Source organism: Petromyzon marinus, chromosome 31 (genome assembly GCF_048934315.1).
Source record: "Petromyzon marinus isolate PM22_M1 ecotype Great Lakes invasive population chromosome 31, UKy_Petmar_22M1.pri1.0, whole genome shotgun sequence".
Lineage (NCBI taxonomy): Eukaryota > Metazoa > Chordata > Hyperoartia > Petromyzontiformes > Petromyzontidae > Petromyzon > Petromyzon marinus.
In genome coordinates, this window is record NC_133697.1 from 10,267,257 (window position 1) to 10,514,933 (window position 247,677).

Below are 247,677 nucleotides of genomic sequence, written 5' to 3' on the forward strand. Positions count from 1 at the left end.
TAAATCGGTTCACAGTTGCCTATCTTTGACTGTTGTCATTCAGTCACATTCTTCAGCAACCGCTGATGGCGTTTGCATCACGAACAACGGCTGTGTGTTTTTTTCTCTCCAAGTAGTTTAAAAAACAATACATATATTACGGGGCCGTCCATAAATGACGTCACGCACCGAGGGGGGGGGGTCAGGCATTTGTGACGATGTGTGACGAGGGGGGGGGGGGGTTGAGAAATGTGACGTCACATCAAAATGCGCAACTTTAAATAAATATTAATTAAATAGAATTGTTATATTCTACCAGGGATTTTCATTCTGTGGAATGAATGTTTCATGTATTTTTTATAGTTATAATTGTTTTAAATTTTCTAATTATAAGATAATTTCAATATAATATTCTGAACATCTGCAGTTTTAGTTAGACGTTGAATTATTTCAAGTGAATTTTATGCTAAATTTCAGCGCCTCCTTTTTAATAAATGTTTTCTCCTACAACATCAGAGTGCAGCGCCACATTAAATACGCACTACAATGACAATGGTTTAAAGTGATTTGAAGCGTGTTTTATTTTCAAAATGGAAATATGTTTTTTTTGGGGGGGGGGGGTGGTGGTGGGCAGAGCTTTGTGACGTCATATTTGAGGGGGTTTGACTTTTTGTGACGCCGTGTGACGCCGTGTGACGAGGGAGGGAGGGGGGTCAAAAATCGGCTAAAATCGCGTGACGTCATTTATGGACGGCCCCTACTGGAGCTTATGTTTGTTTGCATGTTCACCACAGGTATGTGTGGTTAATGCAGACAGGAGTCCTTAAAACAAGGTTTCTGTTTGGTGTTTTCACATCTTAACGCAACTGATGTATTACCAGAAAGGGTAAAACCTATTCTTATTTGTTTATGTTTATCTCCTTCAGTTCCTTTTTAGTCGGCCGTGGCATTTCGAGCAGAATACAAATGTTTTCTTTTTTGGAGAAGTTCGTTCGACCACGTCCCACTTTTACGGATGTTGGCAACACCGATGGGAGTCGTCATTTATTAAACACGCTCTTGCCAACACACACACACACGCATCTGAAGGTTTCTATGTCCCCCAGATCTGGCAACGCTCGAGCGAGGCACGCTGATGAGGAAGTCAGTGGGAGCGGGGAAGGCGAGGGGGTGGACGGAGGGGGGGGGGATTTTCTCCTAGGAAAGGGCGGGTTCCTGCGGTGACGCAAGCCACGTCGTATTGCAGCAGTAGACCTCCACTCTGCAGTGAGAGCAGCATCAGTGGCTACATCAGCAGCAGCATCAGTGGCTACATCACACAGCAGCATCATCAGTGGCTACATCATACAGCAGCATCAGTGGCTACATCATACAGCAGCAGCATCAGTGGCTACATGACACATCAGCATCAGTGGCTACATCACACAGCAGCAGCATCAGTGGCTACATGACACAGCAGCATCAGTGGCTACATCACACAGCAGCAGCATCAGTGGCTACATCACACAGCAGCAGCAGCATCAGTGGCTACATGACACATCAGCATCAGTGGCTACATCACACAGCAGCAGCATCAGTGGCTACATCACAGCAGATTATCTCCTGCTGTTTCGCAGCAGCATCAGAATCTGGCAGCAGTAGAAACAGCAGCAGCAGCAACGAACGACTTTAAACGTCCCTACCAAGTTGACCGAGCAGTTTTTGGGGGGCAAAGAACAGCGGTTATAAAACATAATTAAAACAGCAGCAGCACAACAACAAAAACGACGAGGACAAGCCAGCAAACATCGGCTGCAGCTGCTGCTGTTTGTTTTCGAAGCAGACCCTGCTGCTACTTACATCACGCGCGTCTCTTCCGAGCTGCTGCTGCTTCTTCACTCTTGACAAGTCGCGGAGTCGACAGACGGCGGAGAGAGACAGAGTAGAGAGCTAGAGACGCATCAGTTGTTGAAAGGATCACCGAGAGTCTGAAACTGTGAGTAAAAAAACAAAACGAAGTCGAACGTGTGTTGTTGACACGTGTTTACGATTAGTGAATACAATGCAGCGTGTCATTTTTTTTTAGTCGTACATTCCATTGTGTTATTTTTTTAAGCGTTACAATTCATGGCAAGGTCTCGCATAGTGAGTGGCTTCACTCGTTAAAAGGAAACACTTTTTACAGAAGTACGGAGGATGGAGACCATTGTGACAAATGTCTGCGTGTAAATACCCGTTTCTAAATGTTCTTATGTACGTACCAGGATGGCTACACACACGTGTGTGTGTGTGTGCAAAACCCAAAACACACGCTTCGCTGCCCTGGTTCGTGTTATTCCGTGACCCGTTATGTAATCACTATTAATCCACTGCTGGATGATGATGAAGAACCTCCCCCATGTCGTTATTGGTCGTGAGATTTTGCTGCTAAAAATGTCCACGTGATAAGCCACTTTGTTGAGCGATCATTTGTGGCCAGATCGCTTCTAAAATAGACGCTAATAGTTCGGTGAGCTTTACCTGGTAAGATAACAAAATATAGTTTTTTAGTTGTATTTCTGTATATATTTTACAGTAATTTGTTTACCTTTCCAATAGCGTCTACTCCTATCGTGTTTCTGTATTGTTGTAACGTTCTGAATCCCACCTACTGGACGTCTGTGAAAAAGAGCTTTATAGCTCATCGGATTTCTTCGGTATAAATACATATTCTGATTCAGTGAGAGTTGGTTCAGGGCCGTGGGGCGGGGTTATGTAACAGATAACGCTTTAGAGGCCACGTTATGCCACTTAAATGTCAACCCGTGGACGGGAATCAAACCCAGATTGCTGATTGATCTTCGAAAAATGCGCTAACCACCACACCACCGCTCCTCCACTCCAATTGCTACCCGTTTTTTTTTATAAGACAACATCTTCTGCCAACACGGATCCATCCATGGTCGTATTAAAACACTGCGAGATATAAAGAGGGACAAACGTATGGATTAGAGAACTTACGTTCATGACTTCATTCAAACTGAATATTAAAGTGATTGGGCTTGGGGCAGGGCATGCACGTCGCTGGAAAGTGATGGCGGACGATGGATGCAGGTCAAGAATAACTACGGAATGTCATCCGAAGAATGGAATGCGTCGGATTATAAGTCCACCGAGGAGGCAGAAGCGACGAAATAAACCGGTGGCGTGCCGTTGCAAGGTATAAAACGTCATTTGCATTTCAGGATGACGAGGGACAGCGGCGGCTTCGATCCGGCGCCGGATTGAGCACGGCCCTCCGATGGTAACGACCGTGACGAATGCCTTCGGTCAATTTCAGAGGCAACGCACGGGGAGACACCATGGTGTACGGCATCACAGCGCGGCTGCAGAGGCAGCTGAACAAGTCGGAAGGCGTGGGCGCCACGAGCGAGAGGTGCAGCAAACACCTGGGACAGGACTTCGAGAAGATCCGGGGCTGGTGCCTGCAGAATGGCACCCTCTTCGAGGACGACCGCTTCCCCGCCACGGCCGCCTCTCTCGGCTTCAAGGAGCTGGGACCCGGCTCGTCCAAGACACGTGGAGTGCAGTGGCGTAGGCCTACGGTGCGTGGTGGTGGCGATGTTGGTGGATGGTTGTGATTGTTATGGTGGCCTTATTGATAGCGATGTGGTTAGTTAGCGGAGGCATAGATGATGATTGATGATGATAACAGTGTTGGTCGTGGTGTTATGGTTGATGGATGTTGTAGGACTGTTAGTTCTGGTATTGATGTTGGTATTGCTGCTGCTGATGGTCTCGGTGGTTATTTGTGATTTTAATGGTGTTGTTATTGATGGATTTGTTGTTTGTGCTGGTCGTGTGGTTAATCACGGTGGTATTGATGATGATGGAGTTGGGCATGAAGAAGATGATGGATGTTTGCTAGTTATTGTAATCGTGTTTGTTGATGGTGTTGGTAGGGGTGGTGGTGGTAATCATTGTGTTGATGTTCATGGTAGTGATGAGAGTTCAAATTAGAAAGTGATGACAGTTGTGATGTGTTCATATTCATGGCTGCGGTGGTGACCTTGTGATGATTGTGAGCGTGATGTTGATAGTATTAATGGTTGTGGTGTTGATAGTATTATGGTTATTGGGTATAGTGATTATTGTGTGTGTTTGACAGATGCCATGGCAATAGTAGTGGTCGCGACGATTATAGCATCGATGGTGGTAATTTAATTTCTGATGGTAACGCTGAGCTGCATTGGCTTTCGATTGCTGAACATACGAATTAAAAGGTCGCACTCATTACACACACAAAGCGCTTACCACAAATAAACCTGCAAATACCTCGCTGATCTTGTCAAGGAGCAGAGGCCATCACGCAAACACCGCTCATCCTCGCAGCGGCTTTTGGCTGGCCATCGAACAAAGACGGTCACTGCATCGCACGCTTTCAGATGCGCTTCTGCGTCCGTCTGGAACACTCTTCCTTCCGATATTAGGAAGCCACTGGAGCTATGCACTTTGAAACCTAGATTGAACACTCATTTCTTTAGAACTGCGTTTTTGTGTTTAGTTTATTATACTTCCCCCGCACCTCCGGTTAGCACGGTTGGCTACGTATGGTGTGAAAGAAGTTCAACACACATACATACATACATATTACGAAGTTTGGTGATTTAATCGTCGACATAGGTTAAAATATCGACCCTGTATTCATCCTCATGCATTGATTTACAACATGATTTGAATTCTAGGCAATGTCCACATTCCCACCTCAAGGGCCTCTTCTCTTGCAAATGTGCACGTTGTTTAGCATGGCATTCACTAAAATATCCATTCTTGGGCGTTGTCCTTTTAGTGTGTACAGTGTTGCACAACTACCAGGCATGGTATAACTCCTAACACTGTATTATGACCGTGTAACTTCGTGTCCGTGTGAATGTGCACGTGTGTTTTACATGCATTCATGACTAGAATTGAAACACGCCTTTACCTTGTGTGTGTTTGCATGCTTTTGTGGGGAGCCACAGTGCGGCGGTTAGCACGCTGCACTACAAACCCGGCAACCCGAGTTCAATTCCCGCTCACGGCAAACACCAGTTATCTGAACCGGCCCTGGACCTCCCCTATGTCGACTCCGCCTCAAATGACTACACAGAGTGGCGTGTAAACATCTCCACTGGGGAGACAAAGGCGGCCGGGTCGTGGTACTGGCCTCCCACCTCCTCATGTGCTGTACCGGCCTACATCGGTGCTAATGGCTAACAGCACTTTCCCCAAAAGTCTGTTAAGGCTTTTGTACGTGTGGGTGTGTGTGTATAATCTGACCACCCCCACCCCCCCTTTTTTAATTCTGTTACCTGCTGTGCTGCCCCCTTTACCGCTTCCCTCACTAACAGGAGATATGCTCAAACCCGCAATTCATTGTGGGAGGAGCCACACGCACGGACATCTGCCAAGGCAGCTTGGGTGAGTTCCAGCGAGCCGCAATCCCATTTGCCATTCCTTTGCCCGCGGCGAGCCTTGCCTTGTCGCGCGAGATATGCGCTGAAAAGACAAGCGGGATGCGCTAAGGTGCCTGGTGTAGTTTCTGCCCGGTGCTCGAGACCACGATGGTTGCGCTGAATGCAATGATTACTGCTCAGCTCCCGCGGTGTGTTCTCAAGTTGTGCCGCGTGTCGTCACGTCACGTTGATCCTGGAAGACATTGCGCCACCAATGAGCATCTTGGGCCCCTGAAGACCGTCGTTCTTTGTCTCCAGTAGAAATGTAGGTCCACTGCTCGTACAGTTCATGACAAGGCTTGCAAGCTCCACCTTCCGAATTTTCGGGTTGCTTTGCGTAGTGCCAAACTTTCTTTGCAGTCCTCGCTTATTCAGATAAAGAAACGCAGCCCCACGTGTTTTTTTTTTCAATTGAAGCAATTGGCGGGACCCCGGGGTCCCATCACTGCCCTGGGGTGGGAAAAACCGCGTAGCGACACGAGTCTTGCCTTACCGACAACAAAACTAATTTCGATTTAAAGCTTCCGTGACTGCAGGGATTAATCTTCTTGGTTCTTTCGGTAAAGTCACGTAGAATGGAAATAAAATAATAAAAATAAAACATAATAAAATGAAATTCTCACGACGTTTCGGCCACAACACAAGTAGCCTTCTTCAGGTGAAGGAACAGAACTGTCGGGACGACAGTGCTTCAATGATTGTGTTTTAATTCCATTCTACGTGACTTTACCGAAAGAACCAAGAAGAACAAAACTAGTGTCAATCGATTGGCCTCGTCGAGAGCTACTCGGGGCACTAAGTTTCGTAAAAAGTTGAAAAATTACATGAACACGTTAAATTCACTGCCTGGGGGGCGGGCTCGCCTAGCCAAAGAAGCTGAGGATCGACGGCTAACCGGAGGGCGTTCTCGCCGCGCGCGACTGCGGCGGACGCCCCCCGGGGCTTGCGTTTGGCCGGTGGGGTGGCGCCCATCGTGTTGATCGCCGCCTGCTGCTGGCGCTTGTTGGCGCGAGTCTGGGCGGGCGGCGCGTTGCTGTCGGGATCACGAGTGGGTGGACTGAAAAATAATAATTATTGACCTGATTTTTGCGGGACTCCGGGGTCTCGCCAAATGATTCAATTGTCGAGCGCCTTCTTAAACCTGCCGTGCAGTCGCCCCCTGTGACCGACTACTGAGCTCTGCAACACCTTCCTCCGTTTCATCGAAGGTTGAAAATATCCGATCCAATGTTTCCTGCACATTGACTGAATCTGGTCTGGCCGAGTCTCCAGGAACTTTTGTGGGTTTCCCATTGGCTCATTTTTCAGGTGTCTCATCAACGGAAATTGCTAGCTTGAAGCCAATCACTTGTTTGTTCGATCCAAATCCCACGGCCCTTCTTGCGCAGCTACAACACAACCAAACCTAGTCCCCCAGCGTAATTAACAAACTTTCAACCAATCTCGAATCTTCTCTTTCTGCTTTAAGATTCAGAAGTGTGCGGTTGCAACACACTTGCAAGACGACTGGACATTAAATGGGCTTTTAGAGCCCCTTCAATCGGGTTTCCGGGTTGCACATTGTACGGAGACTGCCGTGGTCAAGGTCACAAATGATTTTCTCATGGCTGCTGACTCTGGCGCATCGTCCACACTCGTTCTACCAGATCTGAGTGCAGCACTTTCAATTCTGTCGATCGTGTTGTCCTTTTGCATGGCCTTGAGGCTACTGTTGGGGTGACCGGCATGGCACGTCTGTGGCTTCGGTCGTATTCGACAGGCCAGAGACACTTTGTGGCCCTCGGCCCATCCTTTTTCTGATACTGGCCATGTCACGTTGGTGCCCCTCAGGGCTCGGAGCGTGGTCCGGTTTTGTTTGGCATCTACGTGCCACCACTCGGTCGGATCGTTCAGCGGTATAGTATTAAATACCATTGCTTTAGAGATGACACGTTAAAATGTATCAAAGTTGGATATCGCCCTGGCCCTTTCGTCTTCGATGTCATGCTGACCGATATTCAAGATTTGGTTTCAGTCTGATTTTCTGCAGTTAAGCAGTTGCGAAAATAGAGATACTGCTGATTGTGGACGCTCAGCATCTACAATTTTACTTTCCCACTTCCAGTTGTTAAAATCTCCGTGTTATTTTCCACTCGGCCCTATAATTTAAGGCTCGTAAAAAAACATCACCATTGCAGCTTTTTTTCATCTTAGAAAGATCACTCGTCTGAGTAACCTTGTTTGTCCACTTCTCATGCGGAGAGGCCGACGCATGCCTTTGTGTTTGCAAGGCTCAGTTATTGCAATGAGTTATGTTTGGTGCCCCTGCCAAAGTCCTGGATAAATTGAAATTCGTCCAAAACTCGGCTGCCGGAATCTTTTCAAGAGTCCCGACGTTTGAACACGTTAGTCCGGTCCTAGCCTATCTTCACTGGCTTGCTATAAAGCTCAGAGTGAAGTTAAAGATTCTCCTTTTGACTTTGGAAGGCTCTCAAAAGCGGACAACCAAGTTAGCTCGCATATTTACTGACCCCATATGCGTGGCCAATCCCGCAGGCTTCGCGCTTCGATAGCTGGTGCCCTGTGCTTTCCCCGCATTTGGCTGCACACAATGGGTGCTCCTGTTGTGTTGCTTCTTGGTGGCTCTGCAATGCCTTGCCCCAGTGTTGTTTATGACCCTGAAGTGGAATTATTTTCTCTTTTCTTCAGTTCTATAAATTAGCTTCCATTTGTCTCCTTAGTTTTTCCTCCCATTTCTTCGTGATGTCTACAGTGCCTTGAGTACCTAGTAGAAAGGTGCTTTAGAAATGTAAGTTATTTTTTATATTACCTTGCTTCTTCGTGAAGAAGCTCCCGGCATGCAGAGCTAAAACGTCCAGCGTCATGCCGAGCAGCACACGGCACAACCCCAACACGCATCGGAGTGCTGCATAGCACAGCCAGGCAAAACCTACGCGGTAGTGACGTCCTGTACTATTAGAGGGACTGCAACTCTGACCAGTAATTTCTGTCGAAGCCCCCACTCAACCTTCACTCCGTGGGAGGTCGCTTCTTCTCTTCTGCTGCCCCCCAAGATTTACAAACTCCCCCCCCCCCAGCTATTTGTGCTGTTCATTTCCCTTCCTCTGTTCCATGAGCAGACTCGAAGATAATTTTCTCCTCTAGTCAATGACTGGCCGCCTCTGAAATAAACACGCCTACTGTTTCTGCGCAGTGTCTTGAGTTGCATTTAAAGGCCATGTAAATCCGAATTGTATTGCACTGTGTGTAGCCATGCTGCAGCACTGGGTTATAAGACAAACAACAACAACAAACTTGCCAATAACTCTTGCTAACTTTCCGCTCATAAAATTAAAGCATTCTCGACAGGCCTCACTTTCTTTGGCCAGTCAGCCTTAACAGGTAGGTAAGTAATGATGGAACGATCCATTCGTACATGCATTGAATCATTAAACTCAATTATATGCTATGTATATAATTGTTTTCCGGCCAGGTGGCTTAGCAGTGGAGCAAGTGGCTTGCGCTCAGAAGGTTGTGAGTTCAAATCCTAGTTGAGGGTTTAACTCAGCCTATAATTGCTCTGGGGGTCGATACAATGAATTCCACTTTGTGGGGAAGTCAACCATGGTTGTCCAATGGATAGACTCGCCCCCGCTGTAGGAATGTGGAATTTCCACCACCGACTCAGGGCTTTGGACAATAGATGAGGTCCGCCTCAATGCTGCTCGTTGAGCGGCAAATCACTTTGACTTTGGCTATAAATATACAAATGGTGCATTTAGGTCAATGGAACAAGCAACATTTGGCAAAAGAGATATGAAAATCCTAAATAAATACAAACTTTAGATTACAAATCAGACCAGAAATGATAGTTTTTTTTCATTGAATCGTCACTTCAAAATTAATTGCATCGACTCAATTGAGAGACCGATTCAGCAAACGATCAACACATTGCCCCTCTAATAAAAAATATAAAACAATAAAATTCTCAGTCGAAACGTCGTGAGAATTTTATTGTTTTATATTTTTATTATTTTATTGTTTCCCTTCTACGTGACTTTACCGAAAGAACCAAGAATATGAATCCCTGCAGTCACGAAAGCTTTAAACCAAAACATTACCCCTCGTCAGTTTGGGCCGAACAAAGTACTCGACTGTCACGGTCCTGTTGACGCGATTCGCCAGACTACTTCGGGGAAGTTATTCTTTTAATTCCTTCCCGTCACTCATCTCAGCCCACCCCCTCACTGTGACCTGGTACCATCTGACTTGCCCCCGGCTGTCGCCATTTGCCAGGTGGCGCTTTTGAAATCCAATGACTCCCAGCGATGGGATTGAGTACACTCACTTTTGGGCGCCTCCCCGCTGCACCCCCGTGCATACACTGGGATAGCAACTGGAAGAATGCCGGGTGAACATCGAGGCGCTGCTGGCAAGGGGTGAACTGCGACGGTGGACTGTGACTGTGGAATTGTGAGCCGGAGATGGCACCAGAAGATGAAATCCCGACACTACAAACAGAGCTTCGATTTACTGAGCGTCTTAGTCTAAATGCATCCCAAGCTACCGTACAAAAACAGTGTGACGATTATTTAAGATGGTTATAAGCATGACCCTACGAATATGCACAGGTCTCCTATAAGCAATACGTCTTTGCACATTGCACAGGAGGGTGTAAGTGTGAAACTTCTGATACAAGCACACACCAGATATAAGCACATTTAGGATATAAGGGGTGTGCTCATAGCCTTTTTCAACAGGATATATATCCTGTATGTTCTGGAGAAGAGATGGTAAGAGGCAGAAGCGAAGAGGAAGGTCTGGAGCATGTTTGTGAACAGGGGCAGGGTTGTACATGACCCCGGTTCCTGCCGACAGGCACTGATGGAAGCCCTTGGCAGGGCAGTGAAAGGATACACAAGTGTTGCCTTTGCGTAGGCCCAATTGTGTTCACCCGTTTCATTTGTAAAGCTCAGGTTTTACTTATTCATACTTTGTATATTTGTATGCAAACAGTTGAATAGAGTCGCCGAGTGATTGCATTCGGACGTGAGTGTGCCTATCGCTTCGATGTGGTCGGTCAGAGGAAACTGCGTTTTCATAATGTCGGACCGTTTTTTTAAAACGGATGCCTATTGAACGGACGGTCACTCGGCTGCACGCTTTGAGTTACGGTGGAGAAAAAATACCTGCGGAGAAGGAAGTCGCGGGCGCAAGCGTATGTGTCGATGCTTTGGGAAAAAACGGCGCAAGCAGCTTTGGCCGTGTTTGGCCGAGGTATCGTGCTTTCGGCATCAAGCGCGTTGATTCTTCCGGCTATGAAACCGACTCGGCAGCACGAATACAAATGAGCCTCTGTCTTCATCTGCCGAGGCCATTAAAAAAGCACTTTCATCGGAGGAGTCCCGCTGGTGCCTGTCACGGACCGGGGGTTGTTGTCTTTGGTTCGGGCCCGGTTGCGATGCGGGGCTGGAGGGGCACGGTGGTGGGAAAAAGTCACTGGGCAAGGAATACAACCATTATAATGGCAGCATTTTATCCGGGCCTTTCACAGAGTTACCCGGAATGCCGCCCGGATACCATCGGAAGCAGAGGAGTTGAGCAGGGTTGCGACTGGATAGTGCCTCTGTGGGTGACCACCATGCACAACAAAGATGCCATCGGGCTGAGGCGGCGACTATGTAGGCAGCAGAGGGCAACGCAGCAAAGTCCATTGTACTGTACTTGTATGCCCCCCACATCTGTGCTCGCCGCCTGCACCCCCTGCACTGACCGGCGTGGTGAATCGTGGGACCTCCCTCGCCATCTTATCACAACTGTTTTATTGCCAGAAAGGGTAACACCTATTCTTATATTTTGATACTGGCAAGGGAGGTCCCATGATGTAGCTGCTCACACCGAGCTCTCAATGTCCTGATAGTGGCATTGTCTTTGTGTTGTTCGCCTTTTGGCATCCTCTGGTCTAATACTGTGTGAGACTAGGCTCTAAAAAAAGCTGTCTCTGGTGTGGACCAATCAGTTTCAAAGACAATGCATATGCTATCAGGGCGTGTTTGTTTGTTTGCATGTTCACCACAAGCATGTGTGGTTAATGCAGACACGATTCCTTGCAAAAGGTTTATGTTTGGTATTTTAACATCTTAACACATAATAATAGGGGTTTTGCCCTTTTTTCTGGCAACAAAACTGAAACCTTCTTACAAGGAATCATATGTGCATTAACCACAATACCTGTGGTCAAAATGCAAGCAAACACGCTCTGATAATATATGCATTGTCCTTGAATCTGATTGGTCCACACCAGAGACGGCTTTCTTTTTAGCCTCGTCTCAATTGGCGCTAGACCAGAGGACGCCAAAAGGCGTACAGCTCAAAGACAATGCACTATCAAAGTAATGAGGGCTCGGGTTAAGCATCTACATCATTAGACCTCCTTTGCCAGTACCAAAATATAATAATAGGGTTTTTCCCATTTTTTTCTGGCAACAAAACTGAAACCTTTTTTACAAGGAATCATGTCAGTCTAATGATCTTAACACATGTTTTATTGCCAGGAAGTGTAAAACATTCTTATGCGGCGCGGTGGGGAAAGCTCAAACAACCCCCCAACTTACCTGCACGGCGTGTGGGAGGTGCCTTCGGCCGTCGTTTCATTGACGAAAAGGGCCTCGCGAGTTTTTATTCCAGGAGAGGCTGTGGATGGACGTTTGTCGAGACATGTTTTTGTTAGGTCGATCCTGCAAGTGGTGGGGCTGGGGGGGGGAATGCTTTGGCAACTTCCTTAACGAGAGTTGTACTTTTATGGGCCAGGAACCCTGGAGTGGGCTGGAAATCGGCACAGCAAGCACAGATGGCACAAAAGGTTTACGGTCATTCGAAATACCTTTTTGGAAGTGCAAAGTAAAAATAAACACGAAATCGTGCGGACAGCCATTATCGATGACCACATAAGTTACTGAAATGGGTAAGCAAACGAGAGTTTGAACAAGCAAACGCAGAGTGGTTAGTGGTGCCGCGTTAAACGCTTTTGAGTCATTGGCACGTGACCAGAGTTCCAGGCGATTTGTTTCAAGGTGGAGAAAACCGGTCTGGCTGGCAAGAATAAACATTCCCCAAGATGATTATTGTTGTTGCTGTGCCTACTCGAGTGGAGTTGAGCGCTGCGCTACGAACCCGAGCACCCGAGTTCGATTCGTCACACCCAGTGACGATAATCATCTGAACCGATCCTGGGCCGTCCCTAGGTCGACTCGGCCACCGGGGAGACGAAGGCGGTCGTGCGTGGTGCTGGCCACCCACCCCCTCGTGTGCCACAGTGTCGGCCTTCATAGGTGCTGCTCGCTAACAGCACTTGACCCGACAGTTTGTTCCAGGCTACACGGGGGGTTTGTTTGGAGTTGAGCTCACCTCCAGCCGTCGCGTGCCCCAGGCAGTGGGCCACATTTTGGCACCATAAGTTGTAGTTGGGGGCGTTTTCTTGAACCATTATTTAATTACTGTAAATGTTGGTTTATTATCCAACACACCTGTGTGTGCTGTACTAGTAACGAAATAGCACGTCATATCTTATATTTTTAATGACTCACATTTTACATATTACACATATTGTCACTTGTGATTACTATCACAATCTTTTATTGCACACGGTTTACATGATTTCTCATGGAACGGTGAATCCCAACTTTTATTTCGTAGACATGTAGCAAGTGGGCATATAGTGTTTTATGTGGTGATTCAATGACACATCAATGCACATCGATATTTAACATTCACGTAACTGCGTATCGAAAACAAACATTTAAAAATTGTAAATGTTGTGGGTTTACTCTTCAACACACCGGTGTGCTCGCATAGTAACTAATTGGTACGTTTTGTTTACATGACAAACCTTACTAATGGACTGTGTCAGGTGGCGGCGGATTTAACGACACATTTATATTTACCCGATCTAACCCCACAAAAAACCTCTTATGGATAATGTGGGTTGCGAAAGCCTACGTGTGAAACATGATTTAATAATTTGATTGCAACACCTTGGTGGATTCTAAATGGCAGCCTACTCAGGTGACATTTCATGTGTTTGTGTTGAGAGATTGTGAAATGTCTTTTTTATTTACATTCTTTGAAGGTTTTTTTTTATTTTTGCGAAGTAAGAAGTCGAGTTTTATTTATGAGACGAAGTGCCATGTCCAGTCGTGGTTAGGCATACCATTGTGACATTTGTGTGTGGTAATATTATTTTTCATGATGACTCTTACCTGTTTTATGATGAATGACTTTCAAATGTTGTTCGTGCACCATTTCCACCACGTGGCCCTGAAGCCATTTGGTTCAAATATTCCTTGCCTTTTGGTCTGGATTGGGGAATGGCTCTTCAGCGCTTGTGGGGTTTTCTTTTGGTAACTATCACCATAACAACGATTGCTTTTGATGCACCTGCTGCCTTTGCCATCAACCCAGTCTTCTCCCCCGAATTAATCTGGGGTACGCGTCACGAGCCCCAGAATATATTCGCAGTTAGAGCGTGGTCCCACAGAAGCGGATATCACAGAACTATTTATGAGATCCCTTCGAGTGACCTTTGATCCACGCACTAACAGGCAACACTTTTCCCACCTGTCCTACCGCAGAGAGTAATGTTCATCACATGACAGTCTCACCAATATTTTGAATTCTCATATGGAATGTTGCCAAATGAGGTGCAGAACCAAATTTATTTTTATGGGTTTTTGTTTATGTTGTTGTTTGAAATGGGCTGAGACCATCAATACTTTAAACTTAAGAGCCTGGTTTTATTCCCCGGTGGCTGCCAAGATTCGAACACAGAATTTCAACAGTGCCACAGATCAACGCCCTGACCTCTGTCCCGCCGGTATATTTAACAACCGCTGATTGATTTTCGTACCGGGGATATCCCTAACGTCATTAAATTGGGATTATAAACAGGAGCGCAATTGTCTTCTGGAATTGTTTGGGGGGCATATATGTTTTTACTGTCATCATTGCCAATCAGGTTTTATATTACATGTAAAATTCAGTTTATAATCAATATCAGCTCCCAAAGTTTAAAACTATCTTCCTCCTTTGGCTTTGTATTTGTGTGCGTTAGGTTTTAATTATTATATGTTTATTACTGGCTTATTTATTTTAGGTATATTCACATGATGAAATGAGATAGGCCGTGTTACTTGTGTCTTCGCATGCACACAAAATCACATCGCTGTATGAAAATGGGCACGCGTGCAGCAGCTATTTAGCAGGGCGTTACATCACAAGTCCGCGAGAGATGGCGATGGATAGATCGTTACCGACCCGTGTGCATCAATGTTGCGGAGTTCACATTCGACGTTACATTTTAACAACGTTTTTAGACACAAGCGGGCTTTGCAATTCACCACAACAGTTGTGTACGACTTTACACATTTAGCTTCACCCACATAGAGAGAAAAAAAACACAAAGATCTCCCGTGTAGCCTTTTTGGGGCAAGTGCTGTTAGCGAGTAAGCGTCACCCTGTGAAGTCCGGCTGGGTGGTCACAACCACACCAGACTGCCTTTATCTCTCCAGTGGCGATCTTTACACACCACACCAGCCACTCATTCGAGACCGAGTCGACACAAACACACACACACACGTTTGGCTTGTTTCCTGTTTGGAGAAGTTGCGATAGGTGTTCTCCTTCTCTAATTGAAACAAGCCCTTCACGGATGCCCGTTCCGTTCGCCACTTCCCTTCGCTCTCGGCCGCCTCGCTACTGCGCGCCCCCGGTGCACGCCCCCCCCCCCCCCCTCAATGCAGCCAACGCCCCCCCCCTCGCTAGGGCCTTCTACTGTACAGAACGCTGGCTTTATTTAGAAACTCGCGGGGGGGTGCTGCGGCTGCTGCTGCCAAGGGTACAGCAGCAGCTGGTCGTGCTGGGGGGGGGGGGGGGGGAGTGGTGGCGCAGCGGTTAGCGCTACGCTGTCACCACGAACCCGGCCAGTCCGAGTTCGATTTCCGCTGACGGCCAAACACCGGTGACGATTAACTGAGCCGGTCCTGGGTCTCTCCCCCGTAGGTCGACTCAGCCTCAAATGAGTACCCGATGCGGTGTGTAGTCAACATCGCTTCTAGGGAGACAAAGGCGGCCGGGCGTTGCGCTGGCCACCCACCCACCCCCTCGTGTGCCACAGTGCCGGCCTTCATAGGTGCTGCTCGCTGACAGCACTTGCCCCAACAGTTTGTTCAGGCTACACGGCGGGGGGGAGGAGTTTCTTTGTCTTTGGTGGTAAGGAGATGGTCAAAGTTTAAAAATAAACGATGGGGCGGAGTGATGATGATGTTGTGACCTGGGAGATCACGTTGCCATTTGTTGGGGCGGGTGGGTGGTGGCTTGCAGAAGGCAGGAATGCAGTTTTTACAGCACCACCACCACCACCGCCACCACTGCCACACCTGAGCCGTTCTCAGCCGTTCAGGTTTACGCGGTGACCTGCGGTCAGGATGGAGAGCGGCCAGCGGCTTGGGGGCCGTCCATAAATGACGTCACGAGATTTTTGGCGTCACAAAAAGTTAGACCCCCCCCTCAAATATGACGTCACAAAGCTCTGCCCCCCCTCCCCCAAATAAAAATAAAACATGCTTCAAATCGCTTTAAACTATTGTCATTGTAGTGCATATTTAATGTGGCGCTGCACGCTGATGTTGTAGGAGAAAACATTTATTAAAAAGTCAATTTAATTAAATAGAACGTGTTTATATTTATTTAAAGTTGCGCATTTTGATGTGACGTCACATTTCTCAACCCCCCCCTCCCCCCATCGTCACACATCGTCACAAATGTCTGACCCCCCCCCCAGGTGCGTGACGTCATTTATGGACGGCCCCTTACGCAATTCTAGCAGTTGCGTGACCCCACTGGGCTTGCGCAAAGAACAACCTCGCGTAAATGCCGTGCGAACGTTTCGCAGATACACGAATCACAAATACACAAAACGACAAAGATCCCCTGTATATAGCCTGTAACAGACTGTTGGGGCAAGTGCTGTTAGGGGCCGTCCATAAATGGCGTCACGCACCTGGGGGAGGGGGTGGTCAGGCATTTGTGACGATGTGTGACGAGGGGCGGAGGGGGGGGGTGAGAAATGTGACGTCACATCAAAATGCGCAACTTTAAATAAATATAGACAACACGTTCTACTTAATTAAATAGACTTTGTAATAAATGTTTTCGCCTACAGCATCAGAGTGCAGCGCCACATTAAATACGCACTACAATGACAATAGTTTAAAGCGATTTGAAGCATGTTTTATATATTTTTTGGGGGGGGGGGCAGAGCTTTGTGACGTCATATTTGAGGGGGGGGGGGGTCTGACTTTTTGTGACGCCGCGTGACGAGGGGAAGTGGGTCGCAGTTCCGAAGTTCAAATCGTGGCTCAAGCGCTTGCGGCAGATTCGAATTCCTACAAAACATAAAATCCAGCAGGCAAGGACTCGGAATTGTTACTTAAAAAAGAATGCAGTCAAATAATAAAGTATTAAAGCTTTCGTGACTGCATAAAATTACTCGTTGTTTTTTTAACTCATTTTTTTTGTTTTTTTATATAATTTTATTGTATTTCTACATACGTGACTTTACCGAAAAAAACAATGATTAAGAATGCAGTCAGTTGTTGAAAGCAATATATTTTTTTCATTTAAAAAATCAATACGTTCGTCAACAACAACTGTGACCTTACAAAGAAAAAAGTACGGCAATAGGCGACGTTTCAGACAATGGCCCTTCTCCATAGCACGTTAAAAAAATAAAGGGAATGCGTTGAGTCTCGTTATTACAGTATTTGTGCTTTTGCGCGCTCCTGCCAACGCAGCAACTTCACCAAACAATTAGTTTCATGTTGAAAACTCCGCATGTTTGTGTGAAACCGATATACATGGGGGCTGTTTGCCAGTTAAGAAAGATAACAGGTGTAGCTTGGTTCGCAAAGCAGCAAGCACGCCGGTTCCCATGGGCACATATTACACCTCATATGGCCTTGGGCTGCAGGTTCCCCACCCTTGACGTATAGAAGAAGATTTCCGTAATATCATGATCGCAAAAATGATAACACAGCCACGTGGAAAGCACCGCCGATTGTAAACGAACCATTTAGTTTATACCAGCATGTAGGATTCGCTTATGATGTCTTTTGTTACATTGAGTTTACATAAGTGATATTTATCGACAAGCGTGTAAGCATCTTTTTCCCGCACCTCCGATTAGCTTGGTTGGCTATGTACGATGCGAAAGAAGTTCAACAAGTTCAACTTACATTTTCAAGGTTCTGTTTACAAAAATATTACATCCGATCTTCACAACCTGCTGCAGTCCATGTTTACATTTTTTTTGTCTGTTCTGTAGTTTCAAATAAGACCGGCCCAAACTAAATCAAAAAGATGGTATCTTATTCTTAGCTCTTTCGGTAAAGTCACGTTGTTTTATATATATTATTATTTTATTGTTTCCCTTCAACGTGACTTTAACCAAAAGAGCTAAGAATATGAATTACTGCAGTCACGAAAGCTTTAAATCAAAAGATGGTATCTTGTACATGCGCACCTAGGCTGAGTGTCCCGTGCTGTCCAACAAACACATCGTTGATACATTCTTGATTAAATAAAAAATACTTAAAAGTCATGGGCAGGAGCGTCTTAATGGCACTTTAGTGATGTCACAGTCACGTCGCTATGGTATGTGTTAATGCAAAGTCAAAGCAACGACAATACTTACCATGATTTTAAAGTTTTTTTTGTGTTGTTTTCGTTATTTAAGCTGTAACCTTTTGTTGAATGGTCAGGGGTGGATTTGGCCAGCTACTTGGCAAGTCACAGTTCAGCCACCCAACCTTGGGTTCATGATCCATATCGATAATCGGTCCCCATCCTGAACTCGTTTGTTCTGTCTTGATTGTATTGTACGTCTCGCTTGTTCCATTCTGTTATTCTCATAGTAAATTTATAAGCATTAAAGTACATATGTGGATAATTTGGACACTTTGAGCACACTGGTGCGTTGAAGAGTAAACCCACAACATTTACAATTTTTAAATGTTTGTTTCTTATACGCAATTACATGAATGTTAAGTATCGATATGAATTGATGAGTAATTGAATCACTACCTGCTACATCTCTGCAAAAGAAAAGTTGTTGGGATTCTTTGTTCCTTGAGAAAACATGCAAACCGTGTGTAATAAAAGATTATGACATTAATGACAACAGTGACAATGTGTGTAATGTGTAAAATGTGAGTCATTAAAAAAATATATTATAACAGTGCTGTTGACAGTGAAGTTGATGATGATTTCTTACGGATGTGTTGATGAGTAGATGGATGGGTTGATGATATTTGATGTTTGTGTTGAGGATTTTTTGTTATTAATCTGTTGATTTTTTTTAATTGATGTGTTGATGACGATTGTTTTTGACGGATGCGTTGATCATGAATTTTTTTTACGAATATGTTGATGATAGCGGCGCATGGGTTAATGGTGACTTTTTCAACGGGTGTGTCGATTTATGATTTTGACGGCTGCATTGATGATTTTTTGGGGTTTTCAGGGATGCGCTCGCGATTTATGCATGCACGTAGAACTTCTTTCGCACCGTACGTAGCCAATCGTGCTCATCGGAGGTGCGGAGGTGGGGGGGTAAGGACAACAGACTTAACACACGTTTTGGCGGGTGTGCTGTCATTCCAGGCGACTGCTGGCTGCTGGCGGCTATCGCCTCTCTGACGCTGAACGAGAAGCTGCTGACACGAGTTGTGCCCACGGGCCAAGAGTTCACCGGTGGCTACGCCGGTATCTTCCATTTCCAGGTGCTACAACTTCACAATCAGATTCTTATATTTATTTTGTGGCAGGAATCCAATGAGCTCTTTATCACCGATGTCCAGTGTCAAAACGTTACAACAACGACCAATACAAAAAAAAACAACCGATAGGAGTGCAAAGTGCAACAAAGGTGAACAAATCACCCAAAAACATACAAATAAAACTGAACCATCCCCACCCCACCAGGCAAAGACCACTGAGGGATTAACTAATTTATCATTAGCAAACTGGCCACAAATGATAGCTCAAAAAAGTGGCTTATCATTTGGACATTTGTAGCAGCTAAAAAAAAAAATCTAAATAATCAAAATGCGTGTTTCTAAAATGTAGATAGATACATGTTTCTAATTCTGGATCCAGGCGAACGCGACCTGTGTTTACGTTTGTGCACGCGAAGATCCACGCTGTAGCTCGTACGGACTTGTTGGGGTGAACGCCGTCAACGAGCAACGGTGAAGGCGGACGCTGCGCGCGATGGTCGGGGTGGGGGGCAACGTCACGCCTCCAGCCGCCTTTGCCTCCTCTGGCCGCCGATGTTTACACACCACACATTGTGTTCATTTGAAGGGGGAGTTGACAAATAGGGGAGGCCCAGATATTCATCAGCTGATGTTGGCCTTGCCCAGGAATTGAACTCGGGTCCGCGAGGTTTGCAGTGGCAATGCGCTAACCACTACACTATCTCTCCCCTTGACCCACCCCGGTGTTAGCACGCACACGCCACAATTGTACAAACACAAGTAACATGACAGCTGCAAACAGAATGGTGTTAGCCGAAGTGAAATATCAATTGATAAATTCCCCTTTGCACAATAGGACACTGTTACAATCCCTGCATTGATATGTGAGATGGGCTGTACTGAGCAAACAAAAGTCACGGGGGCCTGCTGTGCCCCAGCTGTGAACCTGAGCTCTGTGGCGATGTCCCGGACAACCGCGCTCAGCAAACACCAGTGGGCAGTGGCGGCGGGCGATTGCATTCACGTCACCGCTTGGCGAAATTGGCAATTGCCGGCACCCAACGATTTCTCAACTGGGCCCGGCGCCGCGGAAAGCCACGGGGAGGCGTTCCGCCGCGAGTTTGCCCGAGGAACTGCACGCGACGTTTTTGTTTTCGTCGCCCGTCGTTGTGTCTTCGTGCGCCGAGTCACCCTGTCCCACGCTGCACGACCCCACCCGAGACCCGGTTTTTTTCGAGCTCCCCGTGCGTGCATCACGCAGTCCGCGGTCGTTGCGCGATGCCCACCTAAACCCAGGCTCTTCATCCTTGGTCGGCTGAGCCATACATTAAACACCCATGGACCCGCTGCTGTCTTCAGCGACCCGTGAATTCGTTTGTAATGTAGAGCAGCACAAATTTTGGTGGAAAAAAAAATCTCTTAACGTCTGTATGTACGTCTGCATGTATGTATGTTGAACTTCTTTTGCACCGCATGTAGCCAACCGTGCTTATCGGAGGTGCAAACGTGCTGTGGTGTGCTCAACATCAGCAATGTTGAGATAAAGGTCGCCCAGGTGGCAGGGTGGTCACACAGAAGTAGCCACAGCACCACAGTACCCTCCTGTGCAGCGCCAGCCATAATCGGTGCTTGATAACAGCGCGATCCACAATAGCGAATCTACAGTCTCCAAGTCGAATTTTTCACTTGCAAATGAATGGGCATCATGCCGCCTTTGCTTAAATAAGTATGTCTCCGTCTGTCTTGATTTAACCAATCACCCTCAGCGATTTCATTAAATGTTCACAGTGCTGCATTTTGCAACTTGATTAAATCATTGATTATTGGTTTAACGCTGATGTGAATATAGCAGCTTCTAATGGTTGGAAGGGCCAAATAAAACTTGTATACAGCATATACGAAAATGAAAAACATCGCTTCTTATGCAGGCAAGTCGATGTGTGCCATGAGCTTAAAGAATCAATATTAATCGATAGATTACTTGTTTAAGCCCTAATATCTCTCTCTATGCCAATCTGTCAGTTTATGAGTTCATTCATATATCTACGGTCGACTCTTGCTTATCGTGGGGAATGAGAGGCATGACTTGGATAAAACACACACACACAGACACACGTATACCGTTCACATTGGAGTGCGTAACGGCGCTTGCGGATGGTGTTTGCCGGTGGCGTGCGTCTCGCCGGGGCCAGTTCTGGCAGTTTGGCGAGTGGGTGGACGTGGTGATCGACGACCGCCTGCCCGTGAAGTCCGGGGAGCTCGTGTTCGTCCACTCGGCCGAGGGGAACGAGTTCTGGAGCGCGCTGCTCGAGAAGGCCTATGCCAAGTGAGTGCGCTCGCGCGTGCTCGCGTCGCCCCCCCCCCCCACGTGAACCTCTGGGCGCGTTGAGCAAGCGCCCCTCGGTCCGTCTGCCCGTGTGTGAGAGCGGTGGCGCAGCGGTTAGCGCGCTGCGCTACGAACCCAGCGACCCGAGGTCGATTCCCGGTCAAGACCAACGCCGGTGACGATTATCTGAACCCTCTTTTACGTCCACTCAGCCTCAGATGAGTACCTGGTGTGGTGTGTAAAACATCGCCACTTGGGAGACAAAGGCGGCCGGGTGTTGTGCTGGCCACCCATGCCCTCGTGTGCCACAATGCCGGCCTTCATAGGTGCTACCCACTAAGAGCACTTGTCCCAACAGTCTGTTCAGGCTAGACGGAGGATCTTTGTCTTTGCTGCTAACGAAGTAGGTTTGTGTGAAGGTGAGTCATTTTGTCAGCTGACGCATGGGTTCGTGGGTACAGTTGCTTATGTATTTACAGATTTGTATGTTGAACTTCTTTTTTGCACCATAGGTATGTAGCCAACCGTACTAATCTGAGGTGCGGCATGTATGTGCATGTGATGTGATTCATGTGCATTTGAAGATTAGCTTGAAGGTGTGTGTGTGTAAGTAGACTCTAGAAGATATCCTTTATCTCTATTCAGTTACAATAAATCTGGGGACGAAAGATGATTAAAAAAAATGTAAAAAGCTATTTGGCATTCTGTCGATAACTCGGGAGCCAGTGGCACAGCAGTTAGCGTGCTACGCGATGAACCCGGCGACCCGGGTTTGCATTCTGGCTCCGGCTAATGTCGGTGGTGAGTGGCTTAAAATAATGGGTTAATAACGTCGACATTGACAAGGAACGTTGCACATTTGACCTCGTCATACGAAAGAAGAATTTGTGGCAAGTGATATCTGAACCGGTCCCGGGCACTCCCCTAGGTTGGTTGACCCTTAAATTAGTACCTGGTGCAAGTCTGTAAGCACTGGGGAAACAAAGGCATCTGGGTGTGGTGCTGTCCACACCTTAATTGGTGCTCACTAATAGGATTTGTTCCCAACAGTCTATTTAAGGCTGTTACGGGAGATATTTGTCCGTACAAGAAAGTGGGCCCGCTCGTCCTTTAAGCTGCTTGCTGTGTATAAATAGATGTGTCTTGTAAATAAACCACTCAGTCAGCACTGTACCGCATAGCTGACCATCCCTGTACGAGCTTTAAAAATCCGAAATCAAATGTGGTTCCTTGGCAGCACCGTGCTAAGATGTTAACTACCTCGCTTGGTAGACAGGAGGTCGTGGGTTTGATCCCGACCCTCAGGACTGTATATTTGGAGTTTGCGTGTCTCTCTCCCCGTGGTGGCATGGATTTTTCTCGGGGTCCCCTCCGGATTTTCCCTCCACATTTAGAAACGTGCATTTCGAGTATTTGGCTGCTATAAATTTCCACGTGATAAGCCACTTTGTTGAGCTATCATTATGTGGCCAGGTAGCTTCTGAAAAAGAGTTATATCGCTCCGTGGCCCTTACCAGAAGATATAAAAATGAATTGTTTTGTTTAGTATCGTTTTAGAAAGGCATGATACTTGAATGCATTCGTTCTTATGTTTTATCTCAAGCTGACGCTACAAGCATCGCATTTAAATTAATGAACGCTGTCTGAGATGGGTTCGCGCGATCGCCCCCTTCTGCTCCCTGGCAGCCGCGAGCGGCCCCTACTCCCACCGCGCGACGTGATAACGACGATAATTAATCGATTATTGAGTCAAATCGTGACCATGAATCGCCAACCATTCCAGCGAAACATTTCGCCCTCTATTAAAAACCAACGTAAACTTTCGTGAAGGACTTTCAACATAGCAAGCCAGAAGAACCATATTGGCTACGTGGAAGAATCACGAATCCCCCCACCCCTTCCATAGTCAATGGTAGTGTATTCATCAGGCCCAATCTCAGCACTGGAGCATCTGAGCTATAAGCTCAGAGACAAGGAAAAAAATACAGCACACGCATGGGGTCATTTTCTAAACCTTAGGCAAGTCATAAATACCTGAGCCGGAATGGCCATGTCCTGGGCCCCCCCCCCTTCCGCCTGCTCTGATGAGTCCGGTGTTGCCTGATACCGTCGATGCAACTGGTAATGCCGTCCAGAATGTCAGGATGTTGCGGTGTAACGATGCGAGGGAGGATGTGGAATGAAAGATATTTTATTTAAAAAAAACGTTAACAACAGTGATCCACGTGGTGTTATTCGGAGACGAGAAGACCCTTGTGCGCGTTTCGGCAGATCTGCTGAGCAGAAAAACGAAACCAACACAAATGAATTAACTAATTAAAACCACAGCGGCGTCGCCCCCTGCTGGCAGACTATACGCGTCTGTGAAACCCGGCGCCTTCCTCCGCGATCACCTCGCGCTATGAGAATGGCGCAAACGACAGATGTTCTAAAATTATTATTCTAGTTCAGCTCAGTTTATTTTGAAGTACCCTGTGAGCCATGGAGCTCTTAAATCGTGTTTCATCAACAAAAACAACACCGCCGCCACTTTTCCGACAAACGCAACAAGTCACAGTAGAATAAATAAATAACAATAACAGATAAGATAAATGAAAAAATAGCTTGCAAATCATAAGTGCAATATATTTAAAAAATGTAAAAAAAAATTTTTATATGGTTATAATTCACGGTGCAGCGCTTAGCACCAAACATTCCTCACAGTCCCTCGTGCAGGATGTGCTTCTGAGCTAAAGGCAGCGGCAGAAACACACAGATGGATTTGACCACCCCCCCTCTCCGGCACAAGCGATGCATTTCGCATGCACGGAGGAGCCCCCTTGTTTTGTTCGTAGCCAATTGAGCTTCGTGAGCCCTTTGCTCAGAGCCTGCGTTTGTTGCGTTCAAAAATGTAATTTCTCTGTTCGCATTGAGCGTGCCCCCCCCCCCCCCCCCCCCAGCCACCCCCCTCCCCCCCTGCCACCCCCCGCTCCCCCGCCTGCTGGGTGAGCTAGTTGTGCGTGCATCAACTTCACTGTATTTCTTAAAATATTAGCCGAGCCAATAAAATCGGGCGCGTTAAAACATCGGTGTTTTTTTGTCCGAATACGATGCGCGCTGAATGTGAAACGCGGCTGCTTGATGCGGCGGGTAGGACGAGGATGGCCACAGCTGTTGAGAGCTGTGGTGGTGGTGGTGGTGGTGGCGGTGGCGGAGATGACGATTGAAAAGCCCTGACGCAAGTGTGACAACGAGAGGTCGGTGAAAGAGCTAGGTTGCATCCCGTAATAAAAATACAAACCCAAGTATATTGGAACGCTTAGCCACAGGTGTGGCGTGCATGCATTTAAGGTAACACCGTTGAAGGAGGGGGAAAAATGGAATGGATGTAGATGGAGACGAAGTTGGACAGGTTGCGTTGTAAATGTAACCGGGATGGGAGTACAGTACGGTGCTGTATACCAATGTCACGGCAAGGCCCAACGTTGCAGAGTTGGGTAGCTTCATCGTTGAGGTCACAAATACTCAGTGATAAGTAGAACGATATGCTATATACGCTGCACCTAACAAATGGAATGCACCGTCTTTTTAGCCATCATTTCCCTAAACTCTTGTACTTAAGCTTTAGCTCAACCTCGTTTATATTTTACCAGTCGGATGAGCAACGGCTTAGTTTGCATTGGAATAATAAAAATAAAAGGACTGTGGTTAGGGCGTGGGGACTGGACTTTGAGAATCTCAAGGTTAACAGTCCACTGCCAGCGGTGAATATATTCAAACCTTGTTTGACAAACAAGGTTTGAATATATTCAAACCTTTGATAATTCACCGACTCTCCGTGTGGCCCATACATCTTAATTGGAAACAGACGTCCACTGTGCGACCTTTGGTCGTGCCTGGTGAGGATTAGGCAAACCTGGTCCAGCTCACTCTCCAAAACCAAACCGGTTTTCAGCTTGGGTCACATTCCAAAATTAAGGAAGAAAAGCAAAACCTGCATCTTTTAAAGTTACCGCTTCAAACAGGTTTTTGGAAGAAGAAACAGCAGCGTTGCGCTTAAGCGTATTTCGCCATGAACCCAGCGACTTCAGTTCAAATCCCAGCCATGGCTCACATCAGTGGCGAGCGACATCTGAACCGGTCCTGGGCAGCCTTGGCATCAACTCGTCCTGACCGGCCGTGGTGAAATATTGTCAAAAAACACTCCCCTTCACCAAAACGCGTGGGGAGGGCCTTCATCCAAACCGTTATTAAAAACACCCAATAACTTTTACTCCGTTTAATACGTAGGCTTTCACGACCAATATTATCCATAATAGCGGTTTTATGAGATCTAACACAAAAAAAAAGCTCTTATGGATAACTTTTACTCCTTTCGCAGCCTCCCCGGCTTTGTGTAGGCTGCCGAAGGATGTTTGTGGGCCTCGTGTGAATTTGTGGGCCTCGTGCCCAGTAATCCGGGTACCCTGGGTCCGGCCTCGCACGTTGCTGGTGAGAGAGAGGGTGGCGGGTCCCTCGCTGCCGTAGCCATAACCCCACATTCACTGTCCGGAGAGAAGCAGCGCTCTCGGTTTGCTTGTGTTGTCGCTCTGGAGGTCGGGAGATGTTCGGTCGCCACGTCGATGGCATTCGTCGTGATTTCTCAATCAGCAGAGTGGCGCGCGCGTGAAGGCTGCCATCATCATCTGGTTTCGAGCCACTTGGCTGCGCTCATTGTTCTCGTGCTGCAGCTGTGTTTTTGTTTTTGTACATTCACGTATGCTTCATTGCTAATAATAACAAGAATGACAATGTCTTCGAGCGATGTGACGTGGCACTACAAGGGTGTTGCCACTGTCTTAGTTTGCATTGCCAGTGAAATGCACGCCTTATGATGGTTCGAGAGTCAATGTGCGTCTCTCTCAGTCATTGGTAGCAGCATCGTCGCCATCATTATCAATGTGCAGCATCGCCTCGTAAGGTCAACCTCGTCATAGGAATGTTGAGCTCTCGCAATAAATCTTGTGACCAGCTCACGTAAACGTTGCATTTGCCCACGGTTCATTTGAAGATGGGGAGCCACTTGTGACGTTCATACGATTCGGTGTATGTCGTGAGATTTTTCGAAAACGTTTTAATTAATCTTTGAAAGCTGCAGCGGTAATAGTATAACCCGTAATGCTTCAGTACTTAATGTGCTGTGTCGGTCACAACATGTGCCCACGTTTAGCCACCACACCCACACTGTGAGCAAAAACGTTCTCGCCCGTTGTTGCATCATGCATAAATTAACGAGCTCTGGAAATGTAATATCGCCGTGCGTGGCGCTTGGATGACCATTACGGCAACGTTAAATGAACCCCCGCCTCCATGGCTTGCAACAAACACACACACACGAGATAATAAAAAATAATGTTGACAACATCCACACGTGAGGAGGTGCAGATGTGGTGCAGATCTAACCGCAGCTTATAAGCAGCAATTAATTTCTCTAACATTTGCCCTCTGCACCCCCCCCCCTCCCCCCCCACGTGCAGGATGAACGGCTCGTACGAGGCCCTGACCGGGGGCAGCACGAGCGAGGGCTTTGAGGACTTCACGGGCGGTGTCACCGAGACGTTCACCCTCTCCAAGGCGCCCCAAAACCTCTGGAAACTCCTCAACCAGGGCGTGCAGAGAGGCTCGCTCATGGGCTGCTCCATCGACGTACGCAAGCCCGCTCCTCCACTTGCTCGCTTGTCCACCTCCTCAGCCAGTCGCTTATTTATTGTACTCGCTCATCCCGGCCATTCACCCGCCCGCCGACTCGCCTGTTCGCTCACACGCACGCACGCTCGCTCGCGCGTTCGTTCGCTCACTCGCTTATTGACTCGTCTGCTTCCGCAACCTGTAGCTAATTCACCTGCTCGCTCGCTCACTCATCCGCTCGCCTACTTGCCCGCTTGCTCGCCCTCTCGCGCCACAGCAAGCATCCGCACTCACAAAGGCGCCCTTGTTGGACACTTGGCATGAGTACGAGTGTCTTGTTATTTGGCACAAAGAAACCAGCAGGGATGGAGCGATTCGGTGATAATAATAATAATTATTAATAAAATCCTATCTGCGCGAAGGTCACCCTTCAGTCAGTGTAATTAATGTTGTTGGGGGTTTTACTGCGCGTGAGGGTTTCTCACTGGCATTCTATAGCGGGCGTCTAGAAAACCATGCTCACACTTGGGAGTTTCTTCGAGACTGCTAACAGAACGGCAGCCAAAGGTGGGAGCTTGATCGAGAGTTCCACCGCGGCAGAGGTGGGACTGATGAGATCAGCTCCGTGAGATGGATTGTGGCATCACGGGACCGTGTAGGGTGACAGCGAAGGCGTGGACAGGCCTTGATGACCTAGCAGTGGATAAACAATGGCTGACTATAATGTCGATTATGATGATGGTGGTGGGGAGGCTATTATCCAGAAGTGAATACACATTTGACCGATTTATTTGTTGTGATAACTTTTTAGCTGTTTGTGCTTTTCATTTTGGTGCTATTTGTGAATTTCGTTTTACATTTTGCTTGGTCGTAGGGTTTTTATTTGCTTGGTAGTGGCTGCACATGGGATTTGGTCCACATATATCATTAACGTACAGCGTTATGGGATGCTATTAGCATGAATGACGTTATATATAATGAAAGCATTATTATTATTATTTTGGCATCATCAAAAATATAATTAAAAAACGATCATTATCGGTTTTCCGTCCAGCCGGCGAGCGAGCGGTTGTCCGTTGGGATGTACCACAGCGCGACTCATGAGCCTTGCCGCTGGGCTCTCGAGGGTTGTGATGCCTGCCGCTAACCAATCGTGTTGGATTGTGCCGCGAGGCTTGAAACGTTCGCCAACCGGTTTAAGCGTGACTTGACATTATAATCGGTTCGTTCGTGACTTGAAAAAAAACGCCATGCCATTTTCGTGACATGCGAAATCAATCATTGATTCTGAAAACGATAATCGCACATATCACGACCGTAGTTGCTATTGAACAAGTGATTTGGCCCTCCCCTAGGTCGAGTCAGCCTTAAAAAAACGCACCAACCCCAGCTTGTGCCGTGTTGGCCTTTCATAGGTGCTCGCTAACAGCACTTGCCCCAACAGCCTGTTAAACGCTACTGCATGTGGTTGATCTTTGGTGCCTTTCAGTTTTAATCGATTCTGTCTGTTTCTGTTATTCCCGTGAACAGATAACGAGCGCGGCCGACACGGAGGCCATCACGACGTGGAAGCTGGTGAAGGGCCACGCCTACTCTGTCACGGGTGTGGACCAGGTGCGAGCTTCTCGGTGGCTAGGAGATGTTAGCTCCCTCGCCTGGTATACAGGAGGTCGTGGGTTCGATCCCAACCCCGACCCCTTGTATGTTTGGAGTTTGCGTGTCTCTCTCTCCCCGTGGTCGTGTTACATTTTTCTCCGGGTCCTCCGGGTTTTTCCCTCCACATTTAGAATCAACATGCATTTTAGGGTATTTGCCTATACATTTCCACATGATAATGTTTTGCTATACACTTCCACATGATAAGCCACTCCGTGGAGCTAGCATTTGTGGTCAGAACGTGTCTGAAAAAGAGCTATATAGCTTAGTGAGCTTTGCCCGGTAAAATAAAAAAAATGTTTATAGTTTTTTTAGTTTTATAAAAAAAAATAGTTTCTCGCCACACCCATGGCCGTGATTAATCGCCTTCTGGCTGGCGTCCCTCGTGAACGCCACCTCGACACCGAACGCAAAATGCACTGAGTTGCTGTGTCGGGCAGCGTGGACCAGAGAACGGACGCAGCGCGGTGACGTTGTCGTGCTGACTGTTAAGAGAGCATGCGCTCAAGGGGGAGCCGATGGAGAACGCGTCGGTTCTGCAATTCATAGTTTCATAGTTTCATTTATTTTGGTATAGCCCTGTGAGCCATTGGGCTCTTGAATCGGGTGCAACCGCAACAAACAAAAAAAACATCTTAAAGTGGCTTTGTGCATGTGCAAACAGAAAATCCAGGAAAAAAACATCAAAATATTCCTGAAAAAGCACCGTACACCAACGCTGTGTGCAAAAAATCCCAGTGGGATGCAAGTCAAAATAACAACAACAACCACAAGACAACTAAGATTAAGGACATCAGTCTAACTCCGTATACAATAAACAAAACATGGCCAAAACAAAAAAACTTTTCGAAATCACCAAAATAAAAGTCATAAATGCAATGTAACAGTGATCATAGGGACTGTGACCAAATTTTTTACAATCAACTACATAAATAAATTATAACACCAAAATCTAGAGCTAGATTTTAGGCCACTGAATAGCAGTGGCAGCTAGGGGTGTACAACTCCTCTAGATAAAAGCCTAACGCAACGGAAATAATAGCGCAGGCTGGAATAGCACAAGTTTCAAACGACACGCAAACACGTGTAAAGAGCACACTAACTGCCTTAGTACATAATGGGAAAAACAATCCGCAGTGCCTGAAGAAGCACAGGTTTCTCCCTCGCTTTATGCGGCAGATGGCGCACAAAGCAAAGCCGCACGAGATAGCTGCCTGCCGATTAGCGCACGGTACACACGCAATGCTGTCCCACATCCGACCGCGCGGCCGCACGTGAGCGAATTCAAAACGCACCATCGAGCGAATATTGGGTCGAATAGGTTAGCCACTTACACAGTACGAAATCACACTCTCTAGTCTTAGGTCACCTTCAGAATACATTTGCACAAAATTCTGACCGGCGTGTGTGCGGGCAGGTGTACCACAAAGGAGGCTTGGTGAAGCTCGTCCGTATCCGAAACCCCTGGGGCCAAGTCGAGTGGATCGGCCCATGGAGTGACAGGTATTACTCGTCTGCTCACTTGCTCGCTCACTCTGCGGCTCGTCGACCATCTCCCCCCCCCCCCCTTTCCCACGACCTCACTTGGCTCCGTCACCAGCTGACAAAACCTGCTTGGCCGTCCACCCCTTGCTCACCCCGCACAGTGATTCGCTCACTCGCACGCCTGCTGCTGCCCGCCGGACCGCCGACCGGCGCGCTTTCCTGCTCGCCCAGTCGCTCGCCGACTCCCCTTATTGGCCCGGCCACCAATTTGGTTTGTGCCCACTCACCCACCCGCCCAACCTGCTCGTGCGCCCTGCCTCTGTTGCTCGCTCACCCCCCGTGCACATTGCGGGCGATGGTGTGTTCGCGCGATATTCCTAAATGTTGGCCCGGTTGGATGGCAACGTTTACGCCTTACATGTCTGGGATCATTAGGCCAGTGATGACGTGATGGGCAGGCCTAATTCTGGGGATGAGAGAACAAATGTTAACATGCTCTGAGGTGTAAATCTCTGAGGAAGCCCAAGGCGTCAGCTGTTTGCCTGCAGTTTATGAGGAGGACTTCAAAAATCAAAACCACAGATGTAAAAATTTAGACAGATATTTGCTCATCCGATGTGTGTGTAATTAACATTAAAAAATGCTAGATTGGCACGATTAAACATTGAATCGTAAGAGGGGTTGTTTCCCTCTTGCTCAGAGGTGAGACTTCTTGGCAGGCACCACAGAGATCCTGAGTTTCACATCCAGTTTTCAGCAGCCCATGATTGTATACGTAAATAATCAGCGACGTTTTGGGAAATAATCCTTCATAGCATTGTAATATATATTTTATTTTTAAGGCAGTGGTATTGACAAATGTACTCAATAGTTTTATTATTCGTGCACCCAAAGCCAACGCAGCATCACTCTATTAAAATCACTAGGGTTTAAGTGGAAATGTAATTTTACAACAATTGTTATTATCACGTTTTTTTATGTTTTTGTGGAATGCTTGGATGTCTGCCAGTCGAGTCGCTCTTGAAAAGGAGATTTTTAACTCTACAGGCTACATTTCTCATTATGATTCTGAACTATACTGGGTTCTCAAGTGGCATGAGTTGATGGTCTAAGCCCAGTCGCCAATGAGTGCACAGAAGAAGGAAAAAAAACCCCACAATATTAAATTGTGCTTGATTTTCACTTAAATTTGCTTAAATTCCAGCTCTGAAAATGCGGTATCGGTTTGGACTGTCACATGATGAGTATTGCTTGGCACAGCAGGGCAGATGGTGACGTTCTGACCCCGTGGTGTGGATAAGAGGCCACTTGAAAATATTTAGGAAGTGCTTCTATGGTATCTCCTTACATGGAGCATTCTGTAACACGTTGTGGCGACGCACTGGCTCTGCAAGAATTCTGTGAATGGATTTTTTTGTATTAGCCCCTTGATAGTCGACAATGAAAGCACAGTCAGGATATCATTGCGGAGAAGGAAACAAAGCTCCTGTCGCCTTTCCGATGTAACCCACAGCCTGTGTACCAATCGCCTTTGTTCGGTGCTTAAAGGGAGCATGAACAACAACCGATTGAAAGGCTCAGATCACTTTCCACATTAGGAGCAAGGCCCCCCGCGGTGTATTTAATGCATGTTTAATGACGTTTCCTTTGTACATAGTGTCCTCCGCAATTGTGGCACTATAGGTGCACAGCCCATCTTGTTACGAGCAGTCGGGACCTGTCCCCGGGCACGTTGGCCACGGGCCAACTTTGAGTGGGCGTACGGGTTACAGAGCAGCCCCGATCGGTCTGCGGCCTGGGAATGTGCATGATGTGGGTGTTGAACTACAGTGTGGATCCATTTTTAACATTTCACTGCGGTGGCGAGAAGTTAATTATCTCGCCTGATATGCAGGCGGTCGTGGGTTCAATTTTGACCCCGATGCCTGCTGTATATTTTCCATTTGCATGTCTTTCTCCCTGTGGTCGTGTGGATTTTTCTCTGGATCGTCCGGTTTTCCCCTCCACATTTAGAATCAACATGCATTTAGAGTATTTGGCTGCTATACATTTCCACAGCTGCCACTCTGTTGAGCTATCATTTGTGGCCAGGTCGCTTCTGAAAAACAGCTATACAGCTTAGTGGGCTATGCCTGGTAAAATAAAAATAGTAAAAATTAGTAGTTATGTCGTGTTAAGCTACAGCTTGATCCACTTATAGATATCCAGCTAACATGATAGAGAGAACACTATTGAATAAACGACATTTTATTTCAAAGCCTTTACACATCACCCACAAATCCCAATACACATGTTAAATAATTTTCACGCTGTCCTCTGAGATATGAAGCCATCGCTTTCACGATATCCAATTACCTGTAGAGAAGTTCGTAAGAGGATCACTCGAAAGCAGTGGGATATCTGTAAATGGTTCACGATGTAGATAAGTGGGTGTGTGTGTGTGATGATCACCGCAGCACCATGGCCGGGCGCGGTTCTGGCCACCCACCTCCTCGTGTGCCGCAGTGGCGAGCTTCACAGGCGCTACTCGCTAACGGCACTTGCCCCAACAGTCTGTGAAGGCTACACGGGGGGGGGGGTCTTTGTGTTTGTATGTCTGGCTTACGTGTGGCCCGTCCCTCAGCTCGCGGCAATGGAACGAGGTGTCGGACGGCGATCGGGATCGGCTCATGGTCAAGAGCGAAGATGGCGAGTTCTGGTGAGTGCTCTCTTCCTGTCCATGTCTCCACCTCTTTGGACTCTTTGGTGTCTGGCAAATTCGTGTATATCGTTCGATACTCCTCCGATATGCATTAAATCGTATCATGGGAATTGATTATGTCAGATTTGGTTATTTCAGATCCCTGCAGCCACCGGCCAACTTGAATTGCTATTCCTCCTCCGTTGAAGGAGTGCAGACTAGTGTGGTTTATTGTATGGTCCATAGTTTCGGTTGCATGGCCACAGTCGAACTTTGGCTTGTCTTTAATTGGCGACAGGTGATTAGCAATGCAGGACAATGTTGATAAAAGTGCAAGTGGTTTAACGTGCGTTCCCGCCGCCCCCCCCACCCCCGACCTCCCCTCCCGCAGGATGTCGTACGACGACTTCTTGCGCCAGTTCTCACGCCTGGAGATCTGCAGCCTGACGGCGGACGCGCTCTCGGACGATAATCTCCACTTCTGGAGCTCCGTGGTGCACGAGGGCAGCTGGGTGCGCGGCTGCAGCGCCGGCGGCTGCCGAAACTTCCCGGGTGAGGGTCGCTCTCTCTGCCTCTCGCTCGCTCGGCAGCCCGCTTTTTCACGCACTGGTTCACTCAGTCGGTCACCTTTGCTGCACTCGCACTCGCTTGCTGTCTCTACCTCCGCATGCTCGCTCACTCGCTCGCTGTCGCGCTCGCCAATTCTTTTGAAGTCGCTCGCTCTCTCGTGTGCCATGCATGTGCACGCGCGGACTCACTCGCTGTCCTCATGTGCTCATTCACTCGCTGGCCCTTTCATTCGCAGTTTCCACTCGCATAGTTGGTCCCGCTCTCTCGGACGCTTGCTTGCAACGCTGTCTCTCCCTGTCTCTCGCTCGTGCGCACTCTCACTCATTTGGCCTTGCTGCACGCTGGGTTTTTACGCTCGCTCACACACCCGCTCCTTCCCTCGCGCGCTCGTGCCCGTGGGTCCCCGAATCTCATTCTTCGTTTTCTTTCTTTACCCGCGTGCCCACAGACACTTTCTGGAGCAACCCGCAGTTCCGGCTGAACCTGCTGGAGGAGGACGACGACCCCGAGGACAACGAGGAGGGCTGCACCGTCATGGTGGCGCTCATGCAGAAGGACCGACGCAAGCAGCGCCGGCAGGGCCGCGACCTCCTCACCATGGGCTTCGCCATCTACGAGGTGCTGCGGCCGCCCCTCGCCCGAGTCCCCCTGCCACCGCTCTGCCGACTCCGCACCTCTCGACGGCGCCGCAGCATCCTCCCTGCAGCTCCTCCCGCGGCCGTCATCACCGATCGCTCGAGGAAACGCCGATGCTGCTGAATTAATCCATTCGTTCATTTATGCATCTGTCCAGTCATTCGTGTGTTGATTTCATCACGTATTTCAACAGATTTTCAAATGGCACCATTTAGCGACAATAAAACGATAGGTAAATTGCAGTGTTGATTGTAAATAATACTTGCCCTATTATAAAATAATATTTTCTCTGGAATTGGCTGAAAGCGAGCGTGCCAACGCGTCACATTTTTTAAAATTATTTTTCACAATGGCTGTTTGTGCTAGAAATGTTTTGTTTTTTCACATGGCCACCATCTGACAAAAAAACAGTTTCACTCTGGATCAGCAAATTCAGCCTCTGGGAGAGAACTCGGGCTGCCAAAATCAACGTCCCTTGTACGTACGTGTGTACGTTGAATCTCATTCACACCGTACGTAGCCAACCGTGCTAATCGGAGGTGCGGGGAAAGGATGACAAAATCGGAGGTACAGGGAAGGACATTAGCAACCTCGGATTCATTTCAGCCGAGTTTACACGCAGGTGCCGCCAATCGCGCGTGCACACCCCGCCGAGTCTAACGCTTCATTTCTATTTTTCTCGTTTGTTTTTGTTGTTTCTCTGCAGGTCCCGCAGTCGGTACGTTCTGCACTGGTGTGTCCACACAGATGTGCCCCTCGACAAGACGTGGTCGGCTACGCGAGACGGCCGTCGGGATAACGCCACGCCGTCAAAAGCACCGCAATTGAACATTCACGTTCGGCAGACTGCCCAAGTCCCCGTCCCCGCCCCCCCCCCCCAGTTCAAACCCACCCCACGGTTTCGTGTTCACGCATTCAAATGCTGAGAGCGGTGGTCGGGGCGGGATTGGTGGCATAGCGTTTGGCGCTCCTCACCACAAACCGGGCTGTCCAAATTAGATTTTTGGCCACGGCGAGCATCGGTGACGAGTGGTCGCTGAAACGGTCCTTGGGGCGCGCTCCCATCACACACTGACCATCGTGGTGCAGTATGGTCCAACAACTCCCTTGTTTGACGCTGTATGTTGAACTTCTTTCGCACCGCACGTAGCCAACTCTGTTAATTGGAGGTGCGATTGTATGGGGGAAGCCTTTATCCAGCAGCGAATTGACCACGGGCTGTAAGAATATTATTATTGAGTGTTGTTTTGAACTACCGTCATGCCGAGGCAGCATCTAGGATTGTAATCGGTCCGCCAAAGATGCAGGAAGCGGTGAAACCCCGCGGGTTGCTTGTTTTTTAAATGGCTCTTGAACCGGAGCTGACGAACTAAAATGAAAAGGCCACCCAGCGAGCCATGGCTATGGCTTCTAGGACTTAGCGGGGCTTGCTTGGCTGGACATGGGGTAACGGGGAGTCGGATCGCATCAGCGCGAGTGTCCCATTAGTCACATGAACAATGTCTCATTGAATTCTCAGAGCTTTTAGTGAGCCGGACAGAATTTCACTGGTATGGAAAACGGATCGCCATGTAAAAAAATATAAGAAAAATTATAGTCAAGTGATTCACTATTTCATCAATGTAAATTGACGATTACACTCACGCTGCATGCCACTGGATTGATTGGGTAAGAATAGGTTATTTGTAGAGGTGTAAACGGATGCATGGATTCATTGATTTATGTTGATTGCTAAGCTCACGATAAGTGCGTCGAATCACGCATGTAAAAATGTGCGTTTATTGTGTGTGATGGGTTCACGTGACGCAGCAGCCACAAGTGGTCACCACATTCACAGCAATTAAAAAAATTAAAGTGTTAAAATCCTTCAATTTTATTGTGACTTTGAGTCACGTCAACGTTATCTTGGTTCTTTCAGTAAAGTCACGTAGAAGGGAAACAATGAAATAATAAAAATATAAAACAATAGTGAGAGTTTTATTGTTTTGTATTTTTATTATTTTATATTATTTTATTATTTCCCTTCTACGTGACTTTACCGAAAGAACCAAGAATATGAATCCCTGCAGTCACGAAAGCTTTAAATCACGTCAACGTGTACGAATGTACGAAGGGGTGTGAATCGTTACACCTCCGATAATTTACAATTGGAAAACCAATTATATATAAATGTCACATGTAGGTTCATGGAAATAATTGAGACAGGACCGATGAGACACAATACAAACAAGACGGTAAAAAACGAGAACACAATTGATCCCAGTAAATGAAAGCTTTACAAACGACAGGCGGAACGCGTCTTTGATTTCCGTGTACCCGACCGCCGCCTGCTGTAATGTCCTGACCCCGTGCCCCTATTGGACATCTGTGAAAAAGAGCTTCATAGCTCATCGGATTTCTCCCGGATGAACAAAGATTCTGATTCTGCGCAGCACGTGGGGCAGCCGCAGCTGAAGCTGAAGAAGGACTTCTTCCAATTCCACGCATCCAAGGCGCGCTCCGAGGTGTTCATCAACACTCGCGAGGTGTCCCAGCGCTTCCTGCTGCCCCCGGGCGAGTACATCATCATGCCCTCCTCCTTCGAGCCCAACCAGGAGGCCGACTTCATCCTGCGCGTCTTCTCGGAGAAGCAGCAAGCGGTGGAGTGAGTGCTGCCACCGCCGCTAACACCACCACCAGCACTTTCGTTACCACCACTACGAACACCACCAGCACCAGCACTGTCTTTACCACCACAATGAACACCACTACCACCACCGCTGTCACCAGTACTCTCGTTACTACCACGACCACCAACCCAAGACTACTAATAAACATCACCACTTCCAACACAACCAACACGACCAACACAACCAACACCACCACTACCACCGTGACCACCTACATAGCACTACCAACAACACCTCCACCAACGCCGCCACCAACAACACTAGCACCACCACCAACCCCAACACTACCAGCTCCAACACTAACCAACACCACTAGTACCAACATCACCATCACCACTACCACTATCACCAGCACCACCACTGCCACCATAACGAATACTGCCACGACCACAACTTGCACCTCCTACTACGATCACCACTATCACACCTCCCACTTCAACACCTAATATCTTTACAAACGTATTGTATGCTGATGGCTCTACATATTAATGTGTTTAAACAGACCTTGGTCTGTTTTATTAACACCTTAATAATCCTCTTTGAATCAATGAATTCCATCTGAGATTAACAATGACCTCTTTGCAACCATTAACATAGAGGTGTTTTTATTTATATTTTTAATTTCATTATATTTACATTACTGAAAGAACCAAGAATAAGTCTACATTATAGACTGCCAGTACACTCACTCCGATTAAGAACCAGGCTACAGTCTACATTATAGACTGCCAATACGCTCACCAAACTTAATAACCAGGCTACAGTCTATATTATAGACTGCCAGTACACTCACTCCGATTAAGAACCAGGCTACAGTCTACATTATAGACTGCCAGTACACTCACCCAGCTTAATAACCATTGCTACAGTCAACATTATAGACTGCCAGTACACTCACTCCGATTAAGAACCAGGTTACAGTCTACATTATAGACTGCCAGTACACCCACCGAGGTTAAGAACCAGGCTACAGTCTACATTATAGGCTGCCAGTACACTCACCCAGCTTAATAACCATTGCTACAGTCAACATTATAGACTGCCAGTACACTCACTCCGATTAAGAACCAGGTTACAGTCTACATTATAGACTGCCAGTACACCCACCGAGGTTAAGAACCAGGCTACAGTCTACATTATAGACTGCCAGTACACTCACCCAGCTTAATAACCATTGCTACAGTCTACATTATAGACTGCCAGTACACTCACCCAGCTTAATAACCATTCCTACAGTCAACATTATAGACTGCCAGTACACTCACTCCGATTAAGAACCAGGCTACAGTCTACATTAGTGGTTTTTTGTTGTTTATTATTTTATTATTATTCACTTTCTTTTGTATTTTTTTTTCTATCTCCGTGACTTTACCGAAAGAACCAAAAAAATCCATTAACATGGGTCTTTAATGTCCTCTTTGGCAATGTCCTACTCAATTCGATTGGTCCGGCGAGGTTCCAGTGTATGTATGTTGAACTTCTTTTGCGCACTGTACGTAGCCAACTGTGCTAATCGGAGGTGCGGGTGAAGGACGACAAACTAAGCACAAAATTCAGTTCTAAAGAAATTCGTTTTCAATCTAGATTTTTAAATGCATAGCTCCAGTGCCTTCCTAATGTCAGAAGAGGATTCCAGACGGCCGCAGAAACTTATTTGAAAGCGCCCGATGCAGTGACCGTCTTTGTTCGATGGATAGCCAAAAGCCGCTGCGAGGATGCCTGGAGCTCGCGTGATGGTTTATGGTGTAGTGTCTCGGTAGAGAGCCATGCCAACCACAAGGTCACCCAGGCCTCCCCGCGGAGTGCACGTGAAGTCATTCCTCCTCGGGCCCACCCTCTCTTAATATCAAAGCCACTGCTCCCTGGTGGAAGGGTGGAGCAGGTGGAATTGGTATGCCTCTAAATAGACCAACCCAGATCACAGCTTTCAACACGGAGGGGACTCTTTAAAATTAATTGGCAAGCGGGGGCTCATCCACGCCCCTCTCTAGTGCTCAAACGTGAAGCTGTTATGTGCGTGATGCCAGCGTTTCTTCTCCTGTTCTGTTCCAGAAAAATGGACGATGACGTCGACATTGTAATGCCCGAGGTGAGATCACCATTCTTTTCCTGAAACGCCCTCGTTTTTTCCCACTCTTGAAATGATACAAGTACTTTATATTTTAATGCCAGCACCGTTTATTTGCGAGCAGATGTAAGTCGGTCACAATTGTCGAAGAGGAAGGCGATAATGGCTGGACTTGGGAGTGAGGTTCTATGGAGGATCTTGTTTGTAATGTGCGTGTTTGTTTTGTTGTTCCTTGTTTTGTTTTGTGCTGCTGCGTGCCGCACATGTAATAGTTGGACTTGGAGGTGCCAGTGGACCCGGCCTTCATCAATGTGTTTGCCAAGCTCGCCGGAGCGGTACGTCGTGTCAGCTGTCCAGCGCAACACCTGTCACCTTGGCGTGTTTTCACCACCATCGAGTCAATCGTCAGACGGAAAAACACACATATCGACCGATCGGCTGAGAGTGCATTTAAAATTAATTTGTAAAACCGCGCTTCGCTTCTGTTGCCACCCACGCTGACTTCCCACTTTGGTCGGTCGCTGCAGGATAACGAGATCAGCCCCTCGGAGCTGCGGGACATCCTCAACCGCGTTGTGGGAAAACGTGAGCGGCGCGTGTGAGCGACGCGCGAGTCTCGTACTACACACTGGCGATTGCCACGTGACGCTCCGTGGGGTGGTGGCGGCGGTTCCTCACCGTGTGACGAGTCTGCCGCAGTGGTTGAGCGTTTGTCATATGACGAGCCTCCTATTGATTGATGTCGGAGTGGTTGTCACATAGCACGCGTACTGTTCACGTCTGATTTCCACACAATGATTGTCCTCTTGACATCGCATCGGTTGTCGCGTAACACGTTCCATTGGAGTCTGTCAAACGACGACTGTCCTGTCGATATACAATTGTCTTTCACATGAACTGTGGCCCTGTTGACATTTAGTTGGTTGTCATGTAACACCTGGGGTGTCAGTGACATGTCCTGTTGAAGTTTATTTGGCAGTAATGCGATGCGCGTTGTGGTGATCCGATTGGGTGCCTTGCGACGTGCGTACGCCTATCAGATGCCGACCTCAAGACGGACGGCTTCAGCCTGGACGCCTGCCGCAACATGGTGTCCCTCATGGACGTATCCTTTCGCAGAATCTCGCACGCTCGCAGGATTAGCGCAGAGAACACCGAACAGCAAAGGGAGCGCGGCTCCTTTCCGCCCCTCACCTGGAGGTACGGCTACCTCCATAAGCGAGGGCTTGAGGGGTTCTCCCCTCATCGTAACTGCGGTGAGGTCCCAGTCCTATCGTCGCCCGGTACTCGCTGCAAATGGAATCCGTCTGGTGGCCCCAGACGCCGTCGAGCGGCTTCACGCGCCCAAGAAAGACGGCGCGTTAACGCGTCCGTTGCTTTTTCGAAAGCCCCTTGACGTTGCGCCACCTTTCCCCAGCGGGACGGCAGCGGCAAGCTGGGCATCAAGGAGTTCAACTTCCTGTGGCAACGCATCAAGTCGTGGCAGGTGTGGCCGGGGAAACGAGACTCGGGTTTTGTCCATTTGAACCAGAGCCCACCCCCACCCCCGTGGCAGCAACGGGGTTCCCCATTGTGTCACAGACACTTGGCTTGTGGAGCTCGTGGTGGTGGTGGCGGCGGCGGCGGCGGTGGGAGCGATGGGGGGAGGTGACATGAGCACGAGGGGGGAGCAAAGGGACCGGCGGTGGTCGCGTGTGGTTTCGTTTTTTGCCACACAACTCCGGGGGGCTGTGGGTAGGGTGGTAACGTTATCGTCGCTCCACACGTGTTGAGCGTCCGGGCCGTGACAGGCGGAGCCCGATTTGTCACCGTGGCATTACGTTTTAAATCTATTTCACAACGAAAGTCTAATCGCAAGAAGGGAGGTTATTTTTTGTTTTAATTAAACGCTAAACGACCCGACATGGTTTTATTTAAAACTTACTGTCATCAGCATTTTAAGCATTTTCAACCTTCAGAATTGTGGTGATTGTGCAGGTATATTTAGACATAATATGTATATTTTGGTGTGTACTCACACTTTACAAACAGACACGCGATACAGTTTGTATTTGCCACGTAATTAATAGTTGTGAAGATCCACCTCTCGCCCGATGATTTGATACGTTTCCATGATTCGCGATCGGAATTCGAATCGGGAATCTCATTCTCTGTGATTAACCGAGTGGAGAATATCGTGTTCTTCAGGGGTTTACGTGAAGCCCACACGGAGAGCCATAACTGAATACTGTCCAGTATACGAATCGGCATAAATTGAACCTCGCTCGTACGATTCGATGCATGAATCGCGATCTAATTAATACCGATGGAATAATTGAACCATCAACACGCTTATGAGTCTTCATCATAATGTTGCATTTTAAACAACGGGCATGTTACAATTTATCGACTCGCTGTTTGAAATGGCTTATGACGCTCGCGATACACGTGCATCGAAGTAGATTGAGAATGAACATTTTTTGTATCAAAGCGTGTTCGCAAATAATTTGCTTATTACCTTGAGGCCAATGGACCTGAGCGGAGGACGATTTTCGAGGCAAGACCACGAACGGGAAACCATTCGAATTGGCGAGACGACAGAGACAAAAAAGACAACAACAAAAAGCAGCATCGATTTCGGGATCGGATTGTGACCGTGGATAGGCGACGAATCATCCGAGCGCAGGCAGCGAGAGCGAATCTTTGCGTGGGTGATGAGCAGCGCCGACGATAAATAATAAAATGGGATCTTCTCGTTGCGTCCGTTATCGTTTTTCCGCAGCAAATCTTCCGACAGTTCGACATGGACCACTCGGGAAACATGAACGGGTACGAGTTCCGCCTCGCTCTGGCTGAAGCAGGTGGGTTCCGCCATCTTGGGCGCACACCATAACAAAGGTCCCCACCCCCCGCCCCCCGAATCACTCCGCTGAACGTTTATTTTTAAACTTTGATCATTTTCCTCACCAACAAAAGACGAAGATCCCCCGTGCAGCCTTAAGAGGCCGTTGGGGGCCAAGTGCTGTTAGCGAGCCACCGATGACGGTCGCACACGGCACACAAGGGGGTGGGTGGCCAGCACCACGCCCGGCCGAATTTGTCTCTCCAGTGGCGATGTTTACTACACGCCGTAACCGGGTACTCATTTAATGCCGAGTCCACTGAGGCAAGGCCCAGGACTGGCTGAGATATTCTTCACCGATTGAGCATGAGTGGGAATTTTAACTCGGTTCGCCGGGTTTGTAGCGAAGTGCGCTCACCACTGCGCCACCGCTCCCCGTAAAACACTGAATACACACACGCGTGATATTACACACATAAGGAAATTTGAGAATTGATGCACGTATGTTGTATGCGATCGGTTCATACAAACGTATACACAAAGGGCAAAGAAAAATAATTCGTGCATCGAATATTATTTGTATCAATGTTCTTCAATGTTTAATGCAGGTTCCCCTTTGACCCTAAAGCAGGGGTGGGCAATTTTTTTGACTCGCGGGCCACAATGGGTTCTAAAATTTGACAGAGGGGCCGGGCCAGGAACAGATGGATGGAGTGTTTGTGTGAACTAATATAAATGACATGTAAAAATCATTACATGAAAGGATTTGGCCTTTAACAGGTAGCAAAGCATTTATTTGCAAGGCAATTTAACAAATTGCATGAACATGAACAATACAAAAACATGTCGTAACTCCCGGTCAAAGTGCGCCATCTAATGGGGAAATGGGGGCATTACAGGAGAAAGGTAAAATTAAATGTAATAATAATATTTGGACAAGTTTGGTGGGCCGGATTAAAAAGCCCAACGGGCCGTATACGGCCCGGGGGCCGTACTTTGCCCATGTCTGCCCTAAAGCCACGAGAGGCCACTCCATTAACTGCATCATGAAAAACTAAACGGTTCCGGGATTGAGTCGTCTCCTTGTATTGCGACAAGTCGTGGGATCATCGTGTCCCTGTTAATCTCATCGACGTAATTTTATCGTTTTGCTCGCGTGTTTGAGAATCGCCCCATGACTACTTTCAGATTCCTCCTATACTGTATCGCATCACACTAATGCTTTACTTTTTTTTAACACGCATTACTCACCATACGTATGTTCATTATCTTAGAATGCGTAATCTATAATACGTAGTTATACATGTAAGTCCCCTTGTTGAGATGCTCTCGCAATCCCTTCGACAGGCTTCCGTCTGAACGACCAGCTGACGCAGACCATCACCATGCGCTACATGGAGGAGAACGGAGTCATCGACTTTGACAACTACCTGTGCTGCCTCGTGCGGCTCGAGACCATGTTCCGTGAGTTGGGGGGGGGGGGCGGGGTGTGGGGGGGGAAGTGGAGGGGGGTGGAGGGTGCCATCACAGGTCACAAGGAGACGGCGACCGTCGGAAATCGTCGGCCATGATCAACTTCCAGACTTTGTAGATTACATTGACACCTCCATCTTCTCAACAATCAAATAAACGGCTGAAAACAGAACGTCCTACATTCGCCATAATGGGGGGAAAACGTCGAATTGATTCTTCATTCACGATATATAGCTAGGGTTAGGCAATTCACTTGGCTAGGGCTAGGGGATCCACGTGGCAGGTATGTTTGGCAAGGGTTAACTGTGACACCAAACCTCGTTGCGTTTTTGTATCTTGCAGGGATATTCCAGGCCCTCAACAAGGATGGTGATGGAACCATTAAGCTCAAACTGCCCGAGGTGAGTTGGCTGCTTATTTACGTACAGTATGTTGAACTTCTTTTACACTGTATGTAGCCGACCGTGCCAATCGGAGGTGCGGGGGAAGAACAAGAAAGTAAGCACAGAAAGCAGTTCTAAAGATGAGTTTTCAATCCAGATGATAAAAAAGTGCATAGCTCCAGTGGCTTCTAATATCGGAAGGGAGAGCGTTCCAGACGGCCGCAGACGTGCGTCTGGAAGCGCCGCGCGATGATGCGCTGACCAATTTTTGTGGGCCCTCACTTGCCCTCGTCGGTGGTATACGACGCTACGCATCGTCAAACTTAGCTCGTAAACGTTCTGCTGCCCGTTCAGAGCATCGCTCACCAGCTCGCTCACCGCCATGCCCAGCAACTTACCATCGCAACACTCAAACGCCAACCCTCTTGCCCCGTAGCTCCTTATCTGCCTGTTCACCTACTCGGTCGCTCACTCTCCCACTCATTTATTCGTCCAATCATTTGCTCGTTACGTAATGGCCTCCTCTTCCATGTGCTATCTCACTCAGTTATTTCTCTGTCAATTGTTTGTGCTTGGTTTGTTCTTCGCCCGCACCTCAGATTAGCATGGTCGGCTACGTACGGCGTGAAAGAAGTTCAACATAATGCATACATTTATTTACCCAGCCGCTCACGCTCTCGCTCACCCTCCCACTTGCTTTCTCACTTGTCCTCTCGCCCATTCACCTCCTCACCCACGCCTCTCGAGTTGTCGCTCGTCCGCTCACCTGGTGCCGTGCAGGAAGCCGATTCCTGAGCCTTGCTCCACGGGACAATGTTCTCTCAGGACGAGCATCGGCCACGTGTGAAAGTCGCTCTCCTTGGGTCGATGATGACGCCCCTCGTCTCGTTTCCTTGCCCTCCCCCCCCCCCCCCCCGCAGTTCCTGAACCTCACTATGTTCGGTTGAGGAGGGAGATGAGGCGCGGGGGAAGCGAGCAGCGGGACGCAGCAGCGACGGCGACAGAGATCGGATGTCAGCTGGCGCATGAGCTCCAGCGCTTGCACGCTCCTACACGTGTGTGTCTTTGTTCGCGTGCATGTGTGAGAGCGTCGGCGTGTTGCCTACCCGAGTGTGCTCGTGCGAGTGAATGCGTGGGGTAGAGCTGTCGGAAAGCTACAGTGAAGTGGTGAGCGTGCTGCGCTGCAAACCCAGCAAACCAAGTTCGATGCCCGGCCACAGTTAACGTCTGTGACTTAAATGTGAATTGGTCCTAGGCCTCCCCTAGGTCGGCTCGTACATAAATGATTACCTGGTACGGTGTGTAAACATAAGCGCAAGTTGACGCAAAGGCGGCAGCTGGAAGCGATGCTGGCCACAACACCCACTTGTCCGCATTGCCTGTGTATGTTGAACTTCTTTCGCACCATACATAGGTGCTCGCTAACAGCACTTGCCTTAATAGTCTGTATAGCCATAAGGGGGGGTATCTGTTTGTGAGTGAGTCGGTTTCTATCCGTATCAAGCTGCAGAGTGCGAACGCGTGCGTGCGTTGGGTGAATGGCCGATGGCGGGCACCCTCCTCGCCAAAACCCACACACCGTCACGGCGCAGCGCCAGCCTTAGTAGGTGCTCGCTAATCCAGCAACTCGTGCCTCACCGGGCCAAATGGAGGCCAGACAAGAGGGGGGGGGGGCAGCATGTCTATGCTTGTATGCTCTGACACACTTCTCATACATGTGTGTATGAGAAGTCAAGCGAGTGTATGGTCACACCAAAAGTATTTCGGGACGCCGACCGTCATTGCATGTGCACAGTCCCTCACAGGCGCTTTACGTCGCCTCGAATCGCCGGCGTGCGTGTCTTGTACGTACGTTGAACTTCTTTCGGACCGTGGGTGGCCAGCCGTGCTAATCGGAGGGTTGCGAGGAGGAGGAGGAGGAGGGAAGGACAACAAACTAAAAACGAACGAGCAGTTCTCGATCAGTGGTGGGCAACCGTGCGGGGCCTCGTGCCCTCCCGTGGAGCCCCTCGTGATGGCCCGCCGGTCTCGGTGTCTCGAGGTCGATGGCGTGGGGTGGGGGTGGGGGGGGGCGGGGGGGCGGTCACGCTCGGTGCCCGACCGCGACGACGTCAAAGCTTTCCGGCCCACCGGGGGTGCAGGAGGGGGGCCGCTCGCGAGGCCCGCCGACCGTGGTCCACGTTGCCCACCCACCGTGGTTTGCCTGCTGCTGGTCTCGACTGTGGAAATTCGAATCAAAAGGTGGCGGAAAAACCCTCGGCGCGAGCCCATCGGGGGGCGGGGGTTCTCTCCGCTGCAGTGCCACACACAAAAAATGGGTTGGGGGGGGCGCACGATGCGTTTTGAAAACCTGACGGAGGTCGTTTAAATGCAGTTTATATGCACGCACACACAATGTGCGCACGCGTCTACATAGCTACGCAGTGTTTTCATGCACGCGTATATAACGGATAATGGGGGTTTCTTTTCATTTACTGCTTACGTTTGGGGTTTTTGTCGTTTTCTACAAAGCACCACAACGGTGCCGATTGCACGTTCAGATTTTTTTTATTTTAGTTTGGTGGGGTTGGTGGGACGTTCATGTGAGCGTGTGTATCATTTTTTTTTTAAAATTCTCAAAACATCTCAAGCTTTCATTGTCCTTATACGTGTATCATTTTTTGTTCGTTTGCCATTATTTAAGCTCGGGTCTGTGTTTTCCCTCTCACCGTGAGAGTCATCCCATCGCAACCCGATTTGTTGAGTGTGTCCCAGTGACATTGCTGAAGCGAGGCTCTGTAGCTCAGGGGGAGTCTCCAGCTCTGCGGCGGAGGCGTCAAGGTTTCGTGAGAGAGAGAGAGAGGACATTTGTCGTGCGTGCGGCGACTTTTGGAACTCGTGGGCAGCCCCGCCATTTCCCCGTAGGAAACTGTTCAGCTGCCTTATCACGCCCTACCTCGAGTGAGGGGGGAGTGTGTGGTGTGTTTGTGTGTGCGCCTGGAGCACAGGTGATGCATTTGCAAGTCATCTCAGTCAACCCGTGGCACCTGGGTCTGTCCCGTGACTTCTTGTCAGCGAACCTTTAAAACTAGCCTGGCACAAGCACCGCGGTGACGTCACCGCCACTTGTATGGTAGTGTAGTGGTTAGTGCACTGCGATACAAACGCGGTGACTCTAGTTAGATTCCCAATTGTGGTCGACACCAATGACGATAATCTGAACCGGTCCTGGACCTCCCCTAGGTCGACTCGGCCTCAAATGAGTACTTGGCGTGGTGTGTAAACATCGCCACTGGGGTGACAAAGGCGGCCGGGCGTGGTGTTGGCCACTCATCCCCATCATGTGCTGTGCCGGCCTTCATAGGTGCTGCTCACTGTCTTTGCGTGGCAGAGACCTGCCGTGACTCCAAAGTCGGGCACGAAGCGAGTTTCACCCCAGGCTTCCCAGCCAGGAATTCCACGCAGCCTTGTGGGAGGACATATGTGGTGATAGCCCAGCGCCTACTGGTGCAGTTAAATATCGTTGGATTATTTCAGGGGTAAGGACACATTTCCTTCCTGAGTGCCGAATCATCATTGGGGTTTTATTTCAATATAGTTGCAGCCAATTTTATGAGTGATTATACAACTGGGAAGAAACCGGAGCACTCGGGAGGAAACGGACACGCGCGAGGGGGCAACATTCGATCCCTGTACAGGTGGAAACAGATGGCGATTAGTCCATTTGCTGTACCGCCTTCTCTTGGCGAGCCAGGGTACAGCACCTCGACGCCAACGGGAAGGGAGCTCCACAACATCTGTGCGGTGATCCACCAACGCTCGCTGCTGCCTCCACAGAGGCAGGCACGTGCATAGCCACCATTGTTACAAACCTGTGCGCACTGTGAGCGAAGCAGTTGGGCTACCTATAGGTGGTGCCTGTTCGTTTGCAAAGGTACAATTGCATTTTCTAGTGAGTATATTCTTAATCCTACACTCTATGGTTCTTTCGGTAAAGTCACGTACGTTACCGAAATAACCAAAGAGTATGGATTCCTGCAGTCACGAAAGCTTCAAATCTAGATTATATTCCTACAATTAAAACTATTAAATTCATTTAAAAAAATAACCCCAATAGCAGGACCCGTGTCTGCTTGGGGCCTGGTGAATGCCCTCTTCTGGCCGGTGCTTATATTTCACGTGGCCGAATGTAGCTTTTATTTGAGGGCTGCTGCCATCTAGTGGTACAATATGGAGAGAAAATATTAAAAGGACCCGGGGGGGGGGGGGGGGGCATGATGCCACGCACGCTGACAATATTCACCAAGCTTCGAACTGACCAAGCTTACAGAATAATATTTTTTGAAGAGTCGGCTCGCTGGAAAATGACGTCCGAAAGAAAGGGGTTAAAAGGGATTATCTGCCACCCAATAAATGCGTGTAGGAAACTGTTTTAACACTAATTGATGGATACGTGTCAACTCGTACATGCATCAATACACTACACACGCGATAATTGAGTACGGATTCGTTTACAAAAAAAATGTGCAAATATGCGGTTATATTTCAGGCGAACCGAGAGACAACTCTGCAAACTAAGCAGATAAAACCCCAATTAAAAAAATACAAGAAACAGAACTAATATTGTGAGAATGCATATACATCGATTCGAGGTGATGGCACGTGAGTGACATCGGTGAGAGGGAGGTGTACAATTGCAATAATGATTTCTCAAGTGGCGGTAGAGGCCCCCTGGTATTGATGAAGGGCGTGCGTGCCCCTGCCGATTGGGCCACGGCCGTCCAGACGGTTTGCACGTGTGCACGTTGAACTCCTTTCGCGCCGCACGTAGCCAACCGTTGCAAATCGGAGGTGCGGTTTCGGCCTGTCGTAGTGGCGGGGATGGTCACCACAGCGCACGTGTGCCAGGCTCGATGCACCTTGAGGCCACGTGAAGTTGTCGAAGGCTCCATCCAGGCCCTCCCTGACCCCGCGCCCGTGTGACATGACAGAATCGGCAGCAGGAGCAGCGGCAGCGGCAACATCATTATGACTCTGCGTAATCTCTCCCTTTTTATGACCACATCCTCGTTTTCACATCATCATCATCATCTCCAACCTCGTTACATCCCCTGCATTTCAGTGCTACAATTAAGTCACAAGACTACCACGTACTGCGTGTGCTCCCCGAACCTTCAAGCCGCACTTTATCCAGCGTGTGGAAGTATTATGGTCACTCTAGATTTGAAGTTTTCGTGACTGCAGAGATCCATACTCTTTGGTTCTTTCGGTAAAGTCACGTAGGTGTAAAATACATTAAATCACGACGTTTCGGGCGCAACACAAGCGTCCGTCATCAGGTGGGACAACCACAGCAAGAAACAATTGCTGAAGTGGGCAAAAGGGCTGCTGCAACAAGAGGCTATATAGGTAAGAGAGGGGGAGGAGCCAGGGAGGAGAGATAGAGAGGGGGGTGTGGGGTAGGGGGAGTGGAGTGCTGCAAACTCGAGGGATTACAGAGCGAGCAAGGCACGAGCACGACAAAATGCCGGGGGGGGGGGGGGGGGGGGGAGAAGTGAGCGGGGCTGGGAGTGGGAGGCTGAAGAAACTGGAGATGCGGATATGAAGGCAACACCATAAACCAGTTAAGGTTTTACCTGGTTAATAACATCCTTCCAATGATTGCTCAATTTGTATCCATCTTCTCGGTTGAAGTTATGTCTGTTTATATATCTGGATGGCTTCATGAACAAACCTTTGATAGTAGCCCGAAGGTTTGCAGAGTACCTTGGTCTCGGAAAAAAAAACAATATCATGCGAGCCCACAGCGTTATAACAATGGTCAGCCACGGCAGAGGTATTGGTTCTGCCGTGTTTCAGATCTTACTTGTGGTCGCGAACACGATCCGAGATATGTCGTTTCGTTTCCCCAATGTAACACCCACCACATGTGCAACTTAGTTTGTAGACTCCAGGATATTGCATGTCAGGAATGACATCCTTCACAGATCCAGGTCCGATTCAGTACAGTACACAAAATCCGTGATCTAATCCCATCTGTGAAGGATGTCATTCCTTCTATATAGCCAGATGATACGACAAATCGCAAACCTTAAACACCCAGTCGTTCATAAAAGTTTAAGGCGGTATAGTACTATAGTAATAGAGCAAGTGCAGAATCACTGAACCGGAATTGATAGCTTGAAAGCATTTAGCACGGGGCCTTTGAAAGTGCGGCGCCCGTAGCTACTACATATGTAGCTACTAGGATAATCTGGCACTGGTTATGAGTCGGGATTTCATCTCTACAGTTGGATCACGTTGAGTGGTGCTGAGAGACCCTCAATGTAATGCCTCAACTCTTATTGTGGATTACGTCTCATCACACATGCACAGGTCATCGCTACCGTCACGACTGCTACAATTATTGACTTGGTTAAGACTATGGACTAAAGCATGGTTTCATTTAACAATTTATCTCCGTTACAAAGACACCATGTAGCCGTTGCACGCTGCGCACGGCGAATGCCGATTCAAATTGGGGATACGGGGACATAGGCTCGCAAAGTGATTAAAAAATAAATTCAATTTTAAAAAAATACAATGTATGTAGCGGCATCTAACGGCTAGATGGGTCACACGTAAAGCCATCTCACACGTACATACAAACATACGATTCGAAACAACAGCGTTTCTGACACGAGTTATTCCTATGCATGCATCATAGACCGGGATGGATCGATGGATGCGTCTCCACGGGGTTGGAAGTTCACTCACGTTGAACGTTTGACTGCGGTGTCGCAACGCCACCTGCTGCCTCGACAACTTCATCACATGCACTCTTGCTTCACGTGCCTCAGGCTCTTCATTGTTTTTAACACGTGGTGGTGGCTATCGACAATTAAAGTGCACCTAGCATGAAAGCAAGTTCTGCAGTGACGTCACCGCCACTTAGTAGTGGTGAACAGCGGTTGTTGTTGGTTGACAATGACCTCCAACTCTGTTTACATTACACACGGGTATGAGGTTGCTTTGACACCGGAGCAACTCATCCCAGTCATCTTGGCCATCAGGTTGTCTGTATTCGCAAGTGTGTTTCAGATTTCTCCCGACTAACGCATATTATTTTTTTTCATCATTTATTTTGATACTGGAAAAAAGGGTCCCATACCCGTTGGTTCTTTCGGTAAAGTCACGTAGGTAGAAAAAGAATAGATCACGAAGTTTCGATCCCAACACAAGCAATCGCCATTAGGTGGGACAACCACAGCAAGAAAAAACTGCTAAAGTAGGCCAGATATCTGCCGTGGCACGAGGCTATATAGGTCTCGGCAGTAGGGGGGGAGAGAGAAGTGGGTCCCATTCACATAGCGGCTCAACACGAGCTATTAATGCTTTGACACGTGCATTGCCTCTGTACTGGCCACCTTTTGGCGTTCTCTCGTCGAAAACTGGCGAGACAAGGCCATAACGAAGGCTGTCTCAGATGTAGACCAATCGGTTTCAAAGGCAATGCATGTGTACTCAAAGCATGCTCGCATGTTTTGCCACGAGTATGTGTGGCTAATGCAGACTCGATGCCTTGCAATATGTATCTATTTGGTGTTTGAACATCGTAATACCTCCTGTATTATTGCCAGAAAGGGTTTAGGCCTATACTTTTTTTGTACTCCCGACTATCCACGAGTATCATCACCGGTATCATTACACTCGCAATAATGTTGGATCGCGATCATCAACCCCCAACAATCCTGGTCATCGACACCACCCTCACTATCCACACCACGAAAATAATCGCCACCGCCCGCTAGATTCGCCATCACCATTGTTATTATTAACAAGTGTAATGTGAAATTAACAACACATCTATTTTTTTGGAGTTATATGCTTGGAACCAGTGATTATGTGATAAAAAGCAATACTTTTGAATGTGGGTAATGCAGTACAGTAGTTAAAGCTTAATACAAGATAAATATATTTACGATAAAATATCATCTGAAATAACACGAATATCTAACTGACTGCACTGCAGTGTATTGAGATGAGTGTGTATGTACTATTGTTTGCGGTAAACATCAGCACTGGGGAGACAAAGGCGGCCGGGCGTGGTGCTGGCTACCGACCCCCTCGTGTACCGTGTCGGCCTTAATAGGTGCTCGCTAACAGCACTTGCCCCAAGCCTGTTCAAGGCTAAATGGGGATCGTTGTCTTTGTAGCAATGTTACTTGGCGTAATGACACTGCCTTAGACTTTCTCGCGTTCGCTTAGTGCCAGACCTGAAAAAAAATCAAATGTATCCAAGAAAGCGTCGTCCGTGAGTCTCCAAGACTCTCTCGGGAGTGTGCTGCATTGGGGGAGGGGAGGTTTGGCCAATCCAAATCATTGAGGCGCTAATTTAAACCGGAGTATCCGGAGAAAACCCACCACGCACACGACGGGGAGTAATATGGAACGCTCCGCAAAGATAGATTCAGGAATCCATTGCTGTAGCGCCATCTTCTGACCACCTCGTGGCCCAAGCCCTACCGCACCTGCTATTGTCAGGTGGTCTCCCATCCAGTGCCAATCGGGGTCAACCCCGCTTAGCTTCCGAGATCAAATGAAATCGAGTGCCTTTAAGTCGTTGGCAGATGATCATAAAAAAACCCGCACGATAATTTGGCTCGCCCGGAGCCCCGTGATGTTCGAGGGGGTCTGTTCCTCGCGTGCTACGGAGCTACGTTCATTGAGAGCTGCCTGTCCCGGGTGCGTTCCTCTTGGATGACGCCCTTGACTCGTAGAGCGGAACGGTATCTGTCCACATTAAATATTCCGTATCTCACTGGTCTTATTTTTGGGCCGCCTATTAATCAATTCGCCGCCCTTGACTTGTCAAGGTGACCGCACAATGAGACCCGTGATCTGTACGTCTTTGCAAAAGGGCGACCCGCATGAGAAATTGTAATCGGGGGCTTTGTAACTTTCAAATCTGGGGGGTGGGAGGTATATTAGCCATGACACCATGGCAAATAAACCTGGGGCGGCGCTACGGTGGCGAGATGTTAACTATCTCGCCTGGAATACAGGAGGTCGTGGGTTCAATTTCGACCTGAAGCCTGTATATTTGGGGTCTGCATGTCTCTCTCCCCAATGGTCGTGTGGATTTTTCTCCGGGGGTCCTCCGGGTTTCTCCCTCTACATTTAGAATCCGTGTACGTCTCTAGTATTTGGCTGCTATAATTTTCCACGTGATCAGCAACTTCGTTGAGCTATCATATGCGGCCAGGTCGCTTCCGAAAAAGAGCTCAGTGGGCCTTACCTGGTAAAACCAAAATAAAAAAACTTTATATTTTGATTTAAAGCTTTCGTGACTGCAGGGATTCATATTCTTGGTTCTGTCGGTAAAGTCACGTAGAAGGGAAACAATAAAATAATAAAAATATAAAAAATACAATTCTCACGACGTTTCGACTGCAACACAAGCAATCATCAGCAAGAAAATTTGAAAAAGTGGCGGGTTTTTTTTGCAGTCGAAACGTCGTGAGAATTGTATTGTTTTATATTTTTATTATTTTATTGTTTCCCTTCTACGTGACTTTACCGAAATTTACCAAGAATATAAAAAAAACTTTATAGTTTCGTAAAATATGCTTCAATTGCAAGAGACGTTTCCTCGGAGGGCTCTCACCTGCTGAACATTAAAGGGGTTAATTGACGGTGGCCTACTCTTGAGAATAGTTTTTTTGTATATCTGCAAGTAGAAAGTGAATGCACCTCGCTCACAACGTTCCTATATCCCTTACGTTTCCCCTGGATCCCTGTAATCGCCTCTTGCTTGTGTGGGTTCAAATCTCGCCCGCGGCTAACGCCAGTGGCACGGCATGAGAACGGGCTGTGCGCCTTCCTCCGGCTTAGGTGGATGCTGCCTTCAACGAGCAAGTACCTGGTGCTGTGTGTAAATATCCGCACTGGGGAGAAAGACAAAGGCGGCCAGGCGCGCTACTGGCTACACAGCTCTCTCGCGTCGTGTCGGCGGCCTTAATGCGTGCTCGCAGCGTCTCCACCACACAGTGGGAGCGTCTGTGAATGTAATGTGGACTGGTCTCTATGGACAGTGTAAGTGGACGGTTATCACATTAAAATGTTTTATTGGGTAGGAATGATATGAATCCTTTGTCACGACTCAACCCAAGCGTTGATTATCTTTGCTTGCATCGCCTCGTTTGTGCTACCTCGTTTATACTCAGGCGATGACCATGGACCAGCTGTAGCGCGTTGAGTCGCGCGTTGCCTTGCAGAGGTTCAAGGTTAGAATCCAGCGGACGCTCACTTTATTACCGCGGGTGTATGTTAACCAGAAAAAAATAGGCGAAGTCTGTATTAGAATGAACGTTAAAGATCCCGTCACGTCATTACCAATAGTCGGCCATTGTGTGCCTGCGCCTTGGTCCAAATTTGGAAGGAAAAAATGTGCACCGCAAAATATTCAGTTGAAATATGCAGTGCATCGCAGTCATCACCTTCTACGACTGCGAGACTTGACAGGATTCTCCTGAAAAAGAGGTATTGAGACCCAGTGATGCTTCCCTGGGTAAGCAAGCGGAATAATCATGTACGGTCTGTCGTCGGAGGTCTGTTCTGTCTCGCATGGACAATATCGTAAATCGCAAATAGTAAACTGAGGCCTCTCGTGACTAGCTGACCTCGACTTTTATATTTGACGCTCGTGCGTATTGTCATCAGCACGAGTAGAACCGTCTCGCTTGTGCAATCTATGGTGTCCGTGCTCGTTTGTCCGTTCATCCGTACCACCTGACATCCATCGTCCCCTTTGTACCGATTCGTCGTGCCCCCAGTTCGTTTAACCCATTCGCAAACAAAAAAAGTCGACGTTGCCTGCATCTAAGGTTAGCGAGTATGTTTCCCACTATTCGATGCACGGACGGATCGTGGAGCGAAATAATCGATGGGAATTACATTCTTCGTTCGAAGGAATTTTTTGTTCCTGGTTCGTGCTTGCCACTTAGCGCCCCCTCGTGGCATTAATTGAGGGGTGGGGGCTTGGAGGTGTGACGTCAGCGACCTGCATTCAGCACCACGGACAGCGGCGCTGTTGCCACAGCTAGGACTGAACGATTTGGGGAAATATCTAATTGCGATTTTTCTGACAGATATTGTGATTTGATTTGCGATTACATTTTTTGAACTCAAGCTTCAGTTCAATATTCACTGTGTAATAGATTTACAACACGTGATGGAGCATTACCACATGATACCATCAAAATATGAACTGCTCTATATATTCTAATGCAATGATGAGAACTTAAAGTATATGAATTGCTTCCAACATGTATTTATTAAAATGTTTTAATTGAAATAGAACAATCAAACATATAACAATTGTTAAGTTAAATAAATAAAGTTATAATAATAAACCAATTCCAATAAGATAGTAAGAGGACTTTTCAAATCGCAAAAAATCGCAGCCTTTGCGATTTTCTAATCGCATTGTTTCAAATTGCGATTTCAATTCGAAATCGATGAATCGGTCAGCCCTAGCCACAGCCCGTATGACAAGCACGCCTCGGCTGCTTCATTCACCCTGCCCGTGGAAATCATTCAACCTGGTCAACGCCTCTGAAGAATTATTCATCCCCAGTCGAAAGCCGTGGTGGGGAGGGGGGGGGGGGCGATGATTTGTGAAAAAATAAATTTGTTGATGTGGAGAGACAGATGTATGGATGAGACGTATTGTCGACTTCATACATCTGTTTTTTATAGCAATTTAACATTGCACATATTATCCCGACGCTCGCGATAGCTTCATCGAAAGCCGTGGTGTAGATAATCGATTGTTTACAGTGTGCGCGCAGTATGTGATGTCGCTACATTTACACGAATGGAGCAAATCATGTTAAAATGTTCAAACGCGATAGCATAAGAATCAATACAAAAATCGACAAAGAAAAATAACCGATTCAGAAAATAAATCGTGACCTCAAAGAGAGACAATGGAATTTCTGGTGAGAGGATGCATCATTGCATACTTACAATGTAAAGCAATCGTTTGCAGAAGTTCAATTACTGCTTAAACAAGTCAGACAATGTCCTACTGAAGATAATATCACAGAGCTATCTCTGAGATCAATTCAAGTGAGCTGGTCCACACAGGAGAGGGCAGCATTTTTCCTACCCGTCCTGTCGCATGAGAGTAACGTACGATATTTAAGGGCAGCACCACATTTATTCCTATGGGGGGTTTTTGTGCAGTCATTTGGTGACGGGGCCGAGACCAATCATCTCCCAACAATTGGGAACCCCGCATTCGAATCCAGGTTCCCAGCGGTCACATCTCAGCGCTCTTCCCTCGGAGACAATCCAGCCACCTCAGCGCCGCACACCATTAAAAAAAAAACTTTATCCAAACTGCGAGAGGGCTGGCTCGCCGCAAACCACCCGTGGCCAAACCAGTCAATCCAGGATCCAGGCCAATGAATTAACCAAATGTCCCTGAACGCTACGTACGCTCCGCCATCAGATACGGTTTTTAAAAAAAAATCATTTACAATATTAGTCGATGCAGTCCTACAATGTCACGTGTATTGGTCAAAAGTCGCAGTGACTGCCAGCTCATGTAAGTATTGAGCGTTGCTGAGCCAGTGCTATAAAGTCCACGTTCATGTGCCGGGGATAGTCTTGACAAACGACTGCCACTGCTGACCTCCTTACCAATCGATGCACCCTTACCACCCGTTTAATGACCCCGATAGGATGATGATGATGATGTGACAGAACAAACACTGGTTGGGATTTGAACTCAGTTACTCACTACTGTGAGTCCTGGTGCTTTAGCAAATGAGCCACAATCGAACGGATGCTACGGAACGCTTAGTTAAATTACCAAATGTAGCATCCATTTTCTATCCACTGCTGTATACGGGCTTTACTATGTTTCCATCACCACCCCCCACCCCCCCATACAGATTATTTTGTATATGCATATACAATATACACAACGCTGTGTGATTAAAATTAAGAAAAATGCCGTGTCCAACACGTATGCATCATTGTGACTGTATTGTTTGCCTCATCATGAAACATGTGCCTTTAGTTTAATTTGAGTGACAGAGGGGAGCGTTATCCAAAAGAATACTGCTCAGTGTGTGGTTCTGTGTGCCAGGATAAGTGAGTATGATTGTGTGGCTGTGCGAATTGATACAATTTTGTGTGGCTGTGTATGGCTATATATGTATATACAGTATATGTTATATGCCTTGGTGTATGGCTGTGTGGCTCGGTATTTGTATACTTCCGTGCATGGCTGTTTGTGTGTCTCATCGACCTCATGTGTCTCTGTACGCCTATAGGTTAAGGATAAGCTCTATATGTAAATGTGTGTCTTTCGCAGGCTGTATATGCGAGTGTCGATAGGTTGTCTATGGCTACTGCGGGGAGCGTTCGTGTGTGGCGTTAAATGCGCTGCGATTCGACCCGGGCGACCCGAGTTCGATTCCCGCTCACGGCCAACATAGGTGACGACTATCTGAACCAGTGCTGGGCCTCCCCTAGATCGACTCAGCCTCAAATGAATACCTGGAACGGCGTGTAAACATCAGCATTTGGGAGAAAAAGGCGGCCAGGCGTGGTGCTGGTCACCCACCGCCTCGTGTGCCGTGCCGGCCTTCATAAATGCTCGCTAACAACACTTGCTCAAACAGTCTGTTAAAGGTTATACGGGAGATATTTGTCTTGGAGAGCTGTGCTTTTTTGTCTTGTATAGCTATATAAGGAACGAAACAGGTGGACTTCTCCACAAATCTGGCTGTGGCCTGATGAAGCTGGTTGTAATTCCTGGCGAAACGTCGCACTCAGATTGTAAATGTTGTGGCTGCGCTCTCCAACACACCGGTGTGCTGTACTAGTGACGATTTGGCCATGTTGTTTACGTGACAACCCTTACTAGTTGGCTGTGTCGGGTGGTGGCGGGGTTTAACGACACATTTATATATTTACGCGATCTTACCCAAAAAGCCTCTAATGGATGATATCGGTCGCGAAAGCCTACGTGTTAAATAGCAATGTGTATTTAAGATCAAATAGCTCGCTGTGTTATGGAACTCTGCGCGCGCGTGTGCGCGTGTGTGCAACTCATGTGTGTCGGCGTGCGCACGGCTATCGTTCGAAAATTAATGAACAGCTCTCTCTCCACGCGAACTTTTTCATCCCGATCGACGCCAGGAGGAGCCCCGAATCATCCGCATTAAACGCCGGTGCATTGTGGGTGCATTTGGAAGGAATAGCTCGACAGAGAGGGCGGAGGGAGCCCGCGGGGTGAGCAGCAACCACAGCAGCAGCAGCAGCAATAGCATCATCAGTAACAGCATCATCAGTAACAGCAGCGGCCGCCGCCGCCACTGCATCACCACCATTAGCAGCAGCAGCATTATAGCCATCACTGTAATCAATAGCAGCACCGTTACTGTTAGCGGCAGACATTCACCACCACAGTCATCGGAAGCGACAGTACCATCACGATCACTGTCATCATCGTCTGTAGCAGCAGCAGCAGCATCTGTATCGCCGTGATCAGCAGCAGCAAGGACGAACGGGGAGAGTGAAGCACCTTCATGGAGAGGTAGAGGGAGACACGACTCTGGGGGGAGACGGGAGGAGCTAGGAACAGAGAGGAGGAGGAGGAGGGAGACACGGAGAGGTGGCAGTGATTCTGTGTGCCGTGGAGGGTGAAGCGTTTTGCGGCGAGCGTAATCAACCCTGAGCTCGGCCTCGCGTGCATAGCGCAAGGTGAGCCCGTGTACCCGTGTGCGTGTGCTGATGTGATTGCGTGTGTGTGTGCGTGTATGTCATTGTGTATGTGTCATTATGTGTGTGTCATTGTGTGTGTGTCATTATGTGTGTGTGTGTCATTGTGTGTGTGTGTATTCGTGTGGGGAGCGGTGGTGTAACGGTTTGCGCGCTGCTCTGCGAGCCCGGCGACACGAGTTCCATTCCCGCTAACGGCCGATGCCAGTGACGATTATCTTAACCGGTCCTGGGTCGACTCAGCCTCAAATGTGTACCTGGTGCGGTGTGTGTAAGCATCGCCACCTGAGAGACAAAGGCGGTCGGGCGTGGTGCTGGCCACCCACCAGCTCGTGTGCCGTACTGGCCTTCAGAGGTGCTCGCAAACAGCACTTGCCCCAACAGTATGTTAAGGCTATAAGGGGCGTCTTTGTCATTGTATTCGTGTGTGTGAGAGATGTGTCATTGCATGTGTCATTGCATGTGTGTACGTGTGACATTGTGTACGTGTCTACGTATTTCATTGTGTATACGTGTGTATACACGTGCGTGTATGTGAGACGGTGTGTCATTTTATGATGGTGTGGCTAATTACATGTACGAGTATGATTGTGTATAGCTATGGATGAATGTGAATGTGTATTTATCCATGTATGATTGTGATTTAGTGTGTACGGTTGTATATAATTATTTGTGCTTGCGTGAGATTGTGTATAGGCGTGTGATCATATATGTGTGTGTGTGTGTGGTTGCGTATCGTTGTGTATACGTATGCGATTGCCCTATGTGCAATTGTCCGTGTGACTGTGTAAATGCGTGTGTACCGTTGTGTATGTGTGGTCGCGCGTGTGTGTGGTGCATGCATTGTCCAAGGGCGAAACTATGGCTTCCGTGGTCATCACAATGCGCTATGAATGGAGTTACATTCCCGGTCAGGGTCAACATCGGTGGGATATCTGAAACGCTCCTGAGCCTCCTTTAGATCGACTCAGCCTTAAAGAATTACCCAATACGGTATGCAGTTGAGTACAACAAAAGATTAGCTCAGGGAGGGAGAGTGACAAAGACGTTCGGGCCATACCATCGTTTCGTGCACCGTGCAGCCCTTAATAGGTGTTCGCTAACAGCGCCTGCAACGACAGCACAGGCTGGTGATGATGATGATGGTTGCGATGGTGATGCTGCACGGATGATCTCTGTCTTCTCCGTACAGTGCCAGACCATTGCGCGATGTCGCATGCACCACTGTATGCGCAATAGGAAACACGGTGATGGAGGAGGCGTTGCGATGGTGATGATGGTTGCGATGATGATGATGGTTGTGTTCGTGGTGATGGCGATTATGGTCGTGGCAGTGATTATGGTTGTGGATGGTGATTATGATGGTCGTGTGATGGTAATGATGGTGATTATGATGGTTGCGATGGTGATTGGGATGATGGTGGTGGTAGTGATGGTAACGATGGCGATGACGAGGCTTTGCACCGATGCACTGGATGTCACAGCAACGGCGCCGAGAGACGCGACGGGAATGGGGAGAGAGAGAGAGACACACACACACAGAGATACACACACACACAGGGAGAGAGAGAGACACACACAAAGACGCACACACAGAGAGAGACACACACACAGAGAGAGACACACACAGAGAGACACACACAGATACACACACAGGGAGACACACACACAGACAGAGACAGAGAGAGAGACACAGAGAGAGACACACACACAGAGACGCACACACAGAGAGAGACACAGAGAGAGAGATAGACGCAGAGAGACACAGAGAGAGACACACGCACAGAGACAGAGAGAGAGAGAGACACAGAGAGACACACACAGAGAGAGACACACACGGGAGAGTTGCCGCCGTTATATGGGGAGATGGATGGGTTTGGTCGACTGCAGCTCACGCGGACGGATACCCTGATGTAAGGGACCTCATGCAGGGGTGGGGGAGGAGGAGCGGGGTAAGGCGGGACCGGTGTTCAGTGTTCGGGGAGCCGTGGGTCCGTGTCGGGGACCGCTCCGAATGGGACCCGGACCAGACCCCGACGTTATCAGACGTGCACCGCGAGTGTGTGCCGCCTGGTGATGTGTGGAGGCGTGCTGTGTGTGACAGTGTGTGTGCTGTGTGTGACTGTGTGCGTGACAGTGTGTGTGCAGTGTGTGACAGTGTGTGTGAGCGGTGTGTGACAGTGTGTGTGACTGTGTGTGTCAGTGTGTGCAGTGTGTGTTGTGTGTGACAGTGTGTGGAGTGTGTGTGCTGTGTGTGACTGTGTGTGACAGTGTGTGTGCAGTGTGACTGTGTGTGTGCAGTGTGACTGTGTGCAGTGTGTGACAGTGTGTGTGACAGTGTGTGTGCAGTGGGTGCAGGGTGTGTGCAGTGTGTGTCAGTGTGTGCAGTGTGTGACTGTGTGCAGTGTGTGTGCAGTGTGTGTGCAGGGTGTGTGCAGGGTGTGTCAGTGTGTGCAGTGTGTGACTGTGTGTGCGGTGTGTGACTGTGTGTGACTGTGTGTGCAGGGTGTGTGCAGTGTGTGTCAGTGTGTGCAGTGTGTGACTGTGTGTGCAGTGTGTGACTGTGGGTGCAGTGTGTGTGCAGTGTGTGACTGTGTGTGTGTGCAGTGTGTGACTGTGTGCAGTGTGTGACTGTGTGTGTGCAGTGTGTGACTGTGTGTGTGCAGTGTGTGACTGTGTGTGCAGTGTGTGTGCAGTGTGTGTGTGTGCAGTGTGTGACTGTGTGCAGTGTGTGACTGTGTGTGTGCAGTGTGTGACTGTGTGTGTGCAGTGTGTGACTGTGTGTGTGCAGTGTGTGACTGTGTGCAGTGTGTGACTGTGTGTGTGCAGTGTGTGTGCAGTGTGTGACTGTGTGCAGTGTGTGACAGTGTGTGTGCAGTGTGTGACTGTGTGCAGTGCGTGCTGTGTGTGACAGTGTGTGTGCAGTGTGTGACTGTGTGAAGTGCGTGCTGTGTGTGACAGTGTGTGACTTAGTGTGTGTCGTGTGTGACAGTGTGTGTGCTGTGTGTTGCAGTGTGTGCTGTGCGTGGCGGTGTGTGCAGTGTGTGACTGTGCGTGGCGGTGTGTGCTGTGTGTGCTGTGTGTTGCAGTGTGTGACAGTGTGTGCTATATGACTGTGTGTGCAGTGTGTGACTGTGTGTGACTGACAGTGTGTGCGGTGTGTGACTGTGTGTGCAGTGTGTGACTGTGTGTGCTATGTGACTGTGTGTGCTATGTGACTGTGTGTGCTATGTGACTGTGTGTGCTATGTGACTGTGTGTGCAGTTTGTGCTGTGTGTGACTGACAGTGTGTGCGGTGTGTGCTATGTGACTGTGTGTGACTGTGTGTGACTGTGTGTGCTATGTGACTGTGTGTGCTATGTGACTGTGTGTGCAGTTTGTGCTGTGTGTGCTATGTGACTGTGTGTGCTGTGTGTGACTGACAGTGTGTGCGGTGTGTGTGCAGTGTGATTGGGTGCGGAGCTGTGTCTGTGTTTTAAGTGCAGTATTTGGCTGTGTGATAGTGTGTGGCTATGTGGCTGTGGGTGTGGTTATTATATATCTGTGGCTGTGTGTGTAAGATTGTGTGTGACTGGGTGTGTCTGTTTACGTGATTGTATAACTGGCTGTGTGTGTGTGTGACACTGTGGGTGATACTACGGTTCGCGCGCTGCGCTACGAACCCGGCGACCCGAGTTCGATTCCCACTTACGGCCAACACCCGTGGCGAATATCTGAACCGGTCCTGTGCCTCCCCTCGGTCGATTGAGTACTTGGTGCGGTGTGTAAACATCGCTACGAGGGAGACAAAGGCGGCCGGGCGTGGCGTTGGCCACCCACCCCCTGGTGTGCAGTACCGGTCCCAACAGCCTCTTAAGGATCTTTATCTTTGTGTTTATTTATATACAGTAATGTATGTGGCTATGAATATGTGTATGTACGTATGCGCTTGTGTATGCACAGCATGTACATGTGTGATTTTGTGGATGCGTGTGTTTGCCGAGTGTGACAGTTTTGTGTACCTGTTTGTGATTGTAGCTGAATGTTGTGTCATTTTGTGTACGTTGCCTGTGATTATGTGGCTGTATGTGTATGAATGTGTACGTATATCAGATTGTGTGTGGATGTATATGGATACATGGTGTGCTTGCCTTTTGTATATATGCGTGTGGTCTTGAGTGGTGGCAGATTTGGTTAGCGCACCTGGAGAACTGAGCTCCCGTTCCCGGCCACTCATAACATAAGTAAGCGAATATCTGAAATGGTCCTGGACTTCCCCTAGATCTACTCAGCCTAAAACAATTGCAGTTCAGAGTACTTGGTGAAGTGCCTGATCGAGGTCAGCAGTGGGGGAAGACAAAATCGGGCGTGGTGCTGCTGTTCCACATCGCCCTCTTGTGTGTGTCCTGCCAGCCTTAATAGGTGCTCGCTAACAACACTTGCCTCTAACGTCGCTTCGCTAAGTCGTAGAGCTCCCTTTGAAAAGCGAAAGCCACTAGGCCCAGCAAAAGCGACCCACGTGGCTCAGCTGAATATTACTTAGATAATTTATCTGCGATACATTTCCACACGATAAGCCACTTCATTGAGCTGTCATTTGTGGCCAGGTCGCTTCTTAAAAGTAAGATAATAGCTCATTGGGCTAGTAAGAAGAAAAGATAGTTCAGTTTTATTTGTATATATTTGTTAAGTGATTTGTTTACCTTTCCTATACAATGCGCTCCAATCATGGGTGTGTGTTTGTTTGTTGTTGTAACGTTGTGACCCGGCTTTAATTGGACATCTGTCGACTGATGAGGCTGGTTATAATTATTGTGCTGGAAAAATGTCGTACTCGAATTGTAAATGTTGTGGGTTTACTCTCCAACGTACCGGTGTGCTGTACTAGCAACTAATTGGCACATTTTGTTTACGTGACAATCCTTACTAATTGGCTGTGTCAGGTGGTGGCGGGTTTAACGACACATTTATATTTACGCTATCTATCCGAAAAAAAACCCTCTATTATGCATAATATTAGTCGCGAAAGCCATACTCCGTGTCAAAATGTGACGAAGAGCTTTCTACAAATAAATATTCTGATCAGTCTTCCGTGAGTGCCAATCACAAACCAGGCTGTCTGGCTTCTAGGTGGTCATGGGAACGCCGTATTCAAAGTGAACACTTTGCTCGTTTGCCTTTGTGTACACACACGATTGTTAACGTGTCTGTACAGATTTAAAACCACCGACCAGGGAATTAAGAAAGCTTCATTTTACACTTTTATATATTAAAAAGTGCCCTTTTAAGGGTCAATTTGCGAAACCAGTGACATGACTTCTATAGCCAATCACGGCTAAGGTCGGCGGCAAGTGGCTCAACCTTGGGCACGTAGCGTCACTCCCCTAGGGCGACTCGGCCTCGAATGAGCACGCGCGAATAAAATCAACCGCGCGAGCACCCGCGTCAAATTGTTATGTACCGAGAAGCTTATTAAGAGCAAAATAACGCATTACTGATTTCATGCTCCAATCATTAACGAGGCACTTACGCCTGTATAGCGGTGCAGAGTTTTGTTATGTATATGTTTGCACCAAGTGACAGCAGAATATCCAATCTCACGTTGCGTGAACATTCAATTGTTGCGAGAGAACCTTGCGAATTGACACATTATTTTTTGTTGAAGGCCAGCAGTGGCCTCCTCCCACACTTAATGCATTCGACCTGCTCTTCTACGCTGTCCAGACATATTGAAAGAGGTGGAAGTACCCACACTTGACCCCACCACAGGCGACCCCGCTGCTAATCGACCACCGTGGCTTACCCACTTCATACTGCCGGGCCTACGGAGGCGAGGCGGGGCCGAGGATTTCAGAAATGTGCCCCATTGCTTCCACTGCCGCGACGGGAGATCGACCAACGGCTGGGTTATTGAAACTAGCCTGCATGGTTTCACACACGCCACCACTTTTCAGCCCATGTTTTTTTGGCAGTCTTTCTCCGCTTCAAGCACTAAAAACAATGGGCACACGCCCCGCGCCGCGCGCTTGATGATTGGTGAACACGTCGTGGGTGTGGCCAACATCGCATAGGGACGCCCGGTCGCATTTGCCGCAAAACTCGGCGCTGATGTTAATGGGTGCACGGTTTGGACTTTAGGCTGAGTCGAGAATTCAACTCAAGATCATAGCGGCGTGCGAACAGCAACTTCTGCATCACCGTAAAAAAACAAAGACCTCCCATAGTATGCATGTAGGATGACATGCTGTCTGCGAGCACTCACTGGGCACACATGCCGCACATGAGATTGGCAACACACCGGCACCCACACACACACACACCGATCAGTACATACACACGCACGCGGTGCATGCACACAGGCAGAGTCAACCTAGGAGAGGCCCAGGACACTTGGACTGAGATCATCCGTTGGCTTGGAATCGAACTCGGGTTACCGGTATAGTAGTCGACCAGCGCGCTAATCACTGCACCATAGCCACCAACACGTATACATAGCCAGTCGCACACACACACATTTAAATATTCTCCTCTTTAGCCGTACAGGCCTTTAGGGGAAAGTGATGTCAGTGAGCGCCCCAATCGTGGGTGTGGTTCTAACCACACCACGCCCGGTCGCCTTTGTATTCCCGGTGCTGATGTTGCAACATAACGCCGGAATCGACTTGGACGGACTGGTTCAGACAATTGTCACTGATGTGAGCCGCGGCCGGGAATCAAACCCGGGTCACTGAGTTTGTAGCGCAGTGCGCTAACTACTGCGCCCCCCCCCACCCCACATATGCAGGATACACGCGCACACACATGCACTCACTCACACACCCGCGGGATACGAAACCCCCACGCGCACGCGGAGTCTCCGCGGACCCAGGTGCGAGCATTGATTTGCGTGGATTGTGCCATTGTGTTTTTAGGGGGGGGTTGGTGGAAGAGAGGGTTTCAAATTAACCAGGCGCCCAGGCTGCTTAGCCGATCGATGTCCCGGAGCGAGATGGTATCTCCCGGGATAAAATTCACGTAAGTGGAAGACCAATGATCAAGTTACCCGGCACAGTGTGCGTTCTCGGAAGCCAAGCAGGTTACAGCCTGGATGGTGCTTTGATGGGCGGTGGTTGTCATCATCGTGCTCGTGGAGCAGGCGATGGGCAGCAGAGGGCAGTGTAACAAATACCATTGTTGTCCTGTCGTTGTGCTAATACGTTTGCTCCAGAGTCTTAACGCTCGCCGGATTCACAAACCTGCACCGCTCAGCGTGGTGAAGTTTTGGTCAAATAACCCCCCCCTCCCTCCCCCACGGCATGGCGCGTGCTCTTTATGCAGAGCTGCTAAGCGCAGGCCCGTTACGTCAATCGGCCAGCAACAAACCGCACGATCGAAGTTTGCATTTGGCAAGCGGAAAGAAGCAGCAAATGAAGTGTTTGATCTGCAGCAGTACGGTATTCGAACTGTGCGGATGAGACAAAACAGTCTGGTTTTATGAATTAATTTGTTGAATAATTTAACATCGATGTCAAGGATCTTTCCCAAATGTTTCCTCTGTCTCCCCGTTCCACAGGCCCACTGCGTGCAGACTGGATTCGGAAATCTGATCGAGTCGGGTCCGGTCTGCTCTGCACATAACGCCGGGTAGACCGAGATATGGACGGGTTAGATCACACTGGGTGAAATCTAGTCGGGTCAGATTCGTATCGTGCAAAATGTATGTTGAACTTCCTTCGCATCGTACATAGCGAACCGTGCTAATCAGAGTTGCGATTCGAGTCGGGTTGGGCAGACTCTGAGTTGTCTCTAATAAGATAGGGTCGAATCGGGCCAGATCGGGCGAGGTCAAACTGGGTCGGATCGGGTGAGATTACATCGGGTCAGATCTGGTTGTCTCTAATAAGATCGGGTCGGATCGGACAAGGTCAAACCGGATCGGATTGGGTAAGGTCAAACCGGGTCAGATCGGGTTGTCTTTAATTAGATCGGATCTGATCGGGTGAGGTCACACTGGGTCAGATAGGGTTGTTTCTAATTAGATCTGATCAGGTGAGGTCAAACCGGGTAAGATCGGGTTGTCTTTAATAGATCGGGTCTGATCGGGTGAGGTCAAAGCGGGTCAGATCGGGTTCTCTTTATAAGATCGGGTCTGATCGGGTGAGGTCACACTGGGTCAGATCGGGTTGTCTTTATAAGATCGGGTCTGATCGGGTGAGGTCACACTGGGTCAGATCGGGTTGTCTCGAATAAGATCGGCGTTGGGGTTGGGTCTTGGGTTGGGTCAGACCTCGAGACGCTGCAACAGCAGCAGCTGCCTCGCCTTCTCTCGCGCAAGACTCTGCGACGGCAGGGGTCATGACTGACACGTCACACACGCCCTCGGCCAGGTCTCCACTCCCCGAAGGTGAGCGTGCAGATAGAGACATCACAAGGCTCCGGGTTAATTTTGTTTCGCCAGAGGTGAGAACGAACTCGAGAGGCCAGGGGGGAGGCCGTTCTCATTTGAAAGAGTGAACTGGGTCACCAAATGGGGGCAAAAAAGGCAAACTAAATAAAAAGTGTAGCGAAGGAAGCAAATAGAAATCGATGCAAACACAACAGTGTCACCTGAGTGATAATATTGCACGGAAAAATATCGCACGGACATAAATCAATGTTACATTTCAAATGTATTGCGGGATGATCGTAGTATAATCACAATTACGTGACCGAAACGTTAAATGGATATCTTGGTTACTTTTGTACTAATATGTAAACGGATACAGATACATGTCAAATGCAATTTACAAGTGAGAAAATAGGTTTTCTCATTTTTTCTGGAAACAAAACAGGTGTTAAGATGTTAAAACAGCAAACTGAAACCTTTTACAAGGAATCATGTCTGCATTAACCACAATACTTGCATTGTCTTTGAAACTGGTCCACACCAGAGACAGCTTTCTTTTGAGCCTCGTCTCAAACGGTATTAGACCAGAGGACGCCAAAAGGTGAACAGCACAAAGACAATGCCACTATCAGAGTACTGAGAGCTCGGGGTGAGCAGCTACATCATGGGACCTCCTTTGCCAGTACCAAATATGATAATTTACAAGTGATCATTTATCCATTCGTCCAATTAAAAACAATTATCTTTCCCCATGATCCACGAATGGATTTGTACGCGTGGGGAATCGACACTTTTTGGTTCACCTGTTTACATTATTTTTAACGCTGATTGGTTTACGTGACCTCTGCAGCCACTAGAGGCCCTGCATCATTCACGGTGCTCACAAATACTGTAATCGAGTACCGTACTCGAACGACAATGGGGGGCGAATTGTTACGGCCCCAGTCACCAGTAATACTAACATTTCAACATTCATTGTAACTCTGTAAGAAGGCCACTGCATTGGCAATAAAAAATACATTTAAGTCCATCAGCCTGTCAGCTTTCTGGACCATTGTGTTCCAGCAATGTTTATATAAGCAGGCAAGCCCTGGACTGGTTTTGACATCTTTGAGTTTCACCAGCAGGGGTTTATGGCTTATTAAACGTGAACACATTTTCAAACGCTGCTGTTATAGGAACAAGCCCTCTAGGTTTTTTGTTAATACAATTATTTTGCAAATTTGTAAGCGCAGATAGCGATTTTGAGCAGGAATTGTTCAAATTATGATAAAAGCTTTAAACCTGCCATGGATATGATTGTCATTGGGTCATCTTGTATAGAAAGCAATGACAGCCACCTTCCAATATGGCTTCCATTTTCCAAGATGGTTGCCGATTATTTCCGTTAATGTCGATTTTCGATAGAAACTGTTACCTGATGACTTATCCGAGTGCCCTTGGCCATGCTAAAACGAATTATGCTATCTAGAAATGCTTCCAGTGTTCCATTCCTTTTAAAATAATTGCTGAATGTGCTGATGTAAAATAGGTGTTATTGCATGGTGTGAACAGTGTCATTTGCATGGGTCTCGTGGTCGAGGGCAGTACCCTTTTGCTTCAGCAGTCAGCCACGTCCTCAGCACGGATTGCTGGTAGGAGCGTAGCGCAGCATGAATGCCATGGAACCTGGTGCAATGAATAAAAATGGGGGCCTCCAAATGCCCCCCACGTCCCTCCTCTCCTTACATCTCCGCATGCTGATGGTGCATTTCACATGTGCGCGCCTCCAGCGATGTAGACCGTAACTTATAAGTCTCACGTGAGTGGTCCACATGCGTACCACTCCTCCATCAGTCACAGCCACCCGACTGCACAACTTCACATTGGTCCAATAATCTGCAATACCCCAGAGTGATTTCCTACGTTTGTACACATTGAAAGCCAGCAATGCCAGGTCGCCAGCTAACTGCCGGGCCCTTGCCGGCTTGTGGGTCAATCTAGTTCTGAAGTTTCCGTGACTGCAGGGATCCATAATCTTTGTTTCTTTCGGTAAAGTCACGTAGGTATAAAATAAAATAAATAAATCACGACGTTTCGGGCGCAACACAAGCGTCCGTCATCAGGTGGGACAACCACAGCAAGAAACACCTGATGACGGACGCTTGTGTTGCGCCCGAAACGTCGTGATTTAATTTATTTTATACCTACGTAGCTTGTGGGTCCTGGTGCGGTTGCACCGCCTGCACAATTAGTTAGCTACACCAGTGTCGGCACTGGATCTCGTAACTTGCGACCAACTCACGCCTCTTAGCTACAAGTGGTTGCTCGTGCCCAGCAATGGCAGCATCCCGATAAGCCGCCACGTTGGTATCGCGAGAGTAAAGTAGGTGAAGGCAGTGCGTGGCCATGATGGGGTGTATCCAGCTCAAATTTGAAATCCATGCTATCGTCTCTCTTCCTGCGAGATAGCGGCAAGACAGCGCTGCTCCACTTTCGCGCAAATAAAATATCTGGAGTAAGAACGACGCGGCTAATAGTGACGAAAGAAGATGGAGCACACGCCATCGAGCACCAAAATGATCCTGCCGAGACGATATGGCCCCGAGTACGTGTGAAGAGGCAGTGCAGTAGAGGTTTGGATATAAGCACACCTGATATGAGCAGTTTTGATATAAGCAACACATCCTTATATTATACGGGTTGGGGGGGGGGGCAAAGGGCAACTTCTAATACAAGCACGATTCCATCCACTCAATCTGCCCTCCTGCAACATGCAAAAGTGCATTGCCTATCAGACAGGATACACATTGATGGGGGCATGCAAACAGTCTGTGAGCCAGACACCCATACCTCTTTGCCACTGTGCAACTGAGTCCCAACTTGGCTGTCCTGAGCCAGCCCGTGGCTGAGGAGGCACCAGGTTGTTTGTTTGTTTTCCCACTGCAGAAACCGAACCGTGCTGCTGACATCACACGGTGATTAGACGTAGATAATGCGGTGCAGTTGTGTTCTTCACAGCATACCGAGCGACGTGACGCACAATGCATCGTTAGCCGCACCCATCGCCTTCATTTAGATATCTTATGAAACCAGCATATTAAAAGTAGGACAAATAGCCAGCAATTGAACTAAACTCAACTTTATTTCACCAGATAAGGCCCACCGAACTATAATGCTCTTTTTTTAGAAGCAACCTGGCCACGAATGATTGCTCATGGAAGTGGTTTATCATGTGGAAATTTATAGCAACCAAATACTGGAATCTAAATGCATCTTCTTTGGTTCTCTCGGTAAAGTCACGTAGAATGAGAATAAAATAATAAATTGATAAAATAAAATAATAATATTCTCACGACGTTTCAGCCACAACACAAGCGGCCTTCACCAGGTGAAGGGGACGAGACTGTCTGGAGGACAGCGCTGGAGTGAGAAAGCCACGCTGAGATCACGACCTTTAAGCTGTGTGAGAAGAAACAAAGCGCCTTGACAAAGGAATTAGCATATAATTTAGCATTGAAATGGCTGAGTGATTAGCTTGTGACTGGTCACAGAAAAGGCTATGTTAAAGTTAAAGCATACACATCCGCAAAGGCACCCCTTGACAAAGGAATTAGCATAGAATTTAGCATTGAAATAGCTAAGTTAAAGTATACACATCCGCAGAGGCACTCCTTGAGAAAGGAATTAGCATAGAATTTAGCATTTAAATAGCTGAGTGATTAGCTTGTAACTGGTCACAGAAATAGCTATGTTAAAGTCAGAGCATATACATTCACCGAAGCAACTAGTACAAATCAAACACAATGCTAAATTATATGCTAATTCCTTTGTCAAGGCGCTTTGTTTCTTCTCACACAGCTTAAAGGTCGTGATCTCAGTGTGGCTTTCTCACTCCAGCGCTGTCCTCCAGACAGTCTCGTCCCCTTCACCTGATGAAGGCCGCTTGTGTTGTGGCCGAAACGTCGTGAGAATATTATTGTGTTATTTTATTTTATCAATTTATTATTTTATTCTCATTCTACGTGACTTTACCGAAAGAACCAAAGAAGATGAATCCTTGCAGTCACGAAAGCTTTAAATCGAAATCTAAATGCATGTTCCTAAATGTGGAGGGAAAAATCCACACGACCACGGGGAGAACATGCAAACTCCAAATATACAGGTATCAGGGTCAGGGTCGAACCCACGCCCTCCTGCATAACAGGCAAGGGGGTAAACATCTCGCCACCATGGCACCCTGCGCTGGCTCAGCTCGGATGTGCCAGTGGAAAAGAGTGGGGTACCAAAGCCTTGCTCTCAGTGGGGATGGCAGATCTGTTTGCACACTTCCAGCTATTGTGACGACTTGCCAAAAACTGACCATGTGGCTGCAAGTGACGAAGTGTCATCGTTGGTGCAAGTGCTATCGCTGCAGTTTTGGTTACAAAGCGTTCTGAAACTATATGTGCCGAGCCTAGCATGGTAATCTAATGAACCTCATCTGCTGATATACAGATCCACAGTGGTGTAGATTACTTTAAAAATGTCAGATTTAATATGCCTGGCGAATGTTTTTTTTATATCTGTAACTGCTAAGCTCCTCTGTGTTTATGACCGATGTCAGGCTGATAGGACTCGCTGGCATAAAACACATCCTGATGATAAAAGAAAAACATCTAAGGTACATTCGGAGGCAATTGTTTATCGCGGAATTAGTTTCAGCGTCGTCAAAATCTTACATATAGACACAAATATTACTTAAATCAGACAGGTTTGTACATTTCCATGTCAAAAATGGGCATTCGCGGAGAAAATTGGTGGCCATCTTGAAAAATGGCACCCATCTTGTATTTGTCAGGGGGGTTCGTCGTTTAGTACTAACTGGCCGAATGAGCACGTAAACATTTTACATTTCCATATTTACATCATCATACTCAGCACTTGCTTGACAAAGGGCCGTACAGTATACGCACGCTATGTTTTGTGCAATCGTCTGTTGTCGGCTCCGCTAGAGCTGTCAAAAGGGCCTGCGAGGCTTTCTCAAGTATTCATTTGTGGTTTGCTCATCTGAGCCAGTTGTGCAGATTCCGCGTTTATTTGGCTGGAGGGGGGGGGGGGCTTGTCCATCCTTAACTCGATCACCTCGAATTTGAACCAAAAGTAGTCGTCCATCTGTGCTATTTAACCCTGCCTTGTAACAGCTACAATCATAACACAACATAATGTATGTGCAAACCTATACCATCCTCATGATGGCGGGTGAATGAAAATCATGAATAGCATTGCCAATCAAACCGCATTGCATAAGTGACCTTGTAACCTCGACAGGCGTTGTCCTTCATTCACCACCTTGTTTATACAACATGCGGCATCGAGCTCGGTCCACCAGGTGGCGCAACCTCCACAAACTGAACACAAAAAAATCAGTTCTAAACAAATTCGTTTTTAATCTGGCCTTCAAAATCCACAGCTCCAGTGGCTTCCTAATCTCGGAAGGAAGGGCATTCCACACGGCCGCAAAAGCGCGTCTGAAAGCGTGCAATGCAGTCAAGAAAAAGTTGGGGGGGGGGGGGTCAGAGTGGGGTCATGCTGGGGTCAGGGTGGTCACCGCGTCCTCCAGGACCCCGTCTGTGTTCGATGGCCAGCCATCGAATTGTGAAAGTGATGGCCACGGTTTTCTGCATCACCACCACCACCATCGTCATCGCTATTTCACGCCCCTCTGTGACCTTCCCCCTCCATTGCCCTTCAAGCCCGTACAGGTGATACAGCGCGCAGGTGAAAGGAGGGGAGGCCGAGGGGGAGAGGCCGAGGGGGGGAGGGCCCACCATGCAGTGCCTGGTGCCGGCCAAGGGGGAGGGGGAGCTGAGTGGGGAGGGGGAGCACGTGGACATCTTGACGATCGGCTTCCTCGTGAAGGACCGATGGAAAGTGGTGAGTCCATTCAGCAGCAGCAGTGGTGGAAGCAGCATATCGTTTTGAGGATCATCATCATCATCATCACCACGAGCTGTAGAATCTTTCATTTCCGCTTAATCATTCTTACGAGCATCAGCAGTATCATTGTCAGGGTCGTCATCATCATGATCATTATCATCATCGTCTTGTTAAGCTTTCGCATCAACGTAACATCATTACGAGCAGAGCCATGATCATCGTCGTTGGCAGCAGCAGTTGCATTGTCTTCATGATCATCGTGGCGACATTATTAGCCGTGTCGTTAGTAATTAGTGTCACCGACACCATCATCGATCGGTAGCATCTCCAGCACCGTCACTGTCCACGCCATCATCATCATGATCACACGAATGCTCTTCTTTCCACATAGTTTGAACATACTTCACCACTGCTAGTAACGGACAACCGCTGAAATGCAGCGTCTACTACGATACGAGAGGGCAAACCTTCATCAGAGAGGAGCAGAAAGACGGAGACAAGCAGGGACACCCCAAAGTGCTGCTGCCCAAAATATCGGTTCATCCGTCTCTCTCCATCTTTACCCATCTCTCTTTGTCTCTCTGTCTCTCTCCACCACTGTCTCTCTCCCCACCACTGTCTCTCCATTTCACTCTGTCGATCTCTGCCTCTTTCTCCATCCCCCTCTGTCTCTCACCCAACCCTCTTCCACCTCCTGGTCCCTTTCTCCACCAACCCTCGCCCGGGTCCCTTCCACAGTTTCGCAAGATCGGGGGCGGTGGGTTTGGCGAGATCTACGAGGCATTCGACATGCTGAGCCGCGAGAACGTCGCCCTGAAGGTGGAGTCGGCCCAGCAGCCCAAGCAGGTGCTCAAGATGGAGGTGGCCGTCCTCAAGAAACTGCAGGGTAATCCCCTCCCCCTCCCTCACCCTGCCTCTTCCCCTCCCTGCCTCACAACTCTCCTCACTTCTGTGCTCGGTCTCTCCTGCGTATTCCTTCACCTCTCTCCATGTGTCTCATCCCTGTTGTCCCCTCTCATCTCTGTCCCCACCGCTCTCGTCACCTCTCACTTGCACCTCCCCCCTCTTTGTTCTTACCGCCTCTCCTTGACTGCATCTTCAACTCTCTCTGTCTCTATTCTCATGCATCTTTGTATATTCTCTCCTCTCCCCCTTGTCTACCTCTTCGCCTCCCTCCCAATTTGCTGCAGCTGTCATCACCCCTCTCTCTCTGCTTTTCTCTTCATCTCTCTCTCCCTGCCTCCAAGCATCACCTAAATCTGCCGGCTTCTCCTATATCCTTGTCTCCCTTCCTGCCTGGCTCTTGCCTTGCCTACTTGCTGCCTGCTTCTGTGCCTTCCTGCCTACCTACCCATCTGACTAGATTGCTTGACTGTCTGACTGACTCCTTCTCTGCTTGTTATTGCTGGTTGTTGTTATTGTTGGCATTATTCGTGTTGCTGAGTGTGCCCTGCACATTATTGATCTGCGCGTTACTTATTGATGTTCCGCGATTATGTTCCCAATGGACTCGCAAAAACCGCATTCTGAACCCCCTCAACCACTCACGCCTCCACATCCCCCCTCGTCTCCCACAATCCCCTCGTCTCCCACAATCCCTCATCCCCTACCTCCCTAACACCGCCGCAGATCCTTCGACTACGCTGCCGCTCGCGCACCAGCCCTTGATTCCGGAATCAGGATTCAATTCGGGAATCAATTCCTTGTACCCTCGCGTATGTCCCGGCTGTATTGTCTCACATGCTCCATCTCCCTCATCGTACCCGTGTGCCTATATCTGTTCTCTCAGTTGCATTTCCTCTCCAATTTGTGCTGTTCCCAGCTAATTTGTCTCGTCTGTTCTGCGTCGCCATGTATTGTTTATTTTGATTCTGCTGTCTTATTTGTACTCTCTTCTGTCGATCTGGTCCGCACAATGGGTAATTTCTCTGTTCCGTGTGTCTATTTGACAGCGGCTTTTCTTGTTTGTACCGTCCGTTGCATCTGTCATGTCTGTTACTGCCTTCTTTGTCTTGACTTCCTCGTTTGTACTTGCTTGCCTCGCTTATTTATTGTCTTGATAGGTCCTCCCTGACAGCACTTGAGCCGACGGTCCATCAGGGGGCATGACGACAATTTAGAAGTTGGGGCGGGTGGCAGAAGTATCCACGAGGGTCCAAGTTTGGGCACCTCGGTGGCGAGATGTTATCTGCCTCGCCTGATATACGGGAGGTCGATCCCGATCTGATTGCCTTACCTGCAGTCATGATTGTGCGGTCAGTAACTGCCCATCCCATTTGTATTGTCCAGTTCTCTTCGACGCGTCACGTTCGTTTTGTACCAACTGTCTCGTTTGCCCTCTCCCATCTGTTCCGACCCTTAAGACCGAAGGAATAGTTTGCGTGTAATTTGCACGTATCTAAAAAAAAATCGTTGATTTAGTGAGTCTATTTCGTTTAACTGCGTGAGAACCCGAGGAGACCAGAATCGTGTGGTGTGTAAACAAAACCGACCTGGGGTCGTCGCCAAGATTACAAACGGGAAATAAAGCAAAACACGTTTCATAACTCGTTTCTTTTGGGTCGTCAGATTGTTGTGGAGGGTATAATGTAAATGTTTAACCCGTAAGCCTCCACCACGCGACAGAGCCAATCAAATCAAGTTTTCACGTCATGGGCAAATACGGCCTGTTCTCCTATAACACGTTAGTTGCGTTCCTGAAGAATACCGCGTTTTGGAAAAATCGCGTTATCATAAATAATATATAACACAGGGTAAAGCACAGTCCACGGTAACACGTGAGATGCGTACATAGGCTGAACAAAGACAGAGACGCGTGGGTAGCATCTGGAATCATCCAGCAGCATCCCGCCCCGCGTGATGCTACGCCGAGGCAGCCGTTACAACCGCTTATTCCTGCTCGTGCGACGTAGTTCTGGTCACTCGATCGCGTGATATCCAATTCGATTCCGCATTAGAAAAAAAGTGTGTCCGCTAAATACATTCGCCACGGTATATCAAATTCGCGTTATGAAATCACGTGGCGTTGTAGGAGAACAAGCTGTACGCAAATTGATTTGCTTTTCCAGCAAAAACTGGAGGAATGTCGGAAAGCGAACAAAACTTTGATAATTTTGAACACCTCGCTGGAAATTACATCCAACATTATCAGATGATGAACACGAAAGACGTTCAATATACATACGTAACACACACGAAAGCTCAGCTTTCGCAACGAAACACTTCCTCGAGGGTTATAGCTACAGATTGACATTATACCTACACGATCTAACCAAAAGGCAATAACTTGTGAATCGTAATATTGGTCGTGAAAGTCTACGAATAGAAATATGTTTATGTAAATAAAACGCTGCAAGTGGAATTAAACATGATGGGAGTAGAACAACCGCGTTAGAGCAGAAATAATCGATTCTCATGGCATGATTCGATTATAATCAATGTAAATTGATGACCCATTATGTCGTGACATTGGCCTCCTCTCCACCACCTCCTTGACTTTTTTTCCAACACCCCTCCCCCCCACCCAACGTCTCCCTATGCCCTCTCGCTCATCCTGTGCTCTGTTCACCGCTTTAATATTTAAAGGGATTGATGAAGTGGGGGGGGGGGTGGCGGAGGGCGGGTGTGGGTGGTTGTGGCAGGGCGCGGTGGGAGTTGAGGACATGGGATGGCATTCTCTGGACTGTGGTGGTGATGGAGGAGGGGGGGGTAATGGGGCTGACGTAACACTAGACACTAGTAACCGAAGACTGTCCAATTAGGCAGTGCGTTAGTCACTGTGCGTTCTGCGTGCGCTGCTCTGGCACGGCGTGGCTCTTTCTCTGGTTGCAGGGTTCCTGAAAGAGCTGGTCCCTGATTCAATACCACACGGGCTGTGATGATTTGTTTTATGATTATTGTTTGAAAATTTTATATATATGTAGTGGTCGACTTGACGCGGACAACTTTCTTGTCTTCTCCGACACCACTTTTATTACAACTCTTCACATTACGTCTGTGACTCCGTCTTTCCGCTTAGCCGAAGCTCGCTCGCCACGCTCCACCCGTCTCGCTCACTCCGCTTCCTCCCCTAACCCTCACTGTCCCTCTGCGTCGTCCCTTTCTCTCTCCGTCGCTCGCTGTCTCTGTCTTCCGCTGTATCTCCGTCTCTCTCCCGCTGTCTGTCTCCCGCTGTATCTCTGTCTCTCTCCCGCTGTCTCTCTCTCTGTCCCACGCTGTATCTCTGTCTCTGTCCCGTTGTCTCTGTCTTTCTCTGTCTCTGTCCCACGCTGTATCTCTGTCTCTGTCCCACGCTGTATCTCTGTCTCTCTCCCGCTGTCTCTGTCTCTGTCTCACGCTGTATCTCTGTCTCTCTCCCGCTGTCTCTTTCTCTGTCCCACGCTGTATCTCTGTCTCTCTCCCGTTGTCTCTGTCTCTCTCTGTCTCTGTCCCACGCTGTATCTCTGTCTCTCTCCCGCTGTCTCTGTCTCTCTCTGTCTCTGTCTCACGCTGTATCTCTGTCTCTCTCCCGCTGTCTCTGCTTGTCTCTACTTGTCTCTACTCTATTGCTAGCCTGTTCTGTCTCCTATGTCTTCGCTCCGGTTCTCCCCGACCTGCTTCGTTCCAGTCCCAGCGACAACTCAACTCGTTCTTCCCGTCTCCCGAATATATCCCTGTTCTCATTACCAACCAATTAATTAGTCCGCGTGCCCCCGACGCCCCGCGTCCCCCCACCCCGCACCTGTTACTTGCCCCCCTCTATTCCCAGACATTTCGGCGCCACTCCGCCCTTGACAACAACCCCAGTCAATCACAGCCGTGCATCGCTCCCCGGCTTAATTGGCCCGTCATTACCACACAGTTTCACCCCCGCCGCCACACCTGGCCGGCCCGACGTGACCCCACTGTCCATAACTCGCGCGTCTTTACCATCCCCCCCCCCCCCCTGTATGCGCGTGTTAATCCACTACGTATATAGAGAGATGGGGGTATACGATATTGCCGTTGTGCTATCGGCATTGTGTCGTGCGACAGAGGTACTGTGCAACGTCGCATGCCTGGACGTCGCATATCCACACCGATCAACTGACCGCTCGTAACCAGTGCGGTATTTTTGCACGGTGCAGTTGGAACCGTCGTTTTCCAACAGATGTTCACGTATCCGACATTTTCACGTGTGTGCCCGCCTCCAGCGATTCAGGCGTTGCTACATTGCACCGCGTTTCCATTAGCTCTGGCAGCGAGCATTGGCCCAACCACGCTGTGTTGGAGATTGAGCGTGGAAGATTGCCATCGTGGAAATAATGCTCAAGTAACTATGCTTAGAAGCCGCGTGTATCCCACACTTGGACCACACCGTTTGGATGCCCTGCAAAGACCGTTTGTCAGCATATCAATCAACGAATCAAGTGTTTTCATTATCAGAGTTGGACTTTTATTTAAATTACATGGAAAACCCATCGAGTATTTAACATGATGTTTTTTGTATTGTTATACAGCCATGAGTGACCAGGCTGGGCCCATAAACTTGCTGCACTTCAGAAGCTCAGTATATTTACGGGCGGCCGATAACTGGATCTGATTCCAGAATATCAGCGATAAAGGCTTCCCAACCCCTTCCCTCCACCCAGTTATCAAACAATGTTTATTTTAGCAGGTAAGGCCCCACTGAGCTATACAGCTCGTTTTCAGAAGCGACCTGGCTATCACAAATGATAGCTCAACGAAGTGGCTTATCACGTGGAAATGTATAACAGCCAAATACTCTAACACGCGTGTTGGTGATTCGAAATGTGGAGGGAAAAGCCAGAGGACCCGGAGAAAAATCCACGCGACCACGGAGAGAGAAACATGGAAACTCCAAATATACAGGCGTCAGGGTCGGGATTGAACCCACGACCTCCTGTATATCAGGCGAGGTAGTTAACATCTTGCTACCAAGGCGCCAAACTTTGACCCTCGTGGATACTTCTCCCCACCCGCCCCAACTTCTAAATTGTCATCATGCTCCCTGATGGACCGTCGGCTCAAGTGCTGTTAGGCTGAGCCCCCCGCCACATGTGAGAGAGTGGTGTGGGGGGCCAGCACCTCGCCCGGCCACCTGTGCTGTCCCGGTGCTCATGTTTCCACAGTGGACCTCGCACGTACATGCACTGTACACCACACACACGATACAAAGGTTCCCCCGTATAACCATACCAGTCTGTTGGGGCAAGTGCTGTTAGCGAGCACCTATGAAGGCCGGCACGGCACACCACACGAGGGGGTGGGTGGCCAACATCACGCCCGGCTGCCTTTGTCTCCCCAGAGGCGATGTTCACACACCACACCAGGTACTTATTTGAGGCTGAGTCGACCTAGGGGAGGCCCTTGACCGCTTCAGATAATCGTCACTGGTGTTGGCCGTGAGTGGGAATCAAACTCGGGTCGCCGAGTTTGTAGCGCAGCGCGCTAACCGCTACACCACCGCTCCCCCCACACAAGACACACACACACGCCATCGCACGTGGTCAACCATTATCCTTCCATCTGTCCCCCTCTCTTCCTCCTCCCTCGAATCCCTCACGCCAGGTAAAGATCACGTCTGCCGTTTCATCGGATGTGGGAGAAACGACAAGTTCAACTACGTGGTGATGCAATTACAGGTGAGTGGTCAGTAAACAACAACAGCAGCAGCAATAACAATGTCAATTTTTTTTATGTGGCCACAACGTTTATCACTAACGACTCGGTGGACTACCGTGCCCCCATCTTCACCCCACCACCACATACCCGAATCCTCAGACCTGCTCGACCACCACTCACCACCACTTTTGCACACAAAAAAATCGAATGAAGCTCAAAGGACGTAGTAAAAACACACGCACGTGGCATTGTTTTTGGAGGTAGGTAGACAGATGGGTGGCCACTTTTGATGATCAGCTGAGAGTCTGCTACCTTCTATTATTATGATCATTACGCGCATTTACCCAGGAAAGCCTCAACGAGTCTCAAGACCCTTTTGCGGGAGGATCCTGTCAAGTTTGTCGCAGCGATGTTGCTGTGTGTTCACCCAATTTAATTAATTGAATTTTGTGTTTGCATTGCGATGTTTGGCCAACGCCAGGAACATTGTATGTGTTTTAGCTATGGGAGAAAACAGCAGAACCCGGAATAACCCCATGCAGAGCAAGGGGAGAACAAACTTCCCACGCTTACTCACAAAGATCCCCCACATAGCCTTTAACAGAAGACCGTTGGGGGAAAGTACACACACGCACACCAACTTACTCTCACACACACATACACTCTCATTCACACTTTGGAAAACAGTGGAAACCCATACACACTCCACGCGCAAAGGTGCCCGAGCCGGGAGTCGAACCCCAGGCCCTTCTTGCCGCGAAGCACGAGTGTCGCCGCTGTGCCACGCTGCCGCCCGATGACCAAGTTTATCCCTCCCCAACCCCGATCCCCGTTCAGGGTCGGAACCTGGCTGACCTACGTCGCAGCCAGCCCCGCGGTACGTTCAGCCTTAGCACCACCCTGCGCCTCGGGCGCCAGATGCTGGAGGCGATCGAGAGCATTCACGCCGTGGGCTTCCTGCACCGAGACATCAAGCCCGTGAGACGCGGGGGGGGGGGGGGTTGCTGGGGGGCTGGATGGGAAGAGTGGTGGAGGGGTGCGGGATTTGGTGGGGGAGGAATGTCACGTTGCCAGGGCTTAATTTCAGCTGGTTCCAGATATTATTTCCATACACCCGGCACACCACATCCAGTACACCTCTCACTATGGCTGTGGCTACTACTAGTCACGTGCCACCTACTCAAGTCTACCGGCGACGCGGAAGTATATTGAGTGCGAGATTAAATCGTGATTGTGTGGATGCGTGAGAACACTCGGGTGTATCTCTCCGTGCATGTGACTATGACTGTGTGTGTGTGTCCGACTCATATGAGTACCTGGTGTGGTGTGTAAACATCACCACTGGGGAGACAAAGGCGGTCGGGCGTGGTGCCGGCCATCCACCCACCCGTGTACCGTTCTGGCCTTCATAGGTGCTACTCGCTAACAAGCACTTGCCTCAACAGTCTGTTAAGGTTACACTGGGGATCTTCGTGTTTTTGTTTGTTTGTGTGTGTGTGTGTGTGCTCTCGCACATCACCAGTCCAACTTCGCCATGGGTCGCCTGCCCAGCACCACGCACAAGTGCTTCATGCTGGACTACGGCCTGGCCCGCCAGTACACCAACTCGAGCGGGGAGGTGCGACCGGTGAGGAACGTGCCGGCCCGGCTATCTATCCACTGCCGCTCCAATGCACTCCATGGCAACGCCCACACGCTTAGAATATCGATCGGTTCAACTCAGGTCTGCGTCGGTCTCAACTGACCCGTTCGGTAAGAAGCAGATATTAATAAAAAATGATGTATAGTCAAGACACCAGGATGATGAGTCTTGTTTGCCAGAGTGACCCGGTCCACAAAAATGACAAAAGTAAGACATATAAAATAAAGTACAGCGGTGACACAAACAGAAATATCTGTAAAAACAACCGCATAATTTGAGAAATAGAAAATGCTGCAAAAACACAAATCAATGTTAAATGTATACGTTCCCTGTAGCGTCAGTTGACCTGGTCATCGCATGGTTCAGAGAGATAGGGATAGCTTAGGGAGGCCTTTCTCTAGCCGTGGATTGATCATGGCCGATGATGATGATTATACTTAATACATGTGCAATGTAGCACTCAGAGACACTGTCTTGTTCAAGCATGTATAGAAATGTATTGTCTATTACGGTCCGCCCGACTCGATGGCATGTAAACATGTAGACGCGAGTTGACTATGTACAGTGGGTGACTTTATGTAACTGCTACACGACGTTCACCTATATAGCTGGCTAACTATATAGAAGCCGATGGAGTAGCAAATACGGCGACGATATATAATCTCTCCTTGGTCTTCCAAGACGATAAGGCGACCCGCTCCCAGACGGTGAGGATGATCCACTCCAAGATAACGACAGCGACCGCGGTCCAACTTCGAATCCCCACAGCAGCCCTGAGCCCCACTCCGTGCTGCCTTTTATCTCCCCCTCCGGCTCAGCCACGCCCCTCGACTCAGCCACGCCCCTTTTCCCGAACTCTCTCTCTCGCCTCATTTGACCCTGCCTGTCCCTGTCGCTTACAAACTATTATTTAAGCCACTAGGCCCCGTATTGTCCTTACACATGCTTAAGTATTAATGAAGGGGTGGTGGTGCAGTAAAACCAGCGACCAGAGTTAAATTCCTTGCCGTGGGTAACACGAGTGGTGAGCGATATCTGAATCTGATCCTGGGTTCTCTCTTCACTTCCTATCACAAACCCACACTGACCAGCGTGGCGAAGTTATGACCAAACAACCACCACAACAAACGCGGTGGATTGACGGAAGGGCTTGTGTAAGTGTTTTAACTCACGGCTGGGAACGTGTTAATTTAAATTGGTTCTAGTTTGCGTCTGTTGTTAGCGTTGAAGAGTTTGTCGTGGTGAGCGTGGCGTTTCTCTTGCAAGTCGCCGTGAGTGTGTGCGTGTCAGTCACTGGGTTTCCAATTCACTATTTTCAATTCAAATAAGTGGCGATTAATAAAAAAAAATGTACAGGACAGGCAAGAATGTACAGGTAGTCCCCGACTTACGATGGTCCGACTTACGATATTTCGATCTTACGATAGCGATAGCGACAAAATTGTAAAATATTTTTAATTTCGCGCAGCAGGCAAACGCAGCAGCATACGAGGTACGATACTGTAACTATCATCGCCATCCTCCTCTTCCGACAACTAAGTTAATGTAGCCATCAACAACCTAACATCGTTCAAGTATGCAGACGACAGACAGAATCTTGGTGAGTACAGTAGCATATGATACGTTACGATACGTTCAATGCATGTATGGTACATAGCTTTAGCGATTTCATTTTAGGGTTAGCACGATACGATACATACGTTCAATGCATGTTAAAAGTTTTTATAGCAGATAGGATTGTTTCCTGAAAAAACTTTCTATGAAATTGCAGTTTATATAGGTAGGCTAAGAATTTACCTTGTTATTTACTTTAAATTTTACTGTGCAATACAGTATTGTAATTAATAAATACATACAGTATATAGTTTATACAGTACGGTACTGTACATTGCTCTGTTTTGCTAAATTATCACCATTCTTTAAGACTCCTGGGTAGGCTAGGCCATTTTCGACTTACGATTTTTTCGACTTACGATGGGGTCGTCGTAACGCATCTCCATCGTAAGTCGGGGACTACTTGTACTTCCCAAAAAAACGTTTCCTGCTCGCGAAGACATTTAAAAAAAAACCTACATGTCCTTCACACAGTCGAATTAATGCGCATAGGATGCGGCGAATGAGATTTAACGGGAAATCAGACATACGTGACAAGCTCCGTCCAATCGCAGTCACAGTGAGGACTCTGCTGACCAAACGATTTGTAAATCATGGGCAATATTGAGACCTTTTAGTGGCCACAATGGAGTAATAATCCTCTTTTGAAAAAACAACGTGAGACTCGATATACATACTGTATTTAGATTTTAATGAGCTCGGTTATTAACTCCGACTTCTTAACGAACACCAGCCACGTTGCGTTCGCGGATTCGTACACGCATTTAATCGTGTGAGAACTGATTGTTTACATTGTAAATACGGATGATTGTATCATGCTTCATTTAGGCTATGGGTGCTAAAACTGTATAAATAAGAAACAAAATAACCCAGATACACTGAGGTGAGACGATAAAAATGCGAGAAAAAATAATTAATGGCCATTAAAATCTTAACCCGAATTCATCAAATCGACGTGGATGGTGAATTGTTACAATCGTGAATGCCATGGGGTACTGACGGCAATCGCCAACCGATAAAGTCACGCAATATACGACGGTACATCCATTTTATTTTTATATATATAATTGTTGCCCAAAACTGGGCAAATCTGAAGCATGAAAACTACCAGATAAAACCACAGACGTGTGTTCAATATCGCTACACCGGCGGTCGCGTGCCGTGTAGATCAATCGCTCTGCGCTAAAAACGCACCTAATTTAGCGAGCCTTTCTTTGGATTAACTGCAGAGATCTCCGTCACTCTCGCGTCTCTGCCGTGCCAAGCTGCCGTCGTCGCTCAGACTAAATGCATTGCGGGCGACGAATGTCCCGTGGTTACCCGTTGTGCGTCGTGGTGTTTGTGGAAAACCCAGCGCGCACGGGGGGGGGTGGGAGGGCTTTGACAGCAGCAGTGGGCGCCCCAGGCTTGCGGCACTGCAGTGTCCTTGACTCAAAGCGCAGCAACAGACAAGCAGCCCCACCTCACTCACTGCACCGATCCAACCCCCACCCCGCCTACCACCCCCCCCCAACACACGCGTCACTCTCAGTACAAGCCTCTGGCAGCCAGCACTCACGTCACAGACACCACCCAAAGACAAAGATCACCCGTGTAGCCTTTTAACGGACTGTCGGGGGACAAGTGCTGCTAGCGAGCACCTTTTAAGGTCGGTACGGTACGCCACGGGGTGTGTGTGTGTGGGGGGGGGGTTGGCCAGCACCACCATTTAAGGCCGAGTCGACCTCGGGGAGGCCCAGAACCGGTTCAGATAAAGCATCAAAAGTGCTATTGGCCCGTGAGCGGGAATTGAATTCGGGACGCCAGACTTTGTTGCGCAGTGCGCTAATCACACTGCACTGCCACTCCCCAAAAGACACTCGTACATGCCTATGCATCGACATACACACAAACACATGCGTGTACGTGCACACATACAGACGCCTATAAATCCACACACATGTTTTTTCACTGACCTACACGCATACATACGTTTGTATGCCCACACAATGACTTACACGCACAAAAGCATATCATGCATTTGCACACACCCACACATCCACACACATGTACTTGCTGCATACACTTACATGTATGAGCTCACACAGTGATCTACACACTCGGGACTCATTGCTTAAAGAGAGGGTCCTTCCCGATTACGTCTGGCAGTGAACCAACATTGATTCCAAGAAGCCTGATCCTGCTGGCGAGACACCATATGTCGAAACCGGTCCACAGTGTTATTGTACTGAATCGATGAGGCTGAAATGATGCACTCCCAGAGGGCCGTTAGGCCGATGGGTTGTGGAGAGCACACTTTTACCTTTTTTCATATGGAGAGACATATCTACGAAGGAGTCGTATTATCCGCTTGTCCATTTTGTTACGCACACATGCATGCGTGAACACGTGTACATGCGATGACCTACACGCATGCGCGTGCGTACACACACACACCCTCCCTCCCTCACACACCATGTATGCACGAACATCGACCTCTCGCACAGACACACAAAACGCATCCACTATATCTCGCACAGACACACACAAAACGCATCCACTCTATCTCGCACGTACACACACACACATCCACTCTATCTCGCACGTACACACACACACGCATCCACTCTATCTCGCACAGACACACACAAAACGCATCCACTCTATCTCGCACGTACACACACACGCATCCAAACACCGCCCATGCACATCCACCCACCCTCACCCACCCACCTCTGCCACACAGAGGTTACAAATTGGCTGCTACTGCTGCTGCTGATTTAGCACTTTTTTTTTTACAGCTCAATGTCTCAGCCAATCCTGCCTCATGACAAATGAGCAAACGCTCTGGCACATGTCCTTATAATGCTGCAATGCTGTGTGCGGGTGCACGCGCGCGTGCTGTGTGTGTGCTGTGTTGTGTTGCCTATGTGGCCACGGATACTAGAACATCTACGCAATCTTGCTTATTGTGCATTGGTTCCATCACTGCCCTTTTCTGTAATCTCCATTAAACCTCACCATGTCGACGACGACGACCATGTGGGGTGCTGTCGGTATATGAATGATCTTTGATGATGAGAACGATTTAACTGTTATGGATGATGATGTTGAGGATGTGAGTGCTGTAACTAAAATAATAATCTTTGGGGTTGATGATGCTGATGTATGCTACTCTTGTTGTTGTGTAGCCCCGTGCTGTGGCTGGCTTCCGAGGCACCGTGCGCTACGCGTCCATCAACGCTCACAGAAACAAGGCAAGTTAGCCTCAGGGTTTGAGCTCGGGCTAGTTGAGACCGACCCGCGACTTCCTTTCACATGGCCCGCAACTTCATATCACACAGCCCGTGACCTACATGAGTACTACAGTACCCGAGTTGAGTTCCCGAACGCATAGCTAAAAACAGTGGCAATTATCTGAACCGGCCTTGGGCCTCCCCTAGGTCGACTCTGCCTTGGATGACATGAAACCATCAACACTTGAAGAGACAAGGCGGTCAGGCGTGAGGCTGGCAACACCATCCCTTTGTGGATTGTGCTGGCCTTGAAAATAGGCGCTCGCTTTTAAAGCATCTGCCCCGACAGTTTCTATTGTTACGTGAGAGATCGTTGTCTTTGCGTGTGTGTAAATGCACGGTGTTTCAATAGGAAATGGGACGCCACGATGACCTTTGGTCCCTGTTCTACATGCTGGTGGAGTTCACGGTCGGCCAGCTCCCATGGAGGAAAATCAAGGACAAGGTTTGTGTCCCAGCGTTCGAGGGTAATCGGGATAATTCCGTTCGTCCTGTCGGCCAGAGAGTTCATTGATGCCACCCAGGCCGATTGAAGCGACTTAGTAAGTAGTTATCCGACGTCATCTCCTAGGAACTCTTCCCCGACTCAGGATGTTTCACTGCTCCTTGCGACAAGTTCCGAAATAGGAATTTCCTTTGTCGCGTGGCATCGTGACAATTGGACGAATCAAATGCGATTCGAAGGGGGGGGGGGGAATAATACAATTGAGATGGTAAAATAGATACGTGTCGAAAGGGACCGCTGAAACGATACGCTTGGTTAAATCGTTTTCTGAAGTGGCCACCATTCAACGGGGACGATCTCAAAGGGGCGAGTTTTGTCCATCGGCCACTTGGTTCCTCCCCCCCCCCCCCAAAAAAAAAAGTGGTGCCACCTCATCCAAGTGCCTCGCATTCTACCGACCAAAGTGGAATGGTGATGATCGTAATAATAATACAGAGTGCTTAAAAAATGTTTTTTTAATATTTATGAGAATTTGCAACAATACCACGAGAAATGTGCCTCGGGGCTCTGGAGACCACCTCGACGAGAAGATTCCAGGCACGTGTTGACAATGATGGCACGTGTTGACAATGATGGCACGTGTTGACAATGATGGCGAACGATTGGAGACTCCTTGACTTTTTGAAGCTCTTTGTTATCATGTGACGGTGTATTATCCATTCTTTTTTCATTAAAAACGATAGTCCCATATAAGTGTTACAAAAATGTTGACGCACCCTGTAGTATTCCAATAATAACTACAGCAACGGTGACGACGATGACGATGGTGAACGGGGGAGATCTTTGTCTCTTGGCGTCTGTAGGAACAGGTCGGCCTCATCAAGGAGCGATACGATCACCGGCTGCTCCTGCGCCACATGCCCACCGACTTCCACATTTTCCTGGACCACGTATCCACCCTGGACTACTGCACCCGCCCCAATTACCAGGCAGGGCTATCCCCCCCCCCCCGCCTTCCCGCGAGACACGTGGATGGGGCAAAGGGGGGCAGTAGAGTTATGAACACAAAACGTTAGGCGGCCATATAACTTGGCCATGGCGAGGCAAATTGTTGCTTGGCAGAGCATTCATTCCTGTGAACCGTCAATTAGCATGATTGGCTATTTGCGGTGCGAAAGAAGTTCAACAAGATACATACATACAAACCAACCAGACCCAAGTATAAACGCTAACCATACTTACCAACCAGACCTCAGTATGAACGCTAGCCATACTATACAACGAGAGCTGAACACGAGCACTATTCACATTGGCCGTAGGCATATAATTCACCTTCCTTGTCTTATTTGTTCAACCTCATTCCGTTTTGTTTGTATTGTCTGTCTAGTCTGCACAGTCTAATGTGCATTGTCCGTCGAGTTCTTTCCATTCGACTAAATGCCACCGCTGGAATCGACTGCTCGATTTTGATCGGTGCCCCCTATCAGAAATCGTTTAATCTCCACTGCTTATTGGAAGTGGGGTGGGGGAGATACATTTTTACACCGAAAACACGTGCGGGACACTCACTCAGTGTTCGCTGGAGAGCGACTTGGGGCAGGTAACCGTGGCTCCATGTACCTGCTGTGGCCAGTGCCATCGACGAGCAACCTGTTAAGGCCGGTATGGCGCTCTGCCAGCACCGCCCGTATTTTAGGCCGCCTGCTGATCGTGGGACACCAGGTGCATTGCTTACAAGGCGAGACCACGACAGCCCACAGTACACCAAGTACGGGAAATGTTTATTTTTGATCTGCGGCAAGATCACGGTCAGATTCCATATCGGCGTCGTGGACAGGAATCAAACTTTTGAAATTTTGGAATCCGTGTGTGCACACAGATACACATACAGAGATCTCCCGCATAGCCTTTTTACAGACTGTTCGGGCAATAACTGTCAGCGAGCACCTATGAAGGCCAACACGGCACACGTGGGGAGTGGTTGGCCAGCACCACAGCCAGCCGTCTTTGTATCCCCAGTGGCATTGTTTACTCATTTAGTCAATCACAAATATATACACACACATGTCATAATTTTACATTATGCATTTTTTTCCTTCAAGCGTCTGCCCCCATTTAATACATTTCATTTGTCTGTCAGTCGCAGCAGCTGAGTAATTGACATCGTACAAATTTGAGCGTGGCTCATATTGACCACAAGGGTCCAGGGACCTATGGTATTGCTGATGAGCTATCCACGTTTAACTAAAATAATGGTTGAGAAAAAAAAACATCGCTTTTTATGTAAAAAAAAATGCGTGATGTAATTGTTGATATGAACATGTATGTATGTTGAACTTTTTTCGCATCATACGTCGCCAACCGTGCTAATCAGCGGTGTGTGTGGCTTTGCATATGTGTGTCTCTGTTTATCACCGCCGGTACGACCACCACCACCAATATTGCCACCGCCACAACCGCCACCGCCACAAACGCCACCGCCACAACCCCCACCGCTGGCTGTGCAGCTGCTGATGTCGGTGTTTGAGCACAGCATGCGCGAGCGCAGCATCACTGAGAACGAGCCGTACGACTGGGAGAAGGGAGGCCTGGAGGAGTCGCTGGCCAGCACCACCACCTCCACGCCACCGCACCACTTCACCCGTCAGACCGCCGCGATGTTCGGGTGAGGCCCCCCCGCGGTGACGGTCAGCAGCGGTGAGGCGAGGGCGGTCGGGCGGGCGATGTTGGTGTGAGGGGCGTGCGATTTCCTGCAACTCCCCCCCCCCCCCCCCAACTATTTATCGTGTCAGCCAATCATTGAAATGGGTAAATGGTAAATATTTTGGATACATATACAGGGTCTTCCTCTGTGCACTGCAGTCTCTAATAACGCAATTGAATCATCTCAGTTGCATTGTCTTTGTACTGTTCACCTTTTGGCGTTCTCTGATCTGACACTGGTAAGACGAGGCCATAAGGAAGGCTGTCTCTGGTGTAGGCCGATCAGTTTGAAAGACAATGGAATGTATGTTTGTTTGCACGTTCACCACAAGTACGTGCGGTGTATGCGGACTTGATCGCTTGCAAAAGGTGTCTATTTGGTGTTTGAACATCTTAACACCTCCTGTTTTATTGCCAGAAAGGGTAAAACCTCTTCTTATTTTTCATACGATGAATCATCTCAGTCTACATCTTCATTCACCCGTTCATGCCGCCTCGTCACAGTCGGGTGTGCATTGGGTTTGGGCATTCGTCGTAGTCGCCGTCACGCTCGAGGCTTCTCGTCCACCGAAATAAAAAATCAACGCTTCCTAGGCACATATTTTTCACTGCCGATTTCTGCAACAAAAACAACTGCTGGCCCCAGGAGTCTGTACGGCCGTCCAGGGCAAAACCTTTGCGTGGGTGTGCGCGTCGCAGCATTGCGGGGACACCCCAGCCCGGTGCGGACGTTCTGCGCGAGAACACGGACGAGGTCCTGCAGGACGAGCACCTGAGCGACCAGGACAACCTTGGGGGCGGTGGCGGCATCGTCGGGGGGGCGGCCCAGCCCGGCGGGCCCCCACCAAGGGGGGCCGAGGCCGGCGGGCCGCACCTGCCTCACATGGCCTTCAACTTGGAGGCCGAGACGTGGGATGAGACGGACTTCAACCGCAACCGCCTGCGCATCAACATCTGCAAGGTGAGCAGAAGCGTCATGCCTGCTCGCTCGCTCACTCACTCGTGTGCTCGCTCACATGCTCGCTCACATGCTCGCTTTTACTCGTGAGCTCACTCACCTTTTCGTTCAATCTTCCACTTGCTCACTCGCCAACCTACTCGCCCACTCACTCGCACATCCACTCATTTACGTGGTCATTCCGTCTGTCAGCTACTCATTCAATCATTTACTCACCCTACACCTCATCTTATTTTACATTTATAGAGAGCGCCTTTGTTTAAGGCGCTTAAGACATTTCGTTTAAACGTATAAATAAATGATTGGGATGGCAGGGGCATGCAAGGAATGAGGAATAGGTGGAGGGGAGGGAAGAAATAGAAGGGTAGGCGGAGGTAAGCAAGGGGAAGAGAATGGGCAATGGAGAAGAGGTGAGCATGTGAGCTTTAAGAGAGCAACGGAAAGGAGGTTGATGAGGAGGACTCCTTAACGCACTCAAGCACTCAACCGTCCACTCAACCCATTGAATAATTCACCTGCCCACTCATTCATTCACTCACTGCACCACTCACTCGCTCACCCGCCCCTGTGACCGTTTTTGACTGCAGACGCAGTGTGGCACAGAGGAGGAGCATAGCCCCGGCGGGGTGTGCGGCTCGCCGCTGGCGCGCGCTCAGCTCGAAGCCGTGCTGCGGGACCGGCTGCCGGGCGAGCGGCCGCTCAGCTGGAAGCTCGTCGGCCTCAATGGCCCCGACTCGGCCGAGCGCTACCTCCTCGCGTCACTGCAGGCGGCGCGCGCCGACTGTGCCGCCGAGGCGAGGTGAAACCCACGGCGGCGGTGGTCCTTGTCAACGAGCGCCCAGTCATCGCTGGGGGCCGCCACGCTCTTATCTGGAACAGAGCGGCAGTTCCTGTCATCTGCGCTTGCCTCTGAAAGTTACTCTTGTTGTCCATACGGTTAAATGCAAATGGTAGAATACATTTTCCCTGGTGCAGATCGGAGGGGGGGGGGGGTCTCCTTTACCAAGAAAGGGAACTGCAATCATTGTAGCAACCCTTCAGGGGTGCCTGCCAGAGTTATCCAACATCGCCTTGTGGAGCCCAATGTGATTTCTGCCTGGGACCATCTTGTACGGACAGCATATTCTCTCCCTGTCTGCTCCAGTAGAGGATGCCATACAGAGAGACAACCACACACACACAGAGGAGTAGGCCCAGCTGAAATCCTCAAGGACAACTTCCTTTCTCTCTCTCTCATGCCATTTTTCCTGCAGGGGTGCGACTGCGCAGGATGATCGGGGTGCAGCGCTCCACGGGTCCGGGTCAGCGTCGGCAGCAGGGGCGGGGTCGGGGTCCGGGGCATGCCCAGGCTCGGCGGGGCACGCAGAGCGGAGGGCTGGCGGGGGATCGTCGCGCGTGGCCTCGCTTGGCGACGCCGTCGCCCACGGACGCGGAAAGTCCAGCGTCGAAGCCACAGCGGCTGCGGTGCCACCCAAGAGTGAAGGTGACTACTGAATATATTTAGATTATTTTATGGCGGTGAACTTTGTCTCATTCATATTGATGTGGGTGTGGGTGAGTGGCGCTATTGCTGGAGACGATGCTGTGGTGTAGCTATTGAGGGTGCAACTGCACAGGGGTCCAGAAGGGAGCATGGGCCATGGCAACTACGCCACACCATTAAACCCATTGTTCATATTTATCCATGAACATAAATCATTATTATTCCATGTGCAGGCGAGGCCGTGTCAGGCCCCACCGGCGCGGGCGGCGCTGGCGCCGGTGGGGCCGCCTCCCCGGAGCAGGCGAACCCCAGCAGCGGCTTCGTGTCGGTGTGTGGCGGTGCCCCCAGCGATGACTGGGTGCTCGTCGACAAGGAGGGCGAACTCCGTGACTTCCTTCCGATCTCCGGCGCCGGCAGAGCGCAGCCCGCCGGCGCCGGCGCCGCTGCCCCCTCGCCATCCGGCCCCGCCGGGAGCGGCGCGGGCCCCGAGCGAGACGTCCTGCGGCCGCTCGTTTGTACGGAGCCGAGCGAGGACGAGGAGGAGCCGGAGGTGCTGCACGTCTCCGACGAAGACCGAGACTCGCCAGGCAACGGGGGGCGGCGGGAAGCCACGTCGGGGTCCGCCACGTCGGACAGGGGTTCCCGGGAGGGCCAGGGTTCAGGGGAGGAGAGAGGGGCCAGGGCGGCGGTGGCGGCTGCGGCTGCGGCCGGCGGGCTGGTGTGGCGGCTGAGCGCGTACCCGGAGCTCAAGACCACGCTGGAACGGAGTCGCACCACGCTCGGAGTTTTCTACTCGGCACGAGGGTTCGACCCGGCGGGGGCGGCCGACAGGACTGGGTGGAGGGCGATGGGAATGCCGCCGGGGCAGGTTGGTAGAGAGGGAACGGGGAGGAGAGGGCGCGAGAGGTGCTGTGTGAGAGAGGAGGAATAAAAGGAGGGACCCCAGAGAGAGAGAGGGTGAATGAGATAATTTGAGAGATGGAATGGGTGAGAGACTGAGATAGAGAGATACAATGAGGGGAGAATGAATCAGGCAATGAGTGAAAGAACAAAAGTGAATGTATGATAATCACGGGTGGCTACAAACCAGCTACAAACCAAAGCCAGGATCTCAGCACTTTAACACTCATGGCCACATGACCATCTCTCGGCTAAACCGTTTACAAAGCGTGCCCTGCTCTTCTCCTTGCTGCTTGTTTCCACCCCCCCCCACCAGGTGTCCGACATCCGCACACCGCTTGCCGCGATGCGCGCATCTTCCAGCCTGGAATTCGTATCCCACCCTGGCGGCAGTGGCACGGTCATGGAACGCCACCGCGGGCCGTGTGGCCTAGAAGCGGCGCTGGCGGCCGAGGTGCCCCGCTCACTGGCCTTGCTCTCCGACCACGGCGACAGCAGCCGCTCTGAGCGCCGCTCGTCCCGCGCCAGCGGTCGCAGCAACGGCGCCATCGACGCCGAGCGGCGGAACGGCGAATCGCTCGGGGCGAGGATCGCCAACGCCGCCACCGCCACCGCTACCTTCGTCACCGCCGCCGTAAACCTGCCCGCCGGTTCTGGAGGCCGAGCCGCTGTGGCGGCATCGTCGGGCCGCACGGCCGCCCCCGCGGAAGACGGCGAGCGCTTCCGCTCGTCCACCATCAAGGCGGATGCGGACGACGAGGAGGGCTCGCGCACGCTCGTCACGTTCTCGCCGGGCGACGCGCGGGGCGCCCGCTCGCTAGGCGCCGCCCTCGACTCGACAGCGCACGACCAGGAGGCCGGGGCCGGCGCCACCGCCGGGGCGCTCACGCCGCATGATAAACCGTGGCCACCGGGGCCGCTGGTGGCTGCCGTCGAGCTGGAGGTGCCCGGCAGAGACGAACAGAGGGGCGGTTCGCCGACACTGTCCCGGGCGGCGCTGCAGCCGGGAGGGCCCGCAGGCGCTGCCGAGAGGCTGCTGCGGCGGCGGGGCAGCGCGCAGGCGGCCGGGCGTGCCTTCAGCCCCGAGAGGGTGCAACCGTCACCCCCACACTCCCCGCAGCAGCAACGCAAGGACACGACGATGATGGCAATGGCTACGATGTCGTCGCAGGCGGAGCTGCGCCGCAGCTTCGAAGGCGAGTCCAAGAGGGAGACGCTCGTCGTGGTGCCGTCGTCGTTGGCGTTGAGGCCCAGCGTGAGACCGTGCCGCGACGGAGGGCCGTACTACGGCGCCAGCATTTCCTTGCGCGCCGGCCTCGTCGACTCGGTCACCACGGCGGCCATGACCACCGTCACGGCCGTGGCGGCGGCAGCGGCGGCCTCCAAGAAGAGCCACATCCCCGTGCCGGTGACGCACAAGGAGGACGGCGCCGCCCTGCAGCTGGCGTCGGCCAAGGACAAGCTGTTCCAGCGGCGCCTGCACCCCGTCGATCTGTCGCGCCTGCTCGCCGGCAAGAGGCAGGGCCCCTTCAGGGCCATCCTGCTGCCGTGCGGGCCCGCCGACAAGGCGGGGGCCGATGAGAAGGCCGGCGGGCAGGCGAGCCGCCGGGAGGAGGCAAAGGCCGGCGACGAGAGGGAGGAGAGTGGCAGCCCGCCGCGGTCGCCCACGTGGAGGAGCAAGATCCCGCGGCCCGTGTCGGTGATGGCTGGGAGCCTGCCTGGGTCGGGGCCGGCCACGCCGCAGCAGTCCCCCACGCGCACACCCACCAAATCGGCCTTTGAGGCCAGGTGAGCTGTTGAGTGAAAGTGTCGGGCGGATGTACGTACATTGATTACCCTACCGGTTATCGGTTACTCGGCCAACTGGATAACGCCAGAAGAGTTTGAGGGAAAACGTTTCACTTCCGTTCCAGTGTGTGCCGTGATCAAGATTATAATGGACTACTTTTGGCAAGGTAAAAAAACACAAAAGTAAAGCCCACTGAGCTATGTAGCTCAAATGATAGCCCAATAAATTGGCTTATCACGTGGAAATGTATCACAGCCAAATACTCTAAATGCATGTTTCTCATGTGGAGGGAAAAAACGGAGGACCCGGAGAAAAATCCGCACAACCATGGGTAGAACAGGCAAACTCAAAATATACAGGCGTCAGGGTCGGGATCCAACCCCCGCAACATCCTGTATACCAGGCGAGGTAGTTCTCGTTACCGTGATGATGGGGCAAGGCCTGGTAACATCATTGACATGGCTTGCAGGGGTGTTTCGTGCCTTCAGGAGGAAGGATGTGGATGACGAGTGCATTTTTTTAAAAAGGGACCCAAGTAGTCGGCTACTGTTAAAAAGTAGTCCATTAAAATCTTGATCACGTAATTGACGAGGTTAACGAATGTTCTGCAGAAAAAGCCCCATTATTTATTTCATTCCGGAGTGTCCGCCTGCAAACTCCTGGGACACATTGTGAGGTCACGAACCTGCCCATGGCCCTCCGAAACGCTATTTCACGCGTAGTTCATGCCCGACAATGACACACGCCTACCTCGTACATTCGCAACCCCTTCACTCTCTCCCTCCGCGTTGTCAGAACACATTCACTCTGGTGCTCACTCATTTATGTAGCTACCACTTGGCCCACAGATGGCATTGAAGTGGTGGACGTTGAGCTGTTAGTTGATGCCATTGAATTCGTTTTGCCTGCTCCGGTCAGGCCCACTTCCAGAACACGAAGCTGCATTTTGTAAAAAAAAAAGATAGCAGCATCTTGCTCATTTGTACTACTTTTAATTCTTTACTTATAAATGATGCCTTCAGTAAATCAATACTGTTATAAATACTGTTGTCTTTTATGGAATGGTGCTCTTTGAGCACAATCATTTACTGACTGTGCAAGAAAAGCTTGAGCCCACGGAATCTGACTATATTGGTTAACGTGAGCGCAGACGGTTGCCCGTTAATGAACCCGGCTTGTTGGAACGCAATTTCACATCGCAAACCCCGTTTTGCTGCGTATAAGCGGAGACTTTTTAACGCGTGTAAAAATGCGTGTCGAGTGATTATAGATCATCGCACTCTCGCCCCCCGAGTTTGATTCCCCGCCATGGCAAAAAACCGGCGGCGAGTAACAATGTATTTATATCCAGGCCCGGGCTTCGTTCTTGGTGCTTGAACTCCGTCTCCTCTCCAACCGTCCCCTCCCTTTGTGCTATCCCCTTTTATATTCCCCCGAGCCCCCTTTCTGGAAGCCACGCTCGCCCCACTCCCTTCAGCCAATCCTCGTCCTCCTCCTCCAACGGTTGTCAACCGTCGGCCCTACAGTCAACCCTCGTTTCCCGCCTTTTTACGTTTCATCTTTCCTCCAATCCCTTTGAATCTCATCTCCTGACCAATCGACTTTGAGGCCTCCCTGCACCAATCAGAGGCCTCGATTGACTTCTTCACTCTCCGTTCGCACGTACGCTTGTGTCAGGTATAAAGTGGTCTGTTGCCTCGCTCATGACACATGCTTTATTTATATTTATTTATAGTGACTTGCTTTCTTTATATTTATTCATAGTGACTTGCTGACCTTTTCTCTACTTTGCACTGTCGTACTTTGCATCGTTTGTTGCAACTTGCTGACCTGTTTGGACAAAAGAGCTTCAAAGCTCATCAGATTGCTCCTGTCTAAATACAAGGTGTTGAAAAACGATGGACCCTATTTGAAATCGCTATATCTCTGCAACCACGAACCTCCCATTAATAAAACTCTTACCACTTGAAAGGGCGGGGTAGAGAGTTTCAAATGATTACCGTGAGATGCCTCTCCCAGTGCAGAAATAGCCCCTAGCCTCAGTCATTAGCAAGACGGCGACCCCGCAACACAAGGGGCGTTTTGCGTTCTGCAGTTCAGCAAGACTGAATCCGTAATTGCAGTGCAGCGTGCGTTTCAACGGCGTTTTGGCATTGATCCGCCAATGTCAAAGAGCGTTCGTCGTTGGTACCGACAATTTAAGGAAGCGGGCTGCTGTTGATGTAAGGGGAAGAGCACAGGGTGACCACGCAGCTAAGAGGGAAACGTGAGAAGAGAGGCGTTTGGGACTAATTCAACTATCGTCTCGATGTTGTCCGTACAGCAGGTGGAGGGCACATAGAGCATTTATAGAATAGTTAGTAAAAGGTGATAACACATTAAACCGTTTGTAACTTTTTGTGTAATTGCAACATGTTGCCATCGTGAAATTTACTAGTTTGAAATTTGGGTCCATTTATTTGAAACACCCTGTAAAGATTCAGATTCTGACATCATAACCAACCTGCAGACGAGCAAGTATGGACAAATAGCCCCTATGATCGACACTGCCCCACACAGTCCTTCATCCAGCAGTGGATTAATAACACTATCAAATATAATTTTCGTTAGAATTCCTGTGTGTGCGTTTTCTGACCATCTAACCCCTCCTCCCAAGAGCTGTCACGATTCAGGGTCGTGATAGGATTCCAGACCGCTTTATTTCATAGTGTGGTGAATTGTCGCATCCCCAGTGACTCTAAGCGATGCATTGATACGTAACAAAATAGTCCTTGGCATCATTGTGCAGACTATCGGTGACGAAATGCATTGATGGATAGTTCCACCCCTGGTTTTTATTTTTTCCCCCTCTGGACAACGGAGAAACTGACCAAACGTCACAAAACAGGGCATGCCCGAAGGTGACGCCTGAGATTCAGATGCTGTCTCTGCTGCTTGTCAGCGATGATCGACTAAACTCCACCGTCACTGCCGTTAACCACCTGCACGGCCGCAGGTCCCCGCAGTCTCCCCGGAGCCCCCAGTCGTCCCCCAAGAGCCTGCGGGGTGGCCCTGGGGGCCTCTTCTCGCGCCGTTTGCACCGCTCCCCCCAGCGCAGCTCCTCGCTGCCCCCGTGCAGCCGCGCCGCCAAGCACCGCTCGCCGACGGGACGCGCCACCACCGCCGCCACTACCGCCGCCGCTACCGCCTTCCAACAGCAACAGCAGCACCACACAGTGACCACCGCCGCGTCGGGGCACGCGTCCTGCTGCGGGCCGCCGGTGACCACCGGGGGCCCGGCGGCGGCGATCGCCGGCCTTTCGTCGCCGCACCGCTACCGGCTGAGCGCGCTCGTGTCGCCGCGCCACGGCCGACAGCTGCAGGCGCATGTCGCGGGGCTGCTGTCGCCGCGACACGGTGCCTCGCTGGCGTTCCGGGATCGCGAGCGGGAAGCGACGGCTAGGTCTGTGTCCCCGTCTTCGCCCTGCCAGCAACAGCAGCAACAACAGCAGCAGCAGCAACAGCAGCAGCGGCAGCAGCAGCAGCGGCAGCAGCAGCGACAGCAGCAGCACAGCCTGCGCAGCTCGTTGCTCAGCACGCACAAGTTCAGCCGCGAGTTTGCTGCCGTTTCGGGACTGGTGTCGCCACGCCACCTGGTCAGCGGTGGGGTCGGAGGCTTCAGGGTGACCTCGCGCAGGGCTCCGATGGCCACCGCCGCCACCAGCACCACCACCGGCACCGCCAGCGCCAGCCAGCTGCTAATGCGTGCTCAGGAGTCGCCCACCCACAAGAGGGGCGACGCGGCGGGCGCAGACCCCACGGGGCTAAGCAGGTGACGCAGTGGCACAGCGCCGCCACGGGAAGAGGAGTTGCCCGTTCACCCGGGGTCGGTTCCGCTGTCGGGCAGAGCAAGCAAGCGAGCGCAAGCTTGAAGTGAAATTGAGAAGCGAATACATTGATAACGTCGAAGTGGCAGAGAGCTGATTGGTGGTGATGACAACCAGAGGAGCATGGCGAGCGTGAGGTGGCGTGAGCTCTCGGCACTGCCCGGGGGGCGATGGCTAGCACGGATCGGATGGGATGTGCGATGGAAATTGCGGTCGAAGTCGGCTGCGGTTTTCTAACCACGGCGTCTGACGGGAGGCGTGGGGATGGGAGAGGGACCGTGCGGCCCGGGGGCAGAGATGTGCGTCAGGTTTTTTTTCCGGGCCGGCGAGGATGCCTTGGGAAAGAGTCGGGTTAAAATGTGCAAACGGTGAGACGCAACCACAGCTCAAACACGAACAATCAGACCAAACAGCGTTGCACGAAGATGGGCAGCAGCGTACAAGGGGCACACCACATGCGTCTCGACAGACAGATCTACACAGAAACCATTGTACGCACATAAGAGATACATCCGCGCACACACACCAATATATGTACATGCACACACAAATGTGCGTGAACCCACTTGCATTTACACACAGGCACAACTACGCACACATTTAAACCTCGCTCGCACGCAGCTGAACAAAAAAAATGTATTCGACCCACGAAGGCGTCTGACAAAAGGTGGACGGAGAGCAGAATTCTCATCAATCGGGCTCCCCCTGCCACCCTTTAAGTAAATCATCAAGAACAAAGCAATAACTAAATAAGGAAATACCAAGGGAAGGCGAGGGGGTGGGGGGGTTGCCCTGCCCCATGTCCCCCATCCTCAGTCAAACTCCCACACGGATGTTAATGCTGTGTATCTGTAAACGCCATCATGCGGTACACACACGTATACAAACTCGTATATATATGATAATGATGGATAACGATTATATACATAGAGATGATACAGAACAATCCACTCTACGTAAAAATGCAGAGGTCCTGCAATGGCAATGTTATGCTTGCGAATTGTGATGCACTAGTATGACCCGATGAGGTTATTGTAATGGTTATTGTTAATATATGCAGCCTACGTGCGATTTTAACTGCTCCGCACAGCTACCGTATTCTCCAGATTATAAGACGCGCCAGAACGTAAGACGCAGCCCCAAAACCTGATTCCGGTGGATCAAGGTATACAAATATCAACACACACACACATAGCCGACTACCGGGTTATTAGATGCACCCCCAAATTTTAGCTTTGCAATGCAGGGAAAAAAAGTGCGTCATAATCAGGAGAATACGGTGTACGATTTTTGCGTATATAATGTACGTTACACACGTGTGTGTGTATGTACGAATGCGTGCGCGCGTGTGCGTGTGTATATATAGTAAGCAGGAAATGGCATATGTGTTATGCATTTGTGTTCTGGTATACACACATGTATTTGTGTGTATACACTTTATGGCATTTGTGTATATTGCGTACATTTGTGCATATGTATATGTACATGTTGGTTGCCATGTACATAAATATGTGTACATTCTATATTTTGCCGGGAGTGCTAAAACAATTCAGAAGAAAATGAATTGTTTTTTTTTTAAGTTGAACAAACCCACTGTTTGAGGCGTTTTTTATTATTATTATTTATTTAATATTTATTTTATTTTTGTATGTGTATTTTTTTATTTCGTTATAGCTTTGAATGAACAACAGTGTTGACGTTACAACCGTGTAATGAATCTTGACTTACAGCTTTCGTGACTGCAGTAATTCATAGTCTTTGGGTCTTTCGGTAAAGTCACGTAGATAGGTTCAAAGAAAATAACAAGAAACTACGACGTTTCGATCGCAACACAAGCGGCCGGCATCAGGAAAAGGGGTGACGACCGCTTGTGTTGCGATAGAAACGTCGTAGTTTTTTGTTAGTTTCTTTGAACCGATCTACGTGACTTTACCGAAAGACCCAAAGAATATAACAGCGTAATAATTTATCCCAATTTGAATGGCCAATTAATAACCAATTAATATCGGGCCAAGTAATAACCACAATCCATTCCCTTTCTGTTGAGCAATGGTGTCTTGTCCTCTCATTCAAAGCGTTTGACAGTTCACATCTCTGTTTGCGGGCTTCCACTAACGATGGAAATTCCGCATTCCTACACGGAAAGAACCAGTCATTCCATCGGAGATTCCCTGCTGACTTCCCCAACAAAGGTTGCCTCAATTTATCCACGCTGAAGAAATTATATTAAGTTGACGGCCGATTGGAATAAGTTTTAACTCGTAACCTAAATAGAGCAACGGCCGATAGACGTGGTGCACATTCAGCTTCTCTAGAAAATTCCCGTTATTTTGGTTAAAGTCGCCCCCAAAGCGTCCATTGTCACTAAAGTGTTATCTGTATTTTTCTTAATTTACGAAAATATTCACGATTATCAACTCAACTAATTATAGGAAGGGGGGAGAGAGTAAAAAAAACTGGTTAGCATGGTAAAAATTGTTGCTCATTTTTTTTGTTTACCAGGGTCATAGGTCACATGCTGTGGTACATAGCTAGTCATCAGTAGTTCAATACCATAGGACTCCTTATTCCTTTTGTTCATAATAAGCCCTTCCTCAACTCTATATGATAAAAAAAATACTCAAGAGCTGTCACTGACACACAAATTCCATTTCTTTAGGACTGAATATACAGTAAAGGTATTTCAAAGTCATATTTCGCCTGTTCCAAGACACGTGATTTTACATGGCCAGATTCACATGTTGGTCAATGTGACCAAAGTGCATCTTAACGCACTGCCCCTTCGTGATAGGATCCCCTTCCTTTGGCAGAAAGTGGGAACATTCACCAAAATGGGTAAAGTGGACCCCAAAATCTGCGGTGTATATGCAGATACCCAAAACGCTTCAAATAATGATAAGAAAAACAACACACAAGCCAGCTGGAAGAGCTGAATGGCATTCACTTTCCACAGTTATTCCGAAACCAATTAAAGACAGTCATGCATTTCCCTCCATAGATCAAATTGGTTGCCATGGAGATTGTAATGGCGGCTATGGTAATTAGCAACGTGACCTCATTATGCGGCATTGTTACTCTTGCAGCGTGCCGTGGTGAATATCATTATGATGCCTTTGTATTTTTAGTTGCGGTTTGGTAACTGATCTCTTCAACTCGTTTGCCAAAAAAACTATTTACGAAAGAAATTAATATTATTCTACTCATAGGGGTGTCGAAGAGTAGGCCAAAAATATCCTTCAGAGCTACTTCTGGAGGCTGTTCCACCAGCAATGGCATGGGCATGAAATTGCAGGGCTGCACCATTACCTTTTAATTATAGTACTTGAAACATCCCACACATGCATCCACGTATTTACGAAGCCACTGGGAGCTGCAAGAATACTTGTACAAATTACAAAATGATTATTTAACTCTGTATATAATGAATTTGGGGTGGTGGGTGGTGGTGCAGCGGTTAGCACACTGCACTATGAACCGGCAATCTGAGTGCGATTCCTGGCCGTGATGGATGGGGGTAACAATCAGCGGCGAGTGATATCTGAATTATTCCTGGACACCTGCTTCACCCAACCAGCCCGATCCAATTGGAAGTACGGTCCAACAACCTCTGTGATCGAGGGGGAGGCCTTAATCCAGCAGTGGATTGACAACTGTAAATTCTTATTCGTATTCATTATATTAACTCATGAACAAATTACCTCCATTAAAATGCTACTTAATTATATATATACACGCAAAAAGTATAACGTTGAAGGAAGTTTTAGGCATTGAGACATATACTTGTTTAACGAGCTTCTAGGTGCAATATAAGTTGGAACTTTCTCAAACTTGAGTTGTCTCAACCCGATGTTTCAAGGCGCAGCTCCTCCACTACGCAGTAGCAGTGTGTTTCCAATATTCAGATTACTTTAGTAAAAAAATAAACACATCTGAATAGAGCCAAGATACAAAGTTTTCGGATGATTCTGGAAGAAAAAAAATATTTTGGATAGATCCGAGAAGATGACGTCACTGTCATATTTTATCTCCATCGTGTGCCATCAAATGACATCAGTATTGTTAGCATGAACACATTTTAAGTTGGTACCATAATGTAGTAAGTGGATCCAAAAAAAGATCCAAAGTTATCTTTAAAAAATCTGCACATTTCACATTCAAAACGTATCCCCAGTATGCGAGGTTGCTGCCTAATAAAGGCATCAAATGCTGATCACGTTTTTGGCTGATTGCAAATTAGATGGCCGAGCAGATATGCCTGGGTCACCGTGTTCACATCCTCACTGTTGCAGCTGAAACATGTCGGGTTGGAACAACTGACGTCTGAGGCTGGCATTTCCCCCCCCCCCCCCCCAATTCTTAGATTGTTGAATAAATAATAAAACTTTTAAGAAAAAAATAATACACCCAACACTTGATTTTACATTGTGAATATTATACAATTCACTTTAAAGGAGCAAAAATACTCTCCTAGTATTGACTTGAATGCGATAAGACTAAATAATGTTGGGATTGAAGTAAGACTTTTGGCACGTGACACTGGCCCATCGTTGTTCGGAGTGACAAGGCCGAAGCCCTGGATATAAACGTAACCCCTTGCAGTCTGGATCCCACACCAGTCAACAGTGTGGACCCCGCAATCCCAATGCAGCTGTGTTTTTGTTTCAGTCAGTGCTGTTTAACTCTTGTTTATTTCAGTGCCACTTTGTGGCGATGTGAAATCCGGAAAAAATCTAAAGAAACGTTCCCAGAATAACACGTTCCATTGCCTCTACCGCCACTGACCATGTTTTCGGATTAAAAAAATTTGGTTCAAATAGGTATCATTATTTACTTAAAAGATTTAAATTTTGATTTAAAGCTTTCGTGACTGCAGTAATTCATATTCTTAGTTTTTTCGGTGAAGTATTTTATTATTTTGTTGTTTCTCTTCAACGTGACTTTACCGAAAAAACTAAGAATACTTAAAAGATGTTTGGAAAATCAATAGCATGGACACAATATTTTTACATCCTTTCAACAAGATAAAAATAAGAATGTATTTGTCCTTCATATTTTGTCAAATCGGCGAGTTTAAGATGCAGTGATTGTTAATGATTCCGTACAATCACAAACCGTTTTTGTCAGAAAAGCCACAACACGTGATGGATTCTACCCAATTGAGACAGTTATAATCAAGGTTGCTGCTATTAAAAGAAAACTTGTTCTGCACTGCAAATCGCAGCAAACAATACCAGTTGTGGTCGCTGCAGGGCAAAAGTTATGTTTTGAAAAAGAGTAAAAATGACTCCGCTTAGTCAAATGAAAATGACTAATTGCTTCAAATAAGCGGAGTTGTTTCTACTGCTGTACTTCAAAATGGAAAATCCGGCTGCTGTATCAAAAACCAATGGGTCACATCCATCCATTCACTCCCATCACAAACATCACTCTACCTGTATCGTTAAATATTCAGCTAAAAATGTGATCTTCGTGGAAGCGCAGGGCCTCTGTCTACATACCGACGGCCTTTCAGCAACGGCGCCCGCAGCTAAAGTCAAGCGACCGCATGGGCTGCACTCTGCTGACGAAGCCCAACAAAGGGCGAAACCCGTGTATGGGAAACATTGTCAGTTTTTGTCCAATTGCTACTCGCGCGCGAATAAAATGTTGGCTGCTGGTACAGCTTGTGAGGACTGACCAGGGATGTGTGTATGCATTGGTGTGTGCCTCTGCATTCTCCCATTATAAAAAGGCAAATATCCCCCGTAGAGCCTGTAACAGACTGTAGGGGCAAGTGCTAATAGCGTGCAGCACCTCTGAAGGCCGGAACGGTACACGAGGCGGTGGGTGGCCAGCACCACGCCCGACCGCCTTTGTCTCCCTAGTGACGACGTTTACACACCACACCAGGTACTCGTTTGAGGCTGAGTCGACCTAGGGGAGGAGGCCCAGGACCGGTTCAGGGAATCGTCACTGGTGTTGGCCGTGAGTGGGAATCGAACCCGGGTTACCGGGTTCGTAGCACAGCGCGCTAACCGCTCCACTAACCGCTGGACGCACACACATAGCTAGTGTGGTAAAAAAAAAGAATACGGATAAGTCACAAAGAAGTGGCACCAGTGTAGTGCTGAGTTTCCTTCAATCTAACCAGGAGCAACTCTGACCATGTGGGTCACTTGAATGTGTGTTTAACGATATTCTGCTCCCGAAACGTATTGAGCCACGATGTTGCACCTCCTTTTATTAAAAAAAAGGCAGAGGCGTCAGGATGTGGTGGTGGGTGGGGGGGGTGAATTTGCCTTAATCAGTTCAGCAGTGGATTGAGAATGGCTGCTAAGTGAGGTTGCCGTTCACACGAATGCCGCCGCCGGTCATGATACGTTCCTGGAAACGAAACGGAGCGCATTTGCGGCGGTTTGACTCGTGTGTCCTGGGGGAGTTCACAGATGTGTTTTGAAAGGGGGGAGAGAGGTTAAGAATAACGGAGCTTGATGGGAGACCAGTACAGAAAGTGCGTTACGACATTGCAGCAATGTCGTATGTTTGGCGTTTGATAAGATTACCCGTAATTCTAAGAGTTACGACATCGGGCGTTCGTATAAATTCGGAGAATTCTCACGAGTGAAGATGGGAAAGGTGTCGGAGTGGGAGTGACGGCGTTTTCCATATCGTAAAGCTCTTTGGTGAATGAGAGTTCGGATCTCACCATGACTCCCCATTTACTTTTTACTCATGATCCGTTTTCTCTTCTTGCGTATATGATCGTACTACGATCGTTGGCTGCCGGAATTATGAGATATCTAAAATAGCTTTTCCCGTACTCAGGCTCGAAGAATTCTAACATCGTCCTTTGTATGTGTGTGTGTGTGTCACTGACACCACGAATCTCCCCTTGCCACCTGTGCCAGGCAGAACGATTCTGCTCATCGTGCCGCTCCTCCGTTAATTGTAACAAATTATATAAGTAAATAAACAAGTAGATATGAGTTTGTTTCAAATCGCTCGCTTAAATGGAATACAAATGCATCATCGGCATGCGGGCCTAATGTTTCCCAGGATGACTCTGATGTGTGTTCAGGTTGTGCCACGTAGTTGTTCGGCAGGATGTCCCGACGCTTTGCTTCCATTAGCTCCTTCAGGAACTGGAGCAAAACGTCGGACATGCCGAACGTCACGCAGCGCGACTCAAAAACTCAACGGAAAGCTGTAGAGAAAAACAGCGAAAGCCTACGTGGTAATGTTTTGCCAGGAGCTTTTGCTTATGCAGTAAAACGAACCTGGAGAGGTCTCATCTGCAGGGTCTGGCCTCTTAAACTGGTGCCACTGGGTGCTCTGATTATGTTGGACAGGAGCCTTCTGCACAATGCGTGACCCAAAAACCGAGCTTCGGCAAAGCGTTGCAAAAGCTGATTTTATTATTATTATTGCAGGCTTCAGCAAATTGTTGCAAATTGTGAAAACGGATACGGATATGTGCTTACTTCCTGGTTTCTTTCACGACAAAACGCATGGAGATGGCCGAACGTGCGGATTGTAGGCGGGACGACCCTCCCGAAAACATCGAGACTCGTTTGCTCCCAGATTTATATTCGGGTTTGTACCGTGCACAACCAGAGGACACATTCGAGAGCCGTACAGCACAGCCGCAAAAGACCAACACCGGAGCATGATGAGACTCGGTGAGCAATTACTTGTTAAATAAAGGGCATTCTAATAATTATCGTTTGTTATGTTCAGTCTCCGTGATTTAAACAACCTTGCTTTAATTCGTTGTTGCTTTTATTATTATTTCAACTTCATCGAGTCTCATCGGCAAAGTGTGGCCTCTTAACACGCAACGTCACTTGGTGCAGCTGATGTCAGACCAGCCGTCAAGTTCTCGAACGTCTTCGGCAACCAACACACAAAAAGACCCGCGACCTCGTCACCTAGATCCGTTGGCAATCATTCGCTGAAGCAGGGGCCCCACCCGCAGCAAACTTATTTTGCATTTGTGTGTTTTTTTGTCAGCTTGGCTTTTTAAACAACAACAACAAAAACATTTGTGTTCTGTCGCCTTCGTGTCGCGGTCGCACGTGAACAACGACGGAAGTCTTGAACACGCCCCGGTCGACACGCTGCCACCACGGGTCACCCACGCCATCCAGGCCGGGGCACATGTCGCCACTCGAACCGCGGCGTTTAGCAGCCGACGTTCAGGCGAGTTAGTCCTCAGCGTCCCCGCCTAACCGTTATACACCACCAAGTGCATTTTGATTTGAAATTGCGATATATGTATACTATTTTATTTTGTAATATTCAATAAATTATATAAGCATGCTCAAGTCGGCCGTGTCTTGTGGTTCAATGCGAATGCATTACAGTTCATTATTCACAGCAGAGACCATATGGAATGGAATAAAGTTAGCCTGTACCCGAACCTGCACATGAAATTGACTTTTCCAAGACGAAGGTACTCTGCAAACCCACCGGCTATTATCAGAGATTTGTTCATGAAGCCATCCAGATATATAAACACAGACACAACTTCAACCGAGAAGATGGGTACAAACTGAGCAATCATTGGAAGGAGGTTATTAACCAGGTAAAGTCTTAACTGACTGTGATGGTTCCATCGTACCTGCCAATGTCAGCTGTTATTTCCGATTCCCTTGTGTCTCTTTCTCTCTGTGCCTCTCTCGGATCTCTCCGCCGGTGACTCGGGTGCTGCCGTGGGGTCTTTAAGCAGAGCTCTCTCCCAGTGCTGCTGCGGGGTCCCACTTTCTGCCCCCCCTCCCCCCAGTGACTCGGGTACTGCCGCGGGGTCCCACTTTCTGCCCCGCCTCCTCCCCCCACCTTCTCTCTCCCCCCTACTGCCGAGGCCTACTATATAACCTCGTGCCACGGCAGCTCTCTCCCCTACTTCAGCAGTTTTTTCTTGCTGTAGTTGTCTCACCTGATGACGGTTGCTTGTGTTGCGATCGAAACGTCGTGATCTACTATTTCTCTACCTACGTGGCTTTTCCGAAAGAATCAAAGAGTATGCATTGCTATGTTTGGGATAGTGGCAAGACTTGGGAAGGATTTGCCAGCTTCCGCAGAAATACATATCATTACGTCACATTCTTCATCATTTTCATTACACTGATCATAATGAACCTTATGGCGGGATCCTGGGGTCCCATAAGCCCCCGGCTCTCGCATAAACTGGGTATCGACGTCATTTTTTGTCTGTTGAAGGCAAACGACACGGCAATCTATTCCTCTCGACGAGCTCTACACGATGTGCTAATCAAAGTTGTGTTTCTTCTGCGCATTTGTCCTCGCTGCTGCGCTTGGACACAACATGACAACAGAATGATCCGCGCCAGGTGGGTCACGGCGTTTATGTGCGCGGTGGGACGGAGTCGCCAAAAATAAATTAATTACGATTTTGACTTCCGTTTATTCGGGACCCCGGGGTCCCACCATAAGGTTCAATTATCACCAAATGTGTCATCATCATCATCAATCACCAATGTCATTGTTGCCGCCACCATTTGCATCAAGTCATTCCGACACTCATCATCATCATGGTTATCAATTACAGCACCACATTCACCATAAATCACCGGCCATTATCATTACCATCGCATTCATCACCGTCTGCAGATTGCGCCTTCAAACATTGACCGCCGTCTCAAATAATTAACGAAATGAGAGTTAATTAACTTTCTGCCGCGGGGTGGGAGGGGGGGTGTTAGTGTGTGTCTTATGTAAAACTCATCCGTGTTACATGATCCCTGCCACGGGCCATGACATTTCGTAAGAGGGCAAGGCGTTATTTGGACATTCCCCAAAGCATCGTAATTCATATTCTTTGGGTCTTTCGGTAAAGTCACGTAGATAGGTTCAAAGAAAAGAACAAAAAAATAAGTTGTCACAACGCAAGCGGTCGTCATCAGGAGGCAAAAAAGAGGGGGAAAGCTGCTGAGGCAGACTGTTTTTCAAGGTTTAAAATGGGTGTAGCCCAAGGCGACCTCCACAACGAGCGAGCGGAGGTGGCTATGTTAATGTGAGAGATTAACATGTTAATGTCAGATCGGAGGGCGACCTCCACAACGAGCGAGCGGAGGGTGGCTATGTTAATGTGAGAGATTAAGATGTTAACGAACACGGTCCGAGACACGATGAACATAAGGCAGATCTGAAACACGGTAGGACCAATACCTCGGCCGTGGCTGATCATTGTTTCAATGCGGTGGGCTCACACGAAATGTATTTCTCTAAGACGAAGGTACTTTGCAAACCCACTGGCTATCAACTAAGATTCGTTCATGAAGCCATCCACATATACAGACACAGCTTCAATCGAGAAGATTGGTATAAACTGAGCAATCATTGGAAGGACGTTATCAAACAGTTTAAGTCATAACTGCCTGTGATGTTCCCATCCTACCACCTTCCGATGTTAGTTGTTATTTTCGGCTCTCTGACTTTACATTAACAGGTTTAAATGTCCCACACTAACACAGCCACCTCGCTCGCCGAGCTCGCCGTTGCTGCTCTGCGATCTCCCATTAACATGCTCATCTCTCACATTAACATGCTCATCTCTCACATTAACATGCTCATCTCTCACATTAACATACTCATCTCTCACATTAACATGCTCATCTCTCACATTAACATGCTCATCTCTCACATTAACATGCTCATCTCTCACATTAACATGCTCATCTCTCACATTAACATGCTCATCTCTCACATTAACATGCTCATCTCTCACATTAACATGCTCATCTCTCACATTAACATGCTCATCTCTCACATTAACATGCTCATCTCTCACATTAACATGCTCATCTCTCACATTAACATGCTCATCTCTCACATTAACATGCTCATCTCTCACATTAACATGCTCATCTCTCACATTAACATGCTCATCTCTCACATTAACATAGCCACCTCCGCACCCTCGTCGTGGACATCGCTCTGCGATCTCCCATTAACATGCTCATTCTAGATTTGAAGCTTTCGTGACTGCAAGGATTCATACTCTTTGGTTTTATTCGGTAAAGTCACGTAGGTAAAACAAATTTTTAATCAATTAAAATAAAATAAACAATTAAAACACGACGTTTCGGAGGCAACGCAAGCTTCCGTCTTCAGGTGGGACCAGTCACAGCACGCTTGTGTGTGTGTGTGTCAGTGTGTGTGTGTCAGTGTGTGTGTCAGTGTGTGTGTGTCAGTGTGTGTGTGTCAGTGTGTGTGTCAGTGTGTGTGTGTCAGTGTGTGTGTGTGTGTCAGTGTGTGTGTGTCAGTGTGTGTGTGTGTCAGTGTGTGTGTGTGTCAGTGTGTGTGTGTGTCAGTGTGTGTGTGTCAGTGTGTGTGTGTGTCAGTGTGTGTGTGTGTCAGTGTGTGTGTGTCAGTGTGTGTGTGTGTCAGTGTGTGTGTGTGTGTGTCAGTGTGTGTGTGTGTCAGTGTGTGTGTCAGTGTGTCAGTGTGTGTGTGTGTGTGTCAGTGTGTGTGTGTCAGTGTGTGTGTGAGGGGGGAGCGATAGTGTAGCGGTTAGCGCGCTGCGCTATGAACCTGGCGACTCGGGTTCGATTCCCGCTCACGGCCAACACCAGTGACGATTATCTGAACCGGTCCCGGGCCTCCCCTAGGTCAACTCAGCCTCAAATGAGTACCTGCTGCGGTGTGTAAACATCGCCACTAGGGAGTCAAAGGCGGTCGGGCGTGGTGCTGGCCACCCACGCCCTCGTGTACCGTGCCGGCCTTCGTAGGTGTTCGCTAACAGCACTTGCCCCAACGGTCTGTTGAAGCTATACGGTGGATTTTTGTCTGTAATGTGTGTTGAACTTCTTTCGCGCCGTACGTTTGCCATACTAATCGAAGGTGTGCGAGGGACGCTTGTTTTTGCCGAGCTCGGGTCAAATCAAACACGTCACACCGCCCAGCCGACGTTGTTTCACTCCCAGTGCTGGTGTGACATTGACCGCAAACTCCAAAGCAACGCAAGTTGCTTGGTTTGTGTTTCCTCACGGCGGAGGTGACCGTGGGCACGAATCCTGAGCCCTCACATCCCACAAGCAAAAGCTCCTTCACAAGGATGCGTGGCCTCACATCACGAGCACGGTTCCATTTTAAAAAAAACGGTGTCAATCATGTTACGGTTGATGATGATGCTGCTGCTGCGTCTGCTATTATTACCGGTGATGGATTAAAATTGCTGTTACTGATGATGAATGTGACGATGTTGCTGCTATTGATGATGTGATGCTGCTGCTGCAACTAATGATGAATGTGATGCTGCTGGTGGTGGTGCTGTTGCCGCTGCGTCTACTAATACTGCTGATGATCGAGGATTGACTTATGATTAATGTGAAGATTGTATTTCCATTACATCATCAGCTTTCAACAGAGTGGGTTTTCTTTTTTCGTGCATAACAAATTAAACATCTCCATCCCTTTTTAAACCCCTCTCGCTCACTATGTCTTCGTGGTTTCAAATATATATTTTCTTTTAACTTTTTAACCTTTCCCCAACCCCTTATCAATGCAAAACGCATCACCATGCTAGCCCCAGTCCTGTGAAGGGCCGTGTTTACGTCTTCAAGTGTGACATCTGGAACCTCTGGAACTGAAAAAAAACGATTTAATTCCTGGGATATATGGATGGTGGTTGGTGGTCGAGGTTAGGGACAGTGGCAGCCAAAAGAGGAAACGGCGCTTGAGAGCATTAGCCCACCGTGGAGATGGAACGAGGAAATCCGCTCGTGCGCAGGCACGAGATGGATTGGTTACAATGTTTCCTGTGGTGGTGGTGGTTGTCAGCGATTGTGGTGATATCAGTGGTAGCGATGGGGGTCATGTTTGGTACAGTGATAGTATAGTCGCAGTGATGGGTTAACAGCGCACGGTGGTGACTGGGTCAGGTTAACCACGATGATGTCCCAACCCTCTCTGTACCCAGCCAAGCGTGCCTAACGCTTACCTTTCGCAGCAAGGGGGGCAGAGGTGAGCGGACCTGAGCCACTGAGGCTTCGGTCAAGTTCCGTTAAACAGTGTTGGAAAGCCCTTAATCTTCTACCGGGTGTTGGCAATATAATCTACCCGTAGCAGCATCACGGTGCCCATACCCCCATGTGATGATTAACGACCGCGCCGTGTTCTTATAAAATAAGGTTCATCATCCATCAGCTGTCCATTGCGGTCAGCAAACTATGAAGTGCAACAACACTAGCCGTCGTTCGATAGCAAGTGGCGGTGACGTCACCGCAGCGCTTGTGCCAGGCTGAGTGCACTTTGGAGGCCACGTGAAGTGTCAAAGGAAACCTCATCCACGCACGCCTTAACGGGGCTCGAATCGACACGTGCGGACATCGGCCCGAAGGCCTGCGGGGACGGGAACGTGTAATTAGAAAAACTTTGTCAAAAAGTCGTTTTTTTGGGAAGAATTCAATCGGAGACAAGCACGTGCAGTCAGACAATTTAACGCACACAGACCAGGAGAGAAAACGAAAGTGTCTTGAATGAATGTATGGGGAAAGTAGTGGCCATTTTCTAAAATAAGTATGTCATTATTGTTATTCCTTTTTTAAAATTGATAGTTTTTAGAGTGTGGATTTAAGCGAGATTGAGAGAGGTGTTCAGAGTGATGTGCGAGGGAGAAAGGGAGATACGCAGTTGGACAGACAGATAGACACGCGTGCACATGTACAGGGCAAAAAGCGTGACCAAAGCTCGGTCTTCTTACAGCCTAGCTCCACAATAGGAAATCCACAGAGACACAAATACACAGAGTGTGGTCACCATATCCAAAAAGCCACAACAACATCACGGACTGATATAGAGACGATCGTGAGACCATAGCATTGCCCAAGATAAATATTGCATTCAACTGTTAAAGTGCTGAGCGAGCATATATGCTCAAAAAGTGACACCACCATAGGCCGGTGGAGCAATATTCGCGACGGAGAGACCTAGGGAATTGCATGATACAGAGCCAGGAAAGAGAGGAGAGAGACTGACTCGAAGATTGACACACGGATATACACGAGACGCGTAGGAGACACAGGGATAGAAAAGAGACAGGTCAACACCAATTCCACCACCGGCCACCACCATGACTTTCGCCCAAGTGCTCGACATCGTTGGCAGCGCCGGGCGCTTCCAGGTGATGCACGTGCTCATCGTCACCTTACCCATGCTCTTCCTCGCCGCCTGCAACATCTTCCAAAACTTCGGCGGCGCCACCCCGAGCCACCGATGCCGCGTCCCCTGGATCGACGGCCCCAATGCGACCCTGGCTCAGCAGGGGCTCCAACAACGAGGGGCCCAGCACGAGGGGGCCCAGCGAAGTTCCCCTTCGCTGCTGAGAGCGGCCGTGCCTCGGAACCCCCGAGGACAGGACAGCGCTTGCGAGGTGTACACGAAGCCACAGTGGCACCTGATGCGGTGCGCGGATGGCAACGGCACGGGCGGGGGCCACGGATGTGATGGTAGTGGCGATGGGGGTGCACGGGCAGGTGAGGATGTGCAGGTGGAGGGGTGCGCTCACGGATGGAAGTTCGATCGAAGCGAGTTCACCTCGACGATTGTGACCGAGGTACGGACGTGTGTGCGCGTTCGTGTGTCCGTCACTCACGCGTGTGTACGTCACTTGTGTCGTACCTGTTGTGTGTGCGCGCGCGTTTCATTTGTGTGTGCATATTCATCCGTCACACGTGGGAGTGTAACTGTGTCACAGTGTAACCGTGCCAAAGCATGCGATTGTGATGTGCGTGTCATATGGGCGTATACGAGCCAGTGGCACGTCTGTGTGTGAGTGTCACGTGTGTCCGTGTATGTATGTAGAATTTCGTGGGCATCGTACGTAGCCAACCGCGCTAATCGGAGGTGCAGGGGAACAACAAACTAAACCAAAAAAACTGTTTTTTCAATCTCGTGGAAGTGTCACATTGTGTTTCACCACGTGTGTCACATCAAGGGCGGTGACACGGCTCAGCGGTAGCGCATTCGCCGCCCGTTGCAGAGTTTCACGGTTCGACACGGGCGGCCACCCTGGTTAATGCTGCAGGTTAAATAAATGGCGTCAGGGTTAAAATTTGCCAAATTCTAAAATGACACCACACGTTACTCAATTTGGATCATACATAGCAATCATGGCCTCCTACTGGCAGACTAATGCCCCCACCTCCAATTGGCACGGTTGGCTACGTCCGGTGTGAAATAAGTTCAATATACAAAGGTCACTCACCATTGCAAATGAGTTTTCACCTAGTTCAACAAAGTAACTTTACTCAACCAGAACACCTCGTGTAGGGGATGGGGCACTCAGTGGCGAGTGAAACCTGAACCAGTTATAGCCCCTGCGGTGCCACGGCAGCGAGGCCGCTCCGTCGGAGCCGCGCCTGGGGCGGGGAGCTGCAGCAACGAAGCAGCCCGGCTTCCGTAGCGGCGCTTCCCCCACCACCCCCACATGAACACACACACACACATAGAGCCCCCACATGAACACACCCCCACATAGAGCCCCCACATGAACACCCCCCCCCCACATAGAGCCCCACATGAACACACACATAGAGCCCCCACATGAACACACACACCCACATAGAGCCCCCACATGAACACACACCCCCCCCCCCACATAGAGCCCCCACATGAACACACACACACCCACATAGAGCCCCACATGAACACACACACACCCATATAGAGCCCCCACATGAACACACACACCACATAGAGCCCCCACATGAACACACACATAGAGCCCCACATGAACACACACACACATAGAGCCCCCACATGAACACACACCCCCCACATAGAGCCCCCACATGAACACACACACTACATAGAGCCCCACGTGAACACACACCCCACATAGAGCCCCCACATGAACACACACACGCCCACATAGAGCCCCCACATGAACACACATACACACCACATAGAGCCCCCACATGAACACACACACGTAGAGCCCACACATGAACACCCCCCCCCCTCACATAGAGCCCCACATGAACACCCCCCCCCCCCACATAGAGCCCCACATGAACACACACACACCCCCACGTAGAGCCCCTACATGAACACACACCCCCCCCCCCACATAGAGCCCCACATGAACACACACACAGACACCCCCCCCCCCACGTAGAGCCCCCACATTAACACACACACACCCACATAGAGCCCCCACATGAACACCCCCCCCCCCCCACATAGAGCCCCTACATGAACACACACACACCCCACATAGAGCCCCCACATGAACACACACACACCCCACATAGAGCCCCCACATGAACACACACACATTTAAAGCTTTCGTGACTGCAAGGATTCATCTTCTTTGGTTCTTTCGGTAAAGTCACGTAGAATGAGAATAAAATAATAAATTGATAAAATAAAATAACACAATAATATTCTCACGACGTTTCGGCCACAACACCAGCGGCCTTCATCAGGTGAAGGGACGAGACTGCCTGGTAGGACAGTCTCTGTCTGGTAGGACAGTCTCGCCCCTTCACCTGATGAAGGCCGCTTGTGTTGTGGCCGAAACGTCGTGAGAATATTATTGTGTTATTTTATTTTATCAATTTATTATTTTATTCTCATTCTACGTGACTTTACGGAAAGAACCAAAGAAGATGAACACACACACCCACATAGAGCCCCCGCATGAACACACACACACACACACACCCCACATAGAGCCCCCAATTGAACACACAGACACACATAGAACCCCCACATAAACACACACACACATAAAGCCCCCACATGAATACACACACCCCCACGTAGAGCCCCCACATGAACACACACACACATAGAGCCCCCACATGAACACACACACTCACCCCCCACATAGAGCCCCCAGATGAACACCCCCCCCCCCACATGAACACCCCCCCCACATAGAGCCCCCACATGAACACACACACATAGAGCCCCCACATGAACACACACACATAGAGCCCCCACATGAACACCCCCCCCCCCACACACAGAGCCCCCACATGAACACACCCACACACCCACATAGAGCCCCCACATGAACACACACACACATAAAGCTCCCACATGAACACACACACCCCCACGTAGAACCCCCACATGAACACACACACACCCCACATAGAGCCCCCACATGAACACACACACACCCCCCACATAGAGCCCCCACATGAACACACACACCCACATAGAGCCCCCACATGAACACACACTCACCCCCCACATAGAGCCCCCACGTGAACACACACCCCACATAGAGCCCCCACATGAACACACACACACACACACATATAGCCCCCACATGAACACACACACACCCACATAGAGCCCCGAGGGGAAGTCACGTGGCCGACAGGTTTTCACCCAGAAGCCCTCTCATGGGACCAATCTTCACGGTTTCCTGCGACCAGGGAATTGGGCGACCTCCCCCGAGGCTAGCTTGCACCGCGGCGCCGTGACCTGGATGGAGGTTGCATGGTCACGACGGGGCTGCTCAGCCGCCGTGGATAGAGAGGCACACTCGACACGGGGCAGAAGGCAGGTAGAGGGTGGGGTGGAGTAACGAGCGACGGGGCGGCCCTCTGATTGGCAGGACGAATGCGCTTGTTTAAATAGTAAGCGGACGTCGGAGAGAGCACCGAACCGATTAAAGAGGAGCGGGAATCCGAGGCTCCTGATTGGACGAGAGGCCAGCGAATTAGCGGCAAGTTATCTTTGATGTAAGGACAATAAAAAGGGCAGGGAAGGTAGGGGGAGGCAGTCGTGTTCTTCTGGGGTCAAGGATCGGAGGAGTCATCGTGCCTGCCACTGGATCGTCCCTGAGACGAGTCGCAGTGTAGCCAGGCCCCGCTCCCAGCGAGGACTACGTACAGCCTCGCCTGTCCACGGCTTCCTACACCTCGGAGTCGAACCGTGAGTACGTAGGAAAGAGGTGAGATTAAGGGGAATATCCTTAGGGAGAGTGATTAGAGAGAGACGAGACAGATTGAGACCTAGACCACCGGGAGATAGGTTAGAACTGCCCTGCTGGCCCACACTGACACGGCTAGTTTAGCTTTGTTAATCGCGGAGAATAAATCGCCAGTAGTCAATAAACCTTGTCATGTCGTCCCTGCAAGTGCGGAGAGGAGTGCCCGGTGCTGTGAGCCTTCTCGTTGTGGTATCCTGTGTTCGCGCACGAGCGTGTATTTTACCCGCGTGCGTGCACTCGCCGCTGCGTGTAGCTCGTAGTTAACGTGTACGCGAGGTAGACGGGCATCGTGCACGCGAGATCACCTGTTCCGCCTTTGCTTAGCGTGTGCGCGAGGTAGACGGGCGGCGTGCACGCGAGGTTGTTCACACAGCCCTTTAAACCTGCTCCGGGGCACCTCCTCCAATCGGCTGCGCGCGTACGAGTGACGCCCCCTGCCCTCTGACCCCCGACCCCGGGTCCCGCGCGTGCGATTGGTGCGCGGCGCCGGGCAGGTAGCCGCGTCGAATTTTGGTGGCCACGCGCCAGCCCTTAGAATCATGCCCCTAGAGACCGCAGCGAAGGGGGGGGGGAGTCGGTGAGCAGTAACCCTCCCCAGGACACGGAAGAGGGGAGCAGTGGATCCCACGTGAGCGAGGGGACGGGGATCAGCCTCCCCGACACACCACCCCCTTCACTAACCAGCGTAACGAAGTATGGTCAAACAACTCTGCACGACTATCACGACGTGAGGAAGCCATCATTCAGCAGTGGATTGACAAAGGGCTGTAAACGATCAATTGAGATGGCTCAAAGCCGAGCCGGGGGGTTGACTCAGGCCCCATCGTCCTTCTGCGGTCAACACGATCAGTACGCCCCCCAGCCAACCCCCCCCCCCCCCCCCTTTGCTGGGAAGTCAGCAGCGGTTGTTCTCTGGAAAGACTCGCCCCCGCCATAGTAATGTGGTATTTCCACCACTGACAAATGCCGCTGCCGCAATGCCCAATTATATATCTGTTTATTTTTATTTTACCAGGTAAGCCCCACTGAGCTATATGGTCTTTTTCAGAAGTGACCTACCACCTCTGAGACTCTTTCACGAAGCCAGACTCCTCCGATTTCCGCTATATCCACCTTCCAGTAATTCCTGAACAACCGGCCAGTAGTGGTTCAAGGGTGTTTGTAATGTCATGATTGGGCAACCTCGTGCTGGAGTCGAACCAACACACGACCTGCGCTGTGTTCTCCAGTGGGACCTGGTATGCGGTCGCAGTGGGCTCAAGCAGATGGCGCAGACCGTTTACATGGGCGGACTGCTGATTGGGGCCGTGGTGTTCGGAGACCTGGGGGACAGGTAACATCCTCCACACACCTGTACGCGTGTTTGTGTGTTAGTGTGCACGTGCCTGGATGCAACAAACACGCACACGTGCTAGAGCAGTGTGCAGAGCGGTGGCGTCGTGGTTAGACGAGTGTTTGATTCCCACTCGCGGCTAACGTCAGTAACAAATATCTGAACTGGCCCTGGGCCTGCCCAAGGTCGGCTCAGCATTAAATGACTATCTGGTGTAGTGTTAACATCAGCGTTTGGGAGACAAAGGTGGCGCATCTATCACTTACTCCCCCACCAATACCTCTGTCATCGCCACCACCACTATCATCCAGTGCTAGATTATATCCTAGTAGCACGAGTAGCTACAAATGCTACGGGCCCCACACTTTCAAGGGCCCCGCACTAAATCATTTCAAGCTATCAATTCCGGTTCAGTGATTCTGCACTTGCTCTATAACTAGTGTACTATACTACCTTCAACTTTTATGAACGACTGGGTGTTTAAGGTTAGCGATTTGTCGTAGTATCTGGCTGTATAGCAAATTAAAAAATACAATTACTTTACTATACAAGTTAAAAATGTGTGTTTTAATATTTATGTGTGTTTTTTTATTTAGGGCCCCTTTATAACATATGCTACAGGCCCCGCACTAGCTTAATCCGGCACTGCTGCCATTACTCCCCTAATCACTTGCACCACCTTCCCTTGACCCACCAACACCAAACGCCCCCCCCCCAACCCCCTTTCACAGTGACATACCTCTTTGTTGGCATTCACGTTGGAGCAAGGAATGAAAAGGGGCCCCCGCTCTGTCCAAATCCCCTCAATTCTTAGCCCGGTAACCGTCCAATCCACGGGCTCGGACGCAGCTGCACTACCTGCACACCCCATTGCTCCCTCCCCTGTCCTGCAGGCTTGGCCGTGGTAGGGTGCTCTCCCTTTCGTACCTTCTGACAGCGCTGGCGAGCACGGCCACCGCTTTTGCACCCAACCTCGCCATCTACACCGCAGGGCGCTGCGTGGTGGGGCTGGGCGTCGCGGGGATCTCGCTCAACGCGTTCTCCCTGGGTAACCCGATGCGTGCGGGGCGCCTGGTGCGCAGGGCACCCACGTACGGATCGTTCTGACAATCGTATGCCTGCCTGCTCCTCACGCAGCTGTTACACCCGTCTTCCTTCGCATATGCCTGTCCCCATACTCCTGGACATCTCATACACCTCATTAGACCTCCTTTGCCAGTACCAAAATATAATAATAGGGTTTTTCTCCTTTTTTTCTGGCAACAAAACTGAAACCTTTTTACAAGGAATCATGTGTGCATTAACCACAATACTTGTGGTCAAAATGCAAACAAAAAACACACACACTGATAATATATGCATTGTCCTTGAAACTGATTGGTCCACACCAGAGATGGCTTTCTTTCATCTCAATTGGTGCTTGACCAGAGACGTAAGAAAGCTGTCTCTGTTGTGGACCAATCAGTTTCAAGGACAATGCATATATTATCAGAGTGTGTGTTTTTTATATTCTTAGTTTTTTCGGTAAAGTCACGTTGAAGAGAAACAACAAAATAATAAAATATATATAACAATAAAAAATTCTCACGACGTTTCGACCATAACTCAAACGGTCGTCTTCTGTGTGTTTTTGTTTGCATTTTGAACACAAGTATTGTGGTTAATGCACACATGATTCCTTGTAAAAAGGATTAAGTTTTGTTTCCAGAAAAAGGTGGAAAAACCCTATTATATTCTGGTACTGGCAAAGGAGATAAAGAATTCAAGCTTTCGTGACTGCATAAAATTACTCATTGTTTTTTTCGGTAAAGTCACGTATGTAGAAATACCATAAAATTATATTATAATAAATCAATCACGACGTTTCGACCGCAACACAAGCGATCTTCATCAGGTGTCAAGAACAAATCATGGAGGTAAATACAGCAAGAAGATGAGAGACGAGAATTCAACAAACCTAAGAAAAAATTCTGTGAAGCACAACCAGACAGGCCAACAACACAGTTAGACACTTACCTGGCAGACCACGAATTTCAGAAGAGTGTTAAATTTCGTGTTCATCCTCTGGATTGAACATACCAGCATAGACAGAGTGAACAAATACGAGGTACAAAGTCAGCAGAAATACATATACAGGCACACCAAGAGGCAAGGAGGGAGGAAAGACGGACAGAGAAGCAAGGAAAAAGAGAAAGGGGGGCCGGAGGGATGAACAGAAGCCTTAAATAGGAAATAAAGCTGGGGGGAGGGGACGGAGAGAGAGGGCGCGGCTGCCGAAAAAAGCACATCATGCACCGCAGCAGAGTGGCAAAGGAGGTCTAATGAGGTGTATGAGATGTCCAGGAATATGGGGACAGGCATAGGCGAAGGAAGACGGGTGTAACAGCTATCTATTCGTCATCCTAGAGATCGAGTACACCTATATTCGTTCTTATATACATGCGTCAACAGTATTGTATACTCGTCCACATTCCTTGTGTAATGATAGTAGAGTCAACCTACGGCGTGAGTGGACTAGTGGCCACGGGAGGTAATGACAGGGGAGTCAGCCTGCAGTACATATGGACTGGTGGCTACGGGAATGATCGAGAATAGGAGCGTGGCCAGGTGACGGAAGAGGACGGTGGAGTCTGCTGGTAGAGCAAACGGTCTAGAACCAGGGAGAAGGTTCGGGAATGGGGGCGTGGCCTCGGACCGTATATAAGGGAGATGCGCGGGAGACATGGGGCTGTTGCAGTGGGGGTCTCCGCCTGTCTGAGTGTGAGCACGTGGCTCCTTAATAAATAAACCATCTCAAGACAAGTGCGTCGAAGTCGTCATTACACTCGTAATTGGCCTTTTTCACATCCCCGCATCCCCTATTTCCCCAGTCTTGCTCGTTTCCGTCTTCTTTACAAGTTTTCCCCAAATCACACGTCCTCCCCCTCCAACACATGCATCTCCCACGGGCCACAGGTGTGGAATGGATCGCGATGAAGGACCGCACGCTCTACGGGATGCTGAGCGGCGTCGCCTACACCACGGGGCAGCTCGTGCTGGTGGCGCTCGCTTACTACATCCGCGACTGGAGGCACCTGCAGCACTCCATCTCTGCCGCGTTCTACGTCTTCTTCCTGTGCTCCTGGTGAGCTGCCGGTTTGATCGGGGGGGGTTCCGTGGCGCTAAGCAAGCGGTGCCACGGGAGACGGCGTCGCAAGAAGATGTGACCGCGGAAGACCACGCTCGGATCGGTCCGAGCCACGTTTTTTGGGCGCGTTGAGCGTGTCCTCTCACCCCCCCCACCACCCCCAGGTGCACCCCCGAGTCGGCGAGGTGGCTCGTGATGCGCGGCCACTACGAGCGAGCGCTGCATGGCCTCAAGCGTGTGGCCGTCATCAACGGACGAAAGCGCGAAGCCGCACAGCTCACTGTGAACGCGAGTTCCGCAACCGCTCACTCGTCTCGCCTCACCCCACCTTGCATTACACGAAGATATTTTTTTTATTTTACTAGGTAAAGCCCACTGGGCTATATGGCTCTTTTTCACAAGCGACCTGGCCACAAATGATAGCTCGAAGAAGTGGCTTATCATGTGGAAATGAATAGCAGCCAAATAATCTAAACGGATGTTTATAAATGGAGGGGAAAACCGGAGGACCCGGGGAAAAATTCACGCGACCACAGGGAGAACATTCAAACATGCAGGGTCTGCATCGAACCCATGGCCCCCTCCATACCAGGCGAGGGAGTTAACATCTCGCCACCGTGACGAGATGACTGATCCTGCATGACAATTGATCCAGTAATTAATTAAACACATCTGTGTTAGCCTGCATGTGTCCATGTGTGTGAATATGTCCGTCTGTTTGTACGTTCGTGTGTGTCTGTGTGTCCACGTGTAGTGTGGGGGCAGTGGCACAATGGTTAGTGCACTGCATTACAAATCTGACGACCCGAGTTAGATTCCCGCTCACGACCAATAACAGTGGCGAATATTTGAACCGGTCCTGGGCCTCCTCAAGGTCAACTCAGCCTCAAATCAGTACCTGGTGTGGTGTGTAAACATCACTACTGTGGAGACAAAGGCGGCTGGGCGTGGTGCTGACCACCTACCCCCTCGTGTGCCGTGCCGATCTTCATTGGCGCTCGCTAATTGCACTTGCCCCAACAGTGTGTTAAAGCTATACGGTGGATGTTTGTCTTTGTTGTCACCTCTGCAGTATCTCCGCAAAGAGCTGGAGGAGGATACGGGCCCCCGTCGCTTTTACACCATGTTCAACCTCCTCACCATCCCCGCTCTGCGCCGCAGAACCCTCGTCATGAGCCTCGTGTGGTGAGCACCGATCAGCGCGGTTGGCTACGTACGGTGCCAAAAAAGTTCAACATGCATAAAACATACCTAAAACATACATAAAACATATATACAGTGCATACGTATTACACTATACACTACATATTACACTACTATACACTACACCGCACCTCCAATTTGCACGGGTGGCTGCGTACGGTGCAAAAGAAGTTCAACATGCATACTTACACATATTCCGACCGATTGCTTTAGCCGCGGTAACCGTCACCGACTATCGGGGATTTATTTCAGGAGGCCCCTGCTGCACCGAAATGGTTGGCCAAATTCTCTTAACGAGCGTTTAGCTCTGAATGAGAGGAAGCGGAGAACCTGGAAATAAAATCCACCTCACACACCAAAGGGATAACAACAACAACAACTCGCAGATAGTTGCTATCACTTTGATCAATTCAAGAAACGTATAAAGTATTATCGAGTATACCTTCAATAGTGCTGTTTGTTGCTGGCCACTAGGCATCTCACACCTTTGCGCCTGTGCTCAGCCACTGATTTAATAAATATATAGAATCCGTTGTTGATATGATATTTCCTGGCCACCAGACAGGCCGAATCTACAAAATCTGGTATTACCCAGGTAGATTCTCCATATATGTACAAACCGGAAGCTCACAAATCCTGAACATATTTAGACATTTTCCCCAACAGTGAGCTTCTCTTGCAAATGAGGATGCATTGGTTGGGCCATGTAGCCGGCATGCCCAGCTGTTGCATACCCAAGGAGCTTCTATTTGGCCAGGTAGAGGGGGGATGAATTGGCAAGGCATAGACTGTAGGAGAGATGGTCTAATGTGGAAGACCTGGAGTGTATGAACTTGCCAAAGACTGGCACCAGCAATGTCAAGATCAGCCTCTGGAGGAGGTCCGCGAAGGAGGCAATGGGTGATTGGAGACAGCCGCTCCTCCAGCTACGAAGGGGTGCGAGGACAGATGCTCTTCATAAACGAGCGGTGCACCCAGGCCCTTATTATCCAATAGGGACTCTGTGCCGAGGGCCTACGAAAACTGAAGGGCCTCCAAAAAAATTGACGATGTTTTTTGTTGGTATGATAAAAAAAATGTAACCAAGATATCTTCTTGAATAAGTATATTTATAATTGAGCAACCATTGGAAAGATGTTATCAACCAAGTCAACCAAAGAGTAAATATTTATATAGCAACGAGAGCCACAGAGTATATACAGAGGTAGAGTCGTGTCAATGTCAATCTTTTTTTCCATAAGTTGAGAGAAATTAACACCGGAGATGAACTTTTCTAGGTTTCTTCATTGCAAAATTAGCAATAACATCTTTCGAATGGTGTTTTTTTTTGCACACAATCAAACGAGTGACAACTGCAGTAGTAGTGACATGGGGCAGCAGCAGAACCAGCTGTAGAAAGTTGTCAAAGGCCGACAAAACAGGAGTGCCTCGGGCCTACAAGAACTTTAATCCGGACCTGGGTGCACCGACAGATAAAACAGAAATATCAGGGGACCTTTTGCCAGTATCAAAGTATCAAAAATAAGGATAGGTTTTACCTTATCTGGCAAAAAACAGGTGTTAAGATGTTCAAACACCAAATAGATACCTTTTGCAAGGAATCAAGTCTGCATGAGCCACACACAGTACTTATGGTTAGCATGCAAACGAGCGTACTCTGATAATTATAATATATGCACAATGTGATCCCTGTGATCCCTGACATGCAATACCCTGGCGTCTACAAACTAAGCTGTGTCTGCGGCAGTAGTTACATTGGGGAAACTAAGCGACATGTCTCGGACCGTGTTCGTGAGCATAAGGCAGATCTGAAACACGGTATGACCAATACCTCGGCCGTGGCTGATCATTGTTTTAATGTGGTGGGCTCACACGAAATGTATTTCTCTAAGACGAAGGTAATTTGCAAACCCACTGGCTATCAACTAAGATTCGTTCATGAAGCCATCCATATATATAGACATAGCCACAATTTCAACCGAGAAGATGGGTACAAACTCAGCAATCACTGGAAGGACGTTGTCAGACAGTTTAAATCATAACTGGCTGGAATGTTCCATTTTAGACCTGGCAGCCCTTTATTGGTGGAAGCCCACAACCAGGACCATCACTGCCCACTAATACCATCACCACTAGCAGTAGACATTTATTGGTGGAAGCGCACAACCAGGACCATCACTGCCCACTACTACTATCACCACTAGCAGTAGCCCTGTATTGGTGGAAGCCCACAACCAGGACCATCACTGCCCACTACTACCATCACCACTAGCAGTAGCCCTTTATTGGTGGAAGCCCACCACCGGGACCATCACTGCCCACTACTACCATCACCACTAGCAGTAGCCCTTTATTGGTGGAAGCCCACCACCAGGACCATTACTGCCCACTACTACCATCACCACTAGCAGTTGCCCTTTATTGGTGGAAGCCCACCACCAATGCCGTCGTGGCCCTCTACGAGTACCATCATCTCTAGCAGCAACCTCCACCATCAACAGTGTGAGTGTGTAAAGCGAGGTGCAATGATTACTTGGCAGCCCTTTAATTCGTGGAAACCCACCACCAACGCCGTCATTGCCCTCTATGAGTACCATCACTGACATTAATATTAGCGTAGCCCATGCTGATTACACTTGGGCTACGCCCATTTCACACCTTTATAAACAGTTTGCCTTGAGAGGCTAACCCCCTTTTCCTGATTACGACCGCTTGTGTTGCGATCGAAACGTCGTAGTCTTTCGTTATTGTCTTTGAACCTATCTACGTGACTCTACCGAAAGACCCAAAGAATATGAATTCCTTGCAGTCACGAAAGCTTTAAGTCAATATATGCATCGTCTTTTAAACAGCAGGCAGCACAGGTGGTTCATCGGTCAGTCATCTCGGTTGGTGAACCTCTTTAATACTTGGGCCTGTCCCCGTGACCACTTGCCAACAAGCCTTCAACAACGTCACATTTCCTCAAGAGTGCGACCGACTTGGCCCGAGCACTTCCACTTAGTGGCGAATGGCTGGGGTGCAGGCTTCGTGGTCATTGTAACGCGCACGTGCGCACACACCTTTTTACTCCCCAGGTTTTCCACATCCTTCTCGTATTATGGATTTGCACTCAACATCCGGGGCTTTTCCGTCAACATCTTCCTCATGCAGGTGATCGAGATCGGAGTCACATAACTGCCTATAACCTTGCCGTGTGTAGATCCACAATAGAGGAATTGTTTGGGGGGGGGGGTTAGATCCCGTAAATGTAAATGCGTCGTTAAACCCGCCACCATCTGACACAGCCAGTTAGTCAGGTTTGTCAATTCGAGTACTCGAATTGTAGATGTTGTGGCTTTACGTCTCCAATTCGAGTACTCTAACTGCAGATTTTGTGGGTTTACTCTCTAACACACCGGTGTGCTGCACTAGTAACGAATTGGCACGTTTTGTTTACGTGACAAACCTTACGAATTTGCTGTGTTGGGTGGTGGCGGGTTTAACGACACATTTATATATTTACCCAATATAACCCCCCAAAAAACCTCTTATGGATAATATTGGTCGCGAAAGCCTGCTACGTGTTAAACCGTGTGCAGATGTTGTCAGCCATCATAAGGTTTGGTGGTGACGGTTCTAGACTTGCACTCCATAGCCATCATTGACTGTCCAACTACCATTATATGAGTACCGCTATAGAACAGTCTGTTGTAGAATGTAGAGTGCCGCTATGTTAACAGTTCGTTGTACTACGCGCGCTGGTTGTGCCCCTCGGCAGGTGATCTATGGTGCCATCGACTACCCGGCCAAGGTAGTGGGGTTGGTGGTGCTCAGCCTCCTGGGACGACGCGCCACGCAGGCCGGCTCCCTTGCGGTGGCCAGCATCGCCAGCTTCTGCCTGCTGGCCATTCCGGCTGGTGAATTCCATCCCTCCCCCCTCCCCTCCACCCATCATCCAGATATCCCAACATGGGTGGTGGCATAATTATTATTGCACAAGTGTTGGTGAGGGAGGGGGGGGGGGCTAAGAGACTCTGTGGTTGGCAAAGAGGGGAGGGTGGGGGAAATGCATGAATGGAGAGCAGAGCTGAGAGATCCGGTGCCGGGCTGAAGTGACACCGCTGATGTTTGCAGAAAGGAAAAGCGAGCACGTTCTCCATGGCAGAGCTGGAACTGAAGGGATAGGATCAGGCGGCTAAGGCTAAACCATTTGGTTTAAATCCTTGGCTCGGTTTGCAATGGGTGCCTCAGTGGCGAGATGTTAACTACATCGCTTGGTATGAAGGAGGTCGTGGGTTCGAACCCGACCCTGTACGCCTGTATATTTGGAGTTTGCGTGTCTCTCTCCCCGTGGTCGCGTGGATTTTTCTCCAGGTTCTTTGTTTTTTGCCTCCACATATAAACGCGCGTTTAGAGTATTTGGCTGCAATACATGTCCGCGTTATTTGTGGAAAGGTCGCTTCTGAAAAAGAGTTATGTAGCTCAGTGAGCCTTACTTGGTAGAAGCAAAAATATGTTTAGTTTAATATTTTTTAACTCGCTGCAAGATCACCAAACTCTGGTTGATTAGATCCTTAAAGTATGTTCGTCTCATCAGCAAAACTCGCATTTATCCCAACATATATTTTGTATTGTTGTAATCAAGTGAATGGCCTTATATGCACAATACAATTAAGATTCATACGGCGTTTGCATGCAACAGCAGCTCAATGCGCTGTAGATATTCAGTAGAGTACAATTGTGTTGTAGAGAGGCAGCCAGTAGTAGGTAGAGGGAAAAAGGAAGTGCTTGACCCTTCACCTGAACAGGGAGTCAACAGCACGGATGGCAGAAGAGAATGAGTGACCTCCCACCGAGTGATGGTTGACTGACGAGATTGATAGAAAGCCTCGGTTGCTGCAACGAGTGCGTGGTAAAGAGTCTTTAAATCCACCACTAGGTGGTAGTCTGAACACACACACCCCTTTGGACGTTCAATCCCTTGGCTCTCCAGTATAAGCCAAGTTTAACTTGAGCTGTTTCTCGGTTGTGTACGAGCGCAGATAGGTGGCAGGGTGGTGCAGTGGTCACACTTGTGTGTCACAGAATAAAAACAGGTTCCTGGGTTCGATTCCAAATAAAACCGCTTTTCTGTGTGTAGTGTGTATGTTTCTCCCCCTGTTATGCATGGATTTCCTCCAGTGTAACTCCAATTTCCTCCCATTAGGTGAAAAAAAAACATCCCAATGCTGAAAATGTATTTTAAAGTTATTCAGTTGGGATAACTATAGTACTAACATCACTCGTTACTGTGAAAGCCTTCTGGGAGTCCATCGCGTCCGAACAGATTCAAGCAATCTTAACTGCTGATACCAGACACTCTCAATACCAGTCCAGCGTTTGCTGTGCTGTGGACCCATTGTCGCTTGTATGCAATGGGAGGGCTTGCTGCACGTTTGCTGTGCGGAGCGAGGGGTTAAATGGGGACGAGGTGGATAATAAAGGGTGGAAGGGGTGAAGGGAAGATGTTTATAATAAATGAGTGTAACTGCGTATTGAAGATGTAAAGTAGTTCCTCGCCTGGTATACAGGAGGTCGTGGGTTCGATCCCTGTGTTTGCATGTTCTCCCCGTGGGCGCGTGGATTTTTCTTTGGGTCCTCCAGCTTTTCTGCCCACATTTATAATTAATCAACACGTGTTTAGGGGATTTGGCTGCTATACATTTCCACATGATAAGCCAATGCATTTTGAGCTATCATTTGTGGCCAAGTCACTTCTGAAAAAGAGCTGCACCGCTCAATGAGCCTTACATGGTAAAATAAAATAAAAATCTTTATAGATTGCGATTGGCTAAATGTAAATAAAGAGGTTGTTTGCTAGGGGGAGATCTATCTCTGTAAGAAACGGGTCCTATTTCAAGGGGCAAACTACGCGATGCGCAACACGAATCAATCATCAATCGTCATTGTGGAGAGGATATGAAGATTGTTCTGGTGGAGACCCGGCGGCGATGACATCCGGAGACGCTGCCCTCTGACTCGCGACGTGCGCCCCGTGTCCCCGCAGAGAGCGGCACGGCTCGCACGTGCCTGGCGGTGCTCGGCAAGGGCGCGCTCTCTTGCTCCTTCAACTGCGCCTACCTCTACACGGGAGAGATCTTCCCCACCGTCATCAGGTGACGGAGCCGCTGACATCATCAACGGATGAGCCATGAGGCAGCCGCCACCCTCGTCAGTTTTATCCGAATTGTAACCATCGCCGTTAAGTTGTACCCAGAGCGGCTGTGCAAGGGCTGCCCCTCTGCTCTGTCACTTGAAGGCTCCGATTACCGTGATTTATCCTTCTTGCAGACCGTTCTCTAATACTGCGATATGGGTTTTCTTTACGAGTTAAAATATTTTGCCAGATTGTCCAATTCCCAGTGAACACTTTACTTACAACGATAGCCCGACTGTAATACAATTGGAAATAAGACTAAACATGTCTGTTTAAATCCCTCTTGGGCTCTGTAAATAGGAACGCATACGATCTGTGATGCCACATGAAGGATTGGTTAGTTGACAAGGACCCCAAGGGTGACTTGACCCTTCAAAATGTTTTCCATACATGTGAAAGGGGCCATCGATAGTCCGATGTACAGCGATGGCTTTTCATGATGATGGTGACCATGGTGGTGACGCCGCCGACCCCGACAGACAGAGTGGCCTCGGCTTGTGCTCCACAATGGCACGGGTTGGTGGGATGCTGGCGCCGCTGGTGATCATGGCGGGCGAAAGTTTGCCGGCGCTGCCGCTCTCCATGTACGGGAGCGCGTCGCTGGTCGCGGGGTCCCTCGTCTACTTCCTGCCCGAGACGCTCAACCGCCCGCTCCCAGAGACCATCGAGGAGCTGTCAGCGGCGCATGCGAGAGACAGGTACACGTACAGGCGGACTGGGCTAGTGGGACCAGCGCAGGTGCGCAGGTGTGACAGTATGCGTGCTTGCCCGATACAGGTCCAGTCAAGTCTATTTGACTAACCAGGTGAGAAGTCATACCAGGATAGGCTCATTTGCATGTGATTTAAAGCCTCAAATAACCAAAGAGGCATTGCTCATCAAGCCATGTAGCCAGTGGTGGAGATTCCTCACATCTATTCCGGGGGGCAAATATATCCATAGGACAACCACTGTTGACTTCACCCACAAAGTGGTAGTAGTTTTTTCAAACACAGAGCGATGATGGGCTGTCAACCCTCAACCAGGATTTGAATTCGCGACCTTCTGATTGAGAGCTGCTCGCTCTAACGCCAAGTCACCAGGCCGGATGCAGGTGCACAGGTAAATTCTCAGCACAGGTGTACAAGTACTTGGCTTAGGTGTGCAGGGATGCGTGATTGGTAAAATTGTAGAGTTGCAGTATGGGTGCCCAATATAGGTACGCAGACATACACACTAGGCAAGGGTACACAGGTGTACGGGTTTGGCTTATCATTATGGGAACAGGTACACATAACACAGGTGCACATGTATGTGCACTTACCGCACGTACACATATACACAAGTATAAGATCATACAACTGATGTAGCAAGTTCATACCCACTGCTCCGCATGGGTCTCACCGTTTTAGGGATCATCAGCACTATAATTGCCTTGTAGAGATTAATCCCATTTGCGCACAATGTCAACGAGATCGTTTGGTGGCATTATAATTTCTGAAATGGCACTGTAAGCAGGTGGCTCTGGGAACAAGTAGTGTCAGGGGTGACTAGATGCGTCGGTGCTCAGAACACTTCAATCAACACTGTTGGGATGCTGGGTTTCATCTAAATCTTTTCCACCCATAATTAAACCGGGTTCTTTATTGTAGCTGGGTTGATGATGTCAGCATTGCATGCACACTAAATAATCCCATCGTGTTAAATTGGGTGATTCAATTGAGGGTTATAAAATGACAATATTTTAAATGCCATGCTTGGCAAACACGTCTTTGGCAAGGCATGTGAGAAAGTGCAACATCATTTAACTGGGATAATCCCTTGAGATGGAACATCTCCTTCCAAGAGTGTACAATTTAATCACGGGCAGCTGAACAGCAGATTTTTACTCAGGATCTCAACGGTGCCAGCTCATTGTCACCGACACAGCATCAGCCCCTGAGTCACTCGTCCACCGCAGTGTTGACCGTTTTGTGATGCCCCACTCCGTGCTTGCAGGGAAATACCCCTCATGGAGAAGAAGAAATATCACACGAATGGCGCCAATGTGGAGCCTCAGCCGTCATAACGTCGTCCCGCTCTCCTCCCGCCTGGCCAATGCCACCACTTCCAAACCCATCTACGAGCTGGCACCGCCGAGGTCATGCTTCGAGTCCAGGCGGCTGCCTGTGATTTAAACCTGCTGCTCAAGTGTCGTTAGTCCATGGTGTCAGCCCACTGACCAGGGGGCGGAGCCACAGGGGGGGTTGGGGGGGGGCTTAGCCCCCCCTTAAATTTTAGGAAAGTCGGTAATCGGGATAACCGGATATCCGGCTGCTGCAAAAATTCTGGCTGCCACCTTGCGCTGCCCTGCAGGCTGCTTGAGCGGCAGCCTTTTGAACTTATCGAATTTTTATTTTTTGATGTAAAGCTTTCGTGACTGCAGGGATTCATATTTTTGGTTCTTTCGGTAAAGTCACGCAGAAGGGAAACAATAAAATAATAAAAATATAAAACAATAAAATTCGCACGACGTTTTGACTGCAACACAAGCAATCATCACCAGGTGTAAAAACCACAGAAAGAAACATTTTCGAAACGTCGTGAGAATTTTATTGTTTTATATTTTTATTATTTTATTGTTTCCCTTCTACGTGACTTTACCGAAAGAACCAATCATACCTATCGAACTTATTAGCCACATCAGCGGCTCCAACCTATTAAGAAACTCCGCGTTCAAATCCAATAAAATTAGTTTTATACATTCGTGGCGCCCATTGGAAAACATACACTGGATATCTCAGAATATTGAAGTCAGCCCCCCCAAAGCCAAAATCCTTGCTCCGCCCCTGCCGCTGACCATTGAACTGCACACACATCCTCATTACCTTACATTGCACTGGCCTGTGGCTGCATCTGCCGCATTCATGTTTTGCTGCCTGCTCCACTTATTTGACTCGATGCTTTAATTGTCCTTCAATCGACAGGGAAGGTCACGGTTGAAGCACTCCTCGATATGTGGAATTGGATTTTTTTTAAGTCGCTATCATTTTGTGATGGTTATGGAATTTCCGTACATGTCTGTTGATTGTTGACGTATGAATATTTGCGTGTTAGTGCATGGAGAAAACCTACGCACACAAGCGGAGGCACTCAAACTCCTCGATAGATAGTCCAGGAAATCTCCTTGCTGTACTACATCCTGCACCACCTCATTGCCCAGTGGTCAGGTGATGTCTCATGCAACACCACATTTCCCCATCCCTGCATGATCCACCAACCCCAAACTCCACCAGCGAGTCAATGAATTGCCATGATTCAATTAAACTGAGTATATTTTTTTCATATTGTAGTGAATGTGGTGTCCATAAGTAACTACGAGTACCACGTGACCCCAATTATAGTCCAGCTCCGGTGCCGCATACGGCTCTTTAAGGACCGCTTCGTAACGTTATTTATTAAGTGACCCACCACCGTCTCATGCAACATCGCTTCTGGTCGCTTCTGAAAGAAACGATATAGTTCAGTGGGCCTTACCTGGTTAAAAAAAACTAAAAGTTAAAAGAGCAACATGACGTTTCCCGTCCCTGCATGGTCCATCAATCCCCGACTCCAGTTACGATCCACCAGGTATGGACACGCATTGTCAGCTCCGCAGCTGGCACCGTACACGAATGGACGAGTCTGCGAACTGGGCTTTTAAAGCCGAATGTCGCAACCTCCAACTTGCAAATCTGCTCTTGGCCTCAATACAGAATTTGCTGTGCTAGCGAGCAAACGATTTATATTAAGTCAATAACGTGGACCATGATTTAGATGTATCATGCCCTGTGGACCCAGAACGTGGCTTGTGGTTTAGATTCACTATGACCCACGGACCATGGCCCATGTCACTGGACAACATGTTGAATGTGTTGGTATTGCGGTGATTAAATTAATTGTCATGATTCATTTCGAGTCTTGTTTGTTTTTAACATTGTGGTGAAATGCAGTGGCCATCAATAGCAACGACAGCCACGTGAACCCATTACAACATATATCAATTGGCCCATACATCATTCGATGTATTGTGAGCTTAAGAAATTGCATGAATCGATGCATCATTACAAACAACTCAGAAGATGCTGGCTTGAACATGTCATCACGTGTGGATTCACTTTCATTGGTCATATAAGTTGGTTCCTCTAAAATGTCGCCACGTTTCATTATATCATGTTTGTGTATTTATGGTTGAACCTCTTTTGCACCGTACATAGCCAACCGCACTAATCCGAGGTGCTTTATGGTCTTTGCCGTCCCGAAATGAGCGTTCTCCATTTGCACGCGTGGGTTGTCGCCGGGCTCTCTGCTTTTCCCGTACCAGAATTAAGACGTTCAAGAAGAGGTCTGGTCAAACAAGCCAAGACAGCTACTTATTTTATTTTTATGTAATTGTGGGACTCGGCGAGGCGTTCATCTGTAAATAAGAGGACCGTCATTATCGGCTGAACTGGGGAGGTGGCTCTTCCAAACCAGTCCTCGTGACCCACCATGATGCGTGCACCGTCCCATGTCCACCATGTGTCTCCGTGCGAACGTCAATGAGGTCGTTGCTTGCTGAACGTGTCTGAAGAGTGAGAGCGCCGATTTAAATTTCAGATAGGAGTAGTCTTGTGTGCGCGCGCGCGTGTATGTGTGTGTGTGTGCACGCGTGTGGTTAAAATTAAGAGCGTTTGTGTGTGCGGATGTAAGATGCATTTAGCAATCGTCCGGCTTGTGCTTGTATCTGAATGGAAAAGATGGGTCGACGTGACAAGCTGGACTGTCATGGGTTACCAGCACTGTGACATGTGATGCTACTGCGGAGATGTTTCACCATTTTGCTGCATAGCACCCCGGTGTGTTTTCTGGTTGTCCCGTATGTTTTTCGGCACGGTGTCCGACTTTTCGCTTCACGTGCTCGGTACTGCTACATCAGGAACTGATGAACAATTATCTGAAAAAGTCCCCTGCACGTGGTGCGAAACGTCCGACACATTTCCCAAACAACATGCATTACAACCTGTACACGAAAGGGATCTAAATGGGGCGAACCATCACTTCCGTAATCATCCCACTTTCACCACGCAGTCACACAGCGGACAGAATAGAACACTGGGTGATGCTTGGGGTTGGTGGATCGGCAGGTGGCGAGATGTTAACTACCTCGCCCGGTATACAGGAGGTTGTGGGTTCGATTTTGCATGTCTCTCTCCCCGTTGTGGCGTGGATTTTTCTCCGGGTCCTCCGGGTTTTCCCTCCACATTTAGAATCACCAACACGCGTGTTAGAGTATTTGGCTGCGATACATTTCCACGTGATAAGCCACTTCGTTGAGCTATCATTTGTGATAGCCAGGTCGCTTCTGAAAAAGAGCTGTATAGCTCAGTGGGGCGTTACCTGATAAAAAATAAAATGGTTTAGTTTACTAGTTTGATAACTGGGTGGAGGGAAGGGGGTGGAGGGGAGAGCCTTTATCGCTGATATTCTGGAATCAGATCCAGTTATCAACCGCCCGTAAATATACTGAGTTTCTGAAGTGCAGCAAGTTTATGGGCCCAGCCTGGTCACTCATGGCTGTAAAACAATACAAAAAACGCCATCATGTAAAATACTGCATGGGTTTTTCACGTAATCTGAAAAAAAATTACAGCTGCTATAAATGTCCGCATGATAAGCCACTTCGTTAATCTACCATTTGTGAAAGCCAGGTCGCTTCTGGAAAATATCAACATAGCTCAGTGGGGCCTTACCTGGTAAAATGAAAAATATATATAGTTTATTTGAGTAGTTTCAGTTAGGTGATGAGTGGCCACTTCACACCGTGGTTGTGAGCAGAGGAAGGGGTGGTTGTTCATGGGAGGGGGTGGGGTCCGTCTCTTTCACTCTATTGCGATTGGGATGATGCGAATTAGGAGGAAGCGTTTATCGGCGTGGATTAATCGAGGGGGGTGGGGGGGCGGCGAGTTGGTTGGAGTCGGGGCGGGAGTGGTAGCGGTGATGGTGGGGGAAGTAATCGGCTCTGGTAAGGTGTAGGACAGAGGAGAAGCCACGCAGAGCTCGCCAGACCGACCGCCCGTCGCAAATTCGCCGACAGCGCAACAAACAAACACAAAAAATCCGCCACGACTTTCTTTTACCAGCGGGGGAACGACTTCGACCGTCCGCGAACTCGCGCGCGCTCCGTTTCGCCGTTTGCGCGACTCATTCTCGGCATCAACGTCGTCGTCTCAATCGGCGTCGTTCATTGACGAGGGAGCTGTGGTTGGCCTTCGTCTCCTTTCGGAGGAACTTGACGTGAAATCGAGAGAGAGAGGGACGTCGATTAATCGAAAGCGAGACGTGAGAGGGAATCGATAAGGCGGGCAGAGGTGCAGCGCGCTTGTCGATAGACGCGGCGGAGATTGGGAAAGGGAGGATTTTGTTGACGTACAGAGCGTGAAGGGGGGACTGGAGGTTATCGAGTAATAAACACAGAGAGAAGTCGACGGCAAAGCCTACAGGCACAGAAGTGACATAGTGAGGATTTTACACTCAGTCAGCTCGACAGGGAGACAGACAGCTGTGACACAGACACACGCGTGAGACATTTGTAGACATCAAGAAGCACAGTGCGACAGAAAGTGTCAGACAGCGAAGCACACCGACCGTGTTGTGACACACGGGCACCGTGATGCACAGAGAGATAGTGACACAGTGACACACACAGTGACACACACACAGTGACACAGCGAGACAGTGACACACACACACAGTGACACACACACAGTGACACAGCGAGACAGTGACACACAGTGACACAGCGAGACAGTGACACACACAGTTACACAGCGAGGCAGTGACACAGTAACACACACACAGTGACAGTGACACACACACAGTGACACAGCGAGGCAGTGACACAGTGACACACACAGTGACACAACAAGGCAGTGACACACACAGTGACACAGCGAGACAGTGACACACACACAGTAATACACACACAGTGACACAGCAAGGCAGTGACACAGTGACACACACAGTGACACACACAGTTGACACTCTTTTACACACACAAAGCAAAGGCAAATATCCCCCATAGAGCCTTAGCGGACGTTTATGGGCCAAGTGCTGTTAGCGAACACAAAAACAAAGATCCCCCGCATAGCGCTAACAGACTTTCGGGGCAAGTGCTGTTAGCAAACACGCCCACGCGCACGCGCGCACACACACACACAAGAGTGACACCACAGTGACACACGGGGTGACACGCACACGGGCGGATGGCGATTCTCCGCCTAAAGTTCACGCGGCAGACGAGAGACAAGCTAGCGCAGGCTCTCTGGGCTCTCAACTGGGTGTCCGTGGTGGCCGGCATCTCGCTCTTCGCCCTGGGGCTGTCGTTCAAGATTGAGCTGAAGAAGAGGGCCGAGGTGATGGAGCACAGAAACAGCGTCCAGTCGCTACCCAACTTCCTGCTCGTAGTGGGAATCGTGGCATGCGCCATCAACTTCTTGGGCGGCAAGATCTGCCACGACTGTGCCGACGCGACCCGCTTCAACCGCTGGCGGATCTACCTCCTGCCCTACATCGTGGGCACCTTCTTCTTCACGTTCGTCATTCTCCTGGGCGCCCTCATGTGCCTCATGGTCCGCTCGGACCTCGAGGAGGCCTTCCACCACGGGCTGCGCAACGGCATGAGGTTCTACAAGGACACGGACACGCCGGGCAGGTGCTTCCTCAAGCGGACCATCGACCTCCTCCAGATGGACTTCCGCTGCTGCGGCAACAACGGCTTCAGAGACTGGTTCGAGATGCAGTGGATGAGCGCACGATACCTGGACCCCAACTCCAAGGACGTCATGGAGTGAGTGATGGAGAGATACATTATTTGGTGATGCTGTGCTGGCAGTAGCACACAGCTAACGAAAGAGCTCAACACATTTGTCAAGAACACTGTGGCCTTAAAAGGGAAAAAGTATAAAAAGGTGACGTTTTAGGCAATGGCCCTGATTCCGAGTGCATTCAATAAAATGAGATGTGCTTATGAAGAAGGGCCATGGCCCAAAACGTTGGATTATATATACTTTTCCTTTTAGAGCAGTACTTATTGACAAATGATACATCTGCGTAGTGTCTGCTGTGTCCGTGTGTGTCTTGCTAACAGCTCATCCAATAAGGAACATGTGACCAAATGTCAAATGTTATCAAGCCAGTTGCTTTCTTGCTCAAATGGGCATGGAAGCGATGCTCACCGCTTGTTTACAGCCCTGAGACAGAGGTCGGAAATTCCACACTCCTATGGCAGCGGCGAGTCCTCTCTATTGGACACCCACTGTTTGTCTTGGATTATTTATTAAAACTCCCGCGCCGGGAGGTCGAACTGACGGCCCCTGCAAGTCCAGTGTGCTCACCATCACGCCACGACAGCGCCCTCAGTTTGAATTGGAATGCATGTACTGTACATTGAGCTCCTTGCCGTACGGTACGTAGCCAACCTTGCTAATCGGAGGTTGCGAATGTGTTTAATGCCAGGACGTAAATGATGGTGGCTCACCCCATCGTGGGATTCCCAAAGAGAGGGGTCCCATCGTGTCACTGTCATTCTCAATCCTGCACGCCACGGACTGCCTGACGGTTTACTTGTGTTTGCCATGATCAGAGGTAGGGGTTCGGTAACCTTTCGGCTCCGGTAGCGCCATGCGGCTCTTTAAGGACTGACTGGCTTCTTCGTGACGTTGTTTATTAAAGGGCCTCCGTCTCGTACCCGCCACGTGGCATTGTGGCTCTTGCAATATTGAGAGGGCTTTTTTTAAACCGAACTCCTGACTATGATAAACCGCACAGACGATGATCATGACGACGTCTGCCTGAAGCCGATCCATCTGCACAGATGAAGCAACATTTCTTGGTCGGCAGTGGAGATTTAGACCAGAGAGAGGAAAATATCTTTCCCAAGTGAGGGGCTTCAGAGTGCCAAGTCTTTAACGGGTCATATCTTGATGTACACCTTGGTTTAACCGAAAACCATCTTAACAAACACGGCTACGCCAAACACAAACTCAGCACACTGTTTGAACGCAGTCCGTGAAGTGCATCAAGCAGTTTGTGAAGTGTGTGTCTTTGCGTTTTGGTGCGTCTACGTGTCATCGTGTGTACGTATATATGTGAGAGCGGTGGTGGAGTGGTTAGTGACAATTATTTGAACCGCTTCCTGGGCCTCCCCTAGGTTGACTCAGCCTCAAATGAGTACCTGGTGTAATATGTAAACATCGCCATTAGGGAGACAAAGGCGACTGGGCGTGGTGTTGTCAACCCACCCCCTCGTGTGCTGTGCCGGCCTTCGTAGGTACTCGCTAACAGCACTTGCCCCTACAGTCTGTAATGGCTATCGGGGGCATCTTTGTTTTTGTAGTTGTTAGTGCGCTGCGCTACGGACCCCGCAACCCAAATGTTATTCCTGCTCACGATCAATGCCAGTGGTTAATATTTGAACTTGGCCCTGGGCCTCCCCTAGGTAGACTTAACCTTAAATGAGTACCTGTTGCAGTGTGTACACATCAACACCGGGCCGTAGTGCTGGCCACACTGCTCTCTAATGTTGCCGTGTCGGCCTTCATAGGTGCTCGCCAACAGCACTTGCCCCAAGAGTCTGTTCAGGCTATAGTGGGGATCTTTGTTGTGTCGGAGTGTGTGGCAGTATTTTCTGAGCGGTAGCGCAGTGGTCAGCGTGCTGGGCTACGAACCCGGCGACCCGAGTTTGATTCCCGCTCACGGCCAACACACCGGTGACGATCAATCTGAACCGGTCCCGGGCCCTCCCTTAGGTCGACTCAGCCTCAAATGAGTGTACCTGGTGCGGTGCGTGTAAAATATCGCCACGAGGAGGACAAAAGCGGCCGGGCGTGGTGCTGGTCACCCACATCCTCGTGTGTCGTTCCGGCCTTCATGGGTGCTCGCTAACAGCACTTGCCACAACAGTCTGTTAAGGCTATACAGGGGATCTTTGTTTGTTTTTCGTCAAATGTGTGTAGATAATGGTATGTATACCGGAAACTTGGCAGCCGCTTGTGGTGCTGGCCACACCAAAGATCCCCCCCTATAGCCTCAACGGGGCAAGTGCTGTTAGCCAGCACCAATGAAGGCCGACACAGCACGCGAGGGGGTGGGTGGCCAGAACCAAGCCCAGCCCGACTTTATCTCCCAGTGGCGGTGTTTTGACACACGGCAGCAGCTACTAATTTATGACTGAGTCGACCTAGGGGAGGCCCAGGACCAGTTCAGATAATCGTCACCGGTGTTCGCCGTGAGCAGGAGTCGAACTCGGGTGGCAGGGTTCATAGCGCAGCAGCGCGATAACCACTGCACTTTCGCTCCCCACACCAATCAGCGTGCCACACCATCCCCTCATACACAGTCGCGGCCTTAATAGGTGCTCACTAACAGCAACCTACCCTGGAGTTTACAGGATATTGAAATCCAGGGGATGTGTGTTGGTATTGCATCTGGTGAGTGTGCACTTACACAGGGCTCCAATGTGTTTAGGGTGCGGACAAGAGTGTCCGTCTGTATCGCTGTCTTTGTGCGTGCTTTGTCTGTCTCTGTGTGTGTCTCTCTCCACACCGAAGGATCGCAACCTTTTCGTGGTGGTGGGGTTTGTGTGTTCCAATGACCCTCAGAGCTACGTCGCCTGGAGCCTTGTACTCCTGGTAGGGTCTCCCTTGGCGAACAGGTCTGGGTGGGCCCCAGAGGTGCGGTGAGCAGGCCCACGTTATGTGGACACGCCCTGGCATCGGTCAACCACTGCCCCGCTGCCCTGTGGGTACGTCTGGGAAGACGAAGGCTCGGGGAGCTCACCCCGAGAGAAAAGTAATGTGCTGGCGGCGTGCGACAGGCCGTCCTCCGATAGACTGGAGCTCCGGCAGCCATACTGCAGCAGTGGTGAGGTGCTGGTAGGTCTTGAAATTTCTGCTTACCACTGAAGTCCATTCTTCCACTGTGAAGAAGTGATGTAGGATAAGCGAATTCCCCACCATCAATCTAAATAATTGCAGTGCACAGGTATCCATTACCACTCTTTATGAGTTCCATCTAAGATTTCCTGCACCATGAAAGTCTACTGGCGATGGAGTGCTTGGTGATAGGGGTAGGACTGAATGATCCAGAAGCTCCTAGCTATGCCCCTGCACGGTAGTGGTTCAGGGCTGTTGGTCGTCAGCAGCTGGGATTTGAGTGGCAGTTGTTCCTGGCAGACCCCTGTGTATCTGATGAGCCTTATTTTGGAGCCACACTGTTCACCCCTAATGGTGAAAGGCCTAGAAAATGTGGCCTAAACATTGCCCACTCTAACTCTCCTGGATAGGCCGCCACACCTATCAGGACATTCCGCTAAGCGGTCGAAAACAATACAAGAAACATGTCCCTTGACGACTTGCAACATGGAACATAAGAGCTCTCTTGGACTCCAGCCGTGGCACCGACAGGCCCGAACGAAAGACTGCACTCATTGCAGCAGAGCTGAAGCGATGTAACATCAACATCGCTGCTTTGAGTGAGACCAGGCTCCTGGGGGAAGGTTCGCTCAGGGAGGAAGAAGGAGGGCTACAGCTTCTTCTGGAAGGCACACTCGCCAGAAGGGCAACATCTGCATGGTGTGGGCATTGCCATGAAGAACTGCCTCCTGCCAAATTACACAGAAACACCAACTGGAATAAGCGAGAGGCTTATGTCACTCCGCATTTGCCTCGTTGATAAGCAGCATGCCACTCTCTTCAGTGCTTATGCACCAACTTTACCATCAGAAGATGAAGCAAAATACTGCTTTCATGAGATACTGGACGAGGCCCTCCAGAGTTGGGTGACTTCAACACAAGTGTGGAGAGATTGTGAGATATAGAGTGGTGTGGTAGGACATCGCGGCGTTGGCCATGCTAACGCAAATGGATTGAGACTGCTAAGCCTTTGTGCCGAACATGAACTCACCATCACCAATAGCATGTTCCAAATGAAAAACAGTTACACAACCTCCTGGACCCTCCCACGGGCAAAGCACTGGCACCTCATAGATTATATGACTGTCAGGCGCACTGATGTCAGGGATGTCCTCATTACACGAGCCATGAGAGGAGCGAAGTGCTGGACGGATCATCGGATGATCTTAGCCAAGCTCAGAATGAAAGTTCGCCCAGCCGTCTGCCTCAAGAAGTCCACCAAAAAAAGGCTGCACTGTGCTCGACTTGAGGAAACAGAGGCGCGAAACATCCTAAGCCGCTCTCTAGCAGAACGTTGAGACTCTTCTGGGTGTGGAGGGTTCGATTGACGACAAGTGGTCCTCCCTTAGTTAATCGCTCTATGAGTCAGCAGCCCACTCTGTCGGCTACAGCAGCAAGAAGCACCAGGACTGGTTCGATGAAAACTCCAAATACATCTCCACCCGACTTGACAGTGTGTACAAAGCGCGTAAAGACGCACTCAACAACCCCACTTCTGAGGCCCTCAAAAAGCAATGGCAGGACCAGATGAGGAAGGCACAGAGTGTTCTACAACACCTGCAAAATGAGTGGTGGATCTCCAAAGCACAGGACATCCCATCTTACGCGGACAGATATATGCACAACTTTCCTGATGCCGTGAAGACCACCCACGGCCCAAGAAGTGACTATCTTTGTTCCCTCAAAAGTGCAAATGGGTCCACTCTCACAAAGCACCAAACTAAGAAAGCCCAGAGTTGGGGTGAACATATTGGAGTCCTCTTTAACCAGCCAAACCCAGTTGACTACTCAGTCCTGGAGGAGCTCCCGACACTGCCCACCAACCAGAGCCTTGAACTTCCACAGACCTTTTCTGAGGTTTGCACCGCCATCAGATTGCTGAAGAACAACAAGACACCTGGAAGCGATTCCATCCTTGCAGATATCCTGAAATAGGGGGGCTATCTCTGCACCAGAGCAGTTCACCTGTTCACCTCTGAGATATGGAGTTAAGAGAGCATCCGCCATCAATGGAGGGATGCAAACATTGTCACCATATACAAAAACAAGGGGGGACAAATTAATCTGTAGCAACAGTAGGGGCATACCCCTCCTTGCCGTTGCTGGCAAAGTCCTGGCGAAGGTCATGCTCCGTAGACTCATTGACACCATCACTGAAGACTTGCTACCAGAGTCCCAGTGCGGCTTCAGAAACAACAAGCACAGTGGACATGATCTTCACTGCATGCCAACTGCAGAAAAAGTGCCGTGAACAGAAGCAAGACCTGTTCATGACCTTTGTGGACCTCTCCAAAGTCTTTGACACAGTACACCGTGAACTTCCATGGAAGGTCCTCCTGCAGTATGGCTGCCCCGGGAAGTTTGTGAACATCCTTCGTCAGTTCCATGAGGGGTAGATAGCCAGAGTAACAGTTGGAGGTCAGGAGTCTGAACCCTTGGAGTAGGCACTGGTGTGAGGCAAGGTTGTGTGATCGCGCCATTCCTATTCAATGTCTTCCTCCTATGTGTCACAACACTTCTGCACAAGGACATGGAAATGGAGAGTGGGGTGACCCTGAACTTCAGGTTGGATGGGAACCTCTTCAACATCAGGAGGCTCCAAGCAGCAACAAAGTTTTCATCTGAATGTGTACTTGAGCTCCAGCATGTGGATTACTGTGCTCTTGTGGCACATATCCCAGAATCTCTACAAGCCACCCTCGCAGCAGCTGCGAGGGCATACAGCAAAATGGGGCTGTCTGTTAATATCCCAAAAACAGAGGTCCTATGTCAGTGGTCATCTGAGCCTCCACCTGATCCACCCGCATTCTTCATCTCAGACTCCTCAATTGCCATTGTTCCACACTTTAAAAACCTCGGAAGCATCCTCTTGAAATACTGCAAAATCGACCAGGATATCCAGCACCGGATCAAGCAGGCCTCATCCTCCTTTGGACGACTCAGGAGGAAGGTTTACAATAACAGTAACCTCCACCTACACACCAAAGTTACAGTATACCAGGCAGTGTGCGTTTCTACACTCCTCTATTTATCGTGAAACGTGGACAGTTTACAGCTGATGCCTAAAACAATTTGAGTCCTTTCATATCAAATGCCTCCAACGCATTTTGAAAGTGACCTGGCAGGACCGTGTTCCACACTCTGAGATCCTACAAAAAACAGCTGCAGGAGCATTGAGGCGAACATCACACACCACTAGCTGAGATGGCTCGGGCATGCCATCCCAATGCCGGAGGACCGCCTGCCACGGAAGATGCTGTACGGACAGCTAAAACTGGGTTGTCGCTTTGCAGGCGGGCCGAAAAAACTGCTGAAGGATCAGTTGAAGACCTCACTTAAAAAGTGTGGGATAGACGCTGCCTCTCTTGAGGCTGTTCCTGCTGACCGTTCCACCTGGCGCAGCCTCTGCTATCAAGGAGTGCAGTTGCCCGAGGAAAAAATGGCCGAACGTCACGTGGCGAAGCGAGAGAGGAGACCTGACCATGGCTTCACTGGCCTCAATGGGACAGGCCTTCGTGTGCTCTGCCTGTGGTAGACAGTGTGCATCCCGCATCGGACCATACAGCCTTCAGAGAACCCACAAGATGTAATGAATGTCATAATCGGATGCAATGGACTACCTTAAGAAAAGTTAGCAAGTAAGCGTCAATCTCCATGTTGCCATATACCTCGGGATCTCTCAATCTCTATGTGTATCTGTTTCTCTCTCTTGTCTTTATCTTCATCTATACTTATCTTCATCTCTGCCAATGCTTACCCTTCCACTTGTCCGTACAGGACCCCAAGTAGACTTGTGAGACACATGTGTAGGTGTGTGCCTTTAATAGGTGCTCGCTAATACAGTAGTCATCCCCCCCCCCCCGATCATCAATCGAGGTAATAATGGAGAACCATTGTATTTTATTTTGTTTGCGAAGTGGTGTTGAACTGGATTTCGTCTTCGCCTACAATGTCAGTGACCTGGGTTCAACCCAACAGCATTTGTTGAACAGGCTACACCCTGCTGATGACACTCATAAAATGTGAAACTGGTCCAAGGTTTGGCTACTCATACCAATGCTACTCAAAACATTGATTCAGAAGACCAATCACCTTATAGACCCACACATTCGTTTGCCAATTGTGATATCACCATCATGTCGTAAGTTGGAGAGAAATGTTTATCGCATGGCAGTCAACATATTTTCTCTTTAATTCTGAGAGCTGTAATTTAGACAAATTAAGTCAAACTTTTTAAATATGATTTGAGAAGTAACGTTAATCACGGGTGGTGGCTGAAACCCCATTTTGAATCCCAGGATCTCAACGATGTACCGCTCTGGGCTCTGACCCCTGAACCCTGATTCTCCCAGCCACATTCAACCTGGGCAGCACATCGCAGAATGTGCGCAGTGTAGTCCTTCACAAAGTAAACCGTGGACCCGAGTGCGTTCCTCTCCTGGTTCAAATGCATCCGAGCGGTCTCCTGTGCGCAAATTAGCACATGGTGGTGTTTACCTAACCCGTTGACAGCCCTAATACCTCTTGTATTAGCAATCACACGAGGGCGATACTCTAAAATCACCCGAGCAGTTGATTTCCAGGCCCTCGAACCCGATCAGCCTTTTCCGTTGCACCTCTGCATCTTCCGCCGCAGGGGGCGGCCCCCCGACAGCGCGGAGCGTTGTTTTTGTAGGGGCAGCTCCGGAGTCGCGCGTAGTAGAGGGGTGGCATGCGAACCAAAACACCGTGCCAAATCCGCGTGCCAAATCGACCACCGGCACACAGCAGTCCATTAAGCCCTGACCTAAGTGGATCTGTCTGATTGAACGAGGGCGGAGGAGGGGGGGGGGGCTATGTGGGAGTGTAACTGGTTTGTAGTGGAGATGTAAGACGGTCTGATCCAAGTCCTTGGGCTTCCTGCCACCGCTCAGTTATGAGCCGATTGGACACCATTTTTTTTGACAGCCCTACGTCAATGATGGCAAGTCCATAATCCTCGGGCAGGATTCGAGTATATCCATTCATAGTAAAACCACCGGTTAAATAAAGGGCAGGGTCAGAGGGCAGTATATTTAAACATACAGTCGCCATCCGTGTGTTCAAATCTCTGACTTTTCAGTGTACATTTTGGTATGAATGGGCAGGGTTTAAAAAGTTGATGTTCAAGGTAGGGTCAGGGATGAGACACTCTATATATAGACACACACACAAACCTTACACTCTCTAGATTTGAAGTTTTCGTGACTGCAATGATCTATACTCTTTGGTTCTTTCGGTAAAGTCACGTAGGTAAACATTTTGCTGTGCTAGTTACACCTGATGACGGAAGCTTGTGTTGCCTCCGAAACGTCGTGATTTGATTAACTTTATTTTTACCTACGTGACTTTACCGAAAGAACCAAAGAGTATAAACCTTACACTCTCAAAAAACTCAAAAATATACACAATCACATAACACACCTCATACACATCTCTCACACACACCCATGCACATGCTTCACGGATAAACCTCATTCAAATGCACACATGCACCACGTACAACACAGCTCATGCACATTCATACATATGCATCTCACGCTCAAACACGCACACACCTGACCTGCACACATGTTGCCCACAGACACTCACATCGAACAACCCACACACTCTCAAACCTCACAGACACACCACTCTGTCTCTCACACGCCCTAAACACTCACCATCCGATACATCACATACAGCTCTCTAACACACACGCACACTTCATCCACACACCTCACACACACACAGCTGCTCTTTTCACCACTAAATGGCAGAGACGTCACTTCAGCACGAGTGCCAGGCTAGGCCAGCCTGGCACACGCACAGGGTTTTAGATTTTAACTTCCTGAGAATGACCGACAGATGCACCAACTGCACTCCCCACTGCTGCTGGCTCACCTTGTTTAAGGCACTCTGCTCATTGTTGTGAGCATAGCTGCTCCACCTTCCTCTGTTGGTGAGGGTGACTGCCTCCAACTGCCCAGTATCATATTTCATTAATCTCCTCCACAGAACCAGAGCTCTAAACAGCGCTCTTTCCAGTCTTTGGCCTCGGTCACAGGTCCTCCCGTTATGGCATCAGCTCATATCGTCTCTGAGTCCGTGCTGTGCCCATGTAGCCGCCTCCATACAGCCACACAAAAGGTGCTTGAGCGTGTGGTGGCTGGGTATGCGAGCTCCATGACCTAGCCACTGCATCCTTGGCAGTCAGAAGAAATCACCAATGGGAACGTGTCCAGCCAGATCATTCCATGATCTGTGAGCTCCCCGTACAATGCCGTACGTATTCTGTGGAATATTTCGTTTTGTGACTCAGGTCTCAATTTCAAAAAGATACACATATATTAATGGCAACTCGTTTTGGCGAGAGCTTTGGCATCAGCTTGCCACTGAAACTAAGAACAGGGGACCCCATCCTTTTACCAATTTTGATTATTGTCTTAATGGCAGAAGAACATATCAATACATAAATAAACATGTGATATTTGATGATGATGATCACTCCATTAAGGGAATTTACCTTGTCTCCAGGTCAGGTCACGTCTTCTCAGCAACAACAAATCCGTTCATTGGGAAATTAGTTTTGCCGGTTTTTGGTAAATTGTTGATCCTTGTGCCACTCAGGTGATTGTTTTTTGGCGTGAGGGGAGTTGAAAAAAAACAAACATCTAAAAAAATATAACGAGTGGCATGACAACTCTCACCTCCGTTGTGTTTTTTTTTATTTCCGATTATATTTACGGACTGACCGACCCTCGCCCACCCATTCACCCCTCGCCCCGACAGCCGCCTCAAGAGCAACGTGGACGGCAAGTACCTGGTGGACGGCGTCCCCTTCAGCTGCTGCAACCCCAGCTCGCCGCGTCCCTGCATCCAGCACAGCGTCACCAACAACTCGGCGCACTACAACTACGACTACCTGACCGAGGAGCTCAACCTGTGGATGCGGGGCTGCCGCGACGCGCTGCTTGAACACTTCTCGGCCTTCGTCCACGCCATCGCCACCGTGGGCGTCCTCGTCTGGCTCTTCGAGGTAAATCCTACAACAGCAACAAAACGAAAGATATTCAACTTTTTTTTAAATTTAACTTTAATAATTTTTTTTAGGAGCGACCTGGCTGTCGCAAATGATAGCTTGACAAAGTGGATGATATCATTATCATCGTTAACATTGTCGTGTGGACATTTATAGCAGCAGAAAATTTAAAAAAACCCGCATAGAGACCCATAGAGATACCCATAGAGACTCCATACTCATGGAGACCCATAAAGACCCACATTCATAGAGACACATAGACACCCACAGAGACCCACAGAGACCCAGTGGACACCTACGGAGCGATCTGCCCATGGATCGTGATGATGATAATGAAATAAACTCACGTGTAGACTCACCTGCACGATAGCGCGTGTGCACACGGGTGAGAATTCCAGGTGATCATGCCAGGTGAGCAGGCATGGACGATCAACCCAGTTGGCTCAGCCGTGCACATTCTGTGTGCGTGTGTGTGCGCTCACGGCACGGAAGGGAAGCGGTTAGCTCTACGCTGTGCTACGAACCCGGTGACCCGAGTTCGATTTCCGCTCGCGGCCAACACCTGTCCTGGGCTTCCCCTAGGTCGACTCAGCCTCATCATCACCGGGGAGACAAAAGCGACCGGGCGTGGTGCTGGCCACCCACCCCGTCGTGTGCCACAGTGCCGGCCTGCATTCGGTGCTACTCGCTTAACAGCACTTGCCCCCAACAGTCTGTTACAGGCTACACGGGGGATCTTTGTCTTTGCTTGTCACCGGCGCGTGCGCAGCTCTCGGTCCTCGTGGGAGTCCGCTACCTGCAGACGGCGATGATGAACGCCACCCCGCCGAGCGAGGAGGGCGTGCAGGACCAGAACGAGGTGTGCGAAGGCTGGCTCCTGGAGAACAGCATCCTGGAGACGGCTCGGAGCAATCTCAACATCATCAAGAACCTGGGCAAGTCGAACCAGGTGAACGCCGACGACGAAGGCAACGCCTCGGCGCCCCCCGCCGACTACGGACCCAGCGGGGAACCCCCGACGAGCCACCTGCCCGGGGAGAAAGCGTGAGAAGGAGGTTCGTGTGGTGGAGTTTCATTTTTAATGGGGGGGGGGGGGAAGGGGTGAGGGGCGTGGGGTTGGGGGGGTGTCAGGGTCACCGCCGCCGCTAGGAGGCACAGTAAAGGCCAGGCGATGAAAGGATGGGCACAACTTTTAAAAGGGGCGGGGTTGTTGTACCGGGGTTGCCAACCTGTCCCGGTTTTTTTTTGTTTCCCCCCACCCGATTCGTTCTCCCGATTGAAGTCGCTGATGCCTTTGGAGATCTGTCAGTCTTCCTGGGATATTAAAAGTCGCGGTTTCTGTTAATTGTGCAATCACAACGACACTTGACACCAAACTCTTAGGTTCTTTCGGTAAAGTCACGTAGATAGGAAAGCAAATAAAATATCACGACGTTTCGATCGCAACAACAACAAGCGGTCGTCCTCAGGTGAAAGAGAGTAAGAGAGAAGCATGCCTCTGTGACGAGGCATTATAAAGAGGGGAAAGGGGGGGGGCAAAGGGGCGAGAGGGTGGGGATACAATTCAAAGAGGGCTTGGGTGAGAAGGAGAAAAGAAATGTGACAAGGAAGCCGAAGATATCAAACTTAACAACGTTTATAAATGTAATGCAACTCAGAGAGTCGGCTAACGCAACAGTTAACACCCTACCTCTGTTGATCAACGTCCTTCCAAAAGATTGCTCAATTTTGCATCCATCTACTCGGTTTAAATTGTGTCCGAGTTGTGTGGAAAACCTCCCCGTGGAGGCGGTTCAATCTTGATTGGAAGCTTTCGTGACTGCAGGATTTGTTGCGATCAAAACGGCGTGACACACTAGTTATTTATTTTCCCTATCTACGTGACTTTACCGAAAGAACTTAAGAGTATGAAATCCTGCAGTCACGAAAGCTTCTAATCAAGACTTGACACCACTCAAGCCATCGTGTTTCGTATATCTCCCCTCTTGTGGTGTTGTGAGATCAGCTTCTTCCCCCACGATATATCGTTTTTTTTTGTAACCTCAAGAAGTGGCAACCCTAGGTGTCGGGGTGGCTCGTGGAGCTAATTACTGTGGGTGTAACGCGGCTCAAGAGACATGCGTTGAATCGTGATGGGTGTTAGAAACAATGTTTTAGATTAATACACACATATATATGCAGGTAATATGTCAGTGTTATTCGTTTGGGCTCCTAAACTGAACAAAACTGTCCGATAGAGACGGAACAAACCGAGTAGCGATGCGAATTAGATGGGAAATTTCAGACACTAAAACCGATTGATTATTAAATGCAATCGTGGCCCCTGACAAATCCATCGAGTCACTGGAGTTGGTGAAACTAATGAACAATTGATATATATGGTTTGAAACAAGTATCCTCCTTATAGAGGTAAGTCAGTTTAACACGTTGTAGGCTTTCGCGACCAATATCATCCATAATAGAGGGGAGTTTTGGGATTAGATCGCGTAAATGTGTCGTTAAACCCGCCACCACCCGACACAGCCAATTAGTCAAAATTGTCACGTAAGCAGACCTTGCCAATTCGTTACTAGTTCAGCACACCGGTGTGTTGGAGAGTAAACTCACACCACGTGAGTTGTGAGTTTACCTTACCATTTGGCCGTGTCGGGTGGTGGCAGATTTAACGACACATTGATATCTTGGCGATCTAACCCCAAAGAAAACCTATCATGGATAATATATGTTTTAAACTTGAAAATATCAATGGGGCAAGAGCAACGGACCGCACTAACTAAACTCCACGTGTCCACCACTTTGCCATGGACTCACCCGTTTCAAGTTGTTTTTGCTCTCACTTTTCATCGTTGGTTTTCACAAGAGCGCCTCCTGTGCAAGATGTAAGATTGCGTTAGCGGCGGCGTGAGACCAGGGAGGGAGTGAGGGGGAAGCTACGGGGAGACAATGGAGTTTGGGGGTGCGTGTCGCACTGCAGACCGTACGTTGGTAGTCTACACACTGGCCGCTGTTAATTAACGATAGGACGTGAATTGTAAAGTTATGACCACGTGCGTGGTATCTGTTCGCTTAGCGCAAGGCACTTTCTTGATGAGTGGCTGGCTGATCGCTTTTTATTGTAGGAGCCCTGTTAAGTGGGGCAGCTGTTTCTGGGAAGTGGGGATGTGGGGTGGGGGGGGAGTGCCCTCGATATTAGGGGGCGGGGCCCGACCTGGGATGAAATATGCGCACCACCACCGCCGCTGCGTGGCATCTCTGGTGGGTGCGATGTCGGGGAGTGATGTGTTACTCCTGTAATTAGATTACCAAAGAAGGTGCCAGAAATATTGTCCTATTCCTCTGTAGCGTGTAAATCAGATTGTTATCATCAGATCGCTGTTACTCTTTAAATGTACGTTCATTTACCATATGCTAGTCAATTGCATTTTTGGAGTTTGCTCTGATTTAGTATGCATCTGTGATTTTTTTTAAAGATTACTTGTAACGGTTGATTACTTTTTTTAGTTTTCCATTATTCGTAATTTGATACTGATCGAAAACATAATTTTGAAAGGGGGAAAATGATGGCGTCAACAGCTTATGTCCATACGAGGACACGCAGGCACTCACAGCAGGTGTCAGGCAATTGCTGGGATATCTCAAAACATTGCGGGCAGACTTCTCAATATTTTGTAGTAGGCGCTGTGAAACGGCTATTTGCCTGACACTTTCTGGCCTGAACAGTTTCAGGCAGGCCACGTGAAATGTAGCGGCAACGTCAATCCATTTTCAGGCAGCCTACGACTGAATGATGGATTTCAGGTGAGTGTACAGACCTCAATTCAAAGTTCTCATGTCACGCAAGAGTTCTGATAATTCATGAGGATAATTCAACCGCCGCTTTGAGGTTCACGCTACACGTACACGCTGTATTATATTGTATAATCCAAATGAGGGGGAAATGAGAAAGTAATCTGATTCCACGACATAAAAAATATACCGATAACTGTAACGGGATTGGGTTACGTTACTTCTAACACGTTAATTAATCCATAATTAGCGACGACTGTCGTTATTTTCCAAAGTAATCCTAATCCCAGGAGCGGGGTACGTGCCGAGTGAATGGGAGGGGTTAGCTTAATGGAATGCCAGTTCAAAGGGTTAAATTCTCCAGCATTCTAGAACCTGGGAGGAAAAAAAAGAATGAAGATTTTGCAAAGAAAAAAGTTTCTTTAATTGTAATCATTGTTTCTTTTCAAAGTTTTAATAATAATAACGTTTTTTCATCAGGGTTCTGCTGGGGAATTTTGTCCTAATTTTTTTTTTTTACAGATTATAACTTCTAGAGGCACATGTCAAATCTCTGATATGGCATCATTTTTACTGGGTTTATTAATTCCCCTGATTAATTTTCTATTGGTGTTCTGTTCCATACATCACACCCACCACTCTCAATAAACCAACACTCTCCACCACCCATCACTCTCTATAAACCAACACTCCTCATCACTTCCCATCACCCATCACTCTCAATAAACCTTTCACTCTCCACCACCCATCCCTCTCAATAAACCAACCACCACCCATCACTCTCAATAAACCAACACTCCCCATCACCCACCACTGCCTATACACCATCGCTCTCCACCACCCATCACTCTCTACAAACCAACACTCCCCATCACACCCAGCACACCACCTTACCACACCCCACACACACACTGCCGAACCCAGTGTTCTTCAAGTCTATATCCCACTGGGTCACATAATAAATACATATACCATGAGCTGTTGGGTCCTCGGGTCACCTTGTTTATCTCGTTTTCAATTCAACACTTTATTTGTCTCTCTGTACATCTCTATCATTTCTTGCTTAGCTCTCATCTCACCGATCTATATATTGTCTACATCTCTCTCGTGTATCTCTCTTGAGTTATCTCTTTATCTCTCAATGGACCGTATCCCTCATCGGGCCACTCCAAAGGCATTCACGGGCCTCAGCTGTGGCCTGCGAGCCAGCAGTTTGAGACGCCTTCTCTTACCCATCGCTCCGCATCCACCACCCGTCACCCATCACACGCCAAATCCCAACACCCATTACACCGTGCACAACCCATCAGCCATCACATCCCATCACCAATCTCATCACCCCCATCACACAGTCCATCATACCCGGACACCCATCAATACCCCAACACTCATCACCCTCCCCTCCCTCCCGCACCCAATGTAATTTAAGATTTGTACAGATGCGCACGCGGTTCTAGTTGAATCATCGGCTCTTCCCTCTTGTGTCATCTACCAAGGTGGGCTTCCCCGAACGCCATGTGTATCGGTCTTCACCATTCACGTGAGCATGATGCTGTCACACGCTCCACGCGCCTGATGATTGCTAACCATATCTCGCCGTCTATGCGTTACGCGGTTGGAGGGGGAGGGGGGGGCAAGACGATGGTGCCCTGATGTAACCAACACTGGCTGTTTTAGTGAAGTTATGTTAGCCCGACGCTGTTAAAAGGCCAACGCGGCACACGAGGGGGTGGTGTGGCAAGTTAGAACGCCCGGACGCTTTAGTCTCCCCAGTGCTGATATTTACACACTGCAACCGGCTACTCGTTTTAAGATCTCCATTTTAATTTGAAGCAGTGCCCTGCGTCACGTGAGACACACACGTTATTATACTATATGAGAAAAAAAGTTTTGCTCGCTGGCTGGCCGGTTGAAGGGAGGGAGGGTGGGACAATCACGTCCAAGGGACCTGCAGGATTCCAGAGTCTCTTAATTTGAACGACAGTGCCCCCCGCCCCCCCTACACACACAACAGCTGTACTGCCCCCCCACCCCTCACTACGAGAGCAGCTACAGCCGGGCCCGATTTGAAATCGGCATCTTCTACGTAACATTGGGGCCACACACGAAATACCCCCCCCTCTCCGCGCGCACACACAGTACATGGAGGTCGCTCTCTGAATTCGAGTCGTCGCTCTGTTCTCCGCGTGCGACGTTGCTCGCCCATCATCAGACGCGTGCGGCATGTAGCGACCTTGACGTGCATTTGAGCGGAGAGGATTTGGGAATCGCGCGCACGCAGGTGCCGCGGTGTTTTCACGCGAGTCGGACATGGGACGTCTTCCATCCTCTGAGCGTGCTGGTAGTTCTAGGGAGTCCCACGTCATTTTTTAAGTACGATTTATTGTTATTTCTTAACACCGCTTCATTATTGTCGTTATTACAGAGATTATTGATGTTAATAATTATATGGTCATTTGAGCCTCTGTCTTTAAAAAAGCAAAAGCACGGTCGCAGTGACACGGTCCTTGGTTTCACAGTCACGAATCTGCAATGTGGTCACACCGATACATGCACAACACAAAGAGAAAGATCCCCCGTGTAGCCTGTAACAGTTTGTTGGGGCAAGTGCTGCTAGCGAGCACCTATGAAAGCCAGCACGGCATATAAGCGGGTGGGTGGCCAGCACCACGCCCGGCCGCCTTTGTTTCCCTTGTGACGGTGTTTACTACACACCGCACCAGGTACTAATTTAAGGTTGAGTTGACCTAGCGGAGGCCCAGGATCGGTTCAGATATATTTGCAACTGTTATTGGCCGTGAGCGGGAATCGAACTCGGATTGCTGGGTTTGTAGAGTAGCGCGCTAACCACTGCGCCACCGCTCCCCACACACGAGCATATGCAAGACGCACGGCATTGAACGCACCCTTCCCTGGGTGGGATTAGAGTTGGGTTAATGACGGCAACCCTTCAATTGTCCTCTACAAATCTGCCTTAATGCGGCCAGCAGCGGTCCTCTCTCTCCGCAGCTAAGATAGCCACTTCATTGGCACGTCGTGACGCATCCCGGTCGGTTGTGATTAAAACAGATTTGTGAGAAATTCAAACTGAACCTGTGTCACAAATGTACCAAAAAAAATCAAACAAACAGCGGACGCACACAAACTCTACTGGTAAACAAAAACACAGCAGCCATGCATGACCTGAGCTAACCCACGCGGTACAAGCCCTCTCTGATCGCATAATCCTGTTTCCCAGATTATATTCGGCACGTAGCAACGCACATCTTTTATATTTAAAACTAATCGACGATGTCAGAGCAAGTCCTCGTTTAACGCGGTAGTAGACACGTTCTTAGTAGATGCGTTCTTGGAAAGCGCCGCGTTAAGCGAAAAACAATTTCTCCCCCGCGGTAAATAACGTAACGATGAAGTTTGACGAGATACGATGTACGCACGCGGTACGATTGCGGGACAAAGAACTGCATTAAACCGTTGAGCCGCGCAGCTCAAGAAAGTAGTTCGTCGTTGACCGCTCAGAAACCGCGTTGTAACGGGCGCGTTCTGTGTTGTGCGAACAGTGTTTCCCTCATGGAATAACAGCGTTCTAGCGAAAATGCGTTGTGTGGACACGCGTTAAGCGAGGACTTGCCATATATATTGTCTCGTCTCTCTCTCTCTACCTGTGTATTTTCTCGGCGGCTCGAGTTCTTTTACAACACGGAACGAGTGGAGTGTTCCCCCCTCCCGTTGTCTGGCTGTTTTTTGTTCTGTCGTGTTTTAATTTGGATTAAAGAAATATTTTTGAAGTCGAATGTGGATTGTATGAAAGTAAACAAATTTTCTGTGTTTGTTGACTGCCTCGTCTCTCTTTAATTTGGTCGTAATTTTCTGTTTTTGTATATATATATCTCTTTAATGAGTCCTCTTGATAAAAAAAATATATATATGACGCACGGTGAAAATGTAATTAACTTTTAACATTTTCCCTCGACTCGATGGCTTCCTTCATTTCACCAAAGAAGAGTCCGCTGACATTTGCAAATCTTGACTTTTTTCAAGTTTGGTCCGAGCCCTCTATTTAACCCGCACACATTTCACTTGAATGTAATTAACTTGGTAACTAGTTTTACTTTTGACTGGCATCATGTATTTAATCATGAAGGCAGTCTTACTGGGATAAATGCATTAGGTGTCGTGGCCAATTTTATTATTTAGCTAATTAACAACCGTCAATCAACCAGGTGGGATTCATTTTTATATTTCGAAATAATATTTTTTTAATGTCATGAATGGCAGTCTAGGTCATCATGATAAAAAAATATATCAGTGAGTGAATACAATGAATTAAATTGCATTGGTGTAAGGGGACAAGCTGTACCGCTATAATTAATCGGACATGTGACCATTTACGTGAGCTAAGGCCCTGATTGGATCCTATTTCAATCCGATTGGGATGGGTGGATTTGAGATTGTGTGTGGGGGGGGGGGGGGGGGGATGATGAGGTCAGGGGTTAAAACAAATTCTGACCAATCAGGAGAGGCGTTGACTGCGCACAACTCATCTGGTGATAATTTTCCAAATGCTGTGACCATGCACCTGGGAAAGACTGAGCATGTCGTACGTTACAGACTTTGTAAATCCACTGCTGGATGTCAGGCCTCCACCCACACCATATTTATCCATGGGGGTTGTTTGCTCCTAGTTCAACACCGAGTTCAGTGTGGGTTGGTGGAGGTCAGTGTGGGTTGGTGGAGGAGGTCAGTGTGGGTTGGTGGAGGAGGTCAGTGTGGGTTGGTGGAGGAGGTCAGTGTGGGTTGGTGGAGGATGTCAGTGTGGGTTGGTGGAGGAGGTCAGTGTGGGTTGGTGGAGGAGGTTAGTGTGGGTTGGTGGAGGAGGTCAGTGTGGGTTGGTGGAGGAGGTCAGTGTGGGTTGGTGGAGGAGGTCAGTGTGGGTTGGCGGAGGAGGTTAGTGTGGGTTGGTGGAGGAGGTCAGTGTGGGTTGGTGGAGGAGGTCACTGTGAGTTGGTGGAGGAGGTCAGTGTGGGTTGGTGGAGAAGGTTAGTGTGGATTGGTGGAGGAGGTCAGTGTGGGTTGATGGAGAAGGTTAGTGTGGGTTGGTGGAGGAGGTTAGTGTGGGTTGGTGGAGGAGGTCAGTGTGGGTTATTGGAGGAGGTCAGTGTGGGTTGGTGGAGGAGGTCAGTGTGGGTTGGTGGAGGAGGTCAGTGTGGGTTGGTGGAGGAGGTCAGTGTGGGTTGGTGGAGGAGGTCAGTGTGGGTTGGTGGAGGAGGTCAGTGTGGGTTGGTGGAGGAGGTCAGTGTGGTTTGGTGAAGGCGGTCAGTGTGGGTTGGTGAAGGAAGTCAGTGTGGGTTGGTGGAGGAGGTCAGTGTGGGTTGGTGAAGGAGGTCAGTGTAGGTTGATGAAGGAGATCAGTGTTGGTTGGTGAAGGAGGTCAGTGTGGGTTGGTGAATAAGGTCAGTGTGGGTTGGTGGAGGAGGTCAGTGTGGGTTGGTGAAGGAGGACAGTTGGTGGAGGAGGTCAGTGTGGGTTGGTGGAGGTCAGTGTGGGTTAGTGAAGGAGGTTAGTTGATGGAGGTCAGTGTGGGTTGGTGAAGGAGGTCAGTGTGGTGGAGGTCAGTGTGGGTTGGTGAAGGAGGTCAGTGTGGGTTGGTGAAGGAGGACAGTTGGTGGAGGAGGTCAGTGTGGGTTGGTGAATAAGGTCAGTGTGGGGTGGTGGAGGTCAGTGTGGGTTAGTGAAGGAGGTCAGTTGGTGGAGGTCAGTGTGGGTTGGTGAAGGAGGTCAGTGTGGTGGAGGTCAGTGTGGGTTGGTAGAGGAGGTCAGTGTGGGTTGGTGAAGGAGGACAGTTGGTGGAGGAGGTCAGTGTGGGTTGGTGAATAAGGTCAGTGTGGGTTGGTGGAGGTCAGTGTGGGTTAGTGAAGGAGGTCAGTTGGTGGAGGTCAGTGTGGGTTGGTGAAGGAGGTCAGTGTGGTGGAGGTCAGTGTGGGTTGGTGAAGGAGGTCAGTGTGGGTTGATGAAGGAGGTCAGTGTTGGTTGGTGAAGGAGGTCAGTGTGGGTTGGTGAATAAGGTCAGTGTGGGTTGGTGGAGGAGGTCAGTGTGGGTTGGTGAAGGAGGACAGTTGGTGGAGGAGGTCAGTGTGGGTTGGTGAATAAGGTCAGTGTGGGTTGGTGGAGGTCAGTGTGGGTTAGTGAAGGAGGTCAGTTGGTGGAGGTCAGTGTGGGTTGGTGAAGGAGGTCAGTGTGGTGGAGGTCAGTGTGGGTTGGTGAAGGAGGTCAGTGTGGGTTGGTAGAGGAGGTCAGTGTGGGTTGGTGAAGGAGGACAGTTGGTGGAGGAGGTCAGTGTGGGTTGGTGAATAAGGTCAGTGTGGGTTGGTGGAGGTCAGTGTGGGTTAGTGAAGGAGGTCAGTTGGTGGAGGTCAGTGTGGGTTGGTGAAGGAGGTCAGTGTGGTGGAGGTCAGTGTGGGTTGGTGAAGGAGGTCAGTGTGGGTTGGTGGAGGAGGTCAGTGTGGGTTGGTCGAAGAGGTCAGTGTGGGTTGGTGAATAGGGGTGACCAAGACAACTTCAGATATCGAACGAAACGAACAGGTAAGCTCTATGATTTAGTTTTTAGATCATGCAGTTTAGTCGTACCGGTATTTTGCTTTTATTTCAGTGTGAAACAGAGTAATTCCACACGGGAGAGGGGTTTATGGAGTTGCGTTGTCACGTTAATTTCACGTTTGATTGCCATGCGATAAACGGACAAACACTCCCAACAGCAGGACACGTGAGAAGAAGAAGGCGCAGCACCACATCGTGGGGAGATTTGAATTGAAGGATCTCCCAGTGGCTGTCCTCTGACACCAAGGTAATGATGCACTGCTGTCTTCGAGTTCTGTATCATCGTTATGATGCTCGTTTAACCACGAAAGCCTCAACACAGTACGTGTCGTTTTTCAGAAGGGTCCTGCCAAGTGTATTTTTCAGTAGAGGCTGATGATTGCCGCAGTGTGGTCTAACTGAGGGGCATCATCAGTTGCAGCTGTCCCTGTGCATTAGTCTGCCAGTAGAGGTGTGATGATTGCAGGTGTGTGTATAGAACATTGTAACCGAGTGGCCAATGTAAATATATAAATTATATTCTTTGGGTCTTTCGTTAAATCTACGTGGCTTTGCTGAAAGACCCAAATAATATGAATTCCTGCAGTCACGAAAGCCTTTCAAGTCATATAAATTATAATTATGTTTTAGAAGGGCTGAAATCTGACACATTGTCGAGGCTACGCTTATCATATTAGTTTTTAAAGAAATCTAAGCCTCGTTGTTTCCTCGCTGGCTGCTGGCTGCTGGCTGGGCTCCTCTCCACCTCAACAATAATTCGGTTTTTAGTGGCCGCTTCGGGACAATGCCACCGAAACTGGCTGAGTGACTGGCTAAACAAGTTTTTTTCTCTCCCGTGCAACAAATAAACAATGAATTCAATTGAAACGGCGGAAGACGTTTGGAAGACGTAGTAATAATAATCATAATAAACAATAATAAATGGATATGGGAGTAACGAAAACTGAAGACTAACACAATTCATTAAAATCGCTCTAACTTTTCAATTTGTCCTCCTATGAATGTAACACTTTTATTACTACGTATATACAAAAAAAAGCAGATTACTTTTAGTGCACGGTCAGCCTAAAGTTCCGCATTGCTTTCAGCGTCGTCCTAAGCGCTTAAAAAATAGAGACCCCCGTCATCAGCGAACCGTGGAATTCGACTTTCCATGGATTACGACACTCAGTGGGCCAAGCCCCGCTACCGGTTGTTTACGAGTACACAAATATACCCAGCAGTGGGTCAATGAAGGGCTCTACGATGATGTGTACCCACCCCACAAGAATACCCAATATTGGGTCGATCAAGGGCTGTACACAATGATGTATACCCACCCCACAAGAATGTGGAATTTACACGAACGCATAGGAATACTTAATGCATTTAGTTCCACGGCACCCATATCCATACTCCCGAGTGTGAATCTCCACGAGTTGGGGAAGGAGGGGGGGGGGGGTGTCAGAGTAGACCCGAGAAGTCGGACAGGCCTGTGTTGGCAGAAGGAAGGAAGCGATGGCGACGTTTGGCGACGTCGCCCCACGATGGACCTGATCGTGATGAATGTGAGTGCCTCCCCGGCCACCCCAGATGGAATTGTCGGGTGGAAGGGGACACGTGCGGAGCGTTGGTGTCTATTAGGGGTGCAATGGGCTCCTCATTGGGGCATGGCGGGGGAGCTCCCAGGCGTCGTGGTGTTTGTGCCTGCGGTGTTCCCCTCTCGTGCCGAGCGGAGGATGCAGGCGGCTTAACCTTGAAGCTGAAGGCAAATTACGGGGGGATCAGAGAACCCCCTCTCCTCCCACGCTCCCTCCCCTCGTGCTCATCTCCTCTTAGCTCCTCCTCATCCCTCACTCTCTTCCAGCCCTCATTCCCCGACTCCGACTCCTCATTCACTGCTCACCGTCCCATGCGTTTCCCCGACGCCCTCTACCTCAACGCTTTCCTCTCGACCTCATCTCCGTGCAACCTCCTCTTCCTCGACTCCCTCTCCTCGAGATCCCTCCTCTGTTTCCTTCCCCGTCCTCTCTCGCCGCCCTCTCCTCAATCTCACCTCCGCCCATCTCCTATCTCTTGTACCTCAGGCTCCCTCTCTCCTCAACGTCATACATTCTCTTCCTCCTTCGACTCCTTTCATCCTCCTCCCTCACCTCTTCTTGCTCTCCTTTTCTCCTCTCTTCCTTTCTCAATCACCTACCTCGAAGCATTCCTTCTCCTCCTGCTCCCTTAACTCCCTCCCTCAACTCATTCTCCCTCCTCTCCTCCCCTTCCATCCTTTTCATCATCATCCTCCCCCTCTCCACCACCCCCTCCCACCAACCCCTTCCCCATCACCCCCCCCACCACCCCCCTCCCCACCACCCCTTCCCAACCCCCCTCCCCACCACCCCCTCCTAACCCCCCCTCCCCACCACCCCCTCCTAACCCCCCCTCCCCACCACCCCCTCCCCCCCCCCTCCCTACCACCCCCTCCGCTATCCCTCCACATGCCCAGATGTTGATGAGGCCACACGAGTGTACGGAGTTTGAGTCGTCTCCCTCCGACCCTTCTCACATCCCTCATGGTGCGGGATTTGTGTAATTAAGGGGGGCGGGTAAGGGTGGCTGTTGCATATATTGTGTTCTGAAAAATAAATCTAATTATAAATGTAAAACATGAAAATTTACGAAATTATGTACATTTGTGAAATTATGCAAATGAGTGTAATTATGCAAATTAGGCTAACTAATAAAACATGATTAAACGTGTGTTTCATGTTAATTCAGTGTAAGTGTAATATGATCAATCGTATGTGTGATTAAATGTGTATAGTATTACGTGAAAATGCATGTATATGATCTATGTGTGTGTGTAGGAGTATTATTAATGTGTTAGTTTGTATTATGATCAATAGGTGTGCGTGTAGTTACGTGTATTATACTGGTAGGAACCTCCTGGTTACACCACCAGCCCACAGGGGATTATTGTGTCCGTCCGTCCGTCGTGCATCCAAAAATGAGAGGGGTGGGGCTAGGTGGAGAGGGGAGGGTGGAGAGGGGCTGGGTGGGGAGGGAGGGGCTGGGTGGGGAGGGAGGGGCTGGGTGGGGAGGGTTGGGAGGGGCTGGGTGGGGAGGGTGGGGCTGGGTTGGAGGGGTGGGGCTGGGTGGGGAGGGGCTGGTCACCCCGTGGTGCCCTTATAAAACGCAACGTTTAACCTACTCACGCCGGCTTGTGCCCGCCCTCACAGTCGGGCATATTTGCGGAATACACCACGCCGCCGTTGACCTTGGCCATTGACCGAGCAACCCAACGTTCCTACCAGCTCCCTCCGCAGGAGAATGTGTTTATTATTTGCTCGGCTTTATTGTCTCGGCGCGTATTCTGTGTGTGTGTTGGTTATTTGTGATTGATGTGTGTGTGTGATGTGATGCTCCGCTTCGTTGTCTCGGGGTTTATTACCAATCGTGACAATGCAATGATTCTCGCTTTAACATTTACGGGTTATGATTTGAGTGTAATTATGTCCTCCTTGTTCCAGCAGCTAGCTTCAAGCGATCACCCTCGGCGCTCCCCGCCCTTCCCCCAGGAGGGCTCCCTGCTCGTCACGCTGCCCCTCACTCGCTTTCCAAAACTCATCAAACAATATTCACACCCCTCTTAGCTTCTCACAACTCTTATAACTTAGTTACAATGCAACTTATCGGAGTCAATGACTCTGCAAGCGACCCAAAACATCAGGATGAATGGAGAATATAACTTTCAGCGATGCTGAGTCTGTCAGCGCCGAACTCAAAACTCAGCAACGCCTCGGCCCTCTCCTCTTCAAGACTCGGCACCCGTGGTTGATTTCCAGGACCTAATCCCGCAGCTTGCCGTGGCAAGACTCGTTTGGGTGGTTCGGCTTCTTTGTTATATCCGAAGTTTTTTCACCTCCGGCTCATCTTCTCACAAAGGACCGGAATTCCTTTGATTTCGCTCCTCGGTCTGTAACATCTATCCTTTTTTTTACTGTGACCGTTTGTCCGGTGTACCTGTGTGTATGTCTGTTCTAATTTATTTCATTCATTTCCTAAGTCACATCAAGGCCCGACACCTCTCACCCTTCCTTCCGGTTATCTCATGGCCTGTGGGCACAGATGCTCTCAATTGCCCCTAAGTGTGGTCGGTCCCCTTTCCGTAGCCACGTATATGAGTAATTCACCTCCAGATGTCCCCTGTGTGGGGGTTCTTTTTGGCCTTTTGTTGTCTCGAGGGAGGAGTTGGCAGGTAAACGTCACTGCGGGGTTTTTTTGGAACTCGTTGAATCCACATATATATTTTAAAAAAACTATTACATTACAATAGGCAATATCACTCTTCATAAAAGTTTTTGGAAAAAGGCATATATACAACATGGGGGAGGGGAACGTGACGTGGGAAAGTGGAATGTAAAGGCTGGGTGGTGTGTATAATACATGGGCCAAAGCAGAAATTTATGATTATTGAAATAACAACAGTGACTGGACTTGATAACCTCACTCATGAATTAATTTGTACTGGAGTACCGCATAATTAATTCACTGGATTTTGGCCGTAAATGTAAATTGTAATCGCGATAGTCGGGTAATGTTAATTACCTGAGCTCATGGAGTACTGTGCAGTTGATGTGTGTGTGGTGTCGATTCGACACCACTACACACACGCACAAAGACAAAGATTCCCCATTTAGCTTTTAACAGACTGTTAGAGCAAGCGAGTACCTATACATACCCCATCACAGGCAGGTAAAAACACGGGTGCACGGTCAAATATCATCCTATACACTTAACAGCCTTTTTGTGTTTAGTTTATTGTCCTTCCCCCGTACCTTCGATAAGCACGGTTGGCTATGTACGATGCGAAAAAGTTCAACAACTATACCCCAGACTGTAGGAGTAAGTGCTCTGTTAGCAAGGGCACGGTACATGAGGGGGGGGCTGGCCAGTACCACGCCCGGCCGCCTTTGTCTCCCCAGTGGCGATGTTTACACACAGCACCAAGTACTCATTTGAGGCTGAGTTGGCCTAGGGAAGGCTCAGGACCGGTTCAGATAGTCGTCACTGGTGTTGACCGTGAGCGGGAATCGAACCCGGATCGCCAGGTTCGTAGTGCAGCGCGGTAAATGCTGCACTACCGCCACACACACACACAGATACCACATCACACACAGGTAGCCCATTACACACACACAGGTACCACATCACACACAGGTAGCCCATTACACACACACAGGTACCACATCACACACAGGTAGCCCATTACACACACACAGGTAGCCCCATCACACACACAGATACCCGATCACACACACAGATACCCCATCACACACACAGATACTCCATCACACACACAGGTAGCCCCATCACACACACACAGGTAGCCCCATCACACACACAGATACCCCATCACACACACAGATACCACATCACACACTGAGGTAGCCCATCACACACACAGATACCCCATCACACACACAGATACCACATCACACACACAGGTAGCCCCATCACACACACAGGTAGCTCCATCACACACACACAGATACCCCATCACACACACAGATACCACATCACACACTGAGGTAGCCCGTCACACACACAGATACCACATCACACACACAGGTAGCCCCATCACACACACACACACAGATACCCCATCACACACACACAGGTAACCCCATCACACACACACAGGTAGCACCATCACACACACAGATACCCCATCACACACACAGGTAGCCCCATCACACACACACAGGTAGCCCCATCACACAGACAGGTAGCCCCATCACACAGACAGGTAGCCCCATCACACACACAGATACCCCATCACACACACAGATACTCCATCACACACACAGATACCCCATCACACACACAGATACTCCATCACACACACAGGTAGCCCCATCACACACACAGGTAGCCCCATCACACACACAGATACCCCATCACACACACAGATACTCCATCACACACACAGATACCCCATCACACACACAGATACTCCATCACACACACAGGTAGCCCCATCACACACACAGATACTCCATCACACACACAGGTAGCCCATCACACACACAGATACTCCATCACACACACAGAGATACCCCATCACACACACAGGTAGCCCCATCACACACACAGATACCCCATCACACACACAGATACCCCATCACACACACAGATACCCCATCACACACACAGATACCCCATCACACACACAGATACCACATCACACACACAGATACCACATCACACACACAGATACCACATCACACACACATCGTAGCACCATCAGACACCACAACAGAATCACTCGCGCCATGACGCACTCAGACAATGCTTCATTGAAGTCGCGGCGCAAATTTCACATTTTTCTCGAGTCACCTTCCCCCGGCACCCCCCCCCCCCCCGCATTGTTTCTCTGTGGAATCTGCGGTGCGGGGGCAGTAGGGGGGGGGTGTCAGCGCCTTGTCGTCATTTCATTCTTTATTTGTTGTAAATTACTTTTTTTTTAAAGCGTCACGGAGTGGACTGGGGAGGCGCCTTCGGCATGCGGAACGCGGAACGCGTGACACGGGGGAGGAAGCAAGCAACACGGGGAGACACGGAGACACTGAGAGTCACGGGGAGACAGGGGGTAGTGATAGGACAGAGACACAGAGACACTGAGAGTCACGGGGAGACAGGGGGTAGTGATAGGACAGAGACACAGAGACACTGAGAGTCACGGGGAGACATGGGGTAGTGATAGGACAGAGACACAGAGACACTGAGAGTCACGGGGAGACGGAGAGACAGGGGGTAGTGATAGAACAGAGACACAGAGACACTGAGAGTCACGGGGAGACGGAGAGACTGGTCCTAGTGAACAATGCGGTAACCACTGCACCACCGCTCCAACAGGCAGCGAGACCCATCAAACGAGATAGCGAGAGAAGAGCGACACGCCGGACACAGAGCTCAGACAGAGAACACACCGGCAGAGTAGGCCTCGAGGATAGAGACACACTAATATGACAGATCCAGAGAGGGCCAACAGAGGCACGCAGCTCAATGGACACCGGGCAGATACGGCTTCTCGTTCAGAGGGAACTAAAAATCCCTCGCTCTCGGCTCGGATTCCTCCTGGATGCTCGCGGCCAGGGCGCCTCGTTGGAGTCAGCCGACGTGTCAACAGGACTCAGCTTTGTTGTTGCTCCCCGGCTCCTGGGTTGGCTTGAGTTTTTTTTTTGGAGGAGCTCGGATCTCATCCATCCACCCACCTACCCACGGGGATTAAGAGGCGAGGTGCCCCAGTCGGAGGGGAGGTATTTTAATTGGGGCGAGGATTTCACTGCGAGAAAGTAAACAACTGCGTGCAACTCGGGGGGGGGGGGCAACGTGGGGAGGCGGACGGTGGTGGTGGTGGTGGCTCGACAAGAGCTGTGTGTACGTATGTATGGTGGACTTCTTTCGCGCCGTACGTAGCCAACCGTGTTAAGCGGAGGAGCTGGGTTTTTTTTTGTCGAGGAGGCCAAGAGGAGGATAGGAGGAAGAGCAGGGGGTTAAGAAGAGATTAAGAGGTGCAAAGTTAGCGGAGGGAAGGTACAACAGGAAGTCAGCAGCAGGAGGTTAGGAAGATGAGGAGCAGGTCAAGAGGTGGAAGATAGCAGCAGCTCAGAAGAACAACGAGTGTGAGAAGGAAATCCAGGTGGTCCTGCAAAAGGGAGGCGGCGCGAATAACAAACAAAAAGCGGAGGACTTTTTTTGACGTAAAAACTGGAGGAAGAGGAGGCGGTCAGGAGGAGCTCGTTGAGAATTTGACGAAGCAGAGCGCAGAGCGTGACACAAAACGGGAGACCCTGCAGGGGGTGGAGGCTGAGCAAGGTTCCAGGCGGAGGAGAAGGCGGTGACGACCCCAGCAGTCACCGCCTTTGGAGCAGGTTCCCTGTGCTCTGACGCCTGCGAGGACGATGGCACGCGGAGCCCTCCTGCTCCACGTGAGCGCACTGCTCGCCTGGGTCGCGAGCCCCGACTCGGGGTCGGCACGTTGCGTGCACGACATGGTGCAGCCCTCGCATGCCCCCACCGTGGTCCTGTCCTACGCACAACCGCCACCACCATCATCATCATCATCACAACCGAGAGGCGCGTTCAGGGCAGCGGCAGCGACGACGGCTGGTGGTGGTCAGCAGGACGCCCGCCCGATGAGGATCCACGTGGAGCTCCTGGCCGAGGAGTTGGGGGGCCTGCAGGCGGAGGAGAGTACGAGGCTGCAAGCGTCCGTGCAGGCGGCCGTGAGAAGGGTCTCGGAGCTGCTGGCGGGTGAGCTGTCAATCACCCCCCGCACGACTCGCAAGCACGGCCAGCGAGCGAACCGCAATTTGTTAAACAACGACGGCATTTGTTGTGTGCCGCCTTCGCCGAACTGTGGGTATAATAACATCGCTGTAAAACGACTGAAATGTGTCTGTCCGTGTGTCTGTTAGAGCATGAAACAATAACACAAACCTTAAAGGCCTTCGTCAATTCACTGCTGGATGGAGGCCTCCCCACACCGTGTTGGTCACGGGGGTTGGTTGTTGTGTGACCATAGACTTTATATTTCCCACGCTGCATCGGTTCAGATATCTCTCACCACTGATGTTAGAAGTGGCCGCGATTAGATATCAGTTCTGGCCAGATTCATCGCAAAATTACACTAAGCAGTGCATCACTGATCTATTTTATTTGTGAGGGTTCCTAGGTTGTGCAAGGCGGTTGTGTGGATTTGTGGCTTTTCACCTCGGTTAAAATCTCTGTTGCCTACAGTTGAGAGTTTGGAACGGGTTTGTTCAACTAAAACAAATATATATTAGGTAAAGTGTGATGAATGAATGGATGGGGTCTTTGGGGAGGGCCAAAAAACTGTGAAATGTCACAGGTATTTGACAGCGATGCTATTACCCATACCAAGAGGCTCTTGGCTGACTGATGTAAATTGTAATGATGTTCTAGAAGGGTGAGAGAAAGCTGAAAACTTGGCACAAATATAGCCAAATCTATGCTCCGAACTAAATGCATCCGGAAAACAAGAATTATTAAAATAAATTGGCGCTCCAAACATGATGTCACTGGAGTGAATTCGAGTGAGAGTCTGGTTGGCTAATGTAGTTAGGTTTAGGGATAGGGCTATCGGATCTGGCTGACTAGTTGAAATAGTACAGGGTGATCCAGATGTTTTATGACCCCCCCCCCCCAATTAATTGAACCCTAACATTGTTGTATTTTAAAATTCATTTCTGTTTGAAATAAACCTTTTAAAATATATATTAAGTTTAAAAAATTTAAATGGGAGGTCACAAGACATCTGGACGACCCTGCAATGTCACTGCTGCAAATGCTGCCTCTGCGAACTTCATATGCAGCAGAGTCCCCACGTCTACGCTATGCCCCCCCCATCCCCCCCCCCCCCCTTATCAGCTGGCTTAATGCCACCAATAATCACATCTGAGAATGGCGAGAGAGAGAGAGAGCCATCATGACAGAATAACAGTGCCAGGGACCCACACAGGAGGTTAGTGGCGGGGAGGGGGAATTGGGGGCGGTCAACGATTAACCCAGAGAGGCTGGGTGTGCACGCGTCTCTATGGTGTGATATTTGTTGCTATAATATTTTGGCGAACATTAAACGCCGAGGATCATAGCAACAAATGTCGTGCCATACGTCTCGCCCGACAGCTCTGCAAGTCACGCGACACGCGAGCTGCACGCGTGGTAGAGAAGCCTCGAGAGCCACTCTCCATGTTTTTCTTGTTCGTGTTTTTGTTGTTTTGTTTGTTGTGGTTGCACCCGATTCAAGAGCCGAATGGCTCACAGGGCTATACCAAAATAAAGAAACTGAAACTCCATCCCGCCGGATTGCTAACATAGCATATAATCACTAACACACATTACAACTAATTACTAATCTACAACGCATTATTAATCATAACCATTGACTGATTACTAATCGATTATATAATTACAATACCCCCCCCTCCGCCTCTAATCACTGCACCTGATATGAGTTAAATGATGACGTCACCCTGCTGCTCTATATAAAACCGGGAGCAAGCGAGGGCTTTACCATTCTGGCGAATTTCCCGATGATGCTGGATGTATTTACCAGCGAAACGTCGTACTCAAACTGTAAATGTTGTGGATTCACTCTTCAACACACCGGTGGGCTAAAGTAGTGAATTATTTGTGTTTTGTCAACGTGACACTTTTTTGCTGATTGGCCGTGTCGGGTGGTGGAGGGTTACGACACATTTATAAATAACGCGATCTAACCCAAAAACCTTTATTATGAGCGCTATCGTCAGTCGTACCGATTTATTTACGGGGGCCAATGAGAGTAAACGACTTTTTGATAACCCCACTCATTGAACAAATACACGTTGAATTGCATATCACGTCATACCGCTGTTATTGGCTGCGTAATGGAATCGGAACCGCTCAAGTAAAGCCACCTCTGATGGTACCGGCAAGTGCAATATCTGAAATCTTGTTTGTAATTATCGCTGCGTATCAATAATACGTTATGCCTGTATCGATCCGCCACCTCCTCCGAGCGATTTCATGAAATGTGTCATTTCGGGTGCCCGTGTGTGTGGACAGTACATCTGTCTGCTAGTGCGGAGCGGTGGCACATTGCGCTTCGAACCCGGTGGCCCGAGTTCGATTCTGCTCACGGCTAGCATAAGTGGCGAATATTTGAATAGGGCCTGGGTCTCCCCAAGTTTGGTTCGGCCTGAAATGAGTATCGGGTGCGGTGTGTGAACATCAGTGCTGAGGAGACCGGTAGCTGGGAGTGGTGTTTGCCCTCTTCCCCCCTTTGTGTACTGTTCCGGCCATCATAGGTGTTCACTAATAACAATTGCCCCAACAGTCTGTTAAAGGCTATACGGGGGATCTTTGTCTTTGTTTGTGTGTGCAGTGATCCCTGTGTCAGGTCCACTGCGTTTGAGCCGAACTCCCAGCAAATACTGCAAGAGCTTCTGGCCCCAGTCATATGAGAATGGAGGGAAGTAGGTGCTCTCTAACTACACTGAACCATCATATCCATACACATCTCCATCATTACCACGACCAAACACTGCTCACACACATCAACAGTACTCCCCATCACTAAACACACACATCTATCATTACCCACACCCGATCATGGTTACTGCCTTTCCATGCACCACATCACTATCCCCTTGGCTACAGCACCTCCACACAGAAGGTCCAGCAACGTCCCTTCTTTAACATCAATCGTAAAAAAAACATGCCGTGAGCTTGAGTGCTAACTCTGGAATCCCATCGCCCTCGTGCTCCCCTCTCCTTCCCTCTGTCCTCTCTCCCTCCATCCCTCCACATGGCTCCTGTCACAGGTGCTCCACTTTGGACAGCAGGTACACTGGGGAGATGTGTTTGGAAGCAAAGGTACAGCCTCATCACCACTATCACCACTGTCATGATCACGATTACCATTGCTGCTACACCTACCACCACCACCATCTCCTCCACCGCCACGATCATCATGAAACACCATGTATCATCACTGCCATTTTCATCACCAACACCATCATCAATCATCATGTATCATCGATTAATCACAAACACCACAACCATCAGCACCACAAACACCTCCACCGTCATCAATCAACACAAGCATCCGCAACACTGCTACCATCATCACCACCTTCGTCGCTAACATGACCGCCATCAAAAGACAAACGATAGTCTCACTGACAACAACGACAACAACCGCCATTCGCCACTAAGTGGCGGAGACGTCACCACGGCGTTTGTGCCAGGCTGCGTGCACTTCAAGGCCACGTGAAGCATCGAACGCCCACTGGCAGGAGGTGACGGGACAGACCCAGCAGGTGCCCATGGGTCGACTCATTGAGATGACCGGCAGATTCACCGCCACCACCGTCTTCCTCCATCCCGATCGGCTCAGATCCCTGAGGAGCACCTGCTGGGCTACTCAACGTGGGGCAGCTCGGGTTCCGGTGTGGAGATCCGTGGGGACGGTCCCGGGGTCCTGGACTCCGACTTCATCCTCTACGTGCGCGCCGCCGACACCCTCCGCTGCGCTGCCGGGGTGCGAACCGACGCCCTGGAGCTCGACTGCGGCGTGGCTATCGAGTGTGCGGGCAGTGTAGTTCATTTCAGTTCATTTATGTTGGTATAGCCCTCTGAGCCATTCGGCTCTTGATTCGGGTGCAACCGCAACAAACAATTAACATTAACAAGATGTTAAATTGACTGCACGCAAACAGAAACATCCAGGGAAAAAAAAAACATTAAAATCTTCCAGAAAAAGCGCCGTTAGTTAATGCTGTGTGCAAAAAATCCCAGCTGGATGCTAGATAAACAACAAACAATCACAATACAATTTAGGTAAAAGTTACGTTTAAATCTATACTACAACAAACAAATATGGCCAAATTTGAATCTTATTCGAAATCACTAAAATAACGCTATAAAAACAATGTTACAGTGATCATAGGAACTGCGATCGAAATTTAACAATAGTGATATACATAACATGTACTACCAAACTCTGCAGTGCACTCGCATCGGGGCCAACGGGCTTATGGGGGTCAGGGATACAGAGTCGGGGGGGGTGGGGGGGGAGCGCCCAAGCCAACCACCCCTCGTCCACTGACCGAAGTGGGCACTCCCTGTTAGCAGCAGGCACGGCACACGAGTGGTGTGGTGCGGCATGGCCAGCACCGTGGCCAGCCGCCTTTGTCTCCCCAAGTGCTGATGTGTATATGCAACACCAGCTATTATTTTTAGGCTGAGTCGCCCAAGGGGAGGCCAGGCACCCGTTCAGATATCACTCGCAACTGACAATGGTTGTTGAAGGATTGCCGACAGGAAGTCATGGGACAGAGCCAAGTGTTCACTGAGATGACTGGCAGATGCACCGCCTGTACTCCACAATGTGCCACCTACAAAAAAAAGATCCCCCTTGTAACCTTAACAGACTGTAGGGACAAGTGCTGTTAGCTTGCACCTATGAAGGCCGGCACGGCACACGAGGGGGTGGGTGGCCAGCGCCGCACCCGACCGCCTTTGTCTCCCCAATGGCGATGTTTACACACCGCACGAGGTGTTTATTTGAGGCTAAGTTGACCTAGGGGAGGCCCAGGACCAGTTCAGATAATTGTCACCGGTGTGTGGCCGTGAGCGGGAATCGAACTTGGGTAGCCGGGTTCGTAGCGCAGCGCGCTAACCGCTACACTGCCGCTCCCTACACATATACACACACCTATACACAAGACACCTATACACACGACACCTGCACACACAAGTGACACACATGCACAAACAAACTTGTATCTGCCCCACCCACCGTCGCCCCTATGTTCCCTCGTCTTCACTAACCCTGGACCCTGCACCCTCGACTCGGACTGGAACCCTGACCCTGCACTGGAACCCTGACCCTGCACGTGCGGTGCATCAGGTCACCGCCTACGCCGCCTACTGTCAGCTGGACCAGGTGGACCGGCCCGTGGCCGCGGCCGCCACCTTCTGCCCCGCGTCGCTCCGGGGCGACGCCTTCAACAGTGAGAGCACGGCGCTGGTAAGCAGGGATCAGTGGTGGACAAGAAGGACTTTGTGATAAAAGGCTGGGTGAAACAAAGGCTCTGATGGTTGGTGCCCTTGTGATGATTTGATCCGATGGATGGTTGCGATGAACGTGATGCTGGCGATGATGATGCACTGGATGTGATTGATGGACATTATAGAACGTTTGGTGTTGCACGTGATGGCTAAGTTATGGATGGATGGACGGAGATGATGAATTTAATGATTGCGATGCATAAATGAGGTGGATTAGATGAATCTCATCTATGGAAGTGATTGGACGTTTAAGCAAAAATATGCGTCAGGTGTAGGTGGCGCACGCCTCTAATCCAGCACTGTGGAAGCGTGGGTTGGTGGATCGCACAAATATTGCGAAACTCCCTTCCCGTGGGCATCAAGGTTCACCAGGAGGTGGTACAGCAAAAATGTGGACTCCACTTTTTTCGTCTGTATGGAATTTAGTGTTTCCCCCTTGCATGATTGGGTTTTCTCAGGATCCTTCCAATTTCCTTCCACATTGTAAACACTCATAAATTGGCCTATAACACGTTAATATATAAATAACTGCAGAGCTTGGGGGGAGGAGGCCAAGCTCACCGATTGGCTGCTGCCTTTCCCGCTTATCTGTGGTTCCTCGTCGCCTCCGAGTCGTTAGAAAATACTGTTCAGCGGCGTGTCACAAATTGAAATGATGAATAAATTATCATAATATTTGGCGCTGACGCTGTTTTCACACAGGCCGTCATTCATGAGCTCTTCCACGCACTCGGCTTCTCCAAGGACCTCTACAGCAAGTGGCGCGACTGCAGCGACTCGGGTGAGCGCGCGGCACCCCCTCGTGTCGTCGCCACTAACGGAAACCTTAGTGAGCAGATGGAACTTTCAAAAACCGAGTCGAGTGCTCTCGTCTCGGCTCTTTCATTCTTCATTGAGTGCGCCTCGGCAAGCAATTCGCACCTGTAAACGCTGATAAGAATTATCCGAATAACACATCGAACTCTGTGCGACTGACCGACCCCACCCCCCTACCACCCACTGCGACGGATCGATGCGCAGCGCTGGCGCTGGGCCGGGACTGCTCCCCGCGGGCCCAGGTCACAAACGAGGACGCGCACGGGCAGCAGCGCGTGTTCACCCCGGCCGTGCTGCGCGCCGTGCAGCACCTCCTGGCCTGCAACTCCTCCGAGTGCGGCGGGGTCCTGGAGGACGCGGTGACCACCCTGACCCCAGCATGACCCCACTCTGACCCCCCCCCCCAACCTTATCTTGACTGCATCGCGCAGTTTCAGACGCGCTTCTGCGGCCGTCTGGAACGCTCTTCCTTCCGATATTAGGAAGCCACTGGAGCTATGTACTTTTAAATGATCTTGATTGAAAAGTCATTCCTTTCGAACTGCTTATTGCGTTTAGTTTGCTGTCTTTCCCCCACACCTCCGATTAGCGCAGTTGGTTATGTACGGTGCGAAAGAAGTTCAACAACATATGACACCACCTTGAACTAAACCTGAGGTGGGGTACCCACAGTCCGCAGGCCATATCCGGTCCACGGCTTAAATTAATGTAGTCCGTGGCCACATGAGGCCTACCACTTAGGAACGGCCCGCAAATAAAATATAGTCTTCACTGCAGGCATCTCGGCCACACCAAACGGGTACTATAGGGAAATATTGTCGACCGGGCAATAGTTTATAATTTTACTTCTGTCACTGCCAAGGCCTCCTGCACCGCACCTTAAACTTGAGAAGACCCCACTTTGTTCCAAACATCCCCAACCCAACCTGCACCACAACCCTAACCCTCTTACCCTCACCTGACCCCGAAAGTGACCTCACCCAGTGCCGGAATAAGCTAGTGAGGGGTCCTAAAGGGGCCCTAAATTAAGAAAAACACGTATATATTCAAACATTTTTTACTTGTATAGTAAAGTAATTGTATTTTTTCATTTGCTATACAGCCAGATAATACGACAAATCGCTAACCTTAAACACCCATTCGTTCGTAAAAGTTGAAGGCAGTATAGTACTATAGTAATAGAGCAAGTGCAGAATCACTGAACCGGAATTGATAAGCTTAAAAGCATTCAGCGTGGGGCTCTTGAAAGTGCGGGACTCGTAGCTACAACACGTGTAGCTACTACACGTGTTTTAGCTACTACACGTGTTTTAGCTACTACACGTGTTTTAGCTACTACACGTGTTTTAGCTACTACACATGTCGTAGCTGCTACACGTGTCATAGCTGCTACACGTGTCGTAGCTGCTACACGTGTTGTAGCTACTTTTGCTCCTAGGATATAATCCGGCTCACCCCTCGATCCCGCCCCCGCAGGACGGCTCGTCGGTGGCATCGTCGCACTGGGAGGCGCGCGCGCTGCAGGGCTCCATCATGACGGCATCGCTGGGAGCACCCGGCCTCGTGCTGGTGGACACGGTGACGCTGGCGGCGTTGGAGGACACGGGGTGGTACCGCGTCAACTACAGCCGGGCCGAGCCACTCGTTTGGGGCCGTGGTACGTACGTACAGAAGACAAAGACCCCTCCCCCCAACCCCCCTATAGCCTTTAACAGACTGCTGGGGCAAGTGCTGTGAGCACCTGTGAAGGCCGGCACGGTGCACTAGGGGGTGGGGTGTCCAGCACCACGCCTGGCCGCCTTTATCTCCCCAGTGCTGTTTCATTATGACTTATTAATTGTATGTCACATGCACCTCACTTTGCCTGCAGGTCAGGGGGGAGACTTCGGTTTGGTCTCCACGTGCTCCACTCCAGATTCTCCCTTCTTCTGCCAGGGAAGGTGACAACTACAAAAACTACTAACAACCACCACCCTTACACAAGCACACATGCACAGAATGGGATAAAAAAAAACACATTCTTGTAAATGGCAGAGGAATTTAATTGTAACATCCGCATACCCACAAAACTGTGGGTCTACAGATGTGCAGTTATGTGGATGTTAGGATATACGAAATTGCAGTTGTGCGGTTATGCGGATTTGCAGCGATATGGATGTGCAGTTCCGGGAATTGATATGCGGATGTGCGGTGATGTGAATGCATATGCGGCTGTGTGGTTGTGCGGTATAGCGGACTAGGGTGCCACTACCTGCACCTGCACAAAGGTCGCTGCGACACTGACTCATTCCTGAACGGCTGCCGCATCTACAAGCCACTCGTCAGCAAGGTCAGAGCTCACATCTATGCCACGAGAAATTTAATTTGTCCGTCTGAGAGTCCGTCAGTCACAGCTCTTGCTTGAATAACTTTCATCTTCCAGTCAAATAAGAGTTCATTCGAATCGGAAGGAAACGGATCGATGGCTTCGATAACGATCTGTGTACGACCTATGACCTTTCAGCGGCATAAAAAAACCCATGTGAAAATGTTTACTGTGCTGTTATGGAATTCTAGACATGTTTAACGCTCTTGCCAATCCTAATATTAAATTCCTAAAAAAATCCACTCACATCTGTATTTAAAGACCAGAGCAGAACCTAACAAAACATGCCAACATGTACGGGGCGTGCTTCTCCCCGTTTCTCAACCAACCTATGATTTCATCTCTCTCGACTGGTAAATCCTCCGTGTAAATCTGCGTTTTACACACAAGTGCATCGTTCTCAACACTTCATTGCGTCAATTTATCCGACGGTCCTGGGCCCGTGCCTGGTGAATTATTTTGTTTCACGAAGCTCCTTGTCCTTCCCCCCGCACCTCCGATTAGCACCGTCGGCTACGTACGGCGCGAAAAGAAGTTCAACATTACATACGCATACAGCACACATTAGCCTCTGGACGAGAAGGCGTTATTTTTTCCTCTCGGGTTGTCACACGACGGCGTGCACTCTGCCCCCCCCCCCCCCCCCCCCCCCGTGGTGCAGGGGGAGTGCTGGCTGGAGGCGAATGCCCCCTCCGTCGCAGAGCGGAACTCCACGGGCGAGGTTTACCTGAGCAACAGCCGCTGCTTCTTCTCAAACCTCAGCCGACAGGTAAGAGAGAGGGCTTCGGCATTGCCTGGGCATCTCTCCAGAGCCAGCTCCCAGTCAGCTCGCCAGAAAAGCTGACCAGAAAACAGCTTACCAGAAATCTGACTATAACAGCTCACCAGAAACAGCTCAGCAGAAACAGCTCTCCAGAGCAGCTCGCCATAATGAGTACAACTGTGGCCTTAAAAGGAAACAAAATACATATTGTGCGACGTTTCGGGTAATGGACCCCCCTCCTCTATGGCACATAAATCGTGCGCCACTGCCAACGCAGAAGCATCACCACGTAACCTGCATAGGTAGACATGCTCACTCATCTGGGCATCTCACCTGAACAAAGCACATCACCTGGGCATATCACCTGAAGAGGTTACATGTCCTTTGACTCACCAGTATACCTGACAAGTAGGCAAGCTCACGCCCACCCAGACACCTCATCTGGACAAAGCACGTATGCCGCTGTCTTATCACTTAAGCACCTCACTTGATCAGATACATGCTCACAAATCAGTGTACCTCACCTGTAACACGTACTCCCCCCATCAACTGCATCACCTTACCTGTGCACACACGTTATTGCCAACTGGGCCTCTCGCCTGTACGAGCAGGCTTACTCACCCGAGCGCCTTACCTGCGCAGACGTACGCTCACTGTCCCGTGCGCACCTCACCCCACCCCCGTGATGCTAACCCCACCCAGGTCCTCCCCTATTCCCCTCTAGGGTGTCCCGTCTAACTCCTCGGGGCTGCTCGGACGCTGCTACGCACACCGCTGCCTCGGGGAGGAGCAGGTGGAGGTGCGCGTGGGCGACTCGGGGTGGACGCCGTGTCCCGCAGGGTCCAGCATCAAGGTGTCCGCCCCCACTTCTTCTTTCGTACGACTGCTGATGTAGATGCAGAGCAACTACAATTTCACATTTGGGGTCAAGCCAGATAACTGCGTCAGGAGCAGCGAAGTGTATCGCTGTGATGTCTCCTTCTCATTTGTGGATGGGGCATTGCGTCGATATACGTTGTACGGCCTGTTCTGGATGACCACAGTCGCACACTGCTGGAGAGTTTTTAATCATCCATTTGTGCATCAGGTATCCCGCATCTGCTGCCATGGTCTGTGGAGTGGATGCGATTTAAGGTGGACCATGAGCTTTGTGGAAGATCAAACCCAGGGATCTTGTGTTTTGGGTCTTTGACAATAAGGTGTTTGTGAGTTCTTTTGAACTCCATTCAGCTCTCCAAGCTTCATCAGGGTTGAATGCGCATTGTTTAAGGTTAAGCGCATTGGTCCAACAGCGATGACGAAGGGTCGTTATTGAGGTCTTGCTTTCCTCGATTCGCAGGACTTCCCAGAGGGGTGCAGCGGATGGGTGGGGGGGGAGATGTGTGACTGCACGGGCAGCCAGGGTGTTGGGGTCGTCACTGACAGTGACCAGCTCACCCAACTCTCAACAGCACCAGTGATGGGATTGGAACTCTTTGACAAAGGGAGTCGAACTATAATTCCCTTAGAACTACACGAAGAGGATTCTAACTTAATACTCAAGGAACTATAAGTCCACAATTATACGTTTTGAATATTATACTAATGGCATTTAAAGTCTGATGGGATTGAAGCCCTATACAATACAAATGAAAGTAGAACTCGTATAATAATGGGTTTACAACTATGGATATCTAATAGCATTCCAAGTGTAATGAGTTTAGAACTCTACACTGTAAATGTGTGTTTTTTTTTAACAGTATACTAATGGGATTTGAACTCTCATCAGAGTCAAACACGGAATTCAAACTCTGCTAAGTGACTGCAAATACATTTCTTAAAGGATTTGTGCCGTTGTAATGGAACTAAAAACACCATTAAACCTGACAAGCATGGAATTCAAGCTCTACAAATATTGGAGCATTGGCGCAGTGGTTTGTGCACATCGCGCTGTATCTGGAAATAAGGACTCGTTCAGATGTCACGAACGAGTGACATCTGAACAAGTCCTTGTTGCACCCCCCCCCCCCCCCCCGTCTTCACCGATACTTGACGACAGCAGGGACCGAAACATTGCCAAAGCCTCATGACAGACATGGCGTGGGGGAGGTCTTCCTCTAACAGTGGATTGACAAATGGATGACAATATAATTAATACTCTGCCAGTTAGGATATTGGATTTCCCTCCCCGAGTGAATCTTCTGCCTGCCTGGTACCCTTCCTCCCCACTCGCATGAGAGAAAATGTTCCATTCTAACCTGAACAGAATGTGTACAAGTTTTCCTCACTTTAAGCAGTAAATGCGTTCCAAGAAAAGGGCGCACAAACTGCATGAGACGTCTGCCTGCCACGTAGCACATACACGGTGCTTAAAAAAATGTGAACACTTATATGGAACTATCGTTTCTAAATGAAAAAAGAACGGATGATAGACTGTAACATAACAAATGTATGTTCAATCTTGATTTGAAGCTTTCGTGACTGCAGAAATCCACTCTTTGGTTCTTTCGGTAAAGTCACGTAGGTATAAAATAAATCACGACGTTTCGGGCACAACACATGCCTCAGCAGCATGCCATGGCTTTCCCACCTGATGACGGACGCTTGTGTTGCGCCCGAAACGTCGTGATTTATTTTATTTTATACCTACGTGACTTTACCGAAAGAACCAAAGAGTATAAATGTATGTTCATAGCTTCAAAAAGTCAAAGAGTCTCCCACTTGTTCGCCATCGTTGTCAACGCACGCCTGGAATCTTCTCCACGTGGTCTCCAGAGCCCGGAGGCAGCAGCACATTTCTTGTAGTATTGTTGCAAATTCTCGGGAGTGTTAACATTTTTTTTTAACCACCCCCTGTACAGCACTCACAATAGCGAATTGAAACTTCAAACAGCGAATTTTTTGTAGAAATAGGTGAGGTGCATCTACCCGAAATCGCACAAACCGAACCTGCATAAAGCGAGGGAAATCTGTTAAATGGATGCTTAGTTCGTCTCAGAGATGTTGCACTTACATTTTGAGGACAATATTTTTGAAAACCACACCGACCTTGAAAATTCTCTCAACTTTGTACGGAACCGGCATCGTTTCAGCATATTTGTCCTCTTTTCTCTGGTTGCTGGAAACTGATCGCAAGGGCCGCGTACTGCTTTTGCGATGTAAAACAATGAGCACCAGTGTTCACTGTGGATCTGGCGATGACACAGCTTGCACATTTTTTTCGTCCTTCCACAAAGACGCTCAGCCAGGATCAGTGTCACACACGTTCCAGTAACTTGGCTTTTGGCTACGATCAAAATCCATTATCTCAACGTATGTTCGTCTACACAAGGAAAATTAAATGCCAATGGAGCAAGTTTGCAAAGCATGGAGAGTTGGATGCTTGGCATTACCACTTAAATTAGAGAACATAGGCTAGGTAGAACCGTTGCATTTACTCTAGATTTGAAGTTTTCGTGACTGCAGGGATCCATACTCTTTGGTTCTTTCGGCAAAAGTCACGTAGGTAGAAAACATGTACCCTTTATAAGCTCTTGTTGTTAGCAGATCTTTCTCCTAAATCAGCAGTTTTCCTGCTGTATCGGTTCCACGTGATGACGGTCGCTTGTGTTGCGATCAAAACGTCGTGATTTCATTTTGATTGTTTTATACCTACGTGACTTTACCGAAAGAACCAAAGAGTATTGCATTTACTGTTTAGAAAAAAAGCACTGGGCTTGGGCAGGACACGTCACGAGAAGGAATGATGGCCGGTGGTCAAGACAAACGACACAGTGACGGTTAAAGGAGGAAACGTGCCCGAGAGTACATATACCATGGAGAAGAAGTGATTAAATTAGCTCATATGCAGATACTAATTTTTACATGGTGGGACTGAGATAGATGGCTTTGGGGATGCTTTCATCCAGCAGTGGAATGGCCATTGCTGATGGTGGGGTTTTTTAAAAATATGTATTGAGTTTATCACACTAGTATCATGGTTACAATACTTTTACATCTGAAACACTCAATTCGGACTCCGAATGTCAAAAATTACAAGGCTGGATGATTTCCTTAATGTTTTATGAGAGCAGTCATGGTTTTTGGAACCACATGTGTGCATGTCACACCAATAATTAAGTATATTGTTTGAACAAAATTTTACTTTAGATTTATGTTCGTTAGAAATCAAAAGATTGCAATGATGAAATACATTGGAGGGCAGAAGTTCAGTTTACTGTGATCATTAATGTCTTTTGCAGTCTTTTAAAAAAAAATCTCATTTTATAATTGCCAATTTATAATTTCCCCGAAATTAAATTCCTATTTCCACGCCAGGTTCCCGGCTATGACGGGGTGTTGATGTGCCCCACTGGGAGGCTCTGCCGTGATTACACGTCATCGACCACGACCGCCTCAACCACTTCAACAACGACCGCCACAACCACGATAATAACCAGGCGAACCAATTCAACGACGACCACCGGGCCACCCGCAAAGTCAACTGCGACTCTGAAGCCGTCGCTCTCTGAAGCCAGCAGGGGCTTTGCTGCATTGATCCCAAGGGAGGTCACAGTGCTGGGAGTTGCGGTCGCGTTCGGCCTAATGTTCGCCCTGAGTTCCTACTAGAAATGTCAACTTGAGGACTTTTTATTCTGAAAGAAGATACAAATTTGTGATTGTAAAACGCAGTGCAATGCCATCATCGCTGTCTGGGATATGGCTCCTTTGAAGAGCCGGTCCCCGAAATTCAAATCCTGGTCAGGGTCAATCTACAATCCATCAGTCATCTGCGATAAGCTGAATGAATCAAGCCCACTTAGGAACCACCCAAGCTATGGACCTAGATTGATAGCCTAGTTGGAAACCCTGGCATTTATATTGGTCATGGATTCACATGTAAAATTGGTGAAATAAGCACCATCTGGAGACGGTGAAATATTTGGCAAATGGAATCCAATTGTAGCAATTAATTAAATAAAGACAGCCTGGCCAAAGGAATGACATTTTCATCACTTAAGTCAGAAAATATAAGTTACGCAGTGCCTCATGTGTCAAGATCATTATTAAACTGAAAAGCCCCTACAATGTAAATGGGAGTGGCCAAACATCCGAATGCTGAAAACACCTGCACATTTTTAAATTGGTATTACGAAGAGCAACATTGGCCTCGACTGTGGAAACCTGGCAGGACCCTCTTGATAAAGTACAGTACTGAGACCGAGCGAGACTTTCCTGGGTAAACAAGGGGAATCATAATATGGGCCACATCACTAAAATGCAGAATTTCCACCACTGACGCAGGATGAATGGTGAGCAAAGAGCACAGCCTGATGTCGAAGAGCTGCCACACTATAAAATGTAGCAATGAATGTTATCTTTGTGAAGAAACGGTATATCCATATATAAATAAAAACAAGACAACAGTTTCTCATACACTAAGCGGTCGCATCAGTAGTTATTCATTATGAAAAAGGTTTTATTAAATGAAAGACGCTACACTGTGGTTGTTTTATGCAAAAATCACAGATGTAAAGGTATAGAGACGCAGTTGGGGTTACCTGGGCCGTACGTTGTAGCCCAGAACCAGTGTGTGAGGTCATAACAGGGTGCTCACCTATACAGTAACTCAAAACCAGAGAGAGCTTCACAAGGTAGGATTAATATCAAGTTATTTTAAAACATACAAAAGTGAAAACGTGAAAGCTTGAGTAGCAAAAACTAGCAGACTTCAAGCAAGCGCAACTTGTCTAGACGATCGAAGCAGGCTACATTTCACATACGGCACGTTCTAAACACGAGGCTGCTATTGGCTTCTTAATAGCCCTACCTTATATGTTTGCATGTTTCAAGCGTCTTATCATAGATGATCTATCGTTATACAAATAACAACCAAAACTAGCACTTGGGGAAACTAGTGTTCTGGCCTTGACTCAAAAAATGTTGGAGCACTAGGATGCATGACAATTTTACAAGTGTCTGTTAATGTGTTTGCCTGCTGCACAACAGTTACAGATAGTCGCAACAGACCCCATGTTGGAGTTACACAGCATGGTGTAGCCCATTGTGGGGAAGAGATTAATGAAGGCCAGCCTATAAAACCTGAGGTATATATGAAAATCTGGGAAAAACCTTTTTCAGCCACCTTATATTCTCATGTTGCATGTTGGTGATCTTAACATCACATGCACCACAATTGTGACCCAAGATTTTAGAATCCAACTCACAGCTTTCAGTATGTGAAATGTCTCACAAATCATAACTTGCAGATTGCAGCAGAAAAACACACTTCCAGATTCAAATGTTGACTGTGTGTACCTTATGTTCTAAAGTGTTGCATTAACATAGTTTAGCTTACGCTTTGGTTTTTTCGGTAAAGTCACGTAAATAAAATGAAATAAATGAAAACTAAATTAAATCACGTTTCGGAGGCAACACACGGCTTAACTTAGCCCTCCCCCCACCCACGTCCCTTCCTGGCTCCTCCCCCCCCCCCTTAACCTGTATATAATCTCGGGTGTCTCAGAGCTCTTCACTTGACACAGATATTTTGCTGTGACTGTTCCACCTGAAGACGGAAGCTTGTGTTGCCTCCGAAGCGTCGTGATTTAATTTAGTTGTTTTCATTTATTTTATTTTACCTATGTGACTTTACCAAAAAAACCAAACAGTATGAATCCTTGCAGTCACGAAAGCTTCAAATCTAGAATAGTTTAGCTTATACAAATAAATCAGTTTGGTCTCCTTTGCGAGTGAGGAGTTAACTTTCCCCGCGCACTCACTACTGCTACATCGATTAACATAGATCTCACTTATAATACTCGTTCCACGATGCTTTCAAATCCTTGCACGGTGCTAGTGAAGTTCAACACACCCCACGTGCCCACACTAACCATCGTCCCCACCACTGCCAATGACCACAGCCCACAGCGTACACCGCTCGCCAACAACACGCGCGAGATAGGTGGAATGGTGTTTTCCATCAAATGCTCCGCGAGACCACGGGCTCTCTGCTACGTCGTGTGATCTGCTCCATTCAGTTTCCAAGAGGATCCCCCCCTCCCCCCAGGACGTGGAGTGAAACGATGAGCATCGTGCCGAACAACACGTATTACAACCCGAAAACATATCAGTGAGCTCACCTCGCCATAATCGTTAAAACGTTCTGACTATATAAACGTTACACTGATTACATGGAAATAAACTGCAGTGTTCCACCTACACCTCCACGTGTCAACACCGATGTTAGCGCTGATTGAGGGGCGTATCTGTGGGGCGTGCAAGTAGTTGTGCATGTTGCCTGTGTGTGGTGTAAGAGGTGTCGCAGCGCTCTTTAAGTTTGTGATGCCACGGCTTACTCAAACTTGCGGCTCAGATTCTTTGTGTCCAACTGTGTTGTGTCAGCATGTTCAGTCCAGTCCCTTGGTGTGCGTGTTTGTTTTTTTTGTTTTGTGTGTTTTCCGCCTGTCGCTTGTCTACCACAGCTGCATCTTGTACTTGAAGTTCAGTTTGAGCAGGTACTTGATGTTCACCTGAGCCACGTCGTAAACGATGTATCTGGAGGAAGGGCACGTTAAGGACAATGTGTGCAGCAATAGATGCTTAGACATGAGAAACGTAAAACTCACCTGTACAACTAATCCCAACAACAGCCACCTGTACAACTGCTCTAACAAAACCCAACTGTAAAACAAAACCTAATGAAGCCTTGCAAGCCTGGTCAATGAAACCTTCCTAATAAAATTTGGCCACACAACCAATTCTATATATTCCAACTATTTGGTTGGCACAGACAGAAACAGGGGCTTGATATCAGCCGGGTTTGGCGAGCGAGAAAATATTTCCGTACCCAGAGGTGCGCCACAGTCGGTATACTTCTCACCATGGCTGCGGCTACTCGTCACGTGCCACCTCCCCACAGCCTACCAGCAAACCCAGAAAATATTCAGTGAGAATACGAGCCCACGGCAGGACTCGCTGTCGTGGGCGTTAACGGTGCTCAGGGGAGGGAAGAGAGCGCGGGGACGAGAAGGGGAGTGGAGGCAGGGAGGCCGGGCTAGCGAAGGATACTCGTTGTACAGCAGGCTGGTGTCGTTGATGCCTGTCGCGGAAGGATTGCCAATTGGCACCTGCACGCCGTTGAGAGTCACGGTCTTCTTCGGGTCAGGCGCCGTCTTACCCACACCTGCGCCGTTGCACACACGCGCACACGCACACACACAAACGGCGGGAAAGAAAAGGAAAACGTTGCACAATTGTCGGACAGGATGATTTGCATGTTGAGACATAGAACAAGTGCAGTAGCCTGCAGGGTTGGAAAAGTGCACCAACACGCAACACACCTTTGCAGCGCATTTAAAAATCATATTGTGAAACCATAGGGTTATCGTCGACCATTACCGGTTTCCACATCACTGTTAACAGAATATACAATGACACGTCATTGTCAAATAATTGTACTTCGGGCAAAGTGAATGAGTTATAAATTGAAATAAGCTAATGCTGATGTATGACATCCAACTGTCTTTATCATCAGGAAGTTACTGTCAAATTGATGGACGCATTACAGAACACGATGTCAGTAGTGGTTGTAAAAAAATACAATTCCGTTTTGGACAACAGTAAGCTACTCAAGTGCCACTTAAAAAAACAGGGACCTTTGTACAAGCGGAGCTATTTCTTCCCCTTCTTAATGGAAACCAGGTGCATGATGTGTGCCGCGGAGAGCGAGAGAGTGAGAAAAAAGGAGCCCACTCACCCTTCACACTGTGGGTTCCCTTTGGCAGCTTGGTAATCGATTCGCTTTGCTTCAGCTCATGCCTGCGAGACAACAACGGGCAACAAGGCTCTCACGCGAACGGCGGGGGTGGAGACAAGTTCATTACAGAACGGCTGTTCTACCGCACACCAGCTGTAGATCGTTTTTTCATTTTTAAAAGTATTATATTTGCACAGTGCGGTGTAGGTGGGGAAGACGGGATATTAAATAACGTGAAGAGACGGCAGTTAGCTTTGAGTTATTTTTGGGGTTGATGTGCAGGCATTATTATTATATATTTTTAAACAGGAAAGGCTCGCCGAGTCTCAAGATTATTTTTTTAAGCAGAGTCCTGCCAAGTTTTCGCAGTACGAGGCGAGGTTGCTATGTGTTAAACCAAATTGAATAAGATGGGAGATAATTTTTCAGTATTAAGATGTTCAGCCAACATAGTTACATTGTTTGGGCTGTTTTTTTCTTCTTATTAACCCAAAAAAGGAAATTCGTTCAATCAGGGAATTAATCCAATGAAAAAAATGGAGGGAGTCACACACTTTAGTCCCAGCACTTTGGAGACCAGAACTGCTACATCACATAGATATGCAAAACTCTCAAACCCACTGTGCACCGAGGTGACCAGGAGATGGCAGTAGATTAAATGAGGTTCATAAATCCATCTGTGCGACTTATTCATGTTCTCTCCTTGTACGCAAGCTTTTTCTCCAAATGCCCCACATGCAAAAGGCTCATTGCAATGGAACTGGCAAAACATCCACATGCAGGACCTTGCTGAGACTCAATGAGGCTTTGCTGGATAAAAAAATAATTATATGTTTTTACAGCAGCAAGAAATAGACCATGGATGAAGCGTGGATTACCGTATTTTCCTGCATATAGCCCCCATATGCATATAACCCGCAGACGCATATACCCCGCAAAAATAGCGTTTTGTGTAAAACAAATTTCAGATAGCCCGCACCTCCATATACCCCGCAGGGTCTTGTTTTGTTTGTAAATAGTGGTATACCCCGCGGGTTATATGCGGGAAAATACGGTAATATATTTCTTGCATCCAACAGAGCAGAACAATTGAACAGGAACAGAAGTGCCCCAACGATAACAAAAAGTATTACAGATGACAACACGTGACCGATGGACCCGAGGCACGCATGAGAGGTAACTGAACACATTCAGAAGAAAGAGGGAGACAATGGGGGGTTGGTTGGGGGGAACCCTGGAGAGAAAGCATCAGGGGGAAGGGGAGGCAGCAGGTCGACCCACATGTTTCCGAGGGCGACTTCGGCGAGCAGGATGAGGCCGGTGGGGTTGCTGGGGCTTGTGTGGCAGTAGTTGGCACTCTTGGACACCATGTCGGCGAAATAGACACCCTTGCCGAACATGTAGCCCGTCTACGGAGGGGAAACAAGCCGCGCAATACACACCGGGCACTCGCAAAGAGAGCACGCGTCCAAGAGGCCGACCGTTGTGGAAACGAAGCGGTGAAATTGGTTTACGTGTATGGAGTACGATGGATGGTAGTAGCACTGGACTTTGAGGACTGTGACGCATGGGGAGGCTGTAATCCAGCCGTGGATAGACAATGGTTGATGATGATGAATCTTACGTTTGGCTATGGATAATTCACCAGGCATGTGTACAATCTCATAATATCCCGCAAGCTAAGTAAGTTGAGCCTGTATGCTACGATGCATAATACAGGTTCCACAGGCTGCGTCAGGGTAATGCTACCAGCAGGGGGCAGTGCAGTAAATAAATTGGTATCATGAACTTTTTTCAAACATCTACACGATGACCAACCTGCACTGAGGAGTGTGAAGTAAGGTGAAATAATCTCCGTGACACGCACGGCACGGGGAGGCCCTCATCCAGCAGTGGACTAGTAAAAGGGCTGTCCATGTACAATCATATGTGTGGCAGCTTGAGTCCGTGTAAATGTGAGGAGGGAAAAGCTTGACGTGAGCGGAGCAGGGGGTGGTGCGTCGGGGTCCGTACAACTGGAGCCTCCTTGGGCGCGATGCGGAGGCCCTTGGAGAGGATGCCGGCGTAGTTCGTCATGCGGGAACCGTGCCACAGAAGCTGGCGGTTGTGAAGCTCGCGGAACGGGCGGTAGCGCTGAAACTCGCCGTCTCGCGACACCTTGAACACCTGCCGACGGACGCAGACGCGTGTGCGTTGCGCACAAAGCGACACCGATTGTGTATGTAAAGTATATTCATGCGACGTGTCTTCAACATGGAGGACCCAATACGACCCAGTATTCTACTCCTAACGCAGAACTCTCGTCTGGGAAATAGTCACCAAGATGGAACAAAAGCTCAAAAGTGCACAAAAGAAGCTTGGGTTTGAGAGACAGAACGGTGAACAAAATTATTAGAGAACCATACGCCGCTTAAATATATAACGTTGACTGTTTAGAAAAATAATTGGGCTTGTACATGACACATCGCTATAATAATGAATGGTACCCAAAGGAGGGAAAACGTGCAAGAGAATGTCAACCACGCAGCTGTGATGGGTGGATTGGTGCGTCGCGAGTCCACGAAGAATGGTAGCAATTTGGGGAGATCTTCACCTAACAGGGGATTGACCATTGCTCATGGCATAGTGTCTCTGGTGGAGTGCGAGGGTACCCACCTCCTCCACCTCGAGCTCGTAGGCATCGTGCGTGTGCGCGTGCGTGTTGGTGACATACTCCAGGATCACTCGGAACTCCTCCGTGTCCTTACCCAGCACCTGTGGTCCACACACACACGCGCGCAAACAATACAACCATCTATTAACAAATAGGTGTTCGCAGCCAACATTATGATTCACAATAGAGTTTTGTGTTAGGCCACGTAATGCTCAGGTGGCAAGTTCCACAGTGCAGTGCATGAACCAATGCATCAACACCAAACATGTAAAAGCAGACGCACACATACAGCACATCAGAACATCAAAACATCAGAAATGTTATTAACGAGAGGTGGCAATTCGGTCCATCTAACTGGGAGACAGCTAGAAACCGGCGCCAGCCACTAGTGTATATATAAAATATCCCAACTGAGTAATTTGTGCTTAATGTTACAAATTTGGACCATGACGCCAGCACACAATGGCCTACTCTTGTGAAAGATATCACGGGATTTTAACGTGCACTGTGAAGCAGCCAGCACATACATGTGTTATGATTATAATTATTAACAATGCCAGTTGCTGAATTCGAAATGTGAACCCCTCCAACAACCGAAAAACGGGCGACCGCTAGGCCATGCCACTGCCCCTAGAGCCATGTCACGTGCACACGCATACGTACAATTACACACCAACCACAAGCTCACCACACCAGACCAGGTACTCATTGTAAGGCTGAGTGGACCTACAAGAGGATTCAACTTCATACTGACGTTGTGCATGACCAGGTGAGGAATCAAGATATCTGGGATCACAGGACAGTGCACCCCCACACACGCACACACGAACGTGTAGGCACTACCTCTATAGTGGTGTGCAGTTTTTCGTAGCTTGCATCCAGCAAATCTTTCTTGCCACCCGATGTCTCGTCCTTGGGGTTCAGGAGGCTGTATGCCACTTCGATGTCCATCAGGTTGTCGAGCATGTCCACCTTCATCTGTAAAAATGGAAGAGCAAAGTTCAGACGGATGGACAAATGGATGGGCACACGCCACTATCTATGCTTACCTTACCAAAACAATATATGATGTTATCTACGGGCATTCATGGAGTTTCTGTTGAAGCCTATAATGCTGCGTGGCTAAATTGCAGCCCAACGTTGAGCAGCCCCATTACGTTCCAGGGCAAAACAAATTGCTATGGTGGCAGAGCTGAAGCTCCCATCGGAACCTATTGTGCAGAGTACAGCATAGCTATCTATGCAGCTATAAATCATTATTCGCGTCATTGTGGAGCAAATCAATAACAAAATAGATAATCAAGGCTGTCTCCTTCATATATTTGTTGCTCCACATAAAAAAATGTTAATTCTATACAACCCACTAGCCCCAAGGCCTCAGTTTCTTGCATTGTAATTATTTAGAAGTTTAAAAATGAAAAAATACGATTAGTTCTTGAACGGAATTGTGATAATTCGTCAAATCAGGCTAATGGTGGGAGAGGGGGGGGTGACGGTAGGGTGAAGTGTTACATGCCTACTTGCAATGACACACTGCTGTCTTGCACACCTATCATCGTCAGGAACGAGTGTTCAACGTATGAGCTCTCAAGCGTCATTTACGGCTCGGATAGGATTTATTTGCACAACGAGCACAACGGTGTGATGTGGGTTGAACACATTGGGAGGGTTTTTTTTATTAAGTCCGAGACACCCGCCTTGATATAGTCGAGGTTGTCCAGGAGTGTGGGCTTCTTCATGCCGAAGTCGTGCGGGATGAGGGTGTAGAACTTGTTGGACAGGTCCTGGATCAGCGAGGTGAGGCCACTCTCGGATACTAGCTGCAGACAAAAGCCAGCCAGGAGTCGGAGGGGGTGAAAAAAATAATCTGGCAAGCTAATCCACTAAGAGATTCTGCTTTTTTTCTGGAGGACTCGATTGTAATAAAGAAATGTGGGTAGAGTAACATGAAACCTCGCATGTAAAAGTATCAAGTCGTTACATCAGGCGAACGTGTGCCAATTACACTGATACACAGCAATAAAGTGTCAAAGCAATTTGTTGTAAATATTGCCCAAACAATGGATACTGTGATTAGTAAACTATGTGTTACGTTTTGTAGATATTTGTTTAGGGGTTCTATAGTTTTCCTGACATCATGCGAAGTGTCCTCAGATAGACATAAGAATTGAGATATTTCCTAGGCATCTATTAGCGAGCCTTAAAACACGTGTTTACACAAACAATTTGTATGAATCAGATTTTTGTTTCACGTGTGGCCGTCCCGCAGGCATTTTACCACTTTTTAATTTCATCACATCAAATAGGTTTTAATCTCCTGAACAAGTCACATTGATATTCTCACAACAGCACACACACACACAATACAACTTGCTCGATTTTAATTGCTTTATAAAATCCAGTTATGCTGCAATGTAATTATGTAGTTATACACGACGCATGTTACATGCAAAATGTGGTATCGGCGTAATTTCTTGCGATGGTATCATGTCTTGAGATGAATCGTTAATTTTGAGATCTGACAGAAAAAGGGGCCACGAAAATAACGTTACAGCATTGGCGTATTATCCTTGACACAGTAAGATGAGACAATGGCATGACAGTAAAAGTGATATTATTTTTTTAAATTCTCACAGCTGGAATTAATCCAAACCGCAAGCCTGAACTTTACGTGGTGGGTAGTTTCGTGTGATCATTGGTGACTGGGCTGAAACCATAATGGCCCATCCATTTAGTACGTACGCATGGAGGGGGGAGGGGGGGTTAACCCAAATGCGTTTGCTTGCGTATGGGGGTTCTACTGACAATGTACTTACGCATAGAAAACGCGGGGGGGGAGGATGAAGCCTCGATAATAATGTCTACATTGGCCTTCAAATTATTTAGATAGTCCGGCGGTGGACTATCTGTTTGCTTAAACACATTAATATTATTAATCCTTGATCGTTTCTGCGTGGATCAAATATCGGCCATTCTATAGGATTCGGGGGGGGAGGTGCGTCAAGCATACGTACGCAGGTGGGGGGGGGGGGGGTGTAAAAAGTACGCGTGTGTACAGGGAGGGGGGGAGGGGTCAAGTTGATTTCTGCATACCGACTAAATGGATGGCCCCTAAAACGCGCGACATTTGAGAACCGAATTTTATATTCTTGGTTCTTTCGGTAAAATCACGTTGAAGGGAAACAATAAAATATATATAAAACAATAAATATATTTTATTGTTTCCCTTCAACGTGACTTTACCGAAAGGACCAAGAAAATGAATCACTGCAGTCACGAAAGCTTTAAATCAAAATTTAACCGAATTTTAATCGGGCACGGTTCGGACCCAAAATTTTAGCGGTGCCAGCTCAGTGCTCTCACCTCGAAGTCACATATGCCACCTTGCCATTCACCACATCCTCAACGATAATAGATAGTGCTATGTGAATATGTGAGCAAAGGACATGGCAGCCTGCATGATCCACGCTCCTTCAAGTCCATTATATTGTACACGCACCTTCTGTGCATCCCCCAGCACGCTGTAGGCGCTCTGGATCTGCTTCCTGCTCAGCTTTCCAAGAGGCATCTTGCAGAGATCGATCTGCGGGGAAGATCCGACAACATGAAGTAATGAACCACCACCAACAGCAGGCACACCCAATCACTTCTAACAAGCAAACGGTGGGGTCTTAGGGAAAGCAAACACATGATCCGTGGCTTCAACCCACCTCGAACTCTACCATGGTCCTCTTCATGCTGTCTATGTCGAAGATCATACGCAGCAGTTCCTGAATCGGCTTTGCCAGCTTCGAGTTGGTACCCGCCATGGCCTTCAGATCATGAATGTCCTCATCATCCTGCAAGCAGGCATGCCCAGAGGTGAACTCGTGAGCGGTCACACGAGCTGCACTCCCGAAACAACCTGATCCAAACAGAGGCACTTTATCGAGTGGAGTGAGCCCACGTGAGAACACAATACAACGAATGTCATTCACTTATCTGGAAAAGCCTTACCTGAATCTCAAGTGTCTTTTTCAGAAGTCAAATTTAAATTCCATTTCCCGACACGGCAGTGTTATTAAAATCCCTCCCGCCTCTGTCCACATAGCAGTATATAGTTAGTCAATCGGCAGGTCATGTGTGGTGGGGTAAAGTAGTCCCACCTCTTCCAAGACATCTGGCCAGCGTGGAGGAGTAGGCCAAATACCCTCTTCGAGGAGCCATCTAGTCGAGACCATTTCGCAAAGTGGCGTGAGCAAGAAAATGCCTAGTGCTGTACCTTTATCTGCATTGGGATATTTGGCCAATTCGAAAAATGAGGCGACCTCATTGATCGAACTGAATGTGGGATGAAATGTGGCTACCCAGAGAAAACCAAATGCATAAGAGGGACGAATGCACAGATGGGTTCACAGCTCATTTTACTGTAACTGCCATCGTCTCGTCACCTCACAGCCCTCTGCGGATCTTCACAAACGCGCGCAGTTCACAAACCATCGCACATACAGAGTGTTGGATACCGCAAGCAAGCGCCACCGTACCTGCCCGTAGTCCGTCTCCACCGGGTAGAACTTGTTGGGGTACTTGACGAAGTTGCGGGCGTTCCATTTGTTGCCGGTCTTGTCGTAGTAGAGCTGGCAGAAGTGCTCCACCGCGTCTTCACGGCTCTTCATCTTCTCCAGCTTGGTGCCACCGATCGTCGTGCCCAAGCGGCCCCATGAGCGAAACACCCAGTATCTGCAAGGGAGGGGAATTGTGAATTCACACTTTCTTGTATGTATGTAGTGACATAGAATCGGTAACGTAGCAGCATAGCGCTGGCTGCTGGCAGGGAAGGGGATCTGCAGCTCACAGCAGCCCTGACTGACAACAGGTCACGTGATAGACCGGAGAGGGATCTAGGGGAAAGGTTACGGAAGGGGCACATCGAGAACCCGCTAGTAGATTCCAGAAGGGGGGCGTGGCCAGGGCGGAGCCAGGCCACGCTGACAATATAAGAGGGGCCCCGGGAGGGGCCCTCGGGGCTGTCGTGTGGAGTGGGATCCCCGTCGTGCTGCTGGAGTCTTTGCCGTCGTCTCCGTCTTCACCATCTCGGCGTCGCCAGTCAGGCAGTCTGCCAGCTGTCCTGACTGGGAACCGTAGTTACCAAGTGTGAACTGTTAAGGCCGTTTAATAAATAGAGTGCCTCCTACTCTTAGTGTCTCTGAGTCAGTCACTACATATATATAAAATGTTCCTTGTTACTTTCCTCTATACACTTTTATATTACAATTGTGATACCGAGATTATTTCGTCAGGAGACACAGTATTTCGAGTGTCCAAAAACTGCTCGAGAAGATTATATCAGAAAATTACTTCGAGAATCGCTTAAAAATATATATATAAAAAATGTCCTCCAAACAATATTTGTGATATGAGAACCTGAGTGTTAAATCCTGAAAGATGGAAAATGCTGACATGATTTTTTTTAAATACATATTTTTTTCATTAGTAAATTGGTGACCAGGCTGAAACCATCAACTCCACTCCACTTAATTTCAGCTGCATGAAATCCAGATTCGAATCGAGAATTTCAGCAGTGCTTGCAGAATGCTGTTAAACAGAATTAACCCCATTAACCACCTCTCCGCCTTGCATTGTTTCACACTGAACTAAACATATTCCTTCAAAGAGTGCTTTGCTCATCAGCACATGCTGCATGTTCTAACACTAGATTTGGACGTGCAAGCCACCAGGCCACTTGGCTGGCCGGTTACTTTACCCAGGGTTTGCGTTCCCTTCAAATGGCATAGCCGAGGATGGCCTGTCCTGGCCTGCTCTGGCACGCGCGTGCATCTGACGCTCACTTTCGATTGAGGTCACACTCCAGCAGCTGCAGCTTGTAGTACGAGTTGGTTCCCCTCTCAACATCCACCAGACTCATAGCGGCGCCGTAGATCATGCCACGATCCTCCAGCACGTGGGCCACATCCACCAAATCTACGGCCGGGGGAAAGGGGAAGCAATAACTCCAACATGAGTGGGTCCAATCTTGGCCCCGGTGTGCCGGTGAGAGGGGGGGAGGACGTGCATTTCATTTCACATCACACGGCAACGCATATATGTCACCAACAAAACCTATTGGTATGAAGACAATTTAAGTGTTGTAGATTAGTGTTTGGCTCACTAGACAAGGGGTCCACGGCAGCACGACCCTTCACAGTCAGCTTCAGCTTATTCGCCTCGGCCTTCTGACCTATACAAGCACACAGGTGTACACACACACACCACACATTCACAAGTAAATACACACGAGCAGAAATGTACTTCCACAATATCATCCTTATGGCTGTACCCCGGGGTACCAAATAATACAAAATAGCTGTGGCAATAAAATATTTTATTTCTGGGACACTTTTTTTTTTCCAGGGGTGTACTTAACTCCACGACTGGGGTACCAATCAATCCGAAATCAGTGCTACTCCGTGATGTCAAAATGCAGCGAGGACGATTGCGCCGAAACCCCGAACGCTCGCGGTACGCACCGTAGTGGTGCATCGTGTCCAGCTCGTCGAGATGAGTCGATTGCCGCATCGCCGATCATCAACAGACTAAAAATTACTGCATCACGGACATTATGCGAGAGACGGGGTACTATGGTACCCTGGGGTGCTGTCATAAGGTTCATATATTACACGACAGTTAACAAAATGCAAGGTTTCTCCAACATTCAGCATAGTGAATTACGCGTATGTGATCTATTAATTGAGCTATTAAACCTATGTCACGTATTAATAGCCTTTTTTATCCATGAAAGCATCGATTTGAAGATTCAATATTTCAGTAAGGTTCCGCAAATTAATGTTTGAGCATGTCTTCGCGCCATCCTTCAAGCCTGCTCGGACCTAAACCACAAACAGGGCCTGAGCAACCAGCATTCGCCATCATCATTCTGCCCCACGTGCGACGGCGCATACCCTCCGACTTTCGTTTGCTGCTCTTAGCCGACGCCTCCTTGGGAACCTCCAGCACTGGCTCGGTCTTCACCGTTGGCTCCTGCTCAACCTTTATTGGCGCCCCCCAGGTCGACAGGCGGTGCGCCGACACCAGCTCAGCCAAGGGCCGCCCCGAGGCCTCTGTGAGCAGATCCTCCGCCACCACGCATACGTTGCACGTCTGAGCCTCCGCAATCTTCTTTGACATCTTCTCCACCTCCTCTGCACGGTAGGGGAAGGAGAAGAGAAGGGAGTGCGCGAAGGAGGATGTAGAGTTGATGACGACTTGTGCCCAATAGGAACTCATAATAGTGGAAAGTGGACAATCAGGAAATGGAATGCAAATGCATTGTGCAATGACAGCAAAGACATCTATGGATATGTACTGCATCTGGTGTTGGTCCCCCATTGCCTGTGTTGTTGTTCCTTTTCATACCTTACATGATCTTTAAGTTACGCAAAAGTGTAATATATGAAGAGGTACGATGAACAGCATTGTGTTTACTGTCACAGGTCCAGAATGGAGGGCAGGTTACTAAGATGATAACTTGAGTGGGCACACAGAGATTGGTGAACGGTAAACAAAGCCAGATTGTGGTGGTGGTGGTGATGATGATAAACAGTGATCATTTCAATATAGATGTTGAATTTGCTAGAACTGTGGGACCCATCAGTGCCATTGGTCGTGATAACCTCTTCACCAAACTATGCCCTCCCATGACTTTCACGACATTAAGAGGGCCATTTTAGGGCAATTTTTGATGGAAAACCTCATCCGCAATTGTTGCACAATATGCTAACAACAACAAAGAACAGCAAGCCAAAGCTGATCGCTCCCTCTAGTGGGCACAACTCGGGTGGCAACTTCCAATCACATCAAAGATAGAGATCACATGGCTGCTCAGTGTTGTGTGCTTTGCAGAACAATCATTGTCCTTCAAAAATAGTTTTTAACTGCATTTTCATTGACTCGACAGAACACCATCACCCTATGCCATGAATATACCAAAGTTGTCATAGTCGTTGCTCGCAGATGCTGGGAGCAATCCCAGGTGCTGGTGGTGACAATTTTTGATGTCATTTGCTCTAAAATGTGGCCCAGTGTTTCAAGGCATTCAACAAAGATTGCTCTCATGATCACTCGTGGGTGATCACTCTTTGGACACACATCGAGGAGGAAAGCACTTACTCTTGGTGCTGATGCAGAAATCGGCCTTGGGGACCGTGCTGGTCATCTTGCCTCCCAGTTTCTCCACCAGTGCCTTGATATCATCACGGCTCTTCTGCAGCTTCCCCACCAAGCACAACGCCTTGCCGGCCAATAATTTTCCTGCGCCCACCCCCACCATGGGAAAACGGCGGCAGCGAGCAACGAGAGTAGTCAGGCAGGGGGCACACAACACGCGTTGGAGACCACACACGACATGGGACCGACACAAAGATATTTGTAGACATATCGAAAAATATAGACACTCAAAGACAAGATGCAAACCACAAAACAATCGACAGGTATTTCATTAACATTTAACGATGCATCGAGTCATCGATGAAAATTTATTTTTATGCTCATGATACATTAATTGAATTCTGTGTTAAAATCGCTTAAATTGCGAACGCTCTATGTATTTGATTTACATGACCTCCACAGCCATTATTACTGCTAAATGCACTGTAATCAACGTAGCCAGGTCATCATTTGCTTACTGAATAGTGATGCCAAATCGTGACAATTCATCGAATCAAAGTAGCCAAGGTCCCTCAGCTCTCACTTTGTGGAGGTGAATGGATTCCAGCATGGCAGACATCTACCAGAAGGCACCATAGCGGTATTGTTGAGAGTCACGTGGCCGTAACTTTCTATTAACAAAACTTCAAAGTCAAGTCACACAGCTCGGGACAAACAGCTCATGCAATGTATCTATAAAATAGCACCAGATCGCTTTTTATCTGGATTTCGTCTTCCTTTAAACAAAGGGCACTACACCAGTGGACCGGTACCCACCCTCTGCCAGTTACCTGGGACTGCGCCAGCGCTGGTTCCGGGGGCTTCTCCACTTTTGGTTGCGGCAGTGGCGACGGTGGCAGTGGCGACGGTGGCAGCACGCGGCGGGCTGGTAGTAGCTTGGGCGGACATGAAGACGCGCTCGCGCTGCTTGTACTTATACTTCTTCAGGAATGGCACATCCTTGAACTCCTAGGCAGGGCAGTGATGACAAGGGGGCAGCCAGAGAGTGGTGCCGGATGTAGAATCAATTGATCAATGACTTTTACAGTTTGTACAATTTGAAGTGATACGGGTATAAAATGATAACACGTCATTAGATGATGCACAAGAAAGGATTTCTTAGAGGTTGTTTTTGGTGGGCAAGAGGGTGAGTAGTAGGATGACATAGGGCAGAGAGGGAAAGGAGACTCATGTTTGTATGCTGGACTTCTTTCATACCTTAACCTGCCGTGCTAATCGGAGGTATATAGACATATATGTAGTACAGCTGTAAATGATGACATTTCAGAGATACACAGCAAGAGAAGAGGAAATACTTGAGCCTGGATCTGAACATGGGGAAATGATGGGGAGCTGGCAAAGCAGACTTAACACCAAATGAGGGTTCAATGAGACTGGAGTCTCTTTTGTAAGGGAGACTGGGAGATTTATAAAAATGCATTTAGTTGGAATGTGTACAAATTAAGCTTTAAAAACAATGCACACCAATGCTATCAAACAATTGGAGAGTGAAAAAAATAAACATCACAAATACTAAAAAGCAATGCATACAAGCACAGCTTTAAAAACACAAAAATTACAAAACATACAAGTTAAACCAAACAATGGTAAAATGCGAAACGGTAACAATCAATTCCATGCGTTCCCTAAAAACACACGTTCTCAGCACTCGGAGAACATCCTACCCCTGTAAAAGCCATGGCACGACGCGGTGCTAACAATTCTCCCCTCCACCTCCCCCCCCCGCTTTGCCTTTGGGATGATCCACTCATTGCGCTTGGGTGTCTTTGTGCTGAATGTGCACTTAGTCCAGCCGGAGATGTTCCCCGAGCAGCGGTAAGCGTCGCTCATGCACACGAGCTGCCCGTCCTTACACTCTGCACATGGCAGAAGCGCACCGAACGCCATCCCGTCAGCCAGGCGCTCCAGCACCTGGTAGCAACGCACAGGGGAATGGAAAGACAAACAAAAGCCTGTTTATACATTAACAACTGAAATCAAGTACGGATTGCATCCCACACTCACATGCTTAAGTGGTCAACAGCAAAAGCTGCTGATCCAATCACGCCTTATAATTGCTTCTGCCAGATCTCGCAACTGTTATAAAGACAATCCTGGACATCTCAGAGCAGCTCTGACAGTCTCATGAGCACCAACATCTGGCTTTCAGTCTCCCCCTTGTTACATAGTTGATACGTCCTTCAAGGACTGCTCTTACGGTCTCACCGCCATCTGCTTTTAAGTTTTCTCCTCTTAAAAAAACACATTGGCCAAAGATCCCAATGCAGGATATTTTTGAAAGAGTATTGGTGGGATGTTCCTGGATATATGGCATCATCATAATGTCAAGTGTAATATTAACAAAGTCATCTGCCCCCCTCCACCTGTTCCCCCAGTATGTTAGTTAACTTCCCCCTTACCCCTCCTCGATATAAGTCTTCATGCCCCCACACATGGTCCCCAATTTGGTGATGAAGTGAACCCAATTCTTCCCCCTACATAGGGTCCTGTTGCGCCAAAATCAGGTTGCTCTTCACAGAGTTTCTATTCACCCCCCCACCCCCGTTTTGTGATCGGCGTATTGTACCGGGCTTGCGTTGAGTTGTAATAAAGAAAACAAAAAGCATCTGTGTCCACCCTAATTTGTACAGGGAGGCTCAATCGTGCCCAACACTTGCTTCTCTGCAAAAATGGCGTGGTCCATCAGTAAAATCTTATTGGCCATAATCCTAACCTTATCCCCCAAACATTACATTTCTCCTTACAACCTGCGGTCCTTCAAAACTTATTCTGTGGTTCGCCGATTTTCAGATCAGCTGTTGAATTTCTTACTTCGGGGCCATCGCCGCAAGCCTTACCGCAGACTCGCCAGATGGCACGGCCTGTTTGTTGGCAATCAGCAGCTCCTTGAGGTCAATCTCATCGCTGCAGCTCTTCAGGCCATCCTTGAAGCTCCAGATAACATTGCTCTGCTTCTGTTGGGGCATGAACAGGCAATATGCACTTAAGAGGAAATAATATATATTGTTGAAATTATAGAGATTATCTTGTAGATTCCATGTGAAGGTTTGATAATGAAAAAAACATATTTTGGGAACATTCTAGTCAAACCACTGCAGTGGTGTTCTATTAAAAAGTACGAGAGTGATGCAACAGTGAAATCAGCAGAGCGCACCTAAACCCTGTTTTTTTTTCCTCGTCAAGGAAGCCTCAAAGCCACATTCGAAAAGCTAGGACACACAATCAAGATACGTATGTACAATACAGGTTACTTGTGTACAATATGAGATATGTATGTGCAATGCAGGAGGTTACGTGTACAAGACGAGATACCTATGTAGAAGACAGCTGATGTGTGTACAACCAATGATATGAAGGTATAAGACGAGCCGTATGACAACGAATTTATTTTCAACTCCCATTTGGCAATCATGAAAGCAACCTCATTATTTGGCTCTACTAATTAAATAAACAATTGGAATTCCACACATTCATTGCACTTAATGGGCACGCGTCAAAACAGCTGTGACCGTACGCTTGACACCTCTTTCTGCAAACAAGGCCTTGCACAGGGGGTGTTATTTAAACGACGTGCACATTCACCGTGGGGGAGCCTATTAATAACGCAGCCACCTTCCCCGCAAACCGGCGCATTAATTACCTGCACTGTGGGGCCCTCCAGCTACATCCACCACCGCAGCCACATGCAACTAACGAGCTGGATTAAGGGACACCGCGCCTCATTTGTGCGTTCTAGATGGCTCGGGATAATCTCGGTCCCGCCAATTACGGCCGCAAGGGAAGGGCGGAAGGTGATGAGGCGGCTGGGGAAGGTGAAGGTGGGGGGGGGCACCGATGCTCAGGACCAACACCGCAGCAAATTCAGCGTTGTGAATAGGCTCTGCCGTCAAGGATGAAAAGCTGCCACACTTGCGGCCGTTGCAATTTCAGGCAGAACCGTGGCATGGGAAAGAGCAGGGTTGAAGAACCTAGAGCAGCTGAGTCACATCCGGCCCGTGACATTTCATACGGCCCGCAGCCAAGCGACTTCAAAACGACATTCTTTTTTCACCGAAAGCATCTTAGCTGCACTAATCGGGTACCAGAGGGGAATATTTGCGACCAGGTAACAATGTGTTTCCCATTTTAGCGTGCTCAGTCACTGCAGGACCACTCACAGTGACAAAAGTGACCGAGGTGAGAGTATTGATGTATGGCTTGTCATAGGTAATTCAAAGTCCTCTTTGGACATCAGTAAAGAAAAGTTTCCCATGGCTGGGTTATTTCCACAGAATTTCTCCATAAATCTGGCTGTCGCCTGATGAAGCTAGTTGTAATTACTGGCGAAACGTCGTACTCGGATTGTAAATGTTGTGGCTTTGCTCTCCAACACATTGGTGTGCTGTACTAGGAACGAATTGCCATGTTCTGTTTATGTGACAAACCTTACTAATTGGCTGTGTCGGGTGGTGGCGGGTTTAACGACATTTATATATTTATGCGATTAAACCCAAAAAATCTGTATTATGGATTCCCATGGTTGGTTTGAAATAAATTAAAACTGTTGGAGCTGCCTCCTCAAAATGTTATTGAACCTCCCACTGATTTTCATAAACAGAGGCAAGCGGCATACAAATATACATAGATTTTCACACGAACACACAACGCTTCAAGACAACAAAAATCATCACATTGCATCGAGAATCCTCGTTGATTTTGTATTTTAAAACAAGTCAAACTAAGTTTGCAATAAAAATGCACACAATCTCAGTTATGGCGAGTTACTTTAATAAAGCAATCGCACAGATGCCCTGACTCAATGCTAGAGACTGTTGGAGCACGTGCTGTTGGCGAATTTCTATTACACCTGGTGCACAGCATGGAGTGGGTGTGCCGTGGTCTGTGTTTGTGCCGACGTCCCCAGTGATTGTTGACACATTGCACCTAGCACTCATTTTAGCCCGAGTCAATCTAGCCGCAGGCCAGCCTAGGTTGAGTTAACAATTGCCACTGGCGTTACTTCAAAACAAATGCGAATTACACCCGAGTCACCGGGATCATAGCACAGCTGGCAAACACGTCGTTAACCGCCCATACACAAAAAAGACACACATTCCACGTATAGCCATAAAAACGGCTGTGGCAAGTGCAGCACAATGCACAATGGGTAGTGGTGTGGTGCAAAACCACCTCTGCCTGCCCAAGTACTAATTTTTAAGACACAGTATCAGATACTAATTTACAACTGAATCAACAGAGGGGAGGCCTAACGACTGGTTTTGACTTTCCGCTGGTGTTATCCGTGTCTGGGAAGTGAAACCAGGTCACCAGCTTCATACTTCAGTGTGCTAACGACGGAACACTGCTCCACAACACCAAGCACAGCCACACACCCAACCACACACACCCACATCCACATAGAAATGCACTGACGTACGTACAAACAGGGCACACAAACATACGGCGAGGCAACTGGGAAAACACCGATGCACACATACGGAAGGAGCCATGCGTACGTACAGACAAGAACATGCCCACCTTTAGCATCTTCTCTTCCTCTTCCTTCTGTTGCATGGACTCCAACTTGATCTTCTTGGCCACCTCATCTACCTGGTCCTCTGCTTTACGTTTTCTGCAAGAAGGCAACAAGTGCCACATTAATTTTATTTACTGTATATTTTGGACATGTAAAGATTGACTCCGGAAATCCAAGGCCACAACTCGATATCGAATTGATTATTTTTTTACACCGTGATGAATGTTGCAGCAACTACTGGCTGTAGGGGTCAAGGGAGGGCATAACATACAATGTATAGAAGATTGAAAAACATCAATTCTTACACACGCAATTTATTTCATGTATTTTTTGTTCAAGAATCGATACTAATACACGTTGCACTTATGCTAAGGGAATTGTTGAATGCTGTAGCAACACCCTGGCACTTGTGCAAATATGATTTTCCAAGCTAAAGTATAGTTGACATGATTTTGGGCAATAAGGATAAGACTTTGGAATGTGGACTCTATACCACTATGTAACATCAAAGCATAATGTTGCAAGACAAAGTGAGAATAATGAGTCACTTGCCTTCATTTTACTCGGTAACAATTGACTGAGACAAGTCTCTTGTTTTTAAGGGAGGCCTAAGCCTCCGCAACTGTTAACGTTCTTGCTCTAAATAACAGAAGGCAGGGAGTGGTGCTCCTGCATGGATCCTATATCAGGCATTGGCACTTAAAGAATTGGGCATTTATAACAGCATCACTTTAACTTCACCGCCACGCAAATACAATTCAAAGAACTCATTGAAGGCTGAAAGCTAAAAGAATGAGCTAATTAAATAATTGTATTTAGGATCATGCAAGAGCCCTCCAAGGATAAACATTTCCTGAGAGACCCAATGGCCCCTTTGGGTGCGTGGAACGATTTGAAAACAGTTGAAGTGTTTTGCCTCTGAGAAGGAAATACAACTGATTTCTCCAGGACTTAAAGGCAGACACTAGACATGCAACCGCCATTTGCTGTTAACACTTAACCCTCGTCTGTGCTCAAACCAGTCGAATTTGTATCTTGCTTCCTTTCAAATGTGCACATTTGTTGACATGGAGCCATCACATGAGTGTGACATCTGCTTGCTAGGCAGCAAGGTGCCTCTATTAAGCAGTACATCAATAAGGTTGCGGACCTATTCATGCCGGGTTGTTTTGTATGTCGTCGCCTCGTAAGCATGGCTTGTCTCTGGGAATTCATCTCCACACCTCATGTGCATATCGCAGACTGAAAATTAGGGAGGTCCGTGCTGTCAGAAGGGATTATGTTAAAATAATTAGCAGTGGTGTTTTTTCCCCACCCAACACCACTCAACAACTTTGGTCAAAACCCCCGTGTCGCCGAAGCTCATCCCGAGTGGCACAATTAGGGCAACCCTGGCCCATTCGCGTGTCGCCGGCAATCGCCATCGTGTGTCCACGATGGTGGAAGCGACAACTCAAAGTCGCAACCACACGGCCACCCCCGCACAGAGGAATTCTGGGAGCCGAGGAGTTAACGCTCTCTTCGCTGGCAGTGACACGGTGGTGTCGGCTGTGTTGGCGGTACCAGTGAAACTTAAACGGTGATAAGAAAAGGCAGCACCACGCCCGGCACATCTCGAGGAAGGGACCAGGCCTGCACCAAGGTAAACAACTGTCAGTGCCATCCGCCGGGATGTTCTTTGTCAGCCATCGTAACTCAGAACAGAAATATAAATAACAAAAAAACAAGGCTGAGCTCTTCTAGTCAACGTCCCATATTTAACCAGGTGATAAACGACTGAGATTCACGGTTTCGTTTCAAGAGTAAACCTCATGTTTTGTGGAAATGTGTGGACATTGACCTTTTTTCCCCACAATTTAGTCGTGGTTAATTTAAAAGATGTTACTTGTGACGTGGGAATGCAATGACCGCTGGTAAATTGTCAAATGTACACTTTGCAACATTTTAGTCATATAATCACAGAGATTATCAATAGCTTAAGCAAACAACTCATTGAAATAACAGCCACTAATTAACATCCCAGCAGTTCAACCACATAAGCCAACAAAAACACATTCTTCATATTACAGGTTCTTGGGTTAGATCGCGTAAATATAAATGTCTCAACCCTCCACCACCCAACACGGCCAATCAGTAAGAAATGTGTCAAGTTAACAAAACGCCAATTAGTTACTTCTTCTTACTGATTGGCCGTGTCGGGTGGTGGAGGGTTGCGACACATTTATAAATAACGCGATCTAACCCAAAAACCTTTATTATGAATAATACTGCTCGCGAAAGCCTACGTGTTAAAAAAACACACACATTCTAATCGCCAGCCATGTATGTAATAAACTCTCTGCAAGCTTGGCAAAAAATACATTTTCAGTGGGTAAGACTTCACCCAGTGGATAACTTAACAAAGGGCACTTCACCACCACTCAACAACATTATTGGCTTTCCCATGATGCAGTTCTTCAATTGCATCTGATAATTTTAACTTAAAATGAAATCTAAATTTCAAGTGTGATCTCCAACATTACCTGTGTCTACTCAGCATGAGGGCCACGTGTCCCCCAGCCCCCAACAAGGCAGTGTTAATGGCAATTAAAGCAAGCTTTTGTAACGTAGATCTCCAAAGCACCTGAGACACTGACAAGTACTCAACACTCGCAAAAACGTCAATCAACCGTAGCTCACCCCCTGAGCTCTGCACTTAGGGTCCACTGCATATGGTACAGCGGCAGAGCCACATAGAGAAGTTGGGAGCATCTAACTGTTGAATGTTTCCCAGTGGTTAAAAGTTAAGTTAGAGTTGCACAGCTACCCCGAATCTGATGCGATTGTTAATTCTACAGAGAGACTCATCTCTGCCATAGCAATGTGCAATTTCCACCACTGGTTCAGGGCTGCAAGCAGTGTTTCCATACTCACAAGAGCAAAATAGCAGTCATTAATTACTGTGGCCACGTTATACATCGCAATGGCAAACCATATTTAACATCTGTTTAAAATTTGACCAGGGGCACAAAATCTGTGGGTGTCTCGTAGAAATATCAAAATAATATTGTACAGACACCCACATACACGCAGAGTGTCTGTGCACCGAATATGGTAGCGTACGCACACACGGATAAACACAACAGCCGCAGGCAAGGGAATCTCGGGTTACCATAACATTTAGAGGCACCATGGGGTGTGGGAGTGCTAAGTTAATAATAAAGCTAACAACTGTTAATTAGATTCTAAGACAACTGCAAATATGTCATACTGTGCAGAAAAAAACATATGCCCGGCTTAAAAAGGCCTCAGGGGAAGCTCAGGGATTTTTTAATTCACTGCTTCCAATATTAAAGTTGCACAGAGGCACTGCGAACACAATGAAAGGCAATTATATGCAATGCCAAATGCACTTCGGAGACACCATAATGGCCGTCCATGAAAGGTCGCCTCGGGCAGCACATGCCGCTAAAAAGAACGATGGCTTGTGGGGTGAGATAGGTGGTGGAATGGCAGACAAAGGAAAGAAGGCGTCCGTTGAAACGACCACTCTGTACATGGAGCAATGAGATCAGCTCCTCTGCAGGAACGCAATGGATGATATCTCAGAAACACGAGGGATGGCGACCCGCATGGCCGAGAGACCTTCATCCGACAGTAAATAACTGCTGAAAGTAAGAGTTGGCACTTCGCACGTACAAAAAGCTGTGCCAAGCCAGTATTAGTCGGCATTCATCAACAGCACTTGCGCTAACAAATCTACTCCAAATCGTGACAAATCATCAACTTGCAAGAGGCTGAATGATATTTTACAATCCAGGGTGCTTCTTGCCACGAAAATTGGAGCTTGAAGCTTTCATGGCTTTACCACGGCTCTGGGGTTGCCGCGATCGTGGTATACCATCACAAGACAGGATAATAGTTTACGTTTCAAGTTTTCACAAACAGCACCCTGGCTTGTTAAATAAATAAATGTCAGTCATTGCAAGGACAACCACCCCACCATAATCCCCACCTATTCTGCCTGCGCTTTTGTCCTTGTACCTGACCGCAGGGTCTAGTTTGTTTAATCTGGGAAATGGACCTGGCTCCATCTCTGCTGTGCGTTTTAGGGCAGCACTGTGCAATCTCACACTGGTCACATGGAAAACCGGTTGAACCTATTCGCGCACATTTCACGCTGGACCTAAACTCAGGCCTTCGCCTTGTCCCTTCATCAGCCCTCCAGGGTAAATCGAGGGCCACTTTGTGGGACGTTAATGGCGGTTTTCTTCCATGAAGCCTTGACCCCATTCTAGGAACGTGGAATTTCCACAACTTGCGCAGAGCTGTAAACTGGAGATGAGCACAGTTGAGCCCATCAGTTCAGCATTTTTCAAAATGTAATATACCCGTTGTTGTAGATAAATATCAAAACCCATTCATACTCTGGATATGTTCGTTCCGAGTGCCACTGATGTAGCACATTTGTGAAATTGTCCCAGGACGTTAACATGGATGGAAATTCTGGAAAAAGTAGGTAAACCGCTGTCAAGCAGAAGTCACTGCCGGTTTTACATCTGCCATGAACTATATACATGTGTGTGCCCCACACAGACGCAGTTGTTTACATAATCATAAAAAGAGAGTTGAGTGCGCTAGCTTCACTTATGCCATGCTATGCCAGTCAAGGGTGTGGATGGGGCAGAAGCATTCTGGTGGCATTAGCCGAAGTTGGTTTGCGTTGCAAGCCAACTAGGCAAGACACAGGTGCAGGCAACAGTCAACAGGCTTGGCAGTCAACACATGGAAAACTAACAGCACATGGAGGCAGGTGAGAAGAGGGGGCAGGAAATTGGACATAGGGACAACAATATTGGCATGTAGGATCACCGACACTGTAAAAAGAGCTACTGATGGATGGCGATGACACTCCTCCACAAACACTGGCGGGCATGCACACGCCTGAAACACAAGTCAAACAATCACCCACGTGACCGCTGCAACACGAAGGTACATAAGCACTGGCAACCAAATACGGCTCACATCACTCGCGTTTTGCTAACGCAAGAGTTCAACATTTGGGGAGGGGGGGGTGGGGGGAAAAAACACCGTGAATGGTAAAGACTCAAACACTGTAAGAAGCCCGGAACACTTCAGCTGTGCTTACTAGCCATGACAAGTCAAACAAGAGCAATAAACGTGCATATGTTAATGCAAGCATCACGTATGTTAATATGAATTATTAATGGTAGTGATGATTCGATTCCAGAATCTTGCTGCCCTGAGGAAGCGTCAACTCGCTGAAGCGGCATTTTCCACACTCACCAAATTATGTGACAGTCGAACACGGACTAGGAACGAGTTCTCAGCCGTCAGCTCAAAACCGTAAAACGAGCAAGGCTACTCGGCTGTGAGGAACCGCCGTCAGAAGACCCTCCGCGTGAGGTGCAGCTTGTGGCCAAGAACCCTCTGGGAAGTAAAAATGAGCGCCAATAACACGACGCTGCCGATCGAGGCGGCAAGCCCGAGCCAGGTCTCTGTCAATGTGCCGTATATCCTGTTGGAGCTCGTCATCGCACTGCTGTCGTCGGTCGGCAACCTGCTGGTGTGCGTCGCCGTAATGAAGAACCGCCACCTACGCACGGTCACCAACTACTTCTTGGTGTCACTGGCGGTGGCGGACGTGTGCGTGGGTGCTGTCGCCATCCCCTGCGCCATCATGACGGACCTGGGCCTCCCGCGCCACAACTTCCTGCTGTGCGTGCTCATGCTGTCTGTGCTCATCATGCTCACGCAGAGCTCCATCTTCAGCCTGCTGGCTGTTGCCGTCGATAGATACGTGGCTATTTTCAACCCGTTTCGATACAAGGTGAGCGTGCAGCGAACGGCATTGTCGGCGTCAAGTCTTATTTTCCATATCAAGGAATATTTTATCACAGAACATGTGGCCAGTTAGCCCTTTCCCATTCTGATGACGTACGTGATGTCGGACATGTACGTCATCAGTTTTTTCTTCTGATACTGATCAGAAGAAAAAATAAAATAACTTAATCTGTACCGAGACTCCCACAAGGCCATGTGAAGGGCATGTGGCACAGTTTGGCGCCAGCTATCATAAAGTGTGGTCATGTTGCTACAGTTCTGTGGTGAGTACGTCTTTAAAAACAATGGCGCTACGCCTCTCTAAATAAAATTAACGCTAACCGCTTGCGCGTTCCGAGATTCACCGGTGAATGGGACCCACCCTGCAACTTATCGTCTCGGAATGGGCAAGGGTTAACAGGGTGTGTGAGCTCATCGGCATTTATAATCTCCGTTTCAGTTGATAAGCAGCAGTAGCCGCAGTAAAAAAATTTACGAGAAAATTTTGGAATGAGTGTTATAACACCAGCATGCTATGGGTAACCCTTGCGAACGATTTTCCAGGGTTGTTACCGTCTGCTGTACAGCACAAACGTGCTTTGGGAACCCCACGCAGTGCTAAAAATGTAAGCAATCAAATCAGCACCAGGCAAACATTACGGAATGCTTTGGAAATAACCAAACAGGAAAATACAAATAATTTCTAGACGACGACGGCTGCTTAAAAGACGGCTCCTCCACGTTTACATATGACCACGCGCGCTGTCTCATCTTGCACAACCGCCACCCTTCGCCTTCTTCCTCCCGTAGGTGATAATGACGCACCGCAACGCTCTAATCACCATCGTGCTCACCTGGCTCATGGCCTTCCTCATCGGCCTGGTGCCGGCCATGGGCTGGCACAAGGGTTCGCCCAGCGACAGCTACTGCTACTTCGTGGCCGTCGTTGATATGAACTACATGGTGTACTTCAACTTCTTTGGCTGCGTGCTCACGCCTCTGATCATCATGTTCGTCATCTACGCGCGCATCTTCCTGCAAGTGCGGCACCAGCTGCGTCGCATCGCCAACGAGGCCAGGGGTGGCGCCGGCAATGCCCAGGTAAGCAATCGTCGGCAGCAATGAGCGTTGCGATTCAGTAGCGCGCTAGTGTTTTTTGTTTTTTACGTGTCGGTATAGTGGCTTGTGTAAGCAGCCGTACAGATTTAATGGTGCCTGCATGGCCGCGAGACAGCTGCAAGACAGCAGTACGGCAATTAAGAGAGTTACCCCCTCGTATGTGTGGGTTTTTATTTTTCTCAGGTGCTCCAGTTTCCTCCCACATCAAACACTAATTGAATTGAACAGGCGAAATACATACTGATGTAGGACCCTCCTGAAAAAGTCATGAGACTGAAGTGAAGCTTTCCTAGGTAAGACAATATTATCATTTAGGCTGGTGACAGCTGACTAAAATCCATAAACTCTTTTTGGAGGGAGACAACAGAAAAACGTATGAGCAACCATTATTACATTATACAATTGATTTTTTCCACACGTGAAATTCTCGTTTGGTATTTTTTACCATCACGCGAAATAAAAACCGATTACTGGCTTCTCAATTAGCTCAGTATGAAGCTACATGACTGCAAAGTTACTTGGTAGGCTTAAGAGTACATTTTCTCTCCTTCTCCAGCATTTTTATTGCTCGTTACAATTGCATTTCGTCCAATATGGAAAAGAGGCAGATAACGTATCCAGCTATAAACCAGGCTACCCGAGTTCGATTCCCAGTCATGGTTAGCTCTGTGGCGAGCGATATCTGAACTGGTCTTAGCCCACCTCCCTCCACTAAACCACACTAACCAGAATGGTGAAGTATGGTAAAATAAAATGACCAACACAGCATGGAGAGGCCTCATCTAGCAGTCAATGAAATCCTTCAATCGGCAGTGAAATTACTTTATATTATCAATATTACATTTTTATAAATTTGATACTCATACAGTGAACCTCCTATAATCCACAGACCTATACTGCCCTATACCTATTACTCATAGCCACAATTGATCTACGGAGACTCTTGTTAGACAGATGGATTCTTATTATCTGTGTTGATACGTGGATAAAGGAGCCACTTTGAAGTTGATTCCCAGAAACACTACACTAATTTTATTACAGTATTCCCTTATTCTTCACGAATTTCCTATCCGAAATTTTGGCTATCCGCGACTACACGAATGCACCCAGAGAGAGAAATAAAGTGATGAGAGAGAATTTTATGCGAGAAAGTGATGAGATAATGTGATGATGCGCAGCATCAACATAATTTAAGGTAAATTTCGATTTAAAGATTTCGTGACTGCAAGGATTCATTTTCTTTGGTTCTTTCGGTAAAGTCACGTAGAATGAGAATAAAATAATAAATTGATAAAATAAAATAACACAATAATATTCTCACAACGTTTCGGCCACAACACAAGCGGCCTTCATCAGGTGAAGGGACAAGACTGTCTGGAGGACAGCGCTGGAGTCCCTTCACCTGATGAAGGCCGCTTGTGTTGTGGCTGAAACGTCGGGAGAATATTATTGTGTTATTTTATCAATTTATTATTTTATTCTCATTCTACGTGACTTTACCGAAAGAACCAAAGAAGATAATTTAAGGTAGTTAACTTATAACACTATTTTATACTTTTATTTGTTTTTACTTTGTTTATTATAACCAATTTGTTTGTGTTATAATTACCATTATTCAATGGCTTATTTACGTATTTACTTAAGGTAATTCATAAAAAGGTATCATTACGCACGAAACGTGCTATTCACGAGCATTTCCAGAACGTATCCCTCGTGAATAAGGAGGGAATACTGTTCTACAATTTCTTCACGGATAAGGAGTAAAAAAATGTTCATTAACATCCATGTTTATCGACAAAGAGGTACCCAAAAATGGTCTTCAAAAAGACTAAATTCACATTATACAAGCCTTTTTGTGGAGAAGAAGAGTTACCTAGACTTGGTGGGAAAGTAGTATAATTCCACGTTTATCCATGGCTAATTGAGAAGCTATAAGAAGATATTTTCGTGGATGGGTGTAGATGATAGGATCTTAAATTTGGATCCAACAAATCACCATAAAAAGGGGAGTTTCAATGTTGTGTTAAAACACTAAAATTTAAGGTATTTTTTCACTTATTTATGACTGTCCGATCATCTGAAAAAGGTGCTATCAGAAATACTGTCAAAGTCAAAACTAATTCCAAAAATGCCACGGAGCTAAGCGAAGAGAGCCAAACTTCGTTGAAAACCATGCCCCTAGCAGTGAATTTCATTGCCAGGAACGCAGCATGCAGTCGCTGACGAAGGAGGTCAAAACAGCGACCTCGCTCTTCCTGGTACTCTTCCTCTTCACAGTCTGCTGGATTCCCCTCCACGTCCTCAACTGCATCAGCCTGTTATGCCCAGGCAGCAACACGCCGTACGGCCTGCTTCTCGCCGCCATCATTCTGTCGCATGCCAACTCAGTGGTCAATCCCTTCCTGTACGCCTATCGCATGAAGTCGTACCGTCGTGCTTTCCTGTCGCTCATTATGTGCCGGGACGCGAGGGAAACCGACGATGACACACAGGTTCCCAGCACCACCGTGGGCATAGAGACTTCACGCACCAACCTCCCCAACATGGTGCTGCAGGGAAACCCAGGGTAGCGTGGCATTAAGCCTCCTCACAGGCACACTTGGAGCCACCAAAGCATAATCACAGATAAGCTGGTGAGCTTGAAAGACAATATTGTGAGTCACCAACTCAGAAAAGAGTTTACGCCAAGGTGTGTAATATTGAAGCTTAGGCAGAGGTGGAATGGGATTTTCCCATTGTCAATGTGGACAAAATTTGTCAATAGTTACACTATGTAACACAATCTTTGTTCCTGGGTAGTAAGTGTTATTTCCTAATTGCTTATGCCTCAAAAGTATAGAAAATGGTTATTATTCCACACAAACTTTGCTTTGTGACCAGGACAGTGATATTTTGAAATGTACCAATTTTCAATGAGAAAACCGGCAAATATGTCTTTTTGTTACATAAAGTTAGAAAAAAACAACATACGAATCAAAATTAACATGTATTTATACTAAAGAAATAAAACAATTACTACAAAAGATTTAGAAGCGAGTTTTTAGAGATTTACGATTATACTGTAAATCCCTTTCACGAATCAGCCCCCAAATGTAGTCTCCCATCATGTTCTCATTATACTGCTTATGGCAGCGGCGTTCAAAGTCCAGTATATCCTGGTCGAAGCGCTCGCCTTGCTCCTCCGAGTACGCTCCCATCCTACAGCCCATTGTGCCGTAGTTCTTTACCAGTCTTAACCAGCTCCACATAGTTTTCGACCTTGTGATTGCCCAGGAAACCACGACCCACTGCGACAAAGCTGTTCCAAGCAGCATTCTCTTTACTAGTAAGCTTCTTGGGGAATTATTTGCACTCCAGGATCTTCTTTATCTGTGGTCCGACGAAGACACCGGCTTTGACCTTTGCCTCAGACAGCTTAGGGAAGAAATCTTGAAGGTATTTGAAGGCTGCCGACTCCTTATCTACAGCTCTGACAAATTTCTTTCATAAGGCCCAATTTGATGTGCAGTGGTGGCATCAGCACCTTCCGGGGGTCCACCAGTGGCTCCCACTTGACGTTGTTCCTCCCCAAAGAGAACTCGGTCTGCTGTGGCCAGTCCCGCCTGTGGTAGTGCGCCTTGGTGTCTAAATCTTTCATAATTATTTTTGTATTACTTTAATAGAAATACATGTTAATTTTGATTCATATGTTATTGTTTTCTGACTTTATGTGAACGAAAAGACATAAATTCGCCCGTTTTCTCATTGAAAATAGGTAAATTTCTAGATATCAATGTCCTGGTCACAAAAGCAAAGTTTGTGGGAAATAATAGCTATTTTCTGTACTTTTGAGGCATAAGCAATTAGGAAATAGCACTTACTACCCGGGAACCTGCTTTTGCCAGTGAACACAAACACAAAGCATATTCTGCAGTGGTTTCATGAAAAAAGATGCACAAAAGAACATCGGTAAAATGAGCCGGACTAGCCAGTTTGTAGAGCCAGCATAATTCAAGAGAATGGGCAAGCAGCCAATCCTCATGCCTCTCACATACACATAACAGGGTAAAGGTCAAATTACAAAATTATTGCTACGGTACACCACATGACACAACATGTATGTGTTAGACCTCTTTTGAATATGTATAAGCACTGTATACCAAATTATTGCATTGATTATTTCTATTTATTTATTTGTGATGATGTACTGGACACCATTATAGAAATGATGCATCATGGGACCTCCTTTGCCAGTACCAAAATATGATAATAGGTTTTTCCCCTTTTTTCTGGCAACAAAACAGGTGCTAAGATGTTAAAGCACCAAACTGAAACATTTTACGAGGAATCATGTCTGCATTAACCACAATGCTTGTGGTCAGAATGCAAACAAAAAACACTGATAATATATGCATTGTCCTGGTCTAAAACCGTTTGATACGAGGTTCAAAAGAAAGCTATCTCTGGTGTGGACCAATCAGTTTCAAGGACAATGCATATATTATCAGAGTAATTTTTTTGCATTCTGACCACAAGCATCGTGGTTAATGCAGACATGATTCCTCGTAAAAGGTTTCAGTTTGGTGTTTTAACATCTTAGCACCTGTTTTGTTGCCAGAAGAAAGGGGAAACCCTTATTATCAAATGCTGATACGTTTACTGCCATGAATACAAGAGTGCATTCAAACCTTACCTGTGCAATCAGTATCAATAGTGGAGTGTTACAAAATGTTTTTTTTTATAAACCATAACGTTGTAAAATACATACAAGAAATGTCCACACATTCCAAAAGCATTATATAATAAACTTCCATGTCGAAAAGCTACCCGATCTGACTTACTTATTACTAATATATATTCTTCATGTCCTCATACAAATAAAATCTATTTTTTGTCCGGCATGCTTTCCCTGAAAATGTTTATCCAGCAGGCTGTTTCAATAACCACATTTTGGGCCTCACCAGAAGAGTGAGGATTGGTAAACAAACACTGCTGGTTTGTGCTTATCTTAAATGGGTAAAAACACTGTTCACTTAACAGAACTCTGTTCAATACAAAATCGACATTGTATAAAAACGAATTATGCATTGTTGTGGAACTCAGCAATATTACGAGTCTGTATGCACACTTTTTACACTACAAAAACATGCAGCCTCTTGGCTTAATAAAAATAAATTAATTAATGACTCTCAAGTGCATGAACTCTGCTGTAATATTAACGAGCTGCCAAACCATCGCTCAAGGCAATAGGCACACTCTTAATTGCAGTGATAGCATAACTTAACGTGTGCCGATTGGCAACAGGAAAACGTGCGGTTGAAGTGAGTTGCTCACGATGTTAACGACAGTCAATAATAGTAATGTAACCTGATACCGCACTCCACATTTGCATCCTATTTTTGGGGGTATCTCTGACCGACGGAAAATTATAAGTAATTATATGAACAGAACTGTGTAAAACAATTACTTGCCGATCCGTACCTACTGGACAACTGTGAAAAAGAGCTTCATAGCTCATCAGATTCCTCTAGGATAAACACAAATTCTGATTCTGATTTATTGATTCTGAAAAATCCTTCTACAATGAAATAAGAATTACTCTGGTAAAGCCAGAACGAAAAGCTCAGCTTTCAGATTGATTTCAAAGATAGCAACACTGTTGGACTTATTGGTGTGTGCACAGGCTGTGCGCTCCCAAGTCCAGGTGTGCCGCAAGTAAACACAGGATTACCGCACCATGAAGAGGTCTGTGGAACCACCAACAGAACTTACAGGTGTGCTTAAGATTGCTGTTTATACCACTCGCGAGCTGTACACAGGTCATTAGTGCCATTAAAACAGAAAAGTATAAGGCTATGAATATGGTGAGTCAGTCCCACCCAGTGGCAACCCACTATATTACTTACACAAATCCCATATAACCCATCATTTTGACCTGCTCTGCAAATGACACACTCTACAAGACTCAGCAAGAGTAGTCAGAACTGTGAATCCATTTCTTTAACCATATGGAAACCTAATCAAAATTATATTTTAAAGGAGACGTGGAGTCCGTTGGTTAAATGTAAAACATGTAAGCTTTACAACTGTGCAGGATTTCGCAGTTGTGTTTTATAGCTCTACAATATTGTTTCCGGGTGTTTGTTCAGAACGTCTGATGTTTCAGTTCCTGAAGAAACACACAACACCTGGAGCGAAATCTCTGAAATCATGCCAAACAGACGGTACAACCCAAAAACACACCTAAAACCTAAACATTAAGTTTTGTAAATATGATTTGGGACGCATATTTTACAAACATTGATTTGTTACGGTGTTGACTATTTTTTTTACAAATTCCGCACTCGCTTTCATTTCTTTTTTTGTAGAATGCACATTTGATCATTCCCTGCAGGATTTACCTGGTGGCTGTAACAAGTGAACCATTAATTCTAAGCAAGCTGTCCATTCAGTGATCCACACCCCATCAATCACAGGGCACTCACCAGCACCCAGCAACACTGGATGTGCATGCTTACCCATCGACGACGACAGTGCCGAGCAGGGTCTCGACAGCCTTCTTGTCATTGGCGTTGAGCCGCGTGAAGCCACCGATCTGATTTGCGCCGTACGTCGAAAGGAAGCCCAGCGTGTCGCGATGTTCCACGAAACAGTTGGTGTGGTACCAGTGGTCAATCATGCCCAGGTGCGGCTTCTCGATGTTGATCATCTTCCGCGAGATACGCACGTCGTCCTGGATATTTGAGTGGCAGAAAAGGCTGTTAATGCAAACCTTCAAGTGATGTAAAAATCAACTTGTTACAGGTAACATTGAAGTACATTTACACCACCAGTTAGCTCTAAATACTCGTGCTTCACTATAAACTAGATCCCACAATGCAGTGTGGCTAAAGAAAATAGAGCAATGAGTCACAAGCCTTCTCGATCTTGTCATCACAGCCCTTGCACTTGCTGCGGTTGGACTTGGCGTACTCCACCAAAAAATCTGGGAGGGTGTTTGATGCTGCTGCTCCTCCATTTGCCTTGCCACTGCTTTTCCCTGGAAAAGCAAAGAGTCCACCGTGCTTGGGTAAATACTCGCTTGTTAAGAGTAGTGACCAGTGGCAGTAATAACTTGCCCATTTAATCTATCTTCACATATCAAACTTTTCACGTATCTGCTTATTCCTCAGTCCCCAACGAGTTAGATGTGTGTCACTGTACTGTACAGAAAAAGTATAAGCGTACATTAACTGAAAACCACGAAACTTAGGCAAAATTTAGATGTGCTTAAAACCTAATTTAAATATATAAACCGCAATCTTTTTTTGCCGACGTTGGTAAAATTATGGAATAAAAAATTGTTTTACTACATATAAAGTTTTTTATTTTTATATTCTGAAGCCCAACTGATATAAAAACCCACAAGGAAGCTGAATTTCGATTTAAAGCTTTCGTGACTGCAAGGATTCATCTTCTTTGGTTCTTTCGGTAAAGTCATGTAGAATGAGAATAAAATAATAAAATATAACAATAAAATTCTCACGACGTTTCGGCCACAACACAAGTGGCCTTCTTCAGATGAAAGGAACCTGTCCCGACAGGTTTGTTCCTTCTTCAGGTGAAAGGAACCTGTCCCGACAGGTTTGTTCCTTTCACCTGAAGGCCACTTGTGTTGTGGCCGAAACGTCGCGAGAATTTTATTGTTTTATTTTATTCTCATTCTACGTGACTTTACCGAAAGAACCAAATAACTTGGAAGCTGATTCGCATTATTAACCGCAGCGCAAAGGTTCCTGCTCTGGTGAAGAACGATTGGCACACCTTCACCGTCCGCACTGCCCTCGATGTGCTTCTTGATGCGGTCCTGGTCAGCGCTGCGCAACTCGCTGAAGCCGTCCACATCGGCCTGCGTCAGAGGCCGCGCGCGCTTCCAAAAGCACTGGAAATGGTGCCACTGTGGCACCTTGCCGTCAAACCTGGGTGACTGCGGGCACAAACATCACAAGCAGAATTCATGAGTGCCGGCTGATCCAATTGGGATGGACAATTCTTGGTGAATGATGCATACCTATTTTTTTATTTAGCATCAAGGTGGACAAAAAAGGACAAAACAGGCTGTGGATCATCATATAATAGTCCATCATGGCAATATTTTTTTGCTCATCGTGCCAATGTGCAGGATCGTTCAATTTGTGAACACCAGTGAGCATGCAATGCACACTGAGACTGCAATTCGCAAAACTGTTCTCAAAGTGCAACATCCAAAAAGAACGTACACATTCCTATGAAGCAGATTAAAACATAGCATTTACTATACACAAATATAATTTGACATAAAAGTAGGATCTTATCGAATGCTGGACTGCAACAGGTTTGTTCCCTCCCCTCCCTAAAATCCAAAAACTAGGTCAACTCTTGAGCGTGCCCAGTTTTGTGTTTGGGTCACAACTCTCAAAAGGGAGCATGCTTTTATAACACTTTTCAAAGCAGCAGGCAACGGTGCAAATTCTACAAAAGCCAGGTAGCTATACATGGCATGCACGAAGCACAACAATACAACTTCCACTGGAGCAACGCAAGAGACGCTTGATGCACTCCCTCTCTCTCTCTCTCTGGACCTACAACTGCATCTGACGACAATGGATCCGCCCTGCTTCGTGGGTGTGGTGTTGCATTCCACTTAGCATGACGGTGAAATACACACTGCAGTGCACCCACACGCGCGGTGGACTGGAACAAAGACAGCACGCAGATGCACCACGTTTCTCTCATTTGGGTGAGCCCGCTCAAGACAAATGCAATGCAGTTTTGTCGCGGGAATTTAAAAGGAAAAGCCCTCCCCACACAAAACACACTGCGCAAAGCATGGCCGCGACCACAGTGACCTGAAATGAACTACAGTACATTACACACCACCGTTGGAATGTTCCAATATTTATTTAGCAGCTGTGTTTACGACCAAACTCCCTCCCCCCCCCCAAATCTCTTGTGGGAAAACGTCACTACGCTGCAGCAAATAACGAAACAAAAAATACGGGACATATATGAAGCTTTTTTACCGACAACGGGTCGGGGAAAACCGTGCAACCGAAACGTTATCTCTGCGAGAAACACGTGGTGGTGCACACCTCAATGCGCGATGTGCATCATCGTGCTTTGTTAATTAGCGTCCAGTGCGATGTTCAATGATCGAAAATTATACATTTTCTCCATAAATTGACTCCCGTCTTAAAAATACAATATTAAAAAAAGAGCGCGAAAATCCAGAGTGCCCCGTGTGTCGAGGGCCTCGGGCATGCGGGAGCAAGGTCGCCCTCTACCCGGCCTGTCGAACTAGTCGAGACCGCTACTCAACCCTCGGGGAATGCGCGCTAGGCCACGATTTGAAGGGAGATGGAGGGGGACGGGAAAACGACGCAACACAAAAATCCAGCTTCAAAACTATAAAACGTCACCGATGCATGGGGGGAGGGTTGGAAGAGGCTCACCTGCACCATGACTGCGAGACGCAGGCAGTCCTTCTCAATGTTGCCGCCGCATTTTTTGCACGAAGCGCGGCTGCTCTTCGCGTACTCCGCCTTGAAGGGTTTGTCCGCCATCGCTGCAGTAGTAGCAGCAGCGACAACAACAAAGGGGGCGGCCCAGCTTGTGAGGGGGTGAGGGGGGGGGGTCGAGCTTAATTATTTAAATCCCTTATTTTAAATAGTATTATTTTTTTTGTTAAACGTACCCCCTATTTTCCTCACAAATAAACGCGCGATGCGTTTCGTGACGAATGTTCAGCAACAACGACGAAAAGCGCGCGCTTTTTGTTGCGCGCGGGTTGTTCTCCGCGCGTGCGGGAAGACCTTGCGGCTGCGATTTAGCGGATCTCGTTTCGGAATTTGCCGTGACTTAAAGAAAAGAAGAAGAAAAAAGTTTTTAGAAACTAGGGTACAGTGCTGTCATTGTGAATGTGGGTTAAACAATTTGTCGGGTTTTAATAACCGAATCCTGCACACTTTTTTTTAAATGTGTTAAGTTCGTTATAATCCATTTTATTTTACATGTAACGGTTGAATTTCGATTTAAAGCTTTCGTGACTGCAAGGATTCATCTTCTTTGGTTCTTTCGGTAAAGTCACGTAGAATGAGAATAAAATAATACATTGATAAAATAAAATAACAACAATAATATTCTCACGACGTTTCGGCCACAACACAAGCTGCCTTCATCAAGTGATGAAGGCCGCTTATTTTATCAATTTATTATTTTATTCTCATTCTACGTGACTTTACCGAAAGAACCAAAGAAGATGTAACGGGTGCACTGGGAAATCGTTTTTGTTTAAGCAAATTTCATTTTTGAATCTTAAGTTTTTCGATTCGAAAGGGCTTCAGGGGTTAGAGTTTGTGCAGTTTTGTTTTTCCTCCTCCGTTGAATGAGCGCAGGCTTAGTAGGTTCATTATATATGCTCCATAGTTTTGTGTTGCCCTTTCACTCATGAACGAGCTTAGTGGGTTAGTGGGCTGAGTTATGAGAGGTGACACTGTGACTCAGAGGTCAAGAGTGCTGTGCCACTGGCGAAGATGCTGGGGTCGAATCCAGGCAAGACTCCGCCAGATGAATCCGTGCATTTATGGTTTCAGTCCAATCGTCACCACAAAAAAAAACGCGAATTCGGTTGAACATTTTATTTCCAACTCTCGAGAACTAACAAAATATGAATTTGACTGTCACACAACAAATACAAATGCTACCCCCTTACCAGAGTTAACTTGAAGGGATTTCAGAAGTAGTTTTGTAGTACCCATTTCCACAGGGCTTTCTCAAACACGAAGGATCTGCAACTGCTGTGCAAGAGAACCAAACGGATTAATGTGTCGTGTTATTCTTTGGTTCTTTCGGTAAAGTCACGTAGGTGAAAAAAATATATATTTTTAAATCACTAAATTAAATGTGATTTAATTCATTTTATTTTTGTTCACCTACGTGACTTTACCGAAAGAACCAAAGAATATGGATCCTTGTAGTCACGAAAACTTCAAATCTAGAATAATGTGTCGTGGTCTGACACCAAAACGATGTGGGGGAAAGACAACACTTTTGAAAATAAATGTTATGTCTTTACCGTATTGCCACATTTAGATTTTAAATCCCGGTGTTTTAACTGTATCTTTAAGTTACACTTGGACGTATTGGCGGTACACTTGTGCAGAATATTCTAGATTTGAAGCTTTCGTGACTGCAAGGATCCATACTCTTTGGTTCTATTCGGTAAAGTCACGTAGGGAAAAAAATAGCAGAATAGCTTCACCGGCGCTCATAAAACAGTCTGAAGGTGTCGCTGTTGCCCTTGAGTGAACTGCAGACTCTCCCTTAGAAAGTTGCCTTGGATTCAGCAGCTGCTTTCCCAATCAAACGTGACATGAGGCATAAACCTTTTGATGCCACCGTCCGCCAATACATTTTTTCCTGAAATGAATCATTGAGGAACCGTCCGACCAAGTCTAGGGCACGAATCAAATCTGCCTTTGGAACAACGGTGCCAATCGCCATCAGGCTGTGCGCTATACAGCAATAGACTGCGAAAGCTTCCTGTTCAGCTGATTATAACATTTTGTCGTCCCCGAATGCTTCGACATCACGAGAACTGATTTTGACGCACCACCCCGTAAGATTTTCTGACCGGGGTTGCAAATCTCGAGAAAATAAATAAATTGCGAATTATTCTTCGATTTAAAGCTTTCGTGACTGCAGGGATTCATATTCTTGGTTTTTTCGGCAAAGTGAAGTGACTTTTATACTCTTTGGTTTTTTCGGTAAAGTCACGTAGGTTAAAATAAAAGGAAGAAAAGAAAAAACATAAATTAAATCACGACGTTTCGGAGGCAACACAAGCTTCCTTCTTGTGTTGCCTCCGAAACGTCGTGATTTACCGAAAAAAACAAAGAGTATAAATCCTTGCAGTCACGAAAGCTTCAAATCTAGAATGAAGTGACTTTACCGAAAGAACCAATAATGCGAATTATTCGCTTTTTTATATATATACTTCGCACCGGCATACCGCCAATACGTTAATTTGCCCCTGAGAATAAAATATCATCATCAGAACGTATCAAAGGCTAAGTAAAATTATGTTTAATATTGCTCCGTACACTCAAGACACAATTCCTCCAAAGGATCGGACAAAGGATAGCCCACTGGGCCCCTATGTAGCAATTAGCACACACGATCCAAACGACAGTTAATGATCCCTCTCCTGTAATGCGTTTCATTGTTACACAGAGCGTGGGCTTGCATTTACAGAGTCATTCATACATAATTATTGTAATTTTTCAAAGCCTCTTGGATGAAGATCACTGCGTGTCTCAAAGCCAGGAACATAGAGTTCGTTTAAGGTGTCTCATTCAACTTGATATGCTTGGCTGAGGAACAATTGTGACTGAATAAAACTGGACACGATTTTGTTTAGATTAAGCCATGAGTTGAGCGTGATCGGAAATGGAAATGCCCTGTGCTGTATCCGCACTGCTTCTGTGGACCTTAAACCACGACAGAGGTCCCTTATGTATCTTGATTTGAAGGTTTCGTGACTGCAGGAATTCATACTCTTTGGTTCTTTCGGTAAAGTCACGTCGTAGTTAGAAAGAAAATAAAACGTCGTGATTTGTTTTATTTTATTTCTAACTACGTGACTTTACCGAAAGAACCAAAGAGTATGGGGTCCCTTATATAATATTGAAGTACACAATTTAATGAGTCACAGAAAATGCGTGTACAGTATTTATATTTGAAGACAATATACTTTCAAATTTGTACCCATAATACTACATGACAAAACGTAGTGGGTTTGTGTACGATGTCGCTTTTTCGGTTGAATGGGGTCCCATGGTTTATATGGAGTACTCCTGACAGTAACATCTGGTAATCCAACGGCATTTGCTTACAAGCCTGACTCTGATGAGGAGCCGCAGAAGGTAAAAGCCAGTAGAGTTCGATTTTTTTCAAACAAATTCTGCTCAATATTTGTCTGGAAATACAACGGGATAATGGACTAAACACACACTTTGACTTATATGTGGAGACACGGAACAGTTCTACTTCCATATACTTTAAATAATAATATAGCATTTTGGGGAGGTGGGGGGGTAAATGCATGATTATCAGTGCCTTACGATAATCGATCATTTATCCTGCCAAACGTACGATTGCTGAAACGTGGCTTGAGCGGGTGGCCTGGCAGAACAAATAACAAATTAAAGGTTGTGTGCCAGTCAAGGCTGGCAGGGGATTTGGCAGGGACTTGACAGGCAGAAAGCCACACAGATGAGTCACTGTTGGTAATTTCGAGTTTTCTTGTGAGGGCTCCAAACAGCAGCAGGCTTTTCTCGTGGCTCATAAAACCAGCTCTGCTAAAGTGTTGCAGATTGTAATTACGGCAGCGCTAATTATAACATTTCGTGCCAATATCATATTTCTCAAACATTGTGAAGCAATTCATAATGATTTTAAATTGGCCGTGTAAATTTCGGGCTTACCCAGAATGTAAATGTGACACGTGCAGAGCCATTGAAGCAAACGAAAAAACTTAATGTGCGCACTTTATATACAACAGTAATGCACTTTAATTATTCCATTAAATTCATAAATAATAACATTAACACTTTTATTCATCTCTAAAAGAGATGCACACACGTACTTTGGGCTATACGTTTAATATTGTTCAGCAACCGATCCGTACATCCTATGCATTTAATAAACGCCTTTTGGCGTCTTCTGGTCGAGCACCAATTGGGTCGAGGCTCAAAAGAAAGCCGTCCCTTGGTGTGGGCCAATCAGTTTCAAGGACAATGCATGTATAATCATAGTATGTTTTTGTTTGCATTTTGACTGCAAGTATTCTGGTTAATGCAGACATGAATCCTTGTAATAAGGTTTCAGTTTTGTTGCCAGAAAAAAGGGGAAAACCCCTATTATTAAATTTTGGTACTAGCAAAGGAAGTCTAATGATGATCCTATGCATTGTAAAACGTATAACCAATGCTGCGTGAGCTCGCATATTCGCCTACAAAACTACATATATATAAAGACTACAGCCTACCTAATATATAAGGACACTATAAAGTGCGAATGCATTGAACTAGATAATGTAGAGGCGGATTGAGATACAGTCTGCCATAGCCGTGTGCTTGTGGCTCACGTTTACATCGAACCTAATAATTCTCCCACTTACGCTGACCGATAGACACATCCGGAGGAGTCACGCACATTAATGAGGCCAAAACATTGCCACGCCATTCAATGCATGACACTTCAAGAGTAAGCTACCGTCTTCCGTTTAATGTAGCCCAGCGCTCGTTTCGCGTTATTATATATTTTTTTCAGTGTGGTGAGTGTAATCACGTAGCGCAATTTTGTGCACAGCGTTATAGGCAACGATGAAAATAAATATATATGTACATAGCCATAACGATGAGGTCCGGCCTCATTAACCACGACGGGAACTTGTCACTCAGGGTTTTGGGTGAATATGCTGACCCCTCGAGAGGCTGTTGCTGCTCCTGTATTTGTACGCCAACCCGCTGCAGGGATGTGTGTACGGGATAATTGTTACCGTGCGTGCATTTATCAGTGACTGAACAATTATGCACGGTGGTTCGACGTGGATTTCGGCACACACCTACAATTTATCCATTGTTTATATATATTTTGGCCTGCAAATGCTGTCACCCACCCTCTGCGATTGGCATCGGGCTGCAGCTAAAGGTGGGAGGAGCTAAATGACCTTTGAATTATTTAAATCCCTATTATCAGCTCTCAGCACTGAGCATCTACCGTATATATAATCGGTGGCAGTTCATGTGTGAACCCTGTAAATTCTCCCAGGGTGCTCGAAATTGGTGAGAGGGGCATATACATGCCTGCCTGTTTGTCCTTTGTTTTTTAAATAACGAAAGCTGAGCACAGGCCCAAATGCACAAAACGTTAGGCGGCCAGCAACAAACGGCACTATTGAAGGTGTAATAGGTAAGGAGAGAATACATCTCTTGAATTGAGCAAGTTTATGAGAACCTGGATAACGATACTGGCGTGTAAGTACGTATGCGTGCTTGTCAGTGTATGCATCGTGTATATATGAGCCATGTGCTGCCAATATGTATACCCTGCACTCGAACTCCTGTAAAAGCATCCATGTACAGAGACAGCCAAAATTAAAACTTCTGAAATGTAATGGATACGTAACGTGGCCATGCAGCATTAATCATACACCCACACACACATTTACTGCACTGTGCCTTGATTATATTTTTCAAATAAATTGTTCCCCCTCTCACCACGAGGAAGAGAAATATATCGATGTATCAGCTGACTGCGGTCCTGTTTTCGTTACAGTTTTTAACCCAGTATGCTATGAATCACCCAGGAACAGTTCAAATAAGCAAGATATATGTGCTCCCAAACAACACTTGTCCTCTAAATTGCACGGCCCAAATGAGATATCTTATGTGTGTGTGTGAGTGGCTTCATTACTGCACTAATTCAGAGAATTCGGGTACAGTAGATAATAGCGGTTGGAACGATCATTCTCCGCGCCATCAAATGGTGATTCGACAAATTGTCCCGATATCATTACAAGAATCAATTTGTGTCTTACATTATGGTGAATGTAGTGGCCCCGAACTGGGCTCACCGTGAACCCATTCCGTACAACGTCGGAATTTGCAATAAGCGTCCATTCTCAAATGCGCATTATTGAATGTGTGTCTCGCGAGATTAACAAATATATTAATATTAGTCAACAAATTGGCGCAACGTTACACCACTACTAGATATCACAACTCGAAATTCAGAAAACATGAGAAATTCAGAAGCCATCTTGGTAATAACAACTGCTACCTGTAGGCAATGATGTGAAGAGAGAATAGCAGATAAGCAAACCGGGTTAGAGGGTTGTGGTCTGGTGTCTTTTTTCAATGACCGGTAGCTCCAGGAAGTTTCAAGCTGCTGCGAGTGTCATATTGGCAGCATTTTTTTTACCGTGGCAAGGTGGACACTACATGTACTACACTGCGAGTAGAAGCACCTATGTGATGCACGAAGAGGGTGTGCATGTGTGTGTGCGCATGTGCGTCACAGCTGGAATGCACACGTGTAACGTTTTCTGTATATAAATGTACGAGCGTGTGGAATTCCAGCAGACAAATAATAACAATCATAAATACTGTGTAATAAATCACAACGAATAGGAAATACGTAGATAATATACCACAAATGAACAATTTGGCACCATATTATATTATTAATCGCAATTCCTAATAACGCTTCTAAGGTTCTGCAATGCAACGTCAAAATAATTCTGTGGAATATGTTTTTTTCTCCTTTTAAAATAAATGTAATTATTTTGTTCATTCCTCCATGAGGCTTCATGTCATGGTTAAATTCGTGTTTTGTTTTCGTCAATGGACAATACTAACACGTTGGCTATTTGCGCCTAACAATTTACAGTCTGGAGATGTGGACCCATAGGGCTGAAAGAACAGCCAGAGGGCCGGGCAGATGAGATTGTCAGGGCAGGGTCATGGTTTTGGGGCTGTCAATGCACCTGGCGGGCCTGACACGCGTCTTATTATACATTGACAAGTAGTGATGGCTTCCACCCCAAGCCACTGTAGATGATACATTTTCATGTTACGGATTTATAGAGCTAGAGGTCAGTTTTTTTACGACACATGATCTGTGTTATATAGTCAGTGTAAATTATATTGCACAGGGTTAACTATTTACAGATACTCCGCACCGACATCTAAAGACGCCCTCTTACTTTCTTCTCAACAGGTGATTGAATATTGCGAAAGCGATAGCTCCATATCGTACATAGAGGAGTGTTACAGATTTAATGAGCACACTGGGATTGTGGGAGGAATGCTGAGGCTTTTAAGTAAAATTCTACGTCTCTAGAATGTATCCATATTTTAGTGGAGTATCTGTAAACTGATCGCCCTGTACATCCAGCACAAAGGTGACGAATGTCCATTTGTCAGATAGAAATCATTTTTTAACGAGTCTGATCAATCTAGGGTGGAAAGATTCACTACCTGGCAATCCGACCAATTGTCACAATTGAAAGTCACACTGCAATTCAAGATTCCAATATTATTTAATTGCAGTGCCTCAACCCATTCCCATACAACTACCAATTATAAAGGCATTATAATTGGTAGAGTCTTACAAGTGTAATTCGATGAGTGTATTGTGAGCTTAAAAAACAATATTGATTCGTGAATCGATGCATCCTTCCACCCCTAAAAGAAAAGCACGATGGGTCAGAACGTATTTGGCTGAAGTTGGTCATTTGCTCAAACCAGACTCGATTTCAGTGGGGTTAAAACTCAAACAAAAGGCCCAACCAGGTCAGAATTTACAGAAATGTGTTTCTTTGCAATTCAGCACCCACCAAACACCTGGCGCTGGTGCAGGTGATATTTACGGATGGGGAACACAGTTGTCAGCGGGTTTTTGGGGGGGGGAATTTATCATCTCTTGCTTGGGGATGACGCTGGGGTGAACGAAGGCACCATCGTCATTGACTAGTGACACTAATGATGGTCCCATTCCCTCACTCACCTTGACTCCAAGCCTCTTCCACCACTGCTAATCACACCGCCCAAGACCAACTCACACCTCTCTATGGATTCGTCAAATTTACGAACGTACATTTCTCGCAGGTGAATACACCCGATGGCATTGAAGGCCACGTGGTGGTGCCACCACTGGGCCGAGCAATTTTATTTAAGCGTTGGCAGAATTGTGCGATGGTTTAACGATCCCCTGTAAAGTAATGAGGTAAGAATCGGCGTGGTTGTTGGTAAGATGAGGATTTTGAGGGGGCGGCTGTGCCCGTGGTGGAGAAATCGCGGGGCGTTTCTTGCACGTGCTGGTCAGCGGAGGAGAATCGGTCGTGGATGTGTCATTGTCTCCGTCTCCCACTCCTCGTCCTCCTCATCTTCCTCGTGCTCCCACTTTCTCCACGCTCACAGCTGCTGGGGATATTGCTGGGAACGGCCCTCTGGGAGCGGGGAGACACACGTGCCACCGCAATCATCGTGTTGTTCAATTAAGGAGATGCTGATCCCTGCCATATGAACGTGGAATTTACATCGCTGTCTCAGGAAGAGCAATGGAGATGATCATCACTAAATTCCAAAAGCGCATGGGGGACTCGATGACATTTTTAATAAAATTAAAATGGTGGATTTGTCAGAGGACGGGATCAGAGGCAAAGGTAAATGTTTATAGCGCACAGCATAAACATGTTATGGGGGGGGGGTGCGCTGTACTGGGCTATGAACCTGGCGACCTGCGTTCGATTCCCAGCTAGGGCTGAGATTAGCGGCGAGTGATATCTGAACCGGTCCTGGGTGACCCCTGATTCCCGGGTGCTCAAGTGTGATCGTACAACCCCCACAACCAATACAGCGTGGGGAGACCTTCATCCAGTGGTGGAATTACACAGGGCTGTCAATTAATACTATTATTATAAATGTTATTGACAGCACAGAGGAGCAGCTCAAGGGCAAACGCGATGCTCTTCTGCACATGAGTATCCGGACAGCCCAAGCTGCACACGCCACAATTCAATTGTCACGATTCAGGTCACGATTCCATTGAGGAGTTTTTTTTTACTACTGTAATTTATTGCGAATGGTAGCAGCCACTAGGAGCTGCATTGATTCGACGAACTCATGACGTACAAGATGCGCGTACGAATCACAAATAATTATGACGAGCATGATTTGATGCATGCACCGTGTGCTTGAGAATCAAAATGAATCAATGCATCGTTCAATTTTATTCAAACTTTGTCTTAAAGATAGCAACCCCTTTCAGGGGCCAATAACCCCCCCCCTCCCCAATCCCCCCTTGAGACCTAAAAATGATACTTTATTGAAATTTACCAGGGAAAATACACTGAATTAAATGTGTATATATTTTTATAAATGTAGTGCCATATTTAAAACGCTGGATGTTTTGGGACCCCCCCCCCCGCCCAGAGCCCCTGCCCCCTGGGAAAGTTTCCAGTGCCGACTCTGCGTGCTGGCTTCCTTCACGTCTCCCCAGCCCTGACGATCATGGCGACCACTGTCACGAGCAAAAACAAGATCACCCAGGGAGTGCCCACTGTGGTATCAGGATGCTGGCTGGAAAGCCTATTAAACGAGAGCATGGAATATCTGATGTGTGCACGTGGGTTCAAATACAGCTACAGGTGGAATAACAAATAACTAAATAATCCCACAACCAAAAAAACACCGAACCCGTCGAAAATTTGTAATACTGTATATTAGAGGGCACACTCGACTGGTAACCGTCCACTTGGCATCACCGCTCAATAGAGGGGTGGGGTTAGGGGGGGAAGGATCAAAGTCGTGGGGAGGAGAAATGAGGGGGTACGTGGCAATGTCCAATGGGGTACAGGAGGTGATTTATGAATGTGTGAAATTATATCATACATGGCAGTCTTTGGTTAATAATCACGTTTGAATCTGACAATATAAAATAACTACAATAAAATGTAAATCCATATGGAAACCTAGAACAATATCAAATACATTTGATTAACTTATTGATCGTAAACAATGTTGACATTTTGTTTATTATTCGCTTGCAATTACCAGATAGTCAGGATACCTCACAACACGATCAATTGGCTAAAATATTGATGTTCATTATTCATAAATGTATTTCTTAGAACCATGTTGGGCCAGGCAAAGGGGGGTGGGGGGATACTCGGTTTAAACAATTCAACAAAGCGTACAGTATCTATAGGACCTTTTTGCTCATAATCAAAAACCTTTTCTTATTTTTTCCATCATTTTGATACTGGCAAACAAAGGTCCCACGGATATAACTGCTCGACCTGAGCTATAAGTGTTCTGATACTTGTGTAGCGACGTAAATGGTGTCACTAGGGTGTCCGTGCCAGCGACTGTTACAGGAGTGCAACTGTGCATCTGGAGCCTCTCTCCAGCACCAGAGTAAGTACGGCATGTCAGCCAGCCCTAGGGGGCCTAGTCCTGGTAATGGCCTGAGAGAGAGGGCAAGGGAGGACGTGGTAGCCTGAGTGGGGCACGTGATGCTCGGTCGGGATCCTTCGGGAAAGGTCTCGAAGGGGGCGTGGCCGAAGGCGGAGCGAGGCCACGCCCAGGAGCATCAAGAGGCAGTCGGAGAGCGTTGTTGGCTCGTCGGTGGAATCAAGCCTGGGTCCCGCGTCTCGTCGTCTCTGGGTCTTCATCTCGAGTTAACTCGCTACTCACATAGCGAGCCACATCACCTACTAGAGAACCCGAGTTACGTTCAGTGTTACCCGCTAAGGAAGTTGTTAAATAAAAGTGTTGCCTCCGTGTTGAACAACACTACACTTGCATTGTCTTTGTACTGTACGCCTTTTGGCCTTCTCTGGTCTAACACTGGTGAGACAAGGCCACAAAGAAGGCCGTCTCTGGTGTAGGCGAATAAGTTTCAAGGACAATACATATATTATCAGAGCATGTTTTTTTGTATGTTTTGACACGAGTATATGTGGTTAATGCAGAATTGATGCCTTGCAAAAAGGTATCTATTTTGGTGTTTGAACATCTTAACGCCACCCGTGTTATGGCCAGAAAGGGTAAATCCTATTCCCTATTATTTTTCATCAAAGGGTACAGTAGCCAACAAAAAAGGTTTTCACAACCACTGGGGGTAGAGAGCGGGGGTTATGGATTTAAAGGCGTGGGGGGGAGGCCGTAGCGGAGGGGGGTGGGGCAACTCACTGGAGAGCAACACCATGTCCATGCCCCAGAAGATGCTGAGGATCCAGCCGACGATGAGCACGGCGGTGCCCAGCTGGATGAGCGCCGCCGCCACGTTGAGCCAGAAGACGCAGCACACGTGGCGGTCAGGCAGGTCGGTGCGTGCGCCGCACAGCACGGAGAAGGCAGACAGCAGCGTTCCTGTGGCGAAGAGGGTTTGGCGGGGCAAGGGACGAGTTGCCGGCCAGTTAGGCAACGTAAAGAGTAAAAAATAATAACGATTGGATAGGCAACGGACGAGTGGTTCCCAAGCCTTTCTGGACCACGGTCAGCTCTGAAAACATTTCCGCGGACCGCTGTGTACCAGTAACGTATACAACGACTCTCAATCAATGTATATCTAAAACAGTTCCATTGTCCGCTTCCCACGGCCTTGCAGTCCACCGAATCAGCATCCTCTGGATTGCAAGTCCAGCATTCGAACCATCACGCCATGGCAGCTTCCCTTTAGTGCAGGGGTCGGCAACCAAAATAACAAGAAGATACTTTTTTTTTCGAATTCGGTAAAAACTCAATATTACAAGAGCCACAATGCATGTGAATGCGAGACACTCCTTAATGAATAACGTCACGACACTTTCCGTAACGAGCCGCAGGCTGCCAACCCCTGCTTTATTGCGATAAAAATGTGCAAAAAGTGATTTCTCGACAGCCAAAGGTGTGATCGTGAACATTTGGCCCAGTCCGCCCATTATGCCTTGCACGCCAAGTGACATCACAGCTACTGCAAGTAGGTAACGATGGCTACACTGCAGTGATGATTCATAAAAAGAATGAAACTGGTGTACAGTTGTCACATTGTCCTGCTGCTGTGTAACAATAATATAGCCATAATGTTTAAATCTTGGTCGAAAATAAGACTGTTGTGCATTCTCGACTCCCTGACGTGGCACGCTGGGCAGGCTGGGAGGACCAAGCCAAACTGTCACGATCGTGCCTCTTGCCATCTATAAATCAACTCATGCATATATTATTATTACTGCTCTCACTGGTTTCCAGTCTGCATGCACGTTTCTGTTTGATGAGTTTCTCATTATTTATAGAAAGTGTAAGGATTGATTTAGGAGGCACTTAGCGGCCAACGAGACGGAGCTTGCTACCCTGTGCAAAAGGTCAAGAGGTCATCATGGCCAATTTCGTTGATGCCACCACATCACAATTCACCAGAGCTCTCCTATCAGATTACTTCAGCTGTTGCGCAGTTGACACCTGCCCTCTCTTCAGGACCGCCTCTGACAGTCTCATCATTACGACCGTGTGACTTTAGGGCTTGTCCTTGCTAAACCAGTTGACACATTCTTTAAGCACCACCCTTACAGTCTCATCATCACCACCGCTTGGTTGTGGGTCTTCTCCTTGGTTTCCAGGTAATTGCCCGTTTCGTTAACTCACCCTCCTCCAACCTACACACACGTGTATCCCCACCCATCGCCACCATCTCTTCTCTCGATTTCATGAATTTTGTTCTTGCTGCATTGTAAGTTGCTGGGACATTTCTGACGTCCGACGTATACCTTTTTTTATTACCGTATTCATGAGCGTAAAAATAAAAAATGAATTATTTTTTACACGCGTTATTCAATTCACGCCGTGAAATATGAATCCCGTTTTAATCAATTATTACATGAATGATTAAAATGTGTAATAGCTAAGTTGACTGATAGTGTGTGCGAGTAGGGAAGTAGAGAAGCCAGTCTTTGTCTGAAACATGTTAGATCCCATTACAGATAACGTACACCAGTCATTTTTAAAGATTACAAATCATTTAATATCTAACAGATGTAGAAGACTGGGAGCTATCTAGTGAATGGTCAGGAATCTGATGTATTTGGCGCACACACACACAGTCGATTATACGGTTATAAATAGAAACATCCAACAGCGAAGATTTTTTTTAACTAGACCCTCCCAAAAATGGCAACCCAGGGGACGACCGGATTCACTGATAGGGTAAGGTCAACCTAAAGTTATACATTTGCTTTGAGCCTCGCGCTAAAGACAGATATATGTACCTGCATGAGCCCCATCATCAGCAAACTGAGCATTTCACCTCCTATGCGAGCGTGACATTAAAGGCACCGGAGGCATCGACCCAACTATACCTTCCGTCACATTTTTAACATCCTCCACATGCACCTTTGTATTCGGTGGCCAGACACGAATTGTACGTAGAATTATTCATGAATGTACAATTGAAAAAAAAGTGCTTTATTCAATGCACGCTGGGATGTTAGATCTCGAGTTAATCCGGGCTTTACGTCAGCTGGGTCTGTCTGGGTTGTCGAACTCGGATTTTATTTCTGCACCCTGCACACCACATCCAGTATCCCTCTCGCTGTGACCGTGGCTGCGACTACCAGTCACGTGGCTTACTCCAGTCTATCAGAGACCCGCAAAAATGCATCGAGGAATGAAACCCCGCTCGCAATGCATTGTTACAAATCTAATTACAATGGGGTGAGAAGGAGACGTGGAAAACTACAGAGAAGTGGAGAGACAGACAGGTGTGAAGAGACCGTGAAAGGTAGACACGTGGAGAGAGAGCCAGAGAGGCATTGAGAGAGACACACGAACATGCACGGACAGGAAGAGAGAAATATATAGAAACATTGAAGCGAGAGAGTGGCATAGATAGTGAGACAGAGACATGGAGACAGAGAGAGAGAGAGATAGACACGGAGAGAGACACACACAGCGATACGCACAAAGAGGCAGACAGAGAGATATAGAAAAGTGGAGAGAGATGCTTCGTGTCGATCTCAGCATCTAGACATGAAAGAGAAGCCCCTGGGGGCATGGCCCATGACTCATCGCGGTGATGATGCCTCTCGCGCACACACGCGCACACTGCGTCATCCCTGGCGGGGGAAAGGTCCCACGTCTTCCATCATTGCGCTAATATGTTTCCCCCACCCCCAAATAATTTAATCACGATTGTGCTGTCAGCGTCACGCCACGAGACGGAGAAGCCGTTCCCAATCGACGCAGGGCAGTGCATCGCCCCATGGCAAGAAAACGCTCCGCAACAAAAAGAGATGCAATGACGCCGGTGTTGGTGGATCACGCAGAGATTGCCGCGTGCTGTCAGCAGGGCCATGAGATTTACACGTGGGGTCTTTTGACTGCTGTCCCCTTTGTCTTTGTGGTTCTCTTTCTCTCTCTCTCGAGGAATTCCCGTTTCCTCCCACGTGCACTCATGAACCATACATCCCAGTGCAGGACCCTCACAATAAAAAAATATATAAAATCTTCAGGCTCATACTCTTTGGTTCTTTCGGTAAAGTCACGTAGTTAGGAATAACATAAAATAAAACAAATCACGACGTTTCGATCGCAACACAAGCGGTCGTCATCAGGCAAAGAGTACGGATTCCTGCAGTCACGAAAGCTTCAAATCTTCAGGCTCAGTGAGGATTTTTTGGGAAAATAATTATCAGCATTTTTATGTTTTAATAATTATATTATTATTATAGCTCCATGTGTGATGTCTTCAAACAAGGCAATGCTGCCGCCGCGCAGATATCTGGCGACTCAGCAGAGCTACTTCTGTTCGATAGATCATGCACATTTTAAATCAAGCAGTCTATTTTCTAAAAAAATATGAAAAAAACAATACATAAAACAACAAACCAAATACTTTGAAATTGACTGTTGCTAAGCAGCAACCGTCATCAGCCCATACGTACGAGAACATATGGGGTAGGGTGGGGGGTGTGGGGAAGGTGGGGGGCCCCACTGTTCCTCCCTCCGCCCCAAATGTTGGACTGGCAGGAAGCCATCCGCTCCATCCGCCGTGCAGCATTAATTAGCATCCATCGAGGACCCCACAAACCTCTCCACGCGGCACTTGTACAGCCACCGGGTTTGAAATCCACCGCTGCGTTCGAGCGATGTTTATTCGGCAATAAACAATAATGGGTGCAGCGGTGGCGCCGTGGTAAATGGGGCTGTGAACCTGGCGAACCAGAGTTCGTTTCCCGCCCATAGGTTAACAATCGTTGGCGAGCGATATCTGAACCGGTGCTGGGCAATTCTTAATTCCCCTTCATCAACCCGCACAGCCCAGCGTAGTGAATTACAAGTCAAATAGCCCCCCACGATCCACACATCGTGGGGTGCGGGGAGGCCTTGGCCCCAGAGTGGATGGACAAAAGGGCTGCACGTGGGCATGGACATCGCATCCGTTCGTTGGCACTGCACTGGCGCTGAACATCCGTGGTTGCTGTGTGCCCGCGTGTACGCGCGCGTCTGGAAATGTCGCCGTTTCGTATTTCCTGCGTTGTCCCAAATAAAAAAATTTTTGTATGATCCTGTCTCCTGTTTATCCCCTCTTCTGCCTGCGTTCGTCTTTGTCGTCCTCGTCTTCTGTCGTTGGGAAGTAGCAGCGCTCACAAGGACACACCCGGGTCCTTGTGATAGTCGCTCGTGTGGGCGGGAGATCAACAGGCGACGCTCGGTCTCCGTTGAGATGGCATTCGGTCGCGAACACGGTATTCGCACAATTTTAGGATTTGACTTAATAAATATATCAATTTTTAACGAGTAAAACCGCGCATTAGACGGGAGAACTGCGTGGAGGTTTTTTTTTTCCGACGCGCATCCATCCCCATTACCCTGCCGGTAGCGATCGAGTGTGCTGTGTGGATTGTGTTGCGAGGCCCTTTGAGATGCTCGGAGTGCCTTTCACGAGGATGAAATCCTCGTCACGGTACGACGACGCCTGAGCGGCGCGGCTTCACGCCGAACAAACCCTCTTTGGAACGCGTATAATGTCTCGGCTTAGACGAATAAAAAAAAACCCACAGCGGATAATTGAGCTATTTCCTCCTGTTTCCTAACCACAACCGCCGAGATGGGTGTGCAGTCGTGCAGCAGTGCGGCGCGCGGAAGCGCAGCGGTGTTCCCAAAGCTGTTGTTCTCAGCGTTGCCCTTTTTCTAGGAACGATGCCAATTAACCTCTCTCCACACATCGCCCCCAATAGCGGGGAGGGGGGGGGGGGGCGCGGGGGGGCGCGTGTTTGCCACCGCCCAATTAACGAGACTAACGGAGCCTCCATCGCCCACTCACTTTATGCGACATTCTCAAAACTTTTGAAATTACTAATTTTCCTTCGCATTATTTTTAACTCTTGCTGTTGGTAAAAAAAAAATTCTGATACTTTGTTCCGAGTTTACATGCGATTGTTTAATGTATCTATCTATGTCACTTCCTCTGTGATTTTCCACTTAGCTGTGGGCTGGACACCTGTGAAAAAATAACTTCATAGTGCATTGGGTTCATCCAGTTTTCAATCAAATGCCCGTGCCTGCCTAGTTATAACGAAGTCCACAAACATCACCCTGGCTTACACACACGTCAATTGCAGCGTATATCAAAGCACTTCAGGATCAGCACGGTTGGCTGTGTACGGTTAAAAACAAGTTCAACATACATACAGTATATATATAAACGAGAGGCCCTTCTGCGTGTGTGTGTGTGTGCACTCAGTGCCGGTCCACCACTAAGTAGACTCCGCCCTAAGAGTTGTAATAGCCCGTGCAGCCTCAATCTGGTTAACAAGGGCACAAGTAGCAGCATTAGCACTGGAGAGACAAAGGTGGAAAGGCAGTGCCCCATTCCAGGGGTAGCGCTTGGCATAAGCCACGATCCTTAATGTACAAGTTTTGGCAAAAAAGCGTCCCCATGTCCCCATCAGCACCAAATAATTAGGGCACGTCAATATGCGATTCTGGCCAGATAACCACTAATGAGTGGCCACGGAGGAATAACGGACCCGGTTCATTATCTGGGTCACTGCATGATTGCGCGTAAAATGGTGCTGGGTTCACTTGCAAGCGTGTAACAGCATGCGCTGTGCTACCCGGCAGGCAAAGTTCAGTTACTACTCACGGCCAACATCGCTGAGGATTATTCTGTATCGGTCCTGGGCCTTCCCCGAGCGGAATCAGCCTCAAATGAGTACCGAGTGTGATGTGTAAACATCGCCACTGGGGAGACAAAGTGCGTGGTGATGGCCACCTACCCCCTCGTGTGCCATGCCAGCCTTCATAGGTGCTTGCTAACAGCACTTTCCCCAACAGTCTGCTAAGGCTATACGGGGGATATTTGTCTTTGTACATGTTACAACACGCAAATATTTGTTTTGTACAGCCCATATCTTCTTTTTCGATCCACTGCTGGATGAAGGCCTCCCCCCCACGCAAGACCAGGATCGCCACTCATGCTAGAGAATCGAACTCAGATCGCCGGCTTCACAGCACGGTGCACGAACCACTGCGCCGCACGCTCAAACCCCCACGCCTCCCCACCCCCCGGGGTCCGTTTGCCCCACTCCGTATTGTGACCGCCGCCGTTGCAGCGCGTCGTGCGCGGTGGCGATGCCATAATCCGTGCGCCGTCAAAGTCCGTGAAAGACGACGAAACTCACCCCCATATTAGGCAAAGGAATGCCATCTGCAGGGGTTGAGGGGGGGCATTGATTGTGAGCCGCGTGCGTTGCGAACGCTCGCCCCCCCCCCCCCGCCGCCCCCACCGCTATCATCTCTCCATTTCACTTACAACGTCCACAACTCAAGACGCTTTTTTTTGTTCGTTCTCCGTTTCGGTTAACGGGTCGTACGAGAGGAAATTCCAAATAATGCACCGTTTTTATGCACACAAGGGGAAGCCTCACCGAGGTCTCAAGACTCTTCTTTAATTCAGGATGGGTTCCTACCAACATTGGTGGGGGGGGGGGGGCCTGCCTGGCCATGTCCACTGACCAGCTCTTTTTACCTTCGTGTGGCAGGAAACTGGAGGAGTGCGGGGGGGGCTGCGACTCAGCGAAAACCCGCCGCACGTACGCCAGAGTTCCACATAGATGAATTTGGTAATTCCTTGCCGTACTCATCATGAGCTTGGCCACTTTGAGGTGTTTACACTTAAATACAGTATACACCGCGTACAATAAAACGGCCAGATTTCCACCCTGGGAAGATGTTTCAAATGTGAACGAAAATATATTTATTTGCGTGACGTTGAAAGGGAAATTTGTCTGTGAAACTCATCGCCATCGTCGCCACCATCACCACCATCGTGGGGGGCCATGTGTCTCACCCCAAAAAGTCTAACGGGGAAGGCGCGCTCGCCACTGACACGCGGCGAACCGAGAACCCGTGATGGGCAACGATTTCAGCAGAGCCAACCCGGATCGTGTTGTCAACGCCGGTCACCGCGCGCTGTGTGCTGTGGATTCTCTAAATCGTCCTAAACATATTTTCGTTTAATGCTAAACAGATGCTCCGATCCATTTTATGAGCAGCAACCGGTTACTTGATCACCCCCCACGCCCCACCACTGTTCTGGCCATTCTAGAACTGTTGAATCCATCTGTGTGGAACTTTGATTGCTGCCCTGTCGTAAGTGGGGGTGAGGTTTTTTTTTGGTTTCCCCTTCTGAATACTGTCCTCGAGGTTTCTCCCTCTTGAAGCCAAAAAAGCACTCCCGAGTAATGGAACTTGGCCAAACATTCCGATGCAGGATCCTCCTCGACAAAAAAAGGGCCTCGAGACTCAGCGAGGCTTTGCTGTGTAAATAAATAGCATGACTTGGCATTCGACCAACCTATGTTTTACAGTCGCTAAACTGGCAAATGCAGAGGGAACAAACCCACAATTGGGTTGTCAGTGTTAGAGCAGTGACGCTGCAAGTAGGCAGAAACTCAAGGCCCCGCCTGCCCACCACGAACCCAAATCTCAACTCGGTTACGGTACAACCCATTCAATAACAAGATCTCAGATGCGCTATGAACCTGCCCACCTAAGTTTTATTGCCAGCCATGGCTAATGTGTATACACCAGTGTTGAGTGACATCTTAACTAATCCTGCCATACCTTCCCTCTGCCTCGCCAATCACCAAGCCGTTCTGACCAGCGTGGTAAAGTATGAGCTGTGGATTGACAAGGGTTGTACAATATTAACGAAGAGCATGTCAACAGCCTAAGCCCCATTCAAGGGAGACCCCCCCCCCCTGTGTCGGTTGAAATGTCCTAACCCATCGGTGGACATTCCACATGCCCATGGCAGAGACCAGTCTCATCGTCATAGAACTACGGCCGCTTTGTACAAAGTCGCTGCTCGTTGATGCCCAACTCCGAGAGGGAAGATGGCATTGATGCCAAGTCGACCCAGAGTGCGCCAGTCGGATGCGCAAATATGAGCGTCGATTCAGCGTTAACGAGTGGATCGAGGAGGCGAGCGCACCTGAACCAGGTATGACCATGTTGCAGAGGAGGCAGAGCACAGCCGCGAGCATGGGCATCCGCGGGATGGCGGCGCGGAGAGGACCCTTCTTCTCCTTCACCCGGATGACGACACCTCCGGTGGCCGCGTCTCCTGCGCCAGCAGCTTCGTGTCCACCACCACCACCTGCTCCTCTTCCTCCACCTGTTCCACCGCCCGCTTCACCGCTTCCTCCTCCCGCTCCACTGCTTTTGTCCGTGAACAATTCCTGATCGGCGTCCATCCCCTTGAGCTCCATTGAGAGGGCTGGCTTAAGTCCACCGCTTACTGCAACCACGCCTTCACCGCCACTTCCTCCACCACCGACTGAAATGTCTACTTGAGTACTGCCACCACTACAACCACTACTCGTATCACCCACTGCAACGCCTCCTTCCACTCCACTAACTCCACCGATTGCAATTCCCCATACACTGCCACCACCCACGCCACCGCTTGCAACACCACCACCTACCCCAACCTCTCCTCCACCACCAGCTACGCCACCTCCTCAACCACCACCTATTGAAACGTCTCCTTAACCTCTGTCACCACCTCCACTGCCACTTTCACCACCACCAACAACCACAAGGTTCTCCACCAGTAACACCTCCTCCTTCACTACCACTACCTCCACCACCACCAGATACTCCTCCGTAATCCACTGTCAACACCACCACCACCCAAACCACCTCCTTGAACCTCCACCACTACCCACCACCACCTACCCAACCTCCTTCTTCACGTCCACCACCACAATTCCACGAACCTCCTCTCTCTCTCTTAACCACTCACTCTCTCTCTACACCCCACTCCACACTGCGAGTTAACGAGTAGAGGATGGAGAGGGAGAGATAAAGACGGGCACGGAGAGAGCGAGACAGAGGCACCGAGTGAGTCGCTGTCCTCCGCATCCTCCTACGGGCCCCACGCTCCACAGGCAGCTCCCGGTCCCGCTGTGCGGTCCCTCCTGTCTGCTCGTGCCGCTGTGCGTGCCCGAGTCAGTGCCTGCTCGTGCCCGGTGCTAGCTCTTAGTGGGCACGCGCGCGTGTGTGATAGTGGCTGGTTGTACGCCCACGTCACGCCTGCTGTGCTAAGTTGTATATGGTAGTGTCCGGTAGTCTATGGTAGTCTCTCGTAGTGTATGACATTGTGTGGATGGTAATGTCTGGTAGTCTCTGGGAGAGTCTGGTAAGTCACTCGACGTGTACTGTAGCGTAGAGTAACCTCTGGTAGAGTGTGGTAGTCTCTGGAAGTGTATGGTAGCGTCTGGCAATCAGTCCCCGGCAGTGCCTCATTAATACCAGGCAGTTCGGAACGTGCATCCTTGTGTTTGGAACCTCGTGTCTCGTGAGTGCCTGGCAATGACTGGCGCGTCTCGGCGTACACCTTGACAGTGCCTGGGAGTGCCTGGCGTGCGTCCCTGTGTCTAGGTCGAGCCCGCTAGAGCCCGGTGTGCGCACTGTGGGGTACCCTGCGCCTCACACGGCGCGCCGTCACGGAGCGGACCTGGGGGTTCCGCTCCTCCTCCTCCTCCACGGCAGCAGCGGCGGCGGCGGTGGTGGTGGCAGGGGCGCGCAGAGACAACAACGATGGTGGAGGGGGCCGATGATGACAACGATGGCGTTGGAGGTGGGGGGGGGCTCCTGCTGCTCCTGCAGCACGGCTACACTCCACGTGTGTCTGTGTGTGTCTGTGTGGGGGGTGTCTGGGGTCTGTGAAGCTGCAGCGAGCGCGCGCACACAAAGGCGGTGCTCTCCCCCCATCGCCAACAGCTACGCGACCCCCCCCTCCTCCTCACCGCACCCATCACAAAGACACAGCTCCCCCGTATAGCCTTAACATACGTTTAGAGCAAGTGCTGTTAGCGAGCAACTATGAAGGCACTCGAGGGTGTGGGTGGCCGGCACCACGCCCGGCCACCTTTGTCTCCCTCGTGGAGATTTTTACACTTCGCACCGGGTACTCATTTGAGGCCGAGTCGACCTAGGGGAGGCTCAGGCATGATTCAGATAAACGTCACTGGCGTTGACCGTGAGCGGGATCGAACTCGGGTGGTCGGTTTCGGAGCGCAGCGCGGTTAACCGCTACACTACCGCTCCCCATACACAATGACAAGGATCCCCCGTATTGCCTGAACAGACTCATGGGGTAAGTTGCTGTGCGAACACCTATGAAGGCCGGCACGGCACACGAAGGGGTAGGTGGCCATCACCACCCCCGACCGCCTTTGTACCTCTAGTAGCGATAATTTCACGCACCTCACCAGTTACTCATTTAGGGTTGAGGCACACCCACACCCAGCCTCCATGCCTCCCCCTGTTCCCCAATTCCCAGGGCAGCCTCTCGCTCTAGCCCACTCCACGGCACCCTCCCCTCCGCATTACCCCATCTCCATCCCATCAATATATGCATTGTTTTCTGCCAACCATCCCTTCCTGTTCATCCACGAACCCCCTGCCATTCATTCATCCAACCATCCCTTTCCATCATTCCTTCCCGTGTGCTTCCCACCCATCATATCGTCCATGCCTTTGCGTCATCCCCTCTACATCCATGGATCCCTGCCATTCATCCACCCTGCACCCACCCATTACTAAGCCTCTCCACAAACCATAAACAGTGTTCGACGTCGCACCGTGAGCATGCATTAAACATGTGCTCGCCGTATATATTTATGGTGCACGTCTCTGTCACACTGCATGGAGACATGTCACGCGTGACATACACATTGTGTCCGGTGTATGTCGCACGTGCATTACGTGTTATCGGTAATGAATGATACTATTTGACAGTCCTTTGCGCTGGATGAAGGCCTCCTCCCAGCGACGTTGTCGTTCGCCCGCACCTCCGATTGGCACGGTCGGCTGCGTGCGGTGTGAAAGAAGTCCGACATGCATACGTGAGAGTTTGTTTGACCATACTTCACCACGGTCGCTCGTCGATGACAGTGGTCTAAGAGGAGGGGGGGTGGGGAGCAGGAGGTTGGGGTGGAGTATAGCATAGCAGAACCCGGTTCGTATCGCACTTGCCACTGATGTTAGCCGTGGCCGGAAATCGAATTTGGGTCAACGGTGTTCAGAGAGCAGTGCGCTAACAACTGCGCCACCGCTCTCCCCTGTGTATACATATAGCATTATTATCATCAGTGACCGATCTGGGTGGCTAAAGCAGCCATCCATACCTCCCTCCCCGCCTTTTAAACAAAAAAACTCACCACCAAGGGCCCAAAGTAATCACGACTATATAAGTAATCGTTTCGACAAGGACTTCGTTTCAGCCGGAGCTGCCGAGGGCCGAGTTCCGGAAAATACCCCCACCCTCTTTCCTGTTTCGGGCGTCCCGTACGGGGGGAGTGATCCGTTCGTTGGCATCAACCCCCTCCAGCACAACGGATTACTTAATGGGCCGCCTTCTTCTCTCGGGTGACTCAATGCGCATTTTTGAAAGCGACGGCACCGTATCTTACAGAGGAGTGACTGTGCGTATAATAAACATGGAACGTGTGAGCCCAGATAAATTGCTTTCCATTATCACGTGGGGAGGGTTTTTTTTCTTTCTGTTTTACGAAAGCGTCTCATCCATTCTGCTTTCTTTGGCCCCTCCACTGCCACGGTGGCTGGGAGATGTTAACTACCTCGCTTGGTATACAGGAGGTCGTGGGTTCGATCCAGACCCTGACGCCTGTACAGTGAGGGAAAAAGTATTTGATCCCCTGCTGATTTTGTACGTTTGCCCACTGATAAAGAAATGATCAGTCTATAATTTTAATGGTAGGTTTATTTGAACAGTGAGAGACAGAATAACAACAACAAAATCCAGAAAAACGCATGTCAAAAATGTTATAAATTGATTTGCATTTTAATGAGGGAAATAAGTATTTGACCCCCTCTCAATCAGAAAGATTTCTGGCTCCCAGGTGTCTTTTATACAGGTAACGAGCTGAGATTAGCAGCACACTCTTAAATGGAGTGCTCCTAATTTCAGCTTGTTACCTATATAAAAGACACCTGTCCACAGAAGCAATCAATCAATCAGATTCCAAACTCTCCACCATGGCCAAGAACTCTCCAGGGATGTCAGGGACAAGATTGTAGACCTACACAAGGCTGGAATGGGCTACAAGACCATTGCCAAGCAGCTTGGTGAGAAGGTGACAAAAGTTGGTGCGATTATTCGCAAATGGAAGAAACACAAAAGAACTGTCAATCTCCATCGGCCTGGGGCTCCATGCAAGATCTCACCTCGTGGAGTTGCAATGATCATGAGAACGGTGAGGAATCAGCCCAGAACTACACGGGAGGATCTTGTCAATGATCTCAAGGCAGCTGGGACCATAGTCACGAAGAAAATAATTGGTAACACACTACACCGTGAAGGACTGAATCCTGCAGCGCCGGCAAGGTCCCCCTGCTCAAGAAAGCACATATACATACCCGTCTGAAGTTTGCCAATGAACATCTGAATGATTCAGAGGACAACTGGGTGAAAGTGTTGTGGTCAGATGAGACCAAAATGGAGCTCTTTGGCATCAACTCAACTCGCCGTGTTTGGAGGAGGAGGAATGCTGCCTATGACCCCAAGAACACCATCCCCACCGTCAAACATGGAGGTGGAAACATTATGCTTTTGGGGTGTTTTTCTGCTAAGTGAACAGGACAACTTCACCGCATCAAAGGGACGATGGACGGGGCCATGTACCGTCAAATCTTGATTGAGAACCTCCTTCCCTCAGCCAGGGCATTGAAAATGGGTCGTGGATGGGTATTCCAGCATGACAATGAGCCAAAACACACGGCCAAGGCAACAAAGGCAGTGGCTCAAGAAGAAGCACATTAAGGTCCTGGAGTGGCCTAGCCAGTCTCCAGACCTTAATCCCATAGAAAATCTGTGGAGGGAGCTAATGGTTCGAGTTGCCAAACGTCAGCCTCGAAACCTTAATGACTTGGAGAAGATCTGCAAAGAGGAGTGGGACAAAATCCCTCCTGAGATGTGTGCAAACCTGGTGGCCAACTACAAGAAACGTCTGACCTCTGTGATTGCCAACAAGGGTTTTGCCACCAAGTACTAAGTCATGTTTTGCAGAGGGGTCAAATACTTATTTCCCTCATTAAAATGCAAATAAATTTATAACATTTTTGACATGCGTTTTTCTGGATTTTTTTGTTAGTATTCTGTCTCTCACTGTTCAAATAAACCTACCATTAGGATCAAATACTTTTTTCCCTCACTGTATATATTGAGTTTGCGCGTCTCTCCCCGTGGTCGCGTGGATTTTCTTCGGGTCTTTCGGGTTTTCCCTCCACATTTAGAATGAACACGCGTTGAGAGTAATTGGCTGCTAGTAATGTCCACATGATAAGCCACTTCGTTGAGCTATCATTGCGGCCAGGTCGCTTCTGAAAAAGAGCTGTATAGCTCAGTGGGCCTTACCTGGTAAAAATATATATAAAGTAAAATAGTTTCTTTGTATTGCGATGCGGCCTTCAGTGACTACTGCCCGATAGGCATTTACAGTAGCAGGTGTTCTGACTGTTGCATCTCTCCGACACATACTGTATTAAAGCGTTTAGGAAACCTGTCAATTGTTCATTCTCTTTGAGTTTTTTTTTATAATTTCGAGCCCAACTTTACGTCCCTATTTATTCGGCACTTCAACCATCGCCTGTAACGTTGTTATTCTAACGTGTATATTATTGGGCCATTCATTATAGTATTTGTAGACAGTGAAAATGCATTTAGGGCTCAATTGAATTAATGCAGTCTTCATACGTATCTCACCGTGGTTTGATACCTGTGCCTCACAGCAAGAAGGGCCTGGGTTCGATTCACACCTTGCTGTGTGGAGTTAGTACAGTAAGGGAAAAAGTATTTGATCCCCTGCTGATTTTGTACGTTTGCCCACTGACAAAGAAATAATCAGTCTATAATTTTAATGGTAGGTTTATTTGAAGAGTGAGAGACAGAATAACAACAAAAAAATCCAGAAAAACGCATGTCAAAAATGTTATAAATTGATTTGCATTTTAATGAGGGAAATACGTATTTGACCCCTCTCAATCAGAAAGATTTCTGGCTCCCAGGTGTCTTTTATACAGGTAACGAGCTGAGATTAGGAGCACACTCTTAAAGGGAGTGCTCCCAATCTCAGATTGTTACCTGTATAAAAGACACCTGTCCACAGAAGCAATCAATCAATCAGATTCCAAACTCTCCACCATGGCCAAGACCAAAGAGCTCTCCAGGGATGTCAGGGACAAGATTGTAGACCTACACAATGCTGGAATGGGCTACAATACCATTGCCAAGCAGCTTGGTGAGAAGGTGACAACAGTTGGTGCGATTATTCACAAATGGAAGAAACACAAAAGAACTGTCAATCTCCATCGGCCTGGGGCTCCATGCAAGATCTCACCTCGTGGAGTTGCAATGATCATGAGAACGGTGAGGAATCAGCCCAGAACTACACGGGAGGATCTTGTCAATGATCTCAAGGCAGCTGGGACCATAGTCACCAAGAAAACAATTGGTAACACACTACGCCGTGAAGGACTGAAATCCTGCAGCGCCCGCAAGGTCCCCCTGCTCAAGAAAGCACATATACATGCCCGTCTGATGTTTGCCAATGAACATCTGAATGATTCAGAGAACAACTGGGTGAAAGTGTTGTGGTCAGATGAGACCAAAATGGAGCTCTTTGGCATCAACTCAACTCGCCGTGTTTGGAGGAGGAATGCTGCCTATGACCCCAAGAACATCATCCCCACCGTCAAACATGGAGGTGGAAACATGCGTTGGGGGTGTTTTTCTGCTAAGGAGACAGGACAACGTCACCGCATCAAAGGGACGATGGACGGGGCCATGTACCATCGAATCTTGGGTGAGAACCTCCTTCCCTCAGCCAGGGCATTGAAAATGGGTCGTGGATGGGTATTCCAGCATGACAATGACCCAAAACACACGGCCAAGGCAACAAAGGAGTGGCTCAAGAAGAAGCACATTAAGGTCCTGGAGTGGCCTAGTCAGTCTCCAGACCTTAATCCCATAGAAAATCTGTGGAGGGAGTTAAAGGTTCGAGTTGCCAAACGTCAGCCTCGAAACCTTAATGACTTGGAGAAGATCTGCAAAGAGGAGTGGGACAAAATCCCTCCTGAGATGTGTGCAAACCTGGTGGCCAACGACAAGAAACGTCTGACCTCTGTGATTGCCAACAAGGGTTTTGCCACCAAGTACTAAGTCATGTTTTGCAGAGGGGTCAAATACTTATTTCCCTCATTAAAATGCAAATCAATTTAAAAAATCTAATACTTTTTTCCCTCCCTGTATGTTATCCCACTGTTCTGCATGTAGCTGGTACTGGGCCAAACATCTCAATACTGAAAAAATACCTGAAACTTACTCAATTGGGATTACACAGCAGCAGCATCGCCCCCCTGCAGGAACAAACGAGACAGGACCCACCTCGGTGAGGCTTTCCTGGGTAAACAAGCGTGATCATGAAAGTAATTCATACAAATAATATTAACACATTCTGAACATCCATGGAGATATTGCGGCAAGGCTTTATGAGTCGGATACCTTATATGGAGACAAAGATCCCCCGTATAGCCTTAACAGACTGTAGGGGCAAGTGTTGTTAGCGAGCACCTATGAAGGCAGGCACGGCACACGAGGGAATGGGTGGCCAGCATCACACCCGACCGCTTCTGTCTCCCTAATGGCGATGTTTACACACCGTACTAGCTACTCATTTGAGGCTGAGTCGACTAAGGGGGAGGCCCAGGACCGGTTCAGATAATCGTCACTGCTGTTGTCCGTGAGCGGGAATCGAACCCGCAAGGGCGCTGACCGCTGCACCACCGTTCCCCACGGTGACAACACAGAGACGCAGACACGCGCACGCAGGCACACAGACACGCGAGATGTCGTGCATGGGTGGAACAATCGAGGCGCGCCACGGCATCGTCGCCTGAACCCGCGGTCGTTTGCCAGCGTTAATTGCACGAGGCGCGGATAGGGCAACAGTGAGCGGAGAGGGAGGAGAGAGAAGGGGTGGGGGGCAGAGAACCCGGGGTGGGGAGAGAGCGATAGAGGGAATCGGGGGGATAATTATAGCGGAGGCATGGAGTGCGAGAGAGGTAGCCGATGTGTAGATGTTGTTAAGGGAGAGAGACATGAAATGAGAGAGCCAGAGTGTAGAGAGGTTAAGGGATAGAGAGGGAGAGGCAGAGGGAGGGAAGACAAGAAAAGTGCGGCTGGTCAAAGGGCGAGGCGACGGGAGATAGAGAGGCAGGGGAAAGGAATGAGGGAGATAGAGGATAGAGATGAGATAGAGGGGAGCGAGAGGAGGGGGAGAGAGGCAGGGGAGTGAAAAGGGGTAAATATAGCAATGGGGGAGAGAGGTGTGGAATAGCGGGAGGAAGAGGGAGGGGAAAATGGGCCAGAACCGGGGAGGAAATGGAGTGGGTGGGCCGGGGTAGAGGAGAAAACAAAGCACGGGAGAGGGGGAGAGAAACAGCCAAAGGCAGAGAGAGAGAGACACACACAGGGGAGAGAGAATAATGGCGAAAGACCATGAGAGAGAGAAGCGACGTTTAAACAGATAGAAGAGGAGGAGGTGGTGGGGAGGAAGGATGAGATGGAGGCGGCATAGAGAGAGAGAGGGGGAAGGATAGTAAGCGGCGAGGCAGTAAAGAGTACAGGGGAGAGAGGTCGGGGAGGGGAGTGTTGGGGAGAGAGGGGGGGACCGCTACGTGCATCAGAGGCGATGACAATACACATCGCAAAAATACACGCTGTCCCTGTATCCACCCATGCTGATGAAGATTGATTATTTTATTTTTGAATGAAAAGCCTTAACTGTGAAGGAGGGGGGGGGTAAGATCGCGTAAATAAAATATGTGTCGTAAACCCTCCTCCACCCGACGCCGAGAGCGATCTCAACATTTACGTGTTCGACGGTCACTGGATTGAAACATTAATTTCTTTATCACTGCTCTGGTTGTCCTTCCCCCGCACCTCCAATTAGCACGGTTGGCTACGTACGGCGCGAAAGAAGTTCAACATACGTACACGTCAAATGCAATAACGCCAATTATTTGCCCAGGAAATCCTCACTTGGCCCCAGTGCTCTTTATTTTTTTTGATCGGGAGGCGCGTGTTGCGCTGCGGATGTCTTTGTCCACTTCTCGTTAACGAGCGCGCGCCTTCGTACTGGGAAGGAAGGAGCAGGGCGGAGTGCCCGGCATGAAACGCACACGAGAGGGCGAGTGGCAACTCGGAAGCTCCGCAAAAAAAAAGATTCAACCTTCCGCGAGTGGCCCAAATGTGTGACCACGCACAAATTGCCGTGCCCGCGATGCCCCCTGGCCGCTTCACTGCTCCGAGCGTGGTGGCGATGTGCCCCAGGCCTGTTGGTTGTCTCCCTACCCAGGTGCCGCTGCTGACCAGGCTCAAGCTCCCTTGCATAGGTGCCGAGATCCGACGACATCGGGCGGCTTTAAGGGTGATTCGGTTCGTTGGCCGAAGACTTTGACGATGCCCCCGTATAGCCTTAACAGGGGGCTGCTGGGTACGAGTGTTGTTCGCGAGCGGCCAATACGGCACACGACAGGGGTTGGGTGGTCACCGGCGCGCCCGGCCGCTTTTGTCTTCTCCCTTATGCTGATGTCAACACACTGGGCCAGGTACTCATTTGAGGCTGAGTCGACCTCGGGGAGGCCCAGAGATCGGCTCGGATATTCGTCACGGATACTGCATTTAAACTGTGAGCGCGAATCAAAACCGGGTCGCTGAGTTCGTAACGTAGCGCGCTATATATGCACCACCATCATCACCATCATCCGCTGCCGCCATCGGTGAGCTGCAGGCGACCTGGTTGGGCGCATTACTCGCTGCATTTCCATCTGCGGGCTCTCCGCATCGATTAAACAATAATGATGCCATTAAGGGACACGCGGGCGATTATTTTGAAGCTTAAATGCGCCGAGACAGCTCTCTCTCTCTCTTTCTCCCCTCCCGAATTGGCTGCCCAGGTCAAGAGAGCGAGAGCCGTCGACAAGCGCCTGCTCAGGCCCATGCGGTGCACGCTTGGTGATAGTTGTGGCTACCCGCAGGTGGTGTTGGTCATCTCAGTCAACCCATAACAGCTGGGGGGGGGGGGAGGTCAGTCCCGTGATGGTCATCTCAGTCAACCCATAACAGCTGGGGGGGGGGGGGGGGAGATCAGTCCCGTGACCTCCTCCCAGTGGCGAGCCTTAAACAATTCACCAAGCGAGAGCCTCAAAGTTCACCAAGCCTGGCACAAGCGCCGCGTGACTTGTCGTGGCGAATGGAATCGCGCACGCGCGGCAGAATATCGGTGATGTTCAATGTTGACACCAGCAATAGCGAATAGGGATAGGCATGATTGACATTGCTTATTAAAGTTGTCTGTAAGGGTTATTGAAATTTATTAGGATGACCGATGTTGCCGATGATTGTTAACAAATGATGTTGATAAAGAGGACAATAACGGTGAATATGGATACTCATGGTGACTATTTGGTGATATTTATTAAAGATGATGATGGTTATGATCATAACTGATTTATATTGATATATCCATGGTTTATATGGTTTACAATTGATATTGACTGAGAAGGCTCAATATGAATAATAATTTGTATGATTATTGCACTCATAAGGATGACGGGTAATTCTTGATAAAACTAAGAATTATGGATGCGTATTGATGACGATGAACATTTATTATGATGATCGATGAAGGCTGACCATCCATAATAGATGACAATCGCACACTGCGCAATGCACCGCACGATCTCGGACCAAGTCAACCAAACGCCAGCAGCGTCCCGTGCCAATTGTCGCCAGCGGGCCCCTTTGGAAGACTCCACCGCCCCGAAAATCCACCCTCCACCTGCTCCCGTCGCCGTCTGGAACCCACCACCCCTGGGTTTCGTGAAAGCCACGTCCGCCGGTGACGCATCTCGGGGAATTGTTCCGTCATTCTGGAGTCGGAAGCCGCACTCAAAGCGCCAGGTGCGGCCGCGCGATGCAGCGGTAATTGGGAAGCATGCGGCGGCCGCGGCGGCCGGCAGCGTTGTCAGCAGATGACACCGAACACGAAGCATGATAAAGGTCCCAAAATTAAATCGGCCACGTTTGGTATTCACGTCATTCTGGTCTATCAGGGAAGGAGACGTGGTCCCCACAGACAGTCTACCGATAAGAGGCGATGCTCGCCACGTTATTATGTTATTTTCATGTTTTAGTCCTTCTTGAAATCATTTTTTTGGATAATACATTTTTTAAGGGAAATGCGCGGACCGCACGTGACTCCGTCGTCGTCACGTACGAGCACGGGCTTTTTAACGTCTACTGTGACGCAGGCGTGGCGCGTATAATTTACATTCGATACACCCACAGTAATTAACCAGGGTTGGCCGCTGGGGTTCAGACCGCGAACCTCCGCGCCAAGCGGCTCACGCGGCCACCGTTTGGGCCGGGTCACCGCCCATATGACAGCGAGTCCGCTGGCACAGCTTTGCAGCTCAGGAATACGGGACAGAAAACGCCTCCCCACTGCGAGGACGCCGCCTGTGATGGCTTTAAACGGCTTTGACGCATCCTGCTGATAAACCCTTCACGGTCGGTGCACGCGCGAGCACACGCAGGATTATTGGGCGCAGATGTTATGCTAAATCAACAAAGGGAAAGAGACCTCTGACACCACGTATCCACTGGACAGCAGTTGCTTGAATGGTTTGACCACCACGTGCGAACAGGTCGCCACAGGGCTACGTGGTGGGCGGTGGAGGAGGTGCAGTAATATCGTTCTACTGTACTATGCCCTCGCGTCTATGCTCAACGCCTTCACCAACGAGCCAGGTGAAGTCGGGCTCGAATAACCAGCACTGGATCGACAACAGGGCCGCGCCTGTACTTGTGTGACGCGCATAGTGCACGCACACCTGGACCACCGGAACAGGACACAAGCGAAGCCGCCGCAACTCTTGTGTCCAATGATAATGCATGATCATTTGCTTCCCGTCGTGGGTTTTATTTTAAACTGCATCCCATCGTAAATTACATTGTTGATGAAGGCAATGGGAAGCCGCCTCTAACTAGGCTTCCAGTAATGATTTAAGGGTCCCCTAGCATGGAGGGTGGTGTCTCACGGTGAAGAGAAGGGGGGGGGGATGGAGGGGGCTCATGAACGTGCCCTTGGGCAGAGAGAAGACGAGACGGACTAGCTCACTTACACAGACAGAAACCGTATCCGTTTCGTGAATTGCATCCTAAATGGATAAATTCCTGTTAATATGCTAGATCTAGTCTTGAGTGGCATACTATATCAAAGACGGGGTGGTGGGGGGGGGTATATTCGTATCGTTCTTGTGATTTTTTTGGAAACCAATTTTAATAAAAACGCAGTGCTTGTTCGAGTAAAAACAATCTTCGTTGTAAACGAAGTGCCGCCACCGCGTCACGGTCTCTGTTGCACACTCGCGAATTCCGAGACAAAGAGATCCCTAAATAAAACCATCCGTCTCAGGGCTGCGGCAGCAGCAGCAAATCCTCACGGAGCACCCAGATCTGACTTTGGCGTAAAAGGTCACACCCGTTTCAAGACTTAGTAGCTGCCGAGATTGGATGTATGGTGAATACCACGTCAACCCATGTGCTGGGTTTTTTTTTTTTTACCATATTCCTGCAGTATTATGAATTAACAAAACTTAATATTTTCATTATTAAGTCTTTTTTTTACAGGGAGAAAATGTATATATAATACACTCATTCTTCAGGCAATGGCTCTGCAGAACAAGACCCATTACTCAAAACGTTAGCGTGTTATGTATAATTTTTCATTAAGGGCAGTGTTAACAAAGTTGTGCATTTTTAAATGTGTACGCCACTACCACAGGTCCCTTATTGAATTTTATACAAATTTTCACTCCCC

General features: G+C 48.4%; 7 protein-coding genes and 1 pseudogene across 12 annotated transcripts; 6 read left to right on the forward strand and 2 right to left on the reverse strand.

Moving 5' to 3' along the window:
- Nucleotides 1-1,280: 1,280 nt before the first annotated feature.
- Nucleotides 1,281-56,617, forward strand: LOC116947819 (calpain-1 catalytic subunit-like). The gene is made up of 22 exons (XM_032963995.2): nt 1,281-1,954; nt 3,278-3,542; nt 5,328-5,397; nt 19,129-19,247; nt 21,416-21,549; nt 27,045-27,213; nt 28,726-28,809; nt 30,269-30,354; nt 32,960-33,034; nt 33,408-33,568; nt 34,035-34,204; nt 34,929-34,940; nt 36,655-36,866; nt 38,944-38,980; nt 39,232-39,294; nt 39,487-39,544; nt 40,000-40,064; nt 40,377-40,445; nt 41,721-41,799; nt 43,128-43,244; nt 43,596-43,654; nt 44,557-56,617. Exons 2-22 carry the CDS (start codon nt 3,300-3,302, stop codon nt 44,581-44,583), a joined length of 2,109 nt encoding a protein of 702 aa, XP_032819886.2. The 5' UTR covers nt 1,281-1,954; nt 3,278-3,299; the 3' UTR covers nt 44,584-56,617.
- A 579-nt stretch (nt 56,618-57,196) lies between these two features.
- On the forward strand, nt 57,197-106,216 carry LOC116947820 (uncharacterized). Of its 3 annotated transcripts, XM_032963998.2 has the most exons (18): nt 57,197-58,375; nt 65,284-65,386; nt 65,925-66,755; nt 72,452-72,632; nt 73,374-73,521; nt 79,185-79,258; nt 80,076-80,216; nt 80,761-80,865; nt 85,665-85,730; nt 86,122-86,214; nt 87,078-87,203; nt 88,722-88,879; nt 89,617-89,878; nt 90,463-90,674; nt 91,129-91,358; nt 91,592-92,226; nt 92,575-94,046; nt 97,043-106,216. In XM_032963998.2, the coding sequence occupies exons 4-18, from the start codon at nt 72,528-72,530 to the stop codon at nt 97,860-97,862; spliced, it is 4,647 nt and encodes a 1,548-aa protein (XP_032819889.2). In that variant the 5' UTR covers nt 57,197-58,375; nt 65,284-65,386; nt 65,925-66,755; nt 72,452-72,527; the 3' UTR covers nt 97,863-106,216. The 3 variants fall into 3 exon arrangements, with proteins under 3 accessions (XP_032819889.2, XP_032819888.2, XP_032819890.2); XM_032963997.2 differs by lacking the exon at nt 65,284-65,386; XM_032963999.2 differs by lacking the exon at nt 65,284-65,386 and having other exon boundaries at nt 57,197-58,208.
- Nucleotides 106,217-110,928: 4,712 nt separating this feature from the next.
- Nucleotides 110,929-131,613, forward strand: SLC22A6 (solute carrier family 22 member 6). Its single transcript, XM_032964000.2, has 11 exons — nt 110,929-112,467; nt 117,093-117,196; nt 118,090-118,244; nt 120,152-120,320; nt 120,488-120,611; nt 121,396-121,508; nt 124,604-124,679; nt 125,287-125,425; nt 127,555-127,663; nt 128,184-128,402; nt 129,682-131,613. Exons 1-11 carry the CDS (start codon nt 111,985-111,987, stop codon nt 129,749-129,751), a joined length of 1,761 nt encoding a protein of 586 aa, XP_032819891.2. The 5' UTR covers nt 110,929-111,984; the 3' UTR covers nt 129,752-131,613.
- Nucleotides 131,614-133,674: 2,061 nt separating this feature from the next.
- On the forward strand, nt 133,675-146,769 carry PRPH2 (peripherin 2). Its single transcript, XM_032964001.2, has 3 exons — nt 133,675-135,529; nt 145,443-145,689; nt 146,462-146,769. Exons 1-3 carry the CDS (start codon nt 134,946-134,948, stop codon nt 146,738-146,740), a joined length of 1,110 nt encoding a protein of 369 aa, XP_032819892.1. The 5' UTR covers nt 133,675-134,945; the 3' UTR covers nt 146,741-146,769.
- A 15,797-nt stretch (nt 146,770-162,566) lies between these two features.
- CIROP (ciliated left-right organizer metallopeptidase) lies at nt 162,567-179,711 on the forward strand. Of its 3 annotated transcripts, none has more exons than XM_032964002.2 (13): nt 162,567-164,364; nt 167,000-167,090; nt 167,439-167,490; nt 168,014-168,157; nt 169,529-169,648; nt 170,392-170,470; nt 170,710-170,864; nt 171,982-172,162; nt 172,376-172,445; nt 172,738-172,834; nt 173,532-173,639; nt 174,358-174,486; nt 177,930-179,711. In XM_032964002.2, the coding sequence occupies exons 1-13, from the start codon at nt 164,013-164,015 to the stop codon at nt 178,218-178,220; spliced, it is 1,869 nt and encodes a 622-aa protein (XP_032819893.2). In that variant the 5' UTR covers nt 162,567-164,012; the 3' UTR covers nt 178,221-179,711. The 3 variants fall into 3 exon arrangements, with proteins under 3 accessions (XP_032819893.2, XP_075927195.1, XP_075927196.1); XM_076071080.1 differs by lacking the exon at nt 162,567-164,364 and adding an exon at nt 165,914-166,242; XM_076071081.1 differs by lacking the exon at nt 162,567-164,364 and adding an exon at nt 166,274-166,540.
- PARP1 (poly(ADP-ribose) polymerase 1) lies at nt 179,050-215,479 on the reverse strand. The gene is made up of 23 exons (XM_032964004.2): nt 215,111-215,479; nt 213,444-213,606; nt 212,558-212,679; nt 212,159-212,373; nt 198,722-198,815; nt 196,042-196,158; nt 194,936-195,115; nt 193,975-194,152; nt 193,148-193,288; nt 191,941-192,180; nt 191,151-191,219; nt 190,831-190,963; nt 189,526-189,721; nt 188,713-188,841; nt 188,502-188,585; nt 186,700-186,822; nt 185,846-185,980; nt 185,005-185,103; nt 184,363-184,515; nt 183,631-183,758; nt 182,350-182,411; nt 181,662-181,776; nt 179,050-181,148 (listed from the first exon to the last, which is right to left on the reverse strand). The coding sequence occupies exons 1-23, from the start codon at nt 215,219-215,221 to the stop codon at nt 181,067-181,069; spliced, it is 3,069 nt and encodes a 1,022-aa protein (XP_032819895.1). The 5' UTR covers nt 215,222-215,479; the 3' UTR covers nt 179,050-181,066.
- On the forward strand, nt 204,163-208,316 carry LOC116947825 (adenosine receptor A1 pseudogene; annotated as a pseudogene).
- Nucleotides 215,480-216,280: 801 nt separating the features above from the next.
- Nucleotides 216,281-236,469, reverse strand: STUM (stum, mechanosensory transduction mediator homolog). 2 transcript variants are annotated; one of them, XM_076071082.1, is made up of 4 exons: nt 236,226-236,469; nt 234,699-235,535; nt 226,418-226,597; nt 216,281-223,671 (listed from the first exon to the last, which is right to left on the reverse strand). In XM_076071082.1, the coding sequence occupies exons 2-4, from the start codon at nt 234,973-234,975 to the stop codon at nt 223,637-223,639; spliced, it is 492 nt and encodes a 163-aa protein (XP_075927197.1). In that variant the 5' UTR covers nt 234,976-235,535; nt 236,226-236,469; the 3' UTR covers nt 216,281-223,636. The 2 variants fall into 2 exon arrangements, with proteins under 2 accessions (XP_075927197.1, XP_032819898.1); XM_032964007.2 differs by lacking the exon at nt 236,226-236,469 and having other exon boundaries at nt 234,699-236,202.
- Nucleotides 236,470-247,677: the final 11,208 nt, after the last annotated feature.

What these genes read in the sequence shown, in the direction of transcription:
- LOC116947819 (XM_032963995.2), top strand. Translation starts at nt 3,300, where the DNA reads ATGGTGTACGGCATCACAGCGCGGCTGCAGAGGCAGCTGAACAAGTCG. An exon ending in TTGCCAAGCTCGCCGGAGCG is followed by an intron (nt 39,295 to 39,486) that starts GTACGTCGTGTC and finishes CGGTCGCTGCAG; the next exon opens with GATAACGAGATCAGCCCCTC. An exon ending in CCTCGCTCTGGCTGAAGCAG is followed by an intron (nt 41,800 to 43,127) that starts GTGGGTTCCGCC and finishes TCCCTTCGACAG; the next exon opens with GCTTCCGTCTGAACGACCAG.
- LOC116947820 (XM_032963998.2), top strand. Translation starts at nt 72,528, where the DNA reads ATGCAGTGCCTGGTGCCGGCCAAGGGGGAGGGGGAGCTGAGTGGGGAG. An exon ending in CGAGCGGGGAGGTGCGACCG is followed by an intron (nt 80,866 to 85,664) that starts GTGAGGAACGTG and finishes GTTGTTGTGTAG; the next exon opens with CCCCGTGCTGTGGCTGGCTT. An exon ending in GACTGTGCCGCCGAGGCGAG is followed by an intron (nt 90,675 to 91,128) that starts GTGAAACCCACG and finishes TTTTTCCTGCAG; the next exon opens with GGGTGCGACTGCGCAGGATG.
- SLC22A6 (XM_032964000.2), top strand. Translation starts at nt 111,985, where the DNA reads ATGACTTTCGCCCAAGTGCTCGACATCGTTGGCAGCGCCGGGCGCTTC. An exon ending in CCTGCTGGCCATTCCGGCTG is followed by an intron (nt 125,426 to 127,554) that starts GTGAATTCCATC and finishes GTGTCCCCGCAG; the next exon opens with AGAGCGGCACGGCTCGCACG. An exon ending in GCGGCGCATGCGAGAGACAG is followed by an intron (nt 128,403 to 129,681) that starts GTACACGTACAG and finishes CCGTGCTTGCAG; the next exon opens with GGAAATACCCCTCATGGAGA.
- PRPH2 (XM_032964001.2), top strand. Translation starts at nt 134,946, where the DNA reads ATGGCGATTCTCCGCCTAAAGTTCACGCGGCAGACGAGAGACAAGCTA. An exon ending in AACTCCAAGGACGTCATGGA is followed by an intron (nt 135,530 to 145,442) that starts GTGAGTGATGGA and finishes TCGCCCCGACAG; the next exon opens with CCGCCTCAAGAGCAACGTGG. An exon ending in TCCTCGTCTGGCTCTTCGAG is followed by an intron (nt 145,690 to 146,461) that starts GTAAATCCTACA and finishes GCGCGTGCGCAG; the next exon opens with CTCTCGGTCCTCGTGGGAGT.
- CIROP (XM_032964002.2), top strand. Translation starts at nt 164,013, where the DNA reads ATGGCACGCGGAGCCCTCCTGCTCCACGTGAGCGCACTGCTCGCCTGG. An exon ending in GCCACTCGTTTGGGGCCGTG is followed by an intron (nt 172,163 to 172,375) that starts GTACGTACGTAC and finishes CTTTGCCTGCAG; the next exon opens with GTCAGGGGGGAGACTTCGGT. An exon ending in TCTCAAACCTCAGCCGACAG is followed by an intron (nt 173,640 to 174,357) that starts GTAAGAGAGAGG and finishes ATTCCCCTCTAG; the next exon opens with GGTGTCCCGTCTAACTCCTC.
- PARP1 (XM_032964004.2), bottom strand. Translation starts at nt 215,221, where the DNA reads ATGGCGGACAAACCCTTCAAGGCGGAGTACGCGAAGAGCAGCCGCGCT. An exon ending in TGGAGACGGACTACGGGCAG is followed by an intron (nt 188,842 to 189,525) that starts GTACGGTGGCGC and finishes GCCTGCTTGCAG; the next exon opens with GATGATGAGGACATTCATGA. An exon ending in ACGAGCTCGAGGTGGAGGAG is followed by an intron (nt 184,516 to 185,004) that starts GTGGGTACCCTC and finishes GTCCGTCGGCAG; the next exon opens with GTGTTCAAGGTGTCGCGAGA.
- STUM (XM_076071082.1), bottom strand. Translation starts at nt 234,975, where the DNA reads ATGGAGCTCAAGGGGATGGACGCCGATCAGGAATTGTTCACGGACAAA. An exon ending in CATGGTCATACCTGGTTCAG is followed by an intron (nt 226,598 to 234,698) that starts GTGCGCTCGCCT and finishes TCTTCGCCACAG; the next exon opens with GAACGCTGCTGTCTGCCTTC. An exon ending in GGACATGGTGTTGCTCTCCA is followed by an intron (nt 223,672 to 226,417) that starts GTGAGTTGCCCC and finishes CCCCGCTCCCAG; the next exon opens with AGGGCCGTTCCCAGCAATAT.